The sequence below is a fragment of the Balaenoptera acutorostrata genome, chromosome 6 (assembly GCF_949987535.1).
Source record: "Balaenoptera acutorostrata chromosome 6, mBalAcu1.1, whole genome shotgun sequence".
In the NCBI taxonomy this organism is placed as follows: domain Eukaryota; kingdom Metazoa; phylum Chordata; class Mammalia; order Artiodactyla; family Balaenopteridae; genus Balaenoptera; species Balaenoptera acutorostrata.
Window position 1 is genome coordinate 39,906,875 of NC_080069.1, and position 288,358 is coordinate 40,195,232.

At 39.1% G+C, this 288,358-nt stretch overlaps 2 protein-coding genes across 7 annotated transcripts; one reads left to right on the plus strand and one right to left on the minus strand.

Annotated features, from left to right (window-relative positions):
* The first annotated feature begins 70,749 nt into the window (after positions 1–70,749).
* Positions 70,750–134,959, plus strand: GOLM1 (golgi membrane protein 1). 2 transcript variants are annotated; one of them, XM_057549300.1, is made up of 10 exons: positions 70,750–71,043; positions 81,076–81,225; positions 83,461–83,640; positions 104,012–104,066; positions 106,957–107,059; positions 113,612–113,741; positions 118,309–118,468; positions 119,141–119,410; positions 121,331–121,444; positions 126,876–127,158. In XM_057549300.1, the coding sequence occupies exons 2-10, from the start codon at positions 81,097–81,099 to the stop codon at positions 126,950–126,952; spliced, it is 1,218 nt and encodes a 405-aa protein (XP_057405283.1). In that variant the 5' UTR covers positions 70,750–71,043; positions 81,076–81,096; the 3' UTR covers positions 126,953–127,158. The 2 variants fall into 2 exon arrangements, with proteins under 2 accessions (XP_057405283.1, XP_057405284.1); XM_057549301.1 differs by lacking the exon at positions 126,876–127,158 and adding an exon at positions 127,176–134,959 and having other exon boundaries at positions 70,753–71,043.
* On the minus strand, positions 134,602–229,083 carry NAA35 (N-alpha-acetyltransferase 35, NatC auxiliary subunit). Of its 5 annotated transcripts, none has more exons than XM_057549295.1 (23): positions 228,954–229,083; positions 227,977–228,105; positions 217,113–217,146; positions 211,632–211,746; positions 210,693–210,767; positions 208,219–208,386; positions 190,961–191,027; positions 190,838–190,881; positions 189,280–189,330; positions 188,527–188,610; positions 187,588–187,702; positions 168,027–168,205; positions 162,271–162,330; positions 158,883–158,989; positions 149,631–149,697; positions 147,927–148,025; positions 147,134–147,312; positions 143,636–143,772; positions 141,836–141,903; positions 139,553–139,693; positions 138,730–138,852; positions 135,854–135,934; positions 134,602–135,002 (listed from the first exon to the last, which is right to left on the minus strand). In XM_057549295.1, exons 2-23 carry the CDS (start codon positions 228,098–228,100, stop codon positions 134,943–134,945), a joined length of 2,178 nt encoding a protein of 725 aa, XP_057405278.1. In that variant the 5' UTR covers positions 228,101–228,105; positions 228,954–229,083; the 3' UTR covers positions 134,602–134,942. The 5 variants fall into 5 exon arrangements, with proteins under 5 accessions (XP_057405278.1, XP_057405277.1, XP_057405282.1 ...); XM_057549294.1 differs by having other exon boundaries at positions 228,823–229,072; XM_057549299.1 differs by lacking the exon at positions 217,113–217,146.
* Between the last annotated feature and the right edge of the window lie 59,275 nt (positions 229,084–288,358).

A 288,358-nucleotide genomic window follows, 5' to 3' on the forward strand; every position in this document is an offset into this window, starting at 1 on the left:
CAAGAGTTAGGAAGAGGATAAAATATACCACTCTGGATGGGATAGACACCACTAGATGAGCAGAGAGAAGTTGGGTATGATAGCAAGTGGAGAGGAGGATACCACCCAAGAGTTCCCGTGAGACGCCCTTGATCTTGGCAAAATTAGAATTGACCGTAGGAATTTCCGGGAATAACAAAAGATGAATAGAAGTGCTGAAGAGCCCCTGCAAGGGCTCCCTCCAGTGGTGTGAATCTGTAACAGGCCGTTGGCTATGTTTTCATGGCTTTTCCAGGAACGCTCTTCATGGGAGGCTGCGTTAAATGGCTAATCCCGGTTTAGGCATCGACTTGGCTCAGGGAAAGAGTGAGAGTATGTTAGTGAAGTCAGCATTCAACTGGATAAAAGCATCGTTGGCTAATGTTCTGTTGTAGCGTTCTGTGTCCTGACCCTTCAATGAGACGGAGAGGTCCTTAACAGCAGTTGGGCAAGAAAACGTCTTGTCTGTTGGTAATGGGAGAAGGCAGCTCTCCCGTGGTGGGCGACACCCCGGAAGACAAGTCATGGCTGACCACGAGACTCCAGACGTTTTAGACGAAGCAGGTTAGAGAAATAGTTTCCTTTGCAGGAATTGTCGAAAGGAAAGCACAGTCAAGTGGTATTTTAACTGGTTGGGGATGGACAAGTCTGTGAAGCCACTGCCCAAATGTAGAAAAGGGGGGGAGGCGTGATGCATTATATTGTCATTGTTTCCCACCCCACCTCCGGCAGTGCCGCGAGGCTTGCAGGATCTTAGTTCCCGACTAGGGATGGAACCCGAGGCCTCGGCAGTGAAAGTGTGGAGTCCTAACCACTGGACCGCCAGGGAATTCCCTGATTTAAAAAATAGATAAATAGATAGATAGACAGACAGATATAGTGGACTCAGTAGTGACAATAATATATTTAGATATATATGTATATTTTAGACATACAGATATAGATAGGTATTTTCAAACAATAAATAGATATCCCAGAATGAGTATATATTCAAATATATATGTATATATTCATTCTGGATTTTCCCACTTTGCTTGGGAAGGATGAAGAACCTAGTTGTTTTTGCTTCATCCCCAAACACCAAATGAGCATTCTGGGTTCATCTCTGATACTCATCCCAGTGACCACAGTCACCAATCAGGATACAGTGGTGCCCAGGAAGATCTTTTCCCACATACTTTCCCCTATCTACCAACCCAGATTCACTGGAATAATTCAGACCAAGAATGTGAAATATCATGGGGTTTATCTGTTATTTATTGCTATATAACAATCCACTCAAAATTCAGTGTCTAGAAACAACTGTAATTCACTATGTGCCATAACTTTGGAGTTGGCTGGCTCAGCTGGGCGGTTCTTCTCCATCTGGATTCATCTAGAGTTGCTCATGCAGTGGAGGTCATCTGGAGGCACCAGTGGGGCTCGTGATCCAAGATGGCCTCATTTATGTGTATAGGGACTGGTGCTGGCTTTTGACTTCACCTGGTTTCTCCAGAAGGGTAGCTGGACCTCTCTTCACCGGGTGGCTCAGGCTTCCCAGAGTATGAAGTGAAGCTGCAAAGCACCTCAGTGCCTTGACTTATGCTGTCAGTCAAAGCCAAGCACAAGGCCAGCCTAGGGTCAAATGTGGAGCAGACAACGCCAATTGTAAAGGTTCTATGGCCATTTTTAATCTCTCACAAAGGGATTAAACAAAAATCCCATCTGTAAAGTGCTTACTGATATAGGTGGCCCAAAGCAAATTATTTCAAAACATTAATTGTTGTTGTCATTATTGTTAGCCTTTTTCTCCTGAATAAAAAATACTTTTCCTGGGTAAGGAGGTAGGTGAGTTGTTCTTCAGAGGAACTGAAAGTTGATCAAAAAATATATATATAAGACCAAAAACTATAAAAAGTCCATATAGGATTCTTTGAACCAGTATTAAATGCCTGAACATACATGTCATGTAAGAATTTGAGGTGTTTCAGAGAAAAGATTTGGTTGAAATGTGATTAATTTGACTGACAGAGTAAGGAGACAACAAAAGAAAAATTTTAAGGGTATAAAATTAGAAAGTGTCTTACAACCTTTCAAAGACTTAAAGAGTGTTGCCTTTCTCTCTTGTATTTCATCTAATTTTTGATCTTTCATTTGGTCTTCTCTTATTTTGATCTTTTAGGAGTCAGAGAATAAAATCCCAGTACAATGTTCCTCAATAGAGACACAGATCCAAGTAAAGATGACATCGCAGCTGAGCCTCGGACATGTTCGGTATGTATTCAGGGTACAGGACACTTTATATTCAAGAATGGTACAAACTCCAACTATTGAATACACAGTGACATGGCTGGGGGCCATCGGAAATACAAAAATTTCACTCCGGTGACTTACCCTTTGTTGTTACAGCAAAATGCAGCACTTCCCAGCAGGTAAGCATGGGTGCTAAGGTGTTTTCACGATGATGGAAATGCCTTTGAAGGAGCCCTGTGCCAACTTTAGCTCCCTTCCTATCTGCTGCTCTTGGAATAGAACCGACCATGACTGAAGGGAAACTGCACTTGGGTGGGTTCAAACGGCCCAGATGCGGGATCTCACTTTGGCCTCCTAGGCCTTCCAATCAAGGGCCTAAGAAGCCTGTTAGAAGTAATAGAATTAGTAGGCAGAATACTCTAGAAATAGGATTTTATTCCTTCAATACAGGATTTTAGACAGAGAAGGGTACTCTGAGGGAACACTTCCTGTCTTTTCTGCCAGCAACTATTTTCAAACACTCCACAAACCTATTTGCTTTGGTAAAATATTCCAGGGAATAAGGACAATTACAGCTTCCTTTTGCTGCATTCCTGAACATTCAAGCCCTTTGGACACCAGGATGAAGCTTTGATATCTAGATTAACTGGCTCCCTTTCTTCCTTAAAAGAAATGTAGCCTTACTCAAAACAGAGGTCGCAAACCACCACAGCGGTCTCTCTCTATGGCCACTCACGGAATTTTAGAGTTGGGAAGATCTTTAAAGACATTAGACTCCAAGTCTAACGGACTCCTTTTATAATGCAGGCTTAATGATGTGACAAAATAATACCCTTTGGGGGAATGAATCTGAGATTCGACCCTCTGGTCTCTGTTCCACATTGCCACGATTGATTTGGTTTAGTTAGTTAGGCAAAGATATCTTTCAAAGATATAGACATTTCTGTTTGTATGGTTGTTGTCCTATTTGTTCTACGATTTGTGGGTCTACAGACAATGACATTTTCATCCATCTCATGACTTCCCACTTTTTTTCTATAGCTGCCAGAATTATATGCATTTGTTGAGCATTTTAATAAGGAGAACAAGAAATCGAATCTCCTAAAAACTCACTGTATTTCACCTAGTGAAGCACAGAAAATCCTCAGTCAAAACCTGAATGGAACCAGCAAAACTGATGGGAGAGGAGAGGATTCCCAACCTGTTTTCATGTGCAAGGTGGTGAGAAAAGAAGAGAGACCAGAATCTATGACTGAACTCCTACACCGCAGCTTGCTGACCAGATCCCTCTCCCCAGTGGAGAGACTCTCCAAATCCCAGAATAGAATCTCTCAGTATGGAATCCCTCCGCCCGTGCACACTTTTCCTTATGAGATTCTCATGGATCACTCCAAATCAATGTCACTGGTCGCCATACGGAAGAGGATTCAGAGCACCGAAATACTGTGCAGACTGGGCATTCCGACTATCTCACCAGAAAAGTTTATCTTTGAAGATAAAGTTCCTAAATACTTATTAGTCGATCCAGGTAATCTAAACAGATGAGGCCACGTGGAAGAAAATGAGTGAAATCTGACTGCAAAATTTACCTAGGTTCCTAGAGTCCTCGACCCAGGGGAATCTTGCAGTTCTGAGGTTCAGGGCTGATGCCCTTGCTGCCTACAGTGACAAGGGGAAATAGAGAATAGGGAATCTAACATTTGAGGGCCAAATCTCAGATTCATCCCTGAAAGGGTGTATTATTTATATGCGGCACTTAAGCATTTATAAAGTGAGCCAGTTAAACTTGGACTCACTATTTGTTTCCAGTTTCATGAAGTAAGTCAAGTATTTATTGAGTAATGGTTTTTCTTAAGTATCTTGCCTTAACTGCAATTGGAGGCTTTTAAAAATATTTTTTCATGAACCTTTATCTTTTCCTTACTATTACATCTCTATCAGGGCTTTCAAAATGACACAAACAACAAGAGGAAACTCTTCATATCTGATTCTTTCCTTCTTTCTCTTTTTCTTTCTCTTTTTTCTTTCTTTCTTTCTTTCTTTCTTTCTTTCTTTCTTTCTTTCTCTCTCTTTCTTTCTTTTTCCATCCTTCCTTCTTTATTTCTTCTTTCCTTACTTTCTTTTTTAAGGGAAGGTGTGAGGGAACTCTGAGAGAAAGAGGGTATGATGGTGCTCTGAATGAGGGAGGGGGTGAGGAAACTGAGTAAGGGAGGGTGTAAGAAATCTGAGCGAAGGAACTCTGAGTGAGCTGTATCTGCGTTTTTAATAGGGAGGCACCCATATAAGGTGAAAGACCATACAGAGAAAGTTTAAAATGTTATAAAACATGATGGTGAGTTTTAGCAAGGACAGGGTGTCTTCTTCCTAAGGTCTCCATTTTCCTTGCATAAGCAAGGGAAGTAATATTTTGTCATTCTGTGTAGCTATAAAAATAGATTAAATCAGTGATAAAATATTTGATACCCTCTGCAGTAGGTTCTTGACTCAAGGCCAGCAAATGTTTTGGCACCACCGTTTTTATATTAAAAGTAGTGTCTGAAGGAACAAATTTAAAGAAATAGATTTATTACTCTGATCATATTTGGTCCAAGATGCTGGAAGAATCTTTGCTGTAATTCCCTACATTGATGCCTTGACAGAGCCTAATTCAGGTCTCAAATTCCTTTGATAGAGTCACACTTAGTATCTTATGGAGCCCAGGCAGAAGTGGAAATTAGGAAAATTGTAGGAACAGCCTAGACAGTCCACAAAAGTACATAAGTAAAGTCTGGGACTGGGGAGGAATAAGCATAGAAAGTGTTGAGAATCAATAAGAATTGGCAAAAAAGCTTACTAAAGAATTGCTGAAGTGCTGATGTTTGATAGGTCTGGAACATTTATGGCTTTGCCACCCACATGGGCCAAATTGTCCTTTCTTCCTAATACATGGATTGCCTGCTGTCTACCTAACCTCTGGAGTTCTCTCATGTGCCCTTTCAGACTCTGTGTTGAAATCTCTCCTCTGCCTCCATGACCTCATTTCCTGAGATTTTGGAGTTAGAATCTCTGGGACATGTCCTGTCTATTCAAGGAATATGCATGAAGCCAAGTAGGCATCCAGAAGAGGAATCTCCAGTAACTCCTTTGGTTTAATTGTAACAATTCGTCTTTTACTATCATATATTGCCTAGTATTGCTATTATTGTATCAGCCAGCCAGTCCCTAAAGTATTCTCACTCCAGAAGAACTTTAGGACTCCTGATATACCAAAGAATATTCTAGAACATATCCTTACTAGCACCAAGAACTGGGGGAGGAAAAGGGAGTGAGTGCCACCATTTTGTTCTTCTCGCATCATATGAGTTGCTCTTGCTCAGGATCAATCCTATAGGACCATGTAGGTTAGACATGTGTTTGACCAAAAATAACAGAAAAAATCAGCTAAGAGTTGGTTTTCTATTTTTCTGTCTGGAGGCAGACAAGAGTAAGAGCAATGCTTTTTGATGTTGTCAAGAACCCATGCTCCCCCATCTTTTTATGTGTGACTTTTGTCTTCATGGCCAAAAATGTCTTCTTCACCTCCAGGTGCTATGGACATATTCCTGGGAGGAAGGGGAGCTAGGAGAAAGGGCCACATTGGCTACTTAGAACACCCCTCCTCAGGTGACCTCTCCCCACATCTCCTTGGCCACAGTTGTGTCCCATAGCCACCACTTACTGCAAGGAAGGCTGCTCAATAGAGAGCCGAGCTTCCCACCCTCTGAGGAGAGGAAGGCAGAAAAGGATTTTACTTGGTATAGAGTGAGCCAGCATATAGTGTCCACCACAGATCACGACATAAAGCTCTTCACTGATCAAAATCATCCATCCTATGGCCTTGCCAAATATCCCTGTCCTTCCTGCTATGTCAGGCCTGCCAAGATCTTGTCAGACTCCCTGAAACTTGGCAGCTGGGTCCTAGGGACAGACTGTCGAACACCATGGCCAGGTCTGAACTCAAGGAACAGTCCCTGGCCCCAATTTCCTACTTCAGGCATGTGTAGAATATATAGAAAGACATAGAAAGACATACCACGCAGACTCAGAGAAACTCAAGCCCTTCCCAGGGATGGAGGCCTGACTGGGACAGGGGCAGTATCTGGGCCAGAGGTGACCTGCTCAAGTATCACCACACAGGGAAGATGGTAGAGTCACCTACGAGAAACAGACCAGCCCTCCTGCTTGTTTGCTCTACCCATGTTTCTCCTGTTCTCCTGATACTCCTTGCACTCATTTGCTCTTTGGCCTCTGGTTTTACAGCCAAGCCCCTGCCTTAGGCCTTGCTTTTCTGTTATTGGTTTTTGTTTTTGTTTTTGTTTACAACTTATTTATCCATGAAAAGAATGGAAGGGAAATGGCTGCTGAGTAGGAGAATACGCAGCATATCTTGGCTTGATTTTTCCCGTGGTTCATTGCCTCCTTATAAGGATTACAACTACTAACGATGCCCCAAGCTGGTAGGTCCTGAAAGTGTAGGGAAGAGAGCCAAATTCTAGCTAAATCACTGCCCTTTTATACTCAGAGCTTACACTACACTTCTTGGAAGAAATGACACTAACAATATGTATTTCTGATCAATCTTCCTTCTTGTTTTAACCACTCATTAGGATCCTTTTCTACTCCCAGTAGACCTCAGTGCTCTGCAGTTCTCTCCATTTGCACCAGAGGAGATACCTTTACGTGCGATGGCCCCGCAGGGTCCACTCCAGCCCAGTTAGCCAGACCCACCCAATTTCCAATTTGGAGGACGGCTTTAGATGAGATGAATATTGTAGGTTCCCCCTTATTTTACAAAGCTTCAGAAACAGAAAGCTTCAGAAAGTTCAAGGACACAAGGGATAAGGAGACTTGAGTTCATCAAAGGTTTATTCTGTCCATGAAGCATCTCTAAATAACTGAAGGTTAAACAAGGCCATCATGTGATTCTTTAAAAATATGATTCTTTTCAGAAAAACAATTCATGGATCTAAGGGATCTAGAATGGAGATTTTACAAGGGGATTGTGAAGTGGAAGCGCCGCACTTCAGATGCATTTATAAACATAAAGTACAACAGCGAGAAGAGATTTGTAGGGAGCCAGCAGACGCCTCATCCTATTTCCCCACCTCTAGTTCATAAGTCTTTGGTCATTTATCCTCAGGTTGATTACCCAAAAAAGTTAACTTCTTCTTAATTGGATATGTAGTTCATTAAAACATCTTGGATATAGATCTTGCTTTTGAGAGCACTGAATTTATATAAGAAAAGCAAAGAAGCAGCAGCACCATGGAAAATAGGAACTGAGTCATACAAATATGCATGTAAGGTTCAATATTAAACCATTATTATGGAGTAAAAGATCCAAATTGATCTGCTAATATAAGACCTGGTTTGGACCAGTGAAACCCAAGGCTGAGGCAATTTAGATCATATGAAAAAGGGTGAATATGAAGGCGAACTCCCAAGCAAGAATAGCTCTTAAAAATATTTTAAGCATATGAAGAAGTCCATTATCATAAAAATAGTAGTTAAATTCAACAAATGGAAGAAGTGACACCTGAGGATATAGAGATCATTCTGAGAACTTAAAAATAACACACTAACTGCTCAAAGACATGAGGAAGGAAGTAGCATTTATGAAACAAGAGCAAGATTTGAAAAAGAAAAAATTGGAAATCTTGGAATGAAAAATATTGTCTTTGAAAATAAAATAATAGTAATAATAATAATGACCCTCAATAAATTATCTCAATGGCATACTAGATATATCTGAAGAGAGAGGATTAATGATTTGGAAGATAGCACTGACAGAGAGTGTTCTAGATCACAGCACAATAAGATAAAGGAGAAAATTATGAAAGAAGTTAAAGGTACAGAGTGTAGAATGAGAAATTCAGAAGTATATCCAATATAAGTTGCAGAAGAAAATAGGGAGAATTGAAAAGAAGTGATGTTTGAAAATAAATGATATAATTTTCCAGAAATGAAATCTTGAATTAAAAAATCTCACGGAGGGGAGGAGAGAAGATGGCGGAAGAGTAAGACGCGGAGATCACTTTCCTTCCCACAGATACAGTAGAAATACATCTACACGTGGAACTGCTCCTACAGAACACCCACTGAACGCTGGCAGAAAACGTCCGACCTCCAAAAAGGCAAGAAACTCCCCCCGTACTTGGGTAGGGCAAAAGAAAAAAGAAATAACAGAGACAAAAGAATAGGGACGGCACCTGCACCAGTGGGAGGGAGCTGTGAAGGAGGAAAGGTTTCCACGCACTAGGAAGCCCCTTCGCGGACAGAGACTGTGGGTGGCAGAGGGGGGAAGCTTCAGAGCCACGGAGGAGAGCGCAGCCACAAGGGTGCGGAGGGCAAAGCGGAGAGGTTCCCGCACAGAGGCTCAGCGCCGACCAGCACTCACCAGCCTGAGAGGCTTGTCTGCTCCCCCGCCGGGGCGGGCGGGGCTGGGAGCTGAGGCTCGGGCTTCGGTCGGATCGCAGGGAGAGGACTGGGGTTGACAGCGTGAACACAGCCTGAAGGGGTTAGCGCACCACAGCTAGCCGGGAGGGAGTCCGGGGGAAAAAGTCTGCAGCTGCCGAAGAGGCAAGAGACTTTTTCTTGCCTCTTTGTTTCGCGGCGGGCAAGGAGAGGGGATTCAGAGCGCCCCCTAAACGAACTCCAGAGAAGGGCGCGAGCCGCGGCTATCAGCGCGGACCCCAGAGACGGGCGTGAGACGCTGGGGCTGCTGCTGCCGCCTCCAAAAAGCCTGTGTGTGAGCACAGGTCACTCTCCACACCGCCCCTCCCGGGAGCCTGTGCAGCTCGCCACTGCCAGGGTCCCGGGATCCGGGGACAACATCCCCGGGAGAACGCACTGCGCGCCTCAGGCTGGTGCAACGTCACGCCGGCCTCGGCCGCCGCAGGCTCGCCCCGCCTCCTCTGTACCCCTCCCTCCCCGCGGCCTGGGTGAGCCAGAGCCCCCGAAGCAGCTGCTCCTTTAACCCCGTCCTGTCTGGGCGGGGAACAGAAGCCCTCAGGCGACCTACACGCAGAGGCGGGTCCAAATCCAAAGCTGAACCCCAGGAGCTGTGCGAACAGGGAGGAGAAGGGGAAATCTCTCCCAGCAGCCTCAGGAGCAGCGGATTAAAGCTCCACAAACAACTGGATGTGCCTGCATCTGCTGAATACCTGAATAGACAACGAATCAGCCCAAATTCAGGAGGGGGACTCTGGGAGCAGGAGATATTAATTTTTCCCCTTTTCCTTTTTTTTTGTGAGTGTATATGTATATGCTTCTGGGTGAGATTTTGTCTGTATAGCTTTGCTTTACAATAGCTTTATTTTACTTCACTATATTATAGCCTCTTTCTTTCTTTCTTTCTTTCTATTTTTTCTCCCTTTTACTCTGAGCCGTGTGGACGAAAGGCTCTTGGTGCTCCAGCCAGGCATCAGGGCCGTGCCTCTGAGGTGGGAGAGCCAACTTCAGAACACTGGTCCACAAGAGACCTCCCAGCTCCACGTACTACCAAACAGCAAAAATCTCCCAGAGATCTCCATCTCAACATCAAGACCCAGCTTCACTCAACGACCAGCAAGCTACAGTGCTGGACACCCTATGCCAAACAACTAGCTAGACAGGAACACAACCCCATCCATTAGCACAGAGGCTGCCTAAAATCATAATAAGGCCACAGACACCCCCAAATACACCACCAGACGTGGACGTGCCCGCCAGAAAGACAAGATCCAGCCTCATCCACCAGAACTCAGGCACTAGTTCCCTCCACCAGGAAGCCTACACAACCCACTGAACCAACCTTAGCCACTGGGGACAGATACCAAAAACAACGGGAACTACGAACCTGCAGCCTGTGAAAAGGAGACCCCAAACACAGTAAGATAAGCAAAATGAGACGACAGAAAAACACACAGCAGATGAAGGAGCAGGGTCAAAACACACCAGACTTAACAAATGAAGAGGAAATAGGTAGTCTACCTGAAAAAGAATTCAGAATAATGATAGTAAGGATGATCCAAAATCTTGGAAATAGAATAGACAAAATGCAAGAAACATTTAACAAGGATGTAGAAGAACTAAAGAGGAACCAAGCAATGATGAAAAACACAATAAATGAAATTAAAAATACTCTAGATGGGATCAATAGTAGAATAACTGAGGCAGAAGAAAGGATAAGTGACCTGGAAGATAAAATGGTGGAAATAACTACTACAGAGCAGGATAAAGAAAAAAGAATGAAAAGAACTGAGGGCAGTCTCAGGGACCTCTCGGACAACATTAAACGCACCAACATTCGAATTATAGGGGTCCCAGAAGAAGAAGAGAAAAAGAAAGGGACTGAGAAAATATTTGAAGAGATTATAGTTGAAAACTTCCCTAATATGGGAAAGGAAATAGTTAATCAAGTCCTGGAAGCACAGAGAGTCCCATACAGGATAAACCCAAGGAGAAACACGCCAAGACACATATTAATCAAACTGTCAAAAATTAAATATAAGGAAAGCATATTAAAGGCAGCAAGGGAAAAACAACAAATAACACACAAGGGAATCCCCATAAGGTTAACATCTGATCTATCAGCAGAAACTCTGCAAGCCAGAAGGGAGTGGCAGGATATACTTAAAGTCATGAAGGAGAAAAACCTACAACCAAGATTACTCTACCCAGCAAGGATCTCATTCAGATTCGATGGAGAAATTAAAACCTTTACAGACAAGCAAAAGCTGAGAGAGTTCAGCACCACCAAACCAGCTTTACAACAAATGCTAAAGGAAATTCTCTAGGCAAGAAACACAAGAGAAGGAAAACACCTACAATAACAAACCCAATACATTTAAGAAAATGGGAATAGGAACATACATATCGATAATTACCTTGAATGTAAATGGATTAAATGCTCCCACCAAAAGACACAGGCTGGCTGAATGGATACAAAAACAAGACCCATATATATGCTATCTACAAGAGACCCACTTCAGACCTAGAGACACATACAGACTGAAAGTGAGGGGATGGAAAAAGATATTCCATGCAAATGGAAATCAAAAGAAAGCTGGAGTAGCAATTCTCATATCAGACAAAATAGACTTTAAAATAAAGACTATTACAAGAGACAGAGAAGGACACTATATAATGATCAAGGGATCGATCCAAGAGGAAGGTATAACAATTGTAAATATTTATGCACCCAACATAGGAGCACCTCAACACATAAGGCAAATACTAACAGCCATAAAAGGGGAAATCGACAGCAACACAATCATAGTAGGGGACTTTAACACCCCACTTTCACCAATGGACAGATCATCCAAAATGAAAATAAATAAGGAAACACAAGCTTTAAATGATACATTAAACAAGATGGACTTAATTGATATTTATAGGACATTCCACCCAAAAACAACAGAATACACATTTTTCTCAAGTGCTCATGGAACATTCTCCAGGATAGATCATATCTTGGGTCACAAATCAAGCCTTGGTAAATTTAAGAAACTTGAAATCATATCAAGTATCTTTTCTGACCACAATGCTATGAGACTAGATATCAATTACAGGAAAAGATCTGTAAAAAATACAAACACATGGAGGCTACACAATACATTACTTAATAACGAAGTGATTACTGAAGAAATCAAAGGGGAAATCAAAAAATACCAAGAAACAAATGACAATGGAGATACGACGACCCAAAACCTATGGGACGCAGCAAAAGCAGTGCTAAGAGGGAAGTTTATAGCAATACAAGACTACCTCAAGAAACAGGAAACATCTCGAATAAACAACCTAACCTTGCACCTAAAGCAATTAGAGAAAGAAGAACAAAAACACCCCAAAGCCAGCAGAAGGAAAGAAATTATAAAGATCAGGTCAGAAATAAATGAAAAAGAAATGAAGGAAACAATAGCAAAAATCAATGAAACTAAAAGCTGGTTCTTTGAGAAGATAAACAAAATTGATAAACCATTAGCCAGACTCATCAAGAGAAAAAGGGAGAAGACTCAGATCAATAGAATTAGAAATGAAAAAGGAGAAGTAACCACTGACACTGCAGAAATACAAAAGATCATGAGAGATTACTACAAGCAACTCTATGCCAATAAAATGGACAACCTGGAAGAAATGGACAGATTCTTAGAAATGCACAAACTGCCAAGACTGAACCAGGAAGAAATAGAAAATATGAACAGACCAATCACAAGCACTGAAATTGAAACTGTGATTAAAAACCTTCCAACAAACAAAAGCCCAGGACCAGATGGCTTCACAGGTGAATTCTATCAAACATTTAGAGAAGAGCTAACACCTATCCTTCTCAAACTCTTCCAAAATATAGTAGAGGGAGGAACACTCCCCAACTCATTCTACGAGGCCACCATCACCCTGATACCAAAACCAGACAAAGATGTCACAAAGAAAGAAAACTACAGGCCAATATCACTGATGAACATAGATGCAAAAATCCTCAACAAAATACTAGCAAACAGAATCCAACAGCACATTAAAAGGATCATACACCATGATCAAGTGGGGTTTATCCCAGGAATGCAAGGATTCTTCAATATACGCAAATCAATCAATGTGATACACCATATTAACAAATTGAAGGAGAAAAACCATATGATCATCTCAATAGATGCAGAGAAAGCTTTTGACAAAATTCAACACCCATTTATGATAAAAGCCCTACAGAAAGTAGGCATAGAGGGAACTTTCCTCAACATAATAAAGGCCATATATGACAAACCCACAGCCAACATTGTCCTCAATGGTGAAAAACTGAAACCATTTCCACTAAGATCAGGAACAAGACAAGGTTGCCCACTCTCACCACTATTATTCAACATAGTTTTGGAAGTGTTAGCCACAGCAATCAGAGAAGACAAAGAAATAAAAGGAATCCAAATCGGAAAAGAAGAAGTAAAGCTGTCATTGTCTGCAGATGACATAATACTATACATAGAGAATCCTAAAGATGCTACCAGAAAACTACTAGAGCTAATCAATGAATTTGGTAAAGTAGCAGGATACAAAATTAATGCACAGAAATCTCTTGCATTTCTATACACTAATGACGAAAAATCTGAAATTGAAATTAAGAAAACACTCCCATTTACCATTGCAACAAAAAGAATAAAATATCTTGGAATAAACCTACCTAAGGAGACAAAAGACCTGTATGCAGAAAATTATAAGACACTGATGAAAGAAATTAAAGATGATACAAATAGATGGAGAGATATACCATGTTCCTGGATTGGAAGAATCAACATTGTGAAAATGACTCTACTACCCAAAGCAATCTACAGATTCAATGCAATCCCTATCAAACTACCACTGGCATTTTTCACAGAACTAGAACAAAAAATTTCACAATTTGTATGGAAACACAAAAGACCCCGAATAGCCAAAGCAATCTTGAGAATGAAAAATGGAGCTGGGGGAATCAGGCTCCCTGACTTCAGACTATATTACAAAGCTTCAGTAATCAAGACAGTTTGGTACTGGCACAAAAACAGAAATATAGATCAATGGAACAGGATAAAAAGCCCAGAGATAAACCCACGCACATATGGTCACCTTATCTTTGATAAAGGAGGCAAGCATATACAGTGGAGAAAAGACAGCCTCTTCAATAAGTGGTGCTGGGAAAATTGGACAGGAACATGTAAAAGTATGAAATTAGAACACTCCCTGACACCATGCACAAAAATAAACTCAAAATGGATTAAAGACCTAAGTGTAAGGGCAGACACTATCAAACTCAGTGGTTACTTCTCCTTTTTCATTTCTAATTCTATTGATCTGAGTCTTCTCCCTTTTTCTCTTGATGAGGAAAACATAGGCAGAACACTCTATGACATACATCACAGCAAGATTCTTTTTGACCCAGCTCCCAGAGAAATGGAAATAAGAACACAAATAAACAAATGGGACCTAATGAAACTTAAAAGCTTTTGCACAGCAAAGGAAACCATAAACAAGACCAAAAGACAACCCTCAGAATAGGAGAAAATATTTGCAAATGAAGCAATTGACAAAGGATTAATCTCCAAGATTTATAAGCAGCTCATGCAGCTCAATAACAAAAAAACAAACAACCCAATCCATAAATGGGCAGAAGATCTAAATAGACATTTCTCCAAAGAAGATATACAGATGGCCTACAGACACATGAAAGAATGCTCAACATCATTAATCATTAGAGAAATGCAAATCAAAACTACAATGAGATATCATCTCACACCGGTCAGAATGGCCATCATCAAAAAATCTAGAAACAATAAATGCTGGAGAGGGTGTGGAGGAAAGGGAACACTCTTGCACTGTTGGTGGGAATGTAAATTGATACAGCCACTATGGAGAACAGTATGGAGGTTCCTTAAAAAACTACAAATAGAACTACCATACGACCCAGCAATCCCACTACTGGGCATATACCCTGAGAAAACCATAGGTCAAAAAGAGTCATGTACCAAAATGTTCATTGCAGCTCTATTTACAATAGCCAGGACATGGAAGCAACCTAAATGTCCATCGACAGATGAATGGATAAAGAAGATGTGGCACATATATACAATGGAATATTACTCAGAAATAAAAAGAAATGAAATGGAGGTATTTGTAATGAGGTGGATGGAGTTAGAGTCTGTCATACAGAGTGAAGTAAGTCAGAAAGAGAAAAACAAATACAGTATGCTAACACATATATACGGAATCTAAGGGAAAAAAAGAAAAGAAAAGAAAAAAAAAGGCCATGAAGAACCTAGTGGCAAGACGGGAATAAAGACACAGACCTACTAGAGAATGGACTTGAGGATATGGGGAGGGGGTGGGGTGAGATGTGACAGGGTAAGAGAGTGTCATGGTCATATATACACTACCAAATGTAAAATAGATAACTAGTGGGAAGCAGCCACATAGCACAGGGAGATCAGCTCGGTGCTTTGTGACCACCTAGAGGGGTGGGATGGGGAGGGTGGGAGGGAGGGAGATGCAAGAGGGAAGAGAAATGGGAACATATTGTATATGTATAACTGATTCACTTTGTTATAAAGCAGAAGCTAACACACCATTGTAAGGCAATTATACTTCAATAAAGATGTTTAAAAAAAAAAAATCTCACGGAGTGATTAGCAAGAAAATAAAAATAAATCTACACCAAGAAACACTGTAGCAAAATTGTAGAGCATTAAGCAAGAAAGGAAAACATAATCTGCAAAAAAGAGAAGACGGATTACATAAAAAGAAATGATAAATTAATAGTGAAACTTTCTTTAAAATAGATGTCAGAAGGTGATGGTGTCATACTCAACATCCTGAGGGAAAACAATTGTCAATCTGGAATTATCTAACCAGCCAAACTCTCTTTAAAGAGTAGGGGTAAAATAAATACACTTTAAAACATAGGAGAGCTAAAATTGCTTACTATCCACAATCTCTAACTGAAAAAACTACTAGTAAATTATGTTCTATAGCAAGAACTCAGAGTGCAAGAAATAATGGTGAGCGATTAAATTATTAATAATATATGTATATGAGTGTATAGATGTTAAAATACATTTCTGGATTCTATTTCCTATTATTGTACTTAGAAAATTTACCTGTATGTAAGTGAAATTATTCTATATTTTCCATTTTTTGCACTATTTTTAAAACATTTTTATTGGAGCATATTGTTGATTTACAATGTTGTGTTAGATACAGGTGTACAGCAAAGTGAATCAGTTATACATATACATGTAATCACTCTTTTTTTAGATTATTTTCCCATACAGGTCATTGCAGAGTACTGAGTGAAGTTCCCTGTGCTATACAGTAGGTTCTTATTAGTTATCTATTTTATATATAGTAGTGCATTTTTTGCACTATTTTTTTAAATCATATTTTTGTTCAGGATAGGGGGGATCTTCATCAGGAGCTACTGTCTGGTTTCTGGGCTGCTCACAATATTTTGTTTTTTATCTTTGTGCCCAAGTCCAGTGTGCAAAAATTCCTCAAGCTATACACTTAAAACTGTAAACTTTTCTTCATGCATGTTATAGTTCCAAAAAAAAGATTTTAAAAAGTTATGCTACCTTCATAAAATGAATTAGGGAATTTTCATCCTTTTTATGAGGTCATAGATATCAAAATAATATTAGAAATATTTATTCTTTAAAATCTAGCTAGAACTCAGCTATAAAACCATCTAGTCCTGACATCTTTTCTTCCCATTTTTATTATGAAAGTGTTTAAACATTCATTAAAATAAATAAAATTGTGTAATGAAGCTGCATACACCCATCATTGAGATTCAATGTTTATTAAGATTTTATTACACTTGTTTCATCTATTCCTTTTGTTGTTGTGTTTGCTATGTCTACCGAATTATTTTGAAGCAAATCTTAGGCCTCATGTCTATCATCCTTATATGGTTTGGCTTGCATCTCAGAAAAAATATGGACATTTTCTTTCACAGCCACAATGCCATTATCATACCACGAAAAATGAACAATAATTCCTTGGTACCATCTATGTTCAAAGTCCCCTTATTATCTCAACTTTTTCTAGTTGGCTTGTTTGAATCAGTAGCCAAGCAAGGTAAATATTGCATTTGGGTTTTTTTTAAATAGAAATTTATTTATTTATTTTTGGCTGTGTTGGGTCTTCGTTTCTGTGCAAGGGCTTTCTCTAGTTGCGGCGAGCGGGAGCCACTCTTCATCGCGGTACACAGTCCTCTCACTATCGCGGCCTCTCTTGTTGCAGAGCACCGGCTCCAGACGCACAGGCTCAGTAGCTGTGGCTCACAGACCCAGTTGCTCCACGGCATGTGGGATCTTCCCAGACCAGGGCTCAAACCCGTGTCTCCTGCATTGGCAGGCAGACTCTCAACCACTGCACCACCAGGGAAGCCCTGCATTTGGTTTTTACATCTCTTAAGGTTCTTTTAATCTAGAGAATTTCCTCATTTTTTTTTCATACAATTGACTTACTGAAGAAATAGGCCCATTGTCCTATAGAAGGTCCCACAATCTAGATTTGTATCCTCGTGGTGTTATTTAACTTTTTCTTCTGTCATCCATATTTCTTGTAAATTAAATGTTTGCTAAAACCTTGATTAGACTTAGGCTCTACTCTTTTTGGAAAGAATACTTCATGAGATGATGCTGTGTATTTCAGAATGCTTCACAACAGAAGGCAAATAATATCTGGTTGTCCCCTTTTAGTGATTATAAGATTGAGTAGTGGATTCAGGTGGTGGTGCCTCTGATTATAATGTTCCCCTTCAACCTTTCATTCAAGGGCTTCCATCCACTGATGATTATAGTAGGCATCCTCTACAAGGCTCCCAGTGATCCCTGCCTCCTGGTGTTTACATCCTTGTGTAAATTTATACCCTCTCCTTGAGTGTAGGTTGGACTTATGACTGACTTCTGTGAACAGAACCCAGCAGAGGTGATGGTATGTCTCTTCAACGTTAAGTTACAAAAAAACTGTGCATTTTATCTTGAATTCCCTCTCTTGCTCTCACTCACTTGCTAGCTCCTAGGGAAGCCAGCTGCCATCTTCTGAGATGCTTTATGGAGAGGTCCATGCAGCAAATAACTGACACCTCTGGCCAGCTGCCAGCAGGGATCTGAGCTGTGCCAACAGTCACAAGAGTGAGCTCGGAAGCACATCCTCTGCTCATCAAGGCTTGAGATGACTGCAGCCACAGCTGAGACCTTGATTGCAACCTCATAGGACACCCTGAGCCAGTGGCACCCAGTTAAGCCATGCCAAGATTACTGACCCATGGAAATTGTGACAGAAAAAATGTTTGTTTTAAATTGCTACATTTTCAACTATGTGGGTCCTGGGCCTGAGCTCTGCTTCCACCAAAGCTTCCTCTGGCTGCTCAGGTCCAGGTGGGTCAAACGCTGCCTCCCACAGCTGTGCCAGCCCCTGCAGGCATGCCTGTGGAGGCCTGTGCACATGTGCTCCTGGTCAGCTTCAGGAGTAGATGCTGGTGAGAAGAACATGCACACAGGTGGGCTGACACAGAGGGTCCAGAGACCTACCTAGAGGTCTTGGAGGGCCTACTGAGGAGGTGGGGATTAGCTGAAGCTCACCATGGGAGCAAGGACACTAAGAGTGGAGGCACCAGGGAGGTTTTTATTTTCTATTTTAAAATTTTCTTTATTTTTTTATTCTTTTAATTTTAATTTTTACTTAATTTTTAAATTATTTATCTTTTTCTCCTGCTGTGATTCTGTTTTGTTGTTTCACTTTTATTTTTTCTAATGTATTTCTATTTTTCTAATTTTATTTTTTTATTCTTTGTTATTGTTCTGCTCTTTTTTGTGCGTTGTCTTTTTTTTTTTTTTTTTTTTTTGCTGCGCCATGTGGCTTGCGGGGTCTTGGTTCCCAGTCTTGGTATCAGGCCTGAGCTCCTGTGGTGGGAACACTGAGTTCAAGCCACTGGACTAACAGAGAACTTCAGGCCCCAGGGAATATTAATCGATGTGAGCTCTCCCAGAGGTCCTCTTCTTGGCAGCAAGACCTGGCTCCACCTAACTGCTTGCAAACTCCAGTGCTGGATGCCTCAGGCCAAACACCCAATAAGACAGGAACACAGTCCCAGCCAACAAAAAAGAATAAGATGACAAAAAAAATATGTTACAGACGAAGGAGCAAGGTAAAAACCTACAAGGCCAAATAAATGAAGAGGAAATAGGCAACCTACCTGAAAAAGAATTTGAAGCAATGATAGTAAAGATGATCCAAAATTTTGGAAATAGAATGGAGGTACAGATCAAGAAAACACAAGAAATGTTTAACAAGGACCTAGAAGAACTAAAGAACAAACAAACAGAGATGAACAGCACAATAACTGAAATGAAAAATACACTAGAAGGAATTGATAGCAGAATAAGTGAGGCAGAAGAACAAATAAGTAAGCTGGAAGATAGAATGGTGGAAATAACTGCCAAGGAGCAGAATAAAGAAAAAAGAATGAAAAGAAATGAAGACAGTGTCAGAGATCTCTAGGACAACATTAAACCCACAAACATTTGAATTATAGGGGTCGCAGAAGAAGAAGAGAAAGAGGAAGCATCTGAGAAAGTATTTGAAGAGATTATAGTCAAAAACTTCCCTAACAAACATGGGAAAGGAAATAGCCACCCAAGGCCAGGAACCGCAGAGAGTCCCACACAGGATAAACCAAGGAGAAACATATTAATCAAACTAACAAAAATTAAATTCAAAGAAAAAATATTAAAAGCAGCAAGGGAAAAGCAACAAATAACATACAAGGGAATCCCCATAAGGTTATCAGCTGATTTTTCAGCAGAAACTCTGCAGGCCAGAAGGGAGTGGCAGCATATATTTAAAGTGCTGAAAGAGAAAAACCTACAACCAAGATTGCTGTACTCAGCAAGGATCTCATTCAGATTTGATGGAGAAATCAAAAGCTTTACAGACAGGCAAAAGCTAAGAGAATTCAGCACCACCAAACCAGCTTTACAACAAATGCTAAAGGAACTTCCCTAGGAAGGAAACACAACAGAAGAAAAAGACCTACAAAAGCAAACCCAAAACAATTAAGAAAATGGTAATAAGAACATACATATCGGGCTTCCCTGGTGGCGCAGTGGTTGAGAATCTGCCTGCCAATGCAGGGGACACGGGTTCGAGCCCTGGTCTGGGAAGATCCCACATGCCGCAGAGCGGCTGGGCCCGTGAGCCATGATTACTGAGCCTGTGCGTCTGGAGCCTGTGCTCCGCAACAAGAGAGGCCGCGACAGTGAGAGGCCCACGCACCGCGATGAAGAGTGGTCCCCACTTGCCACAACTAGAGAGAGCCCTCGCACAGAAACGAAGACCCAACACAGCCAAAAATAAATTAATTAATAAAAAAAAGAAAAAGAACATACATATCAATAATTAGCTTAAATGTAAATGGATTAAGTGCTCCAAACAAAAGACACAGACTGGCTGAATGCATACAAAATCAAGACCTATATATATGCTGTCTGCAAGAGACCCACTTCAGACGTAGGGACACATACAGACTGAAAGTGAGGGCATGGAAAAACAAACATATTCCATGCAAATGGAAATCAAAAGAAAGCGGGAGTAGCAATACTCATATAAGATAAAATAGACTTTAAAATAAAGACTGTTACAAGAGACAAGGGAGGACACTACATAATGATCAAAGGATCAATCTAAGAAGAAGATATAACAATTGTAAATATTTATGCACCTAACATAGGAGCACCTCAATACATAGGCAAATGCTAACAGCCATAAAAGGGGAAATCGACAGTAACACAATCATAGTGGGGGACTTTAACACCCCACTTGCACCAATGGACAGATCATCCAGACAGAAAATAAATAAGGAAACACAGCTTTAAATGACACAATAGACCAGATAGACTTAATTTATATTTATAGGACATTCCATCAGAAAGCAGCAGAATACACTTTCTTCTCAAGTGCACACAGAACATTCTCCAGGATAGATCACATCTTGGGTCACAAATCAAGCCTCAGTAAATCTGAGAAAATTGAAATCATATCAAGCATTTTTCTGACCATAACGCTATGAGATTAGAAATCAATTACAGGAAAAAAAAACTGTAAAAAACACAAACACATGGAGGCGAAATGAGACACTACTAAATAACCAAGAGATCCCTGAAGAAATCAAAGAGGAAATCAAAAAATATCTAGAAACAAATACCAATGAAAACACAATGACCCAAAACCTATGGGATGCAGCCAAAGCAGTTCTAAGAGGGAAGTTTATAGCAATACAATCCTACCTCAAGAAACAAGAAAAATCTTAAACAACTAAACCTTACACCTAAAGCAACTAGAGAAAGAAGAACAAAAAAACCCCAAAGTGAGTAGAAGGAAAGAAATAAAAATCAGAGCAGAAATAAATGAAATAGAAATGAAGAAAACAGCAAATATCAATGGAACTGTAAGCTGGCTCTTTGAGAAGATAAACAAAATCGATAAATCTTTAGCCAGACTCATCAAGAGAAAAAGGAAGAGGATTCAAATCAATAAAATTAGAAATGAAAAGGAGAAATTACAACTGACACAGCAGAAATACAAAGGATCGTAAGTGACTACTCCAAACAACTATATGCCAATAAAATAGAAAACCTGGAAGAAATAGACAAATTTTTAGAAAGGTACATCCTTCCAAGACTGAACCAGGAAGAAATAGAAAATATAGACAGACTGATCACAAGTAAAGAAATTGAAATGGCAATTAAAAGTCTTCCAACAAAAGCCCAGGATCAGATGTCTTCACAGGTGAATTCTATCAAACATTTAGAGAAGAGCTAACACCCATCATTCTCAAACTCTTCCAAAAAATTTCAGAGGGAGGAACACTCCCAAGCTCATTCTATGAGGCCATCATCACCCTGATATCAAAAACAGGCAAAGATATAATAAAAAAAAGAAAATTACAGACCAATATCACTGATGAACATAGAAGCAAAAATCCTCAACAAAATACTAGCAAACAGAAACCAACAACACATTAAAAGGATCATACACCATGATCAAGTGGAATTTATCCCAGGGATGTGAGGATTCTTCAATATATGCAAATCAATCAATGTGATACACCATATTAAAAAATTAAAGAATAAAAACCATATGATCATCTCAATAGATGCAGAAAAAGCTTTTGACAAAATTCAACACCCATTTATGATAAAAACCCTCCAGAAAGTGGGCATAGAGGGAACCTACTTCCACATAATAAAGGCCATATATGACAAAACCCACAGCAAACATCATTCTCAAGGGTGAAAAACTGAAAGCATTTCCTCTAAGGTAGGAACAAGACAAGGATGTCCACTCTTGCCACTATTATTTAACATAGTTTTGGAAGTCCTAGCCACAGCAATCAGAGATGAAGGAGAAATAAAAGGAATAAAAATTGGAAAAGAAGAAGTAAAGCTGTCACTGTTTGCAGATGACGTGATACTATACATAGATAATCCTAAAGATACCACCAGAAAACTACTAGAACTAATCAATGAAATTGGTAATGTTGCAGGATGCAAAATTAATGCACAGAAATCTCTTGCATTGCTATACAATAACAACGAAAGAGGGCTTCCCTGGTGGCGCAGTGGTTGAGAATCTGCCTGCTAATGCAGGGGACACGGGTTCGAGCCCTGGTCTGGGAAGATCCCACATGCCACGGAGCAGCTGGGCCCGTGAGCCACAATTGCTGAGCCTGCGCGTCTGGAGCCTGTGCCCCGCGACGGGAGGGGCCGCGATAGAGAAAGGCCCGCGCACCGCGATGAAGAGCGGTCCCCGCACCGCGATGAAGAGTGGCCCCCGCTTGCCGCAACTGGAGAAAGCCCTCGCACGAACCAAAGACCCAACACAGCCAAAAATAAATAAATAAATAAATAAGAAAATCCTTAAAAAAAAAAAAAAAATAACAACGAAAGATCAGAAAGAGAAATTAAGGAAACAATCTCATTTACCATTGCAACAAAAAGAATAAAATACCTAGGAATAAGCCTACTTAAGGAGGTAAAAGGCCTGTACTCAGAAAACTATAAGGTACTGATGAAAGAAATCAAAGATGACACAAACAGTTGGAGAGATATACCATATTCTTGCATTGGAAAAATCAATATTGTGAAAATGACTATACTACCCAAAGCAATCTACAGATTCAATGCAATTCCTATCAAATTACCACTGGCATTTTCCACAGAATTAGAACAAAAAATTTTACAATTTGTATGGAAACACAAAAGACCCGTAATAGCCAAAGCAATGTTGAGAAAGAAAAACGGAGCTGGAGGAATCAGGCTTCCTGAGTTCAAACTATACTACAAAGCTACAGTAATCAAGACAGTACGGTACTGGCACAAAGACAGAAATATAGATCAATGGAACAGGATAGAAAGCCCAGAGATAAACCCATGCACCTTTGGTCACCTAATCTATGACAAAGGAGGCAAGAATATACAATGCAGAAAACACAGTCTCTTTAATAATTGGTTCTGGGAAAACTGGACAGCTACATATAAAAGAATGAAATTAGAACACTCTCTAACACCATACATAAAAATAAACTCAAAATGGATTAAAGACCTAACTGTAAGACCAAATACTATAAAACTCTTAGAGGAAAACATAGGAAGAACACTCTTTGACATAAATCACAGCAAGAGCTTTTTTGACCCACCTCCCAGAATAATGAAAATAAAAACAAAAATTACAAAATGGGACCTAATTAAACTCAAAAGCTTTTGCACAGCAAAGGAAACCATACACAGGATGAAAAGACAGCTCTCAGAATGGGAGAAAATATTTGCAAACAAAGCAATTAACAAAGAATTAATCTCCAAAATATACAAGCAGCTCATGGAGCTCAATATCTAAAAAACAAAAACCCAATCCAAAAACGGGCAGAAGACCTAAATAGACATTTCTCTAAAGAAGATATGCAGATGGCCAAGAGGTACATGAAAAGATGCTCAACATCACTAATTATTAGAGAAATGCAAATCAAAACTACAATGAGGTATCACCTCATACTGGTCAGAATGGTCATCATCAAAAAATATACAAACAATAAATGCTGGAGAGGGTGTGGAGAAAAGGGAACCCTCTTGCACTGTTGGTGAGAATGTAGATTTATACAGCCACTATGGAAAACAGTATGGAGGTTCCCTAAAAAACTAGAAATAGAACTACCATATGACCCAGCAATACCACTGCTGTGCCTATACCTTGAGAAAACTGTAATTCAAAAAGATACATGCTCCCCAATGTTCATTGCAGCACTATTTACAATAGCCAGGTCATGGAAGCAACCTAAATGTCCATCGGCATATGAATGGATAAATAAGATGTGGTACATATATACAATGGAATATTACTCAGCCATAAAAAGGAACGAAATTGGGTCATTTGTAGAGACATGGATGGACCCAGAGACTGTTATACAGAGTGAAGTAAGTCAGAAGAGAAAAACAAATATCGTATATTAACGCATATATGTGGAATCTAGAAAAATGGTACAAATGAACCTATTTGCAAAGCAGAAATAGAGACACAGATGTACAGAACAAATGTACGGACACCAAGGGGGGAAAGGGGAGGTGTGGGATGAATTGAGAGATTGGGATTGATAAAAATTGATCTCTTTAGTCCAGTTTGGCCAAATCCATGGTCCTGATCTCCTTGCTTCGCTACTTTAAGAAAGCATCTGTGATGTAGAAAATGTCAGAGGTAAGTGTCTGGCCCCTTATGCGAAGGCAGTGCCCTCTGAAGGAGTTCCAGGGCTTACCATTAAGCAGTTTCTCCCCATTTCCCCCAGTCTCTGGCAACCAACCAATCTGCATTCTATCTCTATAGATTTATCTGTTCTGGATATTTCATGTAAATGGAATCATATATGAGACATGATTTTTATTGGCTACATAATATGCTTGTATGGATCTATTTATACTGTGTATAAAATAGATAACTAATGAGAACCTGTTGTATAGCAGGTATAGCACAGGGAACTCTCCTCAGTGCTTTGTGGGGACCTAAATGGGAAGGAAATTCAAAAAAGAGGGGATTTATGTATGCATATAGCTGATTCACTTCACTGTACAGGGGAAACTAGCACAACATTGTAAAGCAACTATACTCCAATTTTTTAAAAGTTGCTACATTTTGGGGGTAATTTGTTACACAGAAAGAGATAACTAATACAGTGATCTTTGCCTGGATTAATTGTTTCATTACAATTTACTCATTGTTGATTTTCTAATTCTATCATTAATTCCACATTTATTAATTGGGAATAATTTGTAAGAAAACTTCCCCCCATCAATTAGTGCTATTTAGTTACACTGAAATATTGTCTGCATAAAAGAGGTGGTTCACTACTTAAGCTTTCCCCTTTAGTTGTCAATTTTCAGATTGATGTTCTAGTTACTTCCTAAGATGACTAAAGAAAGGTTTCTCTCTCTCTCTCTCTCTTTTTTTTTTTTTTTTCTTTTTTGGCCATGCTGAGAGGCTTGGTGGGATCTTAGTTCCCCCACCAGGGATCGAACCTGTGAAAACACAGAGTCCTAATCACTGGATCACCAGGGAATTCCCCATCTCTTTCTCTCATTAAGTAGCAATGTAGCAATGCAGACTTATCAATGTTTATTTTGCTTTTCCATAAACTTCTTTTCTGAAGTGTACTATCACACAGAAAATCCAAACCTTGATGAACTATAACAAACTGAACACACCCATGGAATCACCACCCAGGTCATAGAACACTGTCAGCAAGCCGTCTCTTGCCCTTTCCTAATCATTACTCCATCCTTCCCCTCCAAAGTCAACCAGTATTTACCATGGGTTAGTTTTGTCTATTTTTGCACTAGTTTACACAAACGTAAACATACAGTATTGATTCTTTTGTATCTGGCTTCTTTCAGCATTATGCTTGTAAGATTCACCCATGTTTTGTACGTAGCAGCATTTATTTTCATTGTTGTTTAGTATTCAATTGGATGAATATAGCCTGATTTATTTATCCATTCTGCTGTTGACGAGCATTTGGGTCATTTGCAGTTTTGGGCTGTTACAAATAATGTTATTGCAATAATAGTGACATTTAAACAGGTTTTGATTGTTAGAGAAGACTCACAGAACCCACAATGAGAATGTTTATAAGTCTAGAGTTTATTGCAGGAAAGGGGTTCAACACAGCAAAAGCATCATAGACAACAGTAAGGGGTCCAGAGAGACCAGGCCGAGGCTCTAGCTGTCCTCTCTCTGTTGTTTGTTTGTTTGTTTGTCTGTTTTTGTCCTCTCTCTGTAAGGACCATACTGGACAGACTCTGTTTCTCTCTTATCCAGAACCAAATGTGTGCAACAAACATTTTAGAATCAGCGAGCGTGGAATGGAGTCTCAGATATTCCTTTTTGCATTTTGCTGGTCAAGTAGACATATCCATCTTCTGTAACCAGAGTCTGGTAGTCTCATCAAACCAGATGCCAATCATCATTATCACTCTTATCAATAAATAATGCTGATTAGCTGGTACAAACTACCCTGAAAGTTCTTAGACCTATGGTTACAAAGCAACACTAAATCAACAGGTTTCATGCCTTGATCAGCGGCCATTGTGATGCAGGAACTTTGTCATGCAGAACTGTTGCTATGAACATTCATACTCCTGTCTTCTGATACACATGTACATATTTCTCTTGGGTGCATATTGTGTGCATATTGCTGGATTACAGGGCCTGAATACATTCAAGTTCAGTAGATAATGCCCAACGTTTCTGCAAACTGGTTGTACCAATTTACTGTTCTACCAGCAGAGTATGAGGATTCTCATTGCTCTGTAGGACTGTATTGTTTTTAAATTTTAGTCATTCTGGTAGATATAGTGATAATTCATTGTATTTTTATTAGAATTTCCCTGCTTACTAGTGAGGTGAATACATTTTCATATGTTTATTGGCCAGTTAGATATATTCTTGTGTAAAGTGCTACTTAGATTTCATGCCTACTTTGCGACTGTGTTGTCCCTTTTTCCTAATTGATTTGTAGGAAATCTTTATATATTCTGATTATGAGTTCTTTGTTATATGTATTGCAAATATCTTCTCCACTTCGCTGGATTGCCTTCTGGTTTTCTTAATGGTGTCTTTTGATAAACAAATTCCTAATTCTAATATAGTTAGTTGATTAATCTTTTTCTTTACAGCTAATGCTTTGAGGATCTTGTTTAAGAATTCTTTACTTATACCAAGATCATGAAGCTATGTTATCTTGTCAAAGCTTTATGTTTTTATCTTTCATATTTAGGTCTACTATCCACCTGGACTGCTGTTTATATTTGGCACAGGATGTCCAAAAAAGTTGCAGGATGTAGCTGAAAAGTGCTCTTAATGGGAGAATTATATACCTAATTGCACATATTAGAAAAGAAGAAAAGCTGAAAATCAACTATTTAACTTTAAGCTAAAGTTAGAAAAAAGAAAATAATTTCTAATTTCCAATGTGATATCTTCTTTGCATTATTTAAGATTATTCATGTGTATTGCTTTTATTTACAAGTATTGCTTTTTAAAATTTATTTATTTTATTTATTTATTTTTGGCTGCGTTGGGTCTTCATTGCTGCATGTGGGTTTTCTCCAGTTGCGGTGAGTGGGGTCTACTCTTTGTTGCAGCTCACGGGCTTCTCATTGCTGTGGCTTCTCTTGTTGTGGTTGTGGACTCTAGGTGCACGGGCTTCAGTAGTTGTGGCACACGGCCTTGGTTTCTCCGCGGTATGTGGAATCTTCCTGGACCAGGGCTCAAACCCATGTTCCCTGCATTGGCAGGAGGATTCTTAACCACTGTGCCACCAGGGAAGCCCTATTGCTTTTAAATAACTATTCAGAAGTATATTTTTAGTCCCTAAATATATGGATATTTTCCATTCTCCTTTTGTTATTGATTTCTAGCTTAATTCCACTGTAGTCAGAGAACATATTTTGAATGATTTGCATGCTATGAAATGTGCTTTATGGGCTAGTGCCTAGTTAATTTTGATAAAGGTTTCATGTGTACTTGAATAGAATGTATATCCCATAATTATTTGGTGTAGGTTTTTATTTATATCAATTATGTCAAATTTGTTAATCATGTCATTCAATAGGTCTACTGATTTTGTTTATCAGTTACTGAGAGGAGAGATATGTTTAATTCATATCCCTCCCATTTTGATTCAAGAGGACTTTGCTTTTATTTTTAGTTCTATTAAATTTTTTCTTCACGTGTAAGACTCTGATATTCAGGGCATGCAGTTTAGAAATGTCTTATCTTCTTGATGAACAAAACTTTTATGATTTGTAAGTAATATTCTTTATCTTTAATGATGCTTCTTACCTTAAAATTGACTCTGTCTGAAACAAGTATACTTCAATTTAAAAAATAAATAAAAATAAAAAATAAGATGCTAAAAAATAAATAAATAAGTAAAATTGACTTTGTCTGATATTAAGATAGCTATAACAACTTTCTGTTAGTAAATGTTTAGATGGTATAACTTTTCCCACCCTTTAAAGTCAACCTTTGTATATTCTCATACTTAGATTACATCTCTTGTAAGCAACATGTCATTGGAATTTTTTATCCAGATTGACAATCTTTGGTCTTTATTTGAAGTATTTATTCCATTCACATCAATTTAAGTGTCGATATACACAGTTTAAATCTAACATCTTACTTTATGCCCTCTGTTTTTCACACCTAAACTATATGACATTTTCTTGACTTTCTGTCTACTTTTGGATTGATTAAATATTTTTTTATTATTCCTTTCTCCTCTTCTATTTCCTTTTAATGGTACATTATCTTCCTGTTCTTTTAGTGGATATCTTAGATATGACAGCAAACATCCTTAACTTATAACCAATGTATATTAGTTCTTTCACAATGTCTTACACTTGTTACCACCTTAGGGCCCTCTAACTCCATTTACCTCCATCCCAACTTATGTGCTATTGTTTTCATGTATTTTAATTCTACATAGAAAGAACATTTTTAGGATTCAGAGGAGTACAAATGGAGACCCATACACTGTATATTTAGATAGTTTAAAGTATAAATCATGCTAACAAACTGTTGAATAAAATGTGTGCTATTTTCCTGCATTGATCAGTAATGACAATTTAGAAGGCCAGATTCAAATTTATAACTCTAAATGCAAATTCAGGACTCCACAGAGTTCCATGCTAGAATATTATGGCACAGAAGAGCTAGCCTCCGGTTCCTGGTCCACGCTTATCCTCCTTCTCCTTTCACCCCCAGCTCCTCTTCCCACTTCCACCTCCAACACTGGGGGGCCTCATGCACGTGTGTACAGACAAGCCAGCTCTGTGAATACCTGCTACAAACAGCCTCCACGTGTCCACACCTAGGTCCTCAGGTGTGCACCAGCAGCATGGTCTGCTCTCAGGAGTATGGAGCCAAGGACAGGGCCCACAAAGGCCTGGAAGGATGATCAGATCCGTTTGAGTGGGGAACTCTGAGGTCCCAGATACCCAAACTGTGCTCTAGTTGGAGTGATGTAGGCTCCAGGTGGGCATGTGCCCTATAGATTCCTTACCCTATGGCATAGTGGAAAGAAGACCAGAGTTCAGGGCCCAGGAAAGGGTGCCTCTTGCCCAGGTCTAAGCTTAGTGACTACACACACACACACATATACATGTGCATATACTATGTATTTAGATTTACTTACATAGTCACCTTTTCTATTGTTCTTCATTTCTTCTTGAATCTCCAAGTTTCTATCTGGCTTAATTTTCCTTCTGCCCAGTGGACAATCTTTAACATTTCCTTTAAAGTGGGTATCCTGGCAACGAATTTTCTCTCTCTCTCTCTCTTTTTGTTGTTGTTTGTCCAAAAATGTCTGTATTTCCCTTTCATGTTTGAAGGATATTTTCCCTGGATGTAGACTTCTAGGTTAGAAGTTATTCTCTTTCTGCTCTTTAAAGATGCCATTCCATTGTTGCCTTCCACTCTGTCTCTTTGGGGTGTCCAGCTGTCAGTGTTGTGCTTTAACTTTGAAGAGCACATAGACACTCAATAATTAAGAAGGTGAGCAACCCAATTTTTTTAAATAGGCAAAAGATTTAAACAGGTCCTTTACCAAAGGTAAAAAAAGATAACACATCAGATATTGTGGGATTTCCGTAAAATTTGGTTAATATGCAGGCCTGTGGTAAGACAACCCAGGTTGAAATACTGGCTCTTTGACCTTAGGTGAGCCACTTAAGCTCTCTAGATCTCTGTATCTTCATCTGTGAAATACAGATAATAATTGTGAAGGTGGTTCTGAGGCTGAAATGATTCAGTTCAATGTAAAGTGCTTAGAAGAGGGGCTGGCACATAGTCAACACTTGGGAAATGTGAGATAGCTTTGCCGTTAGTGTGTATCTTCACTCTACTGTTGTGAATAGTATTAACAGTAGTACTAGTGGTAGTTGTTTTTTTTTTTTTCCACACACACACACTGTATTTTATTTTTACAAGAGATAAATAGACTGACACCAAGCATTGTACATGGATGACCACAACAAAAGCAACAATGATTGCAATTACCAAACATGAAACACACTCATACTATGTCATAATATTGACATTCAGTCCAGTAATCCTCCACTGTAACAGCTCCTTTACTTTGCAGTGAAAATTGATTTGTATATTCTTTGCCTCTGAGTCCTTGTGGGATTTTTTTTTTTTAATTCAGACAGAAAGTCACAAAAATTATACTCATCCTCATCAGTTCACTCAGTCCCATGTAATTAATTTTTTTTTTCATCTTGATCTTTTGTTAGCACTTTTATGAGTTCATCAGTTTTTCATTAGAGTTCTGAAAATGCTTATTCATTCAGTTCAGCAGTACAGTCAGTTACCAGAAACCTGTACTTGTCAGAGTCTTTTCCATGAATTTCTTGAAGATGAAACCCTTTTATAGGAACATATTTGCAAAATCATCAGAGTACACCCAGAACTGTCTGTAAATGACAAAAGACTTAAAAATGACCATGGTTAAAGATTTGATGAAAGTTCATAATAATGCAGTTGACAAGAAAATTAGTTATTTCTGAGATATACATTTTAAAGTAATAACTAGGATTATTACTTATAACCTTATACCAGAACATATAAGATTTTTAGAAGTTTCCTGTAATGTCTGAAACATTTATATTAACATATTTCCATACATATTTCCATACAAATACAAATATAAGATTTTTAGAAATTTCATGTAATGTCTGAAACATTTATATTAACATATTTCCATACATATTTCCATACAAATACAAATATAAGATTTTTAGAAATTTCATGTAATGTCTGAAACATTTATATTAACATATTTCCATACAAATAACCCAATGAAAGTTTAGTATTAGTTGTTTTGTTTGTTTTTTTATACTGCAGGTTCTTATTAGGCATCAGTTTTATACACATCAGTGTATACATGTCAATCCCAATCGCCCAATTCAGCACACCACCATCCCCACCTCACCGCAGTTTTCCCCCCTTGGTGTCCATATGTCCATTCTCTACATCTGTGTCTCAACTTCTGCCCTGCAAACTGGCTCATCTGTACCATTTTTCTAGGTTCCACATACATGCATTAATATACGATATTTGTTTTTCTCTTTCTGACTTACTTCACTCTGTATGACAGTCTCTAGATCCATCCACGTCTCAACAAATGACTCAATTTCGTTCCTTTTTATGGCTGAGTAATATTCCATTGTATATATGTACCACAACTTCTTTATCCATTCGTCTGTTGATGGGCATTTAGGTTGCTTCCATGACCTGGCTATTGTAAATAGTGCTGCAATGAACATTCGGGTACATGTGTCTTTTTGAATTACGGTTTTCTCTGGGTATATGCCCAGTAGTGGGATTGCTGGGTCATATGGTAATTCTATTTTTAGTTTTTTAAGGAACCTCCATATTGTGGTAGTTGTTGTATTAAGAAATTCCCTCTTGGTTTTGGCTTCTGTAATATTTGGGAACAAACTTCAGGATGGCATGTAGCAACTGTGCAAGACTAACTTTGCTTCTTTGGGGGGTTTCCATCATCGCTGGATTTATTTTCACCAATATTTCTCCTAGTCCCTAGACTATTGTTTTTTCCTATGCAGTGTTGTTTGATTTAGGATTGTGTTTGGTTACAAGTAAGAGAATGCTTTAGATGCCACCACCTAAAAGACATAAAGTTTTGTTCATTGCATGTGACATGATGTACAGAGGTGAGCAGAGCTGGGAAGTTATCAGTCTCCTGGACTCCTGTGTTTCCCTTACCTCAGTCTTTAATCATGGCTTTCGTTCAAACGGTTTCAAGAAGGCTGCTATGCCCATGGCCGTTGCATCAGTGTTTCAAGCAAGAACAGGAAAGAATGAAAAGTATCTTCTAGAAGTTTCCTTTTTTATTCTGAGGGAAGCTTTTCCTATCAGAATCCTAGATACACAGTGTTAACCCGAACCATGTAATATGACCACCCCTAGCTGCAAAGCACTCTGGGAAATTAAGGGTTTTTAACTGGATGCAATGTAACCCCAAAGAAAATTATAGTTCTGTTAGAAAGGGAAGAAGTGGGGATGGGCGGTTACAGGGCAGGTACTCGGCAGTGTCAACAATGAGGGGTGTAACTAAAAGTCCACAAAACCTTAATTTTCTGCTCCCTTCTTACCCTGTGACCTCGTCTCATGCTCAGTGCCCCTCAGCCACCACCATCTGACCACACTGCCTTCTTTTTATATATATATATATATATATATATATATATATATATATATATATATATATATATTTGGCTGTCCCAGGTCTTGGTTGTGGCCTACGGGATCTTTTTTTTTTTTTTTAATTTTATTTATTTATTTTTGGCTGCGTTGGGTCTTCGTTGCTGCATACGGGCTTTCTCTAGTTGCGGAGAGCAGGGGCTACTCTTCGTTGAGGTGTGCGGGCTTCTACTTGCAGTGGCTTCTCTTGTTGAGGAGCACGGGATCTAGGCACGTGGGCTTCAGTATTTGTGGCTCGCGGGCTCTAGAACGCAGGCTCAGTAGTTGTGGTGCACAGGCTTAGTTGCTCCGTGCATGTGGAATCTCCTGGGACCAGGTCTCGAACCTGTGTCCCCTGCATTGGCAGGCGGATTCTTAACCACTGCACCACCAGGGAAGTTCCCCTGCGGGATCTTTAGTTGCGGCATACGGGATCTAGTTCCCTGATCAGGAATCAAACCCAGGCCCCCTGCATTGTGAGCACAGAGTCTTAACCACTGGACCACAAGGAAGTCCCTGGCCACACTGCCTTATTTTAGTTCTTTCAACTCACCAAGCTCCTTCTTGCCTTGGGACCTTGACGCTGAGGCTCCTCTGCCTGAAATGCGTCCCCTTGAATCTCACGTGGCTGCTTCCTCCTCATCCGTCACATCCCAGATTCTAAAGCCCTGCCTCAAAGAGGACTCCCTGGCTAGCTAGTCCACCCCATCACTCTCTGACACACCATCTCTGCTTAGCATATAATGTATAATTATACAACCATATGATTATCAAAACTTTATATAATTTTTTTCACTATTTGATACCTATTGGTCTGTCTTTCCCAGCAGGAAACTTGTCATTCTCTTTATTGTCATATCTCCAGTGCCTAAAACAATTCTTGACACATGATAAATATTCAGTAATTCTTTGTGGAATGAATAAAATAATCCTAACTATTTATTGAATGAATGAGAGCATCCCTATGGAACTGGACCTCGCCCAGGGAGTTCCAAATGTGACCATTAACCCTGTAGTGTCAGGGTTAACACAAATAGTGGGCCAAATTACTTTGGAAAGTAAACATTTTAAAATCAATTCCCAAATAATCAATACACTTTACTGTTGAAAATGAGGCCCATGAACTCAATCCTATTCAGAGTAGTGAACAAATGAGTTTCTTTGTTCTATACATTGAAGTCTTGTCTCTTCCAGGGCTCTCAGTTATAATTACCCTCTCTCGAACTTCTCCCACTTGTGATAAGTTGCCTCCGAATTTAATGTATCATGAAATTGAGAACCTGTTGTGCCAATATTTTTTCTAATTTCCCTCTCATTTGTATCTGTTTCTAGAATGGTAATAAAATCAACCTAAATCATATTAAAAAAATAAGATTAGGGACTGCAGATACACATGGAGTTTCATTAAAAGAGTATGTAACACAATCAGGATTCTGAGATAATCAAAATGTAATAATCTGCAAAATTATCATGGGAACATTACTGCTTAAATGATACAATCAGATGATGAAAGTAAGCATAATAGTTCTGAATTCACATGGCTTCCTATTAAGAAGTGATTATTAAGGGAAAATGGTCCAGTTTCAAAGGAACTGCTGGGATCTTTTACCAGGTCCAGAAACAAAACAAATAATCAGGTTACTGTCATGTCTGAAAATAGAAGCAGACATTGTGATCTTGGGGAAGGGAATTACTTATCATGTCATAGAGGCATAGAGTAGTAATGAACCAGACCTTTTGGTGACACCGATTAAAGCATTTGTAATACACATGGTTAGAAGGCAGAAAGGGGAAAAAGGAAGACAACAAAACCGATTGTGCTCAACTAAGCCTTGGGATGGTTAGAACAACCTTGCTTTAGACTTTACAGGTGGTGACTTTATTTATGTGTTGGCTCCCACCGCCCCTCCAAAAAAAATAATGCCCAGGTATTTATTTAGCCCCTATCTAACAGGATGCCTTTTTTGTTGCACCTCTATGGTCTCCATGTGGTAGTGAGAATGATGATTATTTGTTTAGGTTTTACCGTTTATAAACATAATCTCAATTTGTTATTTTACTTGAGACACTCTATTAAGAGAACTTTGCTGCTTATTCAAACAAATACACTAGGAGATGGACACAATAGTTTATTCACCTGTATTTTTCCACTCCCTGTAACTAAGAGAGGACCACCTCCACCAAGTGACTTATCCTAGAGGGAAAGAAATAAAATCTCTGAGTTGAATTTTTTGCTTCACCCAGGCAGGGAAGCAGCTGACAGATGCTCTCACCTTACAAAGAAAGGAGTAAATTTCAATTCTACATTACCAAATATTCCATTCAAGTCAAACAGTCTATTTTCATTTTTAAAAGAGATTATATGGTCTAAAACAGTGGTCACCAACCTTTTTGGCACCAAGGACCGGTTTCGTGGAAGGCAATTTTTTCCACGGATGGGGGGAAGGGGGGATGGTTTCGGGATGATTCAAGCACATTGCATTTATTGTGCACTTTATTTCAATTATTATTAGATTGTAATATATATTGAAATAATTATATAACTCACCGTAATGCAGAATCAGTGGGAGCCCTGAGCTTGTTTTCACTTGCCATTCCCTGATAGGGTTTTTTTAAAAATTTTATTTATGTATTTATTTATTTATGGCTGTGTTGGGTCTTCGTTTCTGTGCGAGGGCTTTCTCTAGTTGCGGCAAGTGGGGGGCCACTCTTCATCATGGTGCGTGGGCTTCTCACTATCACGGCCTCTCTTGTTGCGGAGCGCAGGCTCAGCAATTGTGGCTCACGGGCCTAGTCGCTACGCGGCATGTGGGATCTTCCCAGACCAGGGCTCAAACCCGTGTCCCCTGCATTGGCAGGCAGATTCTCAACAACTGTGCCACCAGGGAAGCCCTCCCTCTTTTTCTTGATGAGTCTGGCTAATGGTTTATCAATTTTGTTTATCTTCTCAAAGAACCAGCTTTTAGTTTAATTGATCTTTGCTATGGTTTTCTTTGTTTCTATTTCATTTATTTCTGCTCTGATCTTTATGATTTCTTTCCTTCTACTAACTTTGGGTTTTGTTTGGTCTTCTTTCTCTACTTCCTTTAGGTGTAAGGTTAGATTGGTTTTTTTTTTGAGATTTTTCTTGTTTCTTGAGGTAGACTTGTATTGCTATAAACGTCCCTCTTAGAACTGCTTTTGCTGCATCCCATAGGTTTTGGATCGTCATGTTTTCATTGTAATTTGTCTCTAAGTACTTTTTGATTTCCTCTTTGATTTCTTCAGTGATCTCTTGGTTATTTAGTAATGTATTGTTTAGTCTCCATATGTTTGTGTTTTTTACATTTTTTCCCTGTAATTTGTTTCTAATCTCATAACATTGTGGTGGGAAAAGATGCTCAATATGATTTCAATTTCTTAAATTTACCTAGGCTTGATTTGTGACCCAAGATATGATCTATCCTGGAGAATGTTCCATGTGCACTTGAGAAGAAAGTGTAATCTGCTGTTTTTGGATGGAATGTCCTATAAATATCAATTAAATCTATCTGGTCTATTGTGTCATTTAAAGCTTGTGTTTCTTTATGAATTTTCTGTCTGGATGATCTGTCCATTGGTGTAAGTGAGGTGTTAAAGATCCTCACTATTATTGTGTTATTGTCAATTTCCTCTTTTATAGCTGTGAGCATTTGCCTTATGTATTGAGGTGATCCTATGTTGGGTGCATATATATTTATAATTGTTATATCTTCTTCTTGGATTGATTCCTTGATCATTATGTAGCGTCCTTCCTTGTCTCTTGTTAAAGTCTATTTTATCTGATATGAGTGTTGTTACTCAAGCTTTCTTTTGATTTCCATTTGCATGGAATATCTTTTTCCTTCCCCTCACTTTCAGTCTGTATGTTTCTCTAGGTCTGAAGTGGGTCTCTTTTAGACAGCATATATATGGGTCTTGCTTTTGTATCCGTTCAGTGAGCCTGTGTCTTTTGGTTGGAGCATTCAATCCATTCACATTTAAGGTAATTATCAATATGTATGTTTCTATTACCATTTTCTTAATTGTTATGGGTTTGTTTTCGTAGGTCTTTTTCTTCTCTTAGAGAAAGTTCCTTTAGTATTTGTTGTAGAGCTGGTTTTGTGGTGCTGAATTCTCTTAGCTTTTGCTTCTGTGTAAGACTTTTGATTTCTCCACAGAATCTAAATGAGATACTTGCCAGGTAGAATAGTCTTGGTTGTAGGTTCTTCCCTTTCATCACTTTAAATATATAGTGCCACTCTCTTCTGACTTGTAGAGTTTCTGCTGAGAAATCAGCTGTTAACATTATAGGAATTCCCTTGTATGTTATTGGTCGTTTTTCCCTTGTTGCTTTGAATAATTTTTCTTTGTCTTTAATTTTTGTCAGTTTGATTACTATGTGTCTCAGTGTGTTTCTCCTTGAGTTTATCCTGACTGGGCCTCTCTGTGCTTCCTGGACTTGGGTGGCTCTTTCCTTTCCCGTGTTAGGGAAGTTTTCAACTATAATCTCTTCAAATATTTGCTCGGGTCTTTTCTCTCTCTCTTCCTTCTGGGACCCCTATAATGTGAATGTTGGTGCATTTAATATTGTCCCAGAAGTCTCTTAAGCTGTCTTCATTTCTTTTCATTCTTTTTTCTTTATTCTGTTCTGCAGCAGTGAATTCCACCATTCTGTCTTCCAGGTCACTTATCCGTTCTTCTGCCTCAGTTATTCTGCTATTGATTCCTTCCAGTGTATTTTTCATTTCAGTTATTGTATTGTTCATCTCTGTTTGTTTGTTCGTTAATTCTTCTATGTGTTTGTTCTTTAACTCTTCTAGGACTTTGTTAATGTCCTTTGTTAAAGATTTCTTGCATCTTCTCAATCTTTGCCTCCATTCTTTTTCCGAGGTCCTGGATCATCTTCACTATTATTATTCTAAATTCTTTTTCTGGGAGGTTGCCTATCTCCACTTCATTTATTTGTTTTTCTGGGGTTTCATCTTGTTCCTTCATCTGGTACATAGTCCTCTGCCTTTTCATTTTGTCTGTCTTTCTGTTAATGTGGTTTTCGTTTCATAGGCTGCAGGATTGTAGCTCTTCTTCCTTCTCTCATTGTGGTTACTTTTTTTCTCAGTCGCCTAAAAGGCATTTTTAACTCTTCATCCAGTTATGATTTACAGGTATTTATAATATTATAAATATGATGGGATTTAAAAAAAAAACTATTGCACCAGTAAACATTGCAACAATAATGCAAATCAAAAACAGGGAAAAAAACCTCAGACTTTCAGGGTAAACCCTGTCCATTTTCATTATTCCCTCTTATAAAGGCACTATATATTGAAATCATTGGATAAATACAATGTTGTATTTTCTTTACAATAATGTATATGTATTTTTCATAGTTTGACAATTAAAATTTTAAAGGAAACATATTTCAAGTTAAAATAACACGATTAATTATTATTAAACATGGTTTGTTTTTAATTTTTTATATTGTAAGTAAAATGTATAGAAAACTGTTCATGCATATAACTTTTTATTTTTATTTTTTATTTTTTTTAAGAGTACATTTTATTTATTTACTTTATTTTATTTTTTAATTAGTTAATTTATTTATTTTTGGCTGTGTTGGGTCTTCGTTTCTTTTTTTTTTAATTATTTATTTATTTATTTATTTTTGGCTGTGTTGGGTCTTCGTTTCTGTGCGAGGGCTTCCTCCAGTTGCGGCGAGCGGGGGCCACTCTTCGTCGCGGTGCGCAGGCCTCTCACCATTGCGGCCCCTCCCGTTGCGGAGCACAGGCTCCAGACGCGCAGGCTCAGTAGTTGTGGCTCACGGGCCCAGTTGCTCCGCGGCATGTGGGATCTTCCCAGACCAGGGTTCGAACCCGTGTCCCCTGCATTGGCAGGCAGATTCTCAACCACTGCGCCAGCAGGGAAGCCCTAACTTTTTATTTTTTAAAAAATATATTACTTTAAAATAAACTCAAAATGGATTAAAGACCTAAGTGTAAGGCCAGACACTATCAAACTCTTAGAGGAAAACATAGGCAGAACACTCTATGACATAAATCACAGCAAGATCCTTTTTGACCCAGCTCCTAGAGAAATGGAAATAAAAACACAAATAAACAAATAGGACCTAATGAAATTTAAAAGGTTTTACACAGCAAAGGAAACCATAAACAAGACAAAAAGACAACCCTCAGAATGGGAGAAAATATTTGCAAATGAAGCAACTGACAAAGGATTAATCTCCAAGATTTACAAGCAGCTCATGCAGCTCAATAACAAAAACACAAACAACCCAATCCAAAAATGGGCAGAAGACCTAAATAGACATTTCTCCAAAGAAGATATACAGATTGCCAACAAACACATGAAAGAATGCTCAACATCATTAATCATTAGAGAAATGCAAATCAAAACTACAATGAGATATCATCTCACACCAGTCAGAATGGCCATCATCAAAAAATCTATAAACAATAAATGCTGGAGAGGGTGTGGAGAAAAGGGAACACTCTTGCACTGTTGGTGGGAATGTAAATTGATATAGCCACTATGGAGAACAGTATGGAGTTTCCTTAAAAAACTAAAAATAGAACTACCGTATGACCCAACAATCCCACTACTGGGCATATACCCTGAGAAAACCATAATTCAAAAAGAGTCATGTACCAAAATGTTCATTGCAGCTCTATTTACAATAGCCAGGACATGGAAGCAACCTAAGTGTCCATCATCGGATGAATGGATAAAGAAGATGTGGCACATATATACAATGGAATATTACTCAGCCATAAAAAGAAATGAAATGGAGGTATTTGTAGTGAGGTGGATAGAGTTAGAGTCTGTCATACAGAGTGAAGTAAGTCAGAAAGAGAAAAACAAATACAGTATGCTAACACATATATATGGAATCTAAGGGGAAAAAAAAAAGGTCATGAAGAACCTAGTGGCAAGACAGGAATAAAGACACAGACCTACTAGAGAATGGACTTGAGGATATGGGGAGGGAGGGGGTGAGATGTGACAGGGTGAGAGAGTGTCATGGACATATATACACTATCAAATGTAAAATAGATAGCTAGTGGGAAGCAGCCACATAGCACAGGGAGATCAGCTCAGTGCTTTGTGACCACCTAGAGGGGTGGGATAAGGAGGGTGGGAGGGAGGGAGATGCAAGAGGGAAGAGATATGGGAACATATGTATATGTATAACTGATTCACTTTGTTATAAAGCAGAAACTAACACACCATTGTAAAGCAATTATACTCCAATAAAGATGTTTAAAAAAAAAAGATATTACTTTAGAATAAATTTTCAAGAAAAAGATCACTGATTTTTTAATTTTTTGACACTGCAGGTCGGAAATTAATTTATACCCAGACAGTGTGTTATTTTGAGGCACATTTTTCTTTAATACAGTTTGGACTTTATGCATCTCATTAGGTAAAATTATAGAGTGACTCATATCAAAATAATACTGAGATATATCAGTGATTCAAGTGTAAAAACTAAAACCCATAAAGGAATAAAAGTAAACATTAAGAATATGTTTACAATCTTGGAGAGAAGACCCATTTAAGCCTGCAGCAAATAAATAAGTAAAACAATTAACAGATTTGATTAAGTGAAAATTAAAATCCTTTGCAGAGCTAAGGAAAAAAATGCAAAATGAAAAAATATGTTTGCAACACATATGACAGCCTAATTTCCTTAGTATAAAGAGTGCTCATAAATCAATAAACAAGGACAAACAGCCCCATAGGAAAATGGGCAAAGGACCAGAAAAAGTAAGAATAAAAGTGACCAAAAAACATATATGACGATACTCAATTTCTTTCATCACTAAAGAAATGCAAATTAAATCAATGAGATTATTTATATTTATCTGATTGACAGAGATAAGGTTTGCTTATGCTCAGGGTTGCTATGTAAATGGCACCGTTTCTTAGAATACACATTCTCTGACAAATATCATAGCTTGAATTTCCCAGAAAGCACAGCCCAGAGGCAAAGGCTTACACGCTGCCAATTAATCACAGGAAGCAGGAGAGGAGCTTAATGAACAGGGAAGGAGGGTGACCAGGAAGGAGAGTGAATTAAAGAAATTAGGTGAAAACTATAACATATTTTTAAGCTGTTTTCACATATTATATAGTTGGTAGTGTTGCTATTTTAAAACTTTTCTCTGTGGATAAAACAAATAGGCAATTATGCGGTATTCCAAATTCAACATCTTCAGTGTTCTCAAGAACCAGGATTCTCAGGGTCAAAGAGAAGGGATAGAGCTGTAAAATAAGTGAGATTAAGTAAAACTCTGTAACCCTACATTTGAATTGGAAACATCACTTTGAGACTATGATATACTTTTTATAAAACAAAATAAACCACTTTTTTCCATGTCTTTCTGCTGAAAAAGCTTTGAAAAAAATGACAATCCCAGTAGCAGTCAGGACCTCCAGCACCTAGATTATTCTCCAAATCATCTTCCATTAAAAGGAACCAGGGCTCCTTGGAAAAATCACTGATACCAAGTCTGAGACAGGAAATGTACAAGATGAGCCTGAACATCATATCATATTAGAAAGCAAGGAAATTATCAAAGCTACAGGAGTCATATCTGAAAGACCAGAAGCCAACTTGAAGGGTTCCCATTAACCAAAAATAGCTTAATTTAACCTCCATCCCCCACCTCCCAGCCCTCAGTACAGGATCCCCTCTAGTCATGAACCATGGAAACTGAATCTTATCTCAATAGAAACCTCTCATCTCCTGTGCTGAATATGTGGAATGCCACGTTTGAATCTTCTTTAGGCTATACCTGGGGGAAGGGGGCACTAGTCAAAAAGGCTTCAGATTGACCCAGATCTGTTTGATTTTTCTATTCCCCACCTCCTCAACCTCACCCCATCCCCTCTCACTCACCCTCAACACACACAGCCATCTACTCACTCTTTCCCTCATCAAAAAGGCCTTCCCTATTCTTGCCAGGTGAGAATGGCTTTACATGATATTCTTTCCATATCCTCTCAATGGCTAAAGTGATCTGAGTCAACCAGGTCTTGGCTCTTGCCATTTCAAGAGAGGGTTTTTGAAATTCGGAAAGACCTTTATCTCTCAGTCAAGGCCTTTCAAACAACCATTGATTCAATGCTCAGGAAGTCAGAGGGAAACCCAAGACTTAAGTGTCAGAAAAGAACAAAGTGTTTATGTCTTCAAACCTGTTATCCTTCAGCTCCTGGGCCTGTCAGTCAATCTCAACATCACTAAAAGTGTAACACACAGACATTATGTGTTCCTGAGGGGATGCAATTATGATGTGCACAGCACAGCACCAACTGTGAACTAATCATACCTTAAACACTGAACTTGAATCTAATCAAGCTTTTAAATATAGCTTTCAATGCAGAGGAAATACGAAGGTGAAATAAAGGTTAAATCACCCCTTGAAAAAACAAACAGATAAGTCATAGAACGTTCTGTGGGACAAAAGCATGTATAAAGAAGGGGAGGGGGCATTTGCTGCAGATTCACAAACTAAAGAAACAGAACAACCAAATGAAGCATATGGACCTTGCTTGGGTCCTGACTCAAACAAACATTATAAAAATACATTTTTAATGCAATCCCTGATTTTTTATGCAATTAGGAAAATTTGAATATAGACTAGATGTTACCCGATATCAAGGAATTACCACTTATTTTGTTAGACGTGCTTTTTAATAGAAAAATGTTCTAATGTTTTAAAGATGCATATTGAAATATGTTGGGGTAAAATAACATGATATTATGGATTTATTTTAAAGTAGTTTATACTTTACTTTTTCAAAATATTTATTTATTTATTTGGCTATGCTGGGTCTGAGTTGCAGCACACTGGCTCTTTAGTTGCGGCATGTGGGATCTAGTTCCCTGACCAGGAACTGAACCCAGGCCCCCTGCAATTGGGAGAGTGGGGTCTTAGCCACTGGACCACCAGGGAAGTCCCTATTAAAGTAGTTTAAAAAAAAAGAAGAAGAATTCAATCTAAATGTACCAACCTGAGAAAATGTCTATAATACATTTTCTCAGGTTGGTACATGCAAAATGCAAGTTGAAGGTAAAAATATATAACATAATTATATTTCATCAATATAAAGTTTTGTAGTTAGATGATAGATATAGAAATGACCCTATACATGTGGGTAAAATAGGAATAAAATGCACAGAATTTAAATAACAGTTACCTTGGGGGGAAAATGTTGCTTGGAAAGAAAGAGGACTTTGAAATATAACTTTTAATAATTGTTTACAGTTGTACTGTAATTGATGAATATTTACTTTTTGTTCTTTAATTATTTGTCAAATAAAAAATTAAAAACCTTAAAACCACAAACTTAAAATTTAAACCTATTCTACCTATTACATATATAGAAAAATGAAGAGAGAACATCTGGAAGGACAAGAGTTAATGGTGATTTCCTCTGAGAACAGGCATTTGGAGGAGCTGGCAAGACAACTAGAAATTTCATCCTGCAGACTTCAGTACTGATTGAACCTTTTATAACAAGCATGAGGTAAATTCACCATTGAAAGAAAAAGGAATAAAAGTTAATACACAAACTCAAAGCATAGAAAAAACTATTAAACCAAACATCTTTTTATATACAACCTGTTAACTTCTTGAGGATGCATATTTCATCAAATATTTGCTCTTAAAAAAAAAGAGAAGAAACACTAAAATGTTACCAACTGGTTAAAAACAAACACCAAGTTGTTGCGATCAGCTTTGGGTTTAAAATCCTGGATTCGGATCCCAGAGTTGTCACTACAACTGTATGACATTGGCCAAATTACATCATCTCTCTTAGCCACATGACAACTATGAAAGGGGTTAAATAACAGGAGAAGCCCAAACCCAAATCCTTGTTCGGCCATTTACCATCTGTTGTGTCCTTGGTTGAGTGACAATTTCCCTGTGCCTCGGTTTTCTCATCTGCAAAATGGAGGTACAACCTCCTAGGATTGTGGTGAGGATTAAAGGAGTTACATACAAAACATTTAGAACAATGCCAACCCCAAATAAACCTCTCAGTAAGTGGGGTTATTATCACCTCCTACGTAGGAACTACAAAAACTTAAATGAGATTCTGCACATTGAGCACTTTGCACAGTACCTTGGTAGCTGTTATTATACTTATCAATCCAGGATTGTGTATTTTTTTATTGTGGTTAAAAAATATATATACATAAAATGTGCCATCTTAACCATTTTTAACTGTACAGTTCAGTAGTGTTAAGTATATTCACACTGTTGTGAAACAGATCTCCAGAACTTTTTCATCCTGCATAACTGAAACCTTGTACCCATTAAACAACAACTCCCTTTTACCCCTTCTCCCCAGCCCCACCATTATACTTTCTTTTTCTATGAATTTGACTACTTTAGGTACCCCAAACTAGTGGAACCATACAGTATTTGTCTTTTTGTGACTTGCTTATTTCACTTAGCATAATGTCCTAAAAGTTCATATGTGTTGTAGCATGTGCAAGGATTTCTTCCTTTTTGAGACTGAATAATATCCCATTGCTTGTACATACCACATTTTGTCTATTTGTCCATCTGTCGATGGACACTTGTGTTGCTTCTATCTCTTGGCTATAGTGAATAGTGCTGCTATGAATATGGGTATGCAAATATCTCTTCAGCACTCTGCTTTCAGTTCTTTTGGATATATACCCAGAAATAGGATTGCTGGATCATATGGTAGTGCTATTTTTAATTTTGTGAGGAACTTCCATACTACTTTCCCTAGCAGCTGTGCTGTTTTACCTTCCCACCAACAGTGTGCAAGGGTTCACATCCCTTGTGTAATGTGTAATTTTATCACATCCTCTCTAACACCTGTTATTTTCTGTTTTGTTTTGTTTTAATAGTAGCCATCCTACTATCAAGTATCAGGTGACATCTCTGTGGTTTTGATTTGCATTTCTCTTATGATTAGTGAGGTTGAGCATATTTTCACGCATTTGTTAGCCATTTGTATTTCTTCTTCGGACATATGTGTATTCAAGTCCTATTTCTCTTAAAAAAGAAAGAGAAGAAACACTAAGATGTTACCAACTGGTTAAAAACAAACACCAGTATGGTTATGATCAGGTTTGGGTTCTCTCTCTCTCTCTTTTACTGTGTCCCCCCATGGCAGACAGAGAGAGAGTCCTTTGGCATCCCTTCTTATAAGGAAAGGACACTAATTCTATCAAATCAGGGCCCCACCCTTAGGTTCTCATTTAACTTTAATTCATAAAGCCCCCATCTCCAAACACAAGCACACTGGGGGTTAGAGCTTCATGAAGTTGGAGGGGGACTCAACTCAGCCCATACCACTGAGTAAGTGCATACATGTTCCATAAATCTTCTGTGGCTTGTCACCCTTGCCATGAGCTTCTTCAAGCTATGGCCATCTCACGATGCCTGTATCACTGTAATGATCACCCTCACCTTCATCCTTATCATCAACAAATTGTAGTTTTCTTTCCAGGGAGATTCTCTCAGGCCCCCTTGATGGAGCTTTAGCAAGACAAATGTCTAGCATATCAAGGAAACAAAGTCTTGTGGACTTTTACAGTAACCAAGAAGAGGCATATCCACTAAGGCCTAAACTGAAATTCTTCAGTAACCTGAGTCCTCAGCTAGAGCAAAATCTTCTACTGCAAAGCTGCTCTCCTCTTTGAGCAGGGGACTGAATGCTGAAGGTCATAAAAAATTCAACAGGTGCAAATACTGTTCATGAACTCTAATAATCTATTTTGCATTCATGGTGCATTTAGGTTTATAGGACATTGTCAATAAATTGTTGCAATGTGCATTTATGTTTATGATTTATAAATATTGTAAATACTGTGATGATTATTGAAAGGCATACTGACAAATCTTACTGATTACCAATGTCTAAATATGTCAGTTTTGTTTGAAGGGTAAAAACTGTTCATACTTTTTAATTCTCAAGGCTCTTATCTCTAAAGTGGACACATTTTTTTTTTTTTTTTTAGTTTATTTATTATTCACTTTATTTTCCAGTTTGGGTCACATGTAATGATTTTTTTCTTTTTTTTTTAACATCTTTATTAGAGTATAATTGCTTTACATTGATGTGTTAGTTTCTGCTTTATAACAAAGTGAATCAACTATACATATACATATATCCCCATATCTCCTCCCTCTTGCATCTCCCTCCCACCCTCCCTATCCCACCCCTCTAGGTGGTCACAAAGCACTGAGCTGATTTCCCTGTGCTACACGGCTGCTTCCTACTAGCTAGCTATATTACATTTGGTAGTGTATATATGTCCATGCCACTCTCTCACTTTGTCCCAGCTTACCCTTCCCCCTCCCTGTGTCCTCAAGTCCATTCTCTATGTCTGGGTCTTTATTCCTGTCCTGCCCCTAGGACACATATCTAGAGGTATCAAGTAAAACAAGACTCCAAATATGGAGGAAATGGTCCCCGTTCTTGTGTCAGCTACTTAATAAAGTAATAAAACAAAGGTAAAGCTAGACAACATATAAAGCTTGCCACCAAGAAAATAAGTCACAAATTGAACACAGCACTTTCCTCCAGGCTAGATCTTACAGACACACACACCATCGGTTTCAAAATCATTTTAGAAGAGACTCGGAAAACTGCCCTGCCTCACCTATAGGCTCCTTAGCTTCAAGGGTCCCAACTCTAGTGGGGAGCTGACCCAGGAGCTAGCTCTAGTGGGGAGCTGACCCAATTAAAAGCCACAGGCATGATGGCAGCCAGGCCAGGAGACCCAGTGTTCACTCAAATATCTCAACGGAGTCAAGTTAACATTGATTGTTAACATTGATTGTTATGGAGACAGCCAGTTTTCTTCATGAATGAACAGCTGTTCCATCACTCTGCCCAAAGGAACACTGCCAAAGTCTGGGGGCCCAGCTGGCTCCCAACGAAGGCACACACTGCCAGAGATGGGGCTCAGCGGGAGAAGTGACCCAGCCTTCTTTGACAGGTCAATTGAGCTCTGCTGTAGAAAATGCTTCACACAGGCCTGTTTTCTCTCCTCCTCACCGGCAGGGCAAACATGGCTTGATTGTTAAAATGACCATGAATAACTATGGCTGGCTTTTTGCCCTGTTGGTGGCTGCACATACTGATTTTTCCACTACTTTCAAAATCCTTTCTAAAGGGTGTTGTGAGGAAATTCTAGAAGACAAACACTCCCTATAAATGAACCCCCAAACAGAGGGGTGTTGTCACAGACCTCAGAGCAGCCTTTCAAGTATGCAGACTTTGTCAGTAAGACACCGCCTTCTCACTAATTGAAAGGATGCTAATTCTTGCTGAGTCCCTCTTGCTTGCTCTACCAAGTTGAAGCTGGTTGGATCTAAACTTTGTGCTGTGTTCTCTCTTTGTATCTGCTATTTGTAGAACATTACCTGTGGTGGGGAATATAACTATGGAGACTGGAGTCCCTGCCCTCAGTAAACTCACGATCGCTTGGACCCACAAGTGCACAAGAAGATGGGGTGGAATAGAAAAGTGGCACTGAGCTGATATCTGGCTTGCCAAAGTCAAGCCTGTGTCCTCACAAACTCCAGAGCTAAGCAAAGGGAGGATGAATCACATAAATACGTGGCTTTAAAGCACTGAGGTCAGGACGCTGCACCCATTAAAAAGAACGAGGCAGAGCCATATGTGCTGACAGGGAGCAAGCCCAGAACACACTGGAGACTGACAAAAGTAAGAAGCAGAGCAGTGTGCATGATGTGTTCCCATTCATGCCCAAGGCAGGGAATGGGGAGGAAGAGGATATAAATATGCGGAGAATAAACACAGAAACATTCCCAAGAATTTGGTAACAGAGATTTCCTCTAGGGACAAAAGCTGCATGACTAGGAGTTGGAGTGGGGGTGAGTGGGATGGGACATACTTTTCACTATTTTTGAATTTGTTATAGTATGAATGTATTATCTTTCAGTATCTTTTGAATTTAACTTAAAATAATTTCTAAGACATCTATGAGTAGCATTCTTCATTTGAGGTATAGAGAAGCAAAAATATGTGTGTGTGTGTGTGTGTTTATTCAATGCAATCCCAATCGAAATCTCAGCATGCTTTTTTTTCTGATTCTAAACTGATTCTAGAATTCAAATGGAAATGCAAAGATCCTGGAAGAGCCAAAACAAGTCTGGAAAAGAACAGAGTTGAAGAACTAACAGTACATGATTTCAAGAAATATTATAAAGCTATGTTATTTAAAACACCATGGTATTGGCATAATGGTAGACAAAATGATCAGTGGTATAGAGTAGAGTGCGCATGTGTAAAGAACTCTAGAAGGATATACAAAAAACTAATGGCATTTATTATCTTCTTGCAGGTTGGGAGTTGGTTGGATGAAGAGCAGGAGGGGGAGCTTTTCACTGTATACATATTTAATGTGTGAATCATGTGAATGTATTACCTATTCAAAAAATGAAATTCAAAAGCACTTATGCCGCTTCTCAAGGCACAGTTTATGCTAAATTTCGAGAGCAAATTATCAGGAAGTATTGCAAATCTTCCATTTTGGTAAGAAAAAAAAATTCAAATTGTCCATCAGATCAATTTAAGCCAAGGTTTGGATCCTAGGGCTATTGCTGTTTACAAAGACACTAAGTTATTTCTGAGAACATTAGGAAATGTTGTGTCTGAGCAAGGTATTTTTTAACCCTATGCCATGGTCACATCTGATCCAAAAGCAAAGAAACTCTTTATCAAGAAAGAAGCTGAATTTCTGGTTCCCTCCTCCAGCTATCTCAACCAACAAGACTTTTTCCTTTTCCTTCCTTTTCTTTTTTTTATTAAAATATAGTCAATTTACAATGCTGTGTTTTCTTTTTTAAGGCAGTTTTATCAGGTATAATTGGCAGACAATAAACTGTACACATTTAAAGTGTATAATTTGATGTTTGACATATGTATTGAAAATTGCAAAATCTCTCAACACGAAGACTCCATCCAATCCCTAACACTAAGAGACTTGACCAAACTCTAACTTGGCTCCTAGTAGCCTAACGCTGTGTCCCTGGGTTGACCCAGCCCCCCTAAGTTCCTGCCTGGGAAAACCCAGGCTGCCAAAAGAATGTACTGTTTGTTCCAGCCAAGACCTGATAAGCCCCTGACCTCCCTTTTCTTAGAGCAATTATGTTAGAAAACTTGCAATTGTTAAGTCCTTTGTCTTGTCTCTTTGAGAAGTATATGTATCTTCTATAACCCAGGAATGTCTTTCTCAAACAGAGCCTTTCCTTTGAAATGTGACCATCAAGAAGGATAAGGCCCCTGTCATGCTGTCTTTGTGGGAGGGTAGGAACCAACTTCAATAAGCACCAGTTAGCAGACACAGATGGCCGAATCATATCTCTCTTTTTTTTTTAAAGAGATATTTAAAATATTTGAATATTAAAAGTTCTAATTTTTCATAAAGATGCATTATAATTGCAAGGAGCTTACAAGAATTATCTTCCTATTAAACATCTCCTAGAAAATACATATTCCACTAAAGCAAAGATTACTAGCTACCCTCCAAAATATGCGTTACCACTTTAATAATGCAGAATTTTATTAGAGACTTCATTTCCCATTCCCTTCTTTTGTTTTGTCCACAAACTGTCTGCTTGTAGCAAATACATCCATAATTATCATTAATATAATTGCCTCAGCTTTTAGCATGCTCCTTAATAAACACGTCAGGATGAGGAAATGCTAAGAAAGGCAAACCTTTGCCTGGAATGGGCATTACCTCTTATCACGTCTCTTAATGTCCTCTAGGACTTTTCCTTAGTTCACTCCGGCGTTTACTTTTTAATTTAATTTAATTTAATTTTCACCTCAATGTTTAAAAGGCCCTCCCGACCCTCCCCATCCATTCCTCAACGCCAGGCAACCACTGATGTGCTTTCTGTCCATATAAATTGCATTTTCTAGACTCCCTCCCCCAGTTTTATTGAGATAGAGTTGACATACATCACAGGATAAATTTAAGGTTGTTGAAGAAAATTCCATTAACTATCAAGTTAAGAGAAAAAAAAGGGAATTTTATTAGAACCAAACTGAGAATTATAACCGCGGAAGCAGATTCTCAGAAAGCTCTGAGAACTCTTCCTCCTGTTGGAAGTCGAATACACTTTTTGAGACAAAGGGTCATACATCAAAATGACATACTGATATGTTACATAAAGTTCACCAAGGATACATAGTACAGGTAAGCACGTATAGAGCAAGCAGCAAGTCACCATGACCCCCCACGGAGCTGTGACAGAACACTATTCTTTAAGAAGTTATATTACTAGCATCAGAAGAAAAAAAAAATGATCTTTATGGTTGAGCAGGCTCTCCCATCTCTGAGGAGCCCTGGTTAATGTGTAATGCAGATGCACACTGCACATCAGGGAGGGAGGAGTCCCAAACAGACACACAAAGAGAATTTTATATTTAATTTTTTCTTGTCCTGTCTTAAAATATAAATTTTATTTCATCAAGGTGCACAGCATAATGGTTTCATTTACGTATATTGTGAAATGATCACCACAATAAGTTTAGTTAACATCCATCATTTCACATAGATACAACAAAAAGAGAAATCAAAAAGGAAAAACATGCTTTCCTTGTGATGAGACCTCTTAGGATTTACTTTCTTAACAACTTTCCTACATATCACACAGCAGTGTTAACTACAGTCATCATGCTGTACATTACAGCCCTGGTAATTATTTATCTTGTAACTGAAAGTTTGTACCTTTTGATCTCCTTTCAACAATTCCAATTCTAAAAAATGTAGACTGTTAAAATATATATGGAATCATACAAATATTTATTCTCTTTTTGTCTGGTTTCTTCACTCAAATATTACTTTGAGAGTCATCAATGTTGTTGTGTGTGTCAGTAGTTCATTCCTTTTTATTGCTGAGGAGTACTCTATTCTGTAGATATATTACATTCTTTCTTATCCATTTACCCACGGATGGGGGTAGTTTCCTGTTTGGGACTCTTGCAAATAAAGTGGCTATGAACATTTGTGTACAAGTCTTTGTATGGATGAATATTTCCTTTTCTTTTGGTTAAATATCTAGTAGGGGAATGGCTAGATCATAGGGTAGATATATGTTTAACTTTTTAAGAAATGGCCAAATTCTTGGTTCTAGTGTTTTTTTGTTTATTTCTTTTTTCAAATTCTATCTGATATTCTGATGGTATGTTCTGATGGATGCACTTGTGTGCAAATAAAGACAGTTTTACTTGTTCTTTTCCAATCTGGATGGCTTTTATTTATTTTTCTTGTCCAATTGTACCCCTAGTACAATGTTAAATAAAAGTGGTGAGAGAAAACATCCCTGTCCTATTCCCGATCTTAGGGGGAAAATATTCAGTCTTTCACCATTAAGTATGACGTCAGACAGGTTTTTTGCAGATGCCCTCTATCTGATTGAAGAAGTTCCCTTTTACTATTAGTTTGCTGAGAGTTTTTATAAGAAATGAATGTTGGATTTTGTCAAACACTTTTTCTCCATCTATTAAGATGATCATATGATTTGTTTGTTCTTGTTTTTTTAGCTAATATAGTGAATTATAATAACTGATTTTCAAATGCTAAAATGACTCTGCATTCCTGGATAAACCCCACTTGGTCATGTTGTATTATCCTTTTAATACATTGTTGGATTCAACTTGTTAAAATGTTAGAATTTTTGCTCCCATATTCATGAAGGATATTGGTCTGCAGTTTTTTTTTCTTGTGTTACCTTTGACTGGTGTCAGGATCAGGGTGATGCTGGCCTTATATTGTAGAATGAGTTAGAAAGTATTGCTTATTCTTCCTCTTCAATTTTGGAGGAGGAGTTTGTGTAGAATTTTTATTATTTTTTCCTTAAATCCTTTTTAAAATTCACCAGTAAGGCCATTGGGGCTTGTGTCTTAGTCCATTCAGGCTGCCATAACAAAATAACAGACTGGGTGGCTTATAAACACCAGAAACTTCTCTCTCACAGTTCTGGAGGCTGGAAGTCCGAGATTAAGGTGCCCTCATGGTCAAGTTCTGGTGAGAGCCCTCATCCTAGTGCAGACAGCTGACTTCTCATTTTGTCCTCACATGGTGGAAGGAACAAGGGAGCTTTCTCCAGCCACTTTTAAAAGGGCACTAATCACATTCACGAGGGCTCCATGCTCATGAGCTAATCACCCCAAAGGCCCCCACCTCTTAATATCATCACCTCGGGGGCTAGGTTTCAACATATAAATTTTGGAGGGACACAAAGATTCAGACTATAGCAGCTTGGAGTTTTCTTTATGAGATGGTTTTTAATTACAAATTCAATTTCTTCAATAATTATAGGGTTACTCTGGTTATGTATGCTTTTCTTCAGTGAGCTAGGGTTTATGTCTAGAGTTTATATCTCTCAGGAATTTGCCCATTTCATCTAAGTTGTTGAATTTATTGGCATTAAGTTGTTTATGTTATTCCCTTGTTATCTTTTTAACATTTGTAGCTGTCGCCCATCTCATTCCTGATATTAGTAATATGTGTCTTTTCTTCTTCACTTGATCAGTCTGTCTAGAAGTTTATCAATGTTATCAATCTTCTCAAAAGCCAAATTTTCATTACTTTTGTCTATTGTTTTGTTTTCTATATCATTGATTTCCACTTTGATATTTATTTCCTTTCTTCTGCTTCATTTGGATGGAAGAAAGAGAAAAGAAAGTATACATCCCCTCCTTTTGAGGCTATGTCCCAGAAACTATTATACATACATCACTTCCCCTTACATCCCACTGGCTGTAAGTAACTTAGCCACATGGGCAGGCTTTGCTTCCAGGGAAGCTGGGAAAATGGAAAGTATATTCAGGGTGGTCACATGTACCACTGAAACTCAAGGTTGCTACTGCTGAAAAGAAGAGAACAGATAATGGGCGACAAGGATTAGTTTCTGCCATCTGTAAAACTAAGTACAGAGCAAATTCTCAAAAGAATCTGTTGCTGTGGGGTTAAAGAGATGTTTCCAACTGGATAAATGGAATATAGCTGGGAATTCCAGGAAACACAAACCCTTATTTCCCAGGGTTAGGTGTGAAAAGAACATTTGTCCCTTTTTACTTAGAACTATTTGGACCTGTAACACAGCACTTCTCAAACTTTAATGGGCAGATTAATCACCTGGGCATCTTGTTAAAAATGCAGTTTCTGATTCAGTAGGTCTGGGGTACAGCCCAAGATTCTGCATTCCTAACAGCTCCTAAGTGAGACCAGTACTGCTGGTCTGAGCATCATATTTTGAGTAGCAGAGTATAGAACCTGTAATGGGTTGAATTGTATCCCCCAAAAAGATATGTTCACATCCTAACCTAACCTCCAGCACTTGTGACTGTGACCTTATTTGGAAATAGGGTCTTGGCAGATATAACTAAGATGTAAATTAAGATGAGGTCATACTGGATTAGGGTGGGCCCTAGATCCAACCACTGGTGTCCTTGTAAGAGGAGAGGATACACAGAGATCCACACAGGGAAGAAAACCATGTGAAGAGAGGAAGCAGAGACCGGACGTGGTGTAGCTATAAGCCAAGGAATACCAAGGATTTCCAGTAGCCACCGGAAGCTAGACTAGGCAAGGAAGCATCTTCCTTTACGCTCGCATCCTTCAGAGCGAGCATGGCCCTGCCTGCGACTTGGATTCAGACTTCTAACCTCCAGAACTGTGAGAAAACATGTTTCTGGTTTTTTATGCCACCCAGTTTGTGGTAATTTGTAACGGCAGCCCCAGCACATTAATACACACCCCTTGATTTGGTGTGTGGGGGGCTGGAAGAGTCCCTCAGAATCGTACATTGTCAAAATTGTGTCATACTTCATTTGCTTCACTCCCAAGGCAACATTTATCAAAGCATAGAGTAATGACTTAGGATCTTCTCTTAAAATCCACATTTATGGGCACCACTCTAGCCATGGAATCAATATTCCTAAAGATTGGGCCCAACATGAGCTTTTCAAACAGGCACCCCAGGTGACAGGCTCTGTAGCTGTTCCCTTAAGGTCCTGCGATGTACACAGCCTCATTATGTGATGTGGATTCAAGGCCAAGATGCCAACAGCTGCCTCTCCATTTAAGGTCCCCCCTGAAATCTCACTGTGAAGACCTCAGTCCTTCAGCTAAATGGGTAAAGGATTAAAAAGCAAATGCCTCATTGTTACCGACCTGGGTTCTTGGACTCTTTAATCAGTAGAAATTGATAAGAGGCTGGGCAAGAATTCAGGCAGGTTTTGTGGTTACACAGGTAAATCCATTTGTCAACCCAGCGAGTGTCTGTGCATTTCACTGTATCTAAATATTCCATACAAGAAAATACCAAAAAGTTTCATTTCTACCTCATGAAAACACCATTTTGGGGCATATAGGAAAAGAATGCCATGCTACCAAATGGTGGCCCAGGCTTGCATTAGGACACAGAGCCGGACCTGAATTCGTTTTCTGGTCACCAAGAGGCCTTGGTCAGAAAGGCTCTTGCTGGTGTCTATGAACTTGGAGCAACATCAGAGTATGAACTACGTCCAGTACAGTAAGTCCCCTACATATGAACGAGTTCCATTCCAAGAGTGCGTTTTTAAGTCCAGTTTGTTCGTAAGTCCAACAAAGTTAGCCTAGATACCTCACTAACACAGTCAGCTATATAGTACTGCACTGTAATAGGTTTATAATACTTTTCACACAAATAATACATAAAAAATAAACAAACACAAAAAACAAAGAAAACACTTTTAACCTTACAGTGCAGTACCTTGAAAAGTACAGTAGTACAGGACAACAGCTGGCATACAGGGGCTGGCATCGAGTGAACGGGCAAGAAGAGCTACTGACTGGAGGAGGGAGAGGAGGTGGGAGCTGCAAGACCGTCAGCAATAGGAGACTTAGCAGTATCAGCTATAAAAACTGCTGCTTTTACTCTTGCTTCCAGACATACTGGGCTTGAAATAAAGCTACTGTACTACTGTACTCTATACAGTACTGTACAGTAAAGTACACAAAAGCACAACCACTTGTAGAGGATGCATGCATGTGGCAATGTATGCCAGACATGTGAACTAACCTATGTGATTGGACTTGCGAACACATGTTCACACCTTTGAAAGTTCGCAACTTGAAGGTTCGTATGTAGGGGACTTACGGTACAGCAAAGCAGCCACTAGTCTGGCTTCTGGAGCCTGAGGCACCTGGTGTTCAGCCCTACTTCTCCCACCTCCTGTGATTGGAGCAAGTCACTTACCTTCCAAGCCTATACTTATTTGTAAAATAATAATAATAATTGTATCTATTTCATGGAGTTGTTGCAGGGAGTAAATAAGAATTTAACACAATATATGACAGATGGTAATCACCTGGAATTGTTGGCTATTGTCACAGATGTTTGTACTAGTATTTATCAGACTTCCAGGTCTGTGTTCTTTTTGAATCGTTACTGTTTATTTATATTTTTTAATAAGAGCAGAGCTAGCGACTCCTTGTTTTAGCATAAAGTGAAAGAATTATGTCTATTTAATTCTATGTTACCACAACCATTTTTAGAAAACTGCTTACAAGTAACAAAACAGCTTTATTTCACAAACATGTTATGGGCTGAATTGTGTCCCCTCAAAATTCATAAGTTGAAGCCGTAACCCATAGCACTTCAGAATGTGACTGTATTTGGAGATAGTCTTTAAAGAGGTAATTAAGGTCATTAGGGTGAGTCCTAATCTAATATGACTGGTGTCCTTATAAGAAGAGGAAATTAGGACACAGGTACAGAGGGGAGACCATGTGAGGACACAGGGAGAAGACAGCCATTCATAAGCCAAGGAGAGAAGCTTCAAGGGAAACCGACCCTGCTGACATCTTGAGCTCAGACTTCCAGCCTCCAAAACTATGAGAAAAAAATTTCTGTTGTTTAAGCCACCTCATCTATAGTACTTTGTTATGGCAGCCCTCACAAACTAATACAAATGTATATTAATAAATAATTTATACCAAGATGAAGCATAATTAAGTAACATTTTAATTATAAGAGTACAACCTACCATTTTTTTAATCATTATTTTTTAAGACTTTATTTTAAAGAGCAGTTTTAGGTTCACAGTAAAATTGAGAGGAAGGTAGAGTTTCCCATATACTTCCCCCTACTCCCACCCCATGCGTTAACATCCCCGTCAGTGTGATACATCTGGTACAACAGATGCACCTACACTGATATATCATGCCAGAAGTCCATAGTTTACCTTGGGATTCACTCTTGGTGTTATGCATTCCATGGGTTTTTAAAAAATGTATAATGACATGTATCCATCATTACAGAGTCCCTAAAAATCCTCTGTGCTTCACCTATTCATCCTACCCCCATCCCAACCCCAGGCAACCACTGATTTTTTCCTGTCTCCATAGCTGCCTTTTCCAGAATGTCATACAGTTAGAATCATACAGTATGTAACCTTTTTCAGACTGGCTTCTTTCACTTAGTGATTGGCATTTAGGGTTCCTCTGTGTCTTTTTCATGGCTTGACAGCTCAGTGCTTTTTAGCGCTGAATAATATTCCATTGTCTTGGATGGACCAATGTTTATCTATCCATTCACTACTGAAGGACACCTTGGCTGCTGCCGAGTTTTAGCAATTATGAACAAAGTTTCTATAAACATCCATGTGCAAGTTTTTGTGTGGTCATAAGTTTTAAACTTCTTTCAGTAAATACCAAGGAGAATGATGGCTGGATCCTATGGGAAGGGTATATTAAGTTTTGTAAGAAACCGCCAAACTGTCCTCTAAAGAGGTTGTTCCATTTTGTGTTCCCTCCAGCAATGAATGAGAGTTCTTGTTGCTCCACTGCCTTGTGAGCATTTGGTGTTGTCAGTGTTCTGAGTGATTTTTTTTTTATCACTAGTCCTGGAATCTTAGGCAATTCACAAGCCCATCTTCAGCAACCCTCTCTCCATTCTCTCCTCATTCTTCTTTGCCACACGTGCCCCTTTCTAGCTGCTCCATCCATATGTGAATGGTGGTCTATTCTGATAGAGGAAAAGGAAAAGATCTTTTTAAAAAACTTAATTATCAAATGTCTTACTGTCTTGATATATGTATTTTTCATCTCTGGATGGTTTGCTTAAAAATACACATATGTAGGTAAACACACAAGGAGATACAGTACAAACGGTGCAAAATCAGACGTCTGGAACAGTTAGGCTTTTCAGGGAGATAGTTGGGGGTAGGACAAGCTACTTCTGAGCCTCCCAAAATGTGCCCCTTCTCCTGCCCCTTCTCCTCCCCTGGGGTAAGCTGGCCGCACTGTTGTATTTCTTCCATCAATAATTCAAACTTTCATGTCTCTCTACTCTGACTCCTTTCAAATGTCAAACTGTAGCCCTGATTGATCCTCTCTTTTATGCAGGTTGCTCTTCCTGCCAGCTTGAAAAGCTTTCACGGCTCATTACCATAACAATAGGAGCACAATGCTGAAATCAGCACCAACGAAGGGCAGGGGGGTACCTGCTCCCACACAATGGCAGATCTGGGGTCACAGCCATTTCAGGCCTGCTAAAGGGGCAACTCTGCATTTCCTAGCTCACAGGCATTAAAAGTAGGGAGAGATTATCTCTTGGGCAAATTACTACACACCTCCAGACCTCTTTCCTCTCCTGTATATATCTGATAGAGTTTTTCTTTAACCCAATGCTGAGGAAAACCTCAAGATGGTTCTGTTTAATCTCACTCAATATAGGGTTGACCCAATATATAGGCCAGGGGACCTTCTGTTCCACAATGCACCATACCTCTAAGGGCTTAGAGCCACCCTACAACTCACGAGGCTTGCATCCTGGGCTATGGAATGGGGGAGAAGTGAGTTGCTTGGGACTGAACACAATTTGGTGACTGACACAGGTACAGCATGGGGGCTTCTGGCTGTGGAGGAAGGGGGGCCTCACCAGTCTCTGAGAAGGTAGACTGAGGTGAGGCAGTTCTGTGGCTCACTCAGATGGAGAACAGGTGGGCCACAGGCTGGAGAAGCTCCCATGAGGCCTCCTGGATGTCAAGAGGAGGCTGATGGCCTCTAGAGGTGAAATCCACCCTTCAGATTCTGTACCCCCATCCAGACTTCATCAGTCTCACCCCTGTGTCCGATCCCCTCCCCCCAGTCCAGGGACTCCCTTCCAGATTCAGGTACAGAAGGCTTTTACTGCTTTTATGTCTTCCAAATCTCTTTCTACATGCATGCATCCCTCCATTTCTCCCTGGTGCCTGGGCTTGGAAAATTCAAACACCAATAATTGAAACTTTTTTTTCTTTCTGGTTTTCCTGTGCTATTCAGAGCCTCAGGCAATGAACAGAGTGCCTAGATCAGGAGTCTATGGACCCCTTCTTAGAATAAAAATGTTAAATGCATAAAAATAAAAGAAAAAGAAACCAATCATGTTGAAATACAGTTGTCAATATATTAAAAAACAAATTGTGATATAGTAATATACATGCTTGTTTAATATATCAATAAGATTAAGTACCTTGATTTCAAAGTGTTGATATGCATAAATGTTAATTAGAGATATTTGATACAAATATGGTATGTTATGAAAATATCTGTGTTTTTTATTGGTTACAAAGTCATGGGTACTGTGAATACAGTGAGGTCTATTGCTACATTAAAATGGAAGGTATGCTGCGTCTCAGAGGTTATTTCAGGAACTGTGAAGGGCTGAGGTTTTGCCCTCCTTCAAAGGGTACAGATTAGCATATCATGGTGTCACGGATGCTCATAGAAGACAGGAGACTTCTGAGGCAGAGACAAAGGACAGTTGCTTAATCACAGCCAGAGCAGTAGGCAGAGGCATCAACATTCATGCCAGTCCTCTGAGCCCCATTTCCCATAAGGTAATGTGAAGAGTATTATTTATGTTAACATGGAATGAACTTGTTTTTAAATAAAGTAATAAATATTTTTTTAATTTCTAAAATATTGATGGTGGAACTCACATGATCAAAAACTCTTTGGGGTCACAAATAATTAAAAAATATAAGTTATCACTTTATTTTTTTTAATTTTAATTTTATTTTTTGGCTGCACCACACAGCTTGTGGGATCTCAGTTCCCCTACCAGGGATTCAACCTGCATCCTTGGCAGTGAAAGTGCTGAGTCCTATCTACTGGACCACCAGGGAATTCCCCATCAATAATTTTTAAGTGTGTCTACTTAAAATTTTGTGGTCCTGAGCCTGAATAACCAAAACAATCTTGAGAAAGAAGAAAAAAGCTGAGGTATCATGCTACCTGATTTCAAACTATACTACAAAGCTATAGTAATTAAAATAGTATGGTACTGGCACAAAAACAGACATGTAGGTCAATGGAACAGAATAAAGACCCCCAAAAATGAACCCACACTGACATGGTCAGTTAATCTATGACAAAGAGGCAAGATTATACAATTGGGAAATGATACTGTCTTCAATAAATGGTGCTGGGAAAACTGGACAGCTACATGCAAAAGAATCAAACTGGACTACCTTCTCACACAGTGTACAAAAATAAAGTCAAGATGGATTAAAGACTTGACTGTAAGACCTGAAACCATAAAACTCCTAGAAGAAAACATAGATGGTATGCTCTTTGACATTGGTCTTAGCAATATTTTCTTGGATATGTCTCCTCAAGCAAGAAAAACAAAACAAAAATAAAATGGGACTACATCAAACTAAAAAACTTCTGCACAGCAAAAGAAACTATTAACAAAACGAAAAGGCTGCCTACTGAATGGGAGAAGATATTTGCAAATGATATATCTGATAAGGGATTAATATCCAAAAGATATAAGAACTCATATAACTCAACATCAAAAAAACAAACAACCTGATTAAAAAATAGGCAGAGGGGGGCTTCCCTGGTGGCGCAGTGGTTGAGAATCTGCCTGCCAATGCAGGGGACACGGGTTCGAGCCCTGGTCTGGGAAGATCCCACATGCCGCGGAGCGACTAAGTCCGTGAGCCACAATTGCTGAGCCTGCGCGTCTGGAGCCTGTGCTCCGCAACGGGAGAGGCCACGATAGTGAGAGGCCCGCGCACCGCGATGAAGAGTGGTCCCCACTTGCCGCAACTAGAGAAAGCCCTCACACAGAAACGAAGACCCAACACAGCCATAAATAAATAAAAAAATAAAAAAAAAAAATAGGCAGAGGATTTGAATAGACATTTTTCCAAATGGCCAAAAGGCACATGAAAAGATGCTCAACATTATTTATCATCAGGGAAATGCAAATCCAAACCACAATGAGATATCACCTCACACTTGTCAGAACGGCTACCATCAAAAAGACCACAAATAACAAGTGTTGGTGAGGATGTGGAGAAAAGGGAATGCTCGTGCACTGTTGCTAGGAATGTAAATTAGTGCAGCCACTATGGAGAGCAAAATGATCCAGCAATTCTACTTCTGGGTTATTTTCCAAAGAAAACAAAACACTAGCTCAAAAAGATATATGTACCCCTATGTTCATTTCAGTATTATTCACAGTAGCCAAGATATGAGAGCAATAAGTGCCTATCAACAGATGAATGGATAAAGAAGATGTGGTATAAATATACACAACGGACAATATAATTTAGATTTTTGGATTCTTGTCTTTATTTCCAGTCACAGTCTCTTGGCACACATAACACATTTTCCTCCTTTTCTTTGGCTCCCAGCTTCCTCACTTTTTTATTCACATCACGTGGTTTCTTCTGAATGTACCATGTGAAGAACTAGTGCCACCAAGGCTGATGGTGGAAGAAGATGCCCTTGATGATGAAGAGCAGCTGCATCGCTTTCTAAGCAACATCCTCTCTCTCCGCAATCTCCACCCCCATCCCCACCCCACCCACCCCGCTGGGCCCTGATTTACTGTGTTCTTGATGTCTCTCCTGATTGATTGACACTCACTGGCCTCAGGAATGCGCTGGAAAACCAGTCAGTACTAAAGTGTCAGTGTTCTGCGGGCTGTTCTGATTATCTATTGCTGCATAACCAACCACCCCCAAACGCAGTGGCTTAAGACAATAATCATTCTGTGATCCTCCCGAAAGCTCTGGTGCTGACTGGACGCAGCTGGGCACTTCTTGCTCAGGGTTCCTCCCGCAGTCACAGTCAGATGGAAAACCCAAAGGCTGTCCTAGTCCTTCAGGCTGCTGTAACAAAATACCACAGACTGGGTGGCTTACGGACAACAGAAATTTATTTCTCATGGTGCTGGAGGTCAGAGGACCAGGTGAGAGCCCTCTTCCAGGTTGCAGACTGCCGACCTTTCACTGTGTCCTCACGTGGTGAAAGGAGAAGGGAGCTTTCTGGGGTCTCTTTGTAAAAGCACTAGTCCCTCCCAAAGGCCCCATCTCCTTATACCATCACCTTGGGGGTTAAATATCTGGCGGTGGGACACATTCAGGTCACAGCAGTGGGTGACTCTGGAATTCAAGGGGGAATCATCTGGAGGCTTCTTCACTCACATGTCTGGCAGTTGCTGGTAGCTGTTGGCTACGACCACAGCTAGGGCTGGCGGCCAAACACCCACACGTGGCCTCCACGTGGCCTGGGCTCCCTCACAGCCTGGTGGCTGGTGAACATCCCAGAGAAAGCCAGAGGGCAGCTGTGCTGCCTTGTATGACATCAGTTATGCTGTGCTCTATTTGCTGGAGAAGTCATAAGTCCCCACCCAGATTTATGGAGGAGAAACAGCCCCAGTCTCAATGGGAGGAGTGTCAAAGAATTCTGGGGCCAAGGCAAGTCAATACTTTTTTTCTTTCCCTACTTAGTCAAGGCTGGACCAGCTTTAATAACATACTAGGGCTTCACTTTATTGATGTAGGTAATCTGCCTTGCTAGGAATGGCAGAAATTGCTAGCTGTTGCTAAACATTGCTTCTTTCTTCTGTGTGCCCACAGCTGGGCACACAGCTACCCAGAATAGGAGCCTCTATTTCCCAGCTACCTTGCAGCTAGGAATGGACATGAGACAAAGTTCTGGCCAAGGAATGTAATCGGAAATGTCATATGCAACTTCAGAGAGGTGTCCTCAAAGGGAGAGAACAAGCTCTTCTTTCTCCTTTTCTCCTTCATCTGGGTGGAATGTGAAAGTGACAGCTTCAGCTTAAACAGCCATCTTGGACCATGCGGATGAAGGCCACACCTAGGAGCCGTGGAGCTGGAATTCCTGCTGACTCTGCAGACCTGCTACTTCAGCCAAGACTGTCTACTTGGAGACTCATCTGTGAGAGAATGGAACTTTGTGGGCTTATGCCACTATTATTTGGGTTTCTTGTCACTGGCAGCTGAACCCAATCCTAAAATGATAAAAAAAGCAAAACTCCCTTTCTGTGCTTAAAGTTCATGTCCCATAGGGTGGAACCCTACAGGGAAAAAAGATCTTTTCCAGGTCCTTCCATAGGGTGACTATACTTGTACTGCTCACTGGATCATTAGGCTCTCTGTTGAGACCAGAGAATCTAATGGCATTGGGGTAGGAGCATTTTTTGCTGTGTAGGATCCCCAATTAAGATCAATAGCAGACCTCTCCCCACCCCCATGAATCACTGTTTAAAAACAGACTTTTAAACAAGACTGATTATAATCATCAAACTTGCCAAGAGACTAAACTTCATTATTCCAATCACTAAAAAGAAATGATAATTACAAAACATGACAGAGGTGCTAAGTATCGCTACAATGGCAATCATATTACAATATAGAAATACATAAAATTAACATGTTATACGCCTTAAATTTACACAATGTTATATGTAAAATATAATTTAGAACAACAAAAAAAGTCTCCTCACATTTCCAAATGCTCCCTCGGTGCAGGATACCACCCTCAGCTGAGAACCACTGCTCCAGACCAAGGAGACTGACCCACCCACTTTAGTTCTTTTTTTCTGAAGACGATTACTGGGCATGACCCATCCCATACCCACAAGGGTGTGATCTCACTATGTCACCCTAGGTGACACGAAGTAGTTCTTAACACAAGTTGTGAGAAGATCTTGCTGGGCGTGGAGAACTTGCCACATTTGGTAAGATGGTCAGTCAGTGGGAACATAAACAAAAGCTAGGACAGCAGAATTGGATGCATGTACTCTACTCCACAGTACTTAACTATATACTTGTGTGAAGAAAAGAATCCACATCAAACAAAGGGCAGAAACGACTGAAACACAATTGATATTTCAAACTGTATTTTCAAGAAATATCCTCCTTTCTCAAACATCATTGAAAAATAAGCAATAGTGGAAGAGTCGTTGAGCCAGGCAACTTCTCAAGTTTGTAAGTTTTCAAGTATTCTTACCTTTGCTGCAAAGTTAAAACAAACTGTGAATCCCTCATTCTAGATATACATCTCAAGGTTAAAGAACTAATCTACCACAGAAGTCTTTTGAAGGGGCTTTTGAGAACCAAAGACATGCAAGCATTAATAAAGTAGAAGAACCTTCTTTTCTTCAACACTGCATCTGGGTGCAAAAAACACACAATGCTATTTCCGTATATCCTGGGCGGGGGTACTGTTTTATATATGCCAGACTTCATGCTGTCAGGCTGGTCTCCAGATTTCAGGATACCCTCAGCTTGGCCACTTTTTTTTCTCACCTGCTCAACGGTCATTGCCTGGCCCCCTCCTCTGCTCCTCCAGCTGGGTCTCCCATAATCCTTTGCATTTGGACCACACCCTAATAGGTACATCACACCAAGTAGAGGAAACTGTGAAAGCAGCTCTGGAAGAGCATCAGTTTTTTGTTTGGTTTGGTTTGTTTTGTTTTGTTTTGTTTTTAAAATACTAGTTTCTTTTATTTATTTATTTATTTTTACATCTTTGTTGTAGGTGTCTCAACACATTCAGGCACCTTTCTACTGCTTTGCTCAGTATTGCTCAGGCTATTAAAAACTGATAATGTGTCCTTCTCAACTTCAAATCATATGAAGGTTCATGACATTATGAGGCTATAATCACATTCTTTTACAGCCCCAGTCAATACAAGAGACTGAAGACAGTAATTCAAATGCCTAAAATTATAAGAGGTATCTACTTAGCATAAAGATTATGCCTATCTTCCGTTGTACTATAACAACTGGCCTTTCAAAGGTTTCAGATGATCAATAAAAAACCTTCTTTCAACATAGGATTGCCAGACTTGGCAAAAGACAAAAACCCCCAAAACCGAGAAAACAGGATGCCAACTTAAATTTGAATTTCAGTTAAACAACAATATATACACATATGGTATCAGACCCATGCAATATTTGGGACATACTTACACTAAAAATTTATTTGTTGTTTATCTACAATTCATATATATCTGACAACCTTATGCTGGTAACGAAAAGACCCTATGAGTTAGAATTCTTTGGGCCGCTTGTGACAGAAACCCAGCTCATACTGGCTTAAGTAAAATGGGGAATTAATTGGCTGATATAATTGAAAGTCCAGGGATAGGACTGGCTTCGGATATGGCTGGGTACAGAATATCAAATGATAGCAACACTAGATTTTGACTGTCTTTTTCAACATGTTAGGCTGATGTCTCCACATGGAGGCCCCAAACAGCTCTAGGCTTATCTTTTCCTAGTATGGGTGGCCTTAGTGGCAAAAAGAGCTTCCCTTTCCCAGCAGCTCCAGCAAATGTCCTGTAACAGAGTCTCAATGCATTAACTGGGTCATGTGCCCATCTGTGAATCAATCACTACAACCCCTGGAATTGGACATCGTATTAATTTCCGGTGGCTGCCGTAACAAATTACCAAAACTGGGTGGCTTACAACAACAGAAGTTTTATCCTGACATGGTAGTGAAGGTAAGGTTGTGCTTTCTCCAAAGGCTCTAGGGAAGAATCCATTGCTTACCTCTTCCAGCTTCTGGTGGCTCCAGGCATTCCTTGGCTTGTGGCTGCATCGTTCCAGTCTCTGCCTCTGTGGTCACATAGCTTCCACCTCTCTTCTGTCCAAACCTCCCTCTGCCTTTCTCTTATAAGGACACCTGTGACTGCATTTCGGGCCCAGATGGATAATCCAGGATAAGCTCCTCCTCTCAAGATCTTTATTTAATCACATCTTTTGCCATATGGAGTAATATTCACAGATGATTGGGATTAGGACATTGAAATACATCTTTGGGGATAACTGCTCTGTTTACCACAGGCATTTAGGATTGAAAAGTCAGTGAGAACTACGTACCTGAGGAAGGGAAAAATGGACGTTACAAAGCACACACAGCAAGAGGTTTACGACAAGGACTTTCTATTCTGCTCCATTCCACTGATTTCATGTATTTAATACCTGGAGGGCGCCTCCAATGTCCTGGGCACTGTGCTGCCCACAGGAGCCTGTAGTCCAGTCTGGAGTATTTATCCAGCACCTACTGTGTAAGTGCCAGGGAGGAAACCACGCTAACAAAGGACAGTCCCTCCCCTTGGGAACTTTACTGATTTTACACTGTGGGCAGACTGTGGTGGGTACTACGGGAGTGGGTTCTGACTGGGACTTTTGGGCTGAGTTGTGAGAAAAGAAAGGGGGAAGGGGGACCTTCTAGGCAGAATAGCAGAGCAAAGCTGGTCTGTGGGGAGCACAGGAGAGTGGCCTGGCTTGAGGAAGTTTGGACAGAGTGTCTAGGACGCTAAATTCTATATAGGCACGGAAAAGCCATGGAAAGTTATTAAGAGAGGGGTGACGTGACCAGAGTGGTATTTGGGGAAAATTACAATATTGTATAGAATGGTTTGTTGAGTCTGAGGTAGAACCTTTGGGTCTACCTTTCTATCTTACTGCATTTCTATCTTACCCTCCCATCTATAATGACTCCCCAATCCAAACTAGTCCCCTTGCTGTTCTGCTTCACGCTTTTCTCATTCTAGGCCTGTCATCATGCTGGTGTATTTCTCCGCACTTCCAGGCCTGTGCCGAGCTCCTGCGGCGCACGCGCCTTCCCCAGCGCCCAGCTCTGCAGCGCCACGGTGGCCGGCAGCAACCAACAGCTTCTCCAGGCACCCGGAGCAGTTTCGTAAGAGAGCACCTCCCGTGAGAAACCAACCCATGAACAGCTTTCCTGGGCAGCTTAGAAGGTGATTTCTGGAAAGTTCTGGAGGGCAGATTTTCAGCAAGTTCTGCTGATGCCACAGCAACTTCTCTGCCACTCAGGGAGCCACAAGCCCTCTCCACGGAGGTCTCAATCTTATTCCTGTGGCCCTGGGGATAGAGAGGCAGCTCTTTCTCAGATGCTCTACCTCAGCACCATGGGGGTAGCAGCTGCTCAGAATACCTTCTGTTCCTATATTCTTTACAGTTCTCTTTGCTTTTTACTAGCCAGACGCTCATGAGTCCCATCTGCTGCTATGTTAATGATCCTTTGTATTTAAACGTCCCCTGTTTAAATTACTCTGTTTTCTCTCTCTCGAGATTAGATCCAAGCGGATACACCATCCTTCTACACCTTTGTTGTTTAATGTTATAGCCACTAGCCACATGTGGCTATTGAGCATTTGAAATGTGGCTGGTGCTAAGAAGGAACTGAATTTTTAATTTAATTAAATTAAAAAAAACAAACCTGAAGCAGTGTACTTTTTTTCTGTTAAGTATTTTATTGCATGTAAAATGTCCCATTCGTATTTTATTAATAACATGTTGAAATGATAATATATTACAGGGGTCCCCAACCCCCAGGCCGTGGACCAGTACCGGTCTGTGTCCTGTTAGGAACTGGGCTGCACAGCAGGAGGTGAGCGGCGGGCGAGCGAGCGAAGCTTCATCTGTATTTACAGCCGCTCCCCATCACTCGCATTACCGCCTGAGCTCTGCCTCCTGTCAGCATTATGGTGAGTTGTATAATTATTTCATTATATATTACAATGTAATAATAATAGAAATAAAGTGCACAATAAATGTAACGTGCTTGAATCATCCCAAAACCATCCCCACCACCCCGTCCATGGAAAAATTGTCTTCCACGAAACCGGTCCCTGGTGCCAAAAAGGTTGGGGAGCGCTGATATATTAGATGTAGTGGGTTAAATAAAATACATTTACATTATTTTCACTTGTTTCTTTTCACTTTTTTAACGCAGTTACTGGAAAATTTTAAATTATATATGTGGCTTGAATTCTATTTCTATAGGACAGCCCTGTCCTACACCCATTTTCTGTTCAGTCTTTCCTGATTTTCCTAAACAGACATGACTTCTGCCTCCTCCACAGCTCTTTGAATTTCTCTTAGGATAATTGTGGGGGGCATTTGCTAGTTATTTGCCTCCTCTTTCTATAGGCATCTCAATCTCCTTTTGTGGAATTAGTGGCCACATCCAGCTACAGAAACCAGAGTTGTCCCTGCTAGCCTGGGAGATGGGCATAGAATAAAATTCCTCCAACTGTATGCTCCCTCTGGACACTATGTATCCTGAGCAAGTGTTGCAAACAAGTGGGGTCAGTTGGAGCTCCAGTGACGCAGCAGTGTGGCATATATACCATACTCACTCTATCTGCTGTGTCACTTTTGCAGTGATTTCTGCTGCCTAGCCCTCTGCAGCATCTAGGTTTTCCAAACTGATTGGAATTCAATCAATATGATTTCATGGATTCTCACCATGGACTCTCTGAGAAACTGAAATTTGTTCAATCAATTCCTTTTTTTCCTTAAGAGGAGTTACAAAAGCTGTTTCTGTTGTTTGCAACCAAAAACTCTGACTGATTCTGTATTGTTGTTCTACTATGTATTACATTTATTTCTAGCAAGTTCTAGCTATGGGGAAAGTCTCAGAATTGCAGGATAAACTGAAAAGTCAGGGTTTGGGAAGCACAGGAACCAGCCCCACAGATCTACATGCCAAAAATGATGGGTGCCATCACTGAGATAAGTGCCCAATGATCTTTTTAAGTTCTTGGGTCATCACTTTGCTCATCCCAGAAATAGAGTGTAATAGATCAGCTGAGAGTAGGGGTCTGTAGTAGGCAGAATAATGGCCCCTCAAGATGTTCATGTCTTTTTTTTTTCTTTTCTTTATTTACTTATTTGTTGGGTTTTCTTTTCTTTCTTTCTTTTTTTATTTTTGGCTGCATTGGGTCTTCGTTGCTGTGTGCAGGCTTTCTCTAGTTGTGGCAAGCAGTGGCTACTCTTTGTTGTGGTGCATGGGCTTCTCATTGCGGTGGCTTCTCTTGTTGTGGAGCACAGGCTCTAGGGTGCGCAGGCTCAGTAGTTGGGGCTCGTGGGCTCTAGAGCACAGGCTCAGTAGTTGTGGCACACGGACTTAGTTGCTCCACGGCATATGGGATCTTCCTGGACCAGGGCTTGAACCCGTGTCCCCTGCATTGGCAGGCGGATTCTTACCCACTGCGTCACCAGGGAAGTCTAAGATGTTCATGTCTTAATCCCTGAAACGTGTAAACGTTACCTTAAATGGCAAAAGGGACTTTGCAGATGTGAGTAAATTAAGGACCTTGAGTTCCGGAAATTATCTTCGATTATTGGGGTGGGACCAATGTAATCACAAGTGTCCTTAGAAGTGAAGAAACTTTTCCAGCTGGATCTGAGAGATATGACTATGGAAGCAGGATTAGAAAGATGTTACTGATTTTGAAGATTGCTGGTTTGGAACATGAAGGAAGGGGGTTATGGGCTGAGGAATGCCAGCAGCCTCTAAAAGCTGGAAAAGGCTTGGATGGATGAAATGGAAAAGGCTTGGATGGATGAAATGAAATGGATCTTCCCAGGAGCCTTCAGAAAGGAATGCAGCCCTACTGACACCTTGGTTTTAGCCCAGTGAGATTTTTGACCAACAGAACTGTGTTGTTTTAACTCTAGGTCTGTGATAATTTGTTAGGGCAGAAAATAGAAAACTAATACAACAGTCTATCCCTTGAGCTGGAGAAGCCATCACTTTGATTGACAGTCTGACCAAGGCTGTATCCCTTGGAGAGTAGGAGGTAGGTTCCTGTATGAAAATCGGGTGCCATTACCTAGTGAGGGAAAGAATGCTGAACAGACAAAACCTGGGGGCCTGCTGCAACCAACCACCACAGCCCCTTCCACATTGTTTAATCAAAATCTATCCAGTTGAATTTTTAGGGCCAGCAACCGATTAGGTTAAATGTTCTGGGCGAGAAGCCTTGAGGAAACAGAAGAGAACTTTATAAGAAATGTAAACCCAAATTTACATATGCAACACTGCATATATAAATATTGCATCTTAAAAGCACTTTAAGAACTACATCTTAAAAATTCCAGGGCTTCCCTGGTGGCGCAGTGGTTGAGAATCTGCCTGCTAATGCAGGGGACACGGGTTCGAGCCCTGGTCTGGGAAGATCCCACATGCCGTGGAGCAACTGGGCCCGTGAGCCACAATTACTGAGCCTGCGCATCTGGAGCCTGTGCTCCGCAACAAGAGAGGCCATGATAATGAGAGGCCCGCGCACCGTGATGAAGAGTGGCCCCCACTTACCACAACTAGAGAAAGCCCTCGTACAGAAACGAAGACCCAACACAGCCATAAACAAACAAACAAATAAATAAATAAATAAATAAATAAATAAAATTTAAAAAAAAAATTCCAAATTTTGTCATAAAGATTCTTATGAAACTTGGAAAGGACTGATTCCCCCTCAATAAAGATGTAGTTAACTCAGCTAGCTTCCCTAGTACCTAGACATATGGACCTCTTCTATAAAGTGTTTAAGAATCACCGGCTTAGTCACTGACTAATTAGCTGTTGATAAATCACAGACACTAATGGGAACATACTTAGAGGCAAATGAGGTGGAAGTTATGGTCCACAGTCTAAGAAGGCAAAACATTGCTAGGAGAGCCAAAAGGAGCAATAAGGGAAGTTACCGTGCCTGTCCTAAAACCCTGACTGTGGTCACTGAAGATGGGGAGAAGGTCAGAGCCAAGGAATACAAGTCAAGTCTATGGAAAAGCCAGGGCTGACAGCCAACACACGCTCAGCTTTTGAACACTTAGTCTGACCAGGTGGCAGTCTAACAATGGGTAATGAAAACATCATTTTGGAATATACTCGAATATCACTCTAAAGGGGTCATTATTGTCAGCTCATGATTCAGGTAAAAGGTTTTGGCTCATGAAGATACTTTTCCTGCAGTTAACGAGAACCATTCTCAGGTGTTAGTAAGACATCTTAGTCACCTTTTTGAAGGGGAGTCTGGTCTGGTTGAAAACAGTTTTGGCTGTGAGCGTTCCCTCAGGAGTTTGCGTGTGTTTCTGCATGTTTTTTGGTGTTGGGGTTTGGGAGGGGTGAGCCAAGGGGCTCTTTTCCCAGACACTAGAGCCAGGTAGGTTCAAAAAGAGATTGTTCTAGGAAAACTGTTCTCAATCCTGGCCACATGTTACAACTATCTGGGAAGCTTTAAAACAAAAATACCAATGTTCGGGCTCAGAACTCCAGAGGTGGGACCGTGGTATCTGAATACTCTAAAAGCTCCCAGAGAATTCCAATGTCTGGCCAATGCTGTCAGGGTCAAGAACCACTGCTTTAGAATTTTCTAGTATGGTTATCCTATAGGTCGCTAGTTTTGTGGCATCTTCTCAGGCAGGTACGGCTCAACAGTGCTTCTCAAACTTCCGTGTGCCCGAAGGCCACCTGGGCACTGTTTAAAATTCAAATTCTCAAGCCCCATCCTTAGAAAGTCCTAGAGGATCCCGCTTGCGCAGCGCCCAGGAGTCTTCGTCTTCTGTTGCACGCCGTCCCAGGGTCGCAACCCGACAAATTAGCGCTGAGAGATAACAGCTGTGGGGAGATCAGGACCAACTGAGAAGGGCTGGTGGAAGAAAAAGGACAAATTCGTGAGCACAGATCCCGGGACTACTGAGGAGACGTGAGTATGACCAGGAGTGTGGCGCTGGGTGTGGTCAGCTCTGGGTTCCGGAAAATTCCCTCGGGGAGGGGGCGGGGGTGCTGGGGGGCGTGTCTCCCCGGGCCCCCCCCCGGGCCCCGTCTCCCTGGGCCCCTTCTTTCCGCCGCCGCTTCCCACCTTACGCGCCTCCTCCGAAAGCCTCTGAACCTCTCTGCTCGGCTCTCTGAGCCGCGACCAGAAGGCGCGCCGGGAGCCGCCGTGGGGAGGGGAGGGGCTGGGCTGCTAGCGGCGGGAAGGGGGCGCGACGGGGGCTTCCCGGCTCCAGCCACAGTCGGCCGCGGGCCAGGGCGCGCGCACCGTGGGGCCGAGCGTCCGGGCGCGGCCACGGCCTCGCCTCCTCGCGCTCGCGAAGCCGCCTCCTCCCCGCGCCGCCGGCGCTGCCCGGAGGCGGGGACTCGCCGCTGCGGAGGCCGGAGACGCGGCGGCGCTGGAGGCTGCGCGGGGCGCGGAGCGGGCGGGAGCGCGAGGCCGGCGGCGGTAGGAGAGCGGCCCGGGCGGCCTGGGAGCCGGGCCTCGCAGCACCGAGCGGCCGCCTGAGCCGCTGCAGGAGGTGAGTGGGCGGCGCGCGTGCTCGGCGCGCCCTCCGGCCGCTCTGGCCGCCTTACCTCTCCTTGTCCCTCCTCGGTCCCGGGCCCGCGCCCAGGGACCCCGCGCCGGGTCCCGGAAACAGCCCTCCAGCTTGCTCCCGGGCCTCAGCCTTTTACCGGAGTCGGCTCGGGGCCGGCCCCGCACCTCCCCGCGCCGGAGCCTCCTTCCCGGGGCCGCCCCGACCCGCCGGGTTCCGTCTCCCGGGCTGGGCTCCCCTGCGGAGGCCGGTCTGGGGCGATGCGGGGCCTTTCTTTTTGTTCTTAGGTATGTCACGCGCGTCGGCATCCAAAGTCAAAAGCGAGCATTCTCCAAAGTCGCGCTAGTGCCAGCCGTGCGGGCGTGATTGGCACGCGGGGAGGGCGGGCTGGCCGCGCCGCTCATCTCTTCCCCCTCAGCCCGGCGCGCGCTCGGGCCGCCGCGGTGCCCAAGTTGGCAGCGGTCGCGTACTGGCAGGTGACCGGGAGCTTGACGCCGGGTTCTCGGTCTGCGAGCCGCCAGGGCTCCTCTGAAGCACGTCTCAGGGATGCTCCGGGTTCTCTCCTGTACCTGTATTTCCCACCTTTGGCGGCGTGGAGGGTCCACAGAACTTTTGTTCTGCTGTAAAAATAGTCTCCTGCGTTTCCATACTCTTTATATGTCACACCCTATTTAGTATTTTTAATGATTGTTTTTTGGTAAAACAAAACAGGCAAAAATGCCTATTTTGATGAGTGTTCTTTTTAGCAGAATTTAAGAATCATTGTATTCGGCAAATAATGGTGGTGCTTAAGATATCCCGTTTACAAATTTGCAAAATCAGACTCGTGTGGCTTTCACGGTTTTGAGATTTCCTTTGTCTGGTTTGTGGTCTTCAAGGCCCAGTTGCCCTAAATTATGCAAATATTGAGGGACATTCCTAGGAGCAGAGTAAGATGTCCAGTAGCCTGCTTAAATATTTAACAGCTTTAGAGTGACTCTGTTTGACTCATGGCCGTGAGATTGACTCAAATTTGGCAGTTTTAGTATTTCTGAATTTTTTGTAACGTGAAACCTGAGAAGTGGAATCTCTTGTTGGTCCTTGTGGGTCTCCTATGGCATCCCTAGCTCCTTGTACTTGTGTTAGAGAAGATTAAGCCAAGCTCATGCTATCGTGAAGAATAGTTTTACTTTATTTGTAAATAGAAACCAGTAACTTGCTAAGGCTTGCTGTTCTTAGGTCAGAATTCAATTTTTAAGGGGTCAGTGGTGAAAACATTGAGTTCATAGGATGTTTAAAGAAAACAGGTTAACTCTTCAAGACGTATTTTGTTCTCCTGTGAAGATACCACTTTTTTTTTTTTTTTTTTTGGTTTTTCTCAAAAATGAAAGACCGACGATGAGAGGAAGGAATGCTGGGGGGGGGGTGTCAGATTTTGGGGACGTTGCCATTAGGAGCTAAGGATGCCATCTGCTTTCTAATTGCTGGCCCTAGGTCCAGTTATTGATGGGGGAATGAAAAGATTTTGCATTTACATAGTTTTTTTGAGGGGTGTGGCTGAAACAGCAGTGACGATGGTTGACTATGTCAGGCCCAGGGCTACCTTCAGTCCCTTTATGTGGCCACCTTCCCCCAGCAGGGAGGGAACTGCTGACTGTACTGAAGATCCTGTGAATGCTGCAAGCTGGCTTTCTGCATCTGAAGCACAAAGGATAGCCAGGCAGAGCCGTGGGGAAACTGCCTCTGCCGGGAAGAGTTAGAAGGTGGGGTGTCGCTTCAAGCCAGCTGTGCTGCATGGGGAACAGGATCCCATCACGGGCAGTTTAGTGAAAGGGAGCTTGAAGGTAGTGTGGTCCCTGAAGACCAGCCCTGCTTCTAAACGGGCCTGGGGTGGCCAGGAGAGGGGGAGGCAGGGACAGGGATGAGAGGCCCTGTGCCTGGGGCTTTAATTCAGTTGTATTATTGTTGTTTTTATTTTTCTTTAGAAAAAAATAAGGTGCCTTAGGAAAAGATTAATTTCTTGTTTAATGACTTGGGAAATGGGAAATAACATCTGTAATTGGGATAAGAAGAAAAAGCACTTTTTTTTGTTTAAAAAAAAAACTTGGTTAAAATTATTTTCTAAAAATTCGCGGAAGTAAAAGGAATGGTCTTGATATGCCCTTGGCGTTCACCTTAAAGTGTGAATGGGATTTCACTTGCTCCCCCAAGATGGTCCTAGATTGTGGTTATTTTCTTTTCTAGACTTTTTCAAGTGACTGATGAAATTACATTGAAAGAGAGACTTGGCTTGAAGTTTAAGGATTATTTCCAAAATTCCTAGAGAGCCTACTTTGCTTCACAAAGAAATTTCCCCCATTTTCAGGAAAAAAAATGCATACCTTCTCAGATTTTTACAACATTTTGATCTTATTTTCCTTCAAGGCTGCTTTAACAGAACTTCCTCTCACTAAAGTTTTGAAGGTTAATTAGTGCCTGACAGGAAGAATATATATGTAAAAATACCATATAATATGATTATAGTGATATATATTGTAGTTTGCTGTGGTTTCCAAGCTTTTTTGCTCATTCTTGTTAGTAAAAAAATTTTAACACCTAAAACGAAGACAGTGTAATATGTCAATTATATCTCAATTAAGACCAATTTTTAGCACTCCTCTTATGTGTGTTTGTTACTTAATTATAAATTATATACATGTGCTGTCATTGTTTTCTTGTACCTCAAGATTCAGTTTACCCTTAGGGATGGATTCACTGTTAATCACAGTGGAGGTAAAACCCTTTTTCATATACTCCTTGAATTTTGCGTATTTTTGGCCTGGTTCTTGTCAGATCTGAGTACATCGTCATTGTTTTTACTTTGTGATGGGGCTCAGGTGAAGCTGACTCAGGGCGGGAAGCGTGTTCCCAGCCTTGGGCTTGTGTTCACCTCTGCTTGCGTTTATTAGTGTAGCTTTAATTTGTGCTTTTTGTAGGAATCTTAAAGCTATTCATATCCTCTGTGGGGTTTAGTTTAGTTATAATTTGTCCATCTACCTCATGGTGCGCTTGCCCAAGTCAAAGGAGCGCTTCAGGCACCTCAGAGGGCTGGTGACAGGTGACCCTCGACAGAGGGTCTTTGTGAGGATGCAGTCAGTCAGTTCCTGCTTTTATTAGCACTATTAGTATTTCATGGTCGTATAATTAGTACAGTGTAACATAGTGTAAAATAATTAGTGTATACATAATATATTTAACTTGTTATATGTAATATTTATATTACTAAAACATAGTTGCTATTCTACTTTTTGGATAAAAATAAATGTAACTTCTAGGATTTTTTCCCCAGCCAGGTGGAGCATCTTTTACACCTTCTGGGATGCATGCACCCTGCTGGTAGACAGTTGGTTCTCTCACTTTAGCCACACTCTCAATACCACAGCAGTTCCTTTCAGTTAAGTATTTACTTTGTGGCAAGTAAATGCTCTCATTTAATTTTCACACCAGCCTTAGAAGACAGACCCCAAGGTTATCCCTTTACAGATGAGCCCAGAAGGTTGGGAGGAGAAGAGGAACCGCCCCGTCACCAAGTCAGAAACGGGTCCTCACGCTGCCCTGCAGCTCCTCTCAGTTACCTGCCCAGGCTCAAGATAGGGACCTGGGTCTTCTTAGTGTCCCCGGTGGTGAGGTCCAGCACAGAAGGGAGCCTTGGAATGTATTTGAATGAGTTCAGTGTATTTCTCTACTTCATAATACATATATATGTTGTCATTGTTTTGTTTTAGAAGAAGCTGTAAAATATGGTGTTTTAATCTGGGAATGCTACAAATACAGCTTCAAAACTTGCTAATGTTACCATTATACATCTGCCTAACATCTCAATTTTTCATTGTTACTGTTTGGCTTTTGTATTAAAGATACGCTCATTGAGGAAAAAAAAATGGTATAAAGCAAAAAAATGAAAGCTTCATTCCTCTATACATTCTGCTCCCTTACTACAACTTGTATATATCCTTCCTTATAAACATTTGCTATACATTTTCTATGGTGGAAAAATGTATTGATTTATTGAGGGTATTTAAAAAATTTTTTCAACAAAAGTAGGATATGATAATTGCTATTTTGTAACTTTTTTCATGTAACAATTTGTATTTTGATCATCCATTGCTCCATAACAAATCATCTCCAAGCTTAAAACCATCATTTTATTATTGCTCCTGATTCTGTGGGTTGACTGGGCTGCAGTCTTTTGAGGCTTATTTGGGCTGGAACTTCGAGATAGCTCATTCGCTATTACCAGTTTTTAAAGTATTGCCTTGGTGAATTCTTGGACAGAATTTTAATATACTAATGACTGATTTAGAAAAAAAAATTTTAACTATTTCTCTGATTTCAGTGCTGTCAGAACTGGAAGGTCTAGCCCATCAAAATGCTCTCTGTCATTTATATCTGTGGAGCAGATAGATGATTCCTTATCTTTTCTCTGTGTTTTCTGTATCAGTGAGGGAGGTCCTGTAGAAGCCATGTTGCTCTGGAATTAGTGATCACTTCATTCTGATTAAAGAAGAGGTACCTTTATCCACAGGTGAGCAGTGACTTTGAGATGGCCAAAGGGAGACAAGACCCTCGACGGAGAAGTTACTTTAAATGGAGTCCATTTGGGGTTACTCTTTACCTCTTAGGGAGGTAAAAAGAAACCTTATTTCTCTAGGGCACACAGTAGTAGATAGGTTTAGGGACAATGTTTGCAACTGCAGATGGGAGGTGTGAGAAAATAGTAGAATAAAACAGAAGGCCAAAGACCAAGAAAGAGCTGGGAGGAAAAAACTCAAACTTAACCTTTAAACAGTAGGGAAATACAAATATTTCTCCAAAGATAAACAACACACCCCCTCCAACATGCCTTTCCTCTTTTTGAAAATAAATGAGTGCAGCCAGAACAAGATTCACTTGTCAGACTTGTCTAGTGAGCTCTGGAGAGGACAGTGGTTCTCAGCCTTGACCTGCATCAGCATCACGTGGAGGGCTTTTAAACACAGACCCCAAGTCGCTGACTTGGTAGGTGTGGGGTGGGCCAGAACATTTACATTTCTAACATTCCCACGTGATGCTGATGCTGCTGGCCCAGGGAACACACTTTGAGAACCACTGAACTACAGCAGGTGTCTCAAGGTACAGCAAACCTTTTCTGTAAAGGGCCAGATGGTATTTTAGGTTCTGCAGGCCCTGTGGGCTGTGTCACAGCTACTCACTTCTTGTAGCCTGACAGCGATAGACAGTACGTAAAGGAATGGGCATCGTTGTATCCCAATAAAACTTCATTTAGGGACACTGAAACTTTAATTTCACATATTTCAGTACTTTTCATGTCATGAAATATTATTATTCTGATTCTTTCACTTAAAAAACTTAAAATCTGAGCTTTCAGGCAGTGTACAGAAGCAGGTGGCTGGCAGGATTCGGCCCTTAGGCTGAAGTTTGCCAACTCCTGAACTAGACTAGGAGGAATTTGGGAACGCCTGCCAACATGTAGTCTTGGTGTCTGTAGGGAAGGTGGCCCTTCTTCAGAAAATCAAGTGCTGGAAGAAACACAGTGGAATTTGGTTCTCCTCATTCACTTTCACTCATTCACTTCAGTTTTTGGTATTTTCACTGCGTAGCGCTAAACATGCACATTAATTTTTAGTTTTTCTTTTTAAAACATTTTCTTGAGTATAATTGACATAACATTAGTTTCAGGCATACAACAAAATGATTCAATATTTGTATATATTGTGAAATGCTCACCATGATGAGTCTAGTTAACATCTGTAACCACATAGTTAGGAATTTTTTTTTTTCTTGTGATGAGAACTTTTAAGATCTACTCTCTTAGCAACTTTCAGATATGCAATACAGTATTATTAACTACAGTTACCATGCTATTAAAGGTTTTTCTTTCTAAACTGTTAGCTTCTAGAATTGGGGAAAAATTGGAGGTTGGGAAAGTGAGAGGAGGAGAATCTGTGCACTTCCTGGTAAGTTTTGAAAGCAATTTAAGGAGAATACAACGGACTTGTCATTTAACCCTAATGGTTTAGAGCAAGAGTTGGCAAAGTTTCCCGAAGGGAAAGATGGTAAATACTTTAACTGTTTCAATCTTCGTAATAACCCTATGAGTAGATCCCCATCTCTACTTTTCAACTCTGCCTTGTAGCTAGAAAGCAGCTGTGGGCAGGACTTCAAGGGCTGGGCATGGCTGTGTTCAGCAAACCCTTATTTACAAAATGGGCCACCAATGGCCTGTGGGCTTTGGTATGCTGACCCCTTCCTTGGAGACATTCTTGGGACAGAGTAGAATATCTCTAAACCCTCTAAAAAAAATGCTGAGTGGGGCGTCCTCTGTTTGCTTCACTACGGTGACTTCTGAACTCCGTGCAGGGCACCTCCGGCTCTGGCCCTCCGCCATCCCGGTGAAGCCATTTCCTCTGAAAAGGAATAAAGGTGCAGCTCCCCTGCTGTTTGGAGAAGCTGTGTTGTTTCTGCAGTGATGACATTGGTCAAACAACCCAATCCGATTTGATTGCTCCCATATATTTGCCTATATGATTAAAAACCTCTATGTGAGAATGAGGAAATGAAAAAATTATTTAACTAGGAGGTTCAAGGGGCTCATGCATTTGGCCAGTTGCCCATTTTCTTATGCTTTTTCTTTTTCTGAAAAAAGTAATTAGAGGTCTCTGTTTGCTTATAAAAATTTTTGTCTTACAAGCAAACAATAATTTTAACCAGTAGATTGAATTTTTTAAATTAAGTCAGTAGAAAGAATCTGCAGGGTTTTTTTTTTTTTTCTTATGACTCTTTCAACTTACCAAGAAACTTTTAGTGCAGACACACACCACTTTCTTTCACTCCAGGGAAGCCTGGAATTTCACAGTTTGGCTGATTTAGGTTAATCTTTTTCAGTATGTCAGGTGACTGTTATCAAATATGAGACAAAACACATTCTGAAGCCTAAATTATAACTATTAATCTGTCTGACACAGTCTGTCTCCCACCCACTTCCATCACCCTCCAGTCAACATAAATTCTAAGGTGGAGGAGAGGAAGGCGTTTGAAATGTTTGACAGCCGTAAACTCTGGCTCTGAGCTCCTGCCCTCAGTCTTCATCAGGCTTTGGCATTTACCACCTGTGTTTGTCCCTTTGTCTTCAGCAGCAGGGTTCCTGCAGTCCTGGAAGTCCGTGGTGAGGCATGTTGCAGGCCCAAAGGCTCACTGTTGGCCCTCCCTTCCTCGTGGTCATCTTCTTACCTGGGCAGCCCTGTGTCCATTGGGAAGTCCAGGGCTCTCCTAACCGTCCCTCTGGGAGGCTGCACACCGTCCGGCTGGCCAAGTGCTGGGTCACAGTGACGGGCTTCTGAGACTGTACGCAACTTCCTGGAACCTCTCTTTTACATAATGTGGTCCTGGTCTGGGATATCTACTGCTGCAGCGGCATCCGGAGTCAGTCCCAGGAGGTGGCAGTTACTGCTGCTTCAGTTGACAGCAGAGTCAAGGGAAGAACGCAGATGGCTGGTTCCTATAAAGTAGAACGATTGAGGAAGGAAAACATTCATCACCTTTTTCTTATAAAACGAGAAGAAGACCAGATCTGGAAATGATTTGTTATTCATCTTTCCATCTCTAATAATGATAGACAGCATTTATCGAGCAATTGACACTATGTGCCAGTTGTGGTTCTAAGCACTTCTCATATCTTTACTCATCTGTTACTCACTTTAACCCTCTGAGGAAGACGGTGAGGCACAGATGGGTCCTGTGACTCCGAAGAGTTGGAACCAGGATCCGACTCTGGCCATCAGGTTCCAGAGTTTGTTCTCTCAACACTGCCCTGAGCTTCCTGGTGCTAGCACAGCACCTGTCCCCTAGTAGTTGCTCATTAAATTTTTTATTGACTGGCTAAAGGAAGGAGAATGTTAAATGATCGTCTGTACACTTCCTTGAAGTAAGAGTTGAGTTATATTGTTTTCAGAGTTATAGTATACCCACCCTGACTTACATCTGCAGGAATAACAAAGGGTCAAGTGAGGGTCCCATCTAAAAGTTTATTTTTAGGGAATTAAGCATATGACAAAGATGGCCTTTCAAAGAACCAAGTAAAAATAGTTTATTCCATAAAGGATGCGCAAGGAACTGGCCAGCCATTACAAAAAAAAAAAAAAAAAAAGAAGTTGTTTTCTTTGTATTTCCTTACTCCTTGCGTCAAAAAGGAATTCCAAGTGGATGAAACATTTACATATAAATATGAAACCATAGATACGTTGAGAGGAGATATGGGTAAATGTATACATAAACTTAGAGTAGGAAATGTCTTTCTAAACATAAGCAAAATCTAGAAGCAATAAAAGAAAAGAGTGATAAGATTAGGTTATTTTAAAAACACCACCAACCACCAAAAATTATGGGCAAAAAATTTTACAGAGAAAGGAGGAGTGGGCCCAGTTGTTGGTAATTTAAGAAGTGTCCCAGGCGATTCTGATGCTCTCTGAGGGTTAAGAACAGCTGGAATAGAAGGATACAGCCAGTGGAGTGGGAAGAGGAGGAGTCTTAATTTCACACTTTGTGTGATTTTTCTCCCCAATTGTATTTGTCTTCTTATATTTTAAAAAGTTAATAAGAGTAAAAAAAAAAAAAAGTGTGATTAAAATCAAACATGATGAGGCAGTGGAGACAGTTTTAGCAGATCTATAAAATGTTCTAGAACTTTAGTATTTCTGAGCATTAGTCTCTGTTAGTACGTACAATGTTTGCTGATATCAACTGTCAGTTGAATTTAAAACTTTTTTCCCTCTTTTGTCCCAAGAGACTAGAAGCTGGTGAAGAAGCCATCAGCCAGTGGAGGCTGCACTCAGCCCTCAATTCATGGGAATTCTGGGGGTGCTTTGTTTTAGGTGATTCAACTAGATTGCTCATTCAGAGACAGAGGATGTCTCCCAGGGACACACTTAGCTACAGATACCATGGGGGAGAGCCAGCTTTGTCAGCTCTTCTGTGTTCTCACCTGCAGGAACTTCACCTCAAAACTGAGTTCCTGGTAGTCTCCCTTCCCCCTCCTCTCTTACCTCCTTTTCCTCTTCCTCCGTTGCTGGCCACACCTGGCATAAAAGCATATCTGTTCTGAGGGAGACTGTTTATTGTGTGTGCTGCCCTCCCTCTGATAAGGTCCTTTGATTTGGCTCACCGAAAGCCATTTGGAAAAGTCAGCTTCCCCCTTGTCCTTGCTGACCAGGGCCAGGGTCCAGCCAGACCTGGCTTGGGGTTGAAGCCCGTGAGTGAAACATAGCTCCTTTCTTCTCAGCTGTATTTGTGTTTCTTTTAAGAAGCTCCATGCTTCCTGCAGCCCTTGAAGTCTCCTCCTCACTCGGCTGTGCCGCACAGATATGGCTTTGAAGGGAGAGAACAGTGCTCAAAGGAAGCAGAGCATAAATGCCTATTTCTGCTGCAGGCGGGGCACCTCCGGTCCTGGCTTCACACACCTCTAGAAGGCTTTCCGGCTTTGCTCAGGAAACACTTTAATTGGGTATCTTTGGCAATTCTGTCACAGGGTAAAAAACCCTCCCTGGTTAGGAATCAGATCAAAAAGGCTTTGGGGAATAATGAGAAATGGAGTCTTTCTAGTGTGATGTAGAAGCACTAATATTTGCTATTGCTGCTTAAAGAGGTGATTTCTCAGACTGTACTGGGAGGTAGGAACTATAATTATAGATGAGAAAACTGAAGCGTAAGAGAAATTGTTACCTGCCCGAGGTGTTGAGCCGGTGTGTGATGGGTTTCTAGGACGGTGCTTGCTCCCACAAGCCTGTCCCAGGGATCTGGCCGCACTGCCCAGGGCACACACCACTGGCTCTGGGTGGGCTACTTACACGGTCTTCTCCACCGACAGCTTTGCATTTCAAGGAGAAGATGCCAGCCCATGTTTCGGGGCAGGACACCTTCGTGTTGGTTGTGATGACGGTTGTGGCGTGCCTGGGGCATGCTAATACTGCTACTGAGGCCTGTGTATTTGTTTTTATTTGGCAGATTCTCAGCCTGGTCTTTGAGATGATGGGATTGGGAAACGGGCGTCGGAGCATGAAGTCACCGCCCCTCGTGCTGGCTGCCCTGGTGGCTTGTATCATTGTCCTGGGCTTCAACTACTGGATTGCGAGCTCCCGGAGCGTGGATCTCCAGGTGTTCTGTTTGTGTGGATGTCATAGAGTATTTAAAGCTGCTGGGCGGTGGGGTCCGAGGGGCTTGCTGTTTATCACCACCTAAGGTGTTGCATGCTGTAATGCTCGCTGGGGGCTCTGCATGTCCCCCCACCCAGCCCCGGGCCTGACTCCACGCCAGCTCTGCTCTTGGGTGGGAGAGGACCCCCTTGTGACTTTTAGGATTGCTGCCAGGACATGCCTCTCTGCTTTTCCTGTGAGTTAACAATTTTCAGTCAGGCCTTTTGGGCTGGTTCTGGGAAGACAACTTACGTAAGTAGTAAATACCCTGCCCACAGCCCGTTCTGGTCCTCCAATCCACACTCAAAATCTAAGAGTGGTGTTGGTAATGTACGTGGAGAACGGGCATGAGAAATATGTTTTTAGAGGTACCAATCTTTATCAGCATCATTTACTGATAATAATAACTTTATCTTTCCCATTCATCGCTGCCCATCGTGGGTCAGGCAGTGCTGAGCAGTGACAGAGACTCTCATTGACCGCAGTTTAGTCAGCCTCTGAGGAGCCCCCTTTGTGACTAGGCCTCCATCTTGGTCCCCCATCCTGTTTTTGGCCTGCCCAGCCCAGGCTTAGCAAAGAATCCCGATAACTCATCCCTCCACCCCTGATACCTGAGCAAGTTCCTCATCCCTTATCTTTGATGTCTAGCCCTGGGCCTGCCTTTAGCAAGACTCCTGTGAGGCCAGTTTAGCAAGAATCTCCCCACCCTCTCAGTGCTTTTCCACCCACTGACCCCCTCACTCTGCTCGTTGGCTATAAATCCTCTGCTGTCTTTGCTGTGCTCAGAGTGGAGAACAGTTTCTCTCCTGACTGCAGTAGTCACGACCCCTGTTGCAGTAGCCTTGAATAAAGTTTTCCTTATCATTTTAGCAAGCGTCAGAATAATTTTTCTTTAAGGATATATTGCATACATTACCTTCTTTTGTACACAGACTCTCTCAGGTTGGGATTTTATGTTCCCCATTTCACAGGTGGGCAAACTAAGGCTCGGAGAGGTTAAGGACGAGGGGAGCTGGGATGCCAACCCAGTCTTTCTGACGGCAGAGCTTGAGCTCTTAGCCATGGAAATCCATCCCATAGGGGCGTTTTGCCCTCCTCTCATGCTTACCTCCCACGGTTGTAGTGCTTTCGTCTGAGCTTCCACTGGACCCCTGTTCTCTGGGCAGATGGGGTCTTGGTGTCCAGAGAATTGAATCTGTTTTCAGAGATTGTGTCTTATAAAGAGTGTTAAATGCTCTGTTAGTGAGGAAAAGGAACTAAATATTTGAGCACCAGCTCACGCCCGGTAAAGCATAAGGCATTTTATGTACAGGCAGACCTTGGCGATATCCCGAATTCAGTTCCAGACTGCCGCAATAAAGCCAATAGCGCAATAAAACAAGTCACGTGAGTTTTTGTTTTCCTAGTGCATAAAAAGTTATATTTACACTATATGGTAGTCTGTTAAGTGTTCAATAGTGTTATGTCTAAAAAAAATACATACTTAATTTAAAAATACTGCTGGGACTTCCCTGGCGGTCCAGTGGTTAAGACTTCTCGCTTCCAATTCAGGGGTGCGGGTTCGATCCCTGGTCGGGGAACTAAGATCCCCACATGCTTCGAGGCACGGCCAAAAGATAAAAAAATAAAAATACTTTACTGCTAAAAAAATGGTAACCATCATCTGAGCCTTCAGGGAGTCATAGTAGTAACTTCAATGATCATGATTGCAGATCATCATAACAAATATAATAATAATGAAAAAATTTGAAATATGGCGAGAATTACCAAAATGTGACACAGAGATGTGAAGTTAACAAATGCTGTTGGAAAAATGATGCTGACAGACTTGCTCCACGCAGGGTTGCCACAAACCGTCAATTCCTAAAAAACACAGTATCTGTGAAGCTCAATAAAATGAGGTGTGTGTGTACCTGCCTCATTCAGGCCTCCCAAATCCCTGTGAGGGGTGTGGTGGTGTTTCCACGGAGACACGCGGTGGAGACACAGATGCTCAGAGAAGTGAATTCCACCATTTCTCTAGAATAACCTGTGGGAGCATCTGCACCGCTGACCTAAAAGATTGAGCCCTGGGAACACACCGTGTGTGACCGCGCTTGATGCTGGCTGGGGCCCCAGTGTGGTCTTGCTGAGGGAGCGCAGGCGGTCTGGTCTGGAGATGGCTTGACACGGTCCTTACGCTGCGATGTCCTTGCAGACGCGCATCGTGGAGCTGGAAGGCAGGGTCCGCAGGGCGGCAGCGGAGCGAGGGGCCGTGGAGATGAAAAAGAACGAGTTCCAGGGGGAGCTGGAAAAGCAGCGGGAACAGCTGGACAAAATTCAGTCCAGCCACAACTTTCAGATGGAGAGCGTCAACAAGTTATACCAGGATGAAAAGGCAAGACCTGCTTGGTTTTCCTCTTAATTCTGTTCTAAGTACCATTTATATACCCTCTCGAATTCTCCTCAGTGGGAGGATAAGCCGCTGTGTGTGTATGTAATGTAGTTACGTGGAATGAGCCTCTTGATCAAGCTTTGGGTGTCTCCTCATATCGCTGTTAGGCCCTGGGTGGGTTTGTTGGAAAAACTTTTGCAGTGCTGATAAATGGGAGAAATGCAAAAGAACTGTCTTAGCGGCACGTTCGTCCTGCTGTTACCTTTTTTCCTTACTTTCTACAAGTTTGCATTAAGTACCTACTCTGTGCCAGGCCTGTGCCGGATGCTTGTATCTCACAGAGGAATAGCATTTGTGCCCTTGAGCATCTCACAGTGAGAGGAGATGTAGACCTCCTCATATATACTAACAAAGAAGGTAGGGGACCCAAGAGTGCTGGTTTTTAAATTTAAAGAATACCAGATCCTGCACAGATTAAAAAAGGGGCTTCCCATTAGTGAGCGTATCTAAGCTTTACGTGTCTTGCTTTTTCTGGTTTTCTTGGGACTGTGTGACTCTGCTTTCCTGTTTGTTAAATTGTATAATGGTGTGAGTTACTAATATCTTCCTTTCTAAAGTGCATCAAACTCATGACTATTTCCTCGCAAGATTTGACTATTTCCTACTAAAACCAAGTCCACATTCAAGATAATGGATCTCAGGATATGACCTCCTTCCAATAAATCAAGCATTTCACAGAGAGAGAGGCACACGGATTAGTAAGAGCCAAATCTGTGTAGAGTGCTACTAGTTACCAGATCATGAATCATTTCTAGATAGGGCCTCAGACTTTTCCTGTGTAACTGGTTTAAAAGGTGAGAAATACTTTTTTTTTATTTGTGGAGTACTTTCTCATAGTCACAAGTGTGTATTTCTCCTTTGGGAATTGTTCCAGTTTTAATGCTGTTATAGGAAAGTGCTCCCTATAACTATAATAAAGTGCTTTCCTATAGGAAAGTTCTCCCTTTTTCTCATGTGTGGGTGACAGTATCTGTGCTCCTGAAATCCCCTTTAACTGAATAGAATGGGACCTTGCCATTTCTCACAGTGTGTACACATGCTTAACCTCCTGAAGCACGCTTTGGGAGGCGGCAGAGTTTATTCTCAAGGGACAGAGTTGGCAGAAACTCCATCTGGGATTTGCAGGACGTGCCGAGAAGGTCTCTGGCACCCTGGCCCTCTGCCCAGTTAGGAAGGAGGCCTGTGATGGGACCTGGGGAGTGTTGGGCTGGGAAAGGGGACCCAGCAGAGACCAGCAGCCTTGCCCCATTGGGCCTGGGCCGGACAGGGCAAGGTGGGAAGGACCGTACGTGCTGAGGTCTGGGACCAGCCAGAGCAAGGTTTTCCCATCTACAGGGAGGGAGGAAAAAGGAGGAAGTTTTGTGTACCTGTCTGCCTGCCTCTCCACCCCTGTGTGTATGTGTGTCATTACCTGAAAATTTGACTCTTTTTTTCTGTAGGAAGAATTGTCTTTTATTGATACTCTGAGTCTCTGGCCTTCTACGTTTTGTTTTTAACTTTTTTTTTTTGAAATGGTAGTGATAGAAGATAGAAGGGCTGTTCGTGTCTGCATGTGGTGTTTGCTTATTGCTTTTAACTGTCCTTGTTTTCTTAACTTCATCAGTCTCCCAAACGCCTCTGAAATTTTACTGGCTCATGAAATCCAAAATTCTGGGAATGACTAATCTCTCTTTTCATACTCCTCCAAGCTCCTGGATATTTTTGTGCATTGCACAAAGTGTGGGTGCCTGTTTGGGGTGGGGAGAAGGAAAAGCGATTGCAGGGTAATTTCTGCTCATGGGACCTTCTGCCTTGGCCTTGGTACGCCGAGGGGCTCCAGAGTCCCGTAAAACAGGTTGCAGACAGCCGTGCTTCCCGTATTGTATGGGCAGAGTCCTCAGACACTGCGCTGCACAGAACCATTTGTTCTAGCGAATTCATAGTAACACAGTCAATGAAGCTTCACCACAGGCAAGCCCTAGATATAGAAATGCTGGTTTATTGAGTGTAAGCTTTTGTGGGGATAAGACTTCAGACTTGGAATTCTTTGAAATGTGATTGACTGACTCTTTCCTAAAAACATCTGCCTCTATAGGAGGAAATGAGAGGGAACATCTCCCAGCCAGAAACCAGGTGACTGTTACACCTCGGTTCTGAATGCTTCAGTTTTATGGCTTCTTTTTAAAAAAGGGGACATAATGCGGGATCTTAGCACTCCTGCCCCACCCCCAAGTTCAAGAACTGTTTGAGCATCCAAGGGGAGGGAGGCTCTTGCAGTCACAGCAAACATCTAACAGTGGATATTGAAAGTCGAGGAGCCCCAGTACAGAAGGTAAAGTACACATTGGAGAGAGAGTCATATAGCCGCTGGGAAAGGGTGAGAGTCCTTTCATTTGGAGCTTTAAGCTTTTAGGAGATATGATACAAAGTTCTTTTCATTTTGGGGGTGGGGATGGGGGCGCGTTTCTTAGCTCCAGGAGGATTTTTGCCGTAGCTTGGGGTGGCGGTGAATGGCATGGGGCTTCCGGCCAGGCAGCCCTGGGTTCGAATCCTTGTTTTCCTTAACTGCATGATTTCAGGGAGGTCAGTTAAGTTCTCTGGACCTGTTTTCTCAGCCGCCAAGTGGAAATAACGACAGAATCCCTTTTGCAGTGTGGCTGCAATGATTCGGTGTAATATTTATGAAGGGTTTATCACAGTGCCTGACATGGAGCAGAAGCCCGAAACGCGGTAGCTAGTATTATGGCAACTAGTCGTCGTGGTAGTAATGGTGATAGCGTAGGGGTAGAGGTAGTAGTAAACCACAGCGTCTGGAGTGATAATATTATTATTATTATTTTTTGGTGTGGACTCTTCGTTTTCTTCTAAATTAAAACCACAAGACCAGATGGTCCTGGCTTTCAGAAGAGATGAAGGAGGGGCTGGGGTGTCTGTTAGAGCCAAGCGCGAACAGCGCATTTGAGCCGTGGAAAGAGCACCAACAACGGCTGTCACACCAGTGACCAGAGCGCATGTTTTTCAAATCTCTGCCGAGCCAGGGTTACGTTCAGCATTACACAGGGATTGTCTCCTGTCTTTCTCTCAGCAGCCTCATGAAGTTGGTGCTCATTGTACAGGGAGGGATCTGAGGTCCAAAGGGAGTTCGTAACTGTCACCTAGGATGTGACCTAGACCCTGGATGGCCGCCAGCGGGGCCTCCATCTCTGCCCCTGGCCTCCTTCTGCTCTGTGCAGACCCCGCTTCTCTGGGCCGCAGGGGGCCTCTCCAGAGCTCTCCATCACCTAAATCACGCAGGGGGCCTGGGTGTGGCCACAGAAGAAACCAGGTTGGCCTGAGTTGGTAGCTGTTAAAGCCGGACGATGGGATCACTTTTCTGTCTCCTTGCTTCGAAAGACTACTGTATTCCCGCTAGCTCTCCTTTGTCCCCAGTTCCAAATTCTGAGGCAAAAAATACCTGATTGTTTCAGTCTGGCTGGGAAGTCCTCAGAGAAGTTGGGCTGGTCCGTCACCCCAGTACATGACTCTGTGTTATCTATTTCTTTTAATCTTAGGAAGTTAGCACTCGTGCTTTGAATTGGAATGAGGCTCTTTTTCAGAATTTTAAAGACCCTACTGGTGGACTGATAGTGATTCTCAGCTGTGGGAGGAGCTGGCTTGCTGGCATGTATGGGTGCAAATCTCACGTGACCTAGGGAGTGGCAGCCTCGGCCAGCATCCTCACCTCAGGCTGGCATTGCTACTCTGCATGGGTATAAAAGTCCCCAAGTGGGGGGCTGGGTAGAAGCTTGTAAGCTGAACCTATCAGGGACAGTGTGGTAATGAAATTCATGCTTCGTTCGGGTCAACACTGTCTAACAGAATTCCCTGTGACGGTGGAAATGTTCCTTTTTTTTGTTCTGTGGTACGGTAGCCGCTGGCCCCGTGTAGCTGTTGAATACCTAAAATGTGGCTAGTGGGACTAAGGAACTGAATTTTGAGTTTTATTTAATTTTAACTAATTTAAAATTAAATAGCCAGATATTGGACAGCACAGGTTTGGACAGTAGAGACAGACCAAAAGCAAAAATAAACAAATGGGGCTGTCTCAAACTGAAAAAGCTTTTGCACAGCAAAGGAAATTATCAACAAGACCAAAGGCTGCCAGATGAATGGGAAAAGATATTTGCAAACTATGTATCTGATAGGTGTTAGTATCTAAAATACGCAGAGAACTCATACAACTCAACATCAGAAAAACAAAGAACCCGATTAAAAAATGGGCAGAGGATCTGAATAGACTTTTTTTTTCAAGGAAGACATACAGATGGCCAACAGGCACATGAAAAGGTGCTCAACATCACTAATTGTCAGGGAAATGGAAATCAAAACCACAGTGAAATATCACCTCACACCTGTCAAAATGGCTATTATCAATAAGACAACAAATAACAAGTGTTGGCAAGGATGTGGAGAAAAGAGAACCCTCCTGCACTGTTGGTGGGAATGTAAATTGGTGCAGCCACTATGGAGAACAGTATGGAGGTTCCTCAAAAAAATTAAAAATAGAACTACCATATGATCCAGCAGTTCCACTCCTGGGTGTGTATCCTAAGAAAACAAAAACACTGATTTGAAAAGATATATGCACCCCTGTGTTCATTGCAGCATTATTCACAATAGCCAAGATATCGAAGCAACCTAAGTGCCCATCAGTAGATGAATGGATAATGAAGATGTGGTGTATACATACAGTGGAATACTATTCAGCCATCAAAAAGAATGAAGTCTTGCCATTTGCAAAAACTTGGATGGACCTAGAGAGTATTATGCTAAGTGAAATAAGACAGAGAAAGACAAATACTGTATGATTTCTCTTATATGTGGAATCTAAAAAACAAAACAAATGAACAAACAACAGAACAGAAACAGACTTATAGATACAAAGAACAAACAGATGGTTGGTTGCCAGAGGGGAGAGGGGAGGTGGATGGGGGGAGGAAAGAAATAGGTAAGGGAGATGAAGCGGTGCAGACTTCCAGTTGCAAAATAAATGAGTCACAGGCATGAAGTATAGGGAATATGGTGAATAACTGTGTAATATCTTTGTATGATGGCAGATGGTAGCTAGACTTACTGTGGTGATCATTTTGAAATGTATAGAGATATTGAGTCACTGTGTTGTGTAACAGGAACTTACATAGTGTTGTAGGTCAAGTATACCTCAAAAACAAACAAAATAATAGAAAAAGAGATTAGATTTGTGATTACCAGAGGCGGGGCCGGAGGTGGGAGGAGGCAGAATTGGATGAAGGCGGTCAAAAGGTACAAACTTCCAGTTACAAGGTAAATAAGTACTAGGGTGTAAGGTACACCATGATAAATATAATTCACACTGCTGTATGTTATGTATGAAAGTTGTTAAGAGGGTAAATCCTAAAGAGTTCTCATCATAAGGAAGAAAAATTTTTTTGTTTCTTTAATTTTATATCTATGAGACAATGTTCACTAAACTTATTTGATAATCATTTCATGATGTATATAAGTCAGATTATTATGCTCTACACCTTAAACTTACACAGTGCTGTATGCCAATTATATCTCAATAAAACTGAAAGGAAAAAATTAAATAGCCAAATAGTAGACAGCACAGGTTTGGATCATAGAGGCAAAACTCATGTAAAACCCCTGATTTTTGGCCTCTGAGTTAACAGTCATGTTCCGTGGAGGAGCAGTTGGGCCAAGGCTGGGTCTCCTTTGCTTCTTTGGTGCCTTTTCCTTTTCTCTGTAGGGTTCAGAATTGGGCGATGGAAGATGAGGTCACCTCATCGGGTGGCTGTGCTCCCCATCAAAGCCTCTGTTGCTTGCCAGAGTTCAGTGGTGCAGAATCATTAGTTCAGCTTATGAAATTGGCTGGTGTTTATGCCTCACCTTGGGGTTTTGAATTTACTGGTTACAGAAGTTGTTTCAGAGCAATTGCTCTTCACCTGGCTGCCCAGCACAATCACCTGGGAGCTTACCCAAGAGATACAGAGTTTTAAAATACACTAGGTCAGGAATTCCCTGGCAGTCCAGTGTTTAGGACTCCGTGCTTCCACTGCGGGGGGCATGGATTCGATCCGTGGTCGGGGCACTAGGATCCCACAAGCCGTGTGGTTTGGCCAAAATAAATAAATGAAATAAAATAAAGAATCAATATATATACTGATAAATAAAATACACTAGGTCAGAATCTCTGAATGTTGGGCCTCAGAAGTATAGAATTTTCAAAAAATTGTATGCACTCGCAGTGTGTGCACAGGCACAAGATCATCATGGTGCAGGTAGCTAATCCAGAGACTGCTGATGGAGATGGGATGTTTCATGGTATTATACTTTTAAAAATAAGATTGTGTTCTCAGGTTTCTATTTTCATTTTTTTTGACCCTTCCTCAATGAAATGATTTTGAAAGTAGAGGGCATTATAAATAGATATAATTCTGTAAAAAGAAATTGACAGTACTGTTACAAAGTAGTTGCTTTTTTTCCCTAAGATTTACTTTTCATCTTTACCCACGTTTACTGGAATCTTTGGAGGTTTTTAGATGTGCCAGGCTGCAGATGTACTGCTCACTGCTGTTCCCCTGAGAGCGCCATCCACCCAGATGTGGGACAGAGGTGTGTCTCAGGGTCGTCAGTACCGAGACCAACTTGCTCAGACTCCCCTTCAGATGTCACCGAGAATGGGTGGGAAACATCACGTGAGCTTCTCAACAGCTGCGCTACAGTGACGTCATGAGACCTAGAACAGTTTCATTATGAAATAGCTGGATGTGCAGAAAGGTCAGAAGACTAGTAAGTTAATACCTCTGTGCTCCTCACTCAGGAATTATTTAAAACAAAAACATAAAGTTGTGGTCCCCTGTGTCTTCCCTGTCAGTTCCTTCCCTCTTTCCCTCCTGCTCAAAGCCACTACTGTGAATTTTAATGATAGTAGTTTCTATTTCTGAACTTTTACTACATGCGTCTAAAGCAATGCAGTTTTTTTCTTTTTTGGGAGTTCTTACTGTATGTTTGGTTGCTCTAACACTCTTAACTTGCTTTTTACAGTGAACGTTGTTTTTGAGGTCTCTGTTGGTATATAGATCTAGTTTATTCATTCTCACTGCCGTGCCCTATTTCTTTGCATAAATATAGCACAGTTTACCCACCCCTGCTATGGGACCGTAAGTTGTTTCTACGGTCTGGCTGTTGCAGAGAATGAGCTGCTTCTACTGGGCTCCCTCAGCACCTGTGAGTTTCAACAAGCTTGCAGTATTTTTCTGACTATAGTTTGGGACCCATTAATGAGCCATGAATAATAATTTATTAGGTTATGACCCACATTGGAAACATTTAAAATATTAGAGTACTGTTATATCATTTTGTATTGTTTGGTCAAACCATTGTGTCAGCTTATATATAAAAATATATGTGTGAATGTTTACACTGTATTATAAGAAAATTTGTCATTGTGAGTCATGGTCACAGGAGTTTTAGGGATAAACTTAAAAGTTGAATTGCTGGAACAGAAGTTGTACATATATATTATTACATTTTTATTAGCTCTTTCCACCTTGCTCACCAAATGTGGTCCTGCTGTTGTTGTCTTTTTCTTGCGGCACCTTCCTGGCCTGTTCCTTTTTCACCAGCCACAGCCCATTGGATGCAGGGAGAAACCTGGCACAGTGAAGTGCACCCATTGCCAGGGCAGCGGCTGATCAGTCAGGTTCTCTGTCTTGATAATTTGAACCAAATCTCACAGACTGACCGCTTGATGGTAAACACTTCAAATGAGACTTCAGATGATTCTTGGAGATTGGACTGTCATTTTCATTTTCTTTCTTTTCTGCATTCCTGTCTGTTGCATAAATAGATGTGGTTGAGACCGTTGGCATAAATGCTACTATGCAAGTTAACTGGGTGGAAACTCATTTCCTGAGTTATATATAAGTAGGGATATTCAGCTTTGTTTTAACACAAAAAATGATCGTGTATGAGTCAGGATTAAGTAAATGTCAAAAAATTGTCTTTTTCTTAATTATCAAAATATTGTTGTTGTAGACAATTTTGAAAATGTAAAAAGAAAATCAAAATCACCTGTAATTCCATCACTCAGAGATTAACCACTGGGAACCTTCCACCCCCTTTTAAAAAATACACATTACACTCAAGCTTTTATAAATGATGGTTGCATTCAAGCTTTTATAAATGTAGTGTGCCGTGAAGATTGTAGATAAAGTGGGTTCTTTAAATGATAAACGTGTTTGAACACACCTAGTTTTTTTTTTTTTTAATTATTTATTTATTTATTTATTTATTTATGGCTGTGTTGGGTCTTCGTTTCCGTGCGAGGGCTTTCTCCATTTGCGGCAAGCGGGGGCCACTCTTCATGGCGGTGCGCGGGCCTCTCACTGTCGCGGCCTCTCTTGTCGCGGAGCACAGGCTCCAGACGCGCAGGCTCAGTGACTGTGGCTCACGGGCCCAGCTGCTCCGTGGCATGTGGGATCTTCCCAGACCAGGGCTCGAACCGCTGTCCCCTGCATTGGCAGGAGGATTCTCAACCACCGCGCCACCAGGGAAGCCCACACACCTAGTTTTTGCACGTCATTTAAAAAGACCCAGAAACTCTTGGCTTATTCTGCATTGTTATCTTAGGGGTATTGAGGTGACCCTCCCTTAGGTAGGAAGGCAAGGGTATAATTCCAGATAAGAGGATTCTTCATAAATGTTTGCTGAAGGGAACTTTTGTAGACTGCCTTGACATCAAATTGGCGTAGGGGACCATGTTTTGAATGTGAAGATCTGCGTTTGAGTCAAGTGAACAGGATTATACATATATGTGTTGTCCTGTTATTTATTATTGGATAACAAATTGCCCCCAAACACAGTGGTTTAAAACCATGACAGACATTTATTTTGCTCATAGTCTGCACTTTGGGAGGGCCCAGAGGGAACAACTTGTCTCTACTCCACACTCCACCATCCGGGGTGCCCTTTTTTTTTTAATATTTATTTATTTATTTGGTTGCACCAGGTCTTAGTTGCGGAAGGCGGGCTCCTTAGTTGTGGCATGCAGTCTCTTAGTTGCGACATGCATGTGGGATCTAGTTCCCTGACCAGGGATCGAACCCGGGCATTGGGAGCCCGGAGTCTTATCCACTGCGCCACCAGGGAAGTCCCTGGGGTGCTTTGAAGGCTTGGGGTGGAGTTGCCTGAAGGTTCCCTCGCTCGTGTGTCTGGCAGTCAGGGACCCTACACGTGGCTTTTCCATGTGGCTGGCGGCTTCCTCGAAGCATGGAGGCTGGGTTCCCAGGGTGATGATACCAACAGAGGGAGAGGGAGCGAGCAATTCAGGAGGAAGCTGTCATCTTTTACAGGAGTTTCCCAGGGCTGCCAGGACAAATACCACGAACTGGATGGCTTAAAACGCAAAGCTTGATTTTTCATGGTTCTGGAGGCTGCAAGTCCACAATCAGGGTGTCAGCAGGGCCATGCTCCCTCAAAGGCTCTAGGGGAGGACCCTTCCTTGGCTCTTGTAGTAGATTCTGGTGTTTGCTGGCGGTTTCTGACATTCCTTCACCTGCAGGTGCATCACTCCAGTCTCTGCCTCTGTCTTCCCTCTGGGTCTCTGTACCTTCACCTCTTCTCTTTAGTCATGCTGATTCGGGGCCCACCCCCCTGACTTCACTACAACTTACATCTGCACAGACCCTGTTTCTAAATGAGGTTGTTAACAGGTTCATTCACAGGTTCTGGGTGGACATGAATTTGGGGCTACAGTATTCAACCCCGTATACCTTTCACTGGCTGGGCCTCAGAAGTCTGCAGGGTCACTTCCTGTGCATTAGTTAGAAGCAGGTCACTAAGGCCAGACCAGATGAAAGGGGCGGGAATTAGACTCCATTTTGGGGAGCAGTGTCAAGAACTTGAGGGGATATTTTTAAACCGCCGCATTTGTGTGGGTACAAATAATCCTCACATAGGCACCCAGTGAAATACTATTTTCTTTGTACCGGCGTATAGGTGTATACCTACAAAACAGGTTTTTAAGGGTCCTCAGTGGAAACAGAGCCCCAGGTTGTAGTTAGTTTTGGCAAAAGCTAATGGAGAGTCTCTTGTACAGGTCTGCTTCGACTCCTGAGGATGGCACAGAGCGGTTGAATTCATTCTTTTACTCTTGGCAGAATGCCGGTTAATGTTTGTGGGTCTGAAGACTTACCAGGATCTTGGGTAGCCTCCTGGCTAGTTGCTGCCCTGTAGCCACGTGGTGGCCCTAAAGGCATTTGAGGGGCTGATTACCTAATATCTGAGATGGTCGGGGGAGAAGTCTGGGAGACCCTGAATTACTAAGTAGCACTTTGTCCAGGGAAGGCTGAACGTCCTGCTGTTGTGTTCATTTTCACTTGCCAGAAGTGAGAGTCAGAAATAGCTTCATTTGCCATAGTTTTGTTTGGGACATTCTTTCGAGGCTGGTTTCTTGCAGCCATTTGTCTGCTTTGGCATATTGAGACTTTTCACTTATTTGTTAAAATATGTAAATTAACACTGAGTAGTGCAAAGAAAATCGTTTGAGTAACATTTCATTTGTGGTGGAAATACGGTTCCCGTGTCGTTCCTGACCTGAAAGAAGAAAGATGGTAAAGCGGGAGGGTGGAAGAGGGGACGCTGGCGACACGTTAACTGTTTTGTGTCCAGGAAGAGGAAATCTTAAATAGAAGAGGCAGCTGGGAAGGTGGAGGGAGGACGGGCCCCCATTCCACTTGCCTCGGCCCCCTGCTGTCACTCACCTGTGTGACCTGCGCCCCCATCGAGGTGGCCTATCAGCTGCTGGTTTGTCCTCTCTTGTACGGTGACGTGGGGCACGAAGGGGCTCTGGAAGGCATTATTTGAGGTGAGCGGCGGGAAAATATCCTACGTTTCTGGGGCTTTCCTGTTGTGAGTGACGGGTAGTGAGGGGGGTGGTGTTGGGGCCAGGAGAACCCCAGGTGTGTGCCTCCTGGCTCCTGTGCGGTGTTTGGACCTGGGCCGGGGCTGCTTCCCTCGGTCGCGGCAGCGCTGGTTTCTATGAGTGACTTCCTCTGTAAGATTCTGCCTCTTGAAAAGGAAACGACGAGCATTAAGAAGTCTGGCCATTTGTCCTGCTTTAGAGTTCCCCAAATGCTTTCACACATGTGAACACATGTCATTTCTCAACGTGCCAGCCTGGGAGACAGGCACTGTCACCTCTGAGATGGAAGCGAGGACTGACCCCCTAAGAGGTAACCCGGCTCGGGGACCTGCAGAGTGGCCGGCGGGGGCAGGGCTGGGCCTGGGCTGCTGGTTCTTTCCATCCCTTTGGCCTCACCACCCTGAATTTTCAAACAGCAGGACACAGTTCTGAGTGTTCCAGTTTCTTCTTTCTGGGCCAGCCTTTCTTCCGTAGCTGGGAACAGTAATGATTTTCTTCCAGACAGTGGGTTTTCTTAGGGAATCAGAGTGGGCTTGTGCAGATAAAAGTAGTTTTTTTGATTTTTATCACCTTTTACCACTGTGGTTGACTGAAGAATCAAGGGTTCTAAAATAGCTTTTCTGTTTTTATTGCCGTAAATTCTCCATGTCCATTTCTATCCATCTGTTCAGTATTTATTCTGCCAGGTGCTGGCCTTGAACCCTGTGGTGGACCAGGCCGGGCCCTTTGTCTGTGCACTTCCCGTCGAATGCAGCAGAAAGACGAGTTAATAGGTCTATCGGGGTCGATTTTTAAGCAGAAAGGAGTTAGTACAGGGAAGCAGGTGACTATAGAAAGGTGGGAGGGTCTGGAGGAGCAGCCCCGGGCCAGGGACGGCTCCTGGGGCACCAGGCAGGACTGGCCCCGAAGGCGCGCTCCCTGTGCCCGACCTAGAGCTGGACGGGAGGCGGCTGCTGCACCTGTAGCTCAGAGCCAGGGTCCCCGTGCCTTGCTGCATTCCGCACCTCCAGCCCCCTCACCCTGTTCAGCGTTCCAGTCGCAAGTGAACACCTCTGATCTGAATCTATAAATCCTGCTGGGAAGGAATCTGAAGAACGTGCATTAGCCTTTGCCATTCAGGAGGGCACAGTAAGTAAGAGCTGCGTGCCTCAGACGCCTAGTGCATCTTCCACCAGGCAGGTGGAGCGGGGTGTCTGCACGCTGTGTGAGTCGCCGTGTGAGGAGAGCCGTCTCACGTGTCACCTGGAAGTGACAGGTGAATGTGTCCCTCCCGGGGTGCGGGGACAGCACCTGGTGGCTGGGCGTAGAGAGAGTGGGGTTGGACGCAGAGTAGAGAGGGGTGCAGGGGTCCTAAGAAGAGGGTCTTTTTTAAGTCACTAGGGGGTTTGGACTTGAGTTCGAGGACAGGGGAACCATCACAGGGTTCAAGCTGTAGATGAAGGCTGTCAGATCAGATCTGGCGGCTTAAAAGGCAGGCCCGGGCCCCTGGGGAGCGTGCTTAGGGTAGGGAGCAGGGCAGAGAGGAGGCAGACCACTCAGGCAGCTCTTGAAATATCTGAATCAAACATGTTGCTGAGCTGAATTGAGGTAGGAGTGGAATGAATTCTGTAAAGTGAGCATATTTGAGAGACGGCCAGGAGGAAGAGTGGAAAGGCCTGGGTGGCAGGTGGGATGGGTTGAGGTGAGGGACAGGTCTGTATAGAGGCAGAAAGGGGAAGCAGGTGAAAGCAATCCACCAAAAATCTGTTTCCGAGAAAAAGTGTTTCAGAAGACTCTCAGTCTTTTCAGGTTGTAAATACTCTAGTTTGCTGCTTGAATGTAGCCTTCAAAAACAGCTTTGTGATTAAACTCAAGTAATTTACCCCGAACATTAAAAAGAAAAAAGAGTGTTTGTTAGGAGAAACAGCAAAACACATTTTCTGCGCCGTCCCTGCTTTGCAGGAAACGCACCTGGGGTCTGTTGTGGTTGATGCTGGACGTCAGGAGAAGCTAAGGGAGAAGCTTACTTGATTCAAGACCCAATTAGATGTCACAGTACGTCCTGGGTTAACTCCACGGGGAGGGCGGTATCTTGCCTTCCCGTCTGTGAATTGCCCCTGACCGTCTGGGTTGAGCAGGCGGGCGTGTGTTTTCTGTGCTCTGCTCTCCTGTGTCCACAGGAAGGGAAACAAGCCCTGCAAAGGTGCTCGCTCTCCGCTCGGCTTCTTCCTACAGGAAAGAGCCTTTCCGTCACCATCTTGCTCCTCGGGAGCGAGGGGCGCCCCCGGGTGGCTTTGTCTTGTTCTCCCCTCCTCCCAGTTCCCCAACCCTCTCTTCTTCTAACCCAGCACTGCGGGACAGGCGTTTGACGTGAAATACAAAAAGGGAATTTGACCTAGCCGTCTTTTCATGTATTTCCCTGTGGTGTTGATGAGTGAGATCTGCGGTTTCGTGTTTAAAACAGTGTGGGATGTGTTAGGAGCGCTGGCTGCAGCCCTGGATCTGTACACTTAGTTGAGTTTTCTCCTTAGTCCCCAAGTGTCTGTGTACACCCTGTTTGTGGAAAGTCAGAACTTCCCAAACTGTGGCCTCTCCCACAGGGGAGGGCGAGTTGTTGGGATTCCCATTTGGGAACAGGAAAACTGGCGCCCACGGAAGGGGCTCAGCCCAGCTTCTCCTGCGGCCTGTGCGGTGGGTGGGTCGGGAGGAGGCTGGACCCCACGCTGCTGGCGGAAGGGGCGCTTCCAGGCGGGTTGAAGGACAGCCAGGGAGCGTTTGGATTGCTGAGGCTGTACGTGCTGCCATCAGTGCTTTTCTTCCTCCGAAAGCAGGGATGAAGATTTTCCAGCTCCAGCCCCTGTGTGGGCAGCTTTCCAGCTGTGCCTGTCCTGGTGAGGGCTGGGGCGTGGTGCCGAGGAGGGGCACCCCAAGTGGGCTGCTCCAGGGGAAGGGCCCCACGTCCCCTGGCAGCTGATGACAGACCATCAGGGTCTGCGTGCTGAGAAGGAGGCCGTTCTGCCTGAGAGCCAGCTGCTAGAGAGGCAGCAAAGAAGCATCTGGGGTTCCTACTGCCTGCCCTGTTTGGGTCCTCCTGGCAGTTCTCTGTGACGCAGGTCACGGTGGGCTAGAGGCTGGGCTGGGCTCTCCCCCTCCCCTCCCCTCCAACCCCCCCACTCCCCTCCCCTCTACTCCCCCCCCACTCCCCTCCCCTCCTCTCCCCCTCCCCTCCCCTCCTCTACCCCTCCCCTCCCCTCCCCTCCTCCTCCCCTCCCCTCCTCTCCCCTCCTCCTCCCCCTCCCCTCCCCCTCCCCTCCCCTCCCCTCCCCTCCCCTCCCCTCCCCTCCTCTCCCCTCCTCTCCCCTCCTCTCCCCTCTCCTCCCCTCCTCTCCCCTCCTCTCCCCTCCTCTCCCCTCCCCTCCCCTCCTCCTCCCCTCCTCTCCCCTCCTCCTCCCCCCTCCCCTCCCCTCCTCCCCTCCTCTCCTCTCCCCTCCTCCTCCCCTTCCCCTCCCCTCCCCCTCCCCTCCCCTCTTCTCCCCTCCCCCTCCCCTCCCCCTCCCCTCCCCTCCCCTCCCCCTCCCCTCCCCTCCTCCTCCCCTCCCCCTCCCCTCCCCTCTTCTCCCCTCCCACTCCCCTCCTCTCCTCTTCCCCTTTCTCCTCTGCCTCCTTCCCTCCCTTCATCTTCCATTCCCTACCCTCCCTTCCTCCCCTCTCCCTCCATCTGTCCTCCCTCCTTTAACCATTGTGCCCCTTCCTGGGGAGCTGGGCATGGGTGTGAACCAGTCTTGGTCCAAGGCTACCTCCCTGTCGGCCTCGTTCTCATCTGCACGGTGGGCAGCTTGAGCAGACCTGGAATCAGAATCCACAGAACCTTCCGTCTCCTTTCAAGTCTTTTTATTTTCTTCAAGAAAATCACCACTCTCCCCCATCTTTTTTCTGATGCTCTCAATCTCTCTATTTATTTCTCTCTTTCTTGCTCCTCCCTTTTATCCCTTAATGAGCCTCAAAAGCCCTTATAGCTGATAAATTGTTGACGGAGCTGTATATACTGTGATAAGACAACTGCTCAGTTTGGGGAGTGAAATTGGAGTCGTCCCTGGGTAGCCTCGGGAGATCGGTTCCTGGACACCCTGTGGTTGCCAGCCTCCGTGATGCTCAGGCCCCGCGTATGACTGGTGGAGTGCAGCCCGCCCTTGTGTCTGTGGCTTCAACCGACGGCGGGTGTGAAATCCGTGGATACAGAGGGCCAACTGTGTAAGTGAGAAGTAACACGTGGGAAGGATCCGCGCCTCTAAAAGGTCTTGAGCCTCCCAAAATTCCCTTCAGAAAACAAAAGTTTGGGGATTCCCTGGTGGTCCAGTGGTTAGGACTCAGTGCTTTCACTGCCATGGCCTGGGTTTGATCCCTGGTCAGGGGACTAGGTAAGATCTTGCAAGCTGTGTGGCACGGCCAAAAAAAAAAAAAGTTAACCTCACTATCATCTAACTCACCTTTTTTTCCCACTAAAATCAGCCTTGTAGTTAAGATTTAAAAAAGGATTTGTTTTTAACTTTGCTTTTTCTGTTTTAATTATTGGCAGTGTCACAAGATTAGTGTGTCTGTGTGTGTAGACTAACTGTAGAAAAGTTTAAACATGAAAAAATAGACAGAATGATCTAATGGATTCCCAGTGTCCAACATCAAGCCTCAGTGATTATAATTCATGCCGTTTCGATCATTCATATTTCAGTACGTATCTCTAAAAGGTGGGATCATCCTTTGTCATAACTGCACTACCCCCAAACTCCAAATAATTTCTTAATATCAAATATTCCGCCAGTGTTCGCATTTCTGCATGTGATATTTTAAATTACAGCAGTGACTTATGTCAGCTGTAGGGTTTTGTGGACTGGACGTGTTGCCTCACCGTTTGTGCTGTGGTTTCTCTGAGAAACCACGTATGTTCAGTGGGCCAGCGTTTGGCCCACAGGCACCGTGGGTATGAAGCGTTTGGATGACAACTTGTCTGTTGTTGCTGTGAATCGGTGCCAGTGTGAGTGTGTAATCCTATCGGGGTGTCGTAAATAAATAATAACTAACTGGTACTCTCCTGCCCTCTCTTCTTATTGCTCAGGGGCTATGCTCTCTCTCTAGCAGGTGGCTGCTGAGCTCTGAAATGTCCCAGTTGAGATGTGCTGTAAGTGTAAAATGTGCTAGACTTCAAAGGCTTGGTGTGGGGAAAAAAAAAAAAAAGGAAAGTATCTCATTAATACTGTTATGTTGATTACATCTTGAAATGATAATTGGGAGGTATTTAGATTAAATAAAATATTAATATTTAATTTCATCTAATTTAATTGGGATGAATTCACACAACATAAAAGTCACCACTTTAATCATTTTAAAGCGTACAAGTCAGTGGTTTTTAGTATATTCACAGTGTTGTGCAGCCCTCACCACTATCTAATTCCAGGACATTTTCATCCTCTAAGAAGAAACGTGTACCCATGGAGCAGTCGCTCCTCGCTTTGCCCTCCCCCCAGCCCCCAGTGACCGCTAATTTATTTTTTCTGTATAGGTGTGCCTGTTACGGGTGTATACCGTGTTTTAGTGTGTCAATACTTCATTTCTTTTTATGCCTGAATAATATTCCATTATATGGATAGACCACTTCTTGTTTATCCAGTCATCACTTGATGGACATTTGGGTTGTTGCCACTTTTTTGGCTGTTCTGAATAATTCTGCTGTGAACATTTGTGGACAGTTTTTGTGTAGACATGTGTTCCCTTGGGGATATACCTAGCGGCAGAATTACTGGGTCATATGATAACCGTTCAGCTTTTTGAGGAGCTGGCAAATTGTTTTCCACGGCGACCGCACCATTTTACATTCTCACCAGCTGGGTCTGAGCGTTCCAGTTTCTCCACATCCTTGCAGTACTTGTTATTTTCCTTTTGTTTGTTTGTTTGTTTTTCTTGTAGCCATCCTGGTGTTGTGAAGTGGCACCTTCTCATTTTGATTTGCATTTCTCTAATGACGCTGAGCATCTTTCATGTACTTTTGGCCATTTGTGTATCTTCTTTGGGGAAATGTCTATTCAAACCCTTTGCCTAACCTGTTTCTTTTTTACTTAATGTAATGTAACTACTAGAGAATTTGAAACTCCCATATCTGACTGACATTATGTTTCTGTTGGGTAGCATTGCTTTGGGAGATTTTGAAATTGGTGAGGGGTAAAGAGAAAACCCTCATGAATACTTCATATTCTTCCCTTCATTCTTAATGTCATTCACCGGTCACGAAGGTTAAATTCTTCTTTTTGAGGTTCATCTCCCAGAGCATTAACAGGAATGTCATTACAAAGAAGTTATCCAGGCACCTGATTGCCGGTGGGTTGACAAGGGCTAGATTGTTTGAGGGTCATCTTTAGCAAGGCTTAAGACGGACCCACATCTTCAAAGCAGGTTGGTTATTTTAATGAGCCAAATAAACACAGCAATAAAGGTCACCTTCTCTTTTTTATAACGTGATGAGCCTCACACTTCCAGTGAGCTTTTCAAAAGTTAGCATTTTAACAACTTTAGTCACTTGTGTCTTACTGAGCTTTTCAGAACATGATAATCTATTGTAGATTTATTGCTTTGGAAATTTACTATGACATGTTGAGGTTATTTTCTTAGGAATCTAATGGAGAAATAGTTTGATAAAATGTACTTGTTTCCTGCCTGGAATAGAATGGTTATAATACATTTGTTTGTGGGTGATTCATTCCGAGGTCTTCTGAGCTTAGTGTCCACTTAAACTCTGGTGGTACTTCCTTGTCTGCTGCTGAGACGTCCCAGGGGACGGGTCACACACACCAGGAAGTACAGCTCCCCCCAAAGTCACTCTGCACCAAAATGCGAAAGTCAGCTGGGTTGTTTAGAGTACAATATGTAATTCATTTAAAAATAATTTTGTTTAATGCAGGTGTTTTTTTCCTTTATATTGAACCCCCCAAAAAAGCTAGAAGCGTTTTCCTAGTTTTCCTGAAAATGATTCAAGATTTTCAGTAAATATAAAGCTGCATATATAAAGATCTTGCTGGCATTTTATGGTTCTTTTCTCATTTACTTACGTGGAGACTGTATTTTTCCATGCGTCTGTAAGTAGGTGGGGGAAGATAACTAAAATGTATTTTGTTTGGAAGAATAAAGTCACATGGGAGACAAATATCTACAGATGTTTCAAATTGCAGCAATTCCTAAGCCCTCAGGCAGTTGCATACTCTAATAAGGATTTTTTTCGGTGGGGCTGAGGGGCATGAGCGGAGAAGGGGCAAGTAAGATTGTCATAATTGTTGTAGAAATGATTTGCCCAGGAGAGATCGGCTTTCGAGATTATCAGCATGTAATCATCTAAGTGCTCCTTTTCTTTTTCTGTTCTGTTTCAGCGCTGTTGTTCAGAGGGAAGGTGGTTTTGATACCCATGCAAGATGGAAATTGAAGTGTACAATTCAATTATGTTAAATATATTCATATTGTTGTGCTGCACATGTCTGGAACTTTTTCGTCTTGCAACACTGAGACTCTGCGACCATTAAACCCTAGTCCGTCCCCTCGACCTACCCCTCCCCCTCCTCCCCTCCCCCACCCTCGGCAGCCACCTTTCTACTTCATGTTTTCATGATTCCATCTGCTTTAGACACTGCCTGTGAGTAGAATCATACAGTACTTGCCCATCTGTGACTGGCTTAGCATGATGTCCTCGAGGTTCACCAGTGTTGCAGCATGTGACATTCTTTCTTTTTAAAGGCCGTGTTCTATTCCATTGTATGTGTATGCCACATTTTCTTTATCCATTCATCCGTTGAGGGACACCTGGGTTGCTTCGATTCTTGACTAGTGTGAATAGTGCTGCTGTGAACATGGGTGCAGATATCTCTTCAAGATCCTGCTTTGTGTTCTTTTGAATATATACCCCAGAGTGGGACCGCTGTGTCTTAGGGCGATCTTTCGCCTTTTTAACTGAATGTGTGCAAACCTTTTCTGAGAGTGGCAGGACCTGTGAGCTGTGTGAATCTGATTCCCCGCTGGCCCACGCAGAATATCCATAAACACTCTTCTTGATCTCTCCCTGAGAGATTAACTGTACAGATAGTATCACTGTGACTTCTTTCCTGTTGTGCCAGGAAGTGTTCCCCATGCTCAGACTTCCTGAAATAAACACCAGAATCATTTGGCCAGATTTCACTGCTAGGCACGCACCCCTAGAAACGCCTTCCTCCAGAAAGCTCCATTCAGGACAAAGAGTGAGGGCCGGACGGAGAGGTCCGAGAGGAAACAGAGGCACAGAAGGGTGAGGCGGCGTGGCTGTCATTGTCCTCCTTTACCCAGGAATGAGACAGCAGCCTGTCCCCAAGTTACGGCCAGCAGGTTGACAAAACCTTGTTGATTATGACACAGTAAGAAACTTCCATGTTATGGCCCAGTACGCACCTCTGTGTGTGTGTCCAGAGAACATCACTTACCTGTGTGACGCGTGCTGGTATTTAATGTTCTGGTCCCCTCTTCTTCAGGTGCGTGTTTGCTGTTGCACCGGGTACGGTCACAGGATCGTTGTCCTGCTGGGGTTCACATCCCGCTTTGGCAAGTACGCAGTAAGGAAGAGTTGCGTGTCTGGGGCAGGCCTGCCGGGCTCGGGCTTGGGCTCTGCCTGTTTGCTCTTGAGAAGGCCACGTGACCGTGAGTCTCTAAAGCTAGCTGTGCCTCAGTTTCCTGTCGCCTACAGTGGGAGCATGTTGTGCCCCCTCACACAGCTGGTGTGAAGAGTCATGGGGCCATGGATGCGGGGCGCCCAGAGCGGCACCTGGCCCCAGGTGGTGACTCCGTGCCCACCGGCTGCTGGTTAACACCTAACCCCACACTCTTCTTACTTTTTACTGTTTTTCACTGTTATCCCGAGGCCTGTGTTGCTTCTTCCTCCTCGGTTGTCAGCATTCCCAGCTTTGTGTAACTAACTGGGGGTGACCTCTCCATCCTTTGAGCTCGCAGGGTCTGGAGAGAAGGAAGGACGTCAGAAGTTAAAATGGATCAGGAAGCTTCGCAGGCGGAGCGGTCGCTGAGCCCCCGTTTCTTTTCCCCATCAGCCAGGATGGAATTCAGTTTGGCTTCTGACTGAGACAGGACTGTACCTGGGCTCCCCCAGAGAAAGGCCGGAGTTGCTGCTTCAGCCGGCACGGAGCTGAAACAGGACCCGGGGAGCCGCCCGCCCCTTGCTCGGGTTGCAGGCTGGTGCTGGGACATGGTGCTGCCCCTCCCCAGGCCGCAGAGGGCTCACAGCCCGGGGTGGGAGGGGGGCTGCTCCCCACCTTTTCTCCCTCAGGCGCATCTTGTCAGGGCGCTTCTGAGTTGTCAGGCTGCCAGTGTCTCATGATGTGATTATCTTCCTTGCAGGCAGTTTTAGTGAATAACATCACCACAAGCGAGAGGCTCATCAGAACCTTGCAAGGTGAGTTCCACTCCCCCCAGACATCAGGCCTGTTAGGAAAAACCCACCTTTCCTCTGTCCTTTTCTAGGGTCTCTTAGTGAACTCTAATGATGGGTGGTATTACAAGTAATTGGGTAATCTTTACTCTTTTTGCCTAACTATGTTTCCTTAAAGAGCTTTTCCTTGTATAAGTTTACTGAATACATGGCAAGCTGTTATGCAGAGAATTCAGATTCTCATTTTGTGATACATTAAGACATATGTGTAATCTGTTTTACATATATATATATATATATATATATATATATATATATATATGGTATATGTATGCTCTCTTTTCATTAGGTCACCCTGAAATCAGATTTCCTTCATGAAATTTATATAAAAATTATCCAGCCTAGTTTAATTCCATTTCCTAGCTACTCTTATTCAGTTTGGCAGCCAGGGTTTTTCTCTGGGCCCTTCTGAAGCCGCTGGGGGAGGCAGGGATGGGGTGAAGCCCCTCTGTGAGGTGTGACCGGAGGGGTCACAGGGTCCAGTGCAGCCTTAGAACCTGGTGAAAGGAGCACTGGGGCCTCTGATCCCTGACCTGACCCTAGTCTCACCTTTGCCCCTAGTTAAACTCCATCAGCGCCCTCAGCCTCAGTTTCCACCTCTAAGGTGGGAAGGTCAGTCTAGAACTGGGCTGTCCAGAATTGTAGCCACAAGCCCCCTGTGGCCAGCAAACATTTGAAATGTGGCTCATGGGACAGAAGAACTGGATTTTTAATTTTTGTTTAATTTTCGGCAATTTAAATTTAAAACTGATACTTGACTCAGTTACTGGGAAACTTAAGTATCTTTGGGACAACTTGGGTATACCACTGTCCTTTTTAACTGTAAATTTTATGAAATCTAAATTCAGATCAAGAATTCCCAATTCCTGTTTAACATCTGAATTGAGATGTGCTTTAAATGTAAAATACACACCAGGTTTCAAAGACTTAGTATGAAAAAAAGAATATAAAATGTCTCATTCATAATTTTTTACATTAATTCTATGTTGCCATGGTAACATTTTGGATCTGTTGGGTTAAATGAAATATATTATTAAAATTAATTTCACCTGGTTTTATTTACTTTTTAAAAGTGTGGTTGCTAGTAAATTTTAAGTGACCTGTGTGGCTTATAATATTATAGTTCTATTTGGCAGTGCTGGTCTAGAATTGTAGTTCCAGATCAGCTTCTAAGAATATTAATAGGGGAAACTCAGAGTTTCACTAAGTTTAAATGGGTTGCTTGACTGCCGGGGGCTTCTCAGAGCTGATGATCTGCTGGTCAGTCCTTAAGTAGGGCACAACAGCCTGCAGCCTTTGCTGTACTTAGTATTTTTAAACAGCTTTAATCAGGTGTAATTGACATACAGTAAACTACACATATTTAAATTGCACAGTGTGACATAAGTTTTGACGTAAACGTACAGTTGAAGAAACCACCACAAAATCAACACAGTGAACATATCCATCACCCCAAGAAGTTTCTTTGTGCCCCTCGGTAATCCTCCCCAGGCCCCTCTGATCTGCTTTCCGTCCCTCTAGATGAGTTAGTAATTTTTATAATTTTGTATACATGGAATCAGACGGCATATACCCTTTTTCGTCTGGCTTCTTTCACACAGCATAATTATTTTGAAATTCATCCGTTCCGTTGTGGCTGCCGTAATTTATTCCTTTTTATTGCTGAGTAGTATTCCATCGCCCCATGCTCGGTTTGATAATAGAATTTTTTTTTTAAGTTAGGTCGGTTGAAGTATAATTTACACACGATAAAGTTTACCCATTTGCAGTGTACCTTTCTGTGTGTTTTGACACGTGCACCGTCCCCTGGATACCAGAGTCAAGACACAGCTCGTGTCCGTCACTCCAGGAAGCCCCACCCACACCTGCCCTCACCTCAGCCTCGGGCACCCAGCGACCAGTTGTCCACCCCTGTAGTTTTGTCTTTTCGAGCATGGCATATAAAGAAGTGCTTTTGAGATGGATCCCTGTTGCTGTGTGTATCAGCAGTTCATCGAATCCTTCACTTTTATTTAATTTGATCCCGCCCCCTCCTGCCCCCCAGAGAGCCTTGTAGGTCTAGGGTTGTGAGGACAGACCTTGGGGAAACTCAGGTGTCTGTCCAGGGCTGTGTTTCAGGCCCTCGTTGCTGCCCTCGACCCGTCCTGGTGTCCCCTTTGTGGCAGCTTTTCCTTCTACCCCCCAGCTTGGCTCTTGGTCAGTGAGCTGCTGCTTTTTTTCTACAGAGCTTTTCCGAGCCAAGTCATCAGGGCAGCAGTGATGCAGCTGATGGATTTCCTCAAAGAAAGCTGTTGTTTCCCAGATAGGAGGGTCAGGTGACTAAGTGCACATGGGGCCTCAGAGAATAACTGGCCTGTGACCAAATGACAGGATGTTGGCAGGTAGCCTGGTAGCTGAGAACAGGGGGTTCAGCAGGAGTGGCTGCTTATCTGACTGGATGTCGAAATTAGTGTTTCACAGATTGAGGGATACGTCTTCTGGGGGCAGGAGACACAGTGACATGTGTGCCCTTGTGGGACAGTTCAGGGTTTATGATGTCTAGGAGGGAAATAGGTGGATAGAACCTCCTGGTGCACTGTAAGGGTTGCAGGTCAAAAAGGAGATTTAGGAGAGATGTGTGAAAAGGAATCAAGGTGCTGGTTCCCATAGGATTGCACATCTTCTGGGCCGCTTCCAGGGCTGGGGTGGGGAGGTTCCTGGGGAGGGGCCGTGCTCTCATCCCTTCCTCTTTCCCCTCCTTATTCTGTTGGTGCCACGGCCCATTGTGTTCCCATGGTGGGTTTTGGTGTGTCTGCTGTTGTCAGGATGGCCATGCCGGTGCCCTGTGTGATTTCGTGTCCTCCTCTCGGTTTAGACCAGTTAAAGGCCCTGCAGAAGAATTACGGCAGGCTGCAGCAGGATGTCCTTCAGTTTCAGAAGAACCAGACCAACCTGGAGAGGAAGTTCTCCTACGACCTGTAAGTGTGTCCACATCAAGTGTGCGCCCCTCGGGGGGCTGACGTGTTTTAAGCGGAGGGCCTTGGACGGGGTGCAGCATAATCTCCACTGGCCTTTTCTGGTATAGAGCATATAGGTCTCTGAGGAAAAGGTTCAGTCCTTTCTAGGAGTCATGTCCTTTAGACATAATGCATTTTATTTTTTAAGTGTCAGCAGTGCTTCGGAAAGCCCTGGAGAAGTGTTAGCCAGTGGGCTGCTCATACAAGAGGGCACAGGTCTCCTTAGCAAGAAATGACTTAACTCAATATACCTTAAATTATGTAACTGAGAACTCTGTGAAGCGCAGGTGTGCTGGTTAAATCAATAATCTAAAGCCTTTAAAAATGTGTTCCAAGAGTGCTCAGAAGTGACCTAAGTCAAACTCATAGACTAAAAGGAGTTTGGTATAATATTAATATAATTTATCACTGGGTGTTGGCATTGTGGGCATTTTGTTTTCTTGAGACTTTTAAGTGTCTTTCCAAATTTTTGCAGTGAGAATGGAATACTTTTATTTTTTTTAGCTTTATTGAGGTATGATTGACCAATAATCATTGCATGTATTTAAGGCATAAAAACATGATGTTTTGATATACCTATACATTGTGAAATGATACCCCCAATCAAGCTAATTAACCATCCATAGTCTCCCATCTTTACCTTTTTTTGTGTCTATGGTGAGAACACTTGAGATCCACTCTCTTAGCAAATTGCAAGTATAAAACACATTATTATTAACTGTAGTCACCATGTTGTACATTAGATCTCTAGCATACGGTTAGGACAATCTGTTTTAAGCTGATGACTTTAGTCACATACAAAAACTCTACATATCAGAGTCCTTCTGTGGTCAAAACAAAACAATAAACTTTTTAAAAGTTTGGCTAAACCCATTAGTAAGATAGTAAAAACCAGTTTAGAGGGTAGTGAATAAAGTTGTAGTCTATGTATTTTTCTCCCCTTTTTTCTTCATAGAAACAGTATAACTCAAGCACAGGAACTTTGGGCTTCTGAGACAACCAGCTGCCCTAACTCCACCCTCTTTTTTTCTTTGACTTACTTCTATTTGGTCCATGCCCAAGTTCATACAGAGTTTTTACATAATTGCAGTTGCCATTAAATTTTTTAATCATTTTTTTACTTTCTTGCATTATGTGTATATAAAAATCCATTTTGTTTCAGAATATTAAATACTCCATAATGTGGAGGTACCAAATTCAATTCACCATTTCCCAGTTGGATATTTAGGTTAATTCTAAGTTTTGGTTATTATACATTGGCCTGACATCAATACATATAACTTTTAAAAGTTATTATTTTGGATTATTTCCTTCTAAAAAAGACTGGAGTGTAGGTTTAGTGTGTCAGTTGGTATAAATCGCCAAATTGCCTTCTGAAAGGATTTTAGCCATCTGGTCAACAGCAGTGTTGGTGACCTCACACCCACTCATAAGGATTCTGATGTCCTTCCACTCACCATAATATCTTTCTGATCACTTTAACACTAAATACTACTAAAACCAGGAAGCCTCAAATACATAAATATGCAAAGGACATGTGCAAACAATGCAAAGGAAATGTCATTAGAAAACATGCATATGGAACCTTCTTCAGCTAGGCCAGTGGCTCTCAGTGGGTGGCAGTTTTGCTACCAGGAGACCTTGGAGGACAGAGATGCTGCTACATCCTGCAAAGCACAGGGCTGCTCCCACAACAGAGTGTCTATCTGGCCCAGGGCACCAACAGTGCCGAGCTGAGAAACCCTGAGTTAGGCTGGTAGTCACTGGAAAGCATTCAGACCAAAGGGAAGTGCTCCAGTCTTCTTATTCATCCTTGAAAGATACCTTAACACACATATTTCCCTTCCATTGATTGAAATACAAGAAGCCGTTAATGGCCTCCCTTGATAAATGCTGACCCAGAAGATTCTGACCTAGCTGGAAATCGGCCAGGGCCCAGTGACAAGGTGGGCAGCTCTGCTCCCGTGGAGGAGTGTTCAGACAGGCAGTGAGCAGAGTACTCAAGCCTGGTGGCCATGCATGCAGGATGCACTCTTTTTCTCTTAGGAAGTTGATAGGTAAATTGAAAAAGCTGACTGACTGCATCTCGTTTACTAGTTGTGCCCAAAACCTTGTCCCAGATATAGGATGCTTCCCATCCTATATCTAATGTTTATAAAATGTTGAAAGCTGGAATGAGTTAGGTTTTCTTAACTTTCTCTGGATTATAGACCCCTTTTTGAGAATTCGATGAAAGGTGTAGACTCCTTGTTAGCAATTTTATAAATGGATATATACACGAAGTTGCATGTTCAATTTGAGGGACCGCTGAAGCATACCTGCATGCCCTCTTCATTATGTTTCCTTAGGCTCCTCTTGGCTGTGACAGTTTCTCAAGCTTTACTTATTTTTTATGGTTTGGATTATTTTTTATTAGTTTTGAGGAGTACTGGTCAGGTATTTTGTAGAATGTCCTTCAGCTGGGATTTATCAGATGTTTTTCTCGTGGTGAAACTGGGGCAACACATTTTTGAGAGGAAGGTCACAGAGGTAAAGTGCCATTCTCATGGCTTCACATCAAGGGTACATGCTATCAGGATGACTTAATCACTGTTGAACACCTGATTGAGGTAATGTTTATCAGGTTTTTTCACTATAAAGTTACTGTGTTTTTTTCTCCCTTTATGCTCTAATCTTTGGAAGAAATTCACTATGCTTAGGCTACGCTTAAAGATTGGGAAGCTATGCTCCACTTCCCTAAAGATGGAGTGTCTACACAGATTATTTGGAGTTTTCCTGTACAGGAGATTTGACTCTTCTTCTTATCTGTCTGTCTAATTATTTATATCAGTACGGATTCATGAATATTTTGGGTTATAATCTAATACTATCTTATTTATTTTTTCTTTTGCTTACATTTTTCCAGCTTTTGCCATTGGGATCTCTTTCAGTTGATTCCTTTATCCAATTGACATATCCCTGATATTGTGGGTTTGGCCCCCCGCCACTTTTAAAATTACTTTTTTATACTCTGGCACCAAAAGATGCTCCAGACTCATTTTCATGTACTTCCTGTCCCAATCAACCAATCAACCATTTCTCCAAGGAGCCCTTGTTCTTTTTATTGGAGAATGGTATTAGAAACCAAGATCTGGGGTACTAGGTGTGTTTGTTGCTACTAGGGTGTCATTGCTGCTAGGCTCTCTGAGATGACAGAGCAAAGAGATATATGTGTGTGTATACTAACTTGTGTTATATATAGATACTGATAAATATTTCTATATGTATTCATCTATATCTAAATTAAACTAAACATGAATTTGTACTGCTGTCCCCAACTCTAATCCATTTACATTAACATAATAGTATGTAATTGGTTATGTTCTCAACCTGGGACGCTATTCAATTATTTTATCAATGTTTTGTGACTCAAAACATTTTTTAAAATTTATTTTCTTTTACTTTTTTGGCTGCATTGGTTCTTAGTTGCAGCATGTGGGATCTTCGTTGAGGCATGTGGGATCTTTCATTGCAGCGTGGGCTCTTTGTTGTGGTGCACAGGCTTCTCTCTAGTTGTGGCATGTGGATTTTCTCTCTCTAGTTGTGGCGCACGGGCTCCAGGGCACGTGGGCTCTGTAGTTTGCAGCACGTGGGCTCTCTTGTTGAGATGCGTGGGCTTAGTTGCCCTATGGCATGTGGGATCTTAGTTCCCTGACCAGGGATCGAACCTGTGTCCCCTGCATTGGAAGATGGATTCTTTACCACTGGACCACCAGGGAAGTCACTGTGACTCAAAAAATTTTGAAACTGCCTGTGGCAGGACCGGTCAGTGCTTATCCAAATCCATTCATCTTTTTGCCCAGCAAAAACACTGGGCAAATTCCTTGCAGTTAGGTATGGCCAAGTGACTAAGTTCTGGCCAGTGGGGAAAGGAAATCGTGGGGTGGGACTTACAGGACGGCTTCTGAGAATCAGGACAGTCCACTGCACATCCCTTTCCTTTACCTTTTCTCCTCCCTCCTTCCTGCTGCCTGGGCTTCACACAAGATGGCTGGACCACTCGCAGCTATCCTGGATCATGAGGTAATCATGGGGATAGAAACCAGTGTTAGGATATTGAAACAGCAAGAGAAGCCTGAATTTTTGATGACTCAGAGCTGCCATACTAACCCTGGATTTCTTTTATGTGAGGAAAAAATAAACTGCTATTTTTTGGCCTTTTTGTTTCACCTAGCCAAACCTGATGCTAATGTACATACTTTTTGAAAATGCCTTTAAATATTGTTGTTTCTTAAACTAGATCATTTTCATCAATGCTCATCTATTACCCCCAAAAAAGACTTCTTAGGAAAGGCCATTTAGAATTGAGTCCTAAACAATAAGGAGTAGAGAAAGGAGATGAGGAGATGGTAGGAAAAGAGAACCTGGGGAGCCCAGAGTGATCTGGGCAAGGCAGATAGTATCATATGGTCATGGAGGGGAGTGAGTAAGAGTAGTATCTTGAGGAGGGGCGTGAAAGTGACTAGTTATGTGGACCTTGCTAGGAAAATCTTCTCTTTCACAGATTCTGATGACGTGAATGTTAGGTCTTTTGTAATAGTCACACAGGTCCATGAAGCTGTGTCCTTTCTCTTTCCCCAGTCTATTTTCTCTCTGTGTTTAGGTTGGGTAATGTCTATTGTTCTGTCTTCCAGTTCATTGATTCTTTCCTTCTCTGAGTTTAAAAATTTTGGTTATTGCATTAAATTTCCATTTGGTTCTTCTTTATATCTTCCCTTTCTTTGCTAAGACTTGCTGTTTCTTTGCTGAGACTATTTAGTTTTTCATTTCTGTCAAGCATGTTTTAATTACGCATTGAAACATTTTTCTGGTGGCTGCTTTAAAGTCTTTGTCAGATCATTTTAACTTCTCTGTCATGTTGATTTGGTATCTATTGGCTGTCTCTTTCTGTTCAATTTAAGATCTTCCTGGTTCTTCATATGATGAATGATCTTTGATTGAAACCTCTGGGCAGTGGTGGTGAAAGCCCTGGCTTTTCATTGACGTCCTCTGACGCCACCACCTGGGGAGAAGGAGGGGGACCTCATTAGTGTCAGATGGGGATGGAAATGCAGGCTTCCCATGTAATCTCCAATGACACCACTGTGTTGTTCTAGATCCTAAGGTCCCTAGCCAGTCTGCCTTCGTCTCTCCATCTTTCAGAGTCTTCTTATGTTTGTTTTATTTATTTATTGTTTTAAATGTTTAATTCTCATGGCAGACAATGTTAGTCACCTACCCCACCCTACTTCCTCTTTCTTTTTTTTTTTTTGGCTGCACCGTACGGCATGTGGGATCTTAGATCCCGGACCAGGGACTGATCCTGCACCCCTTGCGTTGGAAGTGCGGAGTCTTAACCACTGGACCGCCAGGGAAGTCCCTGTTTGTTTTAAATGTAATGTCCAGAGTTCTAGTTGTGCTTAGTGGAGGAATAGTGAAAAATACATCTATCCCATCTTCCCGGAGTAGAAGTCCAATTCAGACTGGGCACTACCCAGAGGTAGCACAAACCCCACATGTTACGGGGCTCAGTCCCACAAGACTGCCCCTACTTTGGACGCTAATCATAAGTTCTCGGTGGCCCCAGGCCACCTGTTCTTTTTGCTTGGGTAGCTACAAATTCAGGCCTTCCCCAACCCCCTCAGGAGCAATAATTCTCTAGAACTCAGGAAAGTTGTAAACTTACAATTGCAGTTTTATTATAAAGGATACAACTCAGGAATAGCTAAATGGTAGAGACTCATAAGGCAAGGTCTGGGGTGGAGGTAGGGGGCAGGCAGGAACTTCTGTTGGCGTTGGGGTGCCACCTTTCTGGTTCACAGATATGTTCACCAAACAGGAAGCTCGCCAAGCCTCAGAGTCCAGGGTGTTTATCTGAGGTTTTATTACATAGGCGTGACCGACTGAGTCATTGGCCACGTGTTTGATCTCAGTCTCTAGTCTCTCCCTGCTTCCTGAGAAATGAGGCTGTAAGTTCCAACCCTCTAATCATATGGTTGGTTCCCCTGGCCACCAGCCCCCATCCTAAAGCTATGTTGGCTCCTCCCAGTGAGTCAACTCATTAGCATGAACTCAGGTATGGTCTGCAGGGGCCCATTATGTATAACAGAAGACACTCCTGTTACTCAGGAAATTCCAAGTGTTTTAGGAGCTCTGTGCAATAGTTGGGGACAAAGACCACCTTTTTTTTTTTTTATTATGCCACAGATTATATTTTAAAAATTTGTTTTTTTCTAACCAGTGAAGTTCACTTATTTTACAATGTGACATATTTTTTTGTAACTTTCAATTAACTCCAGTTTTCTTGTCATTTAATAACTGAAAACACATTTGTTGCCCTGCCCGTGTCCTCTTCAGATAAAGTGCGGGAAGCAGGAAAGAGACGAGCTGTGTCTCACTGGGAAGTGGATTTCACTGTCACCGCAGGGGCAGACTTGCTGTATAGACGCATCTCTAAATAGCTGTCCTTTCATTTGCTTGCTTTCACCTTCACAGGAACCAGTGCATCAGTCAGATGAAAGAGGTGAAGGAGCAGTGTGAAGAACGAATAGAAGAAGTCACCAAAAAGGGAAATGAGGCTGTAGCTTCCAGAGACCTGAGTGAACAAAAGGACCAAAGCCAGCAGGTAATCCTGGCTTTTTTCTGCCGAGGATCTCCCAGAGGTCTTCCTACCCTCTCTTCAGGCATCTTCTTCCTTCATCTGCTCTGTGACTTGCTCTAGTTCCCTGACACACAACAGCCTGGTCCCGGGATGCAGGGTCTCTGGCCGAGCATGCTGGCCTCCAGACCTGGTCCCTGTGCTCCGGGCCATAAGGCAATTGCTTCATTTAAAGCTCACAGCCACCCTGGGAGAGAGTTGTTGTTGTTGTTTTCTTGTTTGGAGGGCTCTGAGGCCCATGGAGGCGGTTAGGAACTGTCCCAATGTCACAGTACCCGGTCAGTGATGGAGCTGATCAGAGCCCGTGCTATCAGGCTGCCTCTTGTGAAAGCACAGCCCATGAAAATGCTGCTCACAGCCTTCTGGGGATCTTGGTTTGTTTTAAATGCAGCACTTTTATTGAGATATAATTCATGTACCATATAGTTCACCTATATAATATTTATAATTCAGTCGGTTTTAGTATATTCACAAAGTTGTGCAGTCATCATCACAGTCGATTTTAGAACATTTTCATTACCCCAAAAGAAATCCCATACCCATTAGCTCACTCCCCTTTTACCCCCAGTCTCTGGAGCCTGAGACAACCGCTGATCTATTTTCTCTGCAGATTTGCCTTATCTGGATATTTCCTATCAATGGGATCATACTGGTTTTCACATAGCATAATGCTTTCATCCATGTTGTAGCATATATGAGTACTTCCTTTTTATGGCTGAATAATATTCCATTGTATGACTATACCACATTTTGTTTATTCATTTGTCAGTTGATGGGCATTTGGGTTATTTCCACTTCTTGGCTACTGTGAATAATGCTGCTGTGAATATTCATGCACACACATTTTTGTGTGAACGTAAGCTTTCATTTCTCTTAGGTATACTGTATACCTAGGAGTAGCATTGCTGGGTCGTATGGTAACTCAACTGTCCTTAATGTATTGAGAAACTGCCATACTGTTTCTGAAAGTGATCATACTCTTTTACATTCCTACCAGCAGTTTATGAGGGTACCAGTTTCTCTACATCCTTGCCAACTCTTGTTATTATCTGTCTTTTTCACTATAACCATCCTAGTAGGTGTGCAGTGGTATCTCATTGTGGTTTTGATTTGCATTTCCCTAATAACTGATGATTTTGAGCATCTTTTCATATGCTGTATTGGCTGTTGGTATATCCTCTTCAGAGAAATGTCTATTTGTATCCTTTGTCCATTTTGAAATTGAGTTATTTTTATTATTTAGTTGTAAGAGTTCTTTATATATTCATATAAAGATATTGGATATATGATTTGCACATATTTTTTCCCATTCTTTGAGTTGTCTTTTCACTTTCTTGATAGTGTTCATTGAAGCACAAAAAAGTTTTTTATTTTCATTATGTCTAGTTTATTTTTTCTTCTGTTGCTTGTTCTATTGGTATCATGTCTAAAACCGCTTTGCCTAATCCAGCATCCTGAAGATTTATTCCTGTATTTTCTTCTGAGACTTTTATAGTCGTTAGTATTTAGTTCTTACATTTAGTCGTATGATTCATTTTGAGTTAATTTAGTTTTTGTATATGGTGTGAGCTAATAATAACTTTATTATTTTGCATGTGGATATCCAGTTGTCTCAACACCATTTGTTGAAAATAAATAAATATTCTTTTCCGCACTGAGTTGCCTTGGCATCCTTGTCAAAAAATCAGTTTACTGTAAATATGAAGGTTTATTTTTAGACTCTCGTTTCTGTTCCATTGATCTCTTTTTCTGTCCTTATGTCCATACTACACAGTCTTGATTACTGTATCTTTGTAGTAAGCTTTGAAATCAGCAGCTTTAACTGCTCCAACTTTGTTCTTCTTTTTCAAGATTGTTTTGGCTATTCTGCACTGGTTGACTTTCTGTATGAATTTTTGGATCCGCTTGTCAATGTCTTCAACAAAGCCAGGTGGGATTCTGACAGAGATTACATTCAGTCTGTACGTCAGTTTGGGAAATGTTGCCATCTGTTTAACAACATCCAGTCTTCTGTTGTGTGAATGTGGGATGTCTTTCCACTTAAGTCCTTTAAAAGTCTTTTTCAATAATATTTTGTAATTTTCAGAAGTCTTGCACTTCTTTTGTTCAATTTATTTCTAAGTATTTTTTGATGCTATTATAAATGGAATTGTTTTCTTAATTTCATTTTCAAACTGCTTATTGCTAGTTGTAGAAATACAATTCATTTTTTATATTGATCTTGTATCTTTCAACCTTGCTGAACTTGTTTATTAGTTTGAATAGTATTATTTTTTGATTCCTTAGGATTTTCTGTATTAAGATTATGTCATCTAAAAATAGTTTTACATCTTCCTTTCTATCTGGATGCCTTTTATTTCTTCTTATTGCTTAATATCCCTGGCTAGAACCTCCAGTATAATGTTAAATAGAAGTGGTGAGGATAGACATCTTTGCCTTGTTCTTGATCACAGAGGGAAAGCATTAAGTCTTTCACCATTAAATCTGATGTTAGCTGTGCAGGCATACCTCATTTTATTGTGCTTCACAGATATTTGTGTTTTTTTACAAATTGAAGGATTGTGGTAACCCTGTGTTGAGCAAATATTGGCTCCATTTTTTCCGGTTTGCTCACTTCATGTCTCTGTCACATTTTGGTAATTCTCACTATATTTCAAACTTTTTCATTATTACGTTTGTTACAGTAATCTGTGATCAGGGGTCTTTGATGTTACTGTTGTAATTGTTTTGGCCTTTTTTAAGCAATAAAGTATTTTTTAATTAAGGTAGTACATTTTTTGGACATAATGCTATTGCATACTTAATAGACTACAGTATAGTGTAAACATAACTTTTATATGCACTGGGAAACCAAAAAATTGGCGTGACTCGCTTTATTGCGATATTCACTTTATTGCAGTGGTCTGGAACCAAACCTGCGATGTCTTCAAGGTATGCCTGTATATTTTTCATAGATGCACATTATCAAGTTGAGGTAGTTCCCCTCTGTTCTTAATTTGTTGAGTGTTTTTATCAAGAAGAGCTGTTGGATTTTGCTAATGTTTTTTCTGCATTGAGATGATCATGTGTTTTTGTCCTTTATGCTATTGACATAGTATTACATTAATTGATTTTTAGATGTTAAACTAACCTTGCATTGCTGGGAGAAATCCTACTTGGCCATGGTGTATAATCCTTTTGTATGTTGCTTGATTTGATTTGCTAGTATTTCGTTGATGATTTGGGGGTCTATATTCATATTAGGTCTATAGTTTTATTTTTTTGTAATGTCTTTCTCTGGCTTTGGTATCAGGGTAATTACTGGGCTCATAGAATGAGTTGGGAAGTATTCCTTTCTCTTCTGTTTTTTGGAAGAGTTTGTGAAGATTTAGAATTAAATGTTTGGTAGAATTCACCAGTGAAGCCATCTGGAACTGGGCTTTTGGGGGGCGGGGATTTTTAAATTACTACTTCAGTCTCTTGTTATAAGTCTGCTCAGATTTTCTACTTCTTCTTGAATCAGCTTTGGTAGTGTGTGTCTTCCTAGGAACTTGTCTGTTTCAGCTAAGTTACCAAACTTGTTGGCAAACAATTGTTCTTAGTATTTCCTTATAATAAAACTTTTTTATTTGTGTAAGGTTGGTAGTGTTATCCTCTTTCATTTTTGATTTTAGTAATTTGAGTTTTTTTTATTCTCAGTTCATCTAGCTAAAGCATTGTCAATTTTTTTCATCTTTCAAAGAACTAACTTTTGGTTTCATTGATTTTCTTTATTTTCTTTTCCATATGTCATTAATTCCTGATCTAATCTTTATTATGTCCTTCCTTGCTTTAGGTTTAGTTTGCTCTCTTTTTTCAAGTACTTAAGGTGAGAGATTAGGTTATTAATTTGAGATCTTTTTTCTTGAGATAGGCCTGTAAATGTCCCTCTTAGTACTGCTTTAACTGCCTTCCAGAAGTTTGATGTGTTGTGTTTTTAATTTTTCTCAAGGTATTTTCTTATTTTCCTTGTGATTTCTTTGGCCCATGGGTTATTTAGGAGTATGTTATCTAATTGCCACATATTTGTGAATTTCTCAAAAAATTTCATTCCTGTTATTGATTTATAATTTCATTCCATTGTGACCAGAGACCATACATTGTATGATTTCAACATGTAAAATCTGTTGAGGTTTGTTTTGTGTCCTAGCATCTGTCTGTCCTGGAGAATAGTCAGTGTGCACTTGAGAAGGATGTGTATTTTGCTCTAGTTGGGTTGGGTGCTCTGTAGATGTCTGTTCAGGTGGTTTGTCATGTTGTTCAAGTCTTCTCTTTCCTTATTGATCTTCTGCTTACTTGTTAATACACTATTAAAAGGTTTCTCTGGGAGATGTGGACCCAGCCTCAGATCTTCTGCTTTATGCCAGGTGGTAGGGCATGCCCGGGGTAGAGTGTGGCATTTCTCAGGGTTTCCATGTTCTTATTCATCAGAAGGATGTAGTGGTCCATTGCATTGCTCAGCGTTGTTAAAGGTTTATGGTCACGGAGCCCCTGGCTGCCTGTGGTCCTGTTTCAGCTCCGAGCCCCCAGTGAGCCCCAGCCCAGGCCGCAGGAAGCAGGCCTGCCCCAGGCAGAGGTGCCACAAGCAAGAGGGAACATGCCCAGCAACAGCGAGCCCCAGACACCAGTCCCCAGTTCCGAGGCGGCTTTGGATTTGAAGAAACAAGGCAAGAAAGGTAAGTGAAGCTTGGCAATGACATGTTTTAAGCCCTGTTCAGGGTCCCGTGCCAATAGAAAGCATAGCAGCGGGTCATGCCCTCCACTCCACACAAATACACAGGGCAGAGTGTGCTGCTGGCGGCCGGTGGGGACTCGGTAACGGGGCTGCAGGTGGCAGGTGAGTGTCTCTCTGGCACCTGGACTTGGGGCCACGGGCTTTTTCTCTGCCTTGCTGATGTCTCACATTGTAAACTAAGTGCCTAGTTCTTTGGCAGCTCTGTAAAGGAAGGTCCAGGCAGAGCCTTTATTCAGGACTGTGGTGGGACTGTGGGATTAAGGGGACGTGGCTGAGTCCTAGGCAGCTGTCGTTGGCTCCCAAGCACTCGTCGTAAACAGGACGATCAGATAACCTCAGCAGTGCAGCCTCCTCCACTTGCAGGGTGTCTCTGTGAGCCAGATAACTTAGTCTGAATTTTTTTTCTAAGCCATTTCCTCTTCCTGGTGGTTCTGAAGATGAGCTGTGGGCATAGAGAGGCCTGGAGTCTGCTGAGGCCACAAAAGAAATGACCCACCTGCCCCATCAGTCCACAGTCCTTGGGAAGGCTCTGGGAATTGAGTGGTACGAGGGTTTCTGGTTTTGTCTTAATTAATTGCTAGTGAGGTCACAGCTAACTGTGTTCTGTGCACAGAGGGAACCAAGGAGATGCAGGTCGTCAGCAAGGAGGAGCTTCAGAGGGACGGCCTGGGGCTGCCGAAGGAGCCAGGGCGAGAGCAGAATGCGGAAGAAGACAGACGTGTGGGTGGAAAAGGCCATGGAGAACCCGGAGAAGTGGGCCACACCCCACAGGTGCCAGCTGCCCTGTTGGCAAGCCAGGAGAATCAGGAGATGGAGGGCCCTGAGCGGGACCAGCTCGTCATCCCCGACGGGCAAGAGGAGGAGCAGGAGGCCGACGAGGAAGGTGGGTGAGATTGTCTACCGGCCTCCTCAGTCTCCTTCCTGACGCAGGATGAGCAGCCACGAGGATTACCACACAGCAGGTCACCGTTTGGTGGTTCGTTTTGTTTGTTTTGTACGCGCTATCCAGCAGGAGGCAGGACAGAAGAGCCGTCACTCCCAGCACTTGGAACTTTTAGAAATAATATTCACAGGGAGCCTAGGGGGCTTTCCAGGTGGAAGACCTTGGGATGGGAGCTGAGCGTCGAGTACACATAGGTCTCCTGCCAGGTGGACCCCGCGCCTCATCTTTGTTGCTCCACTTCCGCATGCGGTTTCCCCAGCAGTGCCTGGCAAGCAGATGGAGGAAGGAGGGACGGAAGGATTGGCTAGATGGAGTTTCACGCACGTTTGAGCCTTGCAGAAAAGTGACGTGGGAATCCCACCTTTCTGGTTTGGTTGACTTTTCTCTTGTTTAAAGAAAAGTGTGGGAAACTGAGATTAGCAGAATATTCTGGGGTGTATTATGGTCCCTGAAAGATGGGGAAAATTTCAATCCTAGCTAAGCCAGGAGTGCTTAGACAGAAGACACCTGTGTTCTGAGCCTGATCAAGTGACAGAAGTTGGGGAATGTACTTATTTGCAGAAGTTACCCTGATTCCATTTAAATCTTAATTTTCACTCAAGCTTCTGACAACTGTGTTCTCACAAGTTTTTTTTTTTTTTTAAACATCTTTATTGAAGTATAATTGCCTTACAATGGTGTGTTAGCTTCTGCTTTATAACAAAGTGAATCAGTTATACACATACAATATGTTCCCATATCTCTTCCCTCTTGCATCTCCCTCCCTCCCACCCTCCCCATCCCACCCCTCTAGGTGGTCACAAAGCACCGAGCTGATCTCCCTGTGCTGTGTGGCTGCTTCCCACTAGTTATCTATTTTACATTTGGTAGTGTATATATGTCCATGACACTCTCTCTCTTTGTCACATCTTACCCTTCCCCCTCCCCATATCCTCAAGTCCATTCTCTAGTAGGTCTCTCACAAGTTTTCAGTTAAAGAATTGGGGGAAAAAAAGAAAAAGGGAAACTCTGGTGGCTGATCAGATTGGCATTCAAGTTTCAGACCATTCAGTAGCTGGTCATCAAGTGCAACCGCTACCAGTAGGCCTGAGATACTGCTGGGGCTGTGTGTCACACCTTGTCCTGGGTCAGCTGTAATGGTCTGATTAGTAGAATAAAGCTACAGGAAACGCAGGCCTGGCCTTTGTTTCCACTTCAGGCAGTGAGTGCAGGGAAATAGAACTAGAGCTGCCTTTTCCAGGCACACTTTTTTAACAAAAGATTTTATTTATCTACCTATATACAGATATAAAATGTTTACATTAAACCCTGTCAGTATGTTTCTTGAATGCATTCTGTCCCGATCTTCTTTTCTGGTTGCTGTTCTCTCCAGGGATGAATGCAGTGATGAATGGTCTAATTCTGTGAAAAGTTTATCCTTTGGCTCACAGTAGCCACTCCGTTTCCTTCTCTCGGGGCAATGAACCATTCTAAGGAGATGGCTGCCATTAACCAGCAACCCGTAGTTTCCGAAAACAGTGGTGCCTTCCTTTAACCTTGAGTTGATTGTCTCTTTAAAAAACTGGGATTTTGGTTTGGTGAGCTAGTTACCCCGTTTCCAGCCTGGAATATAGCCCTTTATTTAGGGCCATATTTTGTATAGATTCAGAATTGGAGTGGGGCATACATAAGCAGAGAACTCCTGCATGGTATTCGCACTGGAAGCAAGCACATGCGTCCCTGTCATTTCCTGAGAGGAAGCAAAAAGATCTGATTGTTAAACCAGGATTGGGATAACCCCAGTACCTGGGCTCTGGTGTTCCCATGGCATCGAGAGAGAAATGATGTAGCTTATGTTTTATGGCTCTGCTAATTTTATAGGGAGAAACCAGCAAAAACTGGGAGCAGATGATGACTACAACATGGATGAAAATGAGGCAGAATCTGAAACAGACAAGCAGGCAGCCCTTGCGGGGAATGACAGAAACGGAAATGGTAATTAACGGTGGTGGGTGGGGTCGCCTTTCATTTCTGCTTTGTGATCCTTCACTTTTGCAGTGACTGTACACCGAAGCCCAACAATAATAGTGTAAACAATCCATCATTAGAAGACTTTGTTTTCTTCAGAAGCCTTCGAGTGTAGGGGCAGTGGAGGGAGGTGAAGGGTTGAAAAGGCCACAACGAAGACGTGTCAGAAAGTCTGCATAGATGATGTGGGGCTCAAGCCCTCAGGAATCAGTGAGGATTTGTCTTCGGTGACATTTAGGGATTTCCCAACAAAATGGTAGTTCACTGCTTCGTTACTCCACAGCACCAGTTGAAAAGCCCCGATGCACGCACAGAGCTTCCAGGCAGCTGTTTATAGTAGCACTTCGTGTTATTGTTATTTTGAATTTTTGAGGAGTCCAGGCCAGCAGGATGATCAGATTCTGGATCTGTCTGCCTCTTGTGACTTGATTCAGGTTGAACATTTTATAGGTGCAGTTGTGTTCCTCTGGTTCCCCACCAGGAGGCACGGAATGGCAGGTTGATCCTTGGTTAAGGTGGTGCCCACCAGGTCTCTCCGTTGCAAAGGTCCATATTCCGTGTGTAATACATTGTCTAGAGGGGGATGCTTTGAAATAGTGTGGCTTTGCCATCCATTGAAAACCGTTGTCTAAATGATAACTCCTCACATTTATTAACTGCCGTTCTTTAAGGACCCCCTCACCCCTGACGTGTACACATGTGAGTGCACACACACACACACACACACTCTCTCTCTGTGTCTTCCCCCCTTGTTTTAGTATCACTGTGGACTCAAGGTTTCCTTTTTTGAAATTCGTTTTTCCATCAGGCTCTTGGTGTTTCTTTCTGTTTTTAAGAGCTCTTTATATGCTGGGGAGGTTGGCCTTTATCTGTGATTTAAGTTGCAAATACTGCCTGGCAGTGTGTCTTGGTTTTGCTTATGGTTTTTTGCCATGTGAAAGTTTCAAAAATTTTTGTCTTTTCTTTTATTGCCTCTAGATATTGAGTCACAGTTTTCTCATCTAGACTTGAAAAGAATTCACCCATGTTTTTGTTCAGTATGCTTTCAAATTTTTTTGGTTCCATTATGAAATAAAACAGATTCACAAAACCACACATAACAAGTGAGTTTTTAGAAGGTAAACACGTTGTAACTGCCCCCTGCCTCGCTGGTCAAGAAACAGAACTTGGGGGGCCCTCATGAGGCTCCTTCTCTGTTGCTCGTCCTGTCCCAGCACCTCCCCTCCCTGTACTAGAAATGCCTATCCTGACCTTTCCAGTCGGCATTTGCTTGAATTTCTTTATGGGTTTATCACTCAAGTGGGCATCCCTGGACACCATAGTTTAGTCTTGCCCGTTTTCTTAAATTTGATATGTCTTAAGTCTCTGAGTCTCCAGGTTCCCTCTCCATTCCTTTCTCTTTTTTTGTTTACAGTCTGTTTAAGAGCCATAGCTGTTTGACCTGGAATTTCCCACAATCTGGATAGTGTTGATTGTGTATTCATGGTTTGGTGTAGTGTATTCTTCTTTCCTCCCTATTTCCTGCAGATCACCAGCTGATATCTAGGTGGTATTTTAATTCAACTCTTCCTATTTCATTTGTTAATTGGAATATTTTATAAACAGATGTCAGTGGTATTGTTCATATAGCATAGGCAGGATAAATGCTTCTCCTAAGCATTGGTAATTTACTGTGAAATTTACCAATTTTCACAGTAAGGAATTATTTCCTCTCATCTTCTGAAGGTGACCATTTAAAAAATATAAACTTGAGGATTTAAACCTTTTTGACAGGTTTCACTCAGTTGCATTTATTATCCTTTTTGAAGTTCACATTGTCCCATCTTCTTTGGCTAGTGGGGTCTTCTCCACTTTCATCTGAACCTTTTGGTTCTTTTGTCCCTGTCCTGCTCAGCCACTGCTTCACTCCACTCAGTGCTTTTTCTCTGTGAGGGGCTCTACCTAGGAAGGACCCAGAAAGGAGCCAGTTTCAGAGAGAGCCTCCACCAGCTCCTTTGTCTTACCATGGACACTCTGTGGTCACTTGCTATGGTAGTAGCAGAAACACTGCCACTTCCAGCTGCAGTTCTCCCACTGGCCCAGGTACTTTCTGGTGTAAACCTGTTGGCTGTTAGGGGTTCTGTTGTTCTCAGGTCCATCTGATGCTCCATTGCTTCCCTGTTTTCTTTCGATGCCCCTATCGTATGGGTCGCTGTCCATGGTTTGTTTTTAACCGCTTGTATTTTGGGGGTCTGCGGGACTCCTTGTCATCTAGTTTTGTTCTAAATGCTCTCCAGTTTTTGAGTTTTTAAATTTAGTTGCTTTATGCAGGGACTCTGAGAGGTTCAAAAACTACACCACTGTTTCTACCATCTTTCCAGAATCCTCCTCTGCTTTCATATTTTACATTTGGATCTCTTGATTCATTTGAATCATTTCAGATGTATTCAGGTGAATGGCACAAGGTGTGGGTCCAATTTTCGTTTTCCAAAGGTGTTTACAATTGGCCCAACACCATCTTAATTCACCGCCTCAAAGTTAGTGATCTGAGGTGCTACCATCATCAAACACTAAATTTTTATATGTACTTGGTCCTAATTTCTGGATTTTCTATTTTTGTTCCATCGGTTTGTCTCTTGATTTGCAGTGTACCACATTACTCTTAACAGCTTTTTAAAAAAACATATGTGGCAAGTTGAGTTCCTCTGGAAAATCCCAGCCAACATCTCTTTGAATAATGCTTCTTTCATTTTTGATTCCTTCTTGAATTCAGATTAGAAGTATATTAGATCTTCTCAGTCTATTCGTGTCTCTTACCCTCTTTTTCATATTTCGCATTTCTGCCTTTCTGATGTGTTGAGAATTATTTCCTCAGAAATATCTTCCAGTTCAAAAATTTTTCCTTCAGCTATGCCTTATCTGTTCTTTAATTTTTCATTTCTAAACTTTATACTTGGCCATTCTTTATGGGCCCTTATTCCTTGCTCATGTTTTCAAACACCTTTTATTTCTCTAACTATATCAGGGTTGTTCCAGATTTCATATTTTCCAATTGCAATATCTGAAAACTTTGTGGGTGTTTCTATTTTGTTTCTGCAGGCTCTCCTCGATCCCTTGTTTCCTTGTTGTGTTTTGTGCTTCTTAACTGTGAGCTACTGCTTTCCTTGGAACTCTACCTGTGGGAAGTCTTTGAGGACTGAGTCACAGTTGTATTGGATTAGAGACGGTCACTTGCCTCTGCCAGTCTCAAGGAGGGTACTACAAACTCACAACCCCTTCAGTAAAGTAGATTGTCGTCGTCAGGGTTTTTTTTTTTTTTGGACCACATGGAAAAATGTGAGTTCAAAGTATATACCTGTACAGTCATCTCATGCAGTTAAGAATCCCCCACTCCACACACTAGGCTTTCTTGCTGTCCCCCTTTCATTGCAAGTTTATTTCCTATTACCTTTAAGCCAAGGATGTGAACCTTTGGGGTTTCAGCTTTATATAGGCATCCCCTTCTTGACTCCCCACCTTGAGGGGAGCCCTTGTCTTTAGGGCCTGTCCTCCTGCACCTTTTGAAGCTGTGAAGGGAGAAGCCCAGAGTCTTCAGGCTTCAGCAGAAGTCCTCAGGGCAAAAGCTGGCATTGATGCTTATTACCTTCAGGAGTTGATACTTCCACTTCAGTTTTGGCCTCACAGATTCCTCCTTTTAGTGTCATTCACAGGCAATGCATTTTAATGTTTTATTTAATTAAAAAATTTTTTCACTTTTCATCTTGAAATAATTTAGACTTAAAAAAAAAAAAAAACTAGTTATCCTCCATCCAGGTCCCCCAAATGTTAACATCTTATGTAACTACAGTACAATTATCAAAATGAAGAAATTAATACTGATATAATGCTATTATCTATAGACATTATTCAAATTTCTTGAATTGTCCAACTAATATCCCTTTTCTGGTCCAAGATCTAATCCAGGATCATACACTGCATTTAGCATTGTACTTAGTGTCTTTTAACCTGGAACCTTCTGTCTTTATCATTTGTATCATTGATAATTTTTTTTTTTTTAAATTACACTACACTAGGTGTGCTTTATTTATTTATTTATGGCTGTGTTGGATCTTCGTTTCTGTGCGAGGGCTTTCTCTAGTTGTGGCAAGCGGGGACCACTCTTCATCGCGGTGCGCGGGCCTCTCACTATCGCGGCCTCTCTTGTTGCGGAGCACAGGCTCCAGATGCGCAGGCTCAGTGATCGTGGCTCACGGGCCCACCTGCTCCGTGGCATGTGGGATCTTCCCAGACCAGGGCTCGAACCCGTGTCCCCTGCATTGGCAGGCAGACTCTCAACCACTGCGCCACCAGGGAAGCCCCATTGATAATTTTTGAAGTGTTCTGGCCAGTTGTTTGGTAGAAAGTTGTTTGATTCAACAATGCATCCTTAAATAATATCTTTCATATTTTATCCAGCATGTCACTCACTACAGTTGGTTGTTTGGGGTTTCTAAAATTGGAAGTCTCAAGTTGATTTTTAAATTATTTTCATAGACTCTTTAGGTAATTTTCTTTTTAATGCAAAAGATGAACACATTAGCAGTCAGAATTTTAAACAGATACAAGTTAGATGTGTGACTTTGCAGTGAAGCCTTGGGATCATTCATCCCTTATACCCAGGTGTCCTTGTAGGATTTGACCTTGTACCTGCTAAGACTTTAAACAAATTGAGTGAGGCAAAGGAAGGAAGCTAAATGTTCTGTAAGCTCTTTTAAGAAAGAATTTTAAGTTGAAATCATTTTAAAATTATGTCATCAAGATAGTTTAAGACCCTGCTTGCTCCAGGGAGAATTAGAAGAAAGAGGCATTAGCTCCAACTTTATTAGAGAACTTAAGGCAGCCATTTATTTAATAAAATTGTCAACCATTTAATGTGCAGTAGTTGTAAATGAGGATCTTGCTTTTAGGTTTTATTTGTGATGTGTCTTTTTATGTCCTTTGTGTATCAAAGGATAGAGTAAGGAGGCTGGAAGCCATGTCTAGACATCAGCTCTGTAATGAGAGCTTTGGCGTCACGAAAGCTGACCTAAGTTGAGAATGGCTTTTAGGAGGCAGTGTGCTTGCTGCCTGAGGTGTGGGAACAGAGATTCAGGCAACCCACAAGGTTCACGATCATGTCAGAAGTTCCATGAGAGTACGTTTTATATTGTCCATTTGACAGGACGTTATTTCACTCTTTCACACAATTATGGAGTTTTTAGATGGTTTAGCTATCTTCTCCTTGATTAGCAGTGCACTTCCATGTTGTAATGTTACTGTGGGAGATACAGTCCTCTTTATGACACAGCTTCTAGACATTTATGTCCAATGGGACCTGCCTGGGCTGGGTTTCTCAAAATGTTTAATACTAGAACATTATGTTGTTGTTTTCCTTTTTTAGTTCTTAACGCTGAAAATCAGAAAGGAGGCAAAATAAATTTACTAGAACAGCGAGAAAAGAGGAATCATACACTCTGAATCAAACTGGAATCACATACTTTGTGTCAGAATTGAACAGAGATCACTACAAAATATTCATGAGGGATTGAATACTGTGAAATGTACTAAGTAAAATATCTAAAGATGATTATTGTGGAGTTTTAGTTTGTATTCACTATGTAGGAAAATGAGATTGTCTTTGAGACACTTTTGAAGTGTCTGTATTGAGATGTCAAAATTGTCGAAATTTGTTGGCTAATAGGTATTTCATGAGAAGATCAACACCAGAAATAGAACACAGGTTCTCCTTCAAGTACGGCAGCAGTAGGATTCTACTGTGGAAGTAACTTCTGACGTGAAGGAGACCCACCACACTTACAGAGCTCCTTGTCCTCAGTTCCCTCTGGAGTCATTCTCTTCTCCACATGCTGTGCTGAGTGACGGGTACCAGCCCCTGGTATTTCTCCTCAGTGGGCACTGAATGATTTTTGGTTTATCCTCCTGTACCCACCTCTGGTTCTGACAATCAGTGGCCTAGAGCACTGAGTGTTAACACAAACATCACTAGCAACGGTGTTAAACAAGTCTAAACACAAAGGTGTTTTGTGCGATAATTTTTTAAAAGATTACTTGTATAATAACCCTTGTCATTAATGTACAAAATGCTTTTAAGTGACTTGTAATTTGAATACTTGTGATCTATACTTGCCTTGCTTAATATGTGTGGGCAAAGCAAAATCTTGTGTAATAGTCCTTAGACTTTTGTGGGTTAGACTTCTGACACAGCAGGGGCCAAAGCAGAGCTGACCCTGGCTGCCTGCGGCAGAACAGTGAGGGCAGCACAGTACTGTGGGGAGAACTGCCTACTTCGCTACTAGAAGAAAAGAAGAGAAAGCTGATGTTGAAGGATATATACATCATTACAAATTTGGAAAGATTAGAAAGTCAAGAGAAATGCAATAGTTGTTCGTGTCAGTTTACACATTTAGCATGTGGTAAAGGACTATCACAAAACTGATTTAAAAATCAAGTTAATCTGAAAACGACTAATCATAATTTACATTAATAGTGACGTCAGGTTTGACTTGAGTTGGTTCTTAACATTTTAAGGTAAATAGCTTCTTGCCGGGCTTGTGAATGACTGGCAAAGTCACACTAATGACCTTTAGTGAGGCTCTCTAAAGGGTAGGTGGGTGGTGATGCTTTATTAAAATACATTTTGAGTCATGGGATTTGAGATGCAGGGGCCTCAGGTCATTAGACATAACTAACTAACTCCCTTGTTTACAAAGAAGAAACTGGGGCCCGGAGGAGTTCTGAAGCTTCTCCAGGCCAGCAGCCCATGAGCTGGAGTGCCTGCGTCACGGCCAGCTGTGGACTCCGGGTGCCACTGGCAGTCACTGAGGGCAGGACCTGGTTTGCATTCAGGTTAAGATCTCCAACTTGAATGCTGTGTGATATTCTCCTACCTAATCACTAAGATTAAACTTTCTACCCAGAAAAGGCAACTGAAGAAGGGTATGAAAGTAGCTTTATAAGATACTTATCTAAGTCCTTGTCCAACCTCCCTCTGTGTCTTAGTCTTAGGGTTGATATTCTCTCTTGCTTAGCCTTTATTCATCTCATGTTTAATCAGTGTGCCTAGAGTTGCTGAGAAATAAAATACTGTTAGTTCAACTTTTAAAACTGCTTTCAGTTTTCCCTTCATCCCCTGCTGGATCCCTAAGGAATCAGCTTGTAAACTGTGGATTAAGCATGGTGGTTTGCCTTATTAATTCAACCTTTTGTGGAATGAGATGTCATTGTAAATTTAAAAAATCATGATTTCATCTCCTGTACAGAGGCACCAAAAGGCCATTTGTTCAGGAGGTGTGTACTTTAGCTATTTCTTCAAGCAGTCATGCTTTATTACTGTTGACTTCCCTTGGGATCACAGACACCTCTTCCAAGGAATCATCTAGAGGTGTCACGGTTATTTAAAAAACAAACAAAACCTGTGTAATAAGCATCAAATAGATATCAGACCCCCAACCTTGGTCTTTTGGGTTCATCCAAAATTAAACCAGCAAGGTAGTCCAATTTTTAATAGGTATAAACTCTTTATTTGATTCACACCCTCCTCTATACTGTCAGATGGTGTGTAGACAGGAGTGATGATTCATTTGATCTTTTTTCCTGCAGGTAGGACTGCAGATGAAAATTTCCTAAGCAATTTTGGACTGGATTTCATGAATTATCTAATCACCACACATAGTATACCTTTGTGTGATAGAATTTGAGAAATAAACCATTATCTGTTAAGTCAGTATGCTGTCATTAAATAACTAGATTGATAACTAGCCTGATAGTTTTAATTGGTAATAGGTGGCTATCTATTCATAGTAGAACTTGGAATGGTGTAAGAGAATTGTGATTTCAGGGTGCTTTAAGGTCCAGGGGGAATTGGTCTATTCCCACTATGTATTTTAGCCTAAAAGATTATTATAAATAATAAATAATAGTTTATAGGACACTCAACCAACTTCTAACACTTGTCTTTGAAATAAGTTTGAAAATAAATATATACATTTTAAAGTTTCCATTAACTGTGGGTTATATTAACATTTTTTCACATAGTTAGCTTAGACTGAAAATGTTCATTAGTGTTAGAAAGTTGGGGAAATGGCTTATCTCGTGTATTTAAATGTTTGTATGTTTGTTTGTGTACTATTTCAGCTCAGAGGGCAACACTTTCTTAAAAAGTGTACTAACTAAGCCACTGTTCCGTAACAGCTGGTTTGTAAAGGATTACGCAGAAGTAGTTATCTTGCCATGCACTTAAAAAACAAAAACAAAAAAAAACAAAGAAACAAAAATACTAAACTAAAATGCTTCTATCCTTGTTGGTGCGCCTGTGAAACACATCTCTGGGAAAGTTAGTTACATGACTTGAAATATTCTCATCTGTAAACTATATATAAACTTAAGGTAACATTTTTATAAACCAGGACCCTAACCAAGACAAATGCCTACTTCTTATCCTTACTCCTTAGAATAAAATTAAATGTTCTAGGGACTTCCCTGCTGGTCCAGTGGTTAAGACTTCGCCTTCCAATTTAGGGGGTGCGGGTTCAATCCCTGGTCGGGGAGCTAAGATCCCACATGCCTCGCAGCCAAAAAACGAAAACATCATAAAACAGAAGCAATATTGTAACAAATTCAATAAAGACTTTAAAATTGGTCCACATCAAAAAAAAAAAATCTTAAAAAAAAAATGTTCTAAAGTAGAATAAAAATCCTGAGTCAAGTGACATAGGCTTACACTTCATACCCCTACAGAGATTCTAATACTGTGGGAGTGCTTGGTAAATATTTGACTATTTAAAGTCCAAGTAAATGATTGTGACTGATCAGTGTTTTACCTTTTAGAACCTTTATAAACAGATTTAGATGAACAAATGCCTTTTTAGAATGAATGTTAATAAACACATGGGAATTAGGATAAAAACTCAAGGCTTATTAAGAGGTAAGCCGGAGTCTTTGTGGAAGAGCTCCTGATGTTAGAGCTTGCTTTTTACTAATTTGTCTCTCTTAAAGCTGCAGTGAAATGCAATGGAACCTCCAGTATAATGTGACATGTCTGCCTTTATCCAGAAATCAAACCTTCACCTGAATATTTTAACTCAGTCCAAAAAAAGCTGCTGCATTATCAACATTTAACATCTGAGCATCATTTAAAAGAGTAGTTCTGTGACCTTAACCAGCAGTCTACAACTGCCAGTTTTTTCCCTGTGAAGGGTATCTTGGTATAATAACATCCTTGCTCTCGTTTTTTGAGATGGGTTCATTCAGAAGTTATTTGGGAAGTCAACAGATAACACATCTGTGGTCAAAACAAAGCACCACACTTTCCTTTAAACTTGGCTTAATGTCTGAATTCTAAACAGAAGGTTGCAGGTATTTTATCTTTATCTTTGCAGTAGTTTAGAAATTCAGGGTTTTACATAACTTTATGTGATCCTGGAAAAGCTGATGATACATTCTCTTTTTAAATAGAAGGAATAGAAGGCAATGTTAGCAGAGGACTACAGAAAAAAGTCATAGTGTAAGTGAATGCAACTTCTTCACTTCACTGGAAGCAAACTGTTTAGGGGTAAAGCTGCCAGACTTCAACGTGCCACCTCCAAGTTCCTACTTCCAAATTCCTCTGCACTCTTAGTGTCCTGTGTTCTCACCATCAAGTGTCTCTGCTATTAAAGGGAGCCCCGGAGGCCTTGTTTTACCTTCTCTATTCAGTTTTCCAACAAATTGCCTCCAGGATGTCTTTTACATTTTTAAAAGATCCACATCCCATTAATTGAGTGAGCAGGTTCTGGAACAATGAAGGCCTTTTTCTCAAGTTTATACTACAGCTGGGAAGACAGAAACAATTATTTAAATTACAACTGAAAATGCTAAGCACTTTCAAAGGGTTTGGCCTAAACCAGGAGATGGAGACACCTTCTCTGAAGATGTCACATTTCAGCTGAAAGGATAAAGGGAAGCTATCTAAGAGAAGAGGCTTGCTGGTCAGAGGAAAAGCAACAGAGCTGCAGCTTGAGAAGCCAAGGGGAGAGGGCAGAAATGGAGTGGCCAAATTGGGCATTGGTGGGTGACCAAGACTATATCATTAACCAGAGAATAGTGGATCTTTCACGATCATACCAGCTCCTCCGAGAACAGGGCGGGGCAAGGATGACTGTGGGGAAATCAGTTCTTCGCAATGATTCTGTCTCCATTACTTCATCCCACGCACTCACACCTCAGCTTACTCTCCAGATTCTGCCCCACCTCTTCAAGAAAGATCTCCCTGCTGTCGCCAGCAACCTCTGTCAAATCCAGTGGGCCCATTTTGGTCCTTAGGCCTTTCAGTTATCTGTGGCCCTGCATTATTTTCTGGCTAAATCTCCTTTGCAGGCTTTTGCGTAGCTGGAGCAGAACTCCCTTAAACTTTGCTAAACAGGGTGCCCTTTGACCAATAACTGAGGTAATGTTTTAGAAAAGTCAAGAGTCTTATGAAAATAGTGACATAAAAACTTTGCCGGAAGGTGGCATGGCATGATTTTAAGGTGCTCACTCACGTTTCATCTACCCGCTCCCCCCACCCCCGTTCCCTGGCCCACTCTTAGAACTTGGCGGTCCCAACTCTATTCTTTGGGACCAATCTCAGGCCCTTCTACATGCTCCCTGAGCAATTGCAACCCCCAGTCCAGGCTTTAGTTTACATCTTTGCAGCCACTTCGTCCTCAGTTCATGTCTACCCAAGAATGCACCTTTCAGCTCCACACCAGACTACTTGCTGTCTTCACTAGGATGTCTTTCAACGACAGCTCAACAGGGACTTCCCTGGAGGTCCAGTGGTTAGGACTCCACGCTTCCACTGCTGGGGCGCCTGGGTTTAACCCCTGGTTGGGGAATTAAAATATCACAAGCCACGCGGCCAAAAAAAGAAAAAAAAAAAGACATCTCAACATCTAAAACAACCTTTATCCCCAAACCTCGCCTCCTATTTTGTCTATGTGAGCACATGGCACCACTCCATCTAGTTACCAAAGCCATAAAACCGGCGAATCATCACCCTTGATTCCCACAAACTCACCCAATCGTTACCAAGTCCTGTACCTCCTTTATCTTTTGATTCTATTCACTTTCCTCTATTCCCTCTGCCACTACCTTAATTAAGACCAACCATCATTTCCTCTCACCTGAGGAGCTTCCCTGCCTGCAGCCTTGGCCCCTTTTGAACCAGCAGTCTTGAGCAAGCAGATCTGATTTGATCCTGTTGTTTCCCCGAGTCAAACCTTTCAGTGGTATCCACCAACATCAGACAGTCAAATTCGTTCACCTGGCTTCCCAGGTTCTGGAGGACTGGCCTCCCCTCACTTCTCAAGCTCATCCCTCCAGCCCCCTTGTCCCGCTCTATACTTTAGTCAAACTGCCACCTTCTCATCTCAGGCTTGTGCACATCTGTGTCCCTGTCTAGGACCCCTTTACCAGCTAATAATGCCTCTTTATTAATCTTTGGGACCCAGATGAGATGGAGACTTTCTCCATAAATCTTTTATGTGAGGTGGTTCTCCTACACCAGCATACTGCATTTTCCCTAGGATAAAGACCTGTCTGCTTTTCTGCATTCTTAAGGTGGTTAGATCTGTGAGGGGAGAGGTGGTCTTATTTCCCCCATCATTTTTTTTAGCACCTGGAATGGCAGATATTTTAAAAGTTCTAAAAAATGTAACTTTCAGCTTTTCTGATTAGAAACCTGCAGTTAAAACTTAGGAACACTCTTTGCTCTTAAGAAGACCCACTCCTGAAAAAACAGCCTTAGGTGCTCTCTAATTAGGCAGAACACTTGCTCAGTAACTTTCATTTACATTAGCTGACCTAATTAGACATCATTTAAAAAACGCCAGAGTGCTCTCTTAATCCAACAGTCCCTGGTGGCCCTGACCCGCATTCTTCTAGCTTGCCTCAGGTTCCTGGCGGTTTGCAAAATCTTGCTGTTTTTTATCCTCTGTGCATTTAATTTTGATTCTTTCTTCTACTGCCTCTTTTCTACCATTTCTGTCATTTTTGTTTGAAGTGTTCAGAAATTACCAGCCAGAAAGTGTTTCCTTCTCAAAAAACTAACCACATAGCTAACAACAGGTATATTCTTTATCTCTTCATTGCTCAAGTTTCTACTGTACAGCCTACTTTATTTTTAAAGACTTCTGGATTCTGAGATTTCAGGATGCCTACTGGCTGTTCCTGGATGACACATGTGTCGCCAGTTTACTTCAAACAGCCACGAAGGAGGGAGTCAGGAAAGTTCTTACTCTATAGCCGGCAAGATTCGCTCAGGTTAGCTGCTTGCAAATATTTCCAGAAATAAAGTTTCAATAATCACATTTGCAAGAAAGGTGTCAAATAAGAATTAGGATATTTGAAACTTAGAAACCACAGAGCAAATATAAAATGGGTGCTAGTCTTAAGCCAAGCCAAAAGTCAATTTAAGTTAGGCGCAGGGTAGCTCATTCTGCTAATAGTATTGCTTCCTGTGGAGGAGAAGGAAAGGCCCCCAGAGGCCGTGGCAGCTTGACACAGAACAGCAGAGCAGAGACAGGAAGAGGAACTGGCAGCAAAGGAAGAAGGGTGAAGCCACTGGCACTGGGCGTTTGTAGGTATAGGTGATTTAAGTCAATTTTCAAAGCCAGAGGATGCTGGAAAGACCCTGATTGAAAATGTCTGATGGGTTAAACTGTGAAGTAGTAAAGAAAAAGGAACATGCCGTGTTGAAACCTAACTCTAAAAATGAACAAATCTATACAGTCTTATCTTTTGAATAACGTCACTAGCAAACATGATGTGTAATCTTTTAAAAGTGCCAAATGTAACAGTTAAAGGATTTTAAAAAAAAAATCTATATTCTGACAGGTATATAATTTAAGATACCATGACACATAAAATCACAATCCCCATGTAATTTAGTCTCCCTATGTAGCTAGGAGGCCCCCCCAGAATCCCTTTTAAATGTATTTTGCCCAAATCCCATGTGAGTGTTTAAAAAATCCCTTAATTTGAAACTTCTTTTGGATAATTTGTTTGAACCACTCAAACATTAAGAGTAATAAACACCTTCAATTCTTAACATGTATCAACAAAGTGCTATTGTTTTTCATCTCCAGTAGTACATTTTTTGTCAAGAAATTTATTAACCTTTACAAACACTATTTTCACTCAATCATTCATAAAAAATGATTTCTGAGTAAATCTGTAATAAAACCATATAACGTTCATCAATGCATTCAATAAGACCAGTTTCATCCATGGAACATAATAAACCACTTTAAAACAGCAGTTTTCATTCACGTCATGTAAGGCTGTCAAATTAAAAGTATTCCTTATAATGGGTTGTTACCCAAGCAATCCATCTCACTGCATGTTATGTGGTAAGACTGATGGATAGATCCTCTAAGAGTAGAATCTGAAAGTAGACTCCACCTCTTTGGTCACCTTTTCAGTCTCTCTTTCAAACAAGTTTCACAACAGGAAAATATTTGTGAGCAGAGAAATCAAATTCAGGAGGAACCTGTAAAGAAAATAAAGTCAATTAATGTATCTTATACATATTCAGACAGTAAACAAAATAAAGACTATTATAATTTTAGAGTTTCTCATGTTTTTAGAGACAAGGCAGCACAAAAGAGATTTAGAAGAAAATGATGTAGCTTATCTCTGGGATTATGAAGGTCATTAGAAAACATTCTGAGCAGTGGTTTTCTAACTTCAGAGAATAGTTAGCAAAGGAAAATGGACTTAAATTACAGGAAAAGGTCATGGGCCAGCAATTTTTTTTTTAGTTCCAGGGTCGCTGATACTCCTGAGCAATGAAATGAATCACTGCTAAAGCAAAGCAGGAGATAAGGAAGAGAGATCATAGAAAAGCAATGGGAGTAAACAAATAGACGTATGTATATAATGGGCAAATGCCACCAAAAATGCCTCGGTGGTTGGCCTCTTACTTCTGCACCGAATGTTGATACAGCACTAATGATACAACAGCATTACCAACGGAAGCTTACAGAATCTTCCATGTCCTGAGCCATTAAAGTCTTTAATTATTGAAGCATTCACTTTTCTAAAGGCAGATGACTTTTTAAATAACTCTCCCATACATTTGTTTATACACATTTTCTTTTATTACCTTAAGTCATTCAGTAATTTACATGGAAGCGCAGACTTTAGAGATTTTAAGTCAACAAAATCTTTAAGTTTCAAGGAAAAACGGCAAGCTCTAATTTATTTTCTGCCACTGAATCTCTTTTAGAATAGTTTCTATGAGCGTTTTGACTTTTTTGTAATATTTATTCATCTTACTGAAAAACAAAATGAAGTTTTACAATAAATTAAGACCATTGATTTTCCCTACAATATACTTACCTTAGATTCCTTTTTGTGTCCTCCTGCCAATAACTTCACAACCACAAAGTTGGGTTTGGCAACCTTTAAAATTCTATTGACCTAAACAATGAGCAACATTAAGCTATCAAAACATAAAATTCATAGTCAAAATGTATTGATATATAGATAATAAGAGGAAATTGGCACGATGTAAGTGTTGATATTTTATTAAAATAAAGGCAATTTAAAAACATGAACACCATCATACGTCTTTTAGTAACACAGAACTCTAGTAGTCAACCAGGAAAACTTGAAAGGGCTACTGTATCTCGTTTTCATTAAAACAAAAGAACATTACGTTGCAAAGTCCTACAAAGACAACACAATATAGTGTTTGGGGCATGGACTCTGGAGTTAAGCTGTCCGTTTTCAAATTCCAGCTTTGCCACTTACTAGCTATGAAACCTCTGGAAGTTTTCTAACCTCTCTGTTCCTTAGTTTCTTCATCTGTAAAAATAGGGATAATAATTTATCTATCCCACAAAGATTTGTTCTGAGGATTAAGTGAGTTAATACATATTATGAGCTGAGACCCACACCTGGCAGGTGTCCTTTAAGTGTCCTTTAAGTGTTGACTGTTACTTCTGACAACCATTTGTCTAAAAGGCTTCGCCTGAACACATGAATAACAATGGAATGGAATATTCACTTCTCTTAAGAGGAAGTAATGGGCAACTTGAAGGAAAACAAGTTCCCACTGCCCTCTTCTTAGTGACCTCACTTGACACGTCACCACAAGTTCAGCAACTGCTTCTCCTCAGCTCCAGATCACACATCCACTTACCTACATGACTACTCCATTTGGACATCCAAAAGCCATGTCCAAAACTGAGCTCCTGACCTTCCCAGCCCTGCCTCCCCCGTGCTCCAGCCTGCAGTCTTCCCTACATGACTCAATCCACCCTGGTGGTGCTCAGGCCAAAACCCTCAAAACCATCCTTGACTCTCTTTCTCTTACCCCACATCCAATCCATCACCATCAATCAATCCCACTGGCTAGACCTTAAAATTCACAGAGGGCGCAATCACTTCTGATCCACTGGCACCACCACCTTTCAACTGGATCATAGCTATGGCCTCTAACTGGCTCCCCTGCTTCCACCCTTGGTCCCACCACAGTCTCTTTTCAGCACAGTGGCCAGAGTGATCCTTTAGAACAAAGATCAGATCTGGTCACACCTCTGCTCAGAACTCCCCAACAGCTCACCCCCTTGTTCACCTCACTCCAACACAAAGCCCTTGGCTGTTCTTCAAATACAACAGGGCACACTCTACCTCTGCACCTTTACACATAGTGGATCCCTCTGCCTAGAAGCCTCCATCCCCAGATGGCCACGTGACTTGCTTCTTCACCTTCTTCCAGGGCTTGCCCAGAGGCCAACTTATTTAAAAATGTCTAATCCCCTCCACCCGCCTCCTTCTTGTAGCATTCACTATCCCTATTCCCAGCTTGATTTTTCTTCATAGTACTTATGATCTTCTAATACACTATGTAACTTATTTATTTATTTACTGCTTGCCTCCCCTGCCCCGAGGAGGGCCCAGATTTCTGTGTTTTTTCCCTGCTGGAACCTACCATAGTGCTTAGGACATAGTAGGCACTCAACAATATTTGTTGAGTTAAATAAATGAAGTCCGCTAAAAGAAATATTCCATCTATTACAGGCACCTTCCTCTAATTTTTACACTCCCCCCTTTTATTTTCTTTCATTACATGACTATACATGATTTTTTTAAAAAGTCATCTCTCTCCTGCCCCTCTTCCCTAAGGCACTTAGCAACCCTAAGAAGCAAACACTGTTATTAATTCTTACGTATCTTTCCAGAGATATGTTATATTCATATAATATTGGCACACATACATGTGGTCTTCCTTTGTTCCTCTTGACTGAAATGGCAGCATACTATACATACAGATTTTAAGCTTGCTTTTTAAACTTCTTATATTCTGAAGAACATTCCATTACAGTAAATAAATATCTTCCTTGTCCTTTTTAGGGCTACACGGTACTCTACTGCATAATGAAAAATCATGTAACAGTTCCTTTTGATGGACACTAAAGTTTCCTCATTCTTTTACTATTACAAATCCTGCTGTAATAAATACTCTTGTGTATTCATCATTTCCCACATGTGCACATGTTATCTATAAGATAAATCCCAAGAAGCAGAATTTCTGGGCCTAAGGACATGTGATTTTTGACAGATTGCTAAAATACCCTTCCATGGAGTTTGTACCAAGATATACTCCACAAAATGGTCTGTGTGTTACAGGTAACTCTCATTTACAGAATAAATGCATTTCAATAAAATTAGGTATAAATTATGAAACTAACAAAAGGCTGAAACAGTATTTTATATTTTACAAGTTCTAAACTCTAGAATGATACTCAAAATAGTCTTCAAAACAATAGTCTTTATTTTAAGTGGAATACAGTTGTTTTTACGTCCTGTGATAATTGACCAGATCATTTTTTAGATTTAAGATTTATATAATTATATTTTAATACAGTAAACTATAAATTAAAAATTTTTAATCTTAACAACTGAACTGTGGATCAATCTGGATCTTATTTCTATTCTTTCTGCTTACTTTATGGTTCTAAGTCTTAATTTCTCTTTGCATTGATTTCTAAATGTACACAAAGGAGATATTTACATCACTTCTTTCATCAAATAATTTTAAGTCTGACAAGGTTAGGTTAGCAAAGCTATTTGAAATCCTTAGCAGAAACATGACAGGCTTCATTTATTAATACTGTAAGGTTCGTTTTATAATTAAACTGTCATCCAGTAGTAAGATAGGTACTTCCTGCCAAGCTCTTCCTCTAGAATTACTGTGACTGCAGTCTTACCTCATGGTCTGGGTTTGGGATATTTTCCAATATCATTTTTGCCTGCTGAAAGTGCTTACTAGCTGCCACATACAGTTCTGGAGACTGAGGAGGAGGGCTATATTTATTGAGGTCAGACATTTCCTAAAAAAAAGAAATATTATTATTTAAAACATGCTTAATATGAAAAAACTCTAAAATACCTTTTTTTTTTTATTAATTAATTAATTAATTTATTTTTGGCTGTGTTGGGTCTTCGTTTCTGTGCGAGGGCTTTCTCTAGTTGTGGCAAGTGGGGGCCACTCTTCATCGCGGTGCGCGGGCCTCTCACTACCGCGGCCTCTCTTGTTGCCGAGCACAGGCTCCAGACGCGCAGGCTCAGTAGTTGTGGCTCACAGACCCAGTTGCTCCGCGGCATGTGGGATCTTCCCAGACCAGGGCTCGAACCCGTGTCCCCTGCATTAGCAGGCAGATTCTCAACCACTGCGCCACCAGGGAAGCCCTAAAATACCTTTTTTAAATTAAAGAATTCTACATTGATTATCCATTCACATACGGACACTAAAGCAAACACCTGGCATGTCCCTATTTTTTTCCTATTCAATTTTCAATCTTCATATACCACACCTCATATTATTCTCATATTTAAATAACTGTTAATGTGATGAGTATATCCAAAGTCAAATAATTTTCATACTATTTAAAACTGCTATTTTATCACTTTATCCCATTGATCCAATAAGTTTGACTTGACTATTTTAACAAAATGGCTAGGTACGAACAGCCCATCACCAGGGAGGTCTAAGACTAAATATTTTACAATTATTTTAAGGAGCAGGTTCACCTTGAACTGCAGATAGTGCACTGGTGGTGGTGTCATTACACTGTTGAATGGAGCAAATCTGTGCTCATATCGAACTTGTTCACTATCGAGCTCAAACTTGGGTTTTCGTACTTTGCCATCCATGTCAAATGCCACCATAGTCTACAGGAAAAAGAGAGAAAAACAGATGGTATTAATATGAAAATGTGAACATCCTCATTAATACAGAATAGAAAACAAGAAACAGCTATCTACATATAGTTAATCAAAACAAGGCTCAGAAATCAGAAACAGGAAGAGAAAAACTGGCTTTAGTATTCATTTTGATATCCTGAGCCACGTTTTATACAAAAAATGTTCAAGTTCCAGTGTCTAATATATTACTAATTTTCCTAGTGAAATGATACCACATGCACATTATTCTTCCTAATGCTTTTATAATAGCTTTAAAATCTTCAAGTAAAAGCTCCTGAAGAAAAAGTAGAATATAATTTTTATAAGAAAAGCATTGGTCCTGTTTTTCAAACAGAAGTCCATATTCTGTTTTATGTATTTTAATGTAAGTTGCCTTAAATCATTTCTTGAATTGCCAAGCACAACTTAAGAGTTACTAATTCCTGAAAATGCCTGCTTTGCTTAAGCCATTTACTGTGGAGCTTGCCCCATTCCTAATACACTTCTTAAAAAAATCCAGACCCCATCTCTTCCAAGAAACCTTTCCTGATCATCAATCAGAAGTAAACTCTTCCTTCTCTTAGTACCTATGACACATTTATGTCACCTGGCCTGTCATTAACTAGGCACGTGATACAAGGATCACATCTGATTAGACTTGGTATGCTGCAATGTAGCCAGTACAAGATATCTGACACATGACAAGGGTTCAATATTTATTAAATTAATATAAACCACTAGACTTGGAAAAAAGGTAATTTTCAAGTAGATAGTAAAAATAAAGGTGAAATTAGAACCTGGAAAGAATCACAGAACAGAGTTCATTTTATTGGGTTGGCCAAAAAGTGCCTTCGGTTTTCAAGAAAAAATAAAAGACACATTTTTCATTTTTACCAAGAACGTCATTGAACAACATATTCACCCTTTTTGTTCCACTACCTTCTGCATTTTTCAGGCAACTTCATAATTCCATCTTCCCAAAACTTTTTATCTTTTTGAGCAAAGAACTGTTCCAGGTGCCTTTCACAGTCTTCCAGGGAATTGAAATTTTTTCCATTAAGAGAATTTTGTAAAGACCGAAATAAATAGAAATCCAAAGGTGCAATGTCTGGTGAATAAGGTGGATGAATCAGAACTTCCCAGCCAAGCTGTACCAGTTTTTGCCTGGTCATCAAAGAAACATGCAGTCTTGCATTATCCTGATGGAAGATTATGCATTTTCTGTTGACTAATTCTGGACACTTTTTGTCGAGTGCTGCTTTCAGTTGGTCTAACTGGGAGCAGTACTTGTTGAAATTAATCGTTTGGTTTTCTGGAAGGAGCTCATAATAGAGATCTCCCTTCCAATCCCACCGAATACACAACATCACCTTCTTTGGATGAAGACCGGCCTTTGGTGTGGTTGGTGGTGGTTCATTTCACTTGCCCCACGATCTCTTCTGTTCCACATTATTGTACAGTATCCACTTTTCACTGTCCGTCACCATTTGTTTTAAAAACAGAACGCTTTCATTACGTTTAAGTAGAGAATCACATGCACAAATACGGTCAAGAAGGTTTTTTTCGCTAAACTTATGTGGAACCCAAACATCAAAGCGATTCATATAACCAAGCTGGTACAAATGATTTTCAGCGCTTAATTTGGATATTTTGAGTATGTCGGCTATCTCCCGCGTGGTATAACGTTGACTGCTCTCAATTAATGTCTCAATTTGATCGCTATCAACTCCAAGCAGTCTACCCAACCGTGGAGCGTCCTCCAGCACAAAACTTCGCAAACCACTTTTGACATGTTCGATCAGTCACAGCATCTTCTCCATACACTGCACAAATCTTTTTTTGCGCTTCGATTGTGTTTTTACCTTTCTTGAAATAATAAAGCATAATATGCCAAAAATGTTGCTTTTCTTCCATTTCAATATTAAAATGGCTACACAAAAATTCACCAATTTTGATGTCTTTTTTTAAATGCACACTGAATATGACAGCTGTCACATACAATCTAACAAAATTGTTTCGAATGAAGTTAAAGACAACTAAGTGCTACCAGAGCCATCTTACAGAAAAAACTGAACGAACCTTTTGGTCAACCCAAGAATTAAACAATGTAATAGCAACGTAGCAACTTACTTTAAACATTCCAGCACACATATTCTGATATGCCTGGCTCATTGTGATCTCTCGGCTCAATGGGCGAACTGTAATTAGAAAGAAAATCATCCAAACTCTTTCCCTCCTCCTCTTGCATTACTGCAGGAGAAATCTAAATTTAAAAAACCTTCTTTCTACCTTGTTTACTAAATTAAAATGTCAAACAGTTTGTTCCTACAGGCTAAATTTTATTTTATGGCCCAAATCTACAAATAACAAAGTATAGCAGAAAGTTTAAACAATAACTGTGTTCCCAAATAGTTAATACCATAAGATTTTAGTATGAATTAATTGTAATTTCTTCTCAAGTCACAATACAGGGACTTCTTTTATAGGAACGCCATGGTGATACAAGTCATTTAATGACCCAGGCAAAGTGTTGAAATCTGAAGGGAACACAAAGCACTATTCTGTAACAATTGTAGCCTATCTGTACTCTCCCATGAGTGATTAACAGGGGAGTCCCTTTGAAACATATCTTTCTCCTCACGGTCCTTGGGCAGTATGCCAAAGTGCTCTGTGATCATCTTTCTGTGCTGACTGTAACAGCACAACTCCAGATTTCCTTCCTGAGCTGTCAGCCTTCTGTCAAAAGAGTATCAAAAGTCTCCTGCTGTCTTGTTCGTTAACCTATCTTATTCCATGTGGCTACTTCTTCTTGTCCTAAGGTCCTTTGACACATGAAATAGCAAAGTAGTAAAAGAAAAGCAAAAAAAGGAACCAAAAGGTTTGTACCAATATTGTGACTCAGTTTCTACCCTTATACCTTCTGAAGAGAAGATGGGCGAGAATTAAAATATAATGACTAATTCACCCATTAAAATGCACAGGTAGCTCACTCCAATGTTACTTATTTCTTAAGTTTAAAAATAATTCACAGACTCATGCAGCTCAATATTAAAAAAAAGAAACAACCCAATCAAAAAATGGGCAGAAGACCTAAATAGACATTTCTCCAAAGAAGACATACAGATGGCCAAGAGGCACATGATAAGCTGCTCAACATCACTAATTATTAGAAATGCAAATCAAAACTACAATGAGGTATCGCCTCACACCGGTTAGAATGGGCATCATCAGAAAATCTACAAACAACAAATGCTGGAGAGGGTGTGGACAAAAGAGAACCCTCTTGCACTGTTGGTGGGAATGTAAATTGATACAGCCACTATGGAGAACAGTATGGAGGTTCCTTAAAAAACTAAAAATAGAATTACCCTATGACCCAGCAATCCCACTACTGGGCATATACCCAGAGAAAACCATAATTCAAAAAGACATATGCACCCCAATGTTCACTGCAGCACTATTTACAATAGCCAGGTCATGGAAGCAACCTAAATGCCCATCGACAGATGAATGGATAAAGAAGATGTGGTACATATATACAATGGAATACTACTCAGCCATAAAAAGGAACAAAATTGGGTCATTTGTAGAGACGTGGATGGACCTAGAGACTGTCATACAGAGTGAAGTAAGTCAGAAAGAGAAAAACAAATATCATATATTAACACATATTTATGGAATCTAGAAAAATGGTACAGATGAACCGGTTTGCAAGGCAGAAACAGAGACACAGATGTAGAGAACAAACATATGGACACCAAGGGGGGAAACGGGGGGGGGGTGGTGGTGGTGGGATGAACTGGGAGATTGGGATTGACATATATACACCAATATGTATAAAATAGATAACTAATAAGGACCTGCTGTATAAAAATAAATAAAATTCAAAAAAAATTCACAGCACCTTTCTAACTTTTTTTTTTTTTTTACCTTTCTTCTTTTTTTTTGTTTTTTTACTACTACGGCCTTTCTGCTGCTCTTCCATTATCCTTTCCTCTGCCATCTGAGAGCCATCGGCACGACTTAATGTTGACATCAACCATGCATAAAGGAATTCAGAGAGATACCTTAATGGAAAGAAAATGTTAGTCAATGGCAGATGTATAAATGAGATAGCTTGGTCAACGCAAGTACTAGTATTAATAAAGAGATATTTTTTATAATGCTTTAAAAGTTTTTTTCCAAAAACAAAATTATTCAGTTAGATAATTGATAGATTAGATCTTACAAGAAATGGGCATTACAAATGATTAACTTTCCCTTACTTGTTGCCACACAATATGGAAAATTTTGTTTAATTTCCTACAATGATATGAGTTTTACAACTTTTCTAAAGATTTCTGGTGGGGAGGGACAAATTAGTGGTATGGGATTAACAGATACAAACTACTATATATAAAGTAAGATAAGCAACAAGGATTTACTGCATAGCACAGTGAATTATACTCATTATCTTGTAATAACCTATAATGGAATAGAATCTGCAAAAGTACTGAATCATTTTGCTGTACACCAGAAACTAACACAATATTGTAAATCAACTATACTTCAATTAAAAAGCGATTTCTTGATAATTATTTATATATATGTAAATCAAATGAATGGCCATTAAATTGTTTTTACTATATCAATATAGGTCACATTTCTCCTAAACCTATTAAGTTAATGTCTTATTTTGTTATTAATTACAAAAGGAAACAAATACAGAAAAAAATAAAAAATTATAAACATGCAAGCATATAATTTACTTGAGTTTACTCAATAAGGAAATATGATACAGATTATTCCACCAGATACTAAATTTTCATAAGTTTAAACTAACAAACAATACGTTCTCTTAAGCCAGAGAAGCAGTTTAAATCTAGGATATGAATATATATTCTTTAAATAAAATTAAGGACCACTACTACATTAATGAAAATCAAAGATTTATAAGAAATTTTATTATGATCAAGTTTGAGTGTATGACACCTATTTCCCAAATTTTTCAAACAGTTACAAGGCAGGTTACAATATTAAAACACATAAAAAAAATAAAACGTAAAAAAAGAACATTTTAAAGCAAAACAAGGGAATTCCCTGACGGTCCAGTGGTTAGGACCTGGCGCATTCACCACAGTGGCCCAGGTTCAATCCCTGGTTGGGGACTAAGATCCTGCAAGTCACGTGGCATGGGAAAAAAACAAAAAACCAAACAAATGAAAAGATACACCTGGAATGACTTAGATACTGTATCTTAAAGCTAAACTGAGCACTACGCTTCCTGGCAGTTAAAGCAAACCAGTATATATATATATATATATATATATATTTTTTTTTTTTTGATTTAAAAAAGTATATAATTTCACATGGAGAGAAAATCATTCCTGGCAATGAATTTAAGAAAAGCATTCAATATAGTATACTTTTATAGGATACAAATGAATTTTTTTCCCCCATCACACTACAAAATGAGGGTTTGTAACCTCTCTTAACTCAATGAGAAGACTTTTTTCTTTTTTCTTTTTTTTTTTTCCTGCCGTGCCATGCAGCATGTGGGATCTTAGTTCCCCGACCAGGGATCGAAGGCAGTGCCCCCTGCAATGGAAGCGCAGAGTCTTAACCACTGGACCACCAGGGAAGTCCCGAGAAGATTTCTGTACGGAACTAATGATACCTTTTACCTTTTAATTATCTAACCGAAGGACAGACAAGTAAAGGGGATAGCTGGCACAATTCAGGACTTTCCTTTCAAATATCAGATATTTCAATGAGCTTTTATTAAGTGCTTTATCAAAATTAATACACAGTTATATCTAAGGAGAGTCAGAGTGCTAATATTCTATACCAATTCTCAATTGTGATCTCAGGACCAGCAGCAGTCTCACCAGGAAAGCAGTTAGAAATGCAAATGATTCGGTGGGTCCTACTCTAGACCTAGTAAACCAGGAACTCTAGGAACAGAGCCCCAGCAAGTTGCTTTCCGAGTGATTATGATGCACGCTAAATTTAAGAAGCACTGTTTTCTACTGATTTTAAAAGGGTCCACATGCTTTAGGAATCACATTCATGAAGAACAACAACAGTGTATATCTTGTGAAAATACTGGAGCCCAATCTGTAATTCTGAAACTAAAAAGCAGTTAAAACTAACATGAAAGTAGACCAGAAGGGTACTTATAAGCAGAACTAAAATTTCTTTTGTTAACAAGAGAAGAAATGAATCTGCTCAAGTATTCAGGTAAATTTCTAATGGAGTATTTATCGGAATATCATTTGCCAATCCATCGTGCAAAAAAACATATAAAAATTGTATCTTGAGAAATCAAGAGCACAAAAGCTTCCAATTAGCTGTCTCAAACCACAACACTTGGGCATGTTCCCCTATAAAATGCCTCGTTTGAACAGGGGTGTCTAGTATGAATAATAAAAAAAAATCCCAAGTAGCTATAACAACACCTGTTGGTAAGAGTTGTTACCTGTTTTTCATAACCAAGAATTACCTGTTAAGAGCCCTAGCAGCCATGACCACAAAACCATGTTAAAAGCATAGAAAATAATTACTTTCCTGCCTCCACAGCAGTGACTCCAGGGAATATACAATATCTTAAATACCAAGTTAAATAATTTAAATATGAATTAAAAAGATGAACTAAGATCTAATTAGTTATATTAGATATATCTTAGATCTATTAAGATCTAATATATTAAACTTAGCTGTTTGTGATGGGCAATAATAGGTCATTACTATTTTAAAATTACCACAACTAAATTACCATACTTTACTAGACTAAGAAAAAGATGCAAGATAACTGAATTCATTAGCTCTCAATTTTCTTATTTTATTTCTGTGACAGCTTTTTCACACCTAAAATATTCTCAAGCATCCTCTTACTAGGTTTATCTCATCTCCAACTGAAAGCAAAGAACTACTCTGCTGAAGATCATCTCTTATCAACTCCTTCAAAGCTCCTGAGACAAATCCTCAGGGCCATAGTTTGCAAGTTATACTCCCAATGATAATCTTAGCCATAATTTCTTCTCAGAAGAAAGATGTGGTTCAAATTTTGAAACTTATTTCAGTTAAGTACATTCCACAGCTAGTACACAGCATCACTGAAGTCAGTGCAAAATGTATGTTAATTTTTCTCTTTGGAAACAGACAAAAGCTCATCAATTAATCCATTTACTTTGAAGCCACTTTTATTAGTGAATTTTAAATAAATATTACAATGGCTAGAAAAAATATATTTGTACATTTTTATGACACTTAAGATGTTTAAGATGATCCAGCTCTAATTTTCAATAGATATTTTTCAGTTGTCCCACAACTAAATTTCAAATACAGTAAATAAAAAAGTACCTTAAAGTTACACTCTACTTTACAGATACTCTCTCAGATGTTACGTATCCCACCCACCACCAATTTTAACTCCAATCATTCTCTTACCAATATATGTAATAGTACTCGTGCATGCTGTAGAGTTCCAATTCAAAGCCACTTAGAAGATACTGTATCATAATTCGAAGGTTATGGTAAAGGACCCAGGTACCTAAACAAGCCAAATGTTGCCTTTGGGGCTCCTGTTTCAACAGCATAGTGTGAAGGGCTGCATCAACCTTCTCTGCCTATCACAACAAAACGTCATAACATTAACTTTCTTTTTAAGGTAATGAGAGAATTACAAAAAAAAAAACCAGCTAAAAATAGCACATGAGCAGAAAATGTAAATCTCACCACCTCAAGAATTCATACTTTCAAATGTACCTTTGGTTAGGTCTACATTCAAACTTCTCATTTCTCAAAGGATCACATTTATCTAAACATTTCCTAAATTAAAAAGATATCCATTTTATAGTACAAAAGTAAAAATAACTGACTTCATACCTTTAGTTATATTATTAATATGGTTCTGCTCACAAATTTACTTGAAGATTAATACATTTTTATTATAATGTAAACTTGCTCTAATTATAACTACAGCTCTACACATATTTTACAATTCATCCCGATTATCAAAAAAAATAATTTAAGATGTTTCAAGGTTTGGATTATTGTTTTGTTTTGTTCTGTAAACCCTTTCTTTGGTATACGTAACTGTTACATTTTAAGTCAAAAGGAAATTCACCATATTGAAAAATGAAATAGCCAAATTATTGTTCCAAAGAATTGTTTTTGAAAATCTGGTCAAGGTATATGAATTGCTTAATTTTGGAAGGAAGGGCAACTTGTTGGCTCTTACCTCATCCTGCAAGGTGGCAAATTCCTCAAGAATATGACCGAGCTTATCTCTCTGTCGAGCCCTGTTATGTCCATGGATCTGAATAAGACTACAGAATGGCTGCAATACACATACAATTTGTTAACCGTCAATATGAAATCCGCTTATACTAAAGAAAATTAACATTCAAAAGTTAACAAGTTTTCAAAATCTTGTTTAAGGGAAAAAAATGTATATAAGAATCATGCTATGCATACTTTTTACATAGGTGTTTCTTTTTAAGAAACTCAATACTGGAATTTATCAATAGCTAGAGGAGTGGCTGTTTATGAAACTTGTTTTCGTATGGCAAAAATATCTTCCTTCAATCTTTAGATATTTTCCCACAAATTAAAGAGGACAGTTTCTTTTTTGCTTATGTCAAGCCAAAAGCCAGTGTTCAAGGCTGCCACTTCTCTGCTGCTTTAAATACACCAGAATGCCTAATAATTAGATAAGGGCTAATACCTACAAACCCTGACTAAGGTTCTTTATTCCTATTCTTACCTACACAGTATTCTCATATAAAATATTGTAACAGTTCATGAATCAGACAATAGGAACAGAAGTTTGTTCTGATTTAAGAAGTATGCATTTTAAGATTCTGTAAGGATAATAATGTTTTACATTTGCATACTTTGACAGATATCTCATTTAATAGATAAGTAGCCGATAAGAGGTATAGAGGCAGTATTAACATTTCACTTTTTTTTTTAAACATCTTTATTCAAGTATAATTGCCTTACAATGGTGTGTTAGTTTCTGCTTTATAACAAAGTGAATCAGTTATACACATACAATATGTTCCCATATCTCTTCCCTCTTGCATCTCCCTCCCTCCCACCCTCCCCATCCCACCCCTCTAGGTGGTCACAAAGCACCGAGCTGATCTCCCTGTGCTATAACATTTCACTTTTTAAAGATTGAGAAGTTTACAGAAAAGTAAAGTGATCTGCCTAATAACAATAAAATGTTAGTAATAAAAATAAAATCTGGTCTTTTATTGGTTTTCCTTTCATCAAACCATGCTGCCTTTATATCTATACAGATAGATAGATCTATCTATCTATCTATCTATATATATATATACACACACATACATATAAATATTTAGTAACTGTAATTAGGCAAGAAAGAGCTGTCTATAAAGAGCTTATAATTAAATAAGAATGATTTATAATTAATTTAATCACCTACAAGGTTTTTATTTTTCCAAATTATTTGAGATTTGAAAAAAGTTCATGCTCTCATCTAAAAGTGATAATTTTAATTTTACTATAATCCTGTTCTCATTAAGGCAGTACAAAGATAAGTGCCTGGGGATGTTACCCATATTCTTTGTTTATAAGGTCAAAAATAAATAAAGTTTTTGTGTCCATTTAAAAAAAAAAAAGTGAACTCCTTTCTTCCCAGATGGGGGTCATAGCTTATTCTGTTTCTGTGGTCCCCAAGGGTTACAGTGAAAGGGCATCAAAAGGTGCCTCAGTATCTAACAACCTTCCAGGAAGACTACAGGTTATGAAGCTATCCACTCGGGTGTAAGAAGAGACAGAAATTTCCTACGAATTTCAGGGAAGATGAATAAGAAATGTCAGATGAAAAAATAGCACAAATTAATGCTACTGAAGATACTGCACACCACGATTTTTAAGTGTCCACCATAATGATCCAAATTGTAGTTCTTACCCGAACACAGTGAGTAACAAAGGAATCAATACAGTCCTTAGCCTGGTGATTATTATATAGGCAGCACCTGTAAGATAATATAATATTTTTGTTATTAAAATTAAACTATCTGGCCTACATAAAGAAGTGGTGATTATTGTAGGTGCTACCAACACATAGGGAAAAGTGGAAAAATGAGAAAATGGAACCAAATACATTACTAAGTTGAAGACTGCTAACATTACAGTCTGGGAGGATCTGCTACCTGCCTGGCCCTGGAGGAAATACAGGGCTGAATAGTTGGAAAGATTTTTTTTTTCTCTCCCTGAGGTGGGACTGACAGTAGCCTTTGCACCTAAGGAGATGGGAAAAAGTAAACACTTTTCCTGGCGCACTGAAAGGAGCTGACAACTTGCTACTCCTAAGTGTTTGCCATAACTGAGCAATCTGACCAGAACCTCAAAGATAAACAGAGTCATGGTCATGCAACAGATAATGACAGAGCATGCAGCAGCCAGGGGAAAGAAAAGGCAGGACACCTGGAACAGGTGGCAGCAAAACAGAAGTGGAAGGCCACTTACTTTGGGCTGGAAGGCCCAAAGTAAGAAAATTACTTAAGATGACAAAAATAAAGCCCTTAAAAAAAAAACTTTCTGGATCTGAAAATTAGGATTTTCAAATTAAAAAATTTAGTAGGTGAAAGATGCTCATAGTAGCCTTGAAGTTCTAGGGAATAAAATAACTTTCTTACAACACAGCAAAAATAAGAGATAAATGTCATGAGGAATACAGGGGGAAAAAATCTACAAGATAGAGTATATAAGGAGCTCTTTAAAAAAAAAAGAGAGAAAGAAAAAGAAACAGATGAAGGTGAGGCAATAATTAAATAAATAATAAAATAGGAAAAATGATCTGATTTGAAGACTTGAGGCTTTAATGACTGATTTCCAGGTAGGAATAGTTGAAAATCACACATGAACATTCTGGTAAAACTCCTGAACTCCTAAAATAAAGAGAAACTCTACAATCCTCCAGAAGAAAGTGTCAAGTCACTCACAAAGGAAAAAAACATTGTAACATCTGTAACATTGGAATTCTTAAAACAGCAGGATAACATCTATAGGCTACCATGCAATGAACTTTCCTATATACACAGTCGATTCTTGGTATTTGTGATAGTTATGGTCTATAAACTTGCTGTGGACCCTGAATAGAGAATACTGAAACACTGCTGCTACGGTAAAATACAGGGTTAGGTTCCTGCCAGCCTCTGGTCCCAACATTTTAATCAACTGATCAATGTATAACCTTGGTTTACGTGTATTTCTTTTTAAAGACACTATACGTAATGTACATTGTTAATTGATTAGCAATGAACTCACGCCTGAGCAAACCTTATCTAACACACATATAATCTCTCTGTAAGGCACACCACAGCCTTCTTGTGCCAGGAACACTAGAAAGCCCATCACTACACTTGGAGGCCATTAAACTACAAAATCACCAACAAAAAGCACAAAAACAGGGGTATCTAATAGAGTTTACAGTATAAGGCACAAGAAGACAAGAGTTGCCTTGTTTGACCTCAGCGTTGGGTGACTTGAATATTTTGCCCCTCTGCACGTGTCCATGAATAGAGCAGGAGCAGAGTGAATATTGATTTGAGGGTTAACAAATACATTTTAGCAAGTAGGCAAATTAACAAATACAGAATCTGCAAATAATGAGGATCAAACTGTAGTTAAATCTAAATGGATAATGATAAGTGTGACAATGTGGAATCTAAGTGTTACAGATTGTTAAATAGAAAAGACAAAATGCAAATTAAGAGGATGTAGACACTATTTCATATACGTCATATTGTCAAAAATTGAAAAGTCTGATAATGCCTAGACTATGGGGAAATTGGAATCCTTATACACTGTTGGCTGGCATACAAATTGGTTCAATTATTTTGGAAAGCAATTTGGCAAAACTAGTAAAGCTGAAGATGCACATGCCTATGATTGGCAATTAATTATATTTTTAAGTATATAGTCTATGTGCAAAAGGAGACATAATTCAAAGATGTTCACTACAGCACTGATTTCAACAGTGATAAATTAGAAACAAGGTAAATATCCAATTGTAGAGAAAAGCAAAATAAACTGCAGTACAGTTAAAGGACAGATTTTAACGAATAAAATAAATTTGCTGGATAAACTTGGTCAATTTCAAAACGCTAATGTTGAAGGAAAAAATCATGTGGCAAAAAGATATATATATATAGTGTGACAAAATTTATGCAAAGTTTAAAAACAAAATAAACTGATATTATTTATGGACACATATATTTGGGTAAAGTGTACAAGCATTCATAAAAGTGAAACACATAAACTGTAACGTAGTGGTTACCTCTAGGAACAAAGTAAGAGAAAAGGATGGGGTGAGGGAGGAGGATTTGAAATTATAGTCAGCAGTTCTCAAAATGTGCCCTAGGTTCACCTGGTGGTGATGGTAGGGGCGGCCCTTGAGGGGGTGGCTTTTGGGGAGAACACAAGGTCAAAACTATTTTCATAATAACATTAAGATGTTATTTGCCTTTTGCACTCATTCTCTCACAAGTGTACAGTTTGCTTTTCCAGAGGCTACATGGTGTGTAATATTTCAACAGACTGAAAGTAGAAGCAGGTTAAAATAATCCAGCTTTCTTCTACTAAGACAGACATGAAAGAGATTTGCAAAAAGGTAAAACAATTCCACTTTTCTTACTAATTTTCTTAAAACGTTATTTTCCATAAAAATGTTATTTATGTCAATATGCAATTTATGAATGTTATGTATGTATATTAACATGTAATAGATTTACTGTTTTTCAAAAAGAATAAATATTTTTAAAGTATTGTTTTAATTTCTAAAATAGCAGGTATCAATAAACAGGACCCATATAAACAAAAGCTATTTGGGTCCTTAATATCTTTTAAGAATGAATTCATTAAAATTAGCCCACTCCTTGATACTTAAGCTCAGCCCTACTCTTGAGACCTTTCAGTTATTACTTACTGTCAGGAAGCTTCATCCCCTGATTTTGCATAGCTCACTCACTTCATCCCCTGATTTTGCATAGCTTACTCTCTGTTTATTTACATGTATCACCACTTCCAAGAGGCCTCCCATCTAAGAGAACCATCTTATCTTACCTTATCTTTCTATACAGTACTTATGACCTGACATTATATATTTGTCTACTGTTTAGTCTCTCCCACTGCAAGGCAAGCTCCTTGTCAGCAGGAGTGTCCTTTTCTCCAGAACCCAGAAAGGTGTCTGGCAATAGTAGATACTAATTTATTATATTTATTAAATAAGGGAATTAATAAAATTTATTAATTCATATTAATATATTTAGTATTTATAAAATTTTATCAATTTCCTTACCAGTAATGGAATTTATAAAAGCAAAATAAAAACTCTGCTTAAAATGGATGGCGGTACAGGTGTCTGTCAGTTCATACAACTGAATATACGATATATTTAATCACAGAAATTTAAAAATAATTTTTAATGATCTCTATTTGCAGATTACACGGTATTATGTATTGAAAACCCTAAAGATTCCACCAAAACTATTAGAACTAATAAATGAATTCAGTAAAGTTGTAGGATACAAACTCAATATAAAAAACTCTGTCACACTGAACTATCAGAAAGAGAAATTAAGAAAACAATCCCATTTACAATAGCATCAAACAGAATAAAATACCTAGGAATAAATTTAACCAAAGAGGTGAAAGATCTGTACTCTGAAAATTTTAAGACATTAATGAAAGACACTGAAGAAGATACAAATAAATGGAAAGATATTCCAGACACACGGATTGGAAGAATTAATATTGTTAAAATGTCCATACTACTTAAAGTGATCTACAGATTCAATGTAATCCGTATCAAAATTCAAACAGCATTTTTCACATTTTGATGTGACAAAAGATTAAGAAAAAAAGTAAATCTGCAATGCCTATCACAGATAAAGGATTAACCTCTCATAATATACAAAGAGTTACTACAAATTTTCTGAAAAAAGTAAACCACTTAATAAAAGTCAATGGGCACAGACGAATGGATAAAGAAGTTGTGGTACATATATACAATGGAATATTACTCAGCCATAAAAAGGAACGAAATTGAGTCATTTGTTGAGACGTGGATGGATCTAAAGACTGTCATACAGAGTGAGGAAGTCAGAAAGAGAAAAACAAATATCGTATACTAATGCATGTATGTGGAACCTAGAAAAATGGTACAGATGAACCAGTTTGCAGGGCAGAAGTTGAGACACAGATGTAGAGAACAAACGTGTGGACACCAAGGTGGGGAAACCACGGTGGGGTAGGGATGGTGGTGTGCTGAATTGGGCAATTGGGATTGACATGTATACACTGATGTGTATGAAATTGATGACTAATAAGAACCTGCAGTATAAAAAAACAAACAAACAAACAAAAACAACTAATACTAAACTTTCTTTGGGTTATTTGTATGGAAATACGTTAATATAAATGTTTCAGACATTACATGAAATTTCTAAAAATCTTATATGTTCTGGTATAATGTTGTAAGTCATAATTCTAGTTATTACTTTAAAATGTATATCTCAGAAATAACTAAATTTCCTTGTCAACTGCATTATTATGAACTTTCATCAAATCTTTAACCGTGGTCATTTTTAAGTCTTGTCATTTACAGACAGTTCTGGGTGTACTCTGATGCTTTTGCAAAAATGTTCCTATAAAAGGGTTTCATCTTCAAGGAATTCATGGAAAAGACTCTGACAAGTACAAGTTTCTGGTAACTGACTATACTGCTGAACTGAATGAATAAGCATTTTCAGAACTCTAATGGAAAACTGATGAATTCATAGAAGTGCTAACAAAAGATCAAGATGAAAAAAAAAATTAATTACATGGGACTGAGTGAACTGATGAGGATGATTATAATTTTTGTGACTTTCTGTTTGAATAATAAAAAAAAAAATCCCACAAGGACTCAGAGGCAAAGAATATACAAATCAATTTTCACTGCAAAGTAAAGGAGCTGTTACAGTGGAGGATTACTGGACTGAATGTCAATATTATGACATAGTATGAGTGTGTTTCGTGTTTGGTAATTGCAATCATTGTTGCTTTTGTTGTGGTCATCCATTTACAATGCTTGGTGTCGGTTTATTTATCTCTTGTAAAAATAAAATAGTGTGTGTGTGAAAAAAAAAAATCCTACAGGAGTAGGAGAGGGGAAAGTCAGGGGAAAGGGAAACAAGTTGGGTCTTGAAACACTTGAAGTAGTAGTTTATCAAGCAAAGGGAAGAGGTCTTCCATTTTCAGTTTCTTATTTCAAAAACAAGAATACTTTAAAACTGGAAAACTTTTTTTGTAAACAAACGAGAAAAAGACTATGCTCATTAGGTCTTCTATTTAAAATGTTCTATAGTACTATACTATTCCCTCAAAAAAAAAAGTCAATGGGCAAAGGATATAAACAAGCAATTTATAGAAAAACCATTCTAAATGTCCAATAAATATCATATTAAGTGCTAAAATTAAACTAACAATGAGATATCACTTCTCACTCAACATACTGGAAAAAATTAAAGAATGATGACCCCTAGTGCTGGTCAGGATGCAGGGAAAGTGTACTCTCTTATACTGTTAGTAGAAATATAAATTGTTGAAATCTTTCAGAATACAATCTGCTAATATATATTAAAATTAAAACTACACATGTCCTCCCACCCAGTAACCCCACCCTATAAAATACATTCATATTACGAAACATTTGGCAGCCATTAAAAAGAATTAACTAGGTACTTTGAGACATAAAGTCATCATGTATTTTTGAATGGAAAAAAGATAAAGAAATTTTAAAATAAAAATTTTTAATTTAAAAAAGCAATCCAAAAAAATAATTTAAAAGCTCATGATAAAAACAGTTTAATGTGATCCCAAATATATATAAAGTCATAGATGTGTGTGTCTTTATACACAAAGATATCCACAGTGATGGTCATCGAAATGTAGTTATCTCAGAGGTAAGATTTTGGCTGATTTTTACTGTTTTCCACATATTTTTCTACCATGTTTAAATTTTCAAGTGTGGCCATGTATTATTTATATAATCAGCTTCTGTTTCTTGTTTTAAATCAACTTACTTTCCCCCTGCCTTCCTTCCCCTATTAAATCAGCTTCCTGTTAAATTTTACTACTGAAATGTTTTTCAAATGTCTCCTCTTTTATATTCCCAGAGTTTAATCCTTCCTCATCTCTCACCTGTACAACGGAATTAGCCTAGCTAAACATTTTGCCTCCATTATTACTACCAATTTGCCTCCAATTAAAAAATACATATTTTACTATGCCAATTCCCTCCTAAAAACTCAATCAGTTCTTCACTGACCATAAAATAAAGACCAAACTTTACCAAACCATTCAAAACTTTCTGGACTCTAACTCCAAACTATCCTAACCGTTCAACTTTTATTTCTTTGTTTATTCATTCATTCAACAAAGTGTGCTTACTGTGTGACAGACACTGTTCCAGCACCTACTACACAACAGTGAACAAACAGCCAAAACTATCAGCCCTGACCTTGTGGAATTTATATAGTTCTACATATATGGGGGTTCGAGGGGGTGGAAATAAACATAAACATAATGAAGAATTATACAGACTCTTACAGAAGTAAACATAATGAACAAGCAAATTATATAGTGCAATATGATTTATAATAAGTATGTATTTTGTCATTCAGATATATATTTCTCAGATATATTTGGGTCTTCATCACAGTTCCTGGCTCACAGCTACCGAAACTCTTGGAATTTCCTAAGGGTTGAGAGTGATAAAGGTGTCTTTCCTTATGTTAATGAGGTGATTGGAGTGCACCTAAGAATGGGGGCTGGTTACCAGAACCTTGTGATTAGAGGTTTGGAACTTTTGGTCCCACCCCCTGATTTCTGGAAGGGGAGAGGGGCTTGAGGTTCAATCAATGACCACTCGCCAATGATTTAGTAATCATGCCTATCTAATGAAACCTCCACAAAAACCAGAAAAGAAAAGCTTTTTGGCCCTTTTCCAAGAGCTTCCACATTGGGGAACATGCTTCCATGTGCCACCATTCAGACTCTATGCATCTCTTCATCTGGCTGTTGATTTGTATCCTTTAATATCTCTTTATAATAAATTGGTAATCTAGTGAGCAAATGGCTTTTCCTGAACTCTGTGAGTCATTTTAGCAAATTAACTGTACCAGAGGAGGGGTTGGTCAGAACCTCTAATTTGTAGCCAGTTGGTCAGTCAGAAGCACAGGTAACAACCTGGGAAGTAGAGGGTGGTCTTATGGGACCAAGCCCTTTACCTATGGAATCTGATTCTATCTCCAGGTAGACAACGGTCAGAATTGAGTTGAATTCTTGGGCACCCTGCTGGCATCTGAGAATTGCTTATTGTAGGGAAGCCTACATACACATACACACACACACACACACGCACACACACACACACACACACACGCACGCACACTGGGCTTGGGTCTGGGAACCCCTCTACATATAGTATGTAAGAAGATAATTGTTATGAGAGAGAGAAATGGAGTGCTGGGCAGGTTGGGAGAATGGGGAAGGTTTATACTTTTTAAATTGACTGATCAGGGCAGCCCTCACTGAGGTGACACTGAATAGACTTAAGGCAGTGAGAAAGTCAACCTGCAGAGTTTTGAGGAAAATACCCTCTACCCCAGATCGTATGTGAAGGCTGTAGGATGAGAGAGGGACAGTATGTTACAAGAATAGCAAGGAGGCCAGTGTGGCTGAAGCAAAGAAGGTGAGGGGACAATGGTAAGAGATGAGGTCAGAGAGGCACCAAGACAGGGGTCTAACCCAGAGCACATGGGGCCTCATGGGTTCAACAATAAGGACTTTGGCCTTTACTGTCAATGAAACTGGAAATGTAACCAACACTGAGGATGCCTCCCTGGGGCAGTCCTTAACTGACAGATGTGTAAATTCTCAAGCTCCCTTGTCCCTGACCGGACAACTGTGAGGTATAATCCACACAAGTCTCCAGGGCTCCCTGACAGGACCAAACCAAAGTTACCAACTGTGAAGCACACCTTCAAGTGGCTTTCTTCCTTTTTATGTCCCACCTGCCTGAAACCCTGAAAGTTTTCCTGGAATTACTTTCTAAATTACGTTTACATGAATCTTTGTGTCAGGGTCAGCTTCTGGAGAACCAACCTAACACAGGAAGCTAAAAGAGTTTTATGTGAAATGTGGCATGATTTATTCAACAAATTGAATGCTGAACCACTAACTTTTCTTAAAATATATAATTTCATACACCATGTCTTCACACATCCTGGTTTCTTTCCTAAGAAATAACATCTCCTTTCTTCCTTCCCTGAGGCAAATGCCAATAAAGTTGGCACTGTTTTCCAAAATGCCAACTCAAACGATCCTTTCCAGCATTTTATGGCAGCATGTTTTTGGGGAGGTGACTCTACCAGAATATAATTTAAGGATCGATTATCTGCATTTTCTATTTCCATCTAGATCAGATTATTGAGAAGAAATCTTATCTTTTCATAATTATTTCCCCAAAGTGCCTACATAGCACAGTGCTTTGCACACAGTAAGGGTGAATACAACTTGCTGAATTTCTGATCACTCCTTGTAAGCTTTTCTTCTCATACTGGACCCAATATCAACTTCACGAAAACCTCAATTTAAATCTAAATAATTGGGACTTCCCTGGTGGCACAGTGGTTAAGAATCCGCCTGCCAGTGCAGGGGACACGGGTTCAAGCCCTGGTCCGGGAAGATCCCACATGCAGCGGAGCAGCTAAGCCCGTGTACCACAACTACTACTAAGCTTGTGCTCTAGAGCCTGCGAGCCACAACTACTAAAGCCCGCCTGCCTAGAGCCCTTGCTCTGCAACAGGAGAAGCCACTGCAATGAGAAGCCCGCGCACCACAACAAAGAGTAGCCCCCACTCACCACAACTAGAGAAAGCCTGCGCGCAGCAACGAAGACCCAACACAGCCAAAAATAAATAAATTTAAATAAATAAATTTTTTAAAAAATCTAAATAATATGTGGCAGAAGTCAATTAATTTTAACATGATTGAGTTATTTTTTCATGTGGAGACTTGATTCCAACAGTTTTTACGTCTTTGCTATAAAGGAGCACAGAGAACTTGGGCTTTTAAGAAACACACATGCTATACAATGTCTTATGACACTTACTTTGGGGAGAGCACCGGAGGACTGACAAAAGACCGAAGTGCATCTTTCACCATGTCTTGCATGAGATGGGTTCCAAAGACCTTTTTGTTATCCACCAGGAAAGTGGTCTTAAAACAAATGTTATATATATTAGTAATGCTGTCACAATCTTGACATATTGTACATGTAGTTGTCATTACTGTGACATGAACATACTTCTTATAAATGCCACAGAATACAAAAGAGATTAAAATGTAAAAAGTTGGTGGAAAATTTTTTTTTCCACAATGCCTCCACAATGGGTACTACTTATTAATCCCTATTTAAGGTGTATTCTGATGCAGGAGAACAAAAAATGTGCAGAAAAAAATCTCTCAGGTCAAGAGTAGTAATATTGAACTAGTGAAAATGAACTGATGGGTCTGAATATGTCAAATGAGCTAATATACAAGAAAGGGTTTCATAAATTATGAAATATTTAATGGTTATAAATATCAAGTCAGTCGATAACCTTATCTCTAATAAACACCTTGGAATACATACAAACTTTCTGAAATTGGAAAAAATATAGTTAAAATAATAAATTATTAAATTGAAATACACTACTATTTAGTAATAATTTACATTTAATTTTCTTCCCTTAACAATCTCAATGTATCTGAATATTTACTATACTATACCTTACTTGATTTCCTAACACACTTGAGTTGTTTCCAGTTTTTGGTGATCATGAACCAAACAGCTTTAAACACTGGCATGCATACAGGTTTCTAGGAGAATGTCAGATTCCACTTCTCTTGGGTAAATAAGCAAGAGTAAAGTTTGTATATTTGTTTTTATAACAATCTGCCATCATTTTCCAAAGTGGCTATAGCACTTCATATTCCTATCAGTAATGCATCCTCTCCAGTGCTTGATATTTTCAGTTTCGTTCTTTTTTCTTGTTTTATTTTAGATATTCTGATAGGTGGATAGTGGTATTTCATTGTGGTTTTAATTTGCATTTCCCTGTTTTCTTACTGTTACGTTTACAGAATTCTTTTTAATGTTCTCGATACAAGTCCCTTGTCAGACATGATTTGCAAATATTTTCTCCTACTCTGTAGAGTCTCTTTTCATTTTCTTAACAGTGTCTTTCACAGAATTAAAGTTTCAAATTTATCAACTTGCCATTTTTTAAAAATGGACTGTGCTTTTGATGTCATACCTAAGAATTCTCTACCTTTCCCAAAGTCACAAAAATTTTCTCCTATCCTTTCTTCTAACAGTTTTATGGTTTCACATATAGTACTACATAATAAAGGACTAATTAAGGAACAGAACTTCTCTGGACTTTCCCCTTGGTTCTGCTGATCACATGTCCATCATTTTGCCAACAGCACACCTGTCTCATAGTCAGGTAGTATTGAGTTCCCCAACTTTATTTTTTTTTTTCAAATTTGTTTTGGCTGTACTAGTTCCTATGCCTTTCCATATAAATTTTAGAAGCAGCTTGTTGACATCTACAAAAATTTCTGCTATGATTTTGGGATTGCTCTGAATCTGTAGATCAATTTTGGGGAGAACTGACATCTTAAAAAAATATCAATTCTTCTAACCCACAAACAAGATGTATCTCTCCATTTATTTAAGTCTGCTTTGATGTCTTTCATCAGTACTTTGTAGTTTTTCAGTATACAGGTTCTCCAAACAGGTGTTAGAGATTTATACCTACATATTCCATTCTTGATGTTATTGTAAATAGTACTGCTTTAAATTTTTTGATTTGCATCGTTCATTGCAAGTATATAGAAATACAATTGCTTTTTGTAAATTGGCCTCATATCCTGTGAGACTGTTAAACTCATCCATCAGGTCTAGGAACGTCTTTGCAGATTCCTTGGTACTCTACATAGATAATCATGTTGTCTGTAAAGAAACATTATTTCTCAGTTTCTCAACTGTATGCCTTTTATTTCTTTTCCTGCCTTTTTCCACTGGCTAAGATTTCCAGTACTATGTTGAGTGAAAGTGGAGTGATGAGAGTGGACATCCTTGCTTTCCTCCCAGTAGGAGGAAAGAATTTAATCTTTCGTCATTAAGTATGATGTTAGCTATCGGTGTTTGGCACATGCCCTTTATCAGATTAAGGAAGTTACCTTCTATTCCTAGTTTTGCTGAGAATTTTTATCATGAATGGACGTTGGTTTTGTCAAATGGTTTTCCTGAATCTATTGAGACTTTAGATTATATGGTAAATTACACTTTAAACACTGAACCAACCTTGCATTCCTGGGATAAAACCCACTTGGTCATGATGTATTCTTTTTTTATATATTGCTGGATTTGATCTGATAATACTTTAAGATTTTTATGTCTATGTTCATAAGGAATATAGGTCTATAGTTTTCTAAGCTTGAAATGTCTTTGTTTGGTTTTGGTACTGAGGTAATGCAGGCCTCATATGATGAGTGCCCTTGCCTCTTCCATTTTCTGAAAGAGACTGTGTATAGAATTGGCCTGGAGTTTTGTTGGAAGGCTTTTAACTATGAACACAATTTCTTTGATAGATACAGGATTATTCAAATTTTCTATTTCTTTTTGAGTGAGTTTTGGTAGTGTCCCTCACGGAATTGGTCCATCTCATTTAAGTTTTTGCATTTATGGACATACAGTTGTTTAGAATATTCCCATATTATCATTTTAATTTGTTTAGGGTCTGTAGCAATTCCTGATATTATTCATCTGTATCTTCTTTTTTTCTTGTTCCATCTAGTTAGAGGTTCATCAATTTTAGAACCCGCTTTTGGCTGCAATGATTTTCTCTATTGTTTGCCTCTTTCCTATTTTACTCAGTTTTGCTTTTATCTTTGTTATTTCCTTCTGCTTGCTTCTAGTTTGATTTGCTCTTCTTTTTCTATTTTTTAAAAATAGAAGCTTAAATTATAATTTCAGACCTTTCTTCCTTTTTTTCATATGAACATTTAATACTATAAATTTCTCCCTAAACACTGCTTTAATTGTATCCCACAAATTCTGATATTTTCATTTTCATTCAGTTCAACATATTTTCTGATTACCCTCAATACTTCCTCTTTGACCCATGGGTTCTTTAGAAATGTGTTAATTTCCAAATATCTGGAGAATTTTCCAGATACTTCTGTTATTGATTCCTAATTTAATTCCAAATTAGAGAGCATACTTTGTACGATTTCAATTTTTTTTAATTATTAAGGTTTATTTTATGGCCCAGAATATGATCTTGATGAATGTCTAACACTGTAAGTCAATACTTCTATTACAAAAATACACCACTAACTGTGGAATATCCTTTAAAAGTATCTACCTTTTGTTCCATCAATCAATAAAACAATGTCAATACACAGTATTTGATGTTTAAAGACATATTTTGAAACTAAGTGGAACTTACTTGTAATAGAGATCTTGAAAGAACACAAGGTGATTGTTCACTAAATTCACAGAAAAAATCCTAATAGATACACAGAAAAAAAGTGTCATTAAAAAAAAAAAAAAAAGTGTCATTAATAGATTAAATAAAAGCTGAAAATGTTTGCATACAGAGTATAATTTTTACCAGACCTTCTGGGAATGATACACTACCAAAGTTAAAATAAGAAAGATAGCTAAAGATCATTTCTATAAGAATTGTCTAATTGTATGAACGGAAAAATGGATAATTTTAGAGCCTAAAATTTTTTTTTTAACAAACTTACCAGTAACAGTATTATGTGGATACTGATATTAAATTTGTACATCATGAAAATAACAGTATCAATAATAATTTACTAACTAATGACAGAGATTTACTTCCTACTTCACAGAAATAAATACCAAGTAACCAGGCTAACTGAATTCACATTCTCTTTTTTCGTAATTAATTTTTACACCTTGCGCACACTCCTCAAAGTGAATATTCTCCATCAGAGAGAGATTCTACTATTCCACATTACAAAGAAAATTAAAACAATTTATCCCACAGAAAATGCCTCAACTTCAGCCTCTAAACCTCTAATTGTATCCACATCTGTACACAGATCCTTTCCTTGCCTACTTTAACAACAGATGTATTAAAGATTCCATTCCTTCTGGCTTTTTCACAAACATTACACACTGTCAATTATCCATACTTTGCTCTCCTAGATATTAAAATTCTTCCTCTCTACCAGATCATTCTCATTTTCATTTAAAGTCAAGTTTCTCTTATCTTTAAAAAGAAAAGAAGATCATCACATGATGTCACATTTTCCTCTCAACTGCTGCCTTCTTCTCAGCCAAACTTTCTGAAGAAGTTGGCTGCACCCACTGTCTCTACTCACTCAACTCAACTCTCACCCATCTTCAACACATGTAACCTGGCTCTTTGCTCTAGTCATCACTTGTCCCCCATTACTAAATCCAATGGACATTGATTTGGGACCTTATTCATCTCTTTCACTTGACCTCTCAGCAGCGTGACTTCCTTCTTGAAAAACCTTTTAAATGACTTTTCATGTTTCTTCCTCTGGCTACTTCTCAGCTTATTCGGCAGGTTCAAAGTTTAGTTCCAGAAAACCTTCTTTTCTTAACCTATATATTTTTTCCTCGTAAATTCTGAAGCATAAACACTCATGCTTCGATTACTATCTATACTGTAATAATTATAAAATTTTAACTCTAAGCACAGACTTCTAAACTCTGTCCATATAGCCAATACTATCCAATGTCTCTACTTAAATATATTAAAGGTACCTCAAACTTTACTTCACTAAGACCCTCAAAGGTCCTTTGAGAATATCCCCCCTTTGAGTGAACAGCACCAAATGTGCATCTAGACTTACAAGGCAGAAGCCTAGAGACCTTCCTCAGAGCTCTCTCATGCCCCATGTTTAATTCATCACCAGTATTCTATCAATTTTAGCTCACACATAGCTCTAACACTGACAACCTCACCATCTCCCTGCCATCCTTTTAGTCTAAGTTACCATCTTCTCCTTCCTTGGACTGCAGTACTGGTTTCCTAATTTATCACACTGTGTTTACTCTGGTCCCTTCCAATCCTTTCTCTACAATGCAGCCACATTTTTGCACATTCTTGATCCTATCATGTCACTGTGCCCCCCACACACTGATCTTTCTTGATAAAACTAATGGTTTTCCTTTGCTCTGTGATAAAGATCGAAATCCTTACTGTGGCTTAAATGGCCTTGTCTGGTCTGCCTACCTCACTAGCCTCACCAAATCCCCCATCCCCATCACTCAATGCTACATTCTGCTACTTTTCTTTTAGTTTCTCAAATGTATCATGTTCTTTCCCATCACACGGAGGAGCATTCAGCTTCCTGCACCTGGAACTGTCCCCCTACTGTCCCAAATGATGTTTACCTAACTGTTAGATCTTAGTTTTACCTTCACTTCTTTAAGAAAGACTTCTCTGATCATTTAGGTCAGTTCCTTCATTATATGCTATATGTTCTAGTTCCTTTGCTTCATACTCCCTACACTGGTTTGTAATTCTATAATCATTTTTATGATTATTTGATCGATTTCTATCTCATACTACACTGTAAGCTCCATGACAAGATGGATGATATGCTTTTGCTCATCACTGTATACCAGCCATAGCACAGCACCTAGCACAAAACAAGCATGTTGGCTGAACTGATGAATGTACATATACTGTACTCGCTATCACAGTTCGTCTGTACTCAATTTCTTATTGCTAGTATACACCCCTAACAGGATACAGTCTATAAAGTCCATTATTTACCTCATTTAAACTAGGTATATCTTCTTAATTAATCCACAGCTGTCAAAAGTATCATCTTATGGGTTCCTAAACTATGAGTTTCCCTTTACTGGTGTCACTACCTTCCCCCTTACCATTGGTTTTTGCCCTATATGCAAAATACCAGAAACTTTGAAAATGCAGAAAAATGCAAAAAACAAAACTATCATATAGCATTCCACTATCTATAAATAGTCATAATTAATATTTTAGTATTTGTTATTCTAATCTTTTGAGAAAGAATTTGGTTGAATTTGGCTTTGTCTCTGAATATCTTTTCTGTGTGCAACAACATATATAAAAAATATTTTAAAATTTTCAACAGGGACTTCCCTGGTGGCGCAGTGGTTAAGAATCCGCCTGCCAATGCAGGGGACATGGGTTCAAGCCCTGGTCCGGGAAAATCCCACATGCAACTAAGCCCGTACGCCACAACTACTGAGCCTGAGCTCTAGAGCCTATGAGCCACAACTACTGAGCCCGCGCGCCACAACTACTGAAGCCTGCGCGCCTAGAGCCTGTGCTCCACACAACAAGAGAAGCCACAGCAATGAGAAGCCTATGCACCACAACAAAGAGTAGCCCCTGCTCGCCACAACTAGAGAAAGCCCGCGTACAGCAATGAAGACCCATAAATAAATAAATAAATTTATATTAAAAGAAAAGTTAAACATAACTTGACATTCACAAACATTTCCCAATGTCAATACTTCCCATGTCAATAGTTTTCTATAACATATTTTTTAATGGCTGTGTGACATATATTGTAAACATACCACAGAATGGATATTGTCACCATTCAGTATTTAAACTGTTACTAGTTTTTGAACATTACAAAGGATGATGCAACAAACACCTTTTTTCTTATTCTAAATGTCTAGGAGGAGAGTTTCTGGGCCAAGTATACACATTTTTAAGACTTTTGAGAGAGACAGCCACTGGAGTATAAGAGAATGACTACTTCCCTTTACCAACATTAAATATTATTATACTTTTCAATCTAGCTGTTATAAATTGCATTTCTTTAATTACTAGTAAGGTTAAGCATCTTTCATGTTTATTTCTTTTTAAATATGTATGCTCGTGTCCTTTCCCAATTTTTCATTGGGATGTTTATTTTTATCTTACTGATATGTAGAAGCACTCTCTAGAACCTGGCACTTTATCCTAATAATAACAGGTTTCCTATGCAGATCCACCAGACTATTTGGTCCCTTATCTTCCATAAAACTTTAATCTTTTTCTCTACTCGTGGTCCCTGCTGCACTCCCCCCACTACCACTCTGTCTCAAGTCTGTCAGAGATCCAAATTCTTCCATTACTATGCCTTCTCCATGTCCAGTGACAGCAGTCCAGGCCTGGCTCCTCCAGCTCCCCTCTATTATGATGTGTCATTATGCATTCACCCCGTCCCTGACAAGGCAATCCATAATCTTTTGTCAGAATATCAAGTTCCAACTGTTGCATTATACTTTCTTATTCCAATTCACATTGATCTTCTCCTTTTCTGAAATCCTACAATTAATCTAGTGAACACAAATATATATTCATATATCAATTAAGGATTAGAAAAGTAGATGCAGCAGAACAATAAAATCTCTATTCTAATTATCTTATGACACTAACTAACCATCTAATTTGGTTATAAAGCCCTGAAAACCTTAGTTTGTTTAGCTGTACAATAAACTGCAAAATGAACTGGCTTGTGTGTATAATCTTTTTTACTTTTAAGATTCTATGATTTTTATGACAGAATAAGGAAAAACTACTAAAAAGAAAGGAAACACAAAAGGAGGTAATAAAGGCATAATCAGTGAAAGTTTCACTAAGGAACAAAGACTTAAGCTGGGCTTTAATGGTAAAGAATTAGTGGAGGGCTTCCCTGGTGGCTCAGTGTTAAGAATCCGCCTGCCAATGCAGGGGACATGGGTTCGAGCCCTGGTCCAGGAAGATCCCACATGCCGCAGAGCAACTAAGCCCGTGCACCACAACCACTGAGCCTGCACTCTAGAGCCCGCAAGCCACAACTACTGAAGCCCACGTGCCACAACTACTGAAGCCCATGCACCTAGAGCCCATGCTCCACAACAAGAGAAGCCACAGCAATGAGAAGCCCGCGCACGGCAATGAAGAGTATACCCTGCTCACCACAACTAGAGAAAGCCCACATGCAGCAACAAAGACCCAACACAGCCAAAAATAAATGAATAAAAAAGAAATAAATGTAAAAAAGAAAAGAAAAAAATTTTTTTTAAAAAGGAAAATAAAGTTACTATAAGAAAGAGCATAACAGAAGCACAAATCTTTATTGAACATTTATCAATTATACCCCAGAGGCTGCTGCTAAATTCTAGGAATATAAACTAGATAATCTGTCATCTGAAGGAACACAGGTACAGAAGCAACCTGAAACCAAACGGGAGGACTTCACAGAGGAAATGACATGGGGCTAGAAATTATGTACCTCAACACTGAGGGGGAGCAAAAGTCAAATGCGTATATATGTATAGTCATACAAAATAAATTAGTGTACTTATGTCTAAATAACACTATTATTTTGCCTGTTTTCTACCCTCCTAATTGAAGTATATGTCATTATAGCCTTACCAATTAATAAAACTCCATCTCTGAATGTTTTAACATTCCCCAAATAAACCTTGTGTTCCTATATTTTTACCCATAAAAAAGATTAATCCAAAATATGCCAGCTTAAAAATGTACATACTCTTTTACCCAATAACTTCACTGTTTAGCAATTTATCTTAAGGGGTAAGGAGGCACATGATATAAAGATTTACCTACAAAGATGTTCATCTTAGTATTGTTTATAAGTGTAAAACACTGAAAATAACCTCAATGTAATTCAACGTGAATGGACTAAAAAAATCTGTGGTATATACTTACAATGCAATACCATGTAGCCATTAAAATAATGTAGAAATATGTATATCTGTTGATGCGAAAAGATGTTCGTGGTATAGAGATTAGTGATGAAAAAGCAAGTTACCAAATACCATGATCCAATTTTTGTATGAAAAAATATTTATACATATGCACATATATATGTACGTGTATATGTATACATGTGTGCATAAACACAAACATTTATTTATATAAAAGGTTCTGAACAGAGAATTGACGATTCAAAGCCCCATTCTTAAAACTTGGGTGAATTATCTAACTCCTCCACACTTTAGGTTCTTAATCTCTATAATGGATAGTATAAAATCCTTATGAGGATTAAATACAAAAAGTATACACACACACGACTTAATTCTCCAGATATCACAGATAACAAGTGAGCGGCATTATTTATCCTTGGGACAGTCAGTGTCTAAAAAGTAATAAACTATTCTGTTGTTAAATCAAAGTTACATTCCAGAATAGAGATTTGTACTTACCAGGATACAATGTAAATTTGTTAAATTGACCACCTCACAGACTGTTTTTATTCTATCTATTAATCTTGCAAAATAGTTGACCATTTCTTCCCTCTTTATTATTTTTGCATATCGAGGGAAGGTGGGTGGAAGTAGTCTCTGGTTAACAAGAGGCTCAAAACCCATCATAATGGGATGATCTAAAAAGAAAAAAAGTAACATTTTCAACATTTCTCTGAATTTTAAACCTCAAATACTACTAAATATAAAAAGAAAAAGGCCAGTTTCAAAAGCATCTCTGAATTCTAATCACAATATTCTCTAAATGGATTTTATAATTTACAATTAATGTATCTATACACACACATTTTTAAAATGAGATAAGCAGATTTAATAACCTAATATTGTACTTCCTCCCTACATGGTGGTGGTAGTGGTGACAGAGAGAGGTTTCTACCTCAAAATTAACTCCAAGCCAAGAATGGGATAAAACAGAGTTAACATATTCTCTCAGAATAAATAAACAAAAGGGCAATGCTGTATTAACCATGAGATTGTGAAGAAACGTTTCAAATGGGAGCACAAACATGGGCTTGTCTTCCCTTCAATTTCTGAACTGCAGAATCAATTCACACTCAACTACATAGTAATGTAAAGCGGCAGAGGAAAACAGTCCCCAACCCATCCCCATGAGTTTGGAATGCATCTGGCACTGAGATGTAATTCCAGAAATTCACAATGAAAATAACATATCACAAGAGACCTGAGGGTGAGTTCCTCTCTCCCATTCTTTGTCCTCTGGTGATCTCACTTTTCACACTAGTACAAAGCTCCAAACTAAGTCTTTCTCAACTTGAAATTTCCTGCCACTTTTATAGAAAAAAATTCTGTACTCCAATGAAGTATGCATTGTCAGACTGACTCTATGGGAGCTATTTTACAAATCTAGAAATTGTAGGTAACTGATAAACATGAAATTCTGTTCTGTCTGGTAGAGATTCTACCGGCATCTTCTATACTCTATAGAAAAAAGTTTTGCCTCCATTTATAATTTATTTCAATATTCCACTACTCCATATAAATGTGTGTTTTAAAACTTTTCATGTCTGGTTGTGTCACTGAATGAGTTTAACAAAATCTTTAACACATGTTCACTTTTATATCTGTATAAGAGTCATGGTTTTACCTTTGTCTGAAAATCATCTTTTAATACTCCCTATTCCCTAAGTACTATAAGATATAAGCAAGCACAGTGACTTACAAATATCATGTCCTTTTATGCCTCTTTGCTTATACAAACTATTCTCTCTACCTGTAAAACCTACCTCCTTGTTCTTAGCCTGAACTTGATATAGCTTGAATTCTCTCTCATCATTGGTCCCCCCAATGATGTATATACAATGTTCTTTGTATATACACTACTATACTGTCTGTGTGGGATTACATCATTTGTCTCTCTCTCTGAGTTCTTTTGAAAGCAAGAACAGGGTTGGATCCCAAACACCAAATTCCTGGCTCATGACATGCACTGGATACTTGTTTGCTGAATGACAAGATATGCATGCTCAAAATAAAATGAAAGACTGCCACCACTATAATAATTTGAATTTCTGATTTATAATACTTCATTTAGAACTAAGGTAAAAGTAGTAGTAACGATGCTGTAAGAAGCTTCTTTACCATATTAACATGAATACATTTCAGACTTTAATGATAAACACACAGAATCCAGATACTTAAATAGTCCATTACACTGATTTTCTCTGAAAGTATTCTAATATGCACGGAAAATTATTACCCAGGAATATGCATTTACTCTTAATACATCTATTTTTAGGCTTTAAACCACAAGTAGAAGATAAATACATAATAAGACACTCATGAAAATTTATATTACCATGGAAAGAAGTAAATATTAATGGGAAATGGATAACAAACACAATATATTCTGACTTCAATTTTATACAAACAAAAAAGTGCAATATAAAACAATATTACCTTTTGAAACTAACTCAGCTGTCCTGCACAGCTGATGTTTAGCAACATCCCTGACCTTGACCCACTACATACCAGTAGCAACCTCCTAATTGTAAAATAGATCCAGACATTGCCAGATGTCCCTGGGAAGCCCCAGTTGAGAAACACTGGTCTAGATGAACACAAGATGTAAGTATAATTCAGTGAGGGTAAGCTCAGGATGTCAGAGGAGCGTCTTACCCATGTAAAAATTAGGTGAAAGACTTCATAGAAGTGAAGTATAAGAAAAGACCTAAATGGGGACTCCCCTGATGGCACAGTGGTTAAGAATCCACCTGCCAATGCAGGGGACACAGGTTCAATCCCTGGTCCGGGAAGATCCCACATGCCGTGGAGCAGCTAAACCCGTGCGCCACAACTACTGAGGCTGTGTGCCACAACTACTGAAGCTCATGTGCCCTACAGCCCGCGCACCACAACTACTGAGCCCACATGCCACAACTACTGAAGACCATGTGCTCTAGGGCCCATGTGCCGCAACTACTGAGCCCATGTGCCTGCAACTACTGAAACCTGTGTGCCTACAGCTCGTGCTCTGCAACAAGAGAAGCCACCGCAATGAGAAGGCCACGCACTGTAATGAAGAGTAGCCCCTGCTCGCCACAACTAGAGAAAGCCAGCACACAGCAACAAAGACCCAATGCAGCCAAAAATAATAAAATTTTTTAAAAAAGACCTAAATGATAAGTTAGTTAAAGGACAAAATATTAGTCAGGACAAAGTATTCCAAGAATATCAAAGGCCTGGAAGACAGATAATATGGCTCTTTTTCTTTTTCCCTTAGGGAGCTGCAATTTTCCAAGTCATAACTTCTCTGAACTCAAAAGTAAAAATAGATGCATATAAACAGAGTGGGGACAAAATCCCTAGGCACAAAAGTTAGAAGTCATCTACATGCTTCTCTCTATTCTCTACACACATTTAAATTTTCCCCCTACATTTTTCTGGACATAGTCCTTGTAAATGGTTAAGTGCTAAAGTGGTTCCTCGTAGCTATTTTTAAGTCTCAGCTGTTCTTGAATCTCATGCCTAAGGACTTTGTAACCATCCTATACAAGACATAGTAACTTGCCTAACTAGAAAAGAGCATAAGAACTGAGATATAATAAGAGATCAAAGCCGTTATTCACGATATAGAAGAGTTAAGGAGGAGTGGGGATAAAAGCCAGGCAGGAGTTTGCATTTGATTTCATGGCAACACAAACTACAAAAAGTTAAAGACAGCTTTACCACACAAGCCCTCCCAGAATAAACCGGTCTAACATTTTCCCACTAAATTTCATATATCTCTATCACACAATTTATCTCAGACTGTCTTATATTAAAATAACCTGAATAGCCCTTACTAAATGAGCCCAGAAAGACGCTAATTCACATCACTTTCTACCCACTGTGTGTTATGCTCGGTGAAGATTTCCTGAATTAAACTGGATACAGATCAGACAACTTCTAGACTCTCTTCTGACTTTACAAGTCTGTAGGTGTACAAATATTATCTTGGTTTTCCAGTTAAAAATGCATAAAATTCTTCAATGACAAATAAAATGATTTTCCCTTCACACTAGCACTCTTTTAAGGATACAATAATAACATATAATTACTATATTCAAAATATTATGGCACATTGGTTTAGAGTGCTTTAGTTACTAAAGTTCTTGCTAGATAACTGACCTTCATTATCAATAGCAGAAAAGTATTACAAATAGCATAAGGTCCTTGGATAAAAGATTTATAGTAACAATGTGCTTTGATTTAACTTAACAAAGTAAGCTATTCTAAAATTAATTAGATGCCAAAATTAAAGATTTGGAAGTGTGTAAGTCAAAAGAGATAGAGACAGTATATCATTTTTGGACAATACATCTCTCCCAAGTTAGGCAGGCAATTTACAGTTAGACTTATTGAAATAAGTTTTAGATGCCCTGAAGTTGGAAGGAATTCTAGAAAACAATGCAGAAGCTGCTGAGGTTTTGTTATATTATACTACACTTCTTGGTTACTTGATTTCTCTCTATAAAATGTTATAAAATTATGCTACGTGAAAGAAGCCAGACACAAAAGGACAAATATTGTATGATCCTGCTTATATAAGGTACCTAGAGTAGTCAAACTCATAGAGACAGAAAGTAGAATGATGGTTGTCTGGGACTGGAGTAGGGGGAAATGGGGAGTTATTATTTAGTGAGTACAGAGTTTCAGTTTGGTAAGATGAAAACTTCTGGATATGGACAGTGGTGACAGTTTCACAACAATGTAAATGTATTTGATGCCACTGAATTCTACATTTAAAAATGGTTAAAATGGCAAATTTCATGTTATAAATATTTCAACACACACACAAGTTATAAAAAGGTATTTAACCACAACTGTTAACCTCAAAAAGCATAGTCTCAATGAATATTCTATCCTAATTACTGGTCAGAGTAAGTTATATAAGCAATATAATATGCATATAAATGAGATTACAGACACATCTACAAATTTTGGAGTTTCTTTGGTATGTATTTTTGAATAGGTATCCATGCAACAGATTTAAAAAGTTTCAAATGCAACAAAAGGAGGTACAAAGAAAAGCAAATCTCCTGCTCACTTGTGACTAGTTCATCTCTTGAGAACTAACCACTACTACAAGCTTCTTCCATGTGTGGTTATTTATATATATATATTTTTTCAACTTTATTGAGGTATAGTATACATATTATACAATACAAATATTAAGTTTATAGTTCATTGTTTTGAAAAATATATACAACCATGTAACTACCATCCCAATCAACGTATACAACATTTTCATCTCCCCAAAAGGTTCCCTGTGCCCCTTACCAGCCAGTCACTCCCATGCCCAGCAACCATGGCACTGTTTTCTCCATGAATAAATCAGTTGTTCCTACTTTGATACAAAAAGAGTCACACAATTTGTACTCTTTTATATCTGACTCCTTTCAGCATAATGTTTCAATGATTTATCCATAATGTTGCGTGCATCAACATTCAATCTTTTCTACTGCTGAAAACCATTTCATTGTATGGATATACCACTGTTTGCCCATTCAAACAATGTTACTTTTGTAAACAAAACATCAACATTTTATACACGCTGATCTGCTTTTCTGCATTATTTTTTAAGATGGATTTTTCTTTTGAAACAATTTCAAACTTACAGTAAAGTTGCAAGTGCAGTCAATACCGAATCACTCTCAAATACAATGAGAGTGTTGTTCCTATAAAGACATACCCTTATATATTCACGATTCAACAATCAGAATTAGGGAACTAACAATGACCAATTACTACCATCTAATGCTCAGACCTCATTCAAGTTTTGCACACTGTACCAATAATATGCTTCAAATCGACATCAGAATCACAAGTTGTATTTATTTTCATTGTCTCTCAGTCTCCTTCAATCTGGAGCAGTTCTTCTGCTTGGCTTCTATGAATAACTTTGACAACTTTGAAGAATAACACGCCAATAATTTTGCATACTGCCCTTCAATGTGGTTTTCCTGTTTCCTTGTGATTAGGTTCAAATTATTAACCTTTGGATTATAAAAGAAGTGACATTATATTGTTCTAATTGCAACCCATCAGCAAAGTGGAGATTTTAACTAACTACTACTGGTGTTAACTTTGATCACTTGATTAAGTTGGTGTCTGCCAGGCTTCTTCACTATTGTTACCTTTTCCCTTTGTAGTTAATAAATATTTGGGGTGCAGGGGAAGGACACCTAAATATGCTCATTATCATCAACTATCTACTCATTAATTCATTTATTTATATCAGTATGGAACCATGGCTTCTTCTTTTATTCAATTGGTTATGATCTATCAGAATTATTTATTTTGATGCTCAAGTTGTCCCCAACCTGGACTGTGTGAAACAGCTGTGTTCAAGCTGTTTTCTGTGTTTAATTGACCTGTCCCATCATTCTTTGAACATTTACTCACTTCCAGCTAATAAGACATTCCAGGCTCATCTTGTTCTTTCCCTGCCCTAGACCTGGAATCACCCATTCCTCCAAGATGTACTAGTACCTTGTATTTTTTATATTTTTTTACAGTTTTATTGAGGTATAATTGACCATAAAATTGTAAGATATTTAAAGTGTACAATGTGATGATTTGATATATGTATAATTCTGAAAGGATTCCCCCCACTGAGTTAATTTAACACATCCATCACCTCACATATTTATTTTTTTCCTTTGATGAGAACATTTAAGTTCTACTCTTTGAGCAAATTTCAATTATACAGTTCAGTGTTATCAACTATAGTCACCATTTCATACATCATATCATCAGACCTTATTCATCTTCTAACCGAAGGTTTGTACTCTTTTACCAACCTCTCCTTATTTCCCTCAGCCTCTGGCAACCATGTTTCTACTGCTTCTATGAGTTAAACTTTATCTCTTTTAAATTCCACATATAAGTGATACCATGCAGTATTTGTTTTCCTCTGTCTGGCTTATTTCACTTAGCACAATGCCCTCCAGGTTCATCCATATTGTCACAAACAAGAGGATTTCCCTCTGTTTTAAGGCTGATTAATATTCCAGCATATATATATTGTATTTTCGTTATCCATTCATCCATCAATAGACACTTAGGTTGTTTCCATACCTTAGCTATAGTGAATAAAGCTAGGAAAAGCATTAATTGAAAAAGCATGCTAATGGAAACCAAAAGAAGCATAGAAGTAGCTAAACTTATACCAGACTAAATAGACTTTAAGCCAAAGAATATAACAAAAGACAAAGAAAGTTATTACATAATAAAGCAGTCAATTCATCAAGAGGATATAACAAACGTAAATATTTATGCATCCAACACAGGAGCACAAAAATAAAGCCAATATTCAGAGCTCTAAAAAGGGAAATAATAATTCAATAATACCAGGAGACTTCAATATCCCATTTTCAACAATGGATAGATCATCCAGACAGAAAATCAGTCAAAAAAAAAAAATTGGAATTTAACTACACATTATACCAGATGGAGCTAACAGACATATACAGAATGTTTCATCCAAGAGCAATAGAATACACATTCTTCTCAAAGGCACACTGAGGGACTTCCCTGGTGGCGCAGTGGGTAAGAATCCGCCTGCCAATGCAGGGGACACGGGTTCAAGCCCTGGTCCAGGAAGATCCCACATGTGCCACAACTACTGAGCCTGCGCTCTAGAGCCCATGAGCCACAACTACTGGAGCCCGCACGCTAGAGCCCATGCTCCGCACAAGAGGAGCCACTGCAATGAGAAGCCCGTGCACCACAACAAAGAGCAGCCCCCGCTCACCACAACTAGAGAAAGCCCATGCGCAGCAACGAAGACCCAGCACAGCCAAAGAATAATTTTTTTAAAAAGGCACATTGCGTCAAAAGAGCTATAAATAATCATATTTTGTATGCATTTTATTTAAGCATGGCTTAAACCAAATTTAACAACTGATGCTCTTTGAAGAATCAGAATCTAAATAAAGGTAAATTTCTGTTCAGCCATAAAAAAAAAAAAAAAAAAAAAGGCACATTGCACATTCTCCATGATAGAGCATATGATATGACACAAAACAACTCTTAACAAATTTAAGACTGAAAGCATACCAACTATCCCTTCTGACCACAATGGTATGAAACTACAACACAAGAAGAGGAAAGCTGGAATATCTACAAGTATGTGGAAACTAAACAACACACTCCTGAACAACCAATGGGTCAAAGAAGAAAACAAAGGAGAAATTTTTCTTAAATCTTGAAACAAATGAAAATTTAAAAAAAACAACATACAAAAAGCTATAGGATACTACAAATGCAGTTCTGAGAGGCAAGTTTATAGCGATAAATGCATATATTAAGAAATTAGATCTCAAATAACAACCTAACTTTACACCTCAATGAATTAGAAAAAGAACAAATTAAGCTCAAGTTAGCAGAAGGAAGGAAATAAAAGACCAGAGTAGAAATAAATGAGATAGAAAAAGAATAGAAGAGCAACAAAACTAAGAGCTAGTTTTCTGAAAAGATAAAATTGACAAACCTTTATCTACACTTTATGTCTTTTGATTGGAGAATTTAGCCCATTTACCATTAACATAAATATTGATAGGTATGGATTTACCATTTCCAGTCTGTTAATTGTTTCCTGGTTGTTTTGCAATTCCTTTGTTCCATTTTTCTTTCTCTTGCTCTCTTCCTTTATTATTTGATGATTTTCTGTACTGGTATGCTTCCTTCCTTTCCCTTTTACCTTTTGCATATCTACTACAGGCTTTTGCTTTGTGGATGCCATGAGCCTTGCATAAAACATATTTATAACAGTCTATCTGAAGCTAATAACTTCAAATGCATACAAAAGCTCCCTCCTCCCACATTTTATGGTTTTGACTTCACCATTTGCATCTTTTTGTGCTGTGTATCCAATAACAAATGACTGTAGTTATAGTGTCTTTCAACATTCATACCAGAGATATAAATGGTCTACCTGCCACCATTACAATATTAGAATTATTTTGAATTTAGCTATAAATTTACCTTTACCAGTGAGTTTTATACTTGCACGTTTTCCTGTTACTAACTAGTGTCCTTTTGTTTCAAATGAAGAACTTCCTTTAACACTTCTTGTGAGGTCAGTCTAGTGGTGATGAACTCCTTCAGCTTGTCTGGAAATTTTTTCTCTCTTCCTTAATTCTTAAGGACAACTGCTGGATATTCTTGGTTAGCAGCTTTTTTGTTTTGTTTTCCCTCAGTACTTTGAATATATGATCCCTCTCCCTTCCGGTCTGCAAGGTTTTTGTAGAAATAGCTACTGATAGTCTTATGGGGGTTCCCTTGTACACAACCAGTTGCTTTTCTTTTGCTGCTCTTAAGATTCTAACTTTTGACAACTGTCAAAAGCTTTTGTCTCTAACTTTTGACTAATTATAACGTGTTTGAGTGTGGGTCTCTTAGGATTCAACTTCTTTCGAACTCTCTGAGCTTCCTGGATCTGGACATCTATTTCTTTCCCCAGGTTAGGGATGTTTTCAGCCATTATTTCTTTGAATATGCTTTCTGCCCTGCTCCTCTCTCTTCTCCTTCTGGAACCCCTATCATGCATATACTGATCTTCTTGACGTTGTCCCACAAATCCCATAATCTTATCTCTTTTTTTCCTACTCTGTTTGAATGAATTCAACTGCCCTGTCAAGTTTGCTGACTCTTTCTTCCACTTGATCTAGTCTGCTGTTGAACCTCTCAATTTAATTTTTCAGTTCGTTTTTTGAATTCTTTGGCTCTGTGATTTCTCTTGTGTACTTTTTAATATTTACTATCTCCTTGTTGAAACTCTTATTTTGTTCATGCATTGCTTCTTAACCTTGGTGAGCATCTTTATAACTGTTGTTTTAAACTCTCAATCAGGTAAACCACTTATCTCCATGTCATTAAGATCTGTTTCTGGATATTTACCTTATTCCTTTGTTTGGAATATATTCCACTGTTTCTTCATTTTTCTTGACTCTCTGTTGGTTTCCATGCATTAGATAAAACAGTCACACCTTCCAGTCTTGACAGAGTGGTCTCATGTAGGAGACGAATATTGTCATATAAGAGATGGACCTCGTCAATCAGCCCAGACCAAGACCTTAGTTTTCTCTCAAAGTTTTGTGACCGTCCAAGCCTCCTCCTTTGCTCTTAGTGGCTCCCAGTAGTTGAGGGTGTGCCAAGACCCATCAGTGTCCGAAAGGGAAGGATCACAATCAGAACCTAGAGGTATGCTGCTTAGAAGCTGGACCCTCAGGGAGCAGCTGGATAAGTATGTAGTTAAACTTCTTCCAGGGAGAAAGTGGGAAAAGGTTGTATTTGCCTAATCCTTCTTTGCTGGACCTCGGTACATGGCCATGGGGAAGGGTTCTCCTGCACTCATTAACAACTATTTGTTTGATAAAGCCCTGTAAGACTCTTGAATGCAAATCCCATTGGCCACTAGAGCCAGATGACCTGGGGGCTCATCCCTCAGATGGCAGCTGCAAAAGCTTGGGCACCAGATGTGTGTACAAGCTTTTTTTTGGGAGACGCTGTCAACTGGGTTTTATTATTGGAGCAGGCTAATGGGGAGAAGGTGGGAGAGATGCCTGCTGGCTTCCCCTGTCTCTGGGGAAGATCTCAAGTGGCCCTTAGATGCCTGCTAAATTAGAAGCCCAGAATGCAGGCAGCAGCTTTTAAAGTACAGAGTTAAACCTATTTCAGGGAAAGACTGGAAGACGGGTGATTTCGTTTCCTCTCTGTGTGCTGAACCTTGGGGTGTAGAGCCAGTTAAGGAATGCTTCTTTGCTATAGTCTTCTGGAACTCATGAGTGGAAGCCCCTTTGGCTTTCACCGCCAGGAGATCTGGGTCCCATGCTTCAGGCAGCAGCCACAAAAGCTGGGGTGCAAATGTATGTACAAACTTTTCCAGACAGATGCTGGTGACTTGGAGTGGGCTGGAGGCAGAAGCCAGCCTTTTATGTATACAGATAAACCTCTTTCAAGGAAAGACTAGGAGATGGGCAATTTTGCCTGCTTCCTCCCAGCTGATCCCTGTGGGGACAGTCATAGCAAGTGACTGCATTCCCAATAGGAACTGCTCCTCTGGTTGGCATAGTCTTATAGGTCTCATGGACACAAGCCCCACTGGCTTTCAGAGCTAGGTGTTTTGGGAGCCTATCCCTCGGGAAGGAGTCAAAGTTGGGGTGCTAGATGTAGGCTCCAAATGCTTCACTCCTCAGATAGAACCTGAGCGTTGGGGGTCCTCTCCCAATTGTGTGGTGCTGTGTCAGGGGTGGGGTTTTTGACAAGTGTGTCTCAGCCTTTCCTACCCCCTTTGATGTGGGTATTTCCTCAACTGTCCAATGTGTATAAGTTGCTCAACTAGTTTCTGGGTCGTTTTTAGAGGGAAGAGTTCCATGTGTAGGTATATATTCAATGTGCCCATGGGAGGAAGGGGCGCTTCCTATGTCACCATCTTGGTTGACTCCCACCCCCGGTTCCTTTTAGCAGACAATCGTCTTTAGGAAGCAAAATCTAGATGTTAAGCGTGCTCACTGCTATGTGGACATAAAAGTAAGTACGTTTACATACATGCACATGCACATTCAAACATATGCATATTTACATGTACATTTATTTCTATATCAACCTATATATATTAGAAACTATGTACTATACCCATATCTTTAATTTCAATCCAACACCACAGAGTTCAATCTAGTTTTCTCCCTTTCTAGAAATTACTGTAAGTCAGTACCTCAAGTCTGAAAAAAGTGGCAAAGCATAATTAGCAATACATTTATATATATGATCAATTCCACTGTATGCAATCTATCTTTGTATTAGTTTCTAGGGCTGCTGTAACAAATTACCACAAATTGGGTGTTTTAAGACAGACATTTATTCTCTCACAGTTCTGGAGACCAGAAGTTTAACTTCAGTATCACTTAGCTGAAATGAAGGTACTGGCAGGGCTGCACTCCTGAAGGCTCTAAGGGAAAATCTGTTCCTTGCCTCTTCCAGTTTCTTGTGGCTACTGGAATTCCTTGGCTTACAGCTGCATCATGCCAACTTCTATCTCTGTCATCACATCACCTTCTCCTCTTCTGTGTGTGTCCAATCTCCCTCTGCCTCTCTTGTAAGAAGGACACTTAGGATGATATTTAGGGCCCATCCAGATAATCCAAAATTATCTCCTCATGGGAAGAGTCTTACTTAATCACATCTGGAAAGATCTTTTTTTCCCCAAATAAGGTAATAATTACAGGTTCTGAGAATTAGGATCGTAATATCTTTGGGGCTATCATTCAGCCCATTATAATCTATCACTGACACGCACCTCCCCCTTAGTCCTGATCTCCACGTCCTTTACAATTTTTCAGCAATGCTTAGCATACTTTTTGCTATTTTTAATTAGGTCTTCACTTTCAGGATTTTTCTCTCCTTCTTTCCTGAACTCTGCCTGCTCACCTGTACTCTGTTATTCATTATTTCTTCCTTTGGTCCTAATATTTCTGTTTCATGCTTTTGTTTCATAGAGGTTATTTTTTAATGAATTTTTTGAAATCTCGAAAAAGAATGTTTCTGATCTGTTTTTCATCTGCCTCTGCCTTTTGTTTTTGTTCATTAATTTCCTCGAATACTTGTGTGTAAATACTACTGTGCAGTTTCTTTTTTTATTATTAAATCATTCAGTGAATGCTTTCTGAGCCAGTTATTTGGGTGTGGTGTTAGAATAGCTCTCTAGACTATCAGGAAGCCTCACTGACTTGCAGTTAAGCCACATGTGATATGCCTGTGTGAGTATGCAAGAGAAGTTACCTTTCTATTTCCTTTACTGACAAAGATTACCATTCACTAAGCTGCTAACATCTATAGCATCTCCTCTCTCTTATATGAGTAACAAAAACAGCATTTTTGCGTGGTTTGTGGGAGAGCCCCACCTCCTCTGCCTCTCCAGGATATTAATCAGGTAGGTTCCCACAGCCAGCCTGTGTGCCCCACTCTTAGCTGTTATTCCAAAGGAATCCCTAGTTTTGTCCTTCAGATCATGCCAACTACTTTGGGGAACACTGTGCTTTTGATGGTTTACTTCTTCTGTTTATACCAGGAAAATCTTGGAATCCATTCTCAATGTTCTCCCTCATCTGGGTCCTACTGTTACAGTGTTTGGCTGCCTTTTTTTTTTTTTTTTTTAAGGTTATAAAGGTTTCCTATTTTTTAAGAAGTTGAGAGGATTCTGTTTCTCATATTCCTTATAGTTTTCAATTGGTTGTGGACAAGAGAAGCAAGCAGCAGAAATATCTTTAACTCCAAAAACCAGAAGTCCTCTAGATTACACATATCCCTCACATGTGTGAGGATGTCTGTTTATTTTTTTGTAAAAAGAAAATGTTTTAAAAGAGTAAAACCACCTCAAGTTCCTGGCACTAGTACATCATGACATAGGCCTCTCTAATGGGTGGTGATTTTAAAATGAAGTCAGTTCCCACCTCTCCTGTGGACTGCCAAACCAGCATATGAAGTTGACTGGGTTGAGGCAGCATAATTTCTGCTTTAGCACCAAGTACAGCCCTCAGGAGGTTAAAGGTGCAATACTACCAGACAATAAACCATCATAATTCTAAACTATATTTTAATCTACTTTTAATTCACATTAACTTTTAATTTAGTTTCTTTTACTCAGTCATAAATGCATACCACTTGAGAATCAAATAGCCAAACAAGGTTTTTATTAAAACTAACAATCTTCTGCCCACCCTCTCCTGCCAATTCCATTATTTCCTCTCTTCCCAGAGGCAATGTCTTCCACTTCTTCTTAGCTCTTTTGGTATTTACCTACATATCACCAAATAACAAGCTTATAGTGTTACTTACTTCATATTTTTTCAGTTTTACACATTATCTGACTTAATCCAGCTTCAAAAGGAGAGGATATGTGTAAAAAGAGATAATGGAAAAAATATGAAGTAGCACTATAAGCACATATAAATTATATACATATATACATTTCTGTCCTCTCACCTCCAACATAGTTAGATCAAAATTTTGATTATTATCAATGTTCAGCACCATTATGATTAAGCAAATTACATTCATATTTGGGCCATGGATAACTTTTGCAAACATGGAAATAAGTTTTACTTTCATATATATTCTGAAGTTAATCAGTTCTTACTTTTTGTTTGCTTAGTTTGTATGTACTTAACACTTTAATTCGACCCCAAATCCTTTGCCAATTCTCTAAATCTCTTTTTTCTACATTAAAGAGAACAGCTATTGTATCAATTTCATTGGTGACAACAGATCTTGTATCTACTTTGAGCCATCTACCCTCAAGCCTTGTGACTTTCTTCAATCTGGACTTGTCCTCCATGTATTATGCTCAGATATATAGTATCTTATGATCTTGCTGCACTATCACCCTACGATTTCCTTCGTTATTCTCTTATGCTGGATTCTTATATTCCTTAAACTCCATGCTTTCCTTTACCTTGATTTACTCCCTTGTTTTAATGGAGCACATTCCAGTAGCCTTGAAAAACTTTTGGGAAGATTAATTTTGTAAGATTTTCAATACCTGAAATTATCTTTCTTCACAATTAAATGATAGTTTTGGAAAAGGATTCAAGATTAGAAACCATTTCCCCTCCAAATTCTGAAAACACTGGTCCACTGCTTTTCTTTTAATCACAACTCTACTGAGATATAATTAACATACCATATAATTCATCTATTAAAAGTGTACAACATAATAGTTTTTTAGTATATTCAGAGTTCTAAAACCACCACCACCATGAAAAACAGAACGTTTTCATCACCCCAAGAAAAAACTCCATATACGTTAGCAGTCCTCCTTCTTCCCACCCTCCTCCAGCCCTAGGCAACCACTGATCTACTTTATGTCTCCCTGGATTTGCCTACTCTGGATGTTTTATATAAATGAAAATTATATATGATCTTTTGTGACTGGCTTTTTCTACTTAGCATGTTTTCAAGGTCCATCCATGTTGTAGCAGATATTAGTACTTCATTTAATTGCCAAATGCTACTCCATTGCATGGATGCACAACATTTATCCGCTCATCTGCTGATGGACATCTGGGTTGTTTCCAACAACCTTTTGGCTATCATGAATAATAGAGCTGTTGAGCATTACTGTACAACATTTTGTGTAGACATGTTCCCATTTCTCTTGGGTGTATATATACTCCTACTATTAGAATGGCTGGGTCATGTGATAAATCTACATTATACCTTTTGAGACACTGCAAGATTGTTTTCCAAAGTAGTTGCATTATTTTATACTTCCACCAGCAGTGTATGAAGGTTCCAGTTTCTCCATAACCTCACCAACACTTGTTACTATCTGTCTTTTTGATTACAGCCACCTAGTGGTTGGGAAGTGGTATCTTTTCATTTTGATTTGCATTTCCCATGGCACGTCTATTTTTTCACATGCTTATTGGCCATCTGTAAATCTTATTCAGAGAAATGTCTAATTTATATAGATCCCTTGCCTATTTTTTCATTGACTTAATTTTTCTTTTTATTGATTCTTAAGGTTTATGTCTAGGTTTTAGAGTTTCATATTTTTAGTTCTTACATTTATGTCACTGATCCATTTTGAGTTGATTTTTGTTTATGATGTGAAGAGGGGGTGGGGGAGGGTAACAAACTTTATTCTTTTGCATGTGGTTATCCAATTGTCCCAGTGTCATTTGTTGAAAATACTTTTCTTTTCCCATTGAATTGTCTTGGCACTCATGTGAAATACCATCTGACCACAAACATGAGGGATCATTTTTGGATTTTCAATTTTAGTCCACTAATCTATGTCTACCTTTATGCTAGTTCCAAACTCTCTTGATTAATGTAGCACTGTAGTAAGTTTTAAAATGAAGAAGTGTGACTACTTCAACTTTGTTCTTTGCTCCACTAATTTCTAGCTTCCATTCCTGTTGTTGAAAAGTTTGATTACATTCCGTCTTGATTCTGTGTGTGCAACTTGCTTTTCTCTTTCAAATCTCTTAGGATCTTCTACTTTTCCCCACTATTCTGAAATTTCATGATGATATGCCTTGATAGAAGTCTACTTTCATCCTAATTGTGCTGGGTAACTCTTTACTGGCCCTCTTAACCTGGGTATTTGCTTCATTTCCTTCCAGGAAATCTTAAGTGATCAAATGATTTTTTTTTTTTTTTTTTGCTTCTATTTTCTCATCTCTATTTCTGGAAAAACTTTTATTAATTTATCCTTCATTTATCTTGTTTATTACTTATCTTTATTAGACAATGGACCTTCTGGACTGATCCTATTGTATTTTTACTTTTTTCCTCCTTATTTTTAACCTGTTCATTTTTATTCTACTTTCTCTAAGATTTCCTCAACTTTATGTTCTATATTTTCTATTTTTTTAAATGATTTCTGCTCTTACATTGTGAACCTCAAATATATTCTTTTTTCCCTTTTTTTTAATAACATCCTATTTTTGTTTTACATACGCATTTTTTTTTCATTTTTTTAAAGGTTTCTGTTTGCTTGCCTGTTTTGGTCTTTTTTATAGGCTAGATATTTCCACCCATGACTATATACTCGGGCTTGAAACTAAAGGACCAAAAATCTCATTAAGAGCTCTATGAATTAGGTTAGGCTTTTCTACCAAACCATTTTATCAGGAGAACTGCTAATACCAATAAATTTAGATTTTGCTGATGTTTTTCTCCATCTCTTGGGTTTGCCAGATTTCCCTAATAAGAGTCTTCCAAATTCTTAGGTGAAGTGCAATAGCCAGGCTGCACTGTTTTGGAAGCTGAGTAGGGGGGAAAAAACAGCTAGAGCTTGATGTGGTGTGCAGGAAAGGGGAGAACAGGTGTTACAATAAGTACTTAAATTACCACTTAGCTCCCTCCCCATAATGTGTACCATTCAACAGTGTCTGGTATCTTCTCAGTTCAGAATCTCTCTGCTCCCCTATTCCAGAGAATAAACTTTTAGTATTCTGAGGCTCAGGAATGTTACCATGGAGAAAATGGGGAGGAAATCTCTGTTTCTAAACAGTTTTTAACCAGTTCTCATCACCATAATTCTCATCCTCACTTTTAGAGGTACCTGGTATACTAAAAATGAGGCCCTTCAGAGGATCTGCAGTATAAACTGGACTGTATCTTGACTTTCCCTATCAGTGGCTAAGAACTCAGTTACTTGTGGACAGACAGCTCAATGTCCTTCTGTTTTCCAGCTTTTAAAATTCTGTTACTATTGTCTTCTTTTCCTTTTCCTCGTTATTGATTATACCTATTTTTTTTTAAAATCCAAACACTTACCACTGTTTCATTAAGGTTTCAGAAGGTAAATGCATGTCTTTAATCTACCACTTGAATCAGACGCCTTTTAATTTTTTTCAAAAGGATGACAAGGCTCTTTCTGTTTTTGTTGTTTTGTCCGTGCCACACAGCTTGTGGGATCTTAGCTCCCCAACCAGGGACTGAACCCGTGCCTTGAAGCAGTGAAAGCACAGAGTCCTAACCATTGGACTGCCAGGGAATTCTCCAAGGCCTCTTGAAACTGAACGTCAGATTTGGAGATACACTTCAAAAGTACCTACCAATTTCAGGCAACATAAGTTTAATTAAATTTTTCATTTCCATTAGCAACTGTTAAAGATACTTGCATTCTAAAGAGTAAACCAAGCCTAATCCACAGACAACTATAAAAGAATATGGGAAAGAGAAATAAATTTTGACAAGTAGAACATGGAAAATCTCATTGGAGGAAATGATCTGAACATTATTTTGAAGCATTCCACAGACATATAAAAAGAAGCACAGAATTCACAAGCAATACAACAGCATGAGCAAACATGAGGAGCAACATGTGCTTCACTGGATCCTCTTCTTGTTTTTTCAACAAAGTTCTAACTCAAGGTCCTGAACTCAGCAAGCCCTGAGCAACCATATCCACTCCTTCAATTTTAATTGGCACTTAACATGAAAATAACTCCAAAACCTGCTCTTCCATCCATTTTCCAGAGTAAAATATTTACTTTGCCGGTGGACTGTTCCATGTCACCGCGTCAAAAAATCCCATTCGTCATACCTGAGCTGCCTTCCTTAAGCATCTCCTTTACCCAAACCATTTCTGCCTCCTTCATCTTCAACACATCACATCCACCGAGTAAACCGACCAGCAAGTAATCCCTGAATCAAGTTTGATTCTTCCTACTTTCTCCCTTTATACCACTGTTTCCAAGTTCCCACTGATTAAGTAGCTTTTCAATGAGAAGCTAAAATTAATGCTCAGCAATTTCAAGCTTTACACAGTCATTTTGTCACCAGCTGGAGTTGTACTAATATTAAGAAGGCAAAATGAATAACCTGAGACCAAAACTAATCTACACTATTGCTTTAATCACCATTTTCTTAGAATAAACATTGCTGAGAAGGCATTCACTTTTTTTCTTATTATAGAACTGTTTAGCTTCATGCTTCAGTTGGATAATTACAAAGTTAAATTAAGTGAGTTAAACAGTGTTTAACTAAGCACAGAGTAAGTACTCTCTAAATTTAAAACTTCACTTGCTTAGTTTATTCAAACCAACTTTATGCAAACCATCTTCCTAAAGCTTACTCATGAACAACCCATAAAATCAGAGAAACAGTTGAGAATATACACACAGGTTTGTTTGTTTGTTTGTTTATTTTTAAGTGCTGACTGATCTGAACTACAGGGAAGCCACAAACCACATGGGCAACTAATGCTCCCATGGCAATTATTATCCTCAGTTATATACAAGAACAGCCCACAGCAGTCAGGATATGGCAAAAGGAGCATCAGAATAGAGTCATCTGAAAGACTCGTGTTTTGCATCATAATACCCTATTGATACATAACCAACCAAACAAATTACTTGGAAGTAATGTACTTTACAGTGGTTTCCATAAAGTATTCTTGCACTAGATTTCAAAGTATTGACGAGTTGTAGGTATGTTTACCTCTCTGTAAACATGTACTAGATAGCTTGCTATGCATAAAAACCTTTTTCTTTTTAAGGTCCCATGGTTACAGAATGTCACCTAGTCAATCATCTAATAGTCACTTATCTTTCTCTCTCCCGGAGAAAAAGAAAATGGTAATGAATTAATAATGTATTTGTAAGTTCAGTATAATTATTATCCATAAAGATAATACTGATTTCCTAAACCAAATTACCTTTTGGACTGCTCCACTACCTAACCTTTGAGTAAGAAAAAAAATTCATGGGAAGGGGAATACCACAACTTCTGTCCCTAAAAGGAGGGGAAAGGATGAAAAAGGAAAGGAGTGTGAATCAATAAAACTGGACTTCCTGGTCAGAGGACTAACAACTGTGAAAAACTAATTTTAAAATACAAATATCATCTCATTTTAATGGTTTTAAAGATAACCAAAATTGCTACACATTACTAAAATGTTAACTCAGGGCTTTTACAATAAAGGTACACTATGCCTTTTATCTTTAAGGCTTAATTCATAAATAAAATCTACTGCCTGTCAACAACATGCCAAGCACTGTAGAGACCACGCAAAGAAGAGACTCTGGCCTAACAGTACTAAAAATCTCATGGAAAGACAAAAGGTAAACTATAATATGATATACTAAAAAAATGTAACAAAGGCACGTATGAATGCAATGAGGACACAGAGGGAATACCTAGGCCTGCCTGGTGGAGTCAGGGAAGACTGTGTAACGGAGCTGATGATCTCTCAAAGGAGTAAAGGGAAGAGGTGATTAAAAAAGAATGATTTACTGCTGACATCACTGCGTGATCACAAGACAGAGTAAAGATTCAGAACCCAAACAGTAAGATACAGGAGATGGCCAACTGGTCTAGAAAAAATTTAAAAAGAAGGTACCATAAACACTCTATATAAGTCTATGGAGCAAAACATTCCAAAGTCTACATAGACTGACTTAACGGATATTTTAGAACAAACCAAACACTATATATGCTGGATGGGAAAGAACAAAAAAAGAGTAGGAGCAAAACAGACAATTACCTCCTTTTGTAGTATCATTCTGGGCCTGGATGCCATGATGCAATGAATTATGAATGGCAGAAAGAAGATCTGCTGCTTGAACCATCAATTTTTGAGCTTCTGCAACAGCACTGGTCTAGCAAATAAATCACCAAAAACATTCTTACATATTCTTTCACTGAAAGATATACATTAAATAGGAAAATCCTATAAACAATAATGAAATTAAATGCTTGCTGTAATGACATTGATTTTCACAAACTATTCACTTAATATAGGATGCCCAGATCCTGTTAGGATAGAAATAATTTTTTTACCCATATCTATACATTATAGGAGCCATTAAAGAACAATAGGAAACATTTCTGGTTTATTCTACTAATCTCACGTTTAAAAAAAAAAAAGAGAGATGCAATCAACTAGAAAATGGGAAATTGCAACATTCCTACTAAGTCACTCATCAAGGTGAAATTTAAAAAAAACAACAGAATTACAGAAGTTAGTAAAGGTTGGATCTCTACTTACCACTTATTAACTATTCACAAATTAGTCTGTAATTTACTTCGAGTTAATGCAATATACACACAAAAATATTCACCATCTATTCCACACAAATCTAAGTTAATTATTTAACTGAATGAAAGAGGCCTACTTAAAATTCTCATTTTTAATTTCTCCAATTCACAATAACTACCCAGAAGCAATTTCAGCTTCTATTATTTTATCCACTAATACATAATACGTTATTTTTATATCAACAACAGACATGGACATGTTATGGAACAGAATGTAAAATTCATGTGACTTTTGGAGAAAATCAGGGATACTCTGATGTAAACACACCAAATGCTGAGTGCTGTATATGTGTGCGTATACATTTCAATAAAAAGTCTCAGAACTACCAAAATAAAGCATTCCATCGAAAACAGAAACACTAAAATTTATAGTAAATACCCTTACCTCTTTCTTAGTGAAGGCTATAAGCACTGTCAATAACACTCGAGTAAATTTCACTCTGCTGAATACTGCTAAACACTGTTGGTGCTAAAAAAACAAGACAGGACTAAAAGTTAAAAGATGCAAAGTCTGTCAAAGAAATTTCATTTTAAAATATAGTATTTTAAGTCCTAAATCTCAGTGTTAATAACTTACTATTGAATACATTACAAACACCTTCACTTATAGTCTTTTAAATGTCTGAAAAATGAGCTGCAGGAAACATAATAAAACAAAGCCTATTTTACTGAAATAGAAATACATAATAAAGCTTATGTATCAAGAGGACTGATTTTTCCCTAAGTCAGGAGTTACACTATTATTTCAAAACTGATTTAATTAGCATTTTTTAAAGGACTGATAAAAAGGTGCTTTAAGCAGAGTCAGAAAATTTAGGATCTTAACAAAGGTTTGACAACTTTTGATACTGTGTAAGTTCTTGAATTCTGCCAACTTTTGGTGGATCATCTGTAAAAAAAAAAAAAAAATCATTTTTTTCTTCCTACCTCACAGGAATATTGAAGAGCTTTGAAATCATGTATTTGAAAGAGCTGTATTAAAATTCTACCAAAATAAATACAAGGGAAATAAACTCCCTTGCAATGTCCAATTTGTAAAGAAATACCTTAAAAAGGGCTTCCATAAATTATAACGTACTTCATAAAACTACAACATTAACTTCTCTGATATTATCTACCAGAAAATAAGTTCAATTACTTCTAGTTCAACTTCTGGATCTCTTTCTTCTCCCTGTCGACTTCGAGTACTCTAAAATTTTAAAAAAGGTATATTAAAACACACACAAACCTGTAAAGGCATTAGATTACAATTATACAAGGTAAAGCAATAAATTAATTTATTGAGTATATGCAAGAATCTATTTGAAGAAAAATATTTGGAAGAAAAAAGCTGTATCAATTATTTATTTTCCTATTAATACTATGTACAGAAAGTTCATTTTGATATAAATTATAAAGATCACACAAAAGAATACGGTATTAAAAACAGCAAAAGCAAAACAATGAAAAACATAAGCAGAAGCACATGGTACATAGTACTTCCTGCTTCTAAAAAATCTACTGGGGCTTCCCTAGTGGCGCAGTGATTGAGAATCTGCCTGCCAATGCAGGGGACACGGGTTTGAGTCCTGGTCTGGGAAGATCCCACATGCCGCGGAGCAACTGGGCCCGTGAGCCACAATTACTGAGCCTGCGCGTCTGGAGCCTGTGCTCCGCAACAAGAGAGGCCGCGATAGTGAGAGGCCCGCGCACTGCGATGAAGAGTGGCCCCCGCTTGCCACAACTAGAGAAAGCCCTCGCACAGAAATGAAGACCCAACACAGCCATAAATAAATTAATTAATTTTAAAAAAAAATCTATTAACTGAAATTCCTGATGCTCTCCAAACTAACCCTGTTAGAAAAAAAAGTAACCTTTACAAAATCACATCATAAAGTCACATGGTAAATACTGATCAGTTCTATACTAAAATGCAAAACATCTTGTTAATACATGTGTTACATATGGTTGACTATTCTTAATAATTCCAAGGCAGTACCACAGGAAGATCTGGTAGATCGGGGTTCTAGCCCTGGAGCTGCCACTTACTAATGGCATGCCCTTAATAAGACTCAAGACAGGTTACTTAACTCTTTTCAGCTGTATTTTCTTCATCTAAAAGTGCATTTTATTGCCTAATGCTCTGAATAACTGTAAATATCCAATAAGACAATAATGTAAAATTGCTTTGACAACCATGCTGTGTTATACAGGTATAAAAAACAGTAGAAATGTAACTTTTTTTCATTTTTAATTTCTATGAGAACAAAATCATCAGGATCATCTGGCCAAAGGATGTCATTCAAAGAAGGCTTTTATCAGATTTGAGGAACTTCCATTTACTGAGCTCTTCTGCTACGTTCTAGACACTGCCTTAACTATTAATGATACAAAGGTGAAGAAGGTAGTCCTTACCTTTGAGGAATTTAAAATTCTAGAATCTTATGCTATTCTTAAAATAGCATACTAAAATTTTAAAACACTGGCAAAAAATTGAAAAAATTTGAAAGGGTTAAATTTTCAACACTTGAAAGTAACACTAATTTACCAGAAACCCCTCTAGCAGTGTTCTAATTCATTACCAAAAAAAGGTACGGCATATATAAAGAAAGTTGGTGGTCCTACCTACACTAGCTATTTGTAATTAACTAAAGTTAACCTGACATTTAGAAGAATATAAACATCCTATACCAAAGAAAAGAGAAAAAAATATATACCTTTACTCTTCTTTGCATGTCATCCTCCACATCTTTTAGCATGCCTAGAAAGAGAGACAATGATTTTAAAAGGAAACAAATCCAAATGTAAAATTTGTGAATTATATTTATAAATGGTTTTACCTGTAACTCGAAGATCTGTCACACTGTTGGCCATTTTAAATCCATAAGTCATTGACTGAAAATCTTCCTATACAGAAAAGCAATAATTAGGCCCTTGAATAGTAGCAAAACCTTTCATTACATTTCTTAGAAAATCACTATTTGCTAATAAGAAAACAGTAATGGAATATCACCCTAAATATTGCTATCATACACCCAAGCTTTCTTTACAGGCATACCATTAAAACACCACATTCTAATATTGTCTCTGTCCCCTTAATTTCAATTGCTGTCCTTAGGCTATTTAAGCATACTTGCATTTAATATGTTCATTTGCAAAATAATGCTTATGATAATATCACAAATAATTCCCACTTACAAAGAATTCTCACATTCACAGGTGAACAGTAAATATGTAATAATTACTATTTGCAAAATTTAAACAAGACTCTTCAAAACTTATTATGTCATTTTACACACTGTTAGGCTAAAAGGTTAATAAGTCTTCTCAAAGAGAATTACTTAGTGACAGCAAAACCACATTCCCGCTTCTGCCCATTGTAAAGTAAAAAAATGATTCATACATGGATTGCCACTCTCAAAATCGTTTAAAACACTGATGAGATATTAGCAAATTAAGTGGTTTAATGGATTCACTATGAAGAGTTTAATAATATCTGGCTGATTTCAGCTAAGCAGTTAGAAGCTCTATTAAAGGAGTGTTTCTGCCACATTACGATTCTTATAAAAATGTATATAAAAGCCTAACATAATGAAATAACAGATATTCACAGCAGTGGCCAGAACTATAGTGAAATTTCTGGACTCTTAAAAACATCAGTAAGCATGCAATTCACGTCAGGTACTATATCTGACAAACAGATAGAAGTACAAACAATGTCTCTCGTCTCAAAGAACTCAGGAGAATTGTATGCCTCACAGGATTGGGTCTTTCAAAAGTCTCAGGTTGTATTACAGAGCTATAAACTTACCCTCCAGATGAAGTTTATACTCTATCTCTACTTGGACATCAAACAGGATTCTCAAATTATACATGTCTAAATAGGAACTCTCCTAGTGTTTACCACATTGCTAAAAGGCACCCCCATCCCTTTACTCAGGCTGAAAACCTGCATTTCAAGTCATCTTGTTTTCCCGAAACCCATATCAGATCCATCAGAAAACACTGTAGGATCTATCTTCAAATTCTAATCACCAAGTCTGACTCCTTTCACAGCTTTCTCCAGTTCAAGGATCCACCATCTCTCACTTCTATAACTGTCTCCAGACAGGTCCCCCACCTTCCACAACTGTCTGCTATATAATTTATTCACCACCAAAAGCCAAAGAGATTGTTTTAAGATAAGCCATTTCATGTCACTTTCTACTCAAAACCTTTCAGGAATTTCCCTCCTCACAGTAAAATTCCAAATTCCCCCATGGCCTCTAAGGCCCTCCATCATGTGGCCCTGGTCTCCCTCTCCAACCCCATTTCCTACCTACCACTCATCTCCATGTTCACTGCACTGCAATCACACAGGCCTTCTTGTTGTCCTTCAAGCATATCAAACACATACTCTTCTCAGGACCTCTGTACCCGCTGAACCCCCCTCCCCAAACTGATTTTCTTCAAAAGATTTACAAAGCTCCATCCCTTACTATATTTCAGCCTCTGTTTCAATGTCAGTTTCTCATACGAGGGTTTACCCTATGCGTTCTCTCTAAAATAGCACCCTCCGCAACTTTATATCCCCTTCCCCTACTTTACTTTTCTTCACAGAACTTGTCACCACCTGACATTATATATGTAATTTGTTTACTTACACATTGACTATTTGTCCCAAGGAATGCATAAACTCTGAGCTCAGGGCTTCGTTGTATTCATGCTTTATCTCTAGGGCTTAGAATAGTGCTTGGCACAGAGTACTGTTCAAACCTATTTGTTGAAGGATTGATGAGCTACTTCAGGGCAGGGGCCATTTGGCCGTTAACCTTACTAAGAACATCAGGCTGGTTACAAGTTATACTGAGGAGTGGTGGAGACTGTGGCAAATGAGAGAACATACACGTCATCTAAAGGAAGTAGGCCGCTGCTTACCCTCTTGGGGCCATGAATGAATACAGCACTAGTGTGGTACGGTCTCCTAGGTTTTCAGAAAAACCTAATTTAATGTAAAATCATCAGATTTTTTAATGTTACCAAGTTTTAAAAAATTAAGTAGCCCAACACTGTGTAGAAAAAAGAAAATGGGGGGGAAAAAAAAAACCTGTAAGCCCTATCTGTGGACCCTTAAGTTTGCCAAGAAGAGTCTAAGGAAAAGCATTCATCTGGGAGACTATCACAGGTCTGTGTAATAAATACAAACCTCAGTAACAAGAACTTAATCTAAGTCATTGGAGGTCTGAAGCAGAAGAGTTATGTCAACAGATGCTGCCATTAAAATATCACTACTGAAACTCTGTGGACTTGAGGAGGACAAAAATCAAAGTAAACCCAGAGAGACCAGATACTGGATACCACCCAACAGTCCAAGCAGCAGTTGATGGTGAATGGGACTGATATGATAACCAGAAATGATGAGAAGTTGTTGAAATCAGGATATATTTAAAAGGTAAAGCCAACATGATGTGCTGAAGAACTGAATATGAGGTAAACTGTAGTACAATCAAGGGTTTTGTGGTCTGAGCAACTGGTAAATTATGATGCCATTTACTCAGATGGGGCAGTCTGGGAGGAGCAGGTTTAAGGGCAGAAATGGAGTACAATTTTAACTATATTAAGTTTGTAATTCCTTTGGTCATCCAAGGGAAGATTTCAGGAAGGCACCTGCTTGAGTCTGAAAGTCAGAGGAGGAAGTCAGGATTAGAGATATCAATTTGGACTTCATCAGCTTATAGTTGGTATTAAAAGCCACAGAACTAGAGGAAATCAACCCAGGGAGAGCCCAAGAGAACTGGAGATCTACAGGAGCAAGCACAGGAAATGGACTAACCAGTGAGAAAGAAAGAAATCCAACAGACTGTCATAATAGGAAGAAGAAAGTATTTCAAAAAGTGGTCAGTTGAGTCTAATGAAGCCAACAGGCTGAAGAGGGAGGAGTGAGAACATTGGATTTAGCAAGACGGGTATCATTAAGGACCTTGCTAAGACCAGTTTCTGTGTAGTGGTAGAAGAATGTCCAATTGGTGTGGGTGAGAAGAGAACGAAAGAGAAAGTAAAATAAATCAATATTAACAGCTCATTCAAGGAGTTTTTGGTACATATAGGGTAGCAGAGAAATGAGACTGTAGATATAAGGAGCCATGGGATCAAGGGAACTGCGGTGTTTTGGTTTTAAATTGAGTCATATAAAAACATGTTTATATGCCAGTAAGAATAATCTAGCAGTGAAGGATACAGCAGCAACACAATACAAAGGGTTACTAACTGCAGTAGGCTGGAGGGGATAGAATCTAGAACACAGTGGAGGGGCTGAGAGCTTACAATGTCACAGGGACACTTTCATTTTAACAACAACAGAGTGTGTGGATACCATAACAGGTTAGCATTTGTGATAATGAGAAGATGGGATACTTCTAATTACATCTGACTGTATCTAATGTCCCATTAAGGTAGAAAGCAAGCTGACAGTGAGGGTTGGCACTGGAGGTCTGAGAAGTAACAGGTGTGAAAAAGTCACCTTAGAGACTGGAAAAGCAAGTTTGCTACGGAAGTGTTGTAGGATAGGATTGTCTCTAGTGTTGAGTGCCCATCTGAGACTTGCAGTCCTAAAATTAAAGTGAGAACAGACACACAGATGTGAATTTTCCCTAGCTGCCTTCTGTTGTTTGGGTGCAAGCAGCAAGTAGGCAGGTGGTTGGGGTTTTGCCAGAGAAGTGACACATTATGAGATTAGAGGGGCAAGGGTGTTTGAAAAGCGATTTTAGCACTAACTGGGCCATGGAAATGAGAACATGAGGAAAGTAACAGAGAAAACTAAAGCGACAGCATCTATGAATTGGAGGTCTCTGTGGCACTAAAGGACAGAAGGAATAGGGGAATCCAAGTAAGTGGTACGGATCAAAGGATAGTATGCTTGATATCAAGATTTTAGGTGAGGTGAGTAATTAGTAGGGAAAAAATTTTGTCCATTTCTGAGCAATGGACAAATCATTTTCTGAGCACCCTATGATGGCTGGTATGGGCTAAATATCAGGGATACAATGGTAAAATACTATCACTGCAGTTATAGAGCTTATTATCCACGGACAGAAGTAAGATGTCTTGACAGATAAAGCCCATGTTCTTCGCTTGTACTCTACAATATCTTTACAATACTACCAAGATATAGCTGCAGAAAATTATAAGGGATATTTAGCATTCTATAAAACACAGCATTTAAAACAATGCAGCCTTGCAAAGAAATTTAGAATAGTAAATATTTACAATCATAACTGTAACAGAACACCCAATATCAGAATTGAATGTGATTTCACCAAAGCAGTAATCTTGATTGTACTAATATTCTAATAAAGTAAAACTGTTTCAACCCCTTCTAAAACTTAATAGTCACAATGTATCAGTTGTGATTTATTACTGCTTTAAACATTCATTTCACAGATAAAATACTTTGCATAAATATTTCAGGGGCTCCTAAAATAATCTGATTCATTCAACTAAAATTTGAGTACCTACCACAGACCAGATACTGGGTAACCTAGTAAGGGTACAAGTAAGGGTAAAACATGTGCACAGATAATTCAGATTAGGACTTGAAACAACTTAAATGTCCATTAGTAAGTGGCTTGTAATTTACTGTACATACAGTGGAATACTACTGCTGCTGCTGCTCCTACAACTACTAAGAGCAGCTAATGTTATTAAGTGCTTATCATGTGCCAGGCACTGTTCTAAACATTTTACTTGTATTAACTTTGTTAATCCTCACAATAATGCTCTAAGGTGGGTACTTTTATAAACTACATTTTATAAATGAGGAAACTGAGGCATAGAAAGGTTAAATTCCGAAAAACCACAGAGCTAGTAAGCGACAGAGTAAGAACACAAACTTATGTGGTCTCACTCCCCAGAGGCTTTTCTAACTTTTATTTTGAAAAAAATTCAGATTACAAAAATAGTAAAGAGAAGTCCCATATTCCCTTCACCCATACTCCCCAAATGATAACATTAAACCACATTTTACATTATAATTCTCTATTTTTTTTCCCTGAAACCTTTGAGACTAGGTTGCAGACTATGATACCCCTTTATCTATAAATGCCGGTGTGATTTTATAAAAACAAAAATCATTCTCTTACAAAACCACAGTACAATTATCAAATCAGGAAACTGATGTCTCTTTAATCTGGAACATTTCTTTTGTCCTTGTCTTTCATGCCCTGACATTTTAGAACAGTACAAGCCAAAGTTATTTTGTGTATGTCCCTCAATATGGGTTTGTCTTATGTTTTTCCAAAATTCAAATCAATTTAATATTTGATAGGATATTTGACCGGAATACCACAGAAGTGATGTGTCCTTCTTAGATCACTGAATCTGGAGACACATATGGTGTTGACTTATCCCATTACTGGTGGTTAATTCTGGCCACTTGGCTAAGATACTAAGTGTCTACACTTTAAACTTATCATTTTCCCTTTTGTAATTAATAAATGTCTTGTGGGATGATACACTGAGGCTAGGTACAAGTCCTGTGTCTCATTATACTTTTGTCTACTAGTTTGAGCATCCTTTGATGATTCATGCCAGAAATAGTTCTTCAAAATCTGTATTCTCAACACGATGCAATGCAAATAAAAACAATGAGGTAGATCTACCTACATGTGCTGGTATGTGCAGAAATCTATTCTCTATACTCTGTGAGAAAATGCAAGTTGCAAACAGTCTACATAATTCCATCATGTTAAGTAAAATACACATGGGTACATATCATAAAAAATACTTGGAAAGATATACATCAAATGGATAATAGTGTTTACTCTTTGCCAGACAAGCCAAGAACTTCTGTAGTTTCATTTATTTACTGTTGTATTAGAAATATGCTTGGCTGCAAGTAAGAGAAAAATCCAACTACACTGACTTAAGTGATACAGATTTACAGCATGCCAAATAACATGAACATTAGAATATTAGAAAGTAATCTTTCTTTCAGCTCCACTATCCTAAGCTTTCAGATTTTTACATCTGTCACTTCATGTTCACAAAATGAAGCAGTACCTCCAAACATCACATCCATATTCAAGCTGGTATACTACTAAGGGTAAGAGGGGATGCTGTAATAATTATACCAGGACAAAAGGTGTCAGGCAGGACTGTTCTATGCAAACCAGCATGTACAGACACTAGCTATGACAGAAGAACATGCTAAAGAACAACAGAGAACAAAACTGAAGTCTGGGGAAGTCAGGAGATTGGGATCCAAGTTTAAAGTTAAGTAAGACTCTGCCCTAAAAGGGTAAGGAGAAGAGAAAAGGCCTAAGAGTCAGAAGGAACATCCTGTGCACAAGCATGGGATAATGAAAGAGAATAACATATAGGACCAGCTGAAGAATAAAATGCCAGGGGAGAAGAAAAAGGTATGCAGGCATACCTTATTTTACTGTATTTTACTTTATTTCACTTTGCAGATACTGCATTTTTTTTAAAACAAATTGAAGGTTTGTGGCAACCCTGCGTTGTCAGATGATGGTTAGCATTTTTTAGCAATAAAGTATTTTTTAATTAAGGTATGTACACTGTTTTTTTAGACATAATGCTGTTTCACTTAATAGAGTACACTATAGTAAATATAACTTTAACATGCACTGGGAAAACAAAAAATTCGTGTGACTCGTTTTATCGCAATATTTGCTTTATTGTGGTGGCCTGGATCCATACCGGCAATATCTCCGAGGTACGCCTGTAATAAATACCACAACGAAGTATCACCCCACACCCATAAGAATGGTGATCATCAAAAAGACAAGGGATAACAAATGCTGGCTAGGATGTGGAGAAAAGGGAACCCTTGTGCACTGTTAGTGGGACTGTAAACTGGTTCAATCACTGTGGAGAACAGTATGTAGGTTACCCAAAAAATTAAAATTAGAACTACCACCCAATCCAGCAATCCCATTAATGGGTATATGTATCTCCAAAGGAAATGAAAACAGGTAACCAAAGAGACATGCACTCTAATGTTTACTGCAGCATTATTCACAATAGCCAAGGTATGGAAACAACCTAAGTGTCCATCAATGAATGAATGGATAAAGAAGATGTATATTTATACAATGAATAATATGCAGCCATAAGAAAAAAAGGAAATTCTGCCATTTGCAGCAACCTTAATGGACCCTGAGGACATTATGCTAAGTCAGACAGAGAAAGACAAATACTGTATGATCTCTCTCATACATGGAATCTAAAAAAACCAAAATCGTAAAAGCAGAGAGTAAAATGGTGTTTACCAGGGGCTAGGGGTGGGGGAATTGGGGGGATGTTGTTTAAGGGTACAGACTTGCAACTAGTAGATTAGTAAGTCCTAGAAACCTAATATACAGTACAGTGATTACAGACAACAAAACTATTATAAACATTAAACTTGCTAAGAGACTCCATTTTAATTGTTCCCAACACTAGAAGAAATGACAATTATGTAACACAATAGAGGTGTTAGCTAATGCTACTATGGCAATCATTTTGCAATATAAATGCAGCAAATCAATATGCTATACTACTTAAACTTATACAATGTCGTATGCCATATAACTCAATAAAAAAATTAAGAAGTAATAAAAAATGAGTAATAAAGTTGGGGCCAGATGATAAAAATAGATACTCTAAGGGTTTTGAATTTTATCATGTAGGCAGTAGAAACAATGGACTTTTGGTTAAATGTGGTATTTCCTCTACACCTCTTGAAATCATACTATACATCAGTAAAGGAATGAAAAGTTTGAATTCCAAAGGACAAAGAAGACAAAGAGAATGGAAGACAACATTCAAGACACATAAGGCAATTTTTGGAAGATGCCAAGTAATTGGACAACAAGAGAAGCCACCGCAATGAGAAGCCTGCACACAGCAACGAAAAGTAGCCCCTGCTTGCCGCAACTAGAGAAAGCCCGCGCGCAGCAACAAAGACCCAACGCAGCCAAATATAAAATAAATAAATTAAAAAAAAAAAAAAAAAGATGTGGGGCTAGAGGAATAAGAAGCTGGATGTCTAAGAAAGAAGCTCTTAGACTCCCATCCTCACTCTGCACAGCAAAGTGATATGCCTATCATTTTATTCCCAGCACTTGCCACAATGTCCAGCATATGTTAATGAAATCAATAAATAGATAGTACAGATTAAGGATAGGCAAATTTTTTCTTAAAGGGCCAGAATATATATATTTTATGCTTTGCAGACCAAGTAGCAAAACAGAGAATACTGAGTAGGCACTTATATAACTATATAAATGTAACCATTTAAAAGGAAAAAAAATATTCTTAGATCAAGGACCATAAAAGACACAGGCAGCAGGGCTGGTCTGCAGGCTGTAGTTTGCCAAGGACTTCCTGAGGGTTTAGATGCAGGGTACAGGAGAAAGAGAGAGTTAAGGATGATGCCCAGGTTTTTGGTCTGCGCAACTAGAAGAATGGAGTTCCATTTGCTGAGATTGAGAAGACTACAGAAGAAAGAAGTTGGAAGCAAGGGGAAAACCAGCAGCTTCATTTTGGAAATGTTATGTGTGACATCCTAGTGAGAATGTAGAATAGGCAGCAGCGTATATGAATATGACATTTAGGGAACAAGCCTAGGTTAAGAATATAAATTTGGCCTCATTAGCAGAGACAGAATTTAAAAATACGAAACTGCATGAGATCATCAAGAGTATAGATAAAGAAGTGTAAAGAGTGAGCCTGAGTCACACCAATGTTTAGAGCTGTGTGCCACATAACTACCGAGCACTTGAAATGAGACTAGTTCAAACTGGGATGTGCTGTAAGTGCAAAATACATACCAGATTGAGAATATTCAGTAGAAAAAAAAAGAATTCAAAATATTTCATTAATATTTTTTCCCCAAAATATCTGGACCAATTTATTCTCTCTCCAACAGTGAAAAGAAGTATCCATTTTAGGGACTTCCCTGGTGGTCCAGTGGCTAAGACTCCACGCTCCCAATGCAGGGGGCCCGGGTTTGATCCCTGGTCAGGGAAGTAGATCCTGCATGCCACAACTAAAAGATCCTGCATACCACAACTAAGACCCGGCACGGCCAAATAAATAAATAAAGATTAAAAAAAAAAGAACTGTCCATTTTATTGCTCTGTTGCAAGCTTCAGGTTGTCTCACATTTATACCCATTTACTTCACAGGCCAAAAATATCTAGTTTTAACATGCATTTTTGGATCATCAGTGAGTTGTTTAAAAAAATTCTTTTCCCATAATTTTGTAAGCCATATGCATTTCCTGTTTTGTAAATTGTCTCTTCCCCCACTTCTAAGGTCCAGTGGCAGGCAGAGAATACCCTACAATTAGTGTCTTGCCCAGCTTTCCACAGAAGTGGGTAGTAATACTAAATAAAAAACAGATGTGATAGTACTATGGATTGGTATCCTCCACACAGGATACCCTATGCAGCTAGAGTCATTAATATTTTTAAACCGATTATATATTGAAGTATTATTTTAGATATATTGGGCTAAATAAATGTTATTAAAATTAATTTTACCCATGGTTACTAGAACATTTTAAATTATGTATGTGGCTTGCATTATATTCCTATTGGATACTGCTGGTTTAGAGAATGAGACGACAAACAAGAACAACCAGTGAGATGGGAAACCAGGGATAAAGGACATATTAAATGCCAAGAAAATAATCTGTTTCAAAGATGGAGTGATCAACTATGTCAAAATCTTCTGATAGGTCAAGTTTAAGACCAAACATTAACCACTGCATTTAGCAACACTGAGGTCTTTGATGACCATAATGTCACAATTTTGGTGGAACACGTGTTCAAAGCCTGATTGGAGTGGTTTCAACAGAGAAAAGAGGAGAGAACCAGAGACGGTGGGTATGAACACCTCTTAAGGATACTGGCTGAAAAGAAGAACTGAGATATGGGCAGAAGCTGAAGGACAAGACTATGCCATGAAATGGTATTTTTGAGATTGAGTAACATGAATAAAGCATGTTTGTATGCTGATAGGAATGATCCAGTAGAGCAGCAAATTCATTACTCAAGGGATAAAGGTGAGAATTGGTAGACCAATGTCTTTGAATATAAGACTGAGTATGGAATCTAAGGCACAAGCAGAAGGGATCACTCTTAGAAGCAGAGAAAGTTTATCTACATAACAGAAGGGCAGCAGAAAAGAGGTCACATATGCAAGTAGGCGGGAAGACTGCTTCTGTTTATTCAGTGCAATAGAAAGGTAGGTCATTTGCTTCAAGTGAGGATGGTCAAAGTGTTAGAAGTTTGAGGGGAGTGGAGTGAATGAACTAGGGAAATGTAATGATTGTTAGGGAGCACGGAGGGCCTACGTGCAGTTACTGGTGATGAAATGGTAGTAGGACCAATCAGTGGAAATGAATTTTTTTCCAGTCACACTGAGATGTGCAGGTTTAAGGGCAGAGTAGGCCAAGGGTTAGATTCAACTAGAATTGAGGTATAACAAGGCAAGAAAGGAAGGGAGCTGAAAGTATATGCAATGGAATGACTGTAATAAAGGATGATGATACTTAAATTTGGAAAAGAGGGTCAAGAGGTTAATAACAATGAAACGATGATATAAATAAACTGAAGTCCAAGTAGGAGTGAAGAACTCTAGGAATCAGAACACAAGTAATTTAGAAACAGAGGTGGTGGTCTAAGAACGGGATGCTTTAAACTTCAAAGATCATTAAGCAGTTACAAAGACTAATCTAAGGTATGGTCATTAAAAAGAGAAATTCTAAATGCTTCTAAAGAGAAAACATGAGTCGCATATAAAGAATCAGGATGGTAACACTGGGATTACAAATCAGTGGAACAATGCCTTCAAAATGCTGAGGAAGTCATTTTCCAGCCTAGAAATCCATTACAGCCAAACTATCAATCAGGTGTGAGGGCAGGGAAGACATTTTCAGACATGCAAGGTCTCAAAGAAAAATTCCCTCCCTGTCTCCCCGAAGAAACTGGAGACACTGCACAAAGTAATAAACTAAGAACAATAAAGGCACGAGATCCAGGTAACTAGGGATCTAACAAAGAGAGAGGGAAATGGAATTCCCAGGAGAATGGTGCAGAGAAACCTGGGATGACAGCTGTGCAGTGGGCCTAGAAAGCAACTGACCCAGCCTGAAGCTAGAGAACAAAGAAGTTCAAGAAGAGCATTTCAAAACAAAAATTATAAATTACCTGATATATATATATATATATAGATGTTTATATACATGATGAAATATACAGATTACCTGATGTGTTTAATAATAATGGGAAAAGAAGAATTAAGGAAAAGTACACATAAAACTAAGCAAACCAAAAAGAATAGGTAGTTATTACCTTCAAGAAAAAAAAAATTTGTATGAGGAAAAAAAAGCATACACTACTCTGGCTCATGTCATTAATATATATACAATCACAATAATGTCAGAATTGAATGATTTAACCACAAAGTGAACTACTATTTGGAGTGAGGAGGTAATGTATGAATGCTAAACATATGCTAAAAATGTGCTGCTATACTATAGCTAAAAACTGATAAACCCTTAAACCCAGAAACTAGAATATAAGCCTATTATACAGAAACATAGAAGTAGATAGTAGAAAAAGCTAAAAGAACTGAATATTATTATGAATGGATAAGGAAAGAGCAAAGCACTACAATTTTTTCATTATAAGTCTTGTGGGCTATTCGATTTTGTATACTATGTACAAGCATCATTACTTTTATTAAAATACACACCCTAGTGAAAACTTTCAAAGAGCAAAACTGAACATGACCAGATTACCTTTAAGAAACTGATGGTCAAGTGGAGAATGGACTAGAGGGAAAAGACTAGGCCAGAAAGTAGAGTTCAGAAACTCTCACAGGAGCCTAACCTAAAGCGGACAGAGGCATGAACTAAAGCAGGAACAATGAGAGGGAAGAAAAAACAGTACCCAGATTCAAGACACTTGCAAGGTAAAAGGATCTGGATGTCGGAGGTTAAAAAAAGTAATCAAAGATAACACTAAAGACACCATTTTACAAGATACAGAATCCAAGAGGAAAAGACATCTGATGGGGGAACTGTGGTTCCCATTTGCATGTGAGCAAGATATTGAGAAAGAAACATCTTTAGGCAACTGAAAACGTCTCCAGTTCAGGAGTAAAAACAAAGCAGAGACAAAATACTATTACACAACCCAACTATTAAACAACAAATTATTTAAGTCGTTCTTATTTATTCATTACCAGGCCTCTTAAGGATTTTACTAGAAGATCAATTTTTTTTTTTAATTATTAAAACTGAGACAAATTTATCTGGAAAATCTGAAAAGCTTAGCAAAACAGGAAAAATATCATCTTTCCAGCCTAGGAGCTAACTTTTGTTTATGTTTCTTTTCAGTTTTCTTTATTTTTACATAATTGATTACATTGTGTGCTGCCTTCTTAACCTTTTAAAGTATGCCTTTTTCCATTATATTAAATACTTTGTGATCACTATATATTCATTACACGTAATCAATTATGTGTAATAAATTAACCATAATTTATTTCAACCATAACCCTAATGGTGGCATTTTGATTGATCCCAGTTTTCACTATTAAAAACACTGATTAATGCATTTGGGCATAAAGCATCCACATTTCTAATAATTTCTTTAAGGCTGAGTTCTAGAGGTGAACTAACTAGTTTAAATGGTGTCAATATGTTTAAGACTCTTGATATATACACTGCTAAACTGTTTTCCAAAACAGCTACGCTAATGCATACCCCCCACTAGTAAAAAAAAAAAAAAAAAAAAAAAAAAGTGCCAACATATTGCATCCTTACCAACATTGAATATTCTCATTTTAAAAACTTTGTAGATGAAAAGTGAACTAATTATTATTTTGTTTTTCTTGGATTACACTGAGCCTAAATTTTTAAAATATTATGGCCATTTGATAACCTTCCTCTATGAATGAGGTATTTATTTTACTGCGCATTTATTCATTCGGGTTTTAGTGTCATGCTTTATTTGAATGGGATCTTAATACACAAAAATTGATTATTTTGTTGTCTATATTTTTCCTAAGAATTTTTTCTATCAGTTTTCTTCCTATTAGTCCTTTCCTTTAGGATTTCTCCCATCTCTTAGTAAGTCCTTCATCCAGAGACTATATAGAAATTTGATTACTTCTATCATAAAAAAATTTTTTAGTTTATTTAAAAAGAAAGTAATACAGGCATATAATAAAAATTCCAGTAGTACAAACAAGTATATACCCTGACCCTCAAATACCCTAGTTATCTTCTTGTGTATGAAGATTTAAGTACCTATCTCTTTAGAAAAAAGAAAACAAAAACAGTAGCAAGCTACACATGCTTTTCTACACCTAACTTATTTTATATTAATTTGGAAATCTAATCTCATCTGTATAAGTAAGCCCACCTCCTCCTTTGTAAAGGTTACACAACACTTACTTGGCTGTATGAGTGTAGTGTCATTTAATGAGTCTCCTATTGATGGACATTAGTTTCCAGACTTTAGTTACTGCAAACAACACTACAATTAATGTCCTTGTATGTAGACCTTTGGGGATAAGCACAAATATATTTATAGGCTAAATTCCTAAAAGTGAAACTGCTGAAACAAGACATGCATTTTAAGTCATAGATATTACCAAACTGCTCTTTTAAAAAGTTGTATGAATTTACACTCCCATCAAAAAATGTATGAATCTTGCTTATAATGGAATCCTGTCCTAACTAATAAATGTGGAGGGAGTGCTAGAGTTCAAAATCATCATTTTGCAGCCAACACAGTCAAGATTAGTCCAAGCAAGTATCATGAATGGATACTAAATATATAGGGAGAGACTTTAATGAGCAGGAAATTTATATGATCTTAAAGTGTTTCCCTAGAGATTGCTTATTATGTATGCAAGGTTAGATATAGTAACCATATGGGAATGTAAACTGGTGCAGCCACTATGGAAAACAGTATGGAGGTTCCTCAAAAAACTAGAGTTGCCATATGATCCTGCAATTCCACTCCTGGGCATATATCTAGACAAAACTATCATTTGAAAATATACACGCACCCCAAAGTTCATTGCAGCACTATTTACAACAGCCAAGATATGGAAACAACCTAAATGTCCATCAACAGATGAATGCATAAAGAAGATATGGTATATATACAGTTGAATACTACTCAGCCATAAAAATGAAATAATGTCATTTGCAACAACATGGATGGACCTAGAGATTATCATACTAAGTGAAGTAAGTCAGAAAAAGAAAGACAAATACCATATGGTATCACTTATATGTGGAATCTAAAATATGACACAAATGAACTTATCTATGAAAGAGAAACAGACTCACAGACAGAGAACAGACTTGTGGTTGCCAAGGGGAAGAGGGGGTGGGCGAGGGATGGATTGGGAGTGTGGGATTAGCAGATGAAAACTATTATATATAGGATGGATAAACAACAAAGTCTTACTGTATAGCACAGGAACTATATTCAATATCCTGTGATAAACCATAATGGAAAGAAATATGAAAAAGAATATGTATATATGTATAACTGAATGTGTATATATGTATAACTGAATCACTATGATATACAGTAGAAATTAACACAACAATGTAAATCAACTATACTTCAGTAAAATAAATGTTTTTTAAAAAGTAACCATATAGCAATCAGAAAACACCTTGATGGGGTGATAAAATCACATCACCATTGAGGGGCAGATGGACACTGTATGCCTCAGATGTGATATCATAAGAAGGACACAACATCACTCACATCATATGCCAGCCAGGACTGCATAATATAAATCTAATCATGAAGAAAGAGCAGACAAACCCCAAGTGAGGAACATTCTATTAAAAAGGGGAAAGCAGGAGAGGGCTGCATTTTCCAAAAATATTACTGTCATTAGAGACAAAAGGATAAGGAACTGTTATAGATTAAAGGACACTAAAGAGATATGCAGCTAAATGAAGGACATGATCCTAGACTGGATCCCATACCGTAGGGAAAGATAAGAAGGACATTACTGAGTCAACTGATAGAAATGGAACATGGGTAATGGATTGGTATTATAGATTTACTGAGGTTGATAATTGTGCTGTAGTTGTGTATGAGAGTGCCCTTTTCCTTACAAGGTGCATACTGACGTGTCTCAGGGAAGAAGATCATAATGTACACAACTTACTCTGCAATGATTCAGAGAAAAAAAATACATATATACATACATGCATGAGAGAAAAACTGAAAAAACAAATGAGATAATAGGTTAATAGCAGCTGAATATGGGTGTTCTTTGTGCTGTTACTGTAACTGCTGTTATTTGGAAAATATTTCCAAATAAACTTTCTTTTCAAAGATTAAAAAGAGAGAAATAATGACTATTCATATCCTACACACACACACACACACACACACACACACACACACACACACAGAGCATGTGAGTGCCTGTTACAGGTAGAACATGGTATCTCACAGTTTTAATTTGCATTTCTAAAGTGAGGTTAAGAATCTTATGTTTAATGGTCATTTTATTTCCGTAAACTGTCTTCCGATTTTTAAATAACTTTTTACACTTGAAATATTTTTTCTATCTACAATTTACTCTGATGTTGTTATAAACTGAATGTTTGTGTCCCCCCCTCACTCCCAAACTCATATGTGAAATTCTAATGCCCAGTGCGATAGTATTTGGAGGTGGGGCCTTTGGGAGGAACCCACAGAGTTGTTTAACAAAAAGTCGCAAGGCTTAAAAAAATAAAAAATAAAAAAGAGGGGGAACCTATAGATCGAGACTTAAGACATATCAATCAACTGCAGTAAACAGCCTGAATGTGTCCCATCAAATTTTATATGTTGAAACCTAACCTTCAATGTGATGGTACTGGGAGATGGAGCCTTTAGGAGGTGATCAGGTCATGAGGCTGGGGCCCTCATACATGGGATTAGTGTCCTTATAAAAGAGACTCCAGAGAGCTGCCCACCCCTCCTTCTGCCATGTGAGGCCACAGTGCAAAGATGAACCAGGAAGCAGGCCCTCACCAGGCACCAAATCTGCTGTTGCCTTGATCTTACACTTCTTAGCTTCCAGAACTATAGGAAATAAATTATTGTTTATAAGCTACCCAGTCTATGGTATGCTGTTATGGCAGCCCAAATGGACTAAGGAAGATGTAAAATGCTGATGAAGTAATTTTCAAGGGTACTAACTAATTGTTCCAGTACTATTTGGTAAAAAAATCCTTTCTCTTTCCCACTGATTTTTTATGTCTTTTTGGGTGTACTTTAAGAATGTACTTAAAATAATTTGTATGACTCTTCTCACTTTTTAACTCAAACTAATCTTATAAAAAATTCCATCCAAATGGATAAGACTTTCCATAATGACATCCATATCAATTCAAATATGTAGCTAAAAAACCAATGAGTGTATAAGAAATACACAGTATTTCATAAACAACTCATAAGCCACACATTCAAATGTGAAAATCACATTAGGCATATATTTCATTATTCTCATATACATAATATAAATTTAGAAAAGCTTTGCACTGAACCATTGCTGGAGCCTAAGATATTTATTCTGTATCAGTAACAGTGTGAAAAAAAAACAGTTTCAACAAAGTAAAGAATTAAACAAAAATAATTACTTATCAATAGTTTCAAATGCTATCACATCTCCCCTTAAAATATCAGTATCTGAAATCTTTTTTTTATGATAAAGAGAAAAAAATCTTTCTATGTCTAAAATGCACAACACTTCCTCAGGCTGAGGTACTTAGTACTAAGTGGAAGAAAACATTTATATTCTAAATTATTCTTCATAACTTTGTTTTCCTTAGCTCCCTCTTATCTAAAGACTGAGATTGACAGAAGGAACACACATTAAGATGAAGGTCCTTTCTTGGAGAAAACTGGATTGTTTTAGCCAATATATTTGTAAACATCAACAGCATATTACTTTAAAAAACTATTTTTAACTATAAATGTTGACAAAAAAATACATATCACACAATCATTTAAATACTTCACACTGAATAAGGTGGTCAACGAGCTTCAGGAATTCTTATATTACAAAATCTTACCTCTTCAAAAACAGCAGCTTTATTTACTTTTTCCCTTGCAATGTCACAGATTTTCAAGATACCCAGAGCAAAAGCTTTCATGGCAGGATCTTCTATAAAGTCTGGATTATGAATGTAAAGGCACGTAAATACTGTCTGTGCCAAGGAATGGCCTTCTAACCATGTTATCTATAAAGAAATAAAAGAATGCACAGGTTTAAGGTGATACACAGAGTCTGAAAAGTCTGATCCAACAGTCAAAGGCCAGAGTGCCACAGGCCCAAATAAATATGATTAATCACAAGATTTAAAAGACGATTAAAAGGAAGGTCAGAAAAGACAAAATACAGTTAGAATTCACTTTCATTAACTAAAGTCTTTCAAGAATTAAAAACATGATTACCTTAAAGTAACAGATATGGGAAGCATTCTTTTATATAATTCAGTTTGCGAATATTCAGAGATTAATGAAATTACAGGGCCTCCTTACATCACATCCAAAAGCTATCAATTCTACAATGTAGTCAATAAAAACCCATGAATTAAGGAATTCACAACTTTAGAGCTAACCCGGTTCTTAGCCACTCATTCAACTCTTCTTTTTCAACCCAACTATTACTAACCCAGTCAAGTGCATCACATCTCACCTGGATTACTACAAGAAACCATGCAACTGTTTCCCTGCCTCCCACCTCTACTTCAGTAACCCCATTCAGAGGGATCTTTCTAAAACACAAAAATAATCAGGCAACACCATTTTACTGAGTGACTACCATGAGCCAAGTACCATGTGCTAGAAGCTAGAAGAACAGCAGCCAAAACTGAGTAATTATGATATCTAAGTTCTATGCTAGGTATTTTCATATATCTTATCTCATTTTTTCCTAACACTTTGAGGAAGGCGGTATTTTTCTCATCTTACATATAAAGAAATAGTCAGAGAGTGTAAATAATTTGCCCAAGTTTATTCAGTTATAATTTACACTAAGTCCAAGAATTCTGCAATAGAGCAAAAAAAAATGCTACATTACAAAATGAGAAAAGCACATGAAGACTGCTCTAATTAAGATGTGTATTTTGCGTTACTAGTGTGCAGAAGAGAGACTTTCCAGACTGAAAACCATCTGCCTATTAAAGTTCAAACTTAGATACAGCCCCGAGTCTCACAGAATTGTTCCTCAACTTTGACAAAAATCCTCCTCCTTGCCTCCTTTTATCCTATTCCACTGGGACAGTAAACGGCGAAAGAGTAATTAAAACATCTCTGAGAGAAACAGACAGCTTTGGAGGAAGAAGAATCAGGATCATGATTCTGGTTATGCCCCTTCCTAGCAAAGTAACCCTAGGCAAATAGATAAGAGTGACACCAGATAGCTCACAGAGCTGATATAAGACCTAAGTGAGGGTCTTCCCTGGTGGCGCAGTGGTTAAGAATCCGCCTGCCAATGCAGGGGACACAGGTTCAAGCCCTGGTCCGGGAAGATCCCACATGCTGCGGAGCAACTAAACCCGTGCGTCACAACTACTGAACCTGCCCTCTAGAGCCCGTGAGCCACAACTACTGAGCCTGCCCTATAGAGCCTGCGAGCCACAACTACAGAGCATGCATGCCACAACTACTGACGCCCACACACCTAGAGCCCGTGCTCTGTAACAAGAGAAGCCACCGCAATGAGAAGAACACGCACTGCAATGAAGAGTAGCCCTCGCTCACCGTAACTAGAGAAAGCCCGCGCACAGTAACGAAGACCCAATGCAGCCAAAAATAAATAAATTAAATAAATTTATTAAAAAAAAAAAAAAGACCAAAGTGAAAAATACACACAAAAAATACATAACAGAAGTACTTCACACACACTGGCAATCAATGAGTATTTTACTGGATGCACAAATGAAGAAATTTTATATTATTTCTAAGGACAATGATTTAATATCAAGTTTAAAAAAGAAAGGGACAGTCAGAAAGAAGGGGGCAGAAAAGAGGGCTGTACAAATGAGAATTTTCCCACAATTAAACCACATGATCCAGGGAAGACAACCTATTCAGCATATATATAAAAATCATTAAAAAATTTTCTTCATAGTAGAAAATGGCCAGTTTACTTCAGTATACCTTAGATTAGGAAAAAAACTTATCCAAAGCCAATCCAAAATTCTCTTTGGTTCAATTTCATGCTTATTAATGGAACCTCCCAATTTCAGATTTGTTTCCCTGGGTAGCGTGAGAATAAAAAGGGTACTTTGGATAATGCCTATATATTATTATCTTCCTTGGAAAGAAAATATCCTTCCAGAAAATGAGAACCTAAAACCACTCAGATGAAAAGATAAAATGCTGTTTCCTACAGCATAACTTGGCCTGCTAATCTTATGTACATCTTACTAGGCCAAGCATTACATATATTTCATATTCAATGTTGATGTATATACTTCCAAACTGAAATTCAAGTAAGTCACAGTTTTTAAATTAACCAACATGTTATCTTAACTCTTACCAAACAGCAAAAACATGTATCCATTATCCCTATCAATTCAGGCAAGGTGAGGTCTTTAATTTTAATGGTGCCATCCTAAAAAGAAGGGGAAATATGACATATATATAAGTTTTTAAAATATGTATGGCTACTATGTACAGTAAATATTTTAAAATATCAGTTCTAAGGAAACTATCTCATCAGCTGATAAAACTAAGGTGCCAAATTAACTCTGTATTCTTAAAAATAATGTATCTTAATGGGTCTTCAATATGAAAAATCAAAGCCTCTCAAATTTGAAACAGAATAAAGGCCTTTATAAAAAAATAAAGTCAAACCAACAAGCATTTTAAAAGCACAGTTCAAATTAGTTTTAAACATTAATAAGTATGAAGCGTTTTAATGAATTGAAACTACTCACAAAGAAAATAAAACTACTTACAAAGAAAAAAAATGTTTTAAACATTTCCCTTAAACTAATTAACTAACTATACTACTCATAATTTTTTTTTTAACACTATCCACTTACTTAGCAAATCTTTCTTCACAAAATACGCAAAAATTAAACTCTGAGGCAACTATGAATGAACTTCTAAATCAATTCTCATTGAGTTAAACATCTAGTTCACTACCACGAGCATTTTACTTAATACATTAATACATAAAATTTAATCCCTAAGCCAATTACCCAGGTATATGAATACATACTCAAATGCTTTCAAAAATTAACTTAAAAAATGCACACAGACACAAATTTAGAGCAAGCTTTTAATGGAGACCTTAAACAATTAAAATTTCAATGGAAAGAGAAAGATAACCAACGCTTGTTTACATACCTGAGAGGCATTTAAGAAAATTACACTTTAACATACTAAGTTTGAGTTCCGTTATTAATCAAAATGTTTTAAAATATGAATAACAAACAACAAAAGAAAACACAAAAGGCACAATGGTGACTACCTTGATAGCTTGTTCAAAATTGAGAACTTTTCGATTAACTTGGTTTCCAATCATGCCAGCATCCATTTTGGGATCCATCATTTCAATGGCTGACATAGCTTCAAAAAGACCAAATCTGCAAATAAAAAAACTGACTCTACAAATTGTTTATGAACTAATAAGCTTATCCAGATTCCAACAATGGTACAAAAATTATTACAGTACTTTAAATAACTACCCTATTTTATGTATTTGGTCTTCCCAACTTGCTATCACTTCTACTTCAATTAGATAATCTTCCTTTAACATAAAAATTCTTCCATGTACTTGTCACTCAAATTATTTTACATGTACTATGAGGCAAGAAAAGAACTAAAACCAAAGTTGTTTTTGTTCTTCCTTCAAACTGTTCACACATTAGAAGTTTTTGGAAAAAAAGAGATCAACTGATCTACAATGGATTTCATTTTGCCTTCTTTAAATAATTTTCTCTATTTAACACTTAGAAAGTTATGTTTGGAATAATCATTATCAAATGTAACTTTTAGATTTTTTTCATTTTCTTTACACCTTGAAAGTCTAAAAACCTGGCATGTTACCATCTATAATGCCCAAAGTTTTGACCATTACATAAGAAAAAAATAAAATCCAGAAATTTTTATGGTCTGGTGTTTGTAGCTTATTAGACATAGAAGCAGATAGTTGTGATGTAGTGTGGACAGATTAGTTAGTATATCTTTAATTGAGATATGAGAAAAGAAAAGCCTAAAAGAAAGTTTGACTGTCCATCAAGCTACTGACTTCCTATTTTGCTTAGTCTAAGCCATTAGATTACCAGGAAAATAAAGACATCTACCTGGTTACATTAAATCATTTCTCTCAGAAAAGCAGCAGCAGTAAGACATCGAGAAAAATAAACAAATCGGACCTAATCAAACTTACAAGCTTTTGCACAGCAAAAGAAACCATAACCAAAATGAAGACAACCTACAGAATGGGAGAAAATATTTGTAAATGATGCAACCAACAAGGGCTTAATTTCCAAAATACATAAACAGCTCATACAACTCAACAACAACAACAAAAAACAACCCAATTGAAAAATGGGCAGAAGACCTACATAGACGTTTCTCCAAAGAAGAAATACAAATGGCCAGCAGGCACATGAAAAGATGCTCAACATCTCTAATTATTAAAGAAATGCAAATCAAAACTACAATGAGGTACCACCTCACACTGCTCAGAATGGCCATCATTAAAAACTCTACAAATAACAAATGCTAGAGACGATGTGGAGAGAACGGAACCCTCCTGCACTGTTGGTGGGAATGTAAGTTGGTACAGCCACTACGGAAAAGAGTACAGAGGTTCCTGAGAAAACTAAAAATAGAATTACCACATGATCCAGCAATCCCACTCCTGGGCATATACAGACAAAACTTTAATTCAAAAAGATACATGTACCCCTATGTTCACAGCAGCACTATTGCACAACAGCCAAGACATGGAAACAGCCTAAATGTCCACTGACAGATGAATGGATAAAGAAGGTGTGGTACATAAATACAATGGAGTACTACTCAGCCATAAAAAAGAATGAAATAATGCCATTTGCAGCAACATGGATGGACCTAGACATGACCATACTAAGTGAAGTCAGACAGAAAAAGACAAAAACCGTATGATATCACTTACATGTGAAATCTAAAATATGACACAAATGAACCTATCTACGAAACAGAAACAGACTCATGGACATAGAGAACACACTTGTGGTTGTCAAGGGGGAGGGGGTTGGGGGAAGGATGCAGTGGGAGGTTGGGGTTAGCAGATGTAAACTATTATATAGAGAATGGATAGACAACAAGGTCCTACTGTATAGCACAGAGAACTATATTCAATGTCCTATGATGAACCATAATGGAAAAGGATACATAAAAAAACACGTACATACGTATAACAATCATTTTGCTGTACAGCAGAAATTAACACATTGTAAATCAACTATAATTCAATTAAAAAAAAAAAAGAAGAGCTTTAAGGAGACACTCCCTGAAATCCATCAAACCTCTTAATGCTTCAATTTAAGATACTCTGACAATATGAGCATACTGAAGAAAACTCTCATCTATAAATCTGACACAATGTTGCGAATCAAAACCCAAATGGTATTTTTCAAAGAGCTTGTCAAGCCGAAAGAGAAAATATGCAAAAATGGAAAAGAACCTTTTCAATAGAACAATAGGGATTCACCAAATATCAAAGATACTATAAACCTGTAATAATTAAAAGCATTCTAGCATACACAGATGAAGAAAAAACAATCCAAAGCCATGTTTTTGTAGGAAGTACATATGATAAAGGTGGAATTTCAAATTAGTGGAAAAACAGTGTATTAGTCAATAAATACTATTAAGACAAATGGCTAACTATCCTGAAAAAGTGAAATCTTTGATTTACGCAATTTAATAAAACAAACCCCAGGCAGATCTAAGTTCTAAACCTAAAATAAGCAAACAAACAAAAACTCTTTTAGTAATTTACAAAGCTACAAAGAAAAAAGTTGATAACTCCAACTGTGTAAAATATTAAAAATTTATATGCAACAATAAACCAGTCAGTTAAAACACTGACAATTATCTAGGGGAAATATTTTTAATATAGGTAATTTTGAAAAAGTTAATATCCAGAATATATAACTAACTCATACAAATAGGAAAAGGCAAATAATCCAAAGAAAAGTAGGCAAAGGACATGAATGGATAATTAACAGAAGAGAAAATATAAACTATTAATAAAAAAGTAAAAAGCTATTCAAATTCTAATGTAATCAAGTAATGCAAAACAAAATGATGCTGGTTTTTGGCGGGCGGGCGGGGTAAGGAAACTTTTTTTTTTTTAATTTGTACTCTCATATGCTGTTGGTGTTAGTGTAAATTGATAAAGACTTTTGTGAGGGAAAAAATTTGGCTGAATCCATTAATATCCAGTCATTTGATTTCTGGGCTTCTATCCTAAAAATCATTTGCACATGTATATGTATAAAGAGGCTTGTATAAATTAAATGTTTTCAATTTTCCCATGTTACCAAAAAATGTTGCAATCTGAATGTCCATCAATAGGGATACCATAGAACAAATTATGGTACAGTCATTTTATAAAATAAAAAGCAGCAGTTAAAATGAACAAGGTGGAGCTAACATGGAAAGATCTCCAAGATATACTGAAAGGGGGGGTGGGGAATTTGCAGAATACACACAGTCGACCCTTGCTATACAGGGGGTTGGCTCCAGGAGCCTCCACAGATGCTCAAGTCCCTTACATAAAAAATGGCATAGCTGAATACTGTACTATATATCCCCATTTACAGTTAACTAGTTTTATAGATTTCATTCACGTATATATATTTTTTATAGGTCCAGGACATGTAACAATCTGATGACTTATAACAATGACTATCTCCAAGCAAAGAACAGAGATTGTGTTGGAGAGATGGTGTCATGGGAAGTTCTGCTTCATCTCTAATGTTTAAATTTGTTAAAAACAAAGTATCCGTTTATTGCTTATATGAAAACAACTAAAGAAAAGCTGTTAATGGCACAATTAAAACCCTAGATCAATAAAGTCTACCATATGACCCAGCAATCCCACTACTGGGCATATACCCTGAGAAAACCATTCAAAAGGACACAGGTACCCCAATGTTCATTGCAGCACTATTTACAATAGCCAGGATGTGGAAACAACCTAAATGTCCAACAACAGATGAATGGATAAAGAAGATGTGGTACATATATACAATGGAATATTACTCAGTCATAAAAAGGAACAAAATCGGGTCACTTGTAGAGATGTGGATGGACCTAGAGTCTGTCATACAGAGTGAAGTAAGCCAGAAAGAGAAAAACAAATATCGTATATTAATGCATATATGTGGAATCTAGAAAAATGGTACAGATGAACCTATTTGCAAGGCAGGAACAGAGACACAGATGTACAGAACGGACATGTGGACACAGGCGGCAGGGAAGGGTGGGACAAATTGGGAGATTAGGATTGACATATATACACTACCATGCATAAAACAGCTAGCGGGAACATGCTATAAAGCACAGGAAGCTCAGCTCGGTGCTCTGTGATGACCTAGACAGGTGGGGTGGGGGGTGGGAGGGAGGCTCAAGAGGGAGGGGATATAAGTATACATATAGCTGATTCACTTCATTGTACAGCAGAAACTAACACAACAATGTAAAGCAGTTATACTGCTTTTTTTAAAAATAAAAAAATTTTTTTAAAAATAAGGTATTTGCTTTATTAGTAAAATTGCTACAGAAACCAGAGTAGCATTAAGTTAGCTATTCCATGCATTCAACAAATACTGAGTGCCTGCTTATGTGCTAGGCACTGTTCTAGGCACTTGAGATACATGAGTGAGCAAAAAAAACTTGCCTGTCTCATGGGGCTTACGTTCTAGTGGAAGGAAACAAACAATAAAGATAAGTAAATGACATAGAAGGCTAGAAGACCATACATGCTAGGGGGAAAAGAAATGACAGTTAAAGAAGATATGGATTAAAAGGATACAAATTTAATAGATGGCCAGGGCAGGCTGCTGGCAATCATGATCCCTGGGCTCAGTGTCTAAAACCTTGGGGAAATGAAGAGGGCTATGTCCCTCTAGCGGCCCTCTCTCAAATGTTGTTCCATAGTCAGGAGCCACATTCTTTCCTGCATTAGCTTATGGTTTGATTTCATTATATCCTTCCTATCACTGCCTGTGACATCAAAATGATGACCTACAGTGGTTCTCAAAGTGTGGTCCCTAGATCAGCAGCATCAATCTCACCTGAGAACTTGAGAAATGCAACTTCTGTGATCCCACACTAGACCTACTAAATAAGGAACTCTGGGGGTGGGTTCCAGAAATCTGTGTTTTAAAACCCTTCTGATGATTCTGATGTCACTAAAGTCTGAGAAGAATTAAACTTCAAGTTTCTACTTCCCCTAACAAATGTCCAATCTTGTCTACTTACTAATTTAAAATTTCATACTCCCAACCTTGAAAATTGAGTCTGGCCACAGCAGTATGGGAACTGAGGCTATCTATGGGAGTATAAATATAATCAAGAATTTCCTTTCATTTACCTTTCTAGGGATTCTCAATCTACTTTCATCTAGGCATTTAATCACCTACCTCTGGTCATCAACCAGCGTTATCACATACGACATGCAACCAATACCTTTTCTCAAGAAATTCCACATCCTGTACACCTACCCTCAAGGAATGACCATAAGTCACAGTTTCACTAGGTACAACCACTTCCTATCACGACTAAGGTCAGCTGCCCCAAAACAGCTGACCAAGGTTAAAAATATATAATCAGTGTTATTCTTACAGCTTTGAAATGTAAAATTACTCAGACTTCAAGGAATACTATTGCACAGGAGACAAAATAGATGGAAATATTACACTACACTATTTCAAAGGACACAAATACTTACAGCTTATCATGAAGCAGTTCTCCCAACTTTAATTCTAAAAGAAACAAAGAGAAAAATCTTTTGAATAATACCATATTTATATTTAACTGTGAATTCTAAGAAAAAAATGAAACAAAATATTAGCACCTGAAAAATGTGCTTGCAGTCCTTTAAACTTCATTTTCTAAGAAATGGTCATGTTATTTCTACTCAATTACTAATATAATGTCTTCTACACAGTGAATATTTAAACACTAACTATAAATTGAACTTCTGAGAATTAACAAGTGACCCATCACAGGCTACAATAATACAACCAGAATTATCAGCCTCATTTTAAAAAAACCACTAATACATTTCTCCCTAAGTAAACTTTTTCACAGAACTGTATGCTATTTCTCAAGTTGTTTTTAACCTACTTGGCATCATAATCTAATCTCTTTTTGTCCCAGGAACAGTGTCGAAACTATTTTTTTATTACATTTTATTTAAATAATGTAGAAAACACCTGCATAAACAGCTGATCAAAAGAGTGTTAATCCTCCATAAAGCAGCAGTTCTCAACCTTGGTTGCATATCACTATCAACTGGGGAGCTTTTGAAAACCCCAATGTCCAATCAGCACCCCAAACCAATCAAATTCTAGGAGTGGGACCCACAGAGTGGTTTTAAAGTACGCCAGATGATTTCAATGTGCAAGTAAAGGGAGAACCACTATTGTATCATTTTTAAGTAGCTTAAATGTTGATGGTCAACTCCTGTGGAAGACATAAAGAAGCAGTTCTCAGAATATTACTAATCTCCCTAGCTAATAAGTTAAATGACATTCATTTTTTAAAGTTCCATGTACTGAAACAGATAAATCAATGAGAAGCATTTATCAAAATACTATAATGAAGCATAATAGAACAGACAGTGGTTCTCAAAGATGGTTTGAGAACCCAGGAGTCTGTGATGTTAAAGTCATTTTGTAATAATACTAAAACTAAAATACTAAAATAATACTAATACATTTTGTAAATAATACTAAACTTTTTTTCATTGTGTTGACATTTACAACGATGATGCAAAAGCAATGGTGTAAAGAGGAAAAGGGCAAAACTCTGTAGCTTCAGCACAAATCAAGACAGTGGCCCCAAGCTAAACAGTGTATTCTTCACTTCCATGCACTTTCACTTAAGAAGTCCTTGATGGAACAGTAAAAATTATTAATCTCAGGGCCAGGACCAGAGTGCAAGTAAGGCATGTAGGGTGCAAAATTTAAGGAGGTACTTTCAAGTAGTGCCTTCTTAAATTTTGTACCCTAATTGCCTCACTCACTTCATCCTAGGGCTGGTCCTGATACATGTAATTAAATTTCAATCTTGGAATACATCTTTTTAATATTCTATTTGACAAATGGGAAGTATACATAAACACTTCCTCTGCTTACCAAAGTAAGAGACTGTCTCAAGGAAAAGCTCTTGCACAACTATCATGGAACACCACTTTTACTTGAAAGAACAGTGACAAATTATAGTTATTCAGACTTGTCAATATGGCATTTTCTTGAAAATAAATGAGTTTGTCACTTTAGGAAAATAACTGACAAGGTTTATTGCCAGTGATAAAATTTGAGATTTCAAGAAAAAATCAGAATTTTGGAAAACATGTATCTGCCACTGTGAACTTGACAGTGTCCCAATACTTAAAAAGGCTATCCTGAGGATACTGTGGCGATATTAACAAATGTGCTTTTTAATACTGTATAATGAAGTGTGTCAACACTTGGAAAATGTGCTTAACTCACTAAACCAATATTTTGCAAATAGCAATGCATGTTACAAAATCAGGCATGGATAAAAGATCCATTCAACGTTCTAGACAGACCAATATACTTTATGTAACACAGCATGAAAGGTCCACTGATATGCTTTCAGATTCCACACTGCAAACTTAATCTTTAAGAAACTACCACCTGCCTAGTTTTGGTATAGTAGCAAAGAATACCCACAATTACCTGAAAAGGTTCCACCATCTTTTAACTACATATTTGGTGAGGCCTGATATACTTCCTATACTTCTACCAAAACGACATGTGGCAACAGACTGAACACAGAAGCAGATAGGGAATTCAGGTGCCCTCTATTATGCCGACATCAAAGAGATTTTCAAAAGTATAAAATAATGCCACTCTTCAAAGTTGTTCTTTGTTTTGGAAAATACATTTTTCATTTTAAAAATGTTATGTTGACATGCAATGGGTTTATTACCATTTTCAAATGAACAAGTATTTTTTAAATTTGTTTTAAATTCTAATACTGTAAACATCAATATACATATAATACACATAAACAACACTTTTTAAAAGCATAAGAGGGTATTTTTAAGAGTATAATGGGGTTCTGATACCAAAAAATTGAGAACTGCTGTAATAATTTACCATATACTTAGGGTAGATTTGGGTACCAAATAGCTTCACTGAACACTCCACAGACCTAGAAGCAAGTTGATCACTCTGGGCCCTGATTTTATCATCTGTAAAATGAAGGCTTGTACTAGATGATTCTGTTAAAGTTCCTTAGGACATCCTCCCTTTTGCCTTGGCAATGAACAATGAACTATAACTTGTAGCTGGAGTTTGGGTTTGCAGCAGTGCTAAGCACTTGAAGCATACGATCATTCTCCTGAAGAAAAGTAATCTAACGGGATGAGAAAAACATGGAACTATTTGACAACGCAAATACATTTTACCCTCTTATAAATGAGAAGATCATTTGAAAACTGGTGTTACAGATCTTTGAATATATTTCTACGCGTAACATTGTACATGATGGTTAAGTTCACTGCTAGGGTCGCTATGAAGGCCCTACTGAATCTATGATATAGCTGGAATCCAATACCGTTGTACAGTGATAATTAAACAGATGAATTAAAGTTTACCCCTGGGTAAAGGTGGCCAACTGAACACATGCAACAACCTTTAACTCCCTCCTGAAATCTCATTTAAACAATTAAAGGAAAATAATAAATTTCTTTTTTAAAGAAAGCTATGAACCTAAAGGAAGAGGAAAAATAGGTACAGAAATAATACAACAAAATTAGGGAAACTTGGAAACAGAAAGACGTTTCCTAGCAAACCCAAGAAAAATAAAACCAGCAGTGGAGAAAGCCAAAACCAATCCGATTTACCACTTACCTCTGAAAGTGAGGATATAAAGATGGGCTAAAATATAGAGAACTGAGTCATCAGACAGCCCAGAGCCCTGCCCTAATTTATAGAACAAGATAACTACCCCTCCCTCACCCTGGATAATACTGAAGGCTTTCTTTGAAAAGGGCAAACCAAAAAATCTCCAGGGACAGAAGGTTATTTGAAGGGTAGGGTTCAGTACTGGAAAGAGGGGGCATTAAGTGAATATGTGAAAATTCCAGACCTCTTCCCCCACTTAACTGTTAAATCACAGGCAGACAGTCAAATCTTCAACCTCAAGCAGGAGATTAGATAAATTTTCTCTACAGAATATAATCTTTCCAAGAGGAAGGAGCTAAATAACTGACACCAGAGGTTCTCCAACACAAAAGCCAAGTCAGATCACCTGATACTGGCGTTCATAGCAGAAGAGTCCTGCTCAAAAATTCGGAGCTTCCAGCTGGCTTTTTGGCAGCCCCCCCCCCATTCGACAGGCAACAAAGGATTCTTAGATATCTGAAGTAATCCCCTAACACGAAAGATAGAAACCAAAGAAAACAAACTAAAAAAGGCAAGTTGGAGGAAAGACACTACATTGGGAAACAAAATTTCAAAAGAACTATTATTATTCTTTGAGAGAAAAAATAGTGCAACCCTGAAACAAGAACACTCTACTTTTATTAAAAAAAGAAACATTCAGAGGGAAAAAATCTTAGAAATTAAAAACATTACAGCAGAAAAGAAAAATTAAATTAAGAGTCTTAGTCCACTCAGGCAGCTATAACCAAAATACCATAAATTGGGTGGCCTATGAATAACAAACTTTTATTTCTCACAGTTCTGGAAGCTAGAAAGTCTGAGATCAAAGCACCACCAGATTCAGTGTCTGGAGAGGGCCCACTTCCTAGACAGCCATCTTTTCACTATAACCTCACATGGCAAAAGGGACTAGGGAGGCTCTGTGGGGTTTCTTTCATAGGAACATCAATTCCAATCATGTGGGCTCCACTATGATGACCTAAGCACCTCCCAAAGGCCCCACCTCTTAATACCATCACATTGGGCATTAGGTTTCAATATATGATTTGGGGGGACACAAACATTCAGTCCATAGCGTTGAGGAAAAATACAAAGAGATGGAAAATGGGCAAGAAAGCATAACAAAAAAAAACAGATAATCAGCCTAGACGTTTCAATATCCAAAAAGTAAACACTCCATAATGTGAATAGAGAAAAAAACAAAGAGGAAATAGAGTAATTCAAGAAAGTTCCCCACAGAATATGTGAAACAGAAAAGACCAAACGGAAGCAAAAATCTATCAGACTTGAATAGGAGATTCCACATATAATAGAAGAAAGACTCAAGATAAATGAACCCATCCATGTTTGTCATTCAGTGGTTACGTGGAGTGCAGTGTTGAGAAGGCGTGTGAAGGATCTACGGTTGTCCCGTGAACAACATGGGTTTGAACTGCGTGGGTCCATTTATACACGGATTTTTTTCAATAAATATACAAAAATATATGTGTAGAACATCCTGTGCAAGACTTGTATTGAAGTGGAGAGCCTATCCTTACACAGACATAGGAATTACAGAGGGAAGGAAGAATGAAATGGGGTAATCAGCTTCTTCCCGCAGCTCCGTATATCATCAGCTTCTTCCCGCAGCTCCGTAAATCTGTTGACAATTGCCAAACTCAGAAAGCCACGTGAAAAGAGAGAGGGTCAGAGTAAGGAAGATCGGAGGATATCTTTGACTGCCATTTCTGTGATTAATGATTAATAGTGGAATTTAAATATCCAACTGAAAAATTAACGTGTGAAATTCTGGATGAAAAACAAGTTTTAAAAAAGAATGCCGTGGGACTTTCCTGGTGGTGCAGTGGTTAAGAATCCGCCTGCCAATGCAAGGCACACAGGTTTGAGCCCTGGTCTGGGAAGATTCCACATGCCGCGGAGCAACTAAGCCCACACACCACAACTACTGAGCCTGCACTCTCGAGCCCTCAAGCCACAACTACTGAGCCCGTGTCCCACAACTACTGAAACCTGCAAGCCTAGAGCCTGTGCTCCACAACAAGAGAAGCCACCGCAATGAGAAGCCCACACACCGCAATGAAGAGTAGCCCCCATTCGCCCCAACTAGAGAAAGCCCACATGCAGCAACGAAGACGAAACAGCCAAAAATAAATAAATACATTAATTAAAAAAAAAAAAAAAAAGGAATGCTATAGTTGTAATGGTAATGATCATGGTGGTGCTCATGTTTGGAAAAACTATACACAGAAGCAAGTTAAATCATTGATATTTTTGGTATATACTTAATCAAGAAAGTGTTTAGTTTTTGTAAAAGTTTGGATTTAAACTAAAAATTCATTTGGATTTAAAATAAAACTATTTTTAAGAAAAAAAAAAAAAAAAAAGAAAATTCCCCAGAACTGAAAGATCAAAGTGAAAGGGCTCCAGAGTCATCAACAAAGCAAACCATTGTGAAAGTTCTGGACATGGGGAACAAAGAGAAGATACTAAAAGGTTACATATGAAAGCTCAGTAATCAGAATGTCATCAGACACTTGAGCAATGCGCTCAAAATTCTCAAACGTACCCAGATGTATTATCAATAAAGCGGGAGGATACAATAAAGACATTTTCAGACACCCAGAGTCTCAAAAAACTGTATCTCCCATGTGTTTTACTCAGGAAGATAATAAAGATGTCTAATCAAAACAAGGGAGAAAAGTAAGAAACCCCAGGTTGATGATGAAGGAAGATCTCAGGATCACACCAGGTACAAAAGGCAAAAGTCCAGATCTGAGCAAAGTAAGAGACTTGAGAAGAAATTTCTTTATGGAGATTAAACACAATAGGATGTCTGATGTGCCTGAATGTCTTAAGAAGATTTAGACAACTGGTGAAGGGTGTAAGGTAGAATTAATGACAAGTACATGGTTTCTGAATAAATATTTTTTGCATAAAACAGAAATGTGTAGGAAGGGAAAAGCAACAACAGTTTTACTCTTTGGCTCAGCTATGAATAATATTTGCATAGCTCTAACTATGTGGGGGGAAGTCCATAGATAACGCCCAAATGGGAGTGGGGGGAATCAAGAAACAGCAATAAAAGCCTGCTATCTAGAATCATGATTACTAAAATAACCAACTAACAGGGGGAAAATAGTGACTTCTGAGGACACCTTTTCTATTGACCAAAGCTCCTAACATAGAGCAGGATAAACAATACAAGATTAGGGGGAAATCTGGTAAGAACAGCCTTCAAAATGCAACAAAGGTCCCATTCCCTTCCTACTGCATGTGCTATTTAATGCTAGTCGTTAGAGGTCTTATGACATCCACGTGTTCCTTTCCTAAAAAAATCCAAGGTCAAAGAGGTTAAATGATAGCTGAACATTCTTAAAAGTAATCTAAATGGAGTGAACTAGCGGCACTACTGCTATTTCGGGCAGAAAGCTTATTTTTTGTGGGGGCCACACCGTGCATCAGATGATTAGCAGCATCCTCAATGTGCACCCACTAGACACCGGCAGCAAACCCCCACCCCCGAACGTGACAGCCAAACACGTCTCAAGACATTGGCAAATGTCCCTTGAGGGGCAAAATCACCCCTGGTGGAGAACAAGAATGATCCACAATTACCAGTGCTGCTCACCCCATCCACGCCCCACCACTAAAAATATTCCTGATAGTATGGAACAAGGAAAACATAATTTTCATTTCCAAAACCAAAATCACTTAAAAAAAAGTTTTACAGGTTGCCCTGATCTTTCACCAGGACAATTTTTGTCCATCTTTTTCCTCTTAGAATAAAATGGTAACAAACAGCAAATGCATAGAACAATGATTCTCAAACTGGGGTTCATGAATTGAGGGGGTGGAGTGAAAGTCCATTAAAATTTTATCAAGAATCTATACTTCTTCTATAATAATTGTTAAATGCTATGCAATCAGTTCAATGATAACCTTTTTAAAAGATTACAGAAACATATTCCAGACCAAATGGATGATAACATTATAATCAAGTATTGCTACAGTGTCAGGGCCCAAGCTTGTGTTCATAATTATGCTGGTTCCTGGCAATCACCCACAATGACAGCATTTCATGTAATACAGGTTCTCATACTTCTGAAGTACAAGATCCAGATATTCTCTGGTTTGAAGAAACATGGCCTTAGAATATTCATTTATTCTTAAAAACAAATATATTGTTCTGGGTGAGAGAAGACAACAGGAAAGAAGAGAAATAAGAGGCTTAAGCATCCTGGATTTTAAATGAGAGAAGAGAAAACAACAAAAGGAGTTTTCTGAAAGTACTGGGCAAGACCTAAAGGAACTGGATGGCTTATGGGGGTCCTAAACAGTGATACCTGTTATAAAGATTGACTAAGGTAGAATGAACTAAGCCATCAAAGAGAGAAGAAAATAGGATGAGAGGATGGGCCCATATCCTCCTAAATTAGAGTTTAAAAAGAATGAAAGTAATTATAGCTGACCTTGGATTACCTCTGGGCTCTAGACACCTAATGGTGTCAACATCCTAGGAGAGGTTGTTGGCTATGCAGAGCAAGTGTGGAAGAAGGGAATCTAGCAGGCAGAAGCAGCAGCAGCAGTGTATCTTTTATGATCATTTATGTTTAAGTGAAGTGTCTAAGTTGTAACTTTGTAATTCAGAAAGTACCTAAATATAGACAAACAAGTGGAATATAAAGAGCAGAGGCTTTACAGGTAACAAAATGAGATGGACTGAATTGGGCAAGGTTTCCCAGAGAAGGGAAGCTCAGAGGTGTAATTTAGACGAATGATATGTTACATATCAGGTAAAATAACAGTGATGGCACTACACATTCAAAATAATTTGGAAAAGAAAAAAAAAAAAGCCTCAATGTCAGCTATAGGAAATGTGGCAGGAATGTGTGCCATCTGACCAATAAGAAATAAATGATGAAAGTTAGAATTTGATCCAGAAGATTCTGAAGAGCCTCTAAAAGAATAAGTAGAAATGTGCATGAAAAACGCTGTCATCAGTATTCAGATTATTTTACAGTACTCCCCTCCCCTGAAATCACCAAAGTCTATCCAAATGCCATCACACTGTTACCAAAGAGAAACCACTGCAACAGTTAAGAAAAAGATGTAATGGTATGTGTATTAAATTTAGTTTTCAGAAAGGTGTTAGAAGTCTAACCTATAATCAAGGCTATGAATCTGATTATTTCAGGAGGGGAAAACAAAGTATTAATACCATAGGCTCAAGAATGCTAACAGCCTTCAGTCCAAAAATCATACATAAAGATTAATTCTTTATCAACTTTTTAGTTTCAAGAAGTATACCTCACATTTGAGCCACCTGAGACAGTACAAGGGCTAATTATGGAGGAGTATTTAATAGGATAGTCTGATGCTGGCAACAAAATGATATGCCACCCTCTCTCAATCCACACTGAAGCAGGTATTAAACCATATTTTCTACTCAAGGTTCCTTCCCCAAAGAAGCAGAATTATTCACTGTTCATCAAACATAAAGGTCTCTGGGCTTCCCTGGTGGTACAGTGGTTAAGAATCCGCCTGCCAATGCAGGGGACACAGGTTCGAGCCCTGGTCTGGGAAGATCCCACATGCCGCAGAGCGGCTAAGCCCGTGCGCCACAACCACTGAGCCTGCGCTCTAGAGCCCGTGCGCCACAACTACTGAGCCTGCACTCTAGAGCCCGCGAGCCACAACGACTGAGCCTGAGTGCCACAACTACTGAAGCCCGGGCACCTAGAGCCCGTGCTCCGCGACAAGAGAAGCCACCGCAATGAGAAGCCCGTGCACAGCAACAAAGAGTAGCCCCCACTCGCCGCAACGAGAGAAAGCCCACGTGCAGCAATGAAGACCCAAGGCAGCCAAAAATAAATAAATAAATAAATAAATTTATATTAAAGAGAAAAACATAAAGTCTCACTGAACTTTGGCTCTAATGGTTCATCTCAGTTTAGAGTAATTCCCTAACATTCACTTAACAGAAACTTGACCACTCCTTTACGGCCCAACTCAAGCCATATATACTTCATAAAACCTTTATAGGTCACTGAAAATCAATCCGAGATTATAGGTGTGATCCACTTAATAGTCTAAGAACACTGAGCACAAAAACTACACTGTAACTTACACTTCTTTCTCCCTTAGAGAGACATATTTGGGCAGTCACCCAACGCTCAGTCTAACGTTCTTTCCACTATCTCACCTAGGCATACTTCAACTGGACATGTATTTCAGAACAGTCGAAGGGTAAGCACATGAGTTATCGCTTTGCTTATACTCAGCTGGCTCCCTTTCCACCTGCAGCTGCTCCAAGTCTTTACTCCTCTCCCTAAGAGCACTATTCTAAACACACGTCACCATCACTAAAAGCCTAACCCTCCGTTCACCAAGAAAATAGAAGCCATCAAGGTGTGAATCCCTCCACCATTCCTCCCCACCCACTTAGAAATATACCTGTATCTTCATCATCTTAACCTTCATTCCTCCTGTCTCAGTAAGTCCCTATTCTTTTCCTGAGGTTAATTTCTCTACAATGTTCTTGATCCCATCCTCTCTTAAAGTTCAAGCTCTCACTCTATCATTTGTTCCTTTCTCTTACCTTCATTCTCTCCCTAAGGCTCTTTCTTCTCAAACAACAAACATGCTTATTTCTCCAATCATTTATGCCCAAGCATCTACTGAACTTACTATGTACCAGGCACTGTTCTGTGTGCTAGGGTTATCGACAGGATTTCTGCACTCACAGAACTTATATTTCAGTGGGTGAGGCTAACAACAAAAGGTAACTGAAAATGATGGTTTCTCACAGTAGATAAGTGCTATGAAGAAAATAAAGCAGGGTGATTCAACTGAGGGGGAGCTGGATAGAAGAGAATGAGGGGATAAATCTGCTTAGATTGGCTGTTAGACCTCACTGGGACAGTAACATTTCTTTTTTAAACATTTATTTATTTATTTGGCTGCACCGGGTCTTAGTTGTGGCATGCAGGATCTAGTTCTCTCACTAGGGATGGAACCTGGGCCCCCTGCATTGGGAGCACTGAGTCTCAACCACTGGACCACCAGAGAAGTCCCTGGGACAGTAACATTTAAGTGGTCAGGAAGAAGCCGGCTATGTAAAGACCTGGGGACACGACCTTGGTGTGTTTAATGAGATAAGGATCTCATGACTAAACATAATGAGTCTAGAGAAGCAGTGGTACAAAAAAAGTCTGAGGCAGACACTAGATCACATACGCCAAAGGGAAGAAGTTTGAATTTTACTCTACATGCAACAGGAAGCCACTGGAGGATCTTAAGCAGGGAATGACATGATCTGATTATTTTCAAACCTCAAATATACAATAATAGTCCCGTCCTTAGGGCAACAGAATTCATATTTCCACAGTTTGAAATTATTGCTATGTGCTCTCTAACCTGTTACTTAAAAGTTAGAAAATTTTAACCCAAGAAACTGCCTGAACATCTGTATTTAATGCTATATCCTATATAAACTGGCTTTAAATGAAAGTTAAAATCAGAAGATAGAGAATGAATAAGTGTTGTTAACAAACTCGATAAACCACACATGTTGATTTTTTTTAAACTTATTGAGATAGTTTAGAAATCACAATCCACATTTTTATTGCACCCTTTCCCAAATTTTGAACTTCTAATTCAAAAATTCAAACTCACCTCGACAAGCTTCTCCAAAATCTTGGGTTATGTCCACCCAGTTTGTATTGCTTTTTTCCATCTTTTCTGGTATACTGAGCTCCCATCCTGAATCATCATCGTCTACAGAAGCTTTCATAACCATTATTCCTATAAAATTAATATTGGTGTAAAAGAGAGGATGTAGCTTTCGGGGCAAGAGTATTTGCAAACCATGTGCGTTTAAGTATTGGATGAAAGTCTTACTAAACTCTTTAAGCAGAGCACTTCTGAGTTTGAGGACCGCACTGTAAAAAACTACCTTACTGCAATTAAATCCCACGTCAATTAACACTGCTGCTGCTCATTTAATAAGAGCCCACCATCTACCAGGACTCAAACAGTTTGCCTATTTAGGAAGACAGAATCACAAACCATCCCACCACCGGCCCAAAAAGAACCAACTCCAGAGCTTCCTACTTTCAACACTGGCCACAAATAACCAAGGCACTCTTCAGGGTCCCCTCTCGAAGCCCAAGACCCCAGCAACTACTCAAGTCAAGGTGGTCCTTCACCTGCCCGGAGCTCGCCGGGCCAACCTCGCCCGGCCCGGCCGGACCCCTACACAGCCTGTCCGGGGGGCATGGCGTGAGGGAGAGCACCGCCGGGCCCCAGCCGCCGGGCCCAGGGCGGGGGCGCACCTGAGGAGGGGATCGCCCCACCCTGGTCAGCCCGGCCCGGCCCCAGCCCCACGGGCACGGAGGCAAGGACAGGGCTGTCGTCGCGCGGGAGAACTGGCACGCCCGGTGCCAGGTCGTCGCCCCGATAACACCGAGTAAGGCCAGGGCCCCGGCGGGCAGCGGGCACGGGGAGGCCCGCAGCTCCTACCTGAAGCGCGGCGGGTGGGCAGGGGCCGCAGGGTGACCTGGCGTCCCCAGGGTCCGCCACCCGCGCGGGGGGCTGCGGCTCTCTGACACGGGAGGGAAGAAGTCTCAATGGCTCCGCACGGCGGTCCCTACCTACTTCTCCCGTGGCCAACCGCGCCGCCACGCACCGTCCAGATCGCGGAAATACCGACGCCGCCTGGGCCGCCGCCGCCAACCCCTCCCCTCTCAGCCCAGCCCGACCGGCCGCGTGCGCGCATGCGTACGCCCGGTGCGCGCGACCCCGCCTCCTCTCCCTCACGCCTTGGGACTTCGCGCCCCCCGGCCACACCCCCTTCCTTGCTACCGACCGCCTTCGGCCGGGGCGGCTATCTTCTCTTCTCGCGGGATTAGAGCCAGTCGCGAGACCGGAAGCTACCTTCTTTCTCCAACCTGCGGCCTTGTTCTGGGTAGTGGGTGGGTGCCGGTAAGGGGCGGAGCCTGGGGACCCAGAGCCCGCCCCGCTTCGCGCCGCGCGGTTCCCTGGGAAATTCTTAGAAAGGTGTCGGGGAGGCGCGAGGAAGCGGTGGAAGTACGTGCAGGCCTTAGATGTTGGGGCCTTGAATGAAGAGCCTGCCTGACACCGGTTTTATGTTTCCTAGAGAGCCTGGGGATTTCATGCGGAAAAATGGAAACAAAATATAAGCAGAATCAAGCCAGTTATTTTCTTTTACACCCTTTACATGGTTTAGATTTTTCCTGAAATTAATAAAATGATCAGTTTTAAAGTGGGGTTACATAAGTAGACTAGTATGGGTAGGAAACGAAACGCATGCTTATCACTACATAGCCATTAAGATGGCCAGAATTTAAAAGACGGTATCAAATGTTGACAACATGGAGCAGCTGGACCTCTCATATGTTCCTGATGGGAATCCAAAATGGTCCAACCACTTTGGTAAACAGTTTGTTTTTTACTATAAAATTAATCATGCATTTACGTGATCCAACAATTACACTCCTAGGTATTTACTTAGAAATGAAAATGTGCACACACAAAAGCTTTTTTTTTTTTTTTCTTGGTGAAGCCACATTAATTTCTTTTTTAAGTGAATTTGACTTTCAGTGCAGTTCCAATTCATGCTTTTAGAGATACATGATCTCCAAAATGTTAAAGTAATTTCAGTCAACTGAGCCTTCAATGGCAAAGCTTATAAATTATATTTATTAGTATGGTCAAGATAAGAAAGGAGTTTGGGCTTTGATTATAAAATGCAGCATCTTTCTCTGATTCTCTTAGCTAAACTTTTCCTCTTGTTTTTTCCATTCTTTTCTTTGCTGTCTTCCATCTTTCTGGCTCCAATTTCCCTCATTAAATCAAAAAATACCTTGTCAACATTAGCTCGTGTTTTAGCAGATGTTTCTACATAGTTAACATTCCACTGATCGGCTCTGGTTTTTGCCTCTTCATAGCTTTATTTTTAATGATCAAAAACTGGAAACAACCATAATGTTCATCATCTGGTGAATGGATAAACAACCTGTGGCATATCCATACAATGATATGTAATTATTCATATAATGAATAGTAATTATCGACAAACAGGGATGACTACTTGACATGCAAAAATGTGAATCTCATAAAACATTATTCTGAGCAAAGGAAATCAGAGTATGAGCAAAAGAGTATGATTCCATTTTTATGAAATTCTAAAAAAGACAAATCTAATCTATCATGACAAAACAGAACAGTGACTGACAGGAGACGAGGTGGGTGTCAAGGAAGGATTAATTGGAATAGGGCTAGGTGACTTGAGGGGATGGAAACGTTCTGTATCTTGATTATGGTGGTGGTTATATGGCCGAATTCATTTGTAAAAGTTCATTGAAATACACACAACGTGTGCATTTTACTGTGTGTAAATCAAACCTCAGTAAAGTTGATTTTAAAAACAGAAAAATATACATCTTCATGTCTCATATAGAATAATGTTTCCTAAGGGCAGGAGCTTTAACTATTTTGATCAAAGTTGTATCCCTACCATAAAAAGCAGTGGTTGGCCTATAGTAGGTACTCACTAAATACACTGAAGATAAGAATATAGAAAAGAGTGACAGTAAAACAGAAATTTATATTGTTTCTCCAAAAGCATTTGATGATCTTTTCAGAGGCCATAAGAAATCTAGAAAAGGATGAACTGACTGCATCTGAGTTATTCAGTATTATGTGTACATTGTGACAAAAACCAATACAGCACACAAAATAACAAAGCAAAACACCAAATTTTTGAAATAAGACTGCTTCCAAAATAACTCAAAAAAAAAAAGAAAGAAAAGAAAAAGAAAAATCACCAGAACAAAGTAGCCAAGTGAAACAAGATTTTCTTTTTTTTTTTTTTTTAATTTAATTTAATTTATTTATTTATTTTTGGCTGTGTTGGGTCTTCATTTCTGTGCGAGGGCTTTCTCTAGTTGCGGCGAGCGGGGTCCACTCTTCATCGCGGTGCGCGGGCCTCTCACTATCGCGGCCTCTCTTGAAACAAGATTTTCTTAATTTCTTTACTAAAACTGTAATTTATTTGAAATTCAAACTTATTTTAACAAGTTCTATGTATCTCTCTGCTTTAGAAACCATTTTCCCTGAGAAGGAGAGGTTTAACTTATGATGCCATCCATATGCTTCACAGTGCTGAAAAATGAGTGTTTTACACATTAGTTAGATTGCATATTGAATAAACGAATGCAAAGGAACTGATTGACAAATAGTTGGTCTACCTAAACAAGCCCATAGATGTCGAATAGATGGGCATTTTTGGAGAGGTGGAAACTAACTGCTATGAGTCTAAGTCTTGACTTGTAAAATCCTAAGTATTCCATGCTTAAACATTTGTGTTGAGAGGAAATTTAGCTTGACGTCATCACGTTGTACTGACACCAGGAACCAGAAAAACATGATTTTGATAAAAGAAGAGCTTCCAAAGTGAATTTTATGTTTGAATGTATTCAGTTTTACCACTACATAAAAGAAGCTAAGGATGTCCTAAAGTCTATAGGCAGTTCAGAGAAATGCTTTCAGAAAAGGAAACAGAGCCCAGCGAAGACTGCCACTGTGTCCTCCCTGCTGTCAGCTGCACACAGTGGGGTGTCACTCCAGAACCTTGCTTCAGACATGATTCCCCCCATCCATTAAACCATTGATGTCTCTTAAAAAAAAGAAAAGGAAATAGAAAGAGTAAAAATGTCCTACTGTATCACCATGTTTCTGTGACAAAAAGAAAAATGGCATTAGTTTTTACTAGGTATGGGTAATATCAGTTTAGTTAGTTCTATCATATTTACATTCTCCTTATTAAAAGTCTTATATTTTATGTATTTTAAGATACAGCAATCCAATAAAGAGTTATAAAAAAGTTAAAGTAAACTTCTGTGTTAAGGGATAATGTATAAGTATCCTCTTATGATGTTTCTAGTTATGTATTTCTCACACATTAAATAGTTGTTCCTACTACCAATTACTACTGATCACCACTGTTAATTAGTCCTATTGTTTTGTTTTAAAAATGGCATTTAAGTAACAGAAAATTAAATCCAGAATATACAATTTCAAATATCTATTTTTCATAAATTTATGTTTAAGACATATGTGTATATTTATTATATATCTTTTTTCCTATGTGGCTGTGTCCTGGATTGACAATCTAAAAAGATAGTCACCCCACCTCACTGAGTGAATACACCATAATTTATTCAACCAGTTCTCTGTTGATGGACATTTAGGTTGTTTGCAGGGTTTTCCCATTATAAATAGTGCTACCATGAATAGCAGTGTACGTATACCTTTTCATAATATTACCAGTGTATCTTTGGGCTAAATTCCCATAAGCAGCATTTGGGGTCTAAGAACACATGCACATGTAATTTTGCTATCGCCAAATTCCCCCCATTAAGTGTTCCCTCCCCACAATTAGCAACGTATGAAAGTGCTCCCTTTTCCATAACCTCATCAATACAATATGTGGCCAAATTTTTGGAATTTTTCCAAACTGCTAAGTGATAAAAATGCTATCTCAGTATAGTTTTAATTTGTATTCTCTTATTATGAGTGAGGTAGAAAATCTTTTTATCTTTTTAAGGACAATTTGCACCTTTCTCTGTGATCTGTCTGTCCTCATCTCTAGCCCATTTGTCTATGGGATTGATTATTTTCTTTTAAGATGCTCTATATATTCACTTTTTATTTAAGTTGAAATTTTTTAAGCCAATGTGTCATTTGTCTTTTTACTTGTTTTTGGTTGTTTAGTTTTTGTTTTGGTTTATTTTTTTATTTGCTATTTGAAATTATTTTTTAGTCAAAGTTATTAATAAAAATGTCATTTAGAACCATGGGAATTATTGAGATCACATAAGAAGATGCTATCAAGAGGGAAGTGGGCTCAAAATTGAGTCTGAGGAACCTCAACATTTAGAGATCAAGTAGAGGAAGAGGATCCAGGACTCTGAGAACAAAGGCTGAAGCAGGAGAAAAACCAGGAGAGTGGTTCGCTGAATCTGAAAGAGATGTTAACGCCAAATTATCCCTTTAATAACAACACACATACATAACTTATAACACTGCTTTCTTTATAAGAAAATCTTTTCAAAATTCCTTTTTATGGATGATTTTCAAGCAGTTTCCTGGGACCTATCAAGTCAATTTTTTACAAAAAAAAAGATTAACTACATAGGTAGGTTACTTACAAGGCCTTATAAGTTGTCTAATGCATGAATATTGAAACTCAAACTTCTATCAAAGTGGGAAATGAGCATAGAAGACACATCAACCAATTGCAGATAGACTATGAAATTAATGAATTAGAAGAGAAAATGAGAGAAGAAATAGTGAAAAAGTATGAATTAGATAAACTTTAGATCCTAATTGAAATATTGTAAACAATTTGACTCTATTGAGCAAATTTGACGACTGACTGGATATTTGATATTACATTTTTAAAAATTTAGGTAGTATAATGGTATTGTAGTAATCTTTTAAAAACATCAGTCTTAATTTTTTTAAGAGATACATACTGAAATATTTATAATTGAAAATATTTGATGCCTTGTATTTGCTTCAAAATCATCCAGTGGGTTTGGAGGTAAATGGATAGAGGGAATAAGATTTGTTGATAATTATGGAAGATGTTGATGGATATGAGTTCATTATACTATTCTACTTTTGTGTATGTTTAATTTTTTCATAATAAAAGTTTTCTTGAAGAAAGAAATTAGTAGCCAAATATCTGTCCCTAATGGCTTTATCTCATTGAAGGACAAAATGGTCTTTACTCTTCTGTATTACCATAGTCCTAGCAACATGAGTAACATGAAACATTGCAACAAGTATGGTGCTACAAAATAAAACATGTTGGTGTGGAGACTGCAAAGTAAATTGGGAAATTTAAAATTGCCTTCCCTTAAATGTTACACTAAACAGTTACTGTTCAGTGACCTAAATTCTTTAATGTTTATTAAAATTTTACTACCATAACCATTGGGTATTTTTCTTGTTATAAAACCAATATAAAAAATTACTCATGCATGTAAGCCAGCATATAAAAATCGCCCATAATCCCAGACTGAAAGATGACATTTGTTTATACTGTTCATTCATTTTCCAGGCATATATATGCTTTTATTTTGTTTTGTTTATTAAAAGTGGGTTCTCACTGTACATATTGCTTTGTATTCTATTTAACTTCCAAATGGATTATATCTTTCACATTAATAAAATTATTATGGAACACTCAGACACACAAGTATTTTTTCCCCTCATAGGATTCTTTTAAATCTCACTCATATCTGTGTTATTTCTCCTTTGTGATTTTCTGATCTTTGTCAGTCGCTGTTAGACTGAGGAACAAGTCCTGAGAGCAGGTGAGGGGATTAAGACGAGACGGAGTCAGGAGGGTGGTGTACAAGCACACACACACTTTATTTCCCATCAAAACTCTTTTTATAGATTGCAGTAGGCAATATATGTTTTTGTTAAAATCACAAGACAGAATCATCAGACAGTATTTCCTTAACGTTGAAGTTATAGTACAAAACATTCTGCGAACCAGAATATAAACATGCGTGAGAACAGACTGTGATTACCGAAACATGACAAGGACAAACTATAGTTAGAGAAACTGCAAGCAACCTCACGGGCCAAGACTCATATCTTCTCTAATAACTCTTTCGGGTCCTGTCAAGAATTAAGCAGAACTTTGCCATGCTTTAAGCTACAAGGACTGTGTCAGCTTGCAGCTGGTTCCCGACAGATCTTGACCATTTTTTTTTTCCTTTTCAGGTTAGTAAGAAGTTTAACTCATATAATTTTTCTGTTTGTATGTTTTTCCCAAAAAAAGCAGCTTTTAATTTTTTGTCCTTTTTGTATGTTTTCTAACTAATTAATTTATTATGTTTCCTCATTAATGCCATCTCAGGCTCTCTGTTGGTAGTCCTCTTCTAGTTTCAGAAGATAAGTTTCATAGCAGCACTATTTACAATAGCCAAGACATGGAAGCAACCTAAATATCCATTGACAGATGAATGGATAAAGAAGATGTGGTATATACACACAATGGACTATTGCTCAGCCATAAAAAAGAATGAAATAATGCCATTTGCAGCAACATAGATGGACCTAGAGATTATCATACTAAGTAAGTCAAAGACAAATATCATATGATATCACTTATATCTGGAATCTAAAATATGACACAAAAGAATTTATCCACAAAACAGAAACACTCACAGACATAGAGAACAGACTTGTGGTTACCAAGGGGGAGGAGGGTGGGGAGGGATGGATTGGAAGTGTGGGATTAGCAGATGAAAACTATTATATATGGAATGGATAAAAAACAAGGTTCTACTATATAGCACAGGGAACTATGTTCAATATCCTGTGATAAACCATTATGGAAAATAATATGAAAAATTATATATATATATATATATACATATATATATGTATATATATACATATATATATGTATATATATATATATGTATAACTGAATCACCTTGCTGTACAGCAGAAACTAACGCAGCATTGTACTTCAATAAAATAAATTTTAAAAATAAGATGAGTAGTTGGTTCCTTTAATTTTCATTCTTTGTATTTAATAATGAGAAAATGTCAGATGCTTTTCCAAGAGGTCCTTTTGGTTCCCTAAATGTTTCTTATAATACTGTCTTCCACATATACATTATGTTCTGATAACAGATCTCTGATAACATAAATAATAATTTTCTCTTCTCCCTCCATACCTTATTTTTTTCTAATTTTTTTCAGTCTCTGTCTTTCATATGAGCAATTTCTTCAGTCTGGTGATTGTTGGCTAGAAGTTCGTATTGAAGCATGGTGTTTCAAAGAGTAGCTCTAAGGGTTTGTGCTTCCAGGAAGGGCTTGTCAAATGTTGTCTTCACTATGAGAAGACCTGGCTGGGCCATTCAGTTGGTGAATCTTTAACAGCATCAACTTTGGGTCTTATGTCTTGGGCTGGTCTGATTTCTCAAAGCTCCTTCTGATCCAGGGCCTTCATGTGTGGCTGTGCAAGCCTGGGCACTGCACACCAGGGGTGTCTTTCACATAAACTGTGTGTATGAAAGGCTCCCCCAGAGCTGTGCAACTTAGCAGCTTTGCTCCAAAAATCTACTAGCTGAGTAGCCATTTGGAGTGGAGGAAGAAGGCTGGGAGATGAGGGAAGGAGAATCAATATCCATTATAATATTTTCACTTAATCTCCCTTTTTCATAAGCACCCCCTTTGCCAGAGATTCCTTTACCTTTTCCAATCTTCCACAGGGATTGAGGAGGGGCTGTCACAGCCTCCCCATTGGGGAGGAGATGTCAGGTCCTGGTACTTCTGAAACATATTCCCCTTCTTTTGGCCTCATCCTAACCTCCACCTTGGGAGGTAGCTGGTTCCATCTGTTCCTGGAAATTCTAGGTGTTTCTGTGGTACAAAATGAGTGGTTTCTTGGGTTTCCCCATCACTGGCTCATGATCCAACTCTCTTGGGTCCACTAAGTAAGTGCCCTCATCCATCTGCTTCATAGCATCAAAGGCATTGGTTTTTCTTCATCCATTTCTTTTGTCCTTGTGAGTGTGCACCTTTTCATCTTCATTTTGTGGAAGTTGATACCTGTGTCCTGTCCTCCATATTTAACAGGAAGTCTGATGAAGGGATGTGGAGCAAGTTTCTTGAACATGCTAAATTCCAGTGTCCTCATTCGTAAAGCAATGACTTTACATTGCTTACAGAGTCGTGAGAATCAAAGTTTAGAGAACTGTAAAATTACATAATGTAATCCTTTTTCTCATTCCTCTGATATTGCAGTTATTTAGTGCTTCTTGACTACATGGTCTAGAAAGCTATTTATCTAGTACTGAAAATAAAGTTCCAGGACTTCACTTTTGTCACACCCAGATTCGTGTCTGCTTATTCCATTTTTAAACATCTTTGAGGAAAAGGATCTTTATTTTATATGCTCATCTGTTCAAAAATCCATTTCAGGGCTTCCCTGGTAGTGCAGTGGTTAAGAATCTGCTTGCAAATGCAGGGGACATGGTTTCGAGCCCTGGTCTGGAAAGATCGCACATGCCACAGAGCAACTAAGCCCTTGCACCACAACTACTGAGCCTGCACTCTAGAGCCTGTGAGCCACAACTACTGAGCCTGTGTGCCACAACTACTGAAGCCCACACCCCTAGAGCCCGTGAGCCTACAGCCTGTGCTCCACAACAAGAGAAGCCGCCACAAGGAGAAGCCGGTGCACAACAACGAAGAGTAGCCCCCACTCGCAGCAACTAGAGAAAGCCCTCGCACAGCAACAAAGACACAACGCAGCCAAAAATAAATAAAATAAAATAAATTAATTTAAAAAAATCCATTTCAATGACTTGAGTTTATAAAACTATAAAGGCACTCATGCTTCAGTTTCAGCACTTTGCAGAAGTACTTTTTAGTTGCCTAAAAAGCAGCCTTTCAGAAGCTTGAAGATTTATATTAAGCCTCTTATGATTGTCAGCCCTGAGATAAAATGTAAAACCACCTTTATTCTAAACTAAATTGAACCAAAAATATAGATGCTTACGTGAGACATATAAATTTCTCCCTATCCTTTAGACATGACTTTTTTTTGATATTTATTTTTTAAAATTACTTATTTATGTATTTATTTTTGGCTGCGTTGAGTCTTCGTTGCTGCGCGCGGGCTTTCTCTAGTTGCAGCGAGCGGGGGCTACTGTTCATTGCAGGGCACGGGCTTCTCATTTCAGTGGCTTCTCTTGTTGCCGAGCATGGGCTCTGGGCACTCGGGCTTAGTAGTTGTGGCTCGTGGACTCTAGAGCACAGGCTCAGTAGTTGTGGCGCCCGGGCTTAGTTGCTCTGCGGCATGTGGGATATTCCTAGACCAGGGCTTGAACCCATGTGCCCTGCATTGGCAGGCGGATTCTTAAGCACTGTGCCACCAGGGAAGTCCCTAGACATGACTTTTTAAGAGCTATAAATGGTCATGTTTACCTTTTAGAAAAGAAGTATGAAATAGTACTTTAACCTGCACTGTCCCTAGACATCTGAAGTCCTTGGAGAATTCTGTCAAAGGTTAAAAAAAACATGTTTGGGCGACCCAAATGTAAAAAATCATGAGAAGAATGTTGTTATTTATAGAATAGCAATATTTCCATCTTTGTATGCCAGATACTCTTTAAAGTATACTTTAGTACAAACAAAAGAGATTTATATTCATTGGTATTATTAAATAGGAATATAAAACATGAAGTTAATACTAATAATATGATTCATTCAAAACTGGAAGGCAAAGTAGCCAAAAAGAATGCAAAATGAAATCTACTCTAGCGATCTTTCTTACAAAATTATTACCAAAATTATTTGAAAATAATACAGATAAAATATATTGGTAAGGGTGTAGGAAAAAAAAAGATCTGTTACAAACTAAGATTGGCAATTTTGCAGTACTGTTCTATTCTTTTTCTCCTTAGAGATCTTCAAGAGCTAGGAATGTCCTTAAGGACATTCAAGAACTAGTAATGTCCTTAGGGACATTCAAGAACTAGATAATGCCAATATATGAAATTTAGAGTTATCATTATAATGTCAACACACAAGTGGTAGAATACCTGGAGTTGTACTAAAAGATTCAAAGGAGCATCATAACTTCAATGTTCTTCAAGAATCTAAGGTATGAGATACACTGTTCTACACACATATATTACAACCAAACAGATACAACTTAAAAATGTCTGCAAGCACTCCTCTTCTTTCATTATTTGCTCATCCTTCCTGGAAATTAAAGTAGACTGAGCAAGATAGGACATGCCTATTTCTTAGGATTTTTGTATACAATTTTCACTTCTGCACATCCTTTTTGTTCTGCTAACAGCGGGCTGCATTCATGTTGTAGACTCTTTCTCCACAACACAGACCTATATGTTTCTTTGCCTCTTCACATGGTGCTGGTCTCTCTTTACTCCATATGAGAAAAATGCAAAGAAGAAAAATTACCGCTTTTATCATCACTGCATTACAAACTCTTATTTTTTCAGTTCTGTAACTTTTTGATTACTTTATATAACACAAATACTCATTAAGCGTCTTTTTTTTGCACCATGTTCTCTTATATGCAGTGGTGATATCTCTGTATGTAAGACAAATAAGATCCCTGCTCTCACAGAAATTATAATTTATGAAACTAAATTATTCTGGTGTTTTATTATAAAGCAATTTAGCAAATTAGAGGTAATTGAGAAGAAAAGCAGGAAACACTAATTCATGCCAAACACAATTATTGTTAGCATTTTAATCTCTTTGTTTCTATTTTTTTTCTTCTGCCAGAATTTGTTGTTGTTGTTTTCCCTTTTGGGTGAATGGCTGCGGGGAAAGGGAGGTGCTGTTTAACATACCAGGTCCTACATTTTTGCACTTGTGAATATGTGTCCATGTAACTGCATAATTCTCATGGCCATCATTTTGATACTCTATAATGCTCACATGTTTATTATTTCTTGGCACTGGCAATTGGGTAAGACCTCAGGTTCACATATCCCATCCTTAGGAATAACTGGTCTACCCTGGAGTTTGTGAGAAATGCTCCTTATAGCTCCAAATGATCTTTTAACTTCAGACTTGTTGATCAGAGGTCACTGGGTCTATAACAGACTCACACAGAAAGGAGACCTGTATTTATGCTATTGACCAATGCTACGACACACTTTCCCATAGAAATAATGTGATGAATAATCTTCAATTCCTAGACCAGTCCAGATCATGAGGATTATGGTTTTTTTGGTTTTTTCTTTTGTTGTTGTTGTTTATTTGTTTTTTGCTTATGATGTACTTAGTGTACTCTTGGCATTATGCTTCTTCAAAAATTTAATTGGCTTCGAACACCAGAATCATAAACTAAACCATTGTTATCAAAATGGTACTAGGTGAAAATATGTTCAGCATTACAAATAACTGCCATACAAATGAATTTTTGGACATGACTTATTTATAAAGTGTTGACTGATATAGCAATGTTATTTTTCCTTGTTAAAGGGAATAATTGCCAATGGATAGAATCAATTGTATTCATCTATTTATTTCATCCAGATACAATGCAGTTGGGTCATCTTTGCTTGAAAAACTATCTCTGGCTTTAGTGATATTATTTGAAATACTTCAGATAACAGGACCTAGAATTTAGTCCTCAAATCCCAAATGTGTGCAAAGAATTATCTAGGTTTCTGAGGGTGTGCCAAAATAAAGGCATGACCCTCAACTAGCTTCTGATTTCAAGGGAGAGAGTTGCATGTTAACAACTAAGTACAACCATGAGCCAGAATGAAGGAGAGTGCCACAACAGTGGTAGAAGCTTTGAAGAAAGTAAAAAGACCTCAAACAATGGAAGAAAATTTTTGTAAGTCATATATCCAATATGGGACTTGTATATAGAGTATATGAGGAACTACTACAACTCAATAATAAAAAGACAAATGATTCAGTTTAAAGATAGGCAGAAGGGGCTTCCCTGGTGGCGCAGTGGTTGAGAATCTGCCTGCCAATGCAGGGAACACGGGTTCGAGCCCTGGTCTGGGAAGATCCCACATGCTGCGGAGCAACTAGGCCTGTGAGCCACAACTACTGAACCTGCACGTCTGGAACCTGTGCTCCGCAACAAGAGAGGCCGCGATAGTGAGAGGCCCGCGCACGGCGATGAAGAGTGGCCCCCGCTTGCCACAACTGGAGAAAGCCCTCGGACAGAAACGAAGACCCAACACAGCCAAAAATAAATAAATAAATAAATAAATAATAATTAAAAAAAAAAAAAAAAAGGCAGAAGATCTGGACAGTTCTCCAAATAAGATACACAAATGGCCAATAAGCAAATGAAAGTATAACATCATAAACCATCAGGAAAATGCATATCAAAACCACAATACCGTTTCATACTAATAAAAGGGACCCATAATAACAAGTGTTAGTGAGGATGTGGAAAAATTAGAACACTCATACATTGCTGATGGGAATGTAAAATGGTGCAGCTGCTTTGGAAGCTGTCCAGCATTTCTTCAAGAGGCTAAATATAAAGTGACAATATGACTCAGCTATTCCACTCCTAGGTAAATACCTAAGAGTAATGAAAATTTATAACCACACAAAAGCATGTACATGAATGTTTATAGCAGCATTATTCACAACAGCCAAAAAGTGGAAATAACCTGAATGTCCATCAACTGATGAACGGATAAATAAAATGTGGTATAACCATATAATGGAATATTATTCAGCAATAAAAAGAAATGAAGTACTGGCACATGCTACAACATGGATGGACCTTGAAAACAGGCTAAGTGAAAAAAGCCAGTCACAAAAGACCACACATTATATGATTCTATTTAAATGAAATATCCAGGGACTTCCCTGGCTGGCCAGCGGTTAAGACTCCACGCTTCCACCATAGGGGACGTGGGTTTGATCCCTGTTCGGGGAACTAAGATCCTGTGTACCACATGGTGCGGCCAAAAAGAAAAAAGAAAAAAGAAATATCCAGAATAGACAAATCCACAGGAATAGAAAGTAGACTAGTGGTTGCCTTGGGCTAGGGTTAGTGGGTGATGCCTAAGGGGTACAGGATTTCTCTGAGGTAGTGAAAATGATCTAAAATTGATTGTGGTAATGGTTGCTCCGAATATACGAAAAAGTCATTGAATTGTACACTATTTTTAAATGGGTGAATTTTATGGTATGTGAGATCTCTCAATAAAGCTGTTTTTAAAAAAGAATTTGGGATATTTGGGAGCAAGAATGGGGAGTGACTGCAAATCGTCATGAGGAATTTTTTAGAGTGGTGAAAATGTTCTAAAATTGGATCATCGTAATGGCTTCACAACTCTAAGTTTACTAAAAATCATTCAAGTACACCCTTAAAATGAGTGAAATTTATGGTATATAACTTACCTATCAATAAAACTTTTTTTAAAGTCAACTCTTAGAGGATTTGAGATTCCAGCTCAGAAAGGCAAGAAATATTTTTGGTCAGAACTCAAATTCCTGGAATAGTCACTCTCCCTGAGGCCGAAGACAAGCTCCCTGTAAGACAGCATTGTCTGTGGTCAGCCTGGTACCACGGAGAGATCTGTGGCCACCCACAGGAACCAGAGGCAGAGCTGCTAGCGATAGTATCTCACAAATTCCAGCTCACTAGTCATGTGTTGATTTTCAGCTGGCTAGATGGCAGAAAATGGGCAACTTGTGAAGATGGGCGTTTCTGCATGGCCCCACCTGAACCTCTAGAGCACAGACCTCTATGTATAGTGGGATTCCCAGCAGAGCTCTATCATCCGTCATGACTTCTTACACTGGAGTTATTCTTGAACAGTAGTTATCTGAGCTCCTGGGTTGGTTTCTGGTGGATGAAATGGCCTAAATACCCCTAGAGAATTCCATAGGTTAAATAAGTAGTGGAGGTGTAGTGGTGGTGGGCATTGGGGGTGGATGGGGGAGGGTGCTGTTCATCTACATAACTCCAGGAGAAGTCAGAGTTCAGAGTTTTTAGACAGTGAGGGAGAAAGCAGAGAAGTAGAGCAGCACCTAGCTGGTACCTCTGTCCCCTCCCATGCCTGGCAGACCAGAACACATCCATATGGTAGCCACCTATGCAGGCAGATCAGCACCATGACCCAGAGACAGGCATGTCTGACCCTGGACAGTGCTGACAGAGCTTCATCCGACTACCTGATTTCTCTGACAGTCAGGCATACCAGGATTCGTCTAAGACCACTTAGCAGGTAAATACTTGAAATCTAGTTTCTGGTCAAACTTGTAACACTGGTCACTATAAGCTTAACTACCTACTATGATACTCACATCAAACTCACTCCAGAGGGATCCCACCAAACCCTTCAAGTAGCACCTGGATGCAATGCTGTATATATCAGCCTTGGTCTTAAGCTAAGAGCTATCATCCGCTGGGAACCCAACTAATGGGGCCCACTGAATGGTACCTCATCCAAGATTAACACCATACCAAGCGACAGAATACAGAAAACCATTGAAGGAGAAATTAAGTTGAAGGTTTACATACTGGGACAGCCCATCTAATCTGTGTGGGTTAAAGCTCTCAGGCTGGGCTAGAGACAAGTACTTAAGCAATAAAATCTCCGGGGGAAAAAAATCAGGAGAGCTGGAAATGTCACTGTGGGGGTGATCTGCAAAGAGTAAGCAGTAGAGATGGCATGGTCACTAGGTCTACATGAAGCTGGGCTTAAATTCTTGCTCTGCCGTTTACTAGCTAAGTATCTAAGGAGTGAAGTTACTTTTGCCAGCTAAACCTCAAGTTCATCATCTGTAAATCCATCTTGTTTTTATCAGATGTGAAATTAGATTTTTTTTCTATACCCCTGAAGCCACAGAAATAAATGAGCTCTTCTCCCTAACCCCTCAGGAAAAGATACAGCATAAGAGGGAAAGGACAGAAAGATATAATTATACAAAAAAATGGTAAACATTTAGATGAGGACAGATTTCATTATTTCCTGGCATCCAGAGTTTAGTGCAAAGTGAAAACAGTAATTTCTCAGGTCATATACTAGTTTACTATATCGATAGGCAGGTCAGGAGTAGAAATGACTCTGAATTTGGATCCATCAGGATCTGAGTTTTAATTCTGGCTTCACCATTTACTAGTTCTATGAACCTCAGCAAGTCACAACATTCCCAGCCTTCAGATTTACCATCTTGGAAGTGGTCATAACACTCCCCATCTTTTAGGTTTGGGTTAAGAATTAAATGAGGCCTCATAAAGATGTTTGTAACTTTAATCCGCAAAATGACAGAGGCTTCTGTCATGAAAAAGAATCAGTTATAAAACATTTATTGCTTTTCTGAACCCAATTTGTCAGGTAGGTATATACACCACAATTAAAGGAATATTGTACTCACAACTGTAATTTAGATAATGTTTGGTTTCTAGCAAATTTGGTATGTTCTAGATTCAGAGGTTCAACCTTGGCTACACATTAGAAATCACTCAAGGGGCTTTAAATATTGATGTCCATGCTTCCCCTGAAGAAATTCTGTTTTAATTGGTCTGCAGTATGGTTAGGGTAATGTGATTTCTAGAAACCCTCAAGGTGATTCTAATGTTCAGCCAAGCTTGAGGCCCACTACTCTAGAGAAAATTGACAAAAATACAATCTGGGGTAACCAAACCATTGAACTGTACTGTATATTTAGCTAATCTAGCCTGCGTCTAGCCTGAAGTGGGGATTAAGCTGGATGAGCCCTGATACAGTGAAGACAAGGCTCAGCTTCTTGTTCCAAGCCCTGTCCATCCTCATGAATCATTGGACTCATGACACCTTCCTCTTGCTGGTCTCGCCAGGTACCCTCAGAAAAGTCTTCTATGGCCAGGCTGTGCTGTGGTTGGGACCACCTCTGGTTGTATAATCGGTGTTCTCCAGAGAAACAGAACCAAAAGGATGTGTGTGTGTACATATATAATAATTATAAGGAAATGGCTCATACTTTTGTAGAGGCTAAGAGTCTCAACACCGGCACTGACAACAAGGAGACCCAGGAAAGCCAGTGGTGTATTTCCAGCAGGCTTGAGATTCAGGAAGAGCCAATATTTCAGTTAGAATCTGAAGTCAGGAAAAAACCCTGATATTTCAGCTAGAAGGCAGTCAGGCAGGAGGAGTTTTCTCTTACTCACAGGAAGGTCAACCTTTTTGATCTGTGAAGGCCTTCAACTGATTGGATGAGACCCACCCACACTGGGGAGGGCAATCTGCTTTACTCAATCTATTGATTCAAGTGTTAATCTTATCCAGAAACACTCTCACAAACACACCCAGAATAATTTTTGATCAAATGTCTGGGCATCCTGTGGCCAAGTCAACACATAAAATTAACCATCATAGTAGTATTTGATCTTAAGATGCCCCATCTGCTGCCTCTACAGGAAGCACAAAAGGGTGCCCAGGAGCAGGGGTAAGGAGACTCTGGGACAGATGTCTGTAGCATAGTTTCTTGGCAATTGATGGGAAGGAATGAGAAATTCATAAACTGCCATGTTATTTATTTCCATATCTATGTTTCTAAATCATTTAATAGTAATGGCTTCAAGAGCTGCTACAACAAATTCTGTTTCCTTCCCAAGCATTTGGGTCATTTAAAGGGGAAAAAAGCCAAATAATTGGCAACACACAAATGCAGTTCTCCCTCACTCAACATCTTTACTTCAATATTACTGAGTTACCTTAATCTTAATTAAAACAGAATACTGTTTTAGTAAAAGCATTAGGGCTATTTAAGAATCTTCACCACTACTCCATCCCATTCCTAGATAATTCTTTTTTTCTACTTTGCTTGGGTTCTTAAAGTTTTATATTAGTTTTTCCCTTGCCTACCTCATCCACCTGTGTCGTTGGAACTTATCACTGATTCTAAATGCTAAGTTCTAATTGTTAAACAGAAGCTTCTCTCTGCACTCTCACCTATTTCAAACTCCTACAGTCTGGAAATGATACCCACTCTTTTAGAAGCTCAGTTCTTTTCAGAGTAAGCCAAAGTCAGCTGAAATCTGATTACTTTCTTTTTTTCTTTTAACATCTTTATTGGAGTATAATTGCTCTACAATGTTGTGTTAGTTGCTGCTGTATAACAAAGTGAATCAGCTATACATCCAATAAAGATGTTAAAAAAAAAAGAAAAGGAAAGGAAAATTACTCTGGCTGTGGTGTGGAGTATGGATCTGAGAAACAGAAATGGATGTGGGGAGACCTGCAGTAGTGCAGGTGAGAGGTGGTGGTAACATGTACTAACAAGATGGGAGAGTGAAAACAGAAATGGACGGGTTAGCCATGTATTGAGGAGGAAAAATCAATAAGCTGTAGTAATGGATTGGTAGGGTAATGAGTGATCACTAACATTTATTGAAGGTTTACCAAGTGGTAGGTTTTACATTGTCTTACTTAATCCTCATTGCAACTGTAAAATGTGGGAATTTGCCATCTCAATTACATAGATCAGGAGGTTTGGAGAGGTTCAATAACTTGCCAAGTGGGAAAGTGGCAGAGTCTTAGCTGACTCATGGCCAGCACCCTTGACCACTGTACAGGAATGGATGTAAGGAAAGTTTGGAGGAGAGATGGAGAAGGTACCAAGAATCACCCCTAGATTTCTGCCTTCCTGTTTTGATGACTGGTGGTGTCATTCACTGAGGCAAAGAAAACCGGGTGAGGCCCAGCTTTGTAGTGGAAGAGCATTTATTGTGTATATCTTGAGTGATCTTCCATAAGATCACATTTTAGTGATCTTATTCAAGTTCAAATTATGCTCTGGCACAATCACCCAAGAAGTTTGTGATATATACAGCTTTTGTTTACTTAAACTAAGCCAGAAAATATGCCTCATGATTGTACTCATCCTATCTTTATAGAGAGGGAACAGTTAATCATTCCAACTCTATTGTACTTCAGTAGCTGGTTCATTTTTTTGTTTATATTGTAATTGTCTCTTCTCCTCTAGATTGTAAACAATTCCTTTGGTTCCAAGTATCTGATGTGGGAAATGATGTCGGTTCAGTAACTGCTTGCTGGAAGAACGTAAGATTAATAGCAAATATTTAAATAGTACTTTACATATTTCAGACAGAAATTTCACTTCATATGGTCCCGAAGAGAAGACTTATTAGATTTTATTTCTAGTTCTAATTTTTTTTATTTTTTATTTTTATTTTTTAACATCTTTATTGGACTATAATTGCTTTACAATGGTGTGTTAGTTTCTGCTGTATAACAAAGTGAATCAGCTATACATATACGTATATCCCCATTTCTCCAACCTCTTGCATCTCCCTCCCACCCCTCTAGGTGGACAAAAAGCACTGAGCTGATCACCCTGCGCCATGCGGCTTCTCCCCATTAGCTATCTATTTTACGTTTGATAGTGTATATATGTCAATGCCATTCTCTCACTTCATCCCAGCTTACCCTCCCCCCTCCCGGTGTCCTCAAGTCCATTTTCAACGTCTGCATCTTTATTCCTGTCCTGCCCCTAGGTTCTTCAAAAAGATTTTTTTTTATTCCATATATATGTGATAGCATACGGTATTTGTTTTTCTCTTTCTGACTTATTTCACTCTGTATGACAGACTTTTTAAAGGAATCTCCATACTGTTCTCCATAGTGGCTGTATCAATTTACATTCCCACCAGCAGTGCAAGAGGGTTCCCTTTTCTCCACACCCTCTCCAGCATTTGTTGTTTGTAGATTTTCTGATGATGCCCATTCTAACTGGTGTGAGGTGATACCTCATTGTAGTTTTGATTTGCATTTCTCTAATAATTAGTGATGTTGAGCAGCTTTTCATGTGCTTCTTGGCCATCTGTATGTCTTCGTAGGAGAAATGTCTATTTAGGTCTTCTGACCATTTTTGGATTGGGTTGTTTGTTTCATTAATATTGAGCTTCATGAGCTGTTTTTATATTTTGGAGATTAATCCTTTGTCCGTTGATTCATTTGCAAATATTTTCTCCCATTCTGAGGGTTGTCTTTTCGTCTTGTTTATGGTTTCCTTTGCTGTGCAAAAGCTTTGAAGTTTCATTAGGTCCCATTTGTTTATTTTTGTTTTTATCTCCATTACTCTAGGAGGTGGATCAAAAAAGATTTTGCTGTGGTTTATGTCAAAGAGAGCTCTTCCTATGTTTTCCTCTAAGAGTTTTATAGTGTCCATTCTTACATTTAGGTCTCGAATCCATTTTGAGTTCATTTTTGTGTATGGTGTTAGGGAGTATTCTAATTTCATTCTTTTACATGTTGCTGTCCAGTTTTCCCAGCACCACTTATTGAAGAGACTGTCTTTTCTCCATTGTATATCCTTGCCTCCTTTGTCATAGATTAGTTGACCATAGGTACGTGGGTTTATCTCTGGGTTTCTATTGTGTTCCATTGATCTATGTTTCTGTTTTTGTGCCAGTACCATATTGTCTTGATTACTGTAGCTTTGTAGTATAGTCTGAAGTCAGGGAGTCTGATTCCTCCAGCTCCTTTTTTTCCCTCAAGACTGCTTTGGCTATCGGGGTCTTTTGTGTCTCCATACAAATTTTAAGATTTTTTGTTCTAGTTCCGTAAAAAATGCCATTGGTAACTTGATAGGGATTGCACTGAATCTGTAGATTGCTTTAGGTAGTATAGTCATTTTCACAATATTGATTCTTCCAATCCAAGAACATGGTATATCTCTCCATCTGTTGGTATCATCTTTAATTTCTTTCATCAGTGTCTTATAGTTTTCTGCATACAGGTCTTTTGTCTCCCTAGGTAGGTTTATTCCTAAGTATTTTCTTCTTTTTGTTGCAATGGTAAATGGGACTGTTTCCATAATTTCTCTTTCAGATATTTCATCATTAGTGTATAGGAATGCAAGAGATTTCTGTGCATTAATTTTGTATCCTGCAACTTTATCAAATTCATTGATTAGCTCTAGTAGTTTTCTGGTGGCATCTTTAGGATTATCTATGTATAGTATCATGTCCTCTGCAAACAGTGACAGTTTTACTTCTTCTTTTCCAATTTGTATTCCTTTTATTTCTTTTTCTGCTCTGATTGCCGTGGCTAGGACTTCCAAAACTATTTTGAATAATAGTGGTGAGAGGGGACATCCTAGTCTTGTTCCTGATCTTAGAGGAAATGCTTTCAGTTTTTCACCATTGAGAATGATGTTTGCTGTGGGTTTGTCGTATATGGCCTTTATTATGTTGAGGTAGGTTCCCTCTACGCCCATTTTCTGGAGAGTTTTTATCATAAATGGGTGTTGAATTTTGTCAAAAGCTTTTTCTGCATCTATTGAGATGATCATATGGTTTTTATACTTCAATTTGTTAATATGGTTTATCACATTGATTGATTTGTGTATATTGAAGAATCCTTGCACCCCAGGGATAAATCCCACTTGATCATGGTGTATGATCCTTTTAATGTGTTGTTGGATTCTGTTTGCTAATATTTTGTTGAGGATTTTTGCATCTATATTCATCAGTGATATTGGTCTGTAATTTTCTTTTTTGTAGTGTCTTTGTCTGGTTTTGGTATCAGGGTGATGGTGCCCTCATAGAATGAGTTTGGGAGTGTTCCTTCCTCTGCAACTTTTGGGAAGAGTTTGAGAAGGATGGGTGTTAGCTCTTCTCTAAATGTTTGATAGAATTCACCTGTGAAGCCATCTGGTCCTGGTTTTTGTTTGTTGGAAGATTTTTAATCACAGTTTCAATTTCATTACTTGTGATTGGTCTGTTCATATTTTCTGTTTCTTCCTGGTTCAGTCTTGGAAGGTTATACCTTTCTACGAATTTGTCCATTTCTTCCAGGTTGTCCATTTTATTGGCATAGCGTTGCTTGAAGTAGTCTCTTAGGATGCTTTGTATTTCTGCGGTGTCTGCTGTAACTTCTCCTTTTTCATTTCTAATTTTATTGATTTGAGTCCTCTCCCTCTTTTTCTTGATGAGTCTGGCTAATGGTTTATCAATTTTGTTTATCTTCTCAAAGAACAAGCTTTTAGTTTTATTGATCTTTGCTATTGTTTTCTTTGTTTATATTTCATTTTTTCTGCTCTGATCTTTATGATTTCTTTCCTTCTGCTAACTTTGGGTTTTGTTTGTTCTTCTTTCTCTAGTTCCTTTAGGTGTAAGGTTAGATTGTTTACTTGAGATTTTTCTTGTTTCTTGAGGTAGGCTTGTATAGCTATAAACTTCCCTCTTAGAACTGCTTTTGCTGCATCCTATAGGTTTTGGATTGCCGTGTTTTCATTGTCATTTGTCTCTAGGTATTTTTTGATTTCCTCTTTGAGTTCTTCAGTGATCTCTTGGTTGTTTAGTAACGTATTGTTTAGCCTCCATGTGTTTGTGTTTTTTACGTTTTTTTCCCTGTAATTGATTTCTAATCTCATAGCGTTGTGGTCAGAAAAGATGCTTGATATGATTTCAATTTTCTTAAATTTACTGAGGCTTGATTTGTGACCCAAGATGTGATCTATCCTGGAGAATGCTCCATGTGCACTTGAGAAGAAAGTGTAATCTGCTGTTTTTGGATGGAATGTCCTATAAATATCAATTAAATCTATCTGGTCTATTTTGTCATTTAAAGCTTGTGTTTCCTTATTTATTTTCATTTTGGATGATCTGTCCATTGGTGTAAGTGAGGTGTTAAAGTCCCCCACTATTATTGTGTTACTGTCGATTTCCTCTTTTATAGCTGTTAGCAGTTGCCTTATGTATTGAGGTGCTCCTATGTTGGGTGCATATCTATTTATAATTGTTATATCTTCTTCTTGGATTGATCCCTTGACCATTATGTAGTGTCCTTCCTTGTCTCTTGTAACATTCTTTATTTTAAAGTCTATTTTATCTGATATGAGTATAGCTACTCCAGCTTCCTTTTGATTTCCATTTGCATGGAATATCTTTTTCCATCCCCTCACTTTCAGTCTGTATGTGTCCCTAGGTCTGAACTGGGTATCTTGTAGACAGCATATATATGGGTCTTGTTTTTGTATCCATTCAGCAAGCCTGTGTCTTTTGGTTGGAGCATTTAATCCATTCATGTTTAAGGTAATTACCCATATATATGTTCCTATAACCATTTTCTTAATTGATACAGGCTTGTTTTTGTAGGTCCTTTTCTTCTCTTGTGTTTCCCAGTTAGAGAAGTTCCTTTAGCATTTGTTGTAGAGCTGGTTTGGTGGTGCTGAATTCTCTTAGCTTTTGCTTGTCTGTAAAGCTTTTGATTTCTCCATCAAATCTGAATGAGATCCTTCCAGGTAGAGTAATCTTGGTTGTAGGTTCTTCCCTTTCATCACTTTAAGTATATCATGCCACTTCCTTCTGGCTTGTAGAGTTTCTGCTGAGAAATCAGCTGTTAACCTTATGGGAGTTCCCTTGTATGTTAATTGTTGTTTTTCCCTTGCTGCTTTCAATAATTTTTCTTTGACTTTAATTTTTGCCAATTTGATTACTATGTGTCTTGGCATGTTTCTCCTTGGGTTTATCCTGTATGGGACTCTCTGTGCTTCCTGCACTTGGGTGGCTATTTCCTTTCCCACGTTAGGGAAGTTTTCAACTATAATCTCTTCAAATATTTTCTCTGGTCCTTTCTCTCTCTCTCTCCTTCTGGGACCCCTATAATGCAAATGTTGTTGCGTTTAATGTCCCAGAAGCCTCTTAGGCTGTCTTCATTTCTTTTCATTCTTTTCTCTTTATTCTGTTCTGCAGCAGTGAATTCCACCATTCTGTCTTCCAGGTCACTTATCCGTTCTTCTGCCTCAGTTATTCTGCTATTGATTCCTTCTTGTGCAGTTTTCTTTTCAGTTATTGTATTGTTCATCTCTGTTTGTTTGTTCTTTATTTCATCTAGGTCTTTGTTAAACATTTCTTGCATCTTCTCTATCTTTGCCTCCATTCTTTTTCCGAGGTCCTGGATCATCTTCACTATCATTATTCTGAATTCCTTTTCTGGAAGGTTGCCTATCTCTACTTCATTTATTTGTTTTTCTGGGGTTTTATCTTGTTCCTTCATCTTGTACATAGTCCTCTGCCTTTCATCTTGTCTACCTTTCTGTGAATGTGGTTTTTGTTCCACAGCCTGCAGGATTGTAGTTCTTCTTGCTTCTGCTGTCTGCCCTCTGATGGATGAGCCTATCTAAGAGGCTTGTGCAAGTTTCCTGATGGGAAGGACTGGTGGTGGGTAGAGCTGGTTGTTGCTCTGGTGGGCAGAGCTGAGTAAAACTTTAATCTGCTTGTCTGCTGATGGGTGGGGCTGGGTTCCTCCCCTGTTGGTTTTTTGGCCTGAGGTGACCCAGCACTGGAGCCTACACCATGCTCTTTGGTGGGGCTAACGGCGGACTCTGGGAAGGCTCACGCCAAGGAGTACTTCCCAGAACTCCTGCTGCCAGTGTCCTTGTCCTCACGGTGAGACACAGCCATGCCCCATCTCTGCAGGAGACCCTCCAAAACTATCAGGTAGGTCTAGTTCAGTGTCCCCTGGGGTCACTGTTCCTTCCCCTGGGTCCCAGTGCACACACTACTTTGTGTGTGCCCTCCAAGAGTGGAGTCTCTGTTTCCCCCAGTCCTGTTGAAATCCTGCAATCAAATCCCGTTAGCCTTCAAAGTCTGACTCTCTAGGAATTCCTCCTCCTGTTGCCAGACCCCCAGGTTTGGAAGCCTGACATGGGGCTCAGAAGCTTCACTCCAGTGGGTGGAGTTCTGTGGTATAAGTCTTCTCCAGTTTGCGAGTCACTCACCCAGCAGTTATGGGATTTGATTTTATTGTGATTGCACCCCTCCTACCATCTCATTTTGGCTTCTCCTTTGTCTTTGGATGTGGGGTATCTTTTTTGGTGAGTTCCAGTGTCTTCCTGTTGATGATTGTTCAGCTGTTAGTTGTGATTCCGGTGCTCTCACAAGAAGGAGTGAGGACACGTCCTTCTACTCCTCCATCTTGAACCAATCTCCGATCTTTTAGAAAATATCATCTCATGCATCCCATTGGGAATGAGGTCTATATTTGAGGGGTTATTTGAACTAGGTATTATTGTTTTATGTTTGCTAAGATTTATATTCCTTCTTGTCAAACTCTGTACTTGCTGCCTGTCATGTTTCTTTAAGCCCAAAACCCCAATCCATATGATGATCATTCAACATAGAAGCCCAGACCCAAAGTCTTGACCTCATCTTGGAACCCGTGAGTATTTACAATTGAGTGTGAAACAGTTTCATTCCTCAAGCCCTTGTTAGGCCTATGCCCCTTAACAGCTGTCTTCACCCAGTGTGCCTCAGGATTAAGGAAAGATCAAAAGAAGGAGGTACTGAAACCATACCCTGTGCCTTATATCCTTAGGGCCCATAAGGTAGAAACAAAAGATGATAAACCAAGACCTCTAACTTGTTTTGCAGAATACCAAGAAAACTGCAGATAAGGAAATAACTTGTTGACGGTCCTGTCAACTGAACATTGTGCAGATGCCTTGAAGGACTAGAATGACCGAGCAGTGAACTCTGGACATCACAGGCTGAAAATCCACCTCACATAACATATGGAAAGCCCCCGAATTTGCACACTGCACCCATGAAGAGACATAAAAGGCAATTGCGCCTGTGCAGAGGACTCTTGACACTTCCCTTTAGGGAATTCCCTGGTGGTCCAGTAGGGAACTAAGCCCCCACAAGCCACACAGTGCAACCAAAAAAAGAAACTTCCATCTACCCCTCCACCAATCATCTCAGCCTCCAAACCGTCCTATTCCCTACTCCCACAATAAAAATCCCACTCAAAAGCCAATGGGGAGATAGATCTGATTGATCTTGTCTCCTTGCTTGGCTACCCTGCAATAAAGCCTTTTCTCTCTGCAAAGGACTGTTGCCTCGATATTTGGTATTTTCATTGCACAGAAGGCAATAAGCCTGCTTGGTTGGTTACAATAGGGGAAAAAAAAAAGGTTTAATTGGAAATTTATCCTGAAACATAAAATTAAAAATGTAAAAACTTTACCTTATGGTAAATAAAATTTAGATTATAATTTTAAGAAAACATCGAATCATAGAACAAATAAAGAATAATTCAAGTGTTGAGTTTTACAGGATCGTAGGAGATGCCATCTTCTATAACTGACTTTCACAACACAAGTGTTTTAGTAAAACACTTAAGAATGTCATCAGATTTCTCAAGAGACCTTTCTTAATCCTTTGGTGGTTAATTTATTTTCTTTTGAAGCTCCTCTCATGTCTTAATCATCCTTATTCATTTTTCTCTCATTCATTAACTCTCCTAGATATGTATGCCAGATCATGTGGCATCGCCTCTCTTTTATATGAATTTTGCTCCCCTTTACTATTTTTGTAACTGCAGGAGTTAAATAATGAGTTTTCAGAAAATAAAATCCTCTTAGAAGAATCTTTGGTCTCATCTTCTGAGGCAGTGTAAGTAACATTGTGTTCAATATGACCATTTCATACTTTTTGAACCATTTTAAATGTTTACAAAATCAAACTATTTCCTGAAATCTCTTTAAAGTTTTGTTTTAAAATAATTTTAAAGAAAGATTTAGGGGAAGGAACATGCCCTGGTACCTATATTTTTTTAGAAAGTTTACCAACTGGCATATTTTAGACAACAGCATATTGTAATCCTGTTTTTGTTTTATCTACAATTTCACAGTTACAAGTGAAAATATATGGAAATATTTAAGGAAGATGTGTCTGAGGCCTGTGAAATATCACCGACTGTCCATTTTTTTGTTATTGTTAAATAACTTGTATTCCAACTTAAGACCAAACAACAAAAAAGCTGCCAAAGATACTCACATTTGCACAAAGAGCATTTGATGATGTTATGGTAACTGAAACTGACTAGTAGAACTGGAACTAGAAGTTAACAATTCCTACTCCTTCCTTTAGTTCTCAGTGACCCTCAATACAGACATCAGACTATAGCATCTTGAGGCAGCTACTAAACTTGACCATATTTTGCATGACAAATTAACATCTACAATTGTAAGTATTTTATTATAAATGTTTTTCTCTTTTTTTTTGAATTTTATTTTATTTTATTTATACAGCAGGTTCTTATTAGTTATCTATTTTATACATATTAGTGTATATATGTCAATCCCAATCTCCCAATGCATCCCCTCCACCACCCTCACCCCCACTTCCACCCTTGGTGTCCATATGTTTGTTCTACGTATATACAATGGAATATTACTCAGCCATAAAAAGGAATGAAATTGGGTCATTTGTAGAGATGTGGATGGACCTAGAGACTGTCATACAGAGTGAAGTAAGTCAGAAAGAGAAAAACAAATATCATATATTAACGCATATCTGTGGAATCTATAAAAATGGTACAGATGAACTGGTTTGCAAGGCAGAAATAGAGACACAGATGTAGAGACAGTTTTTCAATGAAACCAGTTTTTGAGCACCAACCAGCTGTAAGAAATAAGACCTTGTGCTCGTGCTGCAGTATTGTTTTGTATATATTATTCATATTGGTGTGAAAGAAGATTTTTTGCACATAGCTGCCTCCCTTGCATCATTTCTGTCTCAGCTCAATGATCCCCTCCTCAAAGGCCTTCTCTGACCAGCTCGTATTGCTTTCCCATATCACTCTCTATCTTATCATCCTGTCCCATTGCCTAATCACTATTTGAAATTACCTTGTTTTCATTTGTTTAGTTATTTATCCTGCCTCCCCCCAAGAATGTAATCTCCCCAAGCACAAGGATTGTACCCATTCTGTTCTCTGCTCTGTCCCCAGTGCTTGGAGCAGTGCCTGTCTGGCAGATATCAAATTTGTTGAACAAATTAATAAATTGTGAAGTGTCAAAAGGATAGTCAGCTAAATTAATATCCATACATAGGAGATTGAGTGAGTCTCAAAGTTTCATTGAAATATTTTCATTAAAATATTAAATTCCAAAAAAAATTAACTTGTAATTATTTGTAGAATGCAGTGCAGGCATCAGATAGAAATACATAGTCTTTTCTAATCCCAAGATGCCATTATCCAAATACATGTTGTCAGTTTCTGAGATAGCTTTCCTGCATTGCATAGCTATATTTGGCAAAAGCACCAACATTTGTATGCAAATCCAGCATTCTCCCTGTCTATTTCTTAGAAATTTATATACTGAGTCTCTCCAAAGGTAGGGAGACCAGACAGAAAGTATGTGGCTTGAATGAGAGTTGTTTCAATTTCAGGCAATTTTTATTCTTAATCAACAGAAGTTACACACTCATTTTCCTCTAGAAATGAAATTCTCTTCCTTTCAATCCTCTTACCTTTGAAAGAGCAATCCACATGACTGAGACAAATGTCATGTCCAAGAACACTGAAATTATTCTATGGTAAAATCAATGTTTCATTTTCAGTAATTCATCTAATAGTTTCTCTTTTTAGCATACATTGTAAATTTTTGTATATGTAATAAATTGGGTTGTCAAAAATATTTCCCTGTTTTTCAAAACACCTCAATAAGTAAGAAATAAATTAAGAAAAATATAGCTGGGAATTCCCTGGCGGTCCAGTGGTTAGGACTCCACGCTCTCACTGTTGAGGGCCCGGATTCAATTCCTGTTCAGGGAACTAAAATCCCAAATCCCACAAGACACATGGTGTGGCCAAAAAAAAGAAAAAAGAAAAATATTGTTGCCCATATTATATAGCTAGCTAGCTCATATATTCTTGGTCAAAGGTAAGGATAGCATATACTAATGAAGTCAATGCCCATTTCTTAGTTTATTCATTAGTTCCAGTTTCTTTTCACTAAGTCCATTATTGAATAGCCAGTGAAATACAGAATCATCCATCAGCTTATGTTTTATTATTTGTTAAAATTAGGCTAGGTTGATGAAAATTAGGCTAGGTGTCTTTCCCCTCTGGTAGATTTTCTGCCACAAGCTGCCAAAGAAAAAATAGGTTTCTTCTCAAGCATCGTATCTTTGGAACTCGTGCTCTCCCACGACACCTCACCTCAGGCCTCTGTTTAGAGTTTAAGAACTATGTTAGCGCCGTGTTGGAGAGTCTCCATAGACTGCACATAGGTAGTAGGTGGGGGTAAAGTTACAGCCTATTAGATGTTCTCAGGCCAGCCAGTTTACACCCTTAACTTCAATTTTATTGCTCTATCTTAAAAGTTAGGAAAGAAACCCTGGATTAGAACTAGGAATTCTATTCTACATTCAGGGTTCAAAAACACTGTTGTGGGCACTGGTTGATTCATCCATCTCCATTCAATCCCAGATAAATAGTTGGAAGTCAGTTGCAGTAGTTCTATTTCTCTTCCAAAGTGGAGTGATGAAAAGTTTCTTGGGTTGCTGATAACAACAACCCTAAAGAGTCCACCAACCTGGAAGCCTGCTCTGCTTCTTGGAGTTGATTTGGTGGAATAATGAACGTCTTTACTGTTTTTTTTTTAAAATAAATTTGTTTATTTTTGGCTGTGTTGGGTCTTTGTTGCTGCGCACAGTCTTTCTCTCTAGTTGTGGCGAGTAGGGGCTACTCTTTGTTGCGGTGCACGGGTTTCTCATTGCGGTGGCTTCTCTTTGTTGTGGAGCACAGACTCTAGAGCACAGGCTCAGTAATTGTGGCACACAGGCTTATTTGCTCCGTGGCATGTGGGATCTTCTCTAACCAAGGCTCGAACCTGTGGACCGCTGCATTGGCAGGCGGATTCTTAACCACTGTGCTACCAAGGAAGTCCCTGAATTTCTTTATTGTTGAAGCCAGTTTGAGTCAGGGTTTTGTTACACACAGCGTAAAGCATTCTAATGCATACAGGTCCCCTAGGAAAAGAGTCCATTGCCATGGTTCCAATTCACTAAGAAGGACCTCAGAATTCTGGTACCACATAAATCAAATGCTCCATGGAGCATCTTCACTTAGATTCTGAGACCAGTGCTCTCTGAGCCTCAGATAAACCTCTTTGTAATTTCTGGACTGTAGGAGACCTTAGTCTAGCTTGACATTCTTTGCAGTGGTCCCTGGGGCCTCTGAAAGCTATGACTGGTTTTACTTATTGATTATTCATGCTTTGAGACCAGTTGAATTTCTCCAGGGGTTCAAAGATCTAGTATATTCCAATGTGGCTTCTTAGAAAAGTAACATCCAGCAGTTTCAGTGCTTGTAGATGCATGAGGGGCCGGATTATTGTACCAAAATAATCTAAACCTGCAGGCTGCATTTTATAGTTGCCTATCTGTCTCCATAAACAAATGGGAATGAGATTTACCATCACAACTGAAATTGTTAGCTCTAGTCTGATAAGTAGACCTAGGGTATCTGAATTTCAGCAAGATGTCTAACAAAGCCTTTTGTGCTGACTTTGCAGAAAAATTGGAGAAAAGTGAGCTGGCTATTGATTTACATTTGTTATTGCTATTATTGATTCATATTTGGTATTAATATTTAAATGCTGAGACCTTCAGGATGCTGATTAATGGATGAACGTCAACTTAGAGAACGCTCTCCAATCCCTGCTTTAATGCACTGTCATCAGATATGTTCTATTCAATATTTTTCTCATTAAATAAGATGAAAACACAGAAAGCATGGCTTTGTATCATTTCCCGATGACATGAAACTTAAGAAAGTGCCAATATGATGGGCAACTCAAGCAGAATCCAAAAATAACTCAGCAAACTGAATCAGTGAGCCAAATATAGAGGAGGCTGTTTTCATAAACAGTATAAAAAGATGGTGAAGATCATGTAAAAGCTGTTGAAAAGAATTTGGGATATGTAAAAGGAAAAAGTAGGTAGCCAATATTTATATATTTGAAGGACTGTCATGGAATTCCATAAAGTAAAATTAGAATGAATTTTTTGGCTCATTAATGAAAGGACTCTAACATTTGGAGGCAAAGGAGCTGAATTAGAAAAGAATTATCTGGATCAGGACATAGTGATATAGTGAGAGTCCTATAGTTTACAAGTTCAAACCATAGCCAAGTGGTTGTATGTATGTATAGATAGATAGATAGATAGATACTTTATAGATAACTTGGGAGGAGATGAACTCTAAACTCTCTTCCTTGGGGTTCATTTTTAAAATTAGCCTGTCATTCTTTGTGTTTTAATTGGAGCTTTTAATCTCTTTACATTTATTGTAATTATTGATATTTTGATTTTGTGATTATATATTTGTGTAATTACCACATGATTTATATTTTTTCTATCTGCTCTATGTTTTATTTTCTCTCCATTCTTACCTCTTTTGGATTGATTGCTTTTTTAAAAAATTTTACTTTTATTCTCTATTTGCTAGGAAGTTAGACACATTTTACTCTTCTTTTGTTGCTGTCTTAGAGATTACAACATGCAGTTTTTGGCTTGTGGCAGTTATTTTCTTTCAGCCAGTGGAAGAGGCCATTTCATTGTCATCTGACTTCCATTATTTCTACTGAGAAGTAAACTATCATTTTAGTTGTTCATTTTTAAGATGATCTGCCTTTTTTTTCTCTGGCTTCTTTTAAGATTTTCTCTTTTTCCTGGGCTTTGGTAGTTTTATTCCAATGTGCCTAGGTGGGCTTTCTTTTTCTTATCCTGCTTGAGGTTTGTAGGACTTCTTGAATTGATTGGACTGATATCTGTACAAGAGTTACTTTGTGTGTCACCCTGGATCCATGCACTAGCCTTTTTGTCACAGATTCAGGTCAAAGCTCCCAGTTCCACCCCCACCCCTGCCCTCTGTGGTGGCTACTCCCATCCCTTGTCACACTTGGGCACAATCTGCAGTTGTCTCACATCATGCATGCACCATGCACTTTCATATCCTGCCCTGGGGCTTTCCCAGTGTGGACGAGGTGAGAGATAACATTGTACCCACTGGGAACTCACACATACACAATCCTGAAGTTTATGAGTTATCACCCCTGTGGTGGACTCTACCCAGTGCAAGAGGAGAACTGGTGGATAATCTTCTCTTCCTTCTTCCTCCTAACCAGACTGTTGTAATAACAGTTGCTCATGTACCCTCTCTGAAGATGCCCTGTGAGACTAAATAATAAGCTTGTCGTGAGTTTATGGCCATGTTGGTAAAAACACAGTCCTTATATTTGTACTATTTCCTTCTTTGTCTCACACCACTTTTACCTCCTTCCCGCTCCTGTGGGATAACACTCTCCAATAAAGTGTTAAAACAAATAAACATTTGCTTCAGGCTCTGTTTTCTAGGCTATCTGGGTAATAACAATGTCTTCAATCAGCTTGGAAAATTCTCAACTATAATCCCTTCAAATACTTCTTCTGACCCACATCCTCTTTCCTTTTCTTCTGAAACTCCAGTGGAATGCATGTTAGATTTTTTTTTTTCCACCATCTCCTCTGGGTTTCTTATTCTCTCTTCCATAATTTTTATCTATTTTTCTCTCTATGCTTCACTCTGTTTATTTTCTTTTCCTTCTGTCTTATCTTGTAGTAATTCTCTATTCAGCTATGTCAAATCTGATGTTAAACCCACCCATTGAATTCTTAATTTCAGTTACTGTACTTTTTCAGTTCTAAAATTTCTGGATACTTCTTTCAAAAAGTCTTCTATGTCATTTTGGTACAGTTTTCAGGGTTTTGTGGGGGTTTTTTGGCTGAATTGTCTATCTTAAGTTGTGTTTACTTGCATATAGTAAGCATGGTTAGTTCCAATATCCAGAATCCCTATGGATCTAGTTTTGTTGCTTATGATTATTACTGTCTTCATTCATGTTGCCTTGTCTCTTTATGTGCCTGGTTCTCTATGCGTATGTGCTGAACATTTTATTTGAATGAGCCCTAGGATGTTATCTTTCCCCAAAAAAGATTTTCATTTGTTTTGAGCAGATGCCTATGACCACTGCCATCTTGGATTACCTTAATCCAATTTCAGAGACTAAGATTTTTATGGGCCACCTAAATAACTGGGAGCTGGGTTGTACTCTGAGTAAGGGGTGTTATGCTTTTGATTCACCATTACTCCTACAGTACCATCTTCTACGGTATTGGCCCAAAGTGGGGGATTTAATCAGACTTTTCCCTTGGTGAAAATCTTTGTCCCTCTTTTACATGAAAGCTGTCAAAAGCACCACTCAGACTTTCAAGTGACAAATGTCCCAGAAGGAAATGACTCCACCTGCCAAGATTCCTGTCTTCTCTTGGAAGCAATTCTTTGGCCCAGCAATTCTTTACTACGTTATCTTTCTGGTGCTTTCAACTAGATGTTTTCTGTATTTTGTCCAGCTTTTATGATCATCAATGGCAGTATTGGTCAAGTAGGAGAGAAATGCTAAGTCTAGCCTACAGGTACACTGAGCATCTTCACTTCTGGACTAAAATCAGTATTTCTTTTTTTTTTTTTTTAAGAGCTCCTGACTTATTTATTTATTTTTGCTGTGTTGGGTCTTCGTTTCTATGCGAGGGCTTTCTCCAGCCGTGGCAAGCGGGGGCCACTCTTCATCGTGGTGCGCGGGCCTCTCACCATCGCGGCCTCTCTTGCTGCGGGGCACAGGCTCCAGACGCGCAGGCTCAGTAGCTGTGGCTCACGGACCTAGTCGCTCCGCGGCATGTGGGATCTTCCCAGACCAGAGCTCGAACCCGTGTCCCCTGCATCGGCAGGCAGACTCTCAACCACTGCGCCACCAGGGAAGCCCCAGTATTCCTGATTAGTAAATTTAACTTGGTGCAGGTATTTTGACTGTATGTATGTTATTTTAAACACTTTATGAACAGTAAAATGGTAGTAATGTGTGACTTTTGATGATAACAGAGTACTTGAACTTAATTTCTCAGAACATAAAAATTCTATTTTAATTTTCAGAATAAACATAAAGTTGGAAAATTTTATTTTACCAAGTACATTAAAAAATAATAAAACCTAATGTTAACCATCATGATTATTTCATAAAAGAAAGAATTTTGATACAAAAAATCAGTAAGGACATAATCTCATAAAGGATGATCCTTTAAATTGGATAAATCAGTATTATGTAAAGTTCAGTAATTTGTTGTTATTTTTCTCCTTTCATCAAGAATCAGTGAAAATTTATCTGGAAACAGAGGTGTACAGATTGGTGTTTTGGAGCTATTGCCTTTACTATTTAGTTTATTCTCTAAAATGGTATTTTAAAAATAACATAAAAATCTAAATATAAAACATTATGGAATAAAATGCATGTAGGTTACCAATGAAAAGTCTCTCAAAATCACCAGTCTCATGCTAAATTAAGTGAAAAACAGATTCTCAATTATGTGCCAACAGAATCAAGCTGGCAATGATCTTTTTCTCCATTGATAAAGAAATCTGACAAGTATTTTTATACTTTAGGAATACAGAGATGTTTCTAAAAAAGTGGCCACATTACATCTTCAACTCAACATGACACTCAGAGCTACAATTTATCAAGTATGAAGAATAATTAAAAATATAGAATATTTTTGAGGTTATTTTCAAAGGATATGACAATAATTTCTAGTGGGTTTTTCAAAAGGACTCTGGTCAAATAATATTTCCTGGAAGACTTTACATTAAGAGAGGACAAAACCTAAATAATGTTAATGCAAATTCACACAAGTCTCCATATTTCACAAGGAGAACAAGATGGGTATTTTTGTGAAAGTTTCAACTTAACATCTTATTAAATAAGATCCTTTGAATTTGGTTTATGATGCAAAATAAAATTCTCTCTCTCTTTATAGCTGCAGAGGAGATGGTACATCACTTTTATTTTTTAAATAGACTTTTAGTTAATTATGAAGATTTAAATTAATTAGTATGTTTTTAAAAAGCCTATTTTTTGAATTTACTTCCAGATATAGAGAAAGGATGAATAAGATATTACCTACAGAACAACGAAATAAGGAGCTTATGGCATTTTTATTTGCCAGTCTCTCAGTTTTGTTCTTTTTTAATCAGATTTAAATCTGCATGAGATCTCTTAACATTTGCGCTTCAGATTTTCTTTCTCTTAAATACAAAATGGGCACTTTTCAATCCTTAAAAGAAAGCTTTTGATGCATTCTTTCAAGACTACAATATATGCAACATTTTCTAACTATTGTCACTATATACAGGCTTACCATAGTTCACAATATTGCTAATATTCAATTTTTACCCTTAAATTTCCCCAAAAGTCTACCTGGCTGTGTAACTAGGTCCCATCTCTCAGACTGTTGCAATGTAGCAGCTTCTTTTTTTCTATGTGAGTACACGATAATCCTAAACAAATTCTAATTAACAAGAATATTGACCTCATATTTCTTGCCAAATAACAGCACACACTCATCCTTTGTTGACAAAGGTGAAATCTGGAGCCATGAAATTCCAGAGGACAATGACCAACACAGCAGTAGTGAGCAGATTTTAGATGTGGCCAAGGATTGCTGCCCTGCTCCAAAAAGGCCAGCGTAGTCCTCAATCTTTGAATAAAGTGTAAAACTCCATATGGTAGAAATTGTACTATTTTATTCTATCAAACTGTAGTGTTTTATTTATGTCTTGGAAACTGTGAACCTTTTCAATATGGAGAGTTGGGAGATAATTCATGTTGGAGGTATTACAACATGTATGTATAAGGTGAACATATAATTTCTCATCCAACTGGGATACTTCTGACAGTATAAGGGGGTGCTATTTATAATTATACCGAAATATTAGGTGTAAACTGGTATGGTACTGTGCAAACTTAAACCTATAAGGCAAGAAATGGACCAAATGCATGGCAAGTATGGGAAAGCATAGGTTCCACATATAAAATAGGTGCCTTTATGAGTTGTATTTTTTTTTTCTTTAAGTTGAAATTCCTATCAAAATCCCAATGGCATTTTTCACATAAATAGAAAAAACAATCCTAAAATTTCTATGGAACCGTAAAGGACCCCAAATAGCTAAAGCAACCTTGAGCAAAAAGAACAAAGCTGGAAGCATCATGCTCCCAGATTTTAAACTATATTACAAAGGTGATACTGGCATAAAAAGAGACACATTGACCAATGGAACAGAATAGAGAACCTGAAATAAACTTACGCATATATGGTTAACTAATTTTCAACAAAGGCCCCAAGAATACTAAATGGGAAAGGATAGTCTCTAATAAGTGGTGTTGGGAAAACTGGATATCAACATGCAAAAGAATTAAACTGAACCATTATCCGTACACAAAAATCAACTCAAAATGAATTAAAGACTTAAATGTAAAACGAAAACCATAAAACTCCTAGAAGAAACCACAGGGGAAAAGCTACTTGACATTGATCTTGGCAATGATTTTTTGGAATTGACACCCAAAGCACAGGCAACGAAAGCGAAAACAAACAAGTGGGGAAGCTGCAAGTTTCACCACAGGAACAATGTGGAAATATTCAAGGGTCATATTTTTAGCACAGCCTAGGGTCTGGTGCTGCTACTGACATTTTGCAACAATATAGGAATCCAGTATATTCTCAATGGGATAAAACAGAGAAGTCCCAGTCTGCAAAGTTAGAACTCTGCCATACCCAGCTCAATATTCAGCTACTTGTTTGCCTTCATCTGCTCAGTCATCACATCTATCATCCCAGGTGAAAGACAAAACATCTTAGTGATCCTTCACACAGTGATGAATGATGTGTTAAAAACAGGTACAGAAATTAGAGATACTTACATTCTTTGTACCTTGATATGACGATCAAAAAATGTATTATTATTGTATTCTTAGGCTACCAAATCATGCAAACAGTCACACCAGTTTGGGCCCATCATTTTTAGTGAAAGTCAATTTTACACTTTTCATGACAGAAAACCCTGTTCATCTTAAAATTGCAACTTAAAGTCCAGGTAGGGCTTCCCTGGTGGCGCAGTGGTTGAGAATCTGCCTGCCAATGCAGGGGACAAGGGTTCGAGCCCTGGTCTGGGAAGATCCCACATGCCGCGGAGCAACTGGGCCCGTGAGCCACGATTACTGAGCCTGCGCGTCTGGAGCCTGTGCTCCGCAACAAGAGGGGCCGCGATAGTGAGAGGCCCGCGCACCGCAATGAAGAGTGGCCCCCGCTTGCCACAACTAGAGAAAGCCCTCACACAGAAACGAAGACCCAACACAACCATAAATAAATTAATTAATTAAATTAAAAAAAAAAAAAAAGTCCAGGTAGAATGCTGCTTAGTATTGATCAAGCATCAAGGTACTGGATTACTCTGGATTACTGAAACACACTTTTAATTCCAGTAATGATCTTTGTTCCAATCTTTGTCAATACAAAAGAGAGGATTAATAATCTTGTTCAGTCTTGGCATTGTGTAAAAGTTCCCCAGTAAGGACTGATGAAAATGAATACTAATGTTTCTGACCAAAAAATGTTTACCAGTAAATCAGGCTACCTCAGAAATTTTTGTGACATCTGGTCCCAGTTCATGGACAAGTGGGGCAGCTTTGACAATACTGTAGAGCAATTACAAAAAACAAAAACAAACACTGGGGATGGGAGCCTACCAATCTTACCTAATTATTTCTAGCGTTTCCCTCTTGGATTCTGAGCAAGGAAGGGAGTACACCTTGGTGTTACCAAGTGGACATCAGTGCGCACCAAAGACAATCTGGGTGCAAGGACAGCCTGTCGGTTTTCTGATTTTGGAGAATAGCTAACAAAGAACAAAGAATGGCTATAGCTGTGACTGGATTATTGATGAGAGTAACAACACTTTATAACAACCACAGCAGAATGTGACATGCTATTAGGAATTTTTATCTTGTCCAAAAGTAAGGAATCTTTAGAGGTTTTCTGGTTTTGTTTTTTTGCTTTTTTTTTTTGGCAATTGTTTATGGACATGAAGGCAAAGGACCCAGAGGCATAACTAGAGTCAGCACAAATATTAACAGATTTTTGAAAAGTGAGATTATACATATGGGTCTAACAGTAAGTTCTGCCACCTGGGAAGATTGCACAAAAGGCAAAACGAACTTTTCACTACATCATGTTGAAACAGACTGTAAACTCAGTGATGCAATCCTCTGAATTTCCAGTCTTCTCTTCTGCATTACATTTGAGTTTATTCATTAATTTTTATATGTCCTGATATGTATTTATAAATAACATGTATATAGTTATATAAAACAATGTTTAAATGACAGTAAAAAGCTTTAAAACTTTAGTTTTCAAAAAATATAATAGATCTTTCCAAGCGTATATAAGATAATGATTAAAATGAAATGATTGTACCATCATAATTTAAGTGTTATGAAGAAGAAATAAATTTAGGGCTTCCCTGGTGGCACAGTGGTTGAGAATCTGCCTGCCAATGCAGGGGACACGGGTTCGAGCCCTGGTCTGGGAAGATCCCACATGCCACGGAGCAACTAGGCCCGTGAGCCACAACTACTGAGCCTGCGCATCTGGAGCCCGTGCTCCACAACAAGAGAGGCCGCAATAGTGAGAGGCCCGTGCACCGCGATGAAGAGCGGCCCCGGCTTGCCACAACTAGAGAAAGCCCTCGCACAGTAAACGAAGACCCAACACAGCCAAAAATAAATAAGTAAATTAAAAAAAAATTAATATCTGGCCAAAAATACATAGTTAAAAAAAGAAAAACACAGACTAGAGGCTTGTGTTTCTGGGATGATCGAGTAGGCATACTTTTCTTGATCCCTCTCACTAAGTACAAATAAAAACCCTGAAAATTATATATAAAATAAACATAAGAAGACTCTGATATGTGGAGAGAAGAAGGAAGACCAGCTAGGAGCCGCAGGGTCCAAGGAACAACATGGTAGTAAGTTCCTTGGGTTTCCTTTTGGCCTCATATATCTCAGACTTGGAGCTAAAGAAGTCAGCAACTTGGAAACATCAATGTGCACAAACAAAAATAGCCCCAACCAAAGGCTGCTCTTTCTAGCCAAAGGATAAGGGAAAGGGCAGCTAGGCAAAGCAGAAAACTTTTAGACGATAACCACTCTATTCCAGCCAAATACCATAGAAAAAATCTGTGGTCTCATCCTCACCCACACCAGTAAAATCTGAGGAGAAAGCCTAGACTAGGGTCCTAAACCCCCTGCAGGGGTGGTAGCAGAGAAAGCTGGGTAGGGAGCTGGAAATTTCATTCCAGCAACCAAACTCCACTTCTACCCCTGTGGAGACCACAGAAGGAGTCCGGACTTCTACTCACATCCGGCAGTAACAAGGCACCCTTCCTTCTCCTCACTGGGGAGACTGTCAGTGGAGATCATATGAGGAGAGGTAACTCCCACCTGCCCAGTAGTACTGAGGTAGCCCCTCCTCAGGTGTCAATGGAGTCCAACTGGGGAATCTGGACATCTACTTCTACCCAGCAGTAATAAGACAGCATCTTCCCCATCTCCTGCTGAAGGGGTGGCAAAGAAAGCCTCCCAAAACAGAGGGGTTAATTTACATCCAGAGTTTTATTGCATAATAGGAGAACATTCAGTTTTCAAAAAAATCACTCATTATACTAAGAACCAAGATCTCAACTGAATGAAAAAGGACAATCAATAGATGCCAACATGATGTGACAGAGACGTTAGAATTATCTGACAAAGATTTTAAAGCAGCCATGATAAAAATGCTTCAATAAGCAATTATGCACACATTTGAAACAAATGAAAAGATTGAAAGCTTCAGCAAAGAAATTGAAAATCTCAGCAAAGATAGATAAAGATAAAGAACTAAAGGAAAATTTTGGAACTGGAAAACACAATAACCAAGTAAAAAGCTTGGTAGAGGTGCTGAACAGCAGAATGGAGGGGACAGAGGAGAGAATGAGTGAACTGGGAGATAGAAAAATAGAAGTTACACAATCTGAACAACGGAGAGAAAATAGGATGAAAACAAAGTTGGCAGCATCTCAGGGACTTGTGAGACTATGACAAAAGATCTAACATTTGTGTCATTGGAGTCCTGGAGGGAAGGGAGAAAGAAGATGGGGCTGAAAAAGTACTGAAAGAAATAAGGGCTGAAAACTTTCCAAATCTGACAAGACACATCAACCTACAGATTCAAGATCTGAGTGAACCCAAACAGGATAAACCTAAAGAAATCCACACCAAGACATATCAACCAGCAGGATTTAAATAACATTTACAGAATACTCCACCAAACAACAGCAGAATACATATATTCCTCTTTTCAAGTGTCCATGGAACATAAATCAACAAATTTAAAAGAGTTGGAATCATACAAAAAGTCCACACAGAGTGTATTCCCTAACCAGAATGGAATCAAGTTAGAGATGAATACCAGATAGATAACAGGAAAATCTCCAAACACTTGAAAACTAAACACATTTCTAAACAGTCTATGAGTCAAAGAGGAAGTTTCAAAAGCAATTTTAAAATGCAGTGAACTGAATGAAAATGACAATATCCGAATTTGTGAAACATAGCTAAAGCTATGAGAGGGAAATGTATAGCACTAAATGCATACATTAGAAAAGAGGAAGTCTCAAATCAATAACCTAAGTCCCCACCTCAAGAATATAGAAAAAGTAGAGTAAAACAAACCAAAGAAAGCACAAGGAATGGAATAATAAAGATAAGGGCAGAAATCAATGAAATTTTAAAATAGAAAAACAAGAAAATAAAAGAAACGAAGGGCTTCCCTGGTGGCGCAGTGGTTGAGAGTCTGCCTGCCGGTGCAGGGGATGCGGGTTCGAGCCCTGGTCTGGGAGGATTCCACATGCCGCGGAGCAGCTGGGCCCGTGAGCCACAGCTACTGAGCCTGCGCGTCTGGAGCCTGTGCTCTGCAACAAGAGAGGCCGCGACAGTGATAGGCCTGCGATGAGGAGTGGCCCCCCACTTGCCGCAACTGGAGAAAGCCCTCCCACAGAAATGGAGACTCAACACAGCCAAAAATAAATAAATAAATAAATAAATTAAAAAAAAAAAAGAAACGAAGATCTGGTTCTTTGAAAAGATCAACAAAGTTGATAAATTACCAATATTAAGAATGAAGCAGAGAATATCACTACAAACACTGCAGATATCAAAAGGAATACTTTCTCCCCTAAGACTGGGAAACAAGGCAAGAACGTCTGCTTTCATCACTCTTATTCAGCATAGTACTGGAATTTCTAAGTAGTAAGTCCAATACAATTAAGGCAATAAAAGAAATAAAAGTTACATAGTTTGGAAAGAAAAAAATAAGACTGTATTAATGCAGATGACATGCTCATCTCCTTAGAAAGTTGATCAAAATACTCCTAGAGCTAATATGTTTGGCAAGTTCAGATTACAAGATAAATGTACAAAAATCGATTGTATTTTTATATACCAGCAGTGAACATCTAGACACCAAAATTAAAAATACGATACCATTTACAATTGCTCAAAAAAGGGAAATGTTTAGGTGTAAATTCAGCAAAAATGTACAGGACTCATATGCTGGAAACTACATAGTGCTGATAAGAGAAATCAAAGAGGATCTAATCAAATTGAGAGACATCTTGTGTTCATGGATTGGAAGAGTCCACGTAGTAAATGTGTCAATTATTCCCAAACTGATATACAGGTTTAACATAATTTCTATCCAAACCTCATAAATTTTTTTGTGGATATAGACAAATTATCCTAAAATGTATATGAAAAAGCAAAGAAACTAGACTAGCTAAAACAATTTTGAAAAAGAAGAGTAAAATGGGAGGATTCAGTCTACTTGGTTTCGAGACATTACATAGCAACAGTAATAAAAATGGTGTGATATTGAGAAGGGACAGACACATGGATGAATGGAACAGAACAGAGAAACTAAAAATAGAGTCACAAAGATATGTCAACTGACTTTTGACAAAAGTACAAGAGCAATTCAATGGAGGAATGATAGCTTCTTTGGCAAATGATGCTGGAGCAATTAGACACCCACAGGCAAAAACAAATGGACCTCAACTTCAGACTCACACCTTGTATAAAAGTGAATTTAAGTGGATTACAGACTTAAATATAAAATTAAAAAGCTTTTAGAAAAAAAGCATAGCAGAAAATTTTGGGCATTTAGGACCAGGCAAGGAGTTCTCAGACTTGATCTAAAAAAGGAAAAATTGATAAATTGTGCACCATCAAAATTAAGAACTTTTGTTCTGTGAGAGACCCTGATAAAAGGATGCAAAAACACTAGGAGAAAACAATTGCAAGCCACAAATCTGACAAAAGAATACTATTTCGAATGTATAAAGAACTCTCCAAATTCAACAGTACAAAAAGCAAACAATACAATAAAAACATGGGCAAAAGACATAAAGAGACATTTCACTGAAGAACATATACAGATGGTAAACAAGTACTTGAAAAGTGTTCAACATCATTACCCACTAGGGAAATGAAAATAAAAACCACCATGAGAAATCACCACACACCTAAAGAGAATGGCTAAAATAAAAAATGCTGTTGGAGATGCAGAGAAACTAGATTACCTGATATGGCTGGTGGGAAAGTAAAATGGTACAGTCATTCTGGGAAACTGGAAGTTTCTTCAAATGCAACTAGCCTTCAATTTAGTATTGGCACTCCTGGGCATTTATTCCAGAGATATGAAAACCTATGTTCGCACATAATCCTGTACATAAATATTTATAGTAGTTTATCCATAATAGTTGCAAACTGGAAACAATCCAGTTGTCCTTCAAGAGGTGAATAGTTAAACAAACTGTGATACATCTGTACTGCAGAATACAACTCAGCAATAAAAAGCAATGAACTATTGATACATGCAACAATTTGGACGAACCTCCAGAGAATTGTGTTGAATGGAAAGAAGCCAAAATAGTTACATACAATATGACTCCATTTATATAAAATTTTTAATTTACTTTATTTATTTTTTATTTTTGGCTGCGTTGGGTCTTCGTTGCTGCATGTGGGCTTTCTCTAGTTGTGGTGAGTGGGGGCTACTCTTCGTTGCTGTGCACAGGCTTCTCATTGCGGTTGCCTCTCCTGCTGCGGAGCACGGGCTCTAGGCACGCGGGCTTCAGAAGTTGTGGCACGTGGGCTCTAGAGCACAGGCTCAGCAGCTGCGGTGCACAGGCTCAGTTGCTCCGAGGCATGTGGGATCTTCCCAGATCAGGGCTCGAACCCATGTCCCCTGCTTTGGCAGGCAGACTCCCAACCACTGAGCCACCAGGGAAGCCCTATATAACATTTTTGAAATGACAAAATTATAGGAAGGGAGGACAGAGTAGTGGTTGCCCAGGGTGGAGAATGGGGTGAGGGCTGGAGGGAAGTGGCTGTGACTTTCAAAGTGCAACTCTGTGCTGGAACTGTTCTGTATCTTGACTACATCAATGTCAATATCCCAGTTGGGATATTGCATTGATATTTGCAAGATGTTTCCATTAGGGTAAAGGGTGCATGAGACCTCTATTTTTTCCTACAACTGCATGTGAATCTACAATTATGTAAAATAGAAAGTTCATTAAAACACACACAACAGACATAATTTATCTTCTCTGTCCCTTAAAATGTTACCTTTAGAAAATTTCCTGGCAACCTAAGGATCCTCACTATTTACTTCAATTTCCTGTTATTCCAAGATCTCAAAGCCAGTTAGAACCTATAATCTAAGTTGACATTAAATCATTTAATCACTTCTAATATTAAGAACATATCAGAAAAATAGAACGCCTTAAAACATCACCTGGATAGTGTAAATGGAAAATCTCTGTAGGTCCACATAATTCAGCAGTGTTGGAAATTTACCAGAGCAAATTGTATAACAATGGCTTTTAAAATTCGGTTTAATTGAATCCATGTTTTCTTTTATATAGTACTTTTAAATAATGGTGTAAAGAATAAATGTAACAAATTTAGGAAGTTACAGTTAATTAGCCTTTTGCCAAAAACAAATTCAAACTTTGCATAAATTACAATGTCATGTTTGCATTTCATTTCTGCACTGTGATAAAAATCAGGGTGAAGACGTCTATCCATCCTTTTATCAAATTCATAAAAATAAATTTGTTTAGTAGTTTTTCAGTATTAGAAGATCTAAGTAAATTTCACTAATGCTTAAAACAAAATTCTTCAAATTAATTTTATGGTCTAGTATTAAAGCCCTTTAAATTATAGTACAAGATCCTAGTACAAGGAAAAGTTCTTTAAAGAATTTTTACAACTACTGATTGTCCAATGCCAAGGGTGCCAATTTGTATCTCTTTGGTCCTAATCTTATACCTCTGTAGCAGTGGTACTGAGGAATACTTTAATAAACCAAAGTTACATTTTTATTTGGTAAAGATAATATTTACCTTTAAGCAAAGGTTTCATAACTGAGTAATTGATTTTCACTTGGAAAAGAAAAGGAATATATTCCAAGTATAAAACAATTATAAAATTTAGTTCTCTAAAGACCCATCTCTTTAATCTATTTCAAAGTATTTGTGCAGGTTATAGCATATAATTTATTGCTTGGTTGTTTCATGAAGTCCACACTTTTATTTCTATCATCCTGAAAAGTTTTTCTCAAAGTTACGCTCATGTAAAGCATACATATTTTGGCTTCGTTTTATTTACTTTTGTTTTCTGGGAATCTTTGACACCTCTTATTTTAGATTTAGTGTGTACTTGGTAGTGTCTAGAACCAATCAAAATAAGAGCTCCACTGAATTTGAGACTATACAACTTTACTTGCTAATTCTCTGTTAAGGTGGGCCATCCTATCTTATTCAAAGATAGCTTTCAAGGGAAACACACTTCCTTTACCAAAAGTGTGACATAGCCCTTCCAACCCTGGAGGAACAGATTCCTTATCAAGGTGGGGAAAAACATTTACATAGCAGAGGCATCCTATCAAAATCTGACTTTTAGGAAGCCTTCCTTTGAGGCCAGGAGTCTCTTTCCCTCAGTCTGGGAGAGTGATCCTTGAGTGGGGATCTTAGCAAGGGTGATATTAAAAATGTTTGACTATGTAAATGGCAGATGCCTGAACATTCAGGTACATGCCAAACCAGCATACAACAGCTGCACATCAGAGCTGGATCCTTGCCCAGTACAGGTCTCTGACTCAGGGAATTCTTAAATGAGCAGTTTATAATGGATCTTATTGCTCTCTATTTCATTATGCACTTAAAAAAAGAAGATGAATTTGACCAATTAGATAGTGGGAGAGCCAGGTCCTAATGTGAAGATTTCAAAGCCCCACAGCAAAGCCTTGGAAGTAGCACTCAAAGCTCTTCCCTCACAGTTTGACTTGGCTCATTATTATATTTCCGTTATAATCCTGGTTGCTTGGGTAGAGTTTAGGAAGGAAAAGGCTTTGTGCCTATGCACCATTTCACCTGAAATGTTAAAACGTAAGAGCATGCATTCACACAGCTGTTCTGAGCTTCCCAGGAATTGGATTTTCTCTCTGGTGTTCATCCTCCAGGTGGCAGCAGTCCCTCTTACCGAAGAATGGCAATCTTGTTGGCTCTGGTTTTGCGTCTGTCTGCGTGTCTCTCCATGGTATGCATCCTAGTTCCAACAGTGAGAGCAAACTCACAGTCCCAGACTCAAATCTTACAAAGTGAAAGGCTCACCTAAATCCTAATTTGAATAACTCTCAAACCTAGAAAATAGTCTCCCAAATCACTGTAATTGTGCGTGGTTGTCTGACCTGATGGAACTACTAGCTATTCAGAGAGAATGCATTTCCCCTCCTAAATGGCACGGTTAGACTACATTTCCCAGCCTGCCTCGGGCTAGATGTGATTACGTGACTGAATTTAGCTGGTGGCTTAGGAGTGGAAGTAACTCTACAGAAACAAGTGTATGTATGCCTTCGGTCCCCCTTTCCCACTTCCACTATCTGGTTACAGACACTGAGCGCAGTCTCGATAGACTGGGAGCTAGAAGAGGGCGGTTGTCGAGGGCCGAAGCCCGTGAAACTGCCGGGAGAAGCCGGTGCTCTCAGTGGAGAAGTTACAAAACGTTCCGATGATCATGATCCCACGTGGGTGAGAGACCAGCCCGTAGTTCGGGTCGGGGGCCAACTCTACTGTTTCCACCAGCCTAATGGGATAATAATCCCTTAGGTGTTTCCAAACAGTCCATTTCCTTATCCACTCGGAACGCCTTCCGCCTTGGTGGGGTGTGTCCCGGTCCAGGAATAACCATACCAAGTAGAGAACAGAGAAACACCAGAGCGGCGTGCAGAGGAGGAAGAGGAGAAGAAGGGAAAAGAAAGGGCCCATGAAGAGGAAAGTGAGCACGTACAGGTAGGCGCTCAGTACTTCCAGTCGCTCCCCTTCTGCCAGCAGCGCTCCAGGGCCCGGAGAACAAACGGCCAAGGTTTCGATGTGAGCCCGGGAAGCCTTTCTCGTCTGAGCGGCCAAGGCCTTGGGGCCCCCCGGGATTGCTTGTCGGGGGGCTGTGTGGATGAGGAGACCCGTGGATCCGGAGCCCCAGAGGTCGCTCCTTCTCACCGACAGTTTCTCATTTCAACACCTTCCGGTTCTCAGAGGTATCGCTTTGACTACACTGTGTCAGTCATACTCCTGCGTGCACTTGAGGGTGAATTGAAACTGGTTAAAGACAAATACCGTATGATATCACTTATATGTGGAACCTAAAAAATACAACAAGCTAGCGAATAAAACAAAAAAGAAGCAGACTCACGGATATAGACAACAAGTTAGTGGTTGGGCGGTGGGGGGGCAATATAGGGGTGGAGGAGTAGGAGATACAAACTATTAGATGTAAGATAGGCTCAAGGATGTATTGTACAACACAGGGAATACAGCCAATATTTTGTAATAACTGTAAATGGAAAATAACCTTTAAAATGGTATTAACATTTTTAAATTTAAAAAAATTTACATAGAAATAAAAGATCCCAATATCGCAAAGGCACTAGAAAAATAGGTAGGAAGGACTTGCTTTATCAGCTATGAAGATACTGCTATTTCTACTGCAATTAAGACACTGATACTGTCACAAGAATTAGAAAATAGATCAAAAGAAATAAAAGTCCAGGGGAAAAAAACCAAACAAACTGGTTTTACTAACAGTCAGGGCTAACCATGGATGGCTCTCTCCAGCTATTAGATTATGGTCTAGTAGGTGCAGCTGTTCAGTAACGATTTCAGAAAAGCTCACTGGTGGACAGCAGGAAATCCTAAAAGCAGAGTTAAATTTCACTCTTGACTTTGGTAAGGCTAGTAAACCATTTAAATGAATATTTTATCTTTTTATAAGGACTGTGACCATTATGGCAGGATTTCATGGTCAACAAAACAGGTTCTAGATTTTCAATGATCATTTCATAGCTCATGTCTTCCCATCCTATGTGAGCACATGGATTTGTATACAATTTATTGCTCAGATCCTTTGAGGCCTACCTAATTCATGCCCCAATGCACATAATCTTAATGTCAGGGAAGGGAGGAATATTTTTTTCTAACCAAGAAGAGCTTTTCTTCTTTGTTGTCCATGCTAGATTTACTTGCCAAATGACTAACAGCTCTTTGCTGTTCTGAACAAAAACAGAACAGATTATAAATAGATATTAATGAAATACATTTTTAACATTCTTATTTTCCCAATGCTATACAGTGGAGATCTAGCTTACTGTGTGAATCTAAATTATATGAATTCAACTACATGTACTTGACAAAAAAAGAAAATTGATTACAACTATATACATATAATATATCTTACTGATGTCTTAAAGGATTTTAAAGAGGAATTTGGATTAACCTCAGTTTTGGTCTTTTATATTAAAACTTAACTTTCATGTATGGAACAATTCTACTATACCTTCTTTTTTGAAATACGATTGCCGAAAGAAGACTGAAGCTTGGCAGCTATCTGTAAGGTATAAACTAACTTGGATAATATATATTTTTTAAGTTTGCATGTGATAACTGTCATTAGCTTTACAGTCTTTACAAGATAATTTTAGATTTACTGAAGATAAAGTCTTTTAGCTGTCTTAAAGGTTAAATACTTACTACCTAAACAACTATGGACTTGTTTCAGCTGAATCATCCTTTTTCCCCAAACTGTGAGAACATTTTCTTCTGTTGCTTAGAGAAATTTCCAGCCAACAGTCACTGTTTTCATTTTTGTCTTTTCAAATGTTTTTTGATTAATGCTTGATTTCATGACACAGTACTTAATTTTTGAGATACTATTCTCATTCTATCGCTAGTATATTTTAAACCAATATTTTCAATTCAAGGAGCAATCACCAACTACTTTTCGGTGAATCACTTTGCTTGGGGAAAAAGAGAGGAGATAACCCCATCTCTGCCATTATACTAAATAACTGTTGTAGGGGAACAAAATTTGTTGTTCCCCTACAACAATTAATAATAATTAATAACAAAGTAATCATTTCAACCTGAAAACAGTCGAGGTCCAAAAGAACCTTTGACCTTCCCCCTAACTGCCTAAAAGAATGTAGATACGGGACCAGAAGGGTGCTATCACCATATATATAACTACAGTGTGAACTAGGTGTGTAGACAAGGAGGAACCTAGCAGACAGGGTCTGTTTGTTAAAATTCCTTTCTGTGTCCCATTGTCTCTGCATTGCCCAGCAAACATTTGTTTACCAAACATTTGCTTTTTCATTTCCACATGAATTGCCTTCCTCCCCTTGAAGTCCCAAACCACTACCCCTAACATCCTCTTTTGTTTTTAGCTGAAGATGGTATTTAAAGTGAGGGTTTCAGCCAGTTGGAAGAGTTACTTCAGTTTCCCTGGGTCCCTCCCTTGTATATATGTTATTAAATGATTGTTTGATTTCCTCGTGTTAATCTGTCTCATGTCAATTTAATTCTTAGACCAGCCAGAAGAACCTAGAGGGGTAGAGGAAAATTCTTCCTCCCCAACACTAATGCATGAAATATGTAGAATATATACTAAAATTAGTTTTACAAGAAACATGACATCTTAGTCAGCTTGAGCTGCTATAACAAAATACCATCAACTCGATGATGTTTCAACAATAGAAATTTGTTTCTCATAGTTCTTGAGGTTGGAAGCCCCAGATTAGGGTGCCAGCTTGGTCAAGTTCTGCTGAGGATCCTCTTCTGGGTTGCAGATGGCTAACTTCTCATTGTATCCTCACATGGCTGAAAAAGGGGCAAGCTGTGTTCTCTGGCCTCTTCTCATAAGGACACTAATCCCATTCATGTGGGCCTCACCCTCATAACTTAATTATCTCCAAATACCATCACATTGGGGCTTAGATTTCAACATATGGATTTTGGGGGGACACAAACATTCAGTCCCTAACATATGAGAGATGAGTTTTCAAGAATAGTTAATCCCAACCATGGGAATATGTGGAAAGACTTCAGGGAGGAGGGTGTATTTGAATTGGACAGTAAAGAGTAAAAGTGAGTCAGGATTTCTCAAGTCATAAAATCTGGTGTATAAAAATGGAACTTTTTTTCCCCCAAAACTGAACTTTTATCTCAAGCCCCCCTTTCTGCCTGATATCAGAAAATTTAATCTAGACACTTCCAGATAAACTCAGACAAATGTAGAGAGTTCTTATGAATTTCCATTGCAATTCAGTCAAACACAGCTAGTCAAGGTGTAGTCCATGGACTTTTTTTTCTGTTGGAAATGGAGACTCTTGGCCCCAACCCCAGATCTTCTGAATCAGAATGAAGATCTTATCAGTAGTCCCTAAATCAGAATCAGCAGTTTAACAAGATTCCCAGGTGATTTGTATGCACATTTAAATTTGAGAAATCCTGAAATACAGTGTTTGTCTCTCGCTTCCTATTATGTGCATTGTCAAGGTCAGCTGCTGAATGTTCTGCAGGCTGCCAACCAGCCTGCCTCCTCAGATGGTTGAGCCCCCCATTGTGGTCAACCTCAGTTGAGATGAAAGCTGATCTCCATCTGAGCTCTGGCCTAGCTTTCCTCTTCTCTCATGGTTTTCCCTTGTCCTAGTGGCAAGGCCTTTAAGGATCTTCCACATTCTCTCCTTCCACTAATCTCACATTTCTCTGGCTTTTGGAAAATTCCTCCATTTTCCAAGAGTCTTTCTGGCTAGTGTGATCTTTGTGGAATCCCATTAGCCCAGGCATCTGATGTTCAGGTAGTCAATTACCACAGGTGCAGTGGCTTTCTTGTGGTTGGGGGAGTATGCTGTACAGGTTGTGTTTGACTATACATTGCTGAGTTCATAACAGACAATAAATACTGAGTAGAAGTAAAATGTAAAAGGTGCTGAGTGTAGAGTCACAGATTCTTCAACAGTTTCTTTATTAATTCAGACTCCACTGATTTAGAATACATGATAGTCCAGGAAAGGTTTGGGATGATGATTATTTATCTGAAAGATGCCCTGACTCATAAAGTTCTTTCTAACTTCAAGATCATCCATCCATCCTCCTAATGAACATTTATTGAGTAGCCAATATATGTCAGATTGGACTAAGAATTAGGATTGAAAAGATTATAGTCCCCACTTCAAGGAAATTAGGAGGAGATATATAACATTAATTAGGCATAAGGGAAATAATGGGAGCAGACTGTAGGCCACATTTTAACCCATCAGTGGTCGGAGAGAGAAATAAGAGGCAAACTTGTTATCCTAATACAAAGAATGTTAGGCATATATTAGTAAGAATATTGCTTTCATACAGTTTTCAAATTACACATATTGTATTATGTTTGATAATTCATATCTGTTAGTGAAAAGCAATTCCTTTATTAGTCAAAGAGAACTTTATTAGTCAGTGCAAACTTGACCATTAATTTCATACCTCTACATATGTGAAAGTAATGAAACTATTTTAAAAATATACCTAATTCAGAGTTTTTCTTATTTCAAATTGGGTCTTGCAAATGGGCAAGATTTTATTGCTTATGCAGTAAAATGACATGGAGAATAAAAAGGCATAGAGAAGACAATCAGATGCTAAAACAGCACCTGAATTCTCTTACTTAAAAGAGTAAGGCTATCAATGAAATGCTTTTCTTTTCTAGAATAAGAATATCCATAAAAATAATATCCTCAAACTAAATATAATCTTACTATATGATCCTGCAATGACACTAGTAGATATTTACCTACTTGTGTTGAAGACCTATGAGCACACAAATCAACTATGCTACATCCATACAATAAAATATTATTTAGCAACAAAAAGATATGAATTACTTAGCCACAACAAGACATGGGGGAATCTTAAATGCATATTGCTAAGTGAAAGAAGCCAATTTGAAAAGATTATATACTGTAGGATTCCAACTATATGACATTCTGGAAAAGGCAAAACTATAGAGATAGCAGTAAAAAAATCAGTGGTTTCCAGGGGTTTGGGGAGGGAGGGGATTTTTAGAGCAATGAAACTATTCTCATAATACTGTAATGGTGCATACATGACATCGTGTATTTATCAAAACCTACAGAACCTTACAACACAAAGGATGAACTGTAATGTATGCAGATTTTTTTAAAATTTGGGAGGTCAGGGTATATCATGAAAAAATGCAGACTAATGCAGATTCAAGAGAATCTAACTGTATTACAAATGTATGAAACAACCTCACTGAAGGAACTGGGGGGAAAGTTGATGACTTAAAGAACTTTGGAAATGAATGCAGTCTGTAAGATGAAGGGCAAAAGGAACTGCACATGGTACCGTATTCTGATTGATAAAACTGTTCCCTTTGGGAGAATCAGAATTGTGATACTGTTCTACATGTATGCTGGACTTGAACAGTTTAATGAGTTGATGACAGATGAGGGAGCCAGGTTTCTTACCATTGAAGTGGGAATTTACAAATCAGCAAGGGTAGGAGGCTAGAATGACCCATGTAATGGATTAGAGTTGGAGACATCAGTAAGAACTCATGTTTAGCTTAATGTAGATACAGGTGATAGAAATATACACCTATGTATATACATAGGTGTTTTAGTTTGCTGTGGCTGTGTAACAATTACCACAACTGGGTTGCTTAAAGCAAGCAAAATTCTGGGGACCAGAAATCTAAAATCAACGTGTCAGCAGGGCTGCCCTCTTTCTGGAGGCTATAGGGGAGAGTCTGTTCCTTGCCTCTTCCAGCTTCTGGTGGCTTCTCATATTCCTTGGCTTGTGGCTGCATCAGTCCAATCTCACTTCCATAATCACATCGCCTCGTCCTCTTTGTATGTCTCTCCTCTTTGTGTCTCTTACATAAGGATACATGTGATGACATTTAGGGCCCATGCAGATAATCCAGGATTATCTCCATATCGCAAGATCCTTAATCACAATTGCAAAGATCATTTTCCCAAATAATGTACATTCACAGGTTCCAGGGATTTAAGGCAAATATCTTTTTATGGGAGGAGGGAGCATTTTTGGCCTACCACACACAGATTAGTATTTACACACATATAATATTTCTTGTCTGTCAGCTGAGAGGGCCTAAGCAAACAACACCTGGTAGCAACAAGTATATTCATTGCCCAAACTTTGGTTTCTAATACCCTTATCCAGTAGAATTAACGGGCTCTTTGGAACCATGGCTGATTCTAGGACTGGGGTAGGATATATAAAAGCCTGGGACATCTTGTAGCACCAGAAAGTAAGGAGGGTCTCAAAAACAACAACAACAAGACATTTATGGGAGTATTTAAAAGTGGCAAAGGAGGGGCTTCCCTGGTGGCACAGTGGTTGAGAATCTGCCTGCCAATGCAGGGGACACGGGTTCGAGCCGTGGCCTGGGAAGATCCCACATGCCGCAGAGCAACTGGGCCCGTGAGCCACAACTACTGAGCCTGCGCGTCTGGAGCCTGTGCTCTGCAACAGGAGAGGCCGCGATAGTGAGAGGCCTGCGCACCACGATGAAGAGTGACCCCCGCTTGCCGCAACTAGAGAAAGCCCTCGCACAGAAATGAAGACCCAACACAGCCAAAAATAAATAAATAAATAAATAAATTTATATTAAAAAAAAAAGTGGCAAAGGAGACAACTGAAAGAGTTCTCAATGGCCAAAGCTGGAAAAATTTGAGCAAGAAAATAAAGTAATATTGAATTATAACCCAAAGTATAAAATAACTATCCATGAGTTCATATTGATATAAATAAATGATTGAGTAAATTAATAAGCAGGGACAAATCTCCTACGAAGAAAAATTCCAAATAATTTGTGTAGATACTACACCCTAAAGGAGGAGAACGTGACGACTCATCCCTTAAGTGTGGGCTGTGCAGAGTGACTTCTTTCCAAAGAGTGCAGTATGGAAAAGGAGAAAAAGAGGGTCACTCTACGCTGGAGAAACCTGACAAATACTGCTTCAACTAGGTGATGAAGGCCAGCACCAATGATTACAACTCATGATGGTCGTCTATACTGCTGATATGATGTGATGAAAATGACACTTCCCCTCTGTAGTCTTCTTCCCAGAACCCAGAACCCTCGTTATCATGATAAAAACATCAGGCAAATTCAAATTGAGGGACATTCTACAAAACACTTCACCAGTACTCCTCAAAACATCAAGGTCTTCGAAAACAAGGAAAGTCTGAGAAACTCTCACAACCAGGAGGTGCCTAAGGAGGCATGACAATTAGATGTAGTGTCTTAGATGAGATCCTGGAACAGAAAATGAACGTTAGGGAAAAACTAAAGAAATCTGAATAGAGTATGGGCTTAAGTTAATAATAATGCATCAATATTGGCTCATTAATTGTCACAAATGTACCACACCAATGTAAAGTGTCACTAAATAGAAGCCGTGTGTGCAGAGGTCAGGGGTAATAGATTGGTACTCTTCGTACTATATGCTCAATTTTTTCTGTAAATCTAAAACTGTCCCAAAATAAAGCCTGTTGATAATAATAATATCTCCATTGCTATTTTACTATCTTCATAGTCAGATTTGTTTTGTTTTTGTTTTACAATGGAAAGAGCTGAGCTTCCTAAGCAGCCCACCCCAATGAGCAGAAGTATTATACCTGTGGGTGGGTTCTGGAGTGAGCTGCAGATCCCACCTCCCTCAGTGATCCTTGAAGATGTGATAAGTTTCACTTTAGTTGCCTTGTGGGCATAATAACAACATGTCTCATAATTTCATGGAGGTAATAATAATATTGTACCTTTTCCCCTAGAATTGTTGTGAGATTTAAATGAGATAGTATCTTGGTGGTAAAGTCCATGAGGCAAGGGATCTTGTCTTTTGTGACACATCAGTGTATCCTTCACCCCTATTCTGCCTGGTACAGGGCTTGGTTAAGCTTTCTGTAAAGATCCAGGTAGAACACATCTTAAGCTTTGAGACCTATAGCATCTCTGCTGCAGTAACTCATCTCTGCTGTTGCAGCATATAAGCAGACTTAGGCAATATGTAAATGAATGGGTGTGGTAAAGTTCCAATTAAACTTTATTTATGGATGCTGAGATTTAAATTTCATATATAGTTTTCATGTACTACAAAATATTACTCTTCCCTTGATTCTTTTCCCCAATCATTTCAAAATGTATAGCTATTCTTAGGCAGGATCTGAAGCTCACTCCAGACCCCATGCACATCTACTTCTACACATCAAAGTTAGCTAGCCAGACAGTTAAGCTCTTTAAACTGCCACAGATGAAAAAGAACTTAATAGATTATGAAGAAACTGAAATAGTAATGAGGATAATATTTTTTAAGATTCTAAATCCAGACAGTGAGCTGGACTTAGCCTACAGGCCATAGCTTGTTGATTCCTGGTCTAGTACAAGATTAGTATTCACTAAAAGTGAATGTTTATAAAATCATGCAATCTGGATTAATAATTTCAATTGTATATTTGCATCGACCTTTTTAAAAACACCAAAACAATACCTTCCTATCCACAGTCCCTAAATCTCACAATGACAGACCTTTGCACCCTTAACTTTCTAAAGGGTTGACAACATGGAAAATAAGAGAAAATTATTTTGCCTTTTCTTTGGTTTCTTTCCTAATTATGAGGTTTGGGGAATAAGACATGAAGTAAAAAATTATTTAGTGAGTTCATTTTTTAACTACATCCTTCATGAAACTGTTTCAACCAGCTTTGTTTTAACTGAGATTTTTTTTAAATTAATTAATTTATTAGTTTATTTATTTTTGGCTGCACTGGGTCTTCATTGCTGCTCAGGCTTTCTCTAGTTGCAGCACGTGGGGGTTACTCTTCGTTGCGGTTCGCGGGCTTCTCACTGAGATGGCTTCTCTTGTTGCAGAGCACGGGCTCTAGGCACATGGGCTTCAGTAGTTGTGGCGCACGGGCTTAGTTGCTCCGCAGCATGTGGGATCTAACCAGACCAGGGCTCAAACCTGTGTCCCCTACGTTGGCAGGCAGATTCTTAACCACTGCACCACCAGGGAAGTTCCTCAGCTTCGTTTTAGAGAAGTTTCTCTGGAGACTGTGGTCTAAAACCACGGAGAGAAAACAGCTGCTGCTCTGTAAGTCTTTTTGATAACATGGTTAGTTTGTTTTTTCCTAAGTTCACAATGGGAACATTCTGAGTTGGAGAGAGCCACTGTGTTACCTTATTGCTAATACCCTGCACAGAAATGTTGAAAACCCAAAGGTGTGCTTTTACAGAACCATGGGTATGATCCTAAAGTCACAAAGTGGTTTTTCCACAATCAGTCTGGAGAAAAATAAAGAAGTAGTGGCATTTAAAAATATTCCCAAACTCTGGTTCTAAGTCTTACATTTGATGAAGCTTCCTAGAAAATAAATTCTATGTGAAGTAGGACTGTTTTCAATGAACAAAAATTCTGGGAGGTTGTTGGAATTGCTTTTTAAAATCCACTAGAGGGACTTCCCTGGTGGCGCAGTGGTTAAGAATCCGCCTGCCAATGCAGGGGAAATGGGTTTGAGCCCTGGTCCGGGAAGATCCCACATGCCGTGGAGTGACTAAGCCTGTGCGCCACAAGTACTGAGCCTGTGCTCTAGAGCCTGTGAGCCACAACTGCTGAGCCCGCGTGCCTAGAGACCATGCTCCGCAACAAGAGAAGCCACCACAATGAGAAGCCCGCTCACCGCAACGAAGAGTAGCCCCCGCTTGCCGCAACTAGAGATAGCTCGGGCGCAGCAACAAAGACCCAACGCAGCCAAACATAAATAAAGTTAAATTAAAAAAAAAATCCACTTAATTCCTAGCTTCTGGAGTCAGGCACTGGGCCTTCCTTGTCTTTTTGGTTGTATCTCCACAGTACCTAGCGACCACCTTCCAAATTGTGTGTGCTGCATTGTGGAAGTGAATTACAATTTCTTATTCATTTGATATTGCTGTTGGAGTGGAACCAAGAGAGGGGCCTGAGTCAAATAACACTTGGAAAAAAGATTTGTTAACCTACGGTACATCATTTTTTCAGAGGGCTCATTCGGTTATGCTGGCATGCATACCTCTATGTGATGACTTGGATCCAAAAAGTACAAATTGCCTAAGTCTTTATAATTTTCAGGAGAGGAGAATGTGTGTCTTTTAGGAGCACATCCCACTAGAGAATAGGTCCATAAAGAGACTTAATGGTACATTGTCTTCTGGAAGCCCTTTACACAATGCAATCATGGATCAAAGGAGACTGCTGTAAACTGAAGTTCTAGGTGAATGTAATTAACAAAATTACTCTAATTACCCAATGAAATGATTTATTTAAAATTGCTTAGTGAAGTGATTTATAAGTAACAATGATATGGCAGGACAAATCATTAAATTAAAAAAACATAGGTTACCAGTAAGCTGAGGTCAGAGAAAAAAGTTAGATTTTTTCAAATACATTTTGTTCATATATTTGATTTTGGAACCATGTAAATGTTTCCACATAATCATAATATAAAATTAAGTGTAAAAATTAAAATATAAACAAATAAACTAAAAAAGAGATCCAGTTATTAGTATTAACTACAGACAGAGACATTATTCCAAATGTCTTTAAAATATAGTAATTTGATTGCATATACCTAAAGTATATACCCTAGGGACAAAAAGAACTATTAACATAATACTAAACTGTTTTCAATAATCATATTGTTGGAGGTTGTTTAGACATGCAGAAGTGCTGCCCAGATTCCCCTTGAGAGCAGGGAGTATGGTCAGTGGCCAGCCTTGGGCTATCAACTCCTTTGGGGTTAACCTTAAGTTCAGAGCCGCCCTGCCTGGTGCATGCCCTTCCTGGTGCAGCCCACATCTGGTGACCAAGCAGGACAGGAATATAAAGTTCTGGCAAGTTCAGTCCAATATGAGACATATGTGATGGGCATTATCCATCCCATATTTCCTGTGGATTAGCCAAGGTTTGGAGGGACTTGATCACATCATGTCACATTGATCTGGCTGCTGCCCAATTCTGTTTCCTCCCCCTTCCTTTCTCATGTTGTATCCTAAACTCCATCTCAGTATCTGCTTCCAGAAAACCCAACCTGTGACAGAGGTAGCATTAGTACAGTTGGCCCGTAGTATCTACAGGTTTTGCATTCGTGGATTCAACTTCAGTTAGTTGAATCTGCAGATGGAAACCCTGTGGTTATGGAGGACCAACTGTATTCATTGTACTATGCCATTTTATATAAGGGATATAAGTATATGTGGATTTTGTCATCCATGGGGGCTCCTGGAACCAATCCAACCCCCCAGGGATACCGAGGAACGACTGTACTATGGTTCTGAGACCTTTATATGTATAGTTTGGGATAAAACAATAACTAATCATGTTCATCTTGTTTAAAATAAGAATTTTTGGAGTAAGAGAAAGAAGTTTCAGCGAAGGATCAAGGCTTAAGTAAAAGCCCTGTAAAATTTGATTTTAGCTTAAAGTATTAATGTGAACACATGATATACGTTAGCTTTAAAATACATATTTTTGTATCAGTTGGCTTTTACTGCTTAACAAAACCATTCTAAAGCTTAAGGGATTAAAACAACAAATGTTTTTATTTCTCATGATTTTGTGGATTAGCTGGGTGGTACTTCTGGTTTGGGAGGCCAATTTGGGGAGGGACTGGGTAGGACAGCATTAATCACATGTATGGGGTCTCAGCTGGGACAGCCAGGATGGTGGGTGCTTCTTGCCATGTGGTCTTTTATTCTTAAGGAAGCTAACCCAGGCTTGTTCCCAGTAGTACCTGATCAAGCCCCCATTGCACATATGCTTTTCAAGTCTATGTTTTTGTCACTTCTCCTGTTGTCCACTAGCCAAGGTTAGTATCATGGCCAAGCCCAAATTCTAGAGTTAGAGAAATAGATCCTTATCTCAATGGGAGAAGTGTCAAGGTCAGAGACATGTGGTATACAGGAAGGGGAGGGACTTGTGTCCATTTTTTGCAATTTACCATAATTTCTTATCACTACTTAAAAGACCTGGAAACAATGACATACTGAAAAGTGCTAGTTTGAGACTGCGATCTTTCTACTACAGGTCCTCATTGCTATCCAGTTGATTATTGTTTTTAGGTATTTTCAACTGAGTAGGAAAGAGCACCAGGATTCCTTGGAGGAATGGCTGCTTCCATGTTTGGGACAGGAAAATAAAAGATGAGGCTGGAATATCTTTTAATACCAGACAATAGGAAAACTACCAAAGACTACTAGGGTTGTATCAAAGGGACTTAAAACCAATTTGAATAGATTTCCACTGGCCAAAGATGGAGAAATTTGAGCACTAATAAGGCTGATAACTGCAAGGTATAAAAATACTTCAAACATGTTTAAAATCCATGAGTTCATAATAACACTATGCTGAGGGAGAGGGTATAGGTCTCACACATGCCTACAGGCTAAGGAGGTGCTCTTGGGGAGTGTAAGCAGGGAGACACTATCCTTGTACACTCACTTGGCATCACTACAGCTTGACAAGACTCCCCAGAAAGGAGCATAGACACTTGTCAGGAGCCCTGATTTTTGCAACTCTTGCCCAGGGGCACCTCCAGATCTCTTGGTTTGGAGGCCAGCAGGATTACAATTACAGTCCCACAGGACTGTACATATCTATACACTTTAAGAGCTGCCTAACGGTCTGTCATCCAATCAGCCTGAAACTAGGTGCAAAATGAGATTCCTCTCCTTGGAACACTGACAGTACACCCTCAACAACAGGGGTATATTCAGAATAAATCAGGTAGTATAGACAACCACAAAGATTTAAGAGGCAACCAACAGCTATGGTTGAATGAGAAAGATCATCACCTATACAAGGCCATTCCTTCAAGTCTGAGAGGTAGCAGTTTTTCCTGATACATGGAAACAAACACAGAGAGCTAAGCAAAATGAAGAAACAGAGAAATATGTACTAAATGAAAGAACAAGACAAAAACCTTAAAAAAGACCCCAGTAGGGAGATAAGTAATCTATCTGAGAAAGAAGTCAAAGTAATGGTCATAAAAATGCTCACCAAACTTGGAAAAAGAATGAAATAACATAGTGAAAACTTCAAGAGAGTTAGAAAATATAATAAAGAACCCGCCAGAGTTAAAGAATACAACAATTGGTCTTCCCTGGTGGCGCAGTGGTTAAGAATCTGCCTGCCAATGCAGGGGACATGGGTTCAAGCCCTGGTCCAGGAAGATCCCACATGCCGTGGAGCAACTAAGCCCACGCGCCACAATTATTGAGCCTGCACTCTAGAGCCCGTGTGCCACAACTACTGAAGCCTGCGTGCCTAGAGCCCATTCTCCACAACAAGAGAAGCCACTGCAATGAGAAGCCCACGCACCACAACAAAGAGTAGCCCCTGCTCACAGCAACTAGAGAAAGCCTGCACACAGCAATGAAGACCTAACATGGCCAAAGATATAAATAAATAAATAAATAAATAAATTTATTTTTTAAAAAAAGAATACAATAACTGCAATGAAAAATGTACTAGAGTGATCCAAAGTATATTAGATGATACAGATGAATGGATCAGCAATCTGGAAGATACATATTGGAAATCACCCAATCAAAACAGCAAAAAGAAAAGAGAATTTCAAAAAATGAAGATGGTTTAAGGGACCTCTGGAACAACATCAAACATACTAACATTTACATTACAGGGGTCTCAGAGGAGAGGAAAGAGAGAAAGAGGCAGAAAACTTATTTGAAGAAATAATGGTTGAAAACTTCCCTAACCAGGTTGAGGAAGCACAGTGTCAATCAAGATGAACACAAAGAGATCTACACCAAGACACATTATAATTAAAATGTCAAAGTTAAAGATAGAAAGAGAATGTTAAAAGCAGCAAGAGAAAAAAAACTAGTGGTGTATAAGGGAACCTCCATAAGGCAATTACTGCATTTTTTAGCAGAAATTTTGTAGGCCAGAAAGGAGTAGCATAATCTATTCAAAGTGCCAAAAGGAAAAAGCTCACCAACAAGAATACTCTATCTGGCAAGGTTATCTTTCAGAGTTGAAAGAGAGGTAAAGAGTTTCCCAGACAAGCAAAAACTAAATTAGTTCATCACCACTAAAATGGTCTTGCAAGAAATATTTAAGGGACTTCTTTAAGTGGAAAAGAAAAGGCCAAACTATAAGTTTAAAAATATATGAAAAAAAAATCTCACTGGTAAAGGTAGTGGATTAACCACATGTAAAGCTAGTGTGAGGGTTAAAAGACAAAGTAGTAAAAGCAACTATAACTTCAATAAATAGTTAATG

Excerpts from the sequence above, each read along its gene's own strand:
- GOLM1 (XM_057549300.1), top strand. The coding sequence starts at position 81,097 with ATGATGGGATTGGGAAACGGGCGTCGGAGCATGAAGTCACCGCCCCTC. Across the intron at positions 107,060-113,611 it reads AGGAAGTTCTCCTACGACCT|GAACCAGTGCATCAGTCAGA; the intron begins GTAAGTGTGTCC and ends TCACCTTCACAG. Across the intron at positions 113,742-118,308 it reads AAAAGGACCAAAGCCAGCAG|CTCCGAGCCCCCAGTGAGCC; the intron begins GTAATCCTGGCT and ends GTCCTGTTTCAG.
- NAA35 (XM_057549295.1), bottom strand. The coding sequence starts at position 228,100 with ATGGTTATGAAAGCTTCTGTAGACGATGATGATTCAGGATGGGAGCTC. Across the intron at positions 162,331-168,026 it reads CAAATTTACATTGTATCCTG|GATTTTTTCTGTGAATTTAG; the intron begins GTAAGTACAAAT and ends TGTATCTATTAG. Across the intron at positions 143,773-147,133 it reads GAGTACTATTACATATATTG|GTATCTCTCTGAATTCCTTT; the intron begins GTAAGAGAATGA and ends CTTTCCATTAAG.